Source organism: Zootermopsis nevadensis, unplaced genomic scaffold (genome assembly GCF_977971745.1).
Source record: "Zootermopsis nevadensis isolate Lab colony 2312 unplaced genomic scaffold, Znev_1.0 Znev_ptg000029l, whole genome shotgun sequence".
NCBI classification, from domain to species: domain Eukaryota; kingdom Metazoa; phylum Arthropoda; class Insecta; order Blattodea; family Termopsidae; genus Zootermopsis; species Zootermopsis nevadensis.
In genome coordinates, this window is record NW_028259161.1 from 14880821 (window position 1) to 15098313 (window position 217493).

At 37.4% G+C, this 217493-nt stretch overlaps 7 protein-coding genes and 3 long non-coding RNA genes across 23 annotated transcripts; 5 read left to right on the forward strand and 5 right to left on the reverse strand.

The window, feature by feature from the left end:
* Positions 1–12875: 12875 nt before the first annotated feature.
* Positions 12876–32345, reverse strand: PolA2 (DNA polymerase alpha subunit B). Of its 5 annotated transcripts, XM_087358068.1 has the most exons (12): positions 31988–32344; positions 29635–29714; positions 27286–27511; positions 26129–26189; positions 22732–22832; positions 22343–22622; positions 19113–19172; positions 18269–18527; positions 17822–18053; positions 15787–15990; positions 13869–14055; positions 12876–13147 (listed from the first exon to the last, which is right to left on the reverse strand). In XM_087358068.1, exons 3-12 carry the CDS (start codon positions 27453–27455, stop codon positions 13016–13018), a joined length of 1686 nt encoding a protein of 561 aa, XP_087214194.1. In that variant the 5' UTR covers positions 27456–27511; positions 29635–29714; positions 31988–32344; the 3' UTR covers positions 12876–13015. The 5 variants fall into 5 exon arrangements, with proteins under 5 accessions (XP_087214194.1, XP_087214195.1, XP_087214192.1 ...); XM_087358069.1 differs by lacking the exon at positions 29635–29714 and having other exon boundaries at positions 32210–32345; XM_087358066.1 differs by lacking the exon at positions 29635–29714 and having other exon boundaries at positions 31988–32345.
* A 275-nt stretch (positions 32346–32620) lies between these two features.
* On the forward strand, positions 32621–36806 carry LOC147872272 (uncharacterized). Its single transcript, XR_015537633.1, has 2 exons — positions 32621–33330; positions 36311–36806. It is a non-coding gene; the product is annotated as an uncharacterized LOC147872272 (long non-coding RNA).
* Positions 36802–43756, reverse strand: LOC110828746 (uncharacterized). 2 transcript variants are annotated; one of them, XR_015537632.1, is made up of 4 exons: positions 43483–43756; positions 41792–42318; positions 41387–41671; positions 36802–39918 (listed from the first exon to the last, which is right to left on the reverse strand). It is a non-coding gene; the product is annotated as an uncharacterized LOC110828746 (long non-coding RNA). The 2 variants fall into 2 exon arrangements; XR_002542766.2 differs by having other exon boundaries at positions 41792–42502.
* A 1590-nt stretch (positions 43757–45346) lies between these two features.
* On the forward strand, positions 45347–47707 carry LOC110828745 (tubulin alpha-1 chain). Of its 2 annotated transcripts, none has more exons than XM_022061729.2 (3): positions 45347–45481; positions 46115–46337; positions 46457–47707. In XM_022061729.2, the coding sequence occupies exons 1-3, from the start codon at positions 45479–45481 to the stop codon at positions 47581–47583; spliced, it is 1353 nt and encodes a 450-aa protein (XP_021917421.1). In that variant the 5' UTR covers positions 45347–45478; the 3' UTR covers positions 47584–47707. The 2 variants fall into 2 exon arrangements, with proteins under 2 accessions (XP_021917421.1, XP_021917422.1); XM_022061730.2 differs by having other exon boundaries at positions 45364–45481; positions 46102–46337.
* Positions 47708–54923: 7216 nt separating this feature from the next.
* Positions 54924–68929, reverse strand: LOC110828750 (uncharacterized). Of its 2 annotated transcripts, none has more exons than XM_087358014.1 (3): positions 68817–68929; positions 59277–61092; positions 54924–56741 (listed from the first exon to the last, which is right to left on the reverse strand). In XM_087358014.1, exons 1-3 carry the CDS (start codon positions 68894–68896, stop codon positions 55575–55577), a joined length of 3063 nt encoding a protein of 1020 aa, XP_087214140.1. In that variant the 5' UTR covers positions 68897–68929; the 3' UTR covers positions 54924–55574. The 2 variants fall into 2 exon arrangements, with proteins under 2 accessions (XP_087214140.1, XP_021917431.2); XM_022061739.2 differs by having other exon boundaries at positions 68735–68904.
* A 21209-nt stretch (positions 68930–90138) lies between these two features.
* Positions 90139–114719, forward strand: LOC110841193 (phospholipid-transporting ATPase ABCA3-like). Its single transcript, XM_087358065.1, has 21 exons — positions 90139–90263; positions 94145–94329; positions 95599–95866; positions 96149–96303; positions 96571–96726; positions 96817–96888; positions 97524–97662; positions 98909–99158; positions 99375–99463; positions 100426–100538; positions 101026–101475; positions 102131–102419; positions 104054–104179; positions 104792–105004; positions 107001–107273; positions 108659–108897; positions 109315–109462; positions 110409–110619; positions 111074–111296; positions 112219–112930; positions 113222–114719. Exons 1-20 carry the CDS (start codon positions 90191–90193, stop codon positions 112402–112404), a joined length of 3858 nt encoding a protein of 1285 aa, XP_087214191.1. The 5' UTR covers positions 90139–90190; the 3' UTR covers positions 112405–112930; positions 113222–114719.
* On the reverse strand, positions 107279–115656 carry LOC110840979 (uncharacterized). 3 transcript variants are annotated; one of them, XR_015537631.1, is made up of 3 exons: positions 115146–115645; positions 112395–112688; positions 107279–111155 (listed from the first exon to the last, which is right to left on the reverse strand). It is a non-coding gene; the product is annotated as an uncharacterized LOC110840979 (long non-coding RNA). The 3 variants fall into 3 exon arrangements; XR_015537630.1 differs by having other exon boundaries at positions 112518–112688; positions 115146–115643; XR_015537629.1 differs by having other exon boundaries at positions 107279–112688; positions 115146–115656.
* A 319-nt stretch (positions 115657–115975) lies between these two features.
* On the forward strand, positions 115976–140034 carry LOC110838730 (aldo-keto reductase family 1 member A1). The gene is made up of 7 exons (XM_022082234.2): positions 115976–116135; positions 128022–128189; positions 130481–130681; positions 132167–132414; positions 134173–134332; positions 138166–138263; positions 139380–140034. The coding sequence occupies exons 1-7, from the start codon at positions 116070–116072 to the stop codon at positions 139408–139410; spliced, it is 972 nt and encodes a 323-aa protein (XP_021937926.1). The 5' UTR covers positions 115976–116069; the 3' UTR covers positions 139411–140034.
* Positions 140035–145270: 5236 nt separating this feature from the next.
* Positions 145271–180371, forward strand: LOC110838752 (uncharacterized). Of its 4 annotated transcripts, none has more exons than XM_087358144.1 (5): positions 145271–145667; positions 171629–171748; positions 172554–172865; positions 174173–176813; positions 178210–180371. In XM_087358144.1, the coding sequence occupies exons 2-5, from the start codon at positions 171640–171642 to the stop codon at positions 179003–179005; spliced, it is 3858 nt and encodes a 1285-aa protein (XP_087214270.1). In that variant the 5' UTR covers positions 145271–145667; positions 171629–171639; the 3' UTR covers positions 179006–180371. The 4 variants fall into 4 exon arrangements, with proteins under 4 accessions (XP_087214270.1, XP_087214272.1, XP_087214271.1 ...); XM_087358146.1 differs by having other exon boundaries at positions 145271–145517; XM_087358145.1 differs by lacking the exon at positions 145271–145667 and adding an exon at positions 169461–169602.
* A 338-nt stretch (positions 180372–180709) lies between these two features.
* Positions 180710–212514, reverse strand: LOC110838753 (protein sel-1 homolog 1). 2 transcript variants are annotated; one of them, XM_087358148.1, is made up of 12 exons: positions 211893–212514; positions 210894–211343; positions 207692–207915; positions 206351–206546; positions 202799–202953; positions 201305–201430; positions 198807–199035; positions 197893–198041; positions 191766–191931; positions 186719–186966; positions 184881–185003; positions 180710–181415 (listed from the first exon to the last, which is right to left on the reverse strand). In XM_087358148.1, the coding sequence occupies exons 2-12, from the start codon at positions 211336–211338 to the stop codon at positions 181281–181283; spliced, it is 2196 nt and encodes a 731-aa protein (XP_087214274.1). In that variant the 5' UTR covers positions 211339–211343; positions 211893–212514; the 3' UTR covers positions 180710–181280. The 2 variants fall into 2 exon arrangements, with proteins under 2 accessions (XP_087214274.1, XP_087214273.1); XM_087358147.1 differs by having other exon boundaries at positions 211825–212514.
* Positions 212515–217493: the final 4979 nt, after the last annotated feature.

Consider the following 217493-nt stretch of genomic DNA (forward strand, 5'->3'; position numbering starts at 1 on the left):
TGTTAACAGACATTGGGAGTATCTTTTCTTTGAAAAAGGCTACCTTCTATGTTGTTGCGTCCTGTAGCCTGGTAGATGTTCATCGGCGTTTCAGAACGATGATGGAGGCAGCAAGTATACTTCTGAAACGTAGATAAACTTCTACTAGACTGAACGGTCCAACAACCCTGAAGACGGCCATTTTCAAATGGTTTCCGAGTTATGTGGTACTCTATACTACCAGCATAATAAATCTAGCCGAACAAAATAGTAAGAGTTGCTGAATGAAACAGATTGTGATTGGAATTCTGCGTATAATAACAGTCCAAAAGGGTTTCTTAGTCCTTATACATGAGCTCAAATATCGATAGAAATTACAGTATGTAGATGACAATATAGGTATTGTAATAAGCTGCCTGAACAGTTTAACCTGTGAATGGTCAATATACTATTTATAAAATATTACTGTTTAGTATGATAGCCTGGTCAGCTACTCTGCCGCTATATATAATAAATACTTTGGTAGATTATGATGGATGAAAACAGCTTGATTATATCTCAGATTGCTAGCATACACCTATATGTCTTACACTACAGCTGAGGTCCCACCTTAAATGTCTCCACATTATTTGATAGCACCAAGAATTTGAATCTTGTTTGTGAAATGACTTTTTTCACTATTTGTATGATTTATGATTCTTACAAATGTTTTATGTAGTTCCACAAACAATAATAATATTTATTTTATGTAGTGGTCAAAAATGTAGTGAAAGTGACATATTCAAACTCTATTGCCTGTTTTCTTCTTCACTAGATCTATTTTTATCCTAATAAATCATTTGTTAGTGATAATGGAAAGGAACCGGTCATTCTAGTGACCAAGGGCTAGACATTTGGAATTTGATTTCCATGATTTTTCTCCTTCACCTCTGTGTTCAAACAAGCTCTGTCACCCACCCAGCTTCCTATCTAATGGGTACTGGTAGCCCCTTCCCCATGGATCTCCTAGGGCTGAGTTAGTGGAGCTATACCTCCACTACTGCATACATCATGATGCGACGCTTAGTACATACCTGGGAAAATTCTACCTTTGCCTTAATGCATTATTAGCAATATCCTGTCAAATTAAAACTTTTCTATGTACCATTTTTAGTGTCTGCAAAGTCATAAAGACAGCTATTCTGAACATTCACGCAACTGTACCAATGTGTTTATATGCAGCTATTCATGTTAGTTTTCTGGGGTTTAATGCTGTATGGACTTGAAGATAGGAACCAATGTTTCAAGTATACATACTGTCTCAGCTCCGACAGGGGAGACAGTATGTGTCTGAAACGACGATATCTACAGTCCACAGACCAGGAGAAAAGCCCTGCTAGGAATTCGATATACGCACATGTGCAAGATTTCGCAGTGACGACCCATCCTAAAAGCATTCCACAACCACTGAGCAAACAACAGGCTTTCATGTGTTTTAATGGGTATAGCTTTAAGATTACCTCACAGTGGCACAGTGATTTAATCTAGAATATTTTTACAACATCCACAGAACACATTAGAAGTGCACTCACTACACACTACTCTTACCTGCTTGATGTTTTCCACTTCCCACCTATAGCAGCCCTCTAGTCCACCTGATAAGAAATATTCCCCCTGCAGGGCTTTTCTCCTGGTCCGTGGACAGTACCTACAACTCAACATGTCATTACAACCGAGAAGACCTAAATCAACATCTTCTTCACTGTCAGAACATCATTTAGTCCTATTCAAACATTACACGATAGCTACTGGCTTGTGAGCTGTCTTGAGCAACCAAGCCTGTTCTACCGGACTACAACACAAGTTACAAACACGTCTATAATGTCTGATAGATGAGGTAGTAATGATCAATGATGGTAACCCATAATAATGGACATAATGCAGCCTACATTACAGGAGGGTGGGAGATGTGTCCACTGTTTTCAGATGTTGCAAGGTTCATCATGGATTCCAATGAAGAGTCATCCAGCTATTAGATTATCCTTTGCAGGCATGTTACCTACCCTCAAACCATCTGATCCATTGATCAGTGTTGTTTGTGAAACAAGAAGATATATTTCTGTGTTCACAAGAATCTACATATCAGAGCCAGTCCGTATCCTTGCAACCTAGAATAGAAGAGAATTTATTTACATTCCACAGGTCCTTTATAGCACCAAGCCAAGAATATGGAACATGTCATAATACTAACAAACTAGATGGCTTACTGAACCCAAAGGTTCATCACCGAATTAATCAAAGCCCTCCACCAGACCCTGTCCTGGGCCAACAAAATCCAGTCTCCTTCAACTCCTATCTCCCATAGATCCTGCTTGATATCCTCCCATCTACGTTTATGTCTCATGTCATAATACAAATTACATAATTAACACCAACATCAATTCAAACACAGTCGTAACAGACACCTTTTAATAATGTTGTGTTATACATAGCAAAATAATTATGTCAAAGAAAAGATGTTCTTCATAAGTATTTAGAATACCTAAGAACTCGCAACTAAAGTAAATTCTTCACAGTGTAAGGACCATTTTAATATTATCATTCCATTTATGCCTAGGCCTGTGGCTTAGGTTGTATCAATCTGTTATCATTCTTTTTACTGTGATATTAATGATCAGCTACTGTAGAGTTCATCTTCACTCATGACTATGACAGATTCTAACAGAACTGTCCATGTTCAAGATAGATGTCTTATAGGACAGTAATATCTGACCCACCTCTGAAGAAGATACTAGTGTTGTCACTTTTAGATAAGACAAAACAAATTTGTTATAATTAAATCAATTATTATAGTACAGTGAATACTTATATTTCTAATTTGGGTTTATTTGTATAACTTGGATACCATGCCCTTCGTATAAATCAAATATGCACCACCAGTCACATACACACAATGCACGTGAGATCTTTCAATGGATGATGCAATAAGCCACTACAAACTCCCTCCATAATGACAGGCTAGCAGTGTCACTTGATGAAACAATCATTTTTCACTAAGCAATAACTTTAAAAGCCAAAAGATAGAAGTAAAATTAGTTTTGTGCTTATGCCTCAAGCCACCAAGGCTTATAGGAGGTAGGAGATAATGCTCAGTGACTTTCAGACCTTGGTACTCCAACAGTTTTAATCTCAACAGGGTAGGAATACCAGGGACAAACAACAATTAAAGTAATTCAATGTAAAAAGCCACATGATTTGGCACCACTGTACATAATGAATGCAACATGACTAGAAAACAGTTATATCAGAGATACAACAAAGTATCAGAATGTCAAACTCAAGTTAATCTGTTTTATCATTATCTTCTTATATAAGAATATTCTTACATTCTTTAACATTTGTATGAAAGGAACAACAAATCTAAAACCTGTGACAGATGGCCAAGCACTTTGTTTTCACAACTTGGGGTATCTCCCCTCTCTGACCCTCATCCTTCTCCTGTAAGGAAATGCTATTAGTACTATGGTAAGCTGAGCTGCAAGACTGTACTCACACTGGATCATATGATAGGTTTACTCTGCACTGCAAAATTACTGTGCTCACTACTGGTTTCTGTACAAATCACTCACTTGTGGTCATTTTGACAACAGTGTAAGTGAAAAGTAATGGCCAGCAGAACAGATGTATGGCTTAACAGAAACGGAGGCGATTTTTCTCAAGAGCAGTGGAAGTAGAATATGTACTATAGTTCACAAATTTTTTGAGGTTTCAGATCTGTTGGTCATGCTGTACATACATACTTTCCAAAATTGCCATGAAACATAAAGCTGATACATTAAAACAAACATAACCAGTGCTCATATTATGACAATAAATGTTCCATTGGCACTTCAATATGTATTATGTACTGTACAATCCTTATTGAAACATACATTTTTAAGGCACTCCATTACAAGTTTCATCACATTAAACAGAACATAAATGCAAATATAACAATTTCATTATTCAGAAACTCCAGTCTTATTTTGAATTAACTTTATATATTAAAAACAACCTAGGAAGAAAATAACACATACTACAAAGTATAAAATTAATACCTGTTCCAGCAGGCTCACCTCAGTAAAAAGAGCTACTTCACTTACCAAATAAACATACTCAACTTTTTCAGCACTACCATTTCCTTATACACAAATTTATTTTACAGCATTCTTATACTGTGGGAGCAATATAAACCTACATACAAAGATGGGACTGCTGAAAATAACTGTGCACACAAGTCTTACAAACTTATATATATAACCCTCAATTAGTGGAGTATAAAAATGACTGAAGTACCATAAATATCACTTAGTCCTTTAATATTTATCATGACTTTGGTTTCAGTCCAATTACTTATGTTATCCTTTTAAAGTGTCATTTAATACACATCACTCATACATCTCCCTGTGAATAAGATAATCATGCTAATACTTTTGAATTGTTATCAGTAATACATGAATGTATTCCCCATAATATATTAGACAAATTAAATATTTTATTAGAGAAATATGAATCTGAGTTACACAATCTCTGCTTCTCTTTGTCATAACTAATTTAACTCCTAAATCTCCAAGAATAAAATGTAAACTTACCTAATGCCCAAAAATCATTCACACATAATACCTTCTCACACAGGAGAAATGTTCATGGTAAAAATAATTTAATTTACAGCCTTCTAATATATGGCAATGATAGATTTTAAAGTAATATGCCTGGTACCCTGACACTTGTGCTACCTTTCACTTCTGGTGGTAAATATCAGTGTCTGCAATATTTAAATTTGTTCACTTCTCATATGTAAAGCCTTTTTTCTCTTTGAGTGAACATTATTAGAAAGTATCTGGATGCTAGAGAGCAAGACGTCGTGTCACTCAATGTATTACATACTAGAAGTGACATATTCATTTATAATTGGGCATCTTCAAAAACACATCAGTCCACATAAAAACATGAAGTATTAAATAGAAATCAGATAAAGCTTGAAGGTTAAGGATCATTATAATTCAAAGTAACAACATACATGGATACTGCCCTCATCTGAGTTACATGTCACCTCACTTCTAAAAATATTCACTACCTGTGGACTCCACCGAACTTTCCCTCAATAATATGCATTGTTTTCAGTTGAAGTTCACATTGGTAAAGTACTGGCAAGGTTTCATTATATATGTATACACACACACACACACATAATCCAAAGTGTACAATGAAGAGTGAAAGAGAAAGCCAAGAAGTCTGTTAAAATAAAAACCAATCCTCTTTAAATTCTGTATTTCACAGAAGAATAGTGAAGTCCATTTTAAAGAATTCACATGCCTCTTTCTTCTGATACTTTCCATATGTATCCTCCATAACATTTCACTAGTATAAGTTCTGTTTAAAAATACCAGTAACATTCCACTAAAAGGTGAGGAAAGCCTTAGTCATGGAAGTGTTTGTGAGGAGTGAAAACTCACATTTTAACAGGGAAAAATTTTACAACGGTGAAACTCAAACAATCACTTAAATAATACTTTTCAATGTCAAATATGCAACATCCAACTGTGTGTTACCACAACATTTATTTATTATTAAAACACTAAAATGCACAATGCTACATGCTTTGGTCATAATGGCTATACTCAGGAAAGTAAAGACTTAAAATAAATATATTAAGTATAAAATATTGCATATATGTGTTGAAGGAAAATAAATTATGAAGAGGACATATATAAAATGTCATTCAGTTTATATGTGCTGCTTGATTCGCTTGCGAATCATCATCATCCAAGGACTGGACCCTTAGACCGTTCCAGACAGTTGTTCAAGGCAACTTGCCATATTAGTCTTTCTAGAGCCTTAGAGTAGTAGGTGACAAAGCCTGCTGCCTCTGTACAATTTCTACATATTCCTTATTTGTCTGCTAGAGCCCTCCAGTATCAAATCAGAAGAGACATTCATAAGAAATGGCCACTGAATTTTGTGTATGAAGCATTTCTTTCACACTTTTAAGGTTCTTTTACATGCCATAAATCTATGACATGCAACTGCCAGCTATACTTCCCCTCTGCTACTGATTTTTATCACCCTTAAAAATCCATCGACCACTAGACCACCGAGGGCGACTTGCTTGTGAATCAAGCAACACATAATTACCCCTGCCATTATCACTGTAAGGAGCCTTCACCAAAAGTTAATTTATATATTATAATAGCTTTATATACATACACACACACACATACACATACAAGATTTATATTCAACATCTATGTCACTGCCCATATGTGCTTATGTAAAACATTTTTATCATATGAACTATGTTTACTGCATATCCATATTTAAGTATTTCATAAATCCAAGAAACTTTTCCAGGTATATATCATCTTCATGTTTTTTTTAATATGCATGTATGTAACCTTTTATACTCAATACATTCATTTTTAAATCCTTACTTACCAAGGATGGTCATTATGACCAAAACTTGTAGCACATTATGCATTTGAATAATAAAATGATGATGTGGTATAACACTTGGATATTGCATGATTGATGGTGAAAAGTACTATCACAGATGCTGACATATGCTTTCATTTATGTGTGCTACTTAACAATAGGTTTTCTATTACAGAGATAGGTACTGAAAAAATGACGAATTCGTATTGCTTTTTAATGTATTGGAGTCAATAAAGGGCATTCAATAAAGTCAAACCGTAACTGGAGACACAATCTTCAATTGCTAACCCAAAGATTCTGACATGATAATGAACTGTAGACCAGCAATGCATCATAACTCTCCATAATGCATATATCTGCCATGTAAGTAATCCATTTGTAGGTATCATTAGGAGAGTTGAATTAAATTCACTAGTTGCTACAATACAATGTTTTCATTTAATAATAGTAGAAACTGAGGGATACACCAGCTTCTGGTATATGCTGAAGATGTTAATTTACTGTGTAAAAGAATAATTATAAAGTAAAATAAAGAAGCTCAATTAGATGACAGAAAGGCAGTCTGAACCTAAATGCAGAGAAAACTATGTTTATGTTCATGTCGCATACCATACATTAGGACAAAAGTGTTGTAAAAAAGCAGATAATAAATCATTTAAAAATGTGGCAAAGTTCTGACATTTTGGAATGACTGTAACAAATCAACCTTCTATTCACAAGGAAATTGAGGGCAGATTAAATTTGAGGAATTCTTATTACCCTGAATTCAGTAGCTTTTCTTCCCATAAGAATTAAGATATACAAAACTATAATATTACCTACTGTTTTGCATGGGTATGAAATTTGGTCTTTCACATTAAGGGAAGAATACGGATTCAAAGTGTTTGAAAACAGGATGTTTATGAGAATATCCGGGCCTGAGAAGGATGAAGAATCATAATACTTGAGAAACTGTATGAGAAACTCCATAATTTGTACTCTTCACCAAATATTAATAGGATGATTAAATCAAGAATAAAATGGGCATGGCAGACATGAAAAATGCGTACAAAATTTTGGGTGGAAAGTCTGACAAGAAAACCTAGGCATAGACATTAATAGATCTTAGGGAAGCAGGGTGGGAAGATATACACTGGATCCATCTGGCACAAGATACGCACTGGTGGCAAGGTGAAGATGGCTGTCTTTTGGGTTGTCGCACCATGTAGTCTAGTAGAAGTTTACTAACATTTCAGAGGTCAAGGTGATGAGTCATCACCCTGATGATGGAGGCAGCAATGATCTCTGAAACATTAGTAAGCTTCTACCAGACTACATGGTGCTACAACCCAGAAGACATGTGTCACATGTTCAAGCACTATCCCGTCTTTCATTAAGTTGTAGAATGTAATATACTAAACCTTAAATTATATAACACTGCTCTTTTGTGGCCAATAGTATATTTCACAATTTCAGAGACAATGGCAACATGCAGTTTGTATCCGGGCACCTTAACACAACTGTAACCCCACATGCAAATATGCAGAATGTATACTGTGCACTTCCAACAAATCCCTAGATTTAATGAGCTCGGTAACCATTAACTACTTTCTTGAGAAGTTTAAGTCGCTCTACTAGCCAACAAATTCCTTGCTTTCTATTGAACTGTGAGGTTCATTACCACATTCACAACAGCCCACTACACTGGAAGGATAGGTTAACCATAAAAGGTGGATGTCACTGACACAGTCCCAATCTTTCACACTAGTTTCAGACTGTTAATGAAGCAAATTAACTTCCACTAACATAAGATACTTACGATGCAATGAGATCATTGTTATAATAAAGGACCACAAGACAACGATTTACGATTCAAGATGTGACTTCTTCACAAATATAAAGTATGGTCTTATACTGAGTAATCAAATTTCTGGGGTACTATGTGTTGCAGATTATGACTTTAGCATTTTCTATCCCCTCACAATACTACACTTAACAGAAAATACATCAATCCATTAATCTTCTTTTCTTCTCTTACATTCATGATGCTTCATATCTTAATATGAACTGCTGGTAAGCTATTCTTCTCTGCCAACATTACAAATATAAAACCAACCTATAAAAGGAATGATACTTGCACGAAAATGAGCCCTTGGTTGAGACTTTGTACACAACAAGAGTATCCAAAAGAACTGTAAATATGGAATACACCCCAGTAGCACCCACACACTAAATGGGATATCAGCAAGATGTTGCCATACTATTGCTGCAGCTAAATCTTTCTTCTTTTCTGACACAGAATGAAATATTTTTATATGCTCCAGAGTGTATGAGCCATAATGATCTGACAGGTCAAATATGTAATACATAACAACTAAAGTTCCACCAAGGTAAATGAACAAAAGAAGCCAAGCAAATCTCTGTCTGAAATTCATTCTATTACGTGGAATCATTACAGCACCAAGCATTTACAATGACCCGATATCAAAATTAAAATCTCAATGTGCGGTTTCAATGCTTAAGCGTAAGAAAGTTTATCCTTATTCTGTACTACTTTTATCTCAACATCGCACTAGCACTAATTTATCGTTAAACTGAAATGACATTCTCTTCTTTCGATTCATTCTGCGAATGTAATTTGCCTGCTACGCAAGTACTTCGAACTTTGTGGTCTCGCGCTGCATTTTTCGGCTGTTCAAAAACTGCGTAATATAACATCCTCATGATCACGGATTACAGTTCAAAAAACAATTATACAGATACCTATTTCAAAACCGAATAATATTTTACAATGTTTGCTGCCAATACTAAAGTCACATGTGCATAATCCTCAACCATGTGCCACCAGCTGAGTAGTGTACATGACCGGAAATGATGTCATAACGCGGCATACTACAAACATATGCTGGGAAGTGTCATTAGCATAAATGGAATTGATATGAGCTTGTGTTACAGTCACTGCAGTCAAGTGCTGTACTATGATGTGCACAGCAATACAGAGAGGGAAGGGAGTCACTTTTCTTCCACTTCACCCTGCCACGAGGCCAATAGACTGGATCCATAAAGACGGCTGCCTTCTGGGTTCTTACGCCCTGTAGTCTGATATTAGTTTACCAACGTTTCAGCTGTATTTGCTGGCTCCATCGCGCTGATTGTGAAACGTCAATAAACTTATATGAGACTAACAGCGCAATAACTCAGAAGATATCAATCTTCATAGTCGCTGCTGTGAGAACCTCAAATACGTATCACTAAATAATCCATGATTGCATGCAAAGATTAGCAACAATCATGCGTATAATACAAATTGTGGTTGTAACAACATAAAAGTTTGATACTAATAAAGCAACATAAACGTTAGGAGTAAAATAAGTATTTTAAATGTCTCACAATTTAATCCGCACGAGTAAAACTTGACAGTGGAACCACGGTTCCAGAGAATCTGACGTAAATACGCAAACGCAGCAGTAGCGTGAAGTGCGATGGGCCTTTATTTGTATAAATAAATGTTTGTAGGACCTAAACCATTTGTGATATGTAAAATCTGAAAACAGATATCGAAAGCTCAAGAGGTAATACGTATTTCGTACGCAATATGTCCAGATCCATCTCTTACGGTTTTCGAGAGGCGGACGCTTAACGCGCCAGATGCATTGAAAATTGTACACATTGGTTCATTAAAATTACAATAAATGTACAAACAATTATAATTACAATAAAATACATTACAGATTCTTTAAGGTCTTTATTTACTGATCATTTTACATATAGGTTACATTACCCTTACTCTTACCATTCCTGAGGAATGAACATTTAAAGGTGACTCGGCGCTGATCTTACACATCTTCGTAACGCTGTTTTTGCCGAATGACCCTTCCGTACCGTAGGTGGTAATAGGACCTTTTAACATTGATCCACCTCTCCTTTCTCACATTCTGTCTACATACAACCCAGTGTTAATCAAGAGGGTTCAATCCCTGACTATTTGAAATACTACCTTCTTTACTGTAATATATAATGCCCATAAAAGCAGGTGTGCTTGTTGAAATAGGGAAGATGTTATAGTATATTATAAAACATATACTACTTTCTTTCAAATGTATCCTTCTGCATTAAGTAGCTAGAAACAATCACAAATTATTTCATTTAATGATTTACTTTCTCACTGCTTACAATGTATAATTTTGAAAAGAAAGATATAAATATGTTAAAGGTTCAAAATTTGCAGGTATATCTTTTATCTGTCACTTTGCTAACTTTAAAATAAAAAGTAATGGAATTTTATATTGTACATTTTGCATTTACATTACCTGAAGAATTTGTATGATCTGAAGCTTTCACAGCGACCAAGTATAATAAACTCTTCTCGGGCTACAGCTGTGTAAGGTGGTTTAATGGAGAAAACACCTGAATTAAACGTGACTAATAGCCTGAGAATTCATTATACCTCAACAATTGCATATTTTTAAGATAATATAGAACAGGTTACACAGAAAATGTCAATTGATGGAGCAATTGTTACAGACATTTTTAAAAAATGTTTCTTTTTTTAAAATGGACAGGAGACTAAATGGTCCACTGACAACTAACGTCTGCCGTTTCACAGTGGTGTTGAACAACTGTGATTTTCATGTAACAGCATTTGAAATTCACTAGCCACCTCCAAAAATATTCATACTTTAATTAATTTTTATGAGGCAGCAAAAAGAGAAACCTGTTTCTTTTATGGGAAAAACTGGAATTTTGGGAGGGAATAAATGAAAAAATTATATGGATTTTCACATTAACAATTGGTGAGACTGTCTGTACATTATTCTTATGCTGCTTACACTAAACTTTGCCAGTCTGACAACTAGCCATTAAGACACGAGTTCACTTGTGTTACTATACATATCCGATGCCACAAATGAAGAATATGCCTACAGATTGCAACTAAATGGAGCAGTCCTTCTTGCTAACTAATAGTATATTCAGCTGTCAAAAAATTCCCACTTTTTGGAAACTGAAGGCTCATTAACATGACCCTACCCCTGGTCCAAATCCTGAGTGAGATGAATCCAATCTGCACTCTCCAAATCTGGTTTACTAAGATCCATTTTCATATTATCTTCCCATTTATGCCAAAGTATTCTTAATGGTATCTTCCCTTCAGGTCTACAAACCAAAATTTATTATACATTCATCTTCCCCATGCAAGCTATATGCCCAAACCATCTCATACATGAGTTTATCATCTTAATATTTGGCAAATACAAATTATCCTCAAGAAACAATTTTCTCCAGCCTGATCAGTCAGTTCTCCGAAGCACTGTTCTCAAGGACCCTTAATCTATGTTCTGTCCTTCATATGAGACCAAATTTCACAATCATAAAATAACAGACTACAAGATAATATTTTTAACAACACTGTAGCAATCATTTCCTGAATTTATTTTGCTCTCATTTCCTCACGAATGGAATTTTAATTTGTTCCTGTTGTACCCAAATGTCTGAACGTTTCTGCATTTTCAAAGGATTTATTACCTACCTTTTTAAAATGAATTTATCCTGTGGTTTGGTGATAAAACATGAATGTAGTTTTTGCTGTTTACTTTTACACCAATTTCCACATTAGCAATGTCAGTTGTCTGGAATGGTTAATTCAATATATTCACAGCTACCCTCCAACCACCCCATCAGCTGTACTGTTCAGACCAGATTACTTGCTAGCAGAGTTCCAGTGCTGTAGAAACGTGAACTCAGCACCACTAGTCAGTACACAGAATGACCAAGTAGCACTCTTTTGTCAGTCTATTAATCATAATCAGAGCAATGTGTGCCCTAAAGATGGAGGCAGCAAGCACCCCTTAAATGTCAGTATATATTTCTTTCAGACCACACGGCACAACCCAAAAGTCTGCCACGAACAAGGCAATATTTTCAAAAGGACACAAAGTGCAGAGGTGCACACACACACTGTGTATCTCCTTGCTCTTTACCCATCCACTAAGAACATGCAAGTAACCTGGTCCGATCAGTACACACACAACTGCTTATTCAACAAATCAACAGGTACCCTCACATTTGAATTCCAAATGAAAGCATAATGGAAGTTACAGGTGAAATATACATTCTTCTTCTTCTTTATTACGCCGTCTCCTTTACAGGAGGTTGGCGACATATTATGAATAGGATCCTTCCATCCTTTTCTCGGACTGGGACCTGTTCATATGCTTTTTAGGCAGGTGATACAGAAGTGCCTTCTTCTGTGTGTATGGAGTAATTATTGGGAATCCGGGGAAGCCCTGGAGGAAAACTCCGTGTTGCCTAGATCACGGCCTTGCCCAACACAAGTTACTGCCGGGACCCCAGAATCACAAGGCAAGTGTTCTAACCGCTAGACCACAATGGTGATTAAACAAACATTACTAGCAAGTTATTTGTTCTTTGTGAAGGACAAGGGGAAGAGGCAAGTTTAACACCACAAATCAAGCCTAATAAGATGTTTATTACAACAGCATGCTTTAAATTAAATATAGTGAAACTAGAGGTAATTGATACTCGCAGTGGCAAAGATGTCAGTCACGAGAAATCACAAAATTAAGCCAGCAATACGCCCAGTGCAGTTTTATATTTTTACTACCTGTGCACTGACATTAACATCTCCTTTAACACAAGACACTTCCAGACGCGCAAAGTTACCACCAACCAAACCTTTGGCCAAATGCTCAGGGTTAACAGTTATGCAGCCATTCAAGTTCTGTAACACAAAAAAATCTAATTAATAAATATGGCACAAAAACCTAAGAAGAGACAAAGTACATAAGAAGTTTACATCTAATAAAAGAATAAGAAGTTTCACCATACAAACTTAAATTCAAATAAACACACACAATTTGTAAGACTTGAGGTTCTCACAGCGGTGAGTATGAAGATATCCGTCTTCTGGGTTATTGCGCTGTGTAGTCTGGTCGATGTTAACCAACGTTTCAGAGGTCATACTGCCTCCGTCATCAGGGCGGAGGCAGTATGACCTCTGAAACGTTGGTTAACATTGACCAGACTACACAGCGCAATAACCCAGAAGACGGATATCTTCACACACAATTTATTTAACAGAAGCAAATTCAACACGTAATGACATCCATTTCAAACTATATTTTCACAAGACTAGATGAACTGAAACTGCAAAGAGTACTGACAATCTACACTTGGACACAAGCATCATAGGACTTCCTTCAGGAATACTTTCCCAAAATTTAGGAACCAGTTGAGACAAAGACTGACACCTATTCATGTTGGGACTGGTGAATAGCACCACCCGCAAGACACAACATAGAAGAAAACAGCATCACGTTTCATGTGACTGCATGGGCCCAGTTAAACAAATATTTGTCACGTGGTAATAAATGCAAGTGATGACAGAAGACTGAACTAAGCAAAGTACTGCACTTCATAGGTGCTTGTACTGGAGAATTCACCTTAATAAAGCAACGAAGGTCTGAAGGCAGGATTAATATGTGTGGCATAACTTCCAGTGATGCATATTTTGCCCATAACTCTAAATCAAGATTAATTTCTTCTGCTGGTGGATACAAGGGATAGAAACATTGTTGGGATAAGATGTGGCCAGCAATGCGTCCTAATCTGTCTGACCCCAACCGCAACCTGCAACATACACAAAAACACAGAACTTCAGAAAAATGCTGCAAAAACATCAATTTATAAACTGTCATATGATTTGCATTTGTTGAAGCTTTTATAAAACATTGCAATTCAACAGAAAAAACTTAAATAAGCATTTTCATTCTCATAAAATGCAGCTGATCTATGATCAGTGCACACCATGGCATAACTGTCAACTTAAGCAATAGGCGATTTCACTTTTACCAATCTCCACTGACTGCAGTACCCCTCTATCATCATGCTGCAAATGTTCAAATTCATATCTGTACCACAGCAGACAGGAAGTTCCTGTAAGTTCATTATGAAGTTGTAAATGTTGGTATCATCTGAGATGAATTGACTTGTGCTTGCTAAGTAAACACTCTTCCGAAAGCACTTATAATTTGGGAAGTATCTTGCATCCCTGTACATGGAATTAGTAGCTAATACTTGAAATGGTACCATTCCTTCTGCAGTACACCAGATCCTGAGATATACCAGAATGCAGCAGAAACAAATGAAGACCATGGTAAAATTTAAAAACATTTCAGGGCACTGTGTATTATGTTCACTTACATTTAATATGAATTTTTTTTATTTATTTAGTGTTCTGTCTGACGACAGGTCCATATGAACAGGATCCTTCCATCCTTTTCTCGGACTGGGACCTGTTCATATATGTTCTTGGCAGATGATCCAGAAGTGGTTTGCCATTGCCTTCTTCTGTGTGTGAATGGAGTAATTGTTGGGATGCCACGGAGAAACCGGGGAAGCCCCCGGAGGAAAACTCCGTGTTGCCTAGACCGCGGCCTTGCCCAACACAAGTTATAAATTCGGGCACCGCCGGGAATCGAACCCGAGACTCCCAGGATTACAAGGTTGAAGAATGTGTTCTATTGATTAGTTTCTTTTATAACCACAATAGTTACTCTCCTTCTCCAAGCTGTATACAGCACCTCTCAAATACTGTGGGATATAGTCAACTTGGTCAATACCATTAAATAATTTTACAATCTAGTAATTGGGAGATATATCCTTCACAGACATGTTTTTTCAGATTAAGTCAAGAAGAATGAGATTGGCGGGTCATGTGGCGCACATGGATGGGGCAAGATGTACTACCCAGATGACCAAAATCAAAGGACATTACTGCAAAAACCTCAAAACCCGTCCTTAATTTGTCATCATCTTTAGGAAATACCAAGCATTTTCCAATGCAATAAACACTTGTTCCTAATGCCTTTCAACAAAAATCATTTTGTTTTATAGATTATTTAACTGCTTCTCAAATAATTTTTTCCAGAAATGTGATACAAATTTATGATCATTATCCAAAGTTATAGTAGAACCACTCTCCACTGTTTGCAAAAATCAGCTTCCTCATAACCGCAGCAAATAAATGTCAATGCTACAAACACCATTACTTATGACACACTATAGAAGCATAAATTCTCCTATTTGCAATCTAGCATAAAAATACATACACACGCGGCTTATGAGAGAACAGCAGTCAATCATTTACCGACTACAGCCTGATATATGAATCTTCTTCAAAACTCGGAATTAACTCATTTTTGAATTAATAGGAAAGAAAAAGTTAATATTTTTGAGCAACCACCAACCCAAGATATCTCAGGATAATCAGGGGAGTGGTTAATGGTCACACTAATGTCTATTCTATGTTACTTTTCTTTCTGTGGAAGTCTAGTCTTTGCAAACAAAAAGTCAACTCACTGAGATATTTCCTCTTTTCCCAAATGAAGCAATACATCTGTAGATGTTACACCAATTGTAAGACCATGGATATCCACTACACAAGGATCAGGAGCCAAAGTTAATTTTGCATACTGCTTCCGAAGCACATATGGTGGAACTGGATACACTGCATGGTGATGGGCATCGCGACAAGAAGGAACCATCAGCACTTTCGTATTCAGCCTAAAACCATAAGAACATGGGGCTTACATATTTCCAAACCAAAGTAGCAACACTGGAGAAACTCATATTTCAACAACTTGGGGAGGATAAAAGGAGTATATTATACTGCCAAAGATGAAACAAAGACAATTTTATTAAGCAGTGATGTTCATAAAATGCTACACAATATCAAACAAGCAATGTACCAAATATCCATACACAGAAATCTGTTTATGAATAATAATGTGCCAGAAATAGTCCTTAATAATTATGGTTGATCCTAACACTGAAAACTCGTTTCAAAATGAAGGAACATCAAAGATGTGAATGCTATATATAGCAAAGACAATTGTTGTGTACTGCACCTGAGGTAGGTGATTGTTGGAAATGGGTAGAGATGAACTGCTTCCTAAGTGAATAATTACAGTTCACAATTAAGTAATATAACAGATAGAGGTATATTTACAACAAGTAACACTAAAGCATCGATCAAGCATGTTAAGCAGTCCTGTCTGCGTTTAAGAAAGAACTATTTTCCCTCTAGCAAAACACATCTTACTAACACAATGATTACTACTTGTGTAGAACCAGGCTTAGCCCAATGGCAAGTGAAAAAGTGATCAAACACTCACATAATAAGATGAATCTCTCTTCATGCTAGATTCAACATGGTTGCCAACACTCATCTTGACTTCAACTGAGGTGCTTCTTGGACCTTTTTATATTAAAACTATTGTCTCAATGCCTCAGGCTTGAGGACCACCTGAGTGCTGAGGTTCTGAATGGCAGAAAAGAGTGTTCTTTCTCATCAAACTTATGCCTTATATGGGCACATGACAACTGATTTTATTCCTATTTGGTAATATGTGGATACTGAAATTGACCCTTGATATTAGCATATATGGTGGACTTCACACTCGTGGCCATTCCAAGAGAATGTCATCGTCAGTCACGACAATACATTTTGCTTGTTAAGATTGTAGCATGCAAGTTGGAAAGTTGTAACATTACCGAAAAGAGGTAGGTTATCATGTACATGGCCAAAAGCCATGTAATTAAGGTAGTACCTGTAAAAAATAGGAAGAGGACAAGGCCGGTCATATATACAACACCATCTTGCAGTGAAGATAACTAAGAATACACCACACTCCTTGCACCTTGCAGTCAGGAAAGGGAAAGCCAAATATCAAGCTTCTTGCTAATGTCTAACAGCCAATACAATTAGCACAAATAATGCTGCCAAATCTAATACTGTGTATTCACTCACACAGCACTTCGTACTACCCAAATCAAATCCTCTAATATGACATTCATCCACTTTATGAAAAAACATGCATGTAGTTTCTGGATAAATATGATATTTCCAGGATAAAAAATTAAGCGGCACTATTACGGCTGCCTCCGAAGTTCTTATGTACGACTGAAAACTGTAGGAAATTACAAATTGTGGTGGCCTACAGTGGCAAAATAATCACACCACATTTCACACAAACCAGTCAAATGGTTCAGAATCTAAAAGGAGAAATATACAAACAGCATGACAATTTTTCAAATCTATTTATACTTTAAACAAACAAGGCTAAAAACATTATATACAATGGTGTCTATATAAAAATAAATACAGCATAATCTCCATTGTCCCTACAACCCAGTTGTGGATCTTTGCCACCTCCTTTTCGGAGGTTTTCCTAGTCTTTAAAGTGTGCGTTTGTGGGTAGTGAGTGACCAGCCCATTGCCTCTGCACAATTTCCACTCAATCCTATTTAAATGCTTGAGGAATACAGCATAACAAAATCTAATAAAATGGAAATGATGGCTATTCAAAATTCACAATTTTCTTATAAGGCTTACTTTTTCAAGGGTTCCATGATGCCATCAACAATCTTCTCAAAGAAGGCTAGAAAGGTTTCTGCAAGCATTCCTTCAACCACATGAGGATGTGTGGCATCAATAAATGGGCCAATTAAAATGACCAAATGTGGCTTATGTTCCAGAATATATTCCACAAAGTCCTGCAATGGTTGGTAAGTTAAAGTATCAGACTGAGTAAATGGACCAGCTGCCACAACAATCTGCATTGGACCTGAAACAAAAGAAAACCTCAATGGACTGCACTACACTGCAGGTTGAGAACATGAAACTGACTGTACAAATGTTATTGTATCCCACATACTAACAGAGCAAAAACATTCATTCAAGAGACCCAAATTTGTGAAGTGTTTTATGGAGACTTTAAAACCCATACAAAACCATAGGTACAGTTTGGCCATGCCAGTTGATAATCACAAGCCTGTTTACCATTTTCTTCCGTTGACAGAGATGGTTTTGGAGGAAATGGCAAGGAAGCATCACTGTAGATCTGTTTAGCACATAATTTACTCCCCAGTGGGTTCTCCCCTTCAACTACAATTATTTGTCCAGGAAACAACGAAAAATTTTCCACTTGTGATAAATCCATGGGAACGGACTTGCCAGCAAAGCTTTCAAGTACTATAGACTTAGCATTAAGCCGTCCATTACTGTCACAGCACACCCTGCCCACACCAACAAACTGGCTCTGTAACAATACAATCCCAGAACTCTTAAGATTAACATTTTAATCACAAAAGTGAGTTCATCTTCAATACTGCAAGTCTGTACATTAAATGTACTCATGGAAAAGCAACACATAAATGAACAAATGCCTACTTTTTTTTTCATAGGACACCTCTCTGTGTAGATACATCAAATCACCCAACAATGTAACTTCAGTCCTTAATAAGGAAATCAAATGTAAAGAACCATACTGTACTTAACAACCTTCTTACACTAAATACCTCAACCAAACCTGAGAGTTCAGCATTAAATTTATAAACTAAAATGTAAGGTGAAAGTAAAATATGCATAATTTTGCCAGAAACTTGTATAATTCTCGTCCTTACTTTTCATAGCCAAGTTCAATGTACAGATTCAGCTTAAGGTAATAAATAACATCAAACATTAAGGACTATCTACTGTTTTGACAAACAATGCAGTTGCCACCTTCTGGGCAAATATGAAATGGTAGAACTGTCCAAACACCTACCATTACACACCTTTAATATGGCAAATGCAATGTTTACCAAAACACTGGATAATTTTCAGCACTCAACATGACACTTACCTGAAAGACAAAGTGGTACAGGTTGCACAAGGTTTTCGATAACAAACACTTCAACAGGTACTGTAATGCAAACATTTATCCTAAACTAAGAGCTTTGTACAAGTACAGATAGAAAGAACAATCACAAGAGTTTTGACAACTCATTTTGTGACACTAACAGTAGATACTGTCATTACTGACGATTTCCTCTAAATCAGTGAGTTTTCTGCAAGTAATGCATGAGATATGATACTTGTATTTTATGGATACCAGCAACCTCTATTCCACATACATCAATTTTAGTCAAAACTCGTTAAAAATAAAGAAAGAAAATTAGTATTTTTATGCTTTTTCTGGGCATTTCTTTCCATCCATGCATCATGGATATCTTACAATACAGCTATGCATCACCACAGTATATCATCTCAAAACCACCAACTCTCTTGACATCGTAGGATCCAACTCTTGGTTGGGAGTTCATGTAAGCACTGACCATGCCATAAGCCCCAACACTACCTGCAAGAGGAGCACGTGCACTCCAATCTATATCCGTGTTTCTGTGTGCACAGGCAGCAACTGTGTTTACAATCCAAGATGGCAGGGCTGCCAGCACCCAGTTGGCAACAAAAGACTCGGTGCCTAACTCGGAAAGGCCATAAACATCATCTTTTGGCAAGATTAACCCCATATGCGAATGAAATTTTTGGGGATTATCAGTGTCGGTTCAGACGAAACAGGTCAACGATTAATCAGATCTTTTGCATTCCTCAGATACTAGAGGAAAAATGGGAGTTCAGTGGGACCGTACATCAATTATTTATAGATTTCAAAAAAGCCTATGACTCTGTGAAGCGAGAAGTGTTATATAAAATTCTTACTGAATTTGGTATACCAAAGAAGCTAGTGAGTCTAATAAAAAAAATGTGCTTAAATGAAACCTGTAGCAAAATTCGAGTAGGTAAATATATATCTGAGACATTCTTCATCAAGAACGGTCTATAACACGGAGATGCTTTGTCTCCCTTGCTCTTTAACTATGTGCTAGAATATGCCATCAGGAAAGTCCAAGATAGGCAGGACATCAGCTATGGGCATGTGCTGATGATGTTAATTTATTGGGGGACGATATGAATACAATAAAGAGGAACGCAGATGTTTTACTAGAGGCTACAAGTAAATTCAGAAAAAAACTAAGTACATGTCGGTATCTCGTCATCAGCAGACAGGCGGGCAAAATTATCTTAGGGTAGCTAATAAGTCCTTTGAAAGGGTTACAAAGTTCAAATATCTGGGAACAATAATAACAAATCAAAATGACACTCATGATGAAGTTAGGAGGAGATTAAATTCTGGAAATGCTTGCTACTTCTCAATTCAAAATATTTTGGCTTCCCGTCTGATTTCTAAGAACCTGAAAATTAAAGTATACAAAATAATACTTTTGCCTGTTGTTTTGTATAGGTGCGAAACATGGTCTCTCACTCAGAGGGAGGAACACAGATTGCAGGTGTTTGAGAATAGGGTGTTGAGGAGGATATTTGGGCCTAAGAGAGAAGACGATGGGGCATGGAGAAAACTGCATAATGATGTATGTAGCGCGCATGGATGGGACAAGAGGGGTGCACCGGGTATTGGTTGGGAAGCCTAAGGGGAAGAGACCGCTGGGGAGACCTAGACGTAGATGGGAGGATAATCTCAGGCATGCTCTATGGGAGATAGGAGTTGAAGGAGACTGGATTTCGTTGGCCCAGGACAGGGTCCGGTGGAGGGCTTTGGTTAATTCGATGATGAACCTTCGGGTTCAGTAAGTCATCTAGTTAGTTAGTGCATCAGGGCTGTAGTGTCCCCAACCCTTTTCCCCTTTAGATGTCACCTGAGAATAGAAGACAAAAAGTAGTCCAGGATTATCGTTAAAGGTCACGGCTGCCCTGAATACAATGCTGTTTGCAGACAACCAAATTGCAATTCAAGAAAGTGAACATGAACTGCAAAGATCTGTATTTCACCTACATTTTTATGCAAAAGCTATAATTTGAAGATCTCAACGAATAAAACCAAAACAATGGCTTTTAAAGGGAAATACCTAGTTCAAACAAAAACTGTGATAGAAAACAAAACTCAAACAGGTCAACCACTTTAAATATTTAGGTTATGATGTAACATTCGTGGTGGAAACTGACATAGATGCTAAGATACAAAAATTCCAAAATGTGTAGCACTATTAGGGTAACACTTAAAGGCAAAACTCAAAAAAATACACAAATAAAATTTTACCAAGTGACGGCTGTTCGTACCCTACTGTATGAAATTGAATGTTGGATAATGAAAAAAGGACACATGCAAAAAATACAAACAGCAGAAATGTAATTCCTCAGATCTGTAAAGGGATGCACAAGGCTGGTTAATATTAGGAATGAAGATAAAAGGAAATAATGAATGATAAAATAAGAATATACAGACAAAATTGGCTCAAACTTGTGGAAAGACTGAAAGGACAAGTGCCAAAATAAGATCTTTGGTATAAGCCCAAAGGGAAAAGAGATCCCGGCAGACGGAATTCACAGAAGCCAGAACAAGTCATCAGCCTAATCCTTGAATTCGATAAGTTATCACACCAAACATTTTTGATATTATTATTATTATTTCAATCTTACTATTATTTTCTGATGGTAAATTATCACTTCTAACTGTAGAACCAGGCTGAAAGAATAACATTTAGGACAGAATAGTTAACAATACTCACTAATTAGTGTGATAACTTCTAGTGCAATATGGTCAGCTAGGACATCTCTACAGGCCTCTATCTTAGTGTTATTGGTTCTTAAGACTTATATACAGTTATTGATTTGTCAAACAATGCTTTCATGCCCATCCTCTGGCCCATCATGACTGGGTGTTGTACATGAACTGTGATAACAAACCTTATTAGGGAATTGAATGTTGATATTATGCCTGATTAGGGTGTTCACTCTTACAGATGGGTATATCCACTTGATACATCATGTGCATGCCCATCCACACATACATAAAAATCAACTTATAATGAGTTCAGATTTTAATCTTAAACACATTCTTTTAGGAAAGCAGTAAACATTATGAGTTAAATTATCAGATGTTTATGGAAAAGCAATTATACATTTTAAAATCATAATGGTTTTGTATGGAAGAACTGAGATGGTGATATCCAAATACCAGACTATTTTAATCAATCTGAATTCTTGCACAGCTTTTCCTTCATCATAATCCTTTACCTGATGAGGCAGATTTACTGCCTGGGGCTCCTCCAAAGAAAACTTGCTAACTATCTCCTGCCCCAAGTGATAAACAATTTCATCTAGCACTCGAGCCATGTCTCGCAGTTGGTTGAACATGTAATAAGTGCTGGAAGGCATGTGTGAATATGGTAACTGGATTACTAGTTGAAACTCCGTGTTTTCTGGATACCAGTCCGTCGTTCTACATTTCTCGCCGTATGTGCACACTGCATCACCCTTGTTTGTGCGAGCCCTGTATTTGCTGGACGGTGTTGCACTGCCAACAAAAAGCAGCTGCATTTAAAGCACAAGAAGACAGGAAATGGTCTGAAAATTCACAATTGGTCTTTTCACAATGCCATATAAAAACGCACGTCATTACGTACACAGTAGGTGAGAAGCTGGCAGGAGAGAAGGTGGCCCTGGGGCTGCGTCCACGTGCTGGCCTAGTATCTGGCGTGTGATCATCATATCTTCCACATTTGTTCTGTAATAACAACACACACTTTTACTTAATGGCTCGTCACTCTCAAAGCATGAACACATTATGTCTTCCAACTGAAACATAACATCCTCTTTAGGAGGATGCAAGTCCCTTTTGGTCTTCAGACATTACACCAAAGATACTAGTGAAATCTGGTCAGCTGAAGAAACAACTTTGTGCTCTTAGTTAGTTATCAAAAGACAACAAATACATTTATTATGAGGCAAATGTTCTATTTTTCTAAATTATAAACATTAACTCAGGTCAAATTAATTATGCTTTATGAAATACTCTTTGCACAATGCGCATGACATGAACCCTTATAGGGCTGGCTATGTCTTTCTGTCCACACGATTCAACTCAAGAATGTATGGACAAATGCACACTTTAAAACTTCCTATAAGAGTTATACTTTGTAACTTTCAAGGCATACTTTTTAATTTCTTAAAACAGGTACAATTTTTAACTTTTTACGATGAGCAATAAGATAAACATGGCAGTTAGAACAAAAAGTATCTCTACTTACTATAAGCCCTGAAATTATAGTAAAAGATCTTATAAAAATGTGCAATGTTTACATTTTAGAATGTAAAACAACATATTTCTGTTTATCATTGACAACTTCATGAACTATGCTTCCATGCATTGAAAATATCTGTGGTGAAATGAGTGACAAATTGTAAACAAATGTAATGTATTCATCACATACACTATGAACAGCTAGGAGAACTCTAAAATTGCACAGTATTTTCTGGGACTGTTAGTAAAACAATTCTAACCTAGGCCTTCTAAATATGAAGTGTCAACCACCTGATCAATATGTCCTGTATTTGGACAAACTGTCTGCTAAAAAAACTTTACACGAATGATATAATCAACCAGAGGGAAGAGGATATGAATTTTTTCACTCTAACAGAATGTTGGGAAATGATTCCAAGATAGTATCATTTGCATTAAAAATTTCTCTCCCAAGCACTCAATTTGGCATTAATACGATGTCTCACACACAATGTGCACACACAATTCTGCACATTAAAGCATTAACTATGGCCAGTTTTTCTATAAATGTAAACTACCAAGACCTAGTAAATCAGTTAATGCCCATGAACATTAAGAAACTTCTGTATAAAGCATAAAACCAAAGAATAAACTTGTAAACAAAGCATACTCCTAAATTGATAATGGACAGGTCCACTCCACATTCCAAACTAATCCAATATTTATAGCCTACCTCAAGTTTGTGGGTGAGAAACACAACCGCCTCAGAAATATGACACTATCACAACTCAAGAGACAATGAAAACTCCAGGATATAAAACTCTTGACAGGCAACAATGCACACCCTTCACGCTGATGTTGCAAGCACTGACTGCAGTAGACGAGTATGGATCTAGTCACGCTTCAAGCCGCGTCATCCAGACCCAGACCCGCCATCAGTAACCAGTTCTCTTTTAATTGGTGCTATGTAAGAAGTTTAGATATGAAGTACAAAGCATAATTAATACAAAATTCCAATACACTTAAATATAAACCAAATAATGATTACCATCATTAAGGGCCATAAAGTTTGTTACTTATCGCAGTGCATACAATACCATGATGACACAACACATCTTCAAATATCTACACAAACTAAAGAATAAATTAGAAGTGAAAAAATCAGTTATAACACATTCCTATACTGCCCATTAATAAACACGTTCACTTCTTAGTACCAGAACTTAAAAACCAACCCCGTCGATAACTCTGCTGGAGATAATTCCATAATGATGGCTTTCATAATTTGTAATCTAATCTATACATCTATCATTATGGTGATTAGTCAAGAGAGATATGGTTAGCAGTTTTGAGTGTTCTTGAGAGACACAAGAAATGCCTAAAAAAATTTGGTCAATAGATTTTAAGAGGTCGCTGAGACCTATATGGGAGAAAAATACTAAACAGAAAACTCACCAGTTACACTCACTTGCCTCATCAAACACAAGAAATGTGTTAATTTGTTGGCAACGCAAATTTTCGAAGTACACTACATTTAATATCAATACTGGCTTAACTACAATTAAATAAACATTAATTTCAAAGAAGCATTCATCATACCAACAAAATGTAGAATTCATGTTCACAGTGATTTTCCTCGGTTCCCTTGATGAGTGTAGATCTAGTCACAATTTCTAAAACACGTGTACCAGACCTACGCCCACCAAAGGCCTCAAAGACTTTTCACACAAAAATGACAAAACAGATTAATCTAACAACATTCTTGTTGGCATCATCCACATTAATACCAAATAAACCACCCTTTCCCATGTTGTTACTCAACAGATACTGCACACTTTAGAAAATATGGGTAACAATTTAACTTAAAAAATCTCACAAAAAATTGAAATGGAAACTTATGCATGTAAGCAAACAAAAGAAAATAAAAATTAATAACCTGACCTGATACAAATTTACAACTAAAATCAGCAATTACACAAAAAATCTTTAGCACCAACAAACATAAATGGAGTATGTATATTTAGGACCTTTATTTCTGACACAGATATTCGACTTTCATGTATATTTTAGGAACTTCCCCCTATAAACACGTATAAATACAAAAATGTCTCCCTCGCTTTTGAAATCTGTTATTCGGATGGAAGAGTGGAGGGGAGGGCGGAATTTTCAAATAAGGTTTTTATTCTTGCTGTCCCATACATGTAACTTCTTTCAAGCATTTACATCTAATGTCGCTAAAACGAAATGCTTAACTTTGACACGTAAAGAATGAGTCCATTCTCGTTGAGAAAATGGATCTTTTTCAACATACCTCTGACGTTCCATACGAGAAGAACAATAATTTGTCAAGCCTTCCTGTTTTTTAACAGCGGGTCACTCACTCTAAGCACGCGGCAACACAGCAGAAATGACCTGCCAGTGACACCGCCTGACCCCTCCAATACCAAACAACCCTACAATGTAAGAGGTAAAGCAAAGCGTCCTTCTGTTGTGTATGCCGCTTATTGACCTTGGCTTCTTTGGGTCTGAACCTCTCACTGCAAGAGAACCCACGCCACAACTTTCTCAACAGTTCGCAATACCTAAGAATCAATATAAAACTTGGCAACATTGCCAACAGAACTGGTTATCCCCCTCGTCTTTCTCCTCCTGGAGGCTGGTTTGTCTCGAGCATCTATCTACCTTCTCATTTTCTTCCACCCCCCCCCCCCCCGCGCGCGCCTTCAGGGCACATACAATATGGCGGCGACATCATTAAAACATTCCACTTAAATTTTGTAGTAGCAATACAAAAATCTCACCTTTGCTTTAGGAGTAGAGCTGTATGAATCCAGAATGTTATCTTCGAGTTCAGCATCGCTTATACCTTAGTTAAGGATTAGACCAACAATCACCAAAACTGAGCAGGCATTTTAAAGTTTTAGAACACTGATAAATATTCCATGGTCACTAGGCTGTAGGGCTTAAAACAAGGATGATACCAACATGCAATAACAGGATTTGGTGGGAAGCAGACATGGTAAGTAAAAACAAACTGCAGCCCCATCCGACCGAAGGCCAAGATAGTAGAAAGCGGGATCCGAACCAGAGTTGACGGCGCGCCATGTGCTAACTCGCTCGAAACGAACGTCATATAGCTATGCAACAAGGCGGTAATCCACCAGACGCAAAGCACTTGCTTTCTTCTGCCCATACGCTGCTGACCCGCAAAGACAAATTCCTGATAACGTGATTGAAACTCTAGCACAAAGACTACAAAATTTCGCGCAATTACTTGAAAATGTATATCCCTCTTCTGAGCACATGTAGTTTTCCCAACGACACATGCAATGAAAATACGTATGTCAGTCTTCAAACGTATCACGAAGAAACGCATGTAATAATTACCATGATCGCCTGATGATAGGTAAACTTCTACCAGACTACAAGGAGTAACAACCCAGAAGACAGCCATCTAGACTCACCGCCGTAAAAACATCAAATCCTACTAATTACCTTCCTGACATTACACGTATATCGCCGTAATTCTCCACAATCCCTCTTGGCAAACGCTATGAAAATACCTTAAAAACGGGCAAGGTCGCTTATTTACACAGCATTTCCAGTTCATCTTCACCATACTACTATACTATGCAGTAGGAAAATAGACAAATGAGCCAAGATCTTCCTCCATATTTAAATTTAAATTCGGCATACCGAAGAGGCTGGCCACAACTATTTCAAAATATATTGGCAGTTATTCTCCATAACTGAATGGCATCTTGAAATGGCTATTGTACATGTAACAAAACTCGGAATGCAACATGCATGCCTGTCTCGTCCGTATAGATCCCAGAGGTATTACTAGTAAAAAAGGGTCGTAAAATGTCGAAGTCTGCACTACAAATACAGATATTTGCGAGAACGCTACACGCTCCGAATTCCGCAACATTTTTTTTCGACTGAATACAAAGGATACCCGGACTCCTTGCCCACGTAAATAACAAGCGTGTTCTCTTGTGACCTTGACGACTGCTGCTGGGGTTGGGGCTGATGATCCTGCTTCTTGCCGAACTCTTTGCGTTCCATCTGAACGAGCGTATCCAGCGTAGGGTCGGCACCCCTCAGCTGTGACACGCTGAAGGCCATCCATACCTCCACCAACTCTTCTTCGTCTATACCATTCAAGTTGCATATCTCCTCACCTGCGATAAAATAATAATACCGGCTCTTCTAACTGCATTGCACAGGCATTTCTGGGGTCAAAACGAAACTCCACAATCTCTTCCTCCTCAATACGTACCCCCTCACCTTCTAAAAAAACCCTAAAAAGGCAACGCATTTCTTAGGCCACCCACCACTAAAGATGTGTACCTCTTCACCTGCAATAACAACTATCCATCGACACTGGGATCACATTTATAAAATTTGAGGTTTTTATTGTGCCAAAACTTCAGAATATTGTACTGCCTCCATCCTCTCGGCCAAAACTGATAAAGTCAAGGTGCATATCTCCTCACCAACAAAATTACCTACCCTTCTAAACTATTGTGGCAAAGTATTTACAAATAGCACATTTCCAAACATTTCTAAAATTGAACTACAACTGAATTCCTGCCATTGTAACCTTGACATATTTTTTACCACTGCAGATGCTGAAGACAAATAGCCACGAAGAAATTCCACTTGTTAGATGGGCAATCACTTGAAAGTACTAAGGGAGTATCTAATTCCTTCTAAATGTTAATTCTTTACACACCACACACACAGAGCACCCTAAAAAAACACATAATGCTGACATCTAATCATTACGTACTATCTCTCTAGTTACTTTGGTTAAATTATACTTTGTTAAAGTTCTGAGGTTCTCCTAGCATTAAAAATGTTTATACTGGTCTTCTGAGTTGTAATGCCATGTGGGGACTTTTGGGTAGATATCAACACTTCACATAAACACACTGTCTCCATCATCAGGGCAGTTCTGAAGATGTGTAAGAAAAAAACTTGGCATTGTTAAATGCACAATCATATGCCAGACAAAGGCTGTGCTCCTAGGCTCAAATCTAAACAACGGCACAGATGTTTTTCACCAATACCAATCAACCTACACATTGCTAAAATCCAACATATTAGGAGTCAGCTATCACTGACCTCCCCACAGTTAAAAAAAACATGCAATTCAGGAAATTCTTAGGCACAACTGTAATTGTGTTACAATGCCTGTTATTACAAATCAACCAGCATGTTTATTAATAGAACCAGTGCCCTGTAATTCTTAACAAAATTAGAAACCTATCATCCAATGCATGAACACCTATCATGCAAGATTCAATTTATCTACAGGATCCATTATTTGGTAGTCCAGGCAGCAATGAGTGCCTGCCTGCTGTCTCCACTAACCAATCACTTCATCATATTATTCTGTTTCACATGCCTCTAGGCAATTTCCCCCCAAACTCAAACTTCCACTAGCATACAAATTTCATGTTATGAGACACAGTATACGTATACATGATACATGATACATTTGTAATTCCCTAACAGTCCCTCCATTATCAATTTACACTTTATTTTAGACTGGCAGGATCAGTTACAATTCAATCTACCTTTTGTGTTTGAATTCCTTGCCACCAAAAACAATATGGCAGGTCCATGGACTTCTGAGTCTTGTGTGCAAGATTAATAATGAGAGACAGCATACCCTTAATTTAATTAGTTGCTTTACAGTGCTAGTAATGCACTTTCAGACCATCATTTCTACTAGGAACACCATTAAATATATTAGTAATATGAACACCTAAAATTACACAAGGTTTGTTAAAACAATACCATGTGACAAGTTAGTTAAATGCTAAAAATTCAAAGGCCACTACCGGACATTTTCAGTTTTAATAGATAAAGTCTATTAAAACCAAAAATGTCCGCTAATGCCTCGCATCCATAAAAAATCTGGCAATACCAGACAGTGTCTGTAAAATGTTATCTGTTAAATTCTTACTATAAAAAGGCAATAACAGTATACTTTTGCAAATATTTCATGTTTAAATTTGAAAATAGAGTACTCACATTTCATGAGACACATAATCAAGACTTTTGAGCAAATAAGCAGGAAAGAGCTACACAAGTGTTTCCTTCATAAGTAGAACACAAGAATATGTGTGCTTGACTACTACAAACCTACACAAAATTTTAAATAGTTATTTTTCAGAATATATTTAAAATACTGGGAGCAGCAGAGTGTTAATACAAGTATCCCATTGATGCACCAGCTATTAACTGTCCCTCACCTTGAGTATTACAACGGTATAAATATGGTTATTTTGCTTACTAGGGTCAGTGGTGGAACATGCATTATCTCAGGGTTGACATGGATGCCAAATGGGTGTGGTATTAAAGGTGAAGGTACTCCTGAAATGAACCAGCAATAAATAAATAAGAAATAATAATGCTGGAAACTCAAATCATCCCCTGCACTTAACATTATTTATATGACTAGGTTTGAAGTCACATCTTACAAATTCTTCTCTAGTAACTAACCTATTTTGCAAAGAAATATAGGACCTCTGTAATCACTGGAAGCAGGAATCTGGAAAGCTTGGTGGACCACAACTTAAAGATCCTTTCTCATTTTATACTCGTTTCAAATCCACACACAATTTGTGGATTTCAATCAGACTCTTATTATTATTATGTCTCACCCACCAGAAGACATCAGTGACCAGTTAACATTTTCTGTGCACACAATTCAAATGAACTGATTCTGAGATAAGAGGAAGAGAATAACACAACCCTTCCCTGTTCCATGAACATGCCACAGACTGGACAACTGGGGTTCAACCCCCGAGGGTAGGGGATTTTTCCTCTTAGCCTCTGCATTCAGACCAGTTCTGGGGCCCACCCAGCCTGTCAAATGAGTACCAGGGACCTTTCCCGGGGGTAAAGTGTGGCCAGGGCATGATGATAACCACTCATCCCCATCTAAAGCCAAGGTTAAGAATGAGTCGGAGCTATACCACCTCTCCCCCCAAGTGTCTACTCGGCATATAATTGGACAGCTCTAATTTACTTTTATAATGACCAAAAGCGGCTGGGTTTCTGACACTTTCGCATATCTATTCAACTACTGCAACATTCCCTTGCGAACCAAACAGCTTCAACCACTTGTTGTACACTTATTTGTGTACGTGGCATTTAAAGAATACAGTTACATCAAGCATGAAGCAGATGTCAGCATGCCAGTCCAAGACAATGCCAAAGAGCAAGAACAAAGTGTTTAAGCATTGAGATATAAGCATTCAAAGTATGCTACATATTACTAGTTAAGGCAATTTCATAATTTGCATTTTGCTCTCTCTTTGCGCACCACCCACTATTGTTCCTGCCAGTCACTTCAGCAAAGGAACTGTTTGAAAAATTTAAAAATCTGGAATTATTTTTGATCTACCTTCTGTCATTAAGCCTCCTGAGCCTAGAGTCTATTATATTTTTATGCTGAAGAAAGTCTTTAGGAATAACCTGAATAACCATCAACACAAATGGTTTTTATGTCAGTACACCATTCATAAATAATAATTCTGCCTCCATCATCAAAGCCCTGATGCCACAGGCAGCAAGCACCTCTACAAAATTAGTAAATTTCTACCAGACTACACAGTGCAACATCCCAGGAGACATCCATCTTTCTGTCAACACATCTCTTAGCACAGCTATTCTAGTCCTACATGTTCAAAATACAAGTATCAAGTTGTCAACTTTGTTAACGTTGGGGCACATAAAGTGTCTACTCAAAACTGAAAAATAATTTCCATCACTGCTGTAGAACAGTAATCCTTACATTACCAAAAGTGGATAAAAAACAACCAAACAAAATCAAATTATAATACTTGGGTTAGGATCAGTTCAAACACACATCTGAAATCAGTTATAAGACAGAGATTCAGGCAAATCTGAATGACTTGGATGATATACTTTCATTCCAACAATGCATTTGCAATTTCACTAAGATGGGCAAAGTTTGAAATTCCTATCCACTGCTTCTCACAATCCCACTTCTACAATGAAACTTTAAATTCAGACAGTGTTTCATTCATTACAAAAATATTACATAAAACCATACAGAGTATAATTTACATAGAATTTCAACATAAATAAATAGTTCCAAAACCATGGTTGAACTGCTAAATAGAACTGAACGTCCAAAATGAAATTATCACACAAATGCATGTGCTACAAACACAATCATTCGTTTGTAACGCTGATAAAAAACCTTTAATTTGTTAATAATATTAACTTGAAACAGGTAAAATTTCTCGGCGCTACCACGCTAAACAATCAGCGAACAAGTACTAAACGGCGGAACAAACACGTCTTCAACCTCTTTAAAACAACTCATGCTTACTTTTCCACACAAAACAAACCGGCATAAAGTTTTGAAATAGGTCAGAAAATAAATTTTCTTCTCAAACACAATTAATGCTTCAAATACGCGACTACGTACGACACATGTGTATATATCCTACAGTCGCTGATTAAATTACATAGCAACATATAAATATTTTTTTTATACTTGGCAATTACCAACAAAGCGCCACCGCTTTTTCCAAGGTAATCGCCTTCTAAAGTGGGAAAATTGTATCAGATGCTCCTTTGGAAACATAAATTTCTAAATATAACCAACTTACATTTGCCCAGAACTTCTTCGGGTACGTTACTAACTCCAAGGTACGAAAACTGCTCCTTCAAAGTTTCCTTTCTCACCATCTTGGCGCTTCATGAAAACGCGCGCAAATGCATGCACAAAGCCGCGCATGACTTTGACCTTGACTTTCCATTGGTTAATAAATTTTATCGTGCCACACGTACTATTTGAAACAATGTTAAAATTATATAACAAGCTGATTTACCTATATGTTGAATGTAACCGAAGATATACACCTATATAGACTTAAAAAATTCTACTTGTTGTACAGACTAGCTTAAAGAATACGCTGCCTCATTCTACACGCCAACTTCACACAGTGGTCAAAATCACAGATGTATAAGCACAGCCGCGATTATAACAAGAAAGACGATCTATTGAGCATTTCGTAGATACCAAAAAAAATGAAAGAACAATAAGTTAGCAAACTGTTAGCTGCAAAGTTAAAAATATTATGAAACAAGCATTACAGTATGAAGCAGGCCAGTACACACAATATTCGTTACGTAAATTAATATAAAATTGTAATATAATATGAGTTTTCGTTCGTCTTCACAAAATACAGAAAAACTACAATTGTAGTAACCCACAAACCAAAGAGAAAAATTGTTATTATTTCTATGACTCCACCTCGTACACTTCTATACTGACAATGGAATGTGAGGGAGTAACGGGTGATGTTTGTGATGGAGGCTTTTCAAGGAATGATCCTATCCTCGGAACTGGGAAGTATCAAGTCATTGACAGAGAACGAATCGTTCCTTCGTGTAGCACAGCTACGTCTCACGCAATTCCGAAACAAAGTAGAACATGACACTCTGAGAACGGGAGTCACAATGTGAATGACTCCTGCACATTTAATACCCGTAGCTAGTGTAAAATGAGATTGCATTCCTGCCATGCGGTTCCTTTCATGTTACATACAGCATCGTTCAAGTGTTTTGTATGGAAATGTGTTTCACGATCAACTTATTTTCTTCACTACTTGTACAATGTATTTCATAAATTAAGATCACATCCATTTTTAGGTTAAGGCCGAAATGTGTCACTAAATTCCCGAAAGATACCCAAGTCACTGTAGATAAGCCAGTTCTAAATTTAGATCACAATCAATATAAAAATTTCATGGTATATCATCAGAACATTAGAGACCTTTCAACCCAAAACTTAGAGAACACCCAGAAAGAAAATCTCCTGGTTTTCCATCAGAACATCAGAGGACTTTTCCCAACTACTGAAGAATTGATAATTACTCTTAAAAATGCCCAATTACCTCATATTCTTTGTCTAACTGAACATCATTTGAAAGCACCAGATATCTTACAGGTAAATTTAGACAATTAACCACTAGTGAGTAGTTTTTGCAGGAAAAATTTAGCTAGAGGAGTGAGAGCAATTTTGCAAGGAGCAGGACATAGAATGCTGTGCTGTACAATTTGATATAAATTTTCTAAATTATGTTTTTTAGCAATATACAGAGCACCAACAGGTGACTTTAAAACATTTATTAACAAGTTAAACAGCATTATGGACTACCTTTACAAACCGAAAACGGAATTTGTCATCTGTGGGGGATATAAATATTGACTATCTCTCAGAAAGCTGCCATAAGCAATGTCTAAATTCTCTTTAAGCAATGTTTAATCTTACACCTACAGTTGGCTTTCCCACAAGGATTCAAAATAGCTCCAACTCTGCCATTGATAATATTTTTGTAGATAGTTACAGGTTAGAACACATTTCCATTAAACCGGTAATAAATGGGCTATCTGATCATGATGCTCAGCTATTAGTTATAAAAAACATAAACCTTATTTCTAACTTTCGCAATGATAAGAAGGTAACTAGAGTGATAAATGAAGTCACTTTAAATGAATTTATACAACATCTCAGTAGTGAAGATTGGGAATTATTACTCAGTGGTGGTGATATGGATTCGAAGTTCAATTCTTTTCTAAACATCTTTTTAAGCATATTTGAAAAAAGTTTTCCTACTAAAACAGAGAAAAAATTGTCTGAAACCAATGTATGGATAACTAAAGAAATGAAAACATCATGCAAATGTAAGCGAGCTCTTTACCTAAGTAGCAGGTCCAGTAATAACCCACTATTGAAGCAACACTATAGAAAATATTGCAAAATTTTATCTCAAGTCATTAAAGAAGCTAAACGCATGCATTACAATAAATTGATAGTAGAGTCTGAAAATAAAGTAAAAACTGTTTGGAAAATTGTAAAAAAGGAAACTGGCAAACAATCTACAGACATTGAAAGCCCACCATTAATGATAAATAGTAACAGAGTAAATGATCCTAAACTTATAGCTAACTATTTTAATACCTACTTTTTAACTATTGTAGAAAGAATGAACAGCAGTGATACCATAACTCCAAAAACCAAAGATGCAATGAAGTTCTTGGCTAAGGCAATTCCTAATTCATTTCCAAATATTAATCTTATTCCTACCACACCAAATGAAATTAAAAGTATAATAACTTCTCTCAAGTCAAAAAATTCATGTGGTTATGATGGAATTTCATCTAAAGTACTTAAATCTTGTGTAGATTATATAAGTATTCCATTAAGTTATCTCTGTAATCATTCAATGGCTGTAGGAACGTTTCCTGAAAGACTTAAATATTCAAAAGTAAAACCACTATATAAAAAGGGTGAAAAATCCTGCATCTCTAACTTCAGACCTATTTCACTGCTGACATTTTCTAAAATTTTTGAGAAAGTTATATGCAAGAGAGTAAATAAATTCTTAAACTCAAACAACATCCTTGTCGAGGAGCAATTTGGATTTAGAAAAAATCTCTCAACAGAAAAGGCTCTATTTAGTTTCACTAATGAAATTGTGTGCGCCCTTAACAATAAAATGCATGTGGGTGGAATATCTTGTGACCTAGCCAAGGCATTTGATTGTGTAAACCATGATATATTACTAATGAAACTGAAATTTTATGGAATTCGAGGTATAGCAGGACAATGGTTTAAATCCTACCTAAATAATAGAAGGCAGAAAGTAGAAATTAAAAGCCCCCATACCAATCATAATACCTATTCAGGATGGGGTATCGTAAATCATGGAGTGCCACAAGGTTCAGTTCTTGGACCCTTACTCTTCCTCATATATATATATATATATATGACCTGCCGGCAACTATAAACTCTATATCCAAACCTATTCTTTTTGCTGATGATGCAAGTATCATTATTGCACACCAAGAATTGATCTATCTTGAAAAGATCATGAATGATGTCTTTGCCAACATAAACAAATGGTTTAGAGCTAACAAATTGGCACTAAATTTTGAAAAAACAAACTTCATAAAATTTGTTATTAAGCACAAGACATATCCTAGATTAAATATAGGTTTTGAAGAAAAATTAATTGTGGAAGTTGAAACAAACAAATTCCTTGGCTTACAAGTTGACAGTACCTTAAATTGGAAGAAACACATTGAGTATATTATTCCCAAATTAAGCTCTGCATGCTTTGCCATGAGAACAGTCGTACCGCTCATGACAATAGATACTTTAAAGCTAGTTTACTTTGCTTACTTTCACTCTGTATTGTCATATGGATTAATCTTTTGGGGAAATTCAACAGACAGTAATAAAGTTTTTTACATGCAAAAGAAAATAATTAGAATAATGGCCGGTGTCAAAAGCAGGGTATCTTGTAGAAAATTATTTCGTAAATTTAATATACTTCCACTTGCAAGTGAATTTATACTCTGCTTGCTATCATTTGTGGTGGAAAACATGGATAAATTTAAAAGAAATACAGATGTACATAATTTAAATACAAGATGTAAACATGATCTATATGTGCCAAATGCTAACTTTACTAAATATCAGAAAGGAGTGTACTATGCAGGTATCAAGTTGTTTAATAATCTTCCACCAACAATTAAAAGTCTAAATTATGATATAAAGGTATTCAAGCCTGCATTGAAAGATTACCTCTTTACTCACTCCTTCTATTCTGTAGATGATTTCATCTCTGCTGAAAATGTTTAAGCTTTATATCCATAATCTATGTATATGTGAAGCAAGTTTTGTATTTATATTTAAAATTCTGAGGTTTATGTATATTAATTTGTAAAATTATTTTTCATACTTGCATTGCAGAATCTGAAATTTATGTACATTGATATGTGAAATACGTTCTTGTACTTGTGTTGAAAGTTCTGAAGTGTATGTATATTGTATGAAATGACATGTTCTACATCCTTTGGTTGAGTCCTAAGAAGGATCTATGGAATGTAAATAAACTCTACTCTACTCTACTCATATACAGGTAGGCCCTGATTTACGCCGGGGTTACGTTCTGCCTCCTCAGGGTCGTTGGCTGAAGTGGCGTAAATCAAGGAAGAATTATAATGTATTGTACTGGCGGACAAGGAGAAAGCAACTGATCCCGACACTAAAGCCACCTAGATACCCACTTCCTGTGCTGTGTTTACGCTTTCAATTTTTTTTTTCTTATGTTTTCTTTTATTTTGTCATTATTTTAAAAGGGCGTTAATGTGAAACAGCATAAAATGAAGCATCATAAAGCTGTATAGAAAGATTGGATAGATGGTTGTCATGCAATAAAAACAAGCCAGACTGAGAAAGAAGCAAAGATGCGGTATTCTACTGTTTGGTTTGTATACAGTAAGGTGGTACCTTGTTAATGTATAAGTGAATTGTGGTTTAATTTTCCAGAAGTCCAGTCAGCAAGAGATGTGTCTCCTTTATAACTTAAATTTACTCAAAGCAGTAATAAATAATGTAGACACTTGTAAATTCAATTCTGTACTATACACACAATTACTTGGATATTTATTTTATTATGCAGAAGTACAAAATAAATAAACAAATATCACACACACAAATTCCCATGGACTGTGTAGGACCAGAATTTCTCCAAGGCTATAAACATTTCGCAGTTGTAACTCTTTATTTTTGGAACAAGTCACACCAACTGTTGAAGGTTTCCAACATTCTGGTAAACACTGCACTTGCCATCTTCAAGATAAATGTCTGCAGGAAAGGGGGCTGTTAAGAAACCCTTATAATGAAATGGTTGTAAGAGGTGTGTTGGGGATGACTGATGTAACTGGGTAAGAAGTGATGGAAACATTTGCATGAACATCACCTCTTTTCCTGAATCATGTGGTCAATTCACACTGGTTAGAATCCAACTTTTGTTCTTACCTAAAAATGTTCATCACCTCTCACTACCATATCTTTATAGGTGCATCCCAATCCTCCCTCTATCTCCTGCCTACTAAAAACATTCACCATGAATATGGCAACTGCAGTGTTTGCCAAATTACTAGCAAATGTTTAACATTCAATGCTGCTTGTACCTGAAAACTGTAGTTTATCAAACTCTAGCTGCAAAAGCCAAATGACAAGAATTTTACATGTACTTAAAGTGTTACAGAACTGTTGCTAGTTATATATTCAGAAAAAAGTACGCCATGAGCATTATAATGAAACTTTCCAAGTGATGTGTGAAACTGGCATTTAGATGAAGCGAAACAGTGTTAAAGACTGTCTGTATTCGGTAAGTACAAAACAAGAGAATTCCATTTCAGTTCATGGAATATGTTAGAATAATGTAGTTAATTAAATGTGTCTTATAGATTTCTAGTAACTGAATTTTATAAATGAGGATGGAAAGTCAAGGCTTCACAACCAAGTATTTTATCTGCTTCAACTTAAAAAAATCCAATAAGCAAGTTGCCAAGTACTTGTATCAACATGCTTTAATGCTCACAGAATATTGTTGTTAGAAATAAGACATTTTTTAGCATTATAATGAGACCGATTGAAACACACATTCAATATTGTTATGTAAACGTATCTGTTCAAAATATGAAAATGCAATTTGTTTTCAATTGATAAATGTGACTTTACAGCCAAAGTTAGTTCAGTGTACATTGCTGGTGAAAACACGATTCATGTATACAGTAGACACCATTTCATGAATCATTCATATTATAATGTCGGCCTTAATGATTTCAGTTATGAATTTCAAGTACAAAAGAACTTTTTGATAAGTGTATTCATAGATTTATATGTGCATGTATTTTGAAATTGTACCATCTGCTACATCTCTTGTGGAAAATTATCATTTCAGCTGGCCTGATGTTTCATAATCAAGGGTTAAAACTCCAAAGGGTGCTTTTCCACAGATGGGAAGAGTAGTGTGATTTTATACTCTCTGCCAAAACCTCTCAGTCAAATATGTTGCATGCCTTCTAATACAGATTAAATGGCTCACTTAATTACCTGGACACCTATTTAATGTCCACAAGCCTAAGAATGCCTGCAAAGGCCAACCAATCTGAATCACCACACAGTGGCTCTCAGTCCCCTTTTGTCCCCACAAGTTAGACCCAATATCAACAAAAAGGGAGCAACATCCCATACTTTTATTCTAAAACTTGTGAATCGAAGAAAGGTGTCTTGCAACAATATGTCCACATATATCACAAATGCAATACCAAGAGAACAGTGTTGGAAAATAATTCATCAGCACTGTTAATATATACTACTTGTATCAAAAAACAGGTACAAGTGTAGGAACTCAAAATACACTATGGACAAAGTCAAGTACGAAAAACAATACTTGTTTTTCTTCTAAGGTAACTCTCATGATGTGTCAAAAAGTGTTAATAACAGAAATGTCCATATCATAACCATTTTAATATCATCAGACTGTATTCATATTTTCTCCATCCAAACTCTGTTTTAATATGAGGTCAATGACATTTTAAGGAAGGCTACTGCAAGAAGTTGCCAACAGAATGGAGAAATAAGTAAAAATGTACTTTTGACATTCAAGGTTATTAACCTCATTTTTCAATTGCAATTCAATAAGCTCCATAAAGCCCAAAAATTTTTATGAAAGGAAATGAAAATCAAGCCAGGTTTTACACATTATTGCACATAACTGAGAACCTGATGGTTTATTATCTACATGTTACTATACTGGAAACCTTTCAGTTCCATAATCTCACAACACACATAACTCACAAATGATTATTCATCAGATTTCTTGCTTCATAAAACATAAATTATGTGTCACAACAATATCAGTTATAAAACGGATTGTAATTAATCCAATGTGCTTTAGCCTGTTGCTGGGCTTTCTGATGGGATGTGAACAAGGCCTTAAATACATCAGTGGCTTCTGGATCACTGGCCACACTATATGAACTTCTCGTCTTTTGAATACTGGATCTTCAATGTTACTCCCCATTTGTCTCTTAAGGTACAATTTGGCTGCACGCGACAGAGACAAGCGACCGAGGCAGGCGACAGAGTTACGAGACCGAGACTGGTCGCTTCCTGTCTGCTCTCTATACAATCGTATGAAGTACAATTACGAGCGCGAGACAAAGACAGGCGACAGAGACAAAGCACAGGAGACCGCTCTCGGACCAGTAGTGTCTCGCGACGGGCTCAGGCAGCACATGTGTTGTTGAGTAAAATAATGGAAGAAATTAAATTTACTGGTGACCAAGATGAGCAATTGGTAGAATTAGTAGCAGAAAACCGACCACTGACCACCGACAGAAAGATCCTTCTTCACGTCTGGTTTTGAATATTGAACTCATAGGTTTTCTTTGTTTCTTTCACAACAAATGACACAACAACACATCATCTTCTTCTTCTTCGAGTAACCTTTTTAGAAGCATTTTTGTACTCATTTTTCACAGAATGTGTGCACGTATGTCTCAACAAAACAAAGAAAACAAACACTTTGCCGCATGTCTCGGTCGTCACCCCAAAAGTGTGTGGTGACAAGCTGCGATGTGTCAGTCTCCCGTCTCTGTCGCCTGCCTCGGTCGCTTGTCTCTGTCGCGTGCAGCCAAATTGTACCTTTAGTGGGTAAAGAAAATTTCATACCTGTAATGAAAGAAAAATAACATTTAGTTTCTCAAAAAAATTCAATGTAAAACTGTATGTGTTTAACTGAAGCTCTAAAAAGCAGTAAGCAAACTCTTCAACCAATTTGAAGCAAGTATCTTTCCTTCTAAATCACCCTTCACAACCTGATTTATAACATACATGTGGATACACAGTTATAGATCTCCAGGTATAGAGCAGATTCCAGCAGAATTAATTAAAGCAGGTGACAAAGGGTTGCATATGAGGATCCATAAAGCTTATTCAGTTAATTTGGGATAAGGAAGAGATGCCACAAACAATGGAAGGAATCCATAATTATTCCTATTCATAAGAAGGGGGGCAAGACTGAGTGTGGTAATTACCGAGGCAATGAAGGAAGACAAATATTCTACCTAGATGAAAGCTGGGTAGACAGCAATTTCACTTTCAAAAGTGCTGGCAAAGTACAGAAGTTAAAGGGGTATGCTCTGATGGAAATGCTGGAAAAAGACTGATTGTGGTTCACGCTGGATCACGTGCTGGTTTCCTTCAAGGTGCAGGACTGATATATAAAGCTGGATCGGCAAGTGGCGACTACCATGGTCAGATGAACAGTACAAATTTTGAAAAGTGGGTTAGAGAGAAAATGTTACAGAATTTGCCCCCCAGTTCAGTGGTAGTACTTGATAATGCTCCATATAACAGTGTACAAGCAGATAAAGCCCCATCAAAATATTCGGTTAAATCTGAAATCATCTCATGGTTACAGCGGCATGGAGTTTTCTGTGATCCAGCTATGAGAAAAGGCCAACTGTATGACCTAATACTGACAAGGATACCAAAAAAAATTTTTTTCAAAATTGATCAGTTACTAAATGCCAATGGTCACATTGTAATTAGGTTGCCTCCATATATGTGTGACCTTAGCTCAATAGAAGTAGCATGGTCTAAGGTAAAAACCTACGTTTGCGAGAACAACGTGACAGGGGATCTGTCTTTGAAGCGGCTGCTGGATTTAACAACAGAAGGGATTGCAACTGTGACTGCAAAAGATTGGGAAAGATACTGCCAACATGTGGAACTGGAGCAACAATACTGGGAATGGGAAGGGGTTGTTGCTGACATGATAGACTCAATAATTATTTCCAATCCAAATGACAGTAGCGAAAATGAAGAGACTTTTTGTGAAGATGTTGAGTCTGAAGAAGCAACTGACTTTTCTGACTACGAGCTCGCTCGGCCACTGTGAGGTAATTTTAAAGATATACTCATTAAAACTTATGAAAGCCTTTTGTTGTTGTTCCTTCAGTGGTTGTGGAACTAATGCTTTTTGGTTGGCTAGTAGCAGCTCGTCACTCACCGCAAAATCTTGCGCATGCATGTATATCGCATTCCTACCAGGGCTTTTCGCCTGATCTGTGGACTGTAGAACAGCTTTATCTGTGCTACTAAACACAAAAACATGAGTGCAGATTGAATTACTTACAGCGGCTGATGAACATTTCACTTAATTTCCCATCATCTTCTTTTGCGACGTCTTCCTTCCTCTCCTCTTCCTCACTACTGCTACAATTGCTGGTATCACTGAGGTTTTGTAAAATTAACTATAATTTATTCCGAAATGTCGTCAATAACAGGTTCCAACCGGAAGTAATTCTATTAGCATTGACGGGATTTGTTGCACCTCGAGCTCCATTCTTCCTTTGTGATGATACTAAACTTTTCCTCAGATAGTTTCATAGCATCATGTAGACGGAAACTGACATTCTTTCTGGCGACATATACAAAGAAATCGTTATCATTAAACCACCATTCACGGCTGGAGACCCATGAAAAATTCATTATACTTAGTTGCCATTAAAGCTTCATATCTTAAATCAAATATACTCACTTCTTAAAAGCTCAGCTCGCTGAGAGATTGAACTTCCATCATAGCCCATCTTAAATTTTTAAATTAGAACTACACCAGAAAAAACACACCAAACGACCTCAAGGATCAACGATGGCTGGCCTCACATGACAGAAAAAAATTAAATTACAAGAGAACATTTGCGCCATCTATTTCCGTTACAACTTTGCATATCGTGTAGTGTATTAGAATATATAATAAGCAAACAAACAAACTATTAACACTATAAAAATAGTTAATAGTTTGTTTATCTTAATTCATATTCATATATTTCCGATTTGAATAAACACAAACAGTTGCTTACTTTTTTAACTGTGAATTAAATATACTTTTATATCCCGTTCCGGTCACAGAAAACTAGGAGTTTCTGAACATACTGTCTGTGCTTTGAAACAAATAACCAGGAACGCGGTAAGAGATATTCAGGAGGGCGATTTGGACGGTTCTGTCTCTTGAATAAGTGCGTTGTCCTATAGTCACCGAATACTTGGTTGGAATGATGAAATTGTCTGTTAAAGTATATTTCAGTGGTTATTAAAATGACATCTGCTTAATACGGAATGAAGGGTTTATGTTAATAATTGATGTCTTCTGGGTTGATGTGCCCTGTAGTCTGGTATAAGTTTACCGACGTTTCAGAGGTCCTTGCTGCATCCAACATCAGGGCAATCAGGGACCCTTAAACGTCAGTTTCTGTCAACGAAAGAAACAAGAACCCGAAAAACTTACATTGTGAAAGGTTGCTTCTTAATGACAACAATGACTGGAAAAGGCTGAAATAGACCTGCATAACAGAGTAATTTAAATATTAAAGTTTTTTCATGATTTTTTGGATAAAAGTCATAGATATCTTCAAACGACTTTCACATTATGCCTAAGTGGGATAGCTTTTCTTGTAACATTGTTCTCCACAGCTTAGTCTTTGTATGTTTTAAATATTTATTATCAGTCAAGAATGTAGCATAAGTGGCAGTTAAACTGAAACTTTAATAATAAAGTCTCCATATAATAATTTGTATTGTTGTCAATGTTAAAAATTCAATAATAGAACTTTTGCAAGGAACTGTTACAATTACTGTCAATCATAGCTCTCAGCTTTTAAATGTTTCCTGTGTTAGTTCAGTCTGAAAAGTACATAGTAATGACTGAGAGCATAACATTAGAAACTAAGTGGATTGCAGAACAGAGACATAGCTAAAGACAAATTAGTAAAACATATTATACATTCAGAAGATTTAAGGGCATCGGTGCTAGAAAGGTCAAAGATGAGTACATTATTTAAAACATAAACCCCTCATTGTTTGGCTGATCCAGAAGAAGGAAAAATGAATTTGCCCATTTAAAATCGCTCTCTTTAAATCCATAATATTATTTCATGAATTTCTATTCTTTTAATTGCCAGAAGTGAAATCATTCAGACAGCTGCTATGAACATTAAAAGAATGTATTGCTTTGCTCAGTTCTTGGAGAGATAAGTAGATAGGTATCCTGTGTATTTTTATCCTGCTTGTAGAAATCTGTAAACTATCTGATCTTGTAGTCGTCTTCTAATTCTTTGCATTGATAGTGACATCGGCATTTCTCTTAAAAAAATAGAAACGATATAAGTACATTCATGCTACTTATGTTATATTACCTGCTAGTTTTATTGATAATGTTTTAGCCAAACTTACGTTATAAGTTTCATAATCTTAAACTAATCTGTGAAAACATGGGATCTCTCCCAGACATCTGTTTCTTCTTTCCCGTTAAAAATGGCTTTCCACTGATCCTAGCTTCATGTTCTTGTTTCCTAAATGAGCCTTTTGGGCTTGGATTCCATTTCAAACATTGTATGCTGCACTAACAATAACACCGAATAAACACAGTTTGCTGAAGTCGAAGACAAATGCAGATGGAACATAGCTGTGTAACTTCCAAGCTTAGCGGACATACCTCTAGTGCTATCTATGGATGACTGTAGAAACTATTAGAAGCAACACAGGTACTTGGCTTCTTTTGCTGTGCATGGGCCTTGGAACATACCTCACATTAGTAGGAAAATCTTTTCTTCAAAACGGGCTACAATTGTTTTCTGTCATCTCAATACTTTCACTGTTCTTTTGCATACTACTGTTGAGATTTGTTCCAAAATTATAGCAAATGAATACAAAATATTTTAGGAAAGGAGAGTATCACTAATTTCAGAAAGGTGTCTGGCAGGAATGATACTTGTGTCTGTTTTGCTCACCAGATGTTTTGACTTAGTTATACTTTTGTCTGATGTCTACAGATGTAATATTTGGAGGTCTAGGAACTATAACAAATTAAGTACACTCATCCTTTTTTATGAACAGAAATTTATTAATATACATTATAATTACCTGAAACTAAGTTCGAATTGGTGGGTGATTATGAATGGTTCAATTGAGAGGTTTTCGCCGTTAGAAACATCGAAAATGATGCAGAGATGAAATCGACCATGTCAGAACAGAGTTCATGAACATGAATAGAGTCACAGCAAATTTTAACTGAAGAACGACTGTCCTACTCAGCATTTTTACGATACCAAAATAATTATAAAACGTCTCCAAAAGAAGATAATTTAAAAGCTAACACGACAGCAGTAAGAGAACCACGAAATTATTCTATATTTTTTTATGGAAATGGCTTATGCTTTTTAGTTACATTTCATTTTTCCTGTAATTTCAAATTATTGCATGCATAATTTCAATTACAGTGGCATTTATGCAGGCTGTTCGCAACAGATGGCTCAAATTCTGACATGCTGGGGAAGCCTATTAAACGTCGTTTGGGAAAATTTTTGGTTCAAAATGGCACCATTAAATTATGCAAACAGCAACATTTTTGATCAGAGGCAGCCTATTGTGTGATGATTCAACCAAACAACACAAAAATCTGCCCACGCACCTGAAGATGGTACTCACTAGACCGAAACATGCAGTGGACAAAATGAAAGCATGCATTGTATCATTGGTTCAAACAACAAAATATGTCATTTGTGACTAACGGCGTACCGTGGTCACAACTTTGAAAGGCATAATCAATAAATGGTTTATTGTTTAACATACAGAGTATAAAAAGTAATATGTATAGTGTAAATGCATGTTACTCCTGTTTAATCTGCGTTAAATGAAGTGCACATTTACATTTCTACTATAGCATGTAGAGATTACGGCATGAACTCCACAATATGATGACAAGTTTCATTTCCCCCTCCGTTCCTTAAACCGCGGCGGGCCATTCCAGCATCTTACCCCACCCCAAATACAGTATTTTATGTACAGCCGTTTAAAATAAACAAATATTTTGCTTGATATTTCTTTTTAAAATGAATTGTTTCATAATAGATTATGGCTCTATAAATACTATACTTTAATCGTTTATAGATTAAATTGGTGTACATATTATTCCTGTTTAAATTCGCCAATAAGGTGGCGTGTCGTGGAGCACCGCGCCCGTATGACATCACATACCCATCGGAGAACCAATGAGATGTGTGCATTCTATGATGCCACAGTTCTATATATATATATATATATATATATGCAAAGGACAGCTTCGACCGGTCTCATTGTATGTTTGGAGAAGCGTCATTGCTTGGTTCTCGTAAACAACATCGAATAATTAAGACTGTTTTTTTGTTAAGTCATCAAATTATCTACTAGAATGGTGAGCACTATATTTCGCTCATTTCAGATATGTTAAGGAAGTAATTTTCCCTGTGTTGTTTGATTACAATATTTTTCACGAATGGAATATGCTACCTCTGCAAAATACGTTATTACTTGTGATTAATTAAATGGAAGTTCTGGAATCGAATTAATGCGAAAGTAATATGAATTTTTAATTTTGTGTGATACGTTTATCATATAACCTAAATTTAATTAATTTTGCTTTCACGTGGCAGTTGCTGCATGTCGGCAATGCAGGAACTATTGCTACTGAGTATTCAAATTTTTTTTGTTAAGGCTTGAATAAATGATGGAATTTCCTTGTAAGAGAAAGTTGAGTCTGGAATTAATTTCTTATAAACTTGGAACGATCAGCGAGGTTTTGTATTACATGAGTTTCCAATGTTGCTGAGAAGGGATTTGTGTGACCAGTGATGCATCGGTGGTATATATTTGTACATGCATTGATGTGGCATGTCTGAAGAATCACTGCTTCCATATGTGTGGGTTTTTATTGTGGCTCTAAAAAATTTAGGAAATTCATAAGCTACTGTAATTTCATGTTTCATATAATAGCGTATGAAAGGTTAGGATTTTTCATTATCTTGTCTGAAGTAGTGTTGTGTTTCAGCGTGAGTGTATTTCAATTCATGTTGGGCAAGCTGGTGTGCAGATCGGAAATGCATGCTGGGAATTGTACTGCCTGGAACATGGTATTCAGCCTGATGGTCAAATGCCATCTGACAAGACTTTAGGAGGTGGTGATGACAGCTTCAACACATTCTTCAGTGAAACTGGCGCAGGAAAGCATGTACCAAGGGCAGTTTTTGTGGACCTGGAGCCCACAGTAGTAGGTATGTACATTTGAAATCTTATAAGTGAAGCAAAGGAGCACCCTGTTTAATTGTATTGGGGAAATGTTTGTTGAGAATGTAGCAAAGTATAATGTTGATGTTGACTGGTGTGTCCACAGACGAAGTTCGCACTGGTACATACCGACAGCTATTCCACCCTGAGCAGCTGATTACTGGAAAGGAAGATGCTGCCAACAACTATGCCCGAGGTCACTACACCATAGGCAAGGAGATTGTGGACGTCGTTCTGGACCGCATCAGAAAGCTGGCTGACCAATGCACTGGTCTTCAGGGTTTCCTAATATTCCATTCATTTGGTGGGGGCACTGGTTCCGGCTTTACGTCTCTGCTTATGGAAAGGCTGTCTGTTGACTATGGAAAGAAGAGTAAGCTCGAATTTGCAATCTACCCCGCCCCTCAGATTTCAACTGCTGTTGTCGAGCCCTACAACTCCATCCTCACCACCCATACCACGCTTGAACATTCTGACTGTGCTTTCATGGTTGACAATGAAGCCATTTATGACATCTGCCGACGTAACCTGGACATTGAACGCCCCACCTACACCAACCTTAACCGGCTGATTGGCCAGATTGTATCCTCAATTACTGCTTCTCTCCGGTTCGATGGCGCTCTGAATGTTGACCTGACTGAATTCCAGACTAACTTGGTGCCCTACCCCCGTATCCACTTCCCTCTGGTTACCTATGCCCCTGTCATCTCAGCTGAGAAGGCATACCATGAGCAACTTTCTGTAGCTGAAATTACAAACGCTTGCTTTGAGCCTGCCAACCAGATGGTAAAATGTGACCCAAGACATGGAAAGTACATGGCTTGCTGCATGCTGTACAGAGGGGACGTTGTTCCCAAGGACGTCAACGCTGCCATAGCGACCATCAAGACCAAGCGCACAATCCAGTTCGTGGACTGGTGTCCAACTGGCTTCAAGGTTGGCATCAACTACCAACCACCAACTGTGGTTCCAGGAGGGGACCTGGCAAAGGTACAGCGTGCCGTGTGCATGTTGTCCAACACGACCGCCATTGCTGAGGCCTGGGCTCGTCTGGACCACAAGTTTGACCTCATGTATGCTAAGCGTGCCTTTGTTCACTGGTACGTGGGTGAGGGTATGGAAGAAGGCGAGTTCTCAGAAGCTCGCGAGGATCTTGCGGCCCTGGAGAAGGATTATGAGGAAGTAGGCATGGATTCTGTTGAAGGAGAAGCAGAGGGGGCAGAGGAGTACTAAATGTATACTCCAGTTTCAATTTGGATTGTTGTTATTGTAAGAATTTTGTGTTCATCAAATAATGTTGCAACCTGTCCATCAGTGCTTGCTGATGTATTAAAATGAGTTAATTTTGAAAGCAAAATTTTTGTGCAGTTTCTTTTACCTTCCATCCTTTTCTCTGTTGTTTAAATTTTTTGAATTCTGTACCAGATTTTTTTTTAGCCGAAGTTGTGTTAATGTCTTGCAAGTTGGTGGAACTGATGGGTGAGAAATATAAGGTATTGGTTGGGATCCCTGAAGGAAGGAGGCTGCTGGAAGAACTTTGGAAGATGGGAATCAATGGAGCAAACTGAATGTAGCTGGCTCAGGATGGAGTTTGGCAGGCTTTTGTGAACATGAATCTTTTTGTTGCATAAGTGCCATTTGAGAAGCTGAGTTTTTTTGTTTCCCCTGTTCATTTTGTATTGGTCATACTGTGAAAAGAATGTGGTAGGTGGAAAACCAGGGGTAAGAAGTGCAAGGTGGATGCAAGAAATGTTCATGTGATTTTCTAAATGCCTGTTACTATGGAGGGACAGGAAGATACTTGATTTTTGTTGTCTGCCCCTTCCTATTTCAGGTGCAGTTGATTATGGCTGTAGCCCTTCAACCATCAAAGTGAAATTTTTCAAGTACTTGTATTAGATTAATTATTAAAATAACTTGGTTTTCTTAATGCATTTAGTAGGAAAATGACTTTTGGGATGTTTTGTATAGTCTAGTAGAAATTTGAAATTTCAGAAGTGCTTGCTGCTTCCTTTGTCATGGCCAAACTAAGGCAAATGGTGAATTACAATTCAGAATTTTATCTGATTCGAATTTGAATATTTTGACTTTGTGCTCATCTATGTGTCTAGTCCATATGAAAGTGTTGGTATTGCTAAAGAGTTATTTTATAAGAGAAACAGTAAAGATTAGTTTTTTAGTTTGTATTTCCTTCTGATTACATTTTAAATGCATGAATATGGGTGAAGAGAAGCAATAGATGGTTGTTTTTAGAATTTAGATTGGAACATCTTGAATTTTAAAGAATCTTCATCCTGATAGAAATTACGAGAGAAACGTGCATCTCCACAAGTTGTTTTTTTTCCCCCTGTATTTTGCAGACAATGTGCTCCTACTATTTCAAGTGTTACGACATTTTTAACAAGGAAGCAAGTGAGGAAAATATGGCTGATGAAGACAACCATCTAGTCCATGAGATGGTTATGAAGCTTAACATAAACGAAGATGACTTAATACCGATTACAGAGGAAATCAGAAACCTGTAAACTCAGTTGGACGATCCAGAAGATAAAGCTGCACGCAGAGAAATGAGAAAATTAGAAGCTGGAGCTGCAAGTTTCCATAATGACTTCAAGAAACAACAAGATTGTGTTCGGAAAAGGGACACCTACCGGAACGCACTACAGGATAAACTCACAAAGCTATTGTGTAACCATGATGTGCTGAAGGTGCACATTGAGAAAGTACAGACAGACGTTTCAAGAATGAAGCATGTTGAAAATCAGAGCATCACTCTTGAGGATAAGGAACACATTGAAAGCAAATGCAGACAGCTGGAGGAGACTATCCGAGTGAACCAGGCTTGCTGCGATGCGTTGTCAAAGACTGTGTATGCGGATGACATTAAAATAGCCAAATTGAAAAATGAGTTGAACGACAAGTGCGTAGCATACAACACGTCCATTATGGAGTACAGAAATGGACTTCCAGATTTAGATGTTTTTAAGATGCCTATGAAATTCCTGCACAAAAATACTGATCTCATCATGCGGGTAAGGTCTACAATGACAGTTCGGTGCTTGGCTCTCTCTCTTATGTGTGTTCAATTCTCTACTTAGTCTGATTAACGTAGAGAAAAAGTTTGGTTCATGACAGATCACATATCAAATGTGAATGAACAGGCACATTCGTTCTTTCAAGAATATGATGCCATTTATGAAGAATTGATACAGAAGTTGAAAGGTCAGATGTTGGAATATATGAAACAAAAGGAATCCAAGAAATGAAGTTACAGTGTTTATAAATTACTGTTAATTTTTAGGAGAGTATTCTATTTTTGGCACAATATTTAATTCTCCTGTGGTATTATAATCCTCTTTGGGTCAAACAAAATACTTGGCTTTTTCTCTGATCACATTATGTCCTTTTGCTAAGACATTTGCTCGTCGTTTTCTATAATTTCCGGGTATTAAGTATCTACCAAGGTTGTATTTCAGATTAATACTTCAGAGACATTGCATGGGCTGGCAAATATCTTACTTTACTGATGTTTTGGATGTGCTTATTGCCTCTGTCATCAGGGAGATGATGGAGGCAGTAAGTACCTTTCGAATTGATTACTTGAGAGTTTCGAAATGTGGTGTTGGAGAAGAATAGAGAAGATCAGGTGGACGGATCGAGTGACCAACGAAGAAGTATTGAGGAGAGTCAACGAGCAAAGAAGCATTCTGCAGGCGATTACACGAAGGAAAGCTAACTGGCTGGGACATATTATGAGAAGGAATGGATTAATGAGTGATATCATCGAAGGCCAGGTTGAAGGAAAGAGAGGACTAGGAAGAAGATTGATACAGCTAACCGACGACCTTAAACAAGGAAAGAAGATGACGTTCCAGGAATTAAAGCGAGAAGCCGAGAATAGGGACAACTGGAGAGCTCTTTTTGGGCAGAGCAATGGACCTGTCGTAAGACAGAACACTTAATAATAATAATAATAATAATAATAATAATAATAATAATGTGACTACACGGTGAAATATCCCAGATTGCTGTCATTTTCATATTTGCCACTGTGAGCACTTGAAATTTCCCTTGCCTTTGTGTTCAATATATTACTTATTGTTACTGCCTGATCATTTAACATATGTACTACTGCAAATTGTGGACAAAAACAAATAAATTTTATATTTCATTTTATAGCTCCTGCTCGTCTCACCATATGGATTGAAACATTTAGAGGAAAATATGTCATTGGGATTTTATCAAAACTTACTTATTGTCCCATCATCCTAATGTTCATTGGCCTTAAATCACATTTATAGGAACTTCAAAAAAGTGTAAAACTAAAAGTGATAACTCTGCAAATTAATATTTAGCTAAGAACACTCACCTAGTCACATGATCTACCTTGAATACTATCCTATGGATTAACAATTAAATTTGAATTTGGAGATCAACTGTCTGTATAAAATGATCGTGTTCCCCAACTAGAGCACAGAATCAATTGTGTTAAAAATGTTGAATTTGTTAAAATGATGTAATTTGTTACCTGTTACTGACAAAAATACTCTTTAATTAAAAGGCGATAAAGAATATATCTTCAACTTATGAAAAGAAGTTAGTTAATAAAAAAGTTTTATTTAAGTGTAAAGTCAACTAATGACAACTGCAAAAGAAGTGGTATTATTTCACGTTATCATCCTTTCCCTAGCTTGTTCTGTCTTGGATACCACAAAAAAAGATGGCAGTGCCGGCTTATAATGTTTCTTCGTATGTAAATGACTGGCAGCTTTCTCCTCAGGTCTACAAGGTTCATGTCAAGATAGTACCATAAACATTCCTGCTTCCATTCTTCTGAATTCGTCATTTATAATAATCATCACATCTCGCTAGATTCTAAATAACCTTTGCAGTAAATAATTAAATGCTAAATTAAAATTAAATTATTTGGTTATTCCGTCAAATCACAATGTATTTAAAATAAGATAATTAAAATAATTAAAATATCATTTTGTGTTCCATATCGAATAATCGATTTACAATTGGAACAGTTACAACATGTTTCGGTTTTATTAAACCATCATCAGGTATAAAATTATATTAAATTTAAAACTCAATTACAATTTTTTACAATTTTTCGTAGTGTAGTTTTTTGGAGGTCGTGTCCAGATATTTTCATATAATGGATCAACTTTATTGTTTGAAGTGATGCTTTTGATGTTTACATCGGTCTGTGAAGTAAATGATTCAAAGAAACATTAATGAATATGGATGAATATAGAAAACAATTAAATAAATAAATAATATTATAAGGAAAGTAAAATAAACATACCAGAGATGAAATAGTAGACAACACAGTTGTGTCTGGAGGTGATCCAGAAGTATTACCGTATCCGATCAAGGTTTATTACTGAATGCGGTTGCTAGTGGGGAGTAGGTGAAAGGTGGTTGTCAGGGTTGGGGTCAAGGAACTGGAGGGCATTAAAAATGGGGTTATTAAGGTAAATGTTATTTACCAGGTATATACAAATTAAAATGTAAAGATTGCCCATTAACATATATAGGTCAAACTGGCCGCACTTTCACACACAGATATAAAGAACATATCGCAGCTATAAAACACAACAAAGATAATTCTGCATACGCAAAACATATTCTGAATACAGGACACGTGGCTGAAAGTTTTATATCACATTTATGGTAAAATGCATACAGAAGTTTGGTGGGAAATCCTTCTGGAAAATGGCAACTGGGCAGACCAAGAATGAGACTGGAGGATAATATCAAGATGGAAATTAGGAAGATGGGCTGTGAGGATGGAAAATGGATAGAGTTGGCCCAGGATCATGTCTGGTAGCAGTCTTTGATGCTGTTGGTTTTGGACCTGCGGGTTCTGCTACCAGGGAGTTAGTTTTAGTCAGTTAATATATGGTAAAATATGAGTATTTACACAGAAAAATGTTGAAAATATTGCATTGTTAATGAAAGTCTGGCTTCTAGATTTAATATTAATGAGCGGACTGAAGTGGATGAATTTCGATTATTGCTCGTTTGTAATTGTCTCTTCTAGGCTATATGAAAAAAAAACCCAGCGTACGTTGGTTTCATGTACCAGAAATATCTCTGAAATCCTATTTAAAAAAACAAACATTAATTTCACATGTGCAACGAGCATCAATTATACAGTAAAATAACAAAAACAAATGTAATTTTAATTTTAAATATTAATGAGAAAGCCGCAGTCTCTCGAGATTCATCATGTTATAGACTGATCGTCATCACTATCAACGTAATCCTCATCAGAACGAAGCATTCGGTTACCTGCTCCAAAAATGTACCCGGCAGCAGATGCATTCATGTATGCAGCAGTCTCTCTAAGGTCGGACTCCTTTATTCAAGTATCTACTGTCGTAGTTTCGTTGTTCTTTCAGTAGTTAGTCTATCAGTCTTGCATTGTGTTGTCGAAAAAATAAAGATGGGAAGAAAGAACCAGGGAAGTAAAGAAAGCAAGAATTAAAGGCAAAGGAGTTAAACAAGAGAAGGAACGGAAGTAACGAAAGGAGGGAATGAATGCACAAGTAAACAATGAAAGAGAAATGAGGAAACAAAAGTGCAGATGTAGGATTTGAGGTTCTCAAGGCGATAATAACGAAGATGGTTGTCTCTGGGCTGTAGCGCCGTGTAGTCTTGAAGAAGTCATTGCTGCCTCCATTGTCAGGGCGAGGTCGACACTCATCGCCCTGGTGATGGAGGCAGCAAGAACCTCTGAAATATTGGTAAACTTCTTCCAGACTACACGGCGCTACAACCCAGAAGACAGATGTCCTAAAAGTATTAGTGAAAGAAGACTAATCTTGAGGTCCGTGTAGACGACCTTCCTCTGTTGAATGGCTGGATACTATCAGTAAAGAGAAGACTCTCTACGCTATGAGTAGAGATGTCACAGTCGTTGCGATGGGTCCAGACGCCATGTAACAGTTTTTGAACTTCTTAAAGAAGAAATGTGTAATTTACTGCAGGAAAATGTTGCCCTGGTTTTCGTGTATTACACTTACAAATATGTGGCAATACATTCGTTCATCTGTGCTTTGAGAGCATCTCCAGCCGTGATTCTGGTGTAAAAGCCGTGTCGATCACTGTTGTCACTGTTTCTATTTACACTCCAGACTCCTATCATTGCGCTTCGTAATTGAAATGATCAGATGCTGTTCGGTTTCCCTCTGAAGCTCTCAACGTCGGCGGAAGTAATCGTGCTGACTAAAATCTCGCATGCATGCAGTCGGGCACTTTGATTTCCTTGTACGGGTTGCGTCTCATTTATCAGGTTTAATACAGGTATAGTGCTTATGGAAATAACATTCAAAACGAAGTGGGGAAGGTTGTTTGACTGAGACTACACGTCCCATTCGAGTTAGGTTTTACAACTTACAGAACGACATTAGAATAAAAAAGGTCAAATGCCTTCACAATGAAGGTTATATTTCATAGTCTTTTGTAAAACTATGCATAAATATAGACAACTGACTTCATATTTAACTTCTTAAAGTTCAGTGACATCAACAGCTGTATTTTCCCCGCAGAGTGTATTTATGGTTCCGCATGATTCTGTGAATAAATAGAGAGGAGTTGTCTGGTAGAAGATTACTAACGTTTCAGAGGTCCCTGCTGCCTCCGTCATCAGGGCAATGGGTGAGTCGCTTCTTCTTCATACGACACAGAACTCACACTCATTGTATCTGCACATATTCTTAACGTACAAATGAGGTGGAGGTTAGCTTCACCCTTCAACTGCTTTAGCTCCGTGGAAAGAGTTCCGGCAACCACTGGACTGGAGAAGGGGGGGTGAGCGATTTGCTCAAAATTCTGCCAGCGCCATCCCTGGGAACACAACTCCAGTAGTCACTGTTTACAGTGGTCAGTAAAGACGTCCTGGGTTTGTTCTTACAGGGAATAAGACCCCGGTCGTTCAGCTCATAGGCACTTGTTACACTGACTGAGCTATCATGACACGCATCACATATTGTGCGTTGTATGTCATATAACGGCATTGTATTAGTCTAATTACGTACTAACATTGTAATAGACGATTCAAACAATTAAAAATTTCTTATTTGAATTTTAGACAAAGAAATGCATAAACTTAATGGCTTGTGTTTTAATAAAATTGCTAAAGATGGGAAACATAAACGTGTTTAGTAGAAATGACTCTTATTATACGCGGGGGTTGCGTTCTGACAATCACCGCGTATATCGAAACGCGTGAAACGGGAAACAAATAAATGCACGCTGTCAGCAAGTCAGACCAAATATAACGTCGAATGACAGGATGAATGAAAATTAATTGGCAGGTATGTAAAAGGAAGCGGTCGTGGCCTAATTTAAGGTACTATCCCGACATGTGACTGGAGTGACAGGAAAACCACGAAAATCGTCAATCAGGACATCCGCACTCCGGGGCGAGGTTTGAAACCTGGACCTGCAAAATATAAAGCAGGAGCACTGACCACTTGGGCTGGGTTTACTACTTTGCTTGTAAAGGAATGTAATTATGTATGAAGTGTTAGCTTAATTTATTTTAATGTATCCACTGAATAGAAATTTTTTTCTTTACTTATTATTCAAACACTAAACATTGTTAACAGAGATAGCAATACGTGTAAAATGTAATATAATTTGCAATATAAAATTATAAGAGCATAAAATAATGGTGTCAAAACATATCACAGCGTCAGTCAAAATTTAAAGATAACCAGAATAAGGACTATGCATAATAATGAGTCACACATTATACCTTTAAATAAAACAGGTTATTAAAATATAAATCTGATACGCACATTCATTAGCAAATCACAATGTATTATATTAAGGACGGTAATAACGTCATAATAAGTAAAAATTTGTGAGATGGATCTGATTATTTGGAGTTGCGTTCATTCTCGTGATGAGTTCAGAAAAGCAATAAAGCGCGTAAATGTCCTTAGAGGTACAGATGTTTTAAAATATCTCGAAACTTGTGGACCATTAGTGTAGAGTAAAAGAAAACGCTACCCAGAAGATAAAAGGTCTTCAATCGTTCATTTGTTCCAAACACTGCATTAAGAATTGGTGACTGTTAGCGTACATGAAAATATGAATATCCTAATACATGCTAGTGGGAGCAACGGAGAAAAATATTCATACGAAAAACATATGAATAAAACCAGTTTCTCGAAGCTGTTTCTTTATCACGTCACTTTCAAGGCAGTCTATGACTGGCTACCAGGCGTTCCTCTTCTCCCTTCCCGTGACTTCTTTTTTCTCTCCTTAGAATAAAGAGAAAACGCCTGTTCTTCCAGCCATATTGCAATGTCAAGTTTCTCAAGCTCGTAACCCAACTGGCAGGGCGTCTTCTGATCACAATCGACGGCCTTCAGATCAGCACCGCGTTTAACCAGCAGCTGGACTGCAGAAACGTCATCAGACAACACAGCCAGGTGCAGAGGCGTCCTCTTCTTCGCATCTACCGCATTAATATCGGATTCCGCTATTAAAAGCATTAAGCACACCTTACTATATCCTCCAGAAGCAGCGGAATGCAAAGGCGTCCACTCAAAAAAATTTCTAGCCAACACATCTGCTCCGGCAGTTAAGAGGGCTTGCGCCATTTCGCCATTACCTAGTTTTGCAGCGTAGTGAAGAGGCGAGTCTGTCTTGTCTTCTACGGCATTAACAGTCGCACCTGATTTAATAAGCAGTTCTACAAGTGAAGTATAACCTTCCATCGCAGCAAGATGTAATGGCGTTACATTGTGCAAATTAATTGGACCAACAGGAAAAAGTTTGTCAACTAGAAACTTGCAGAACATCATATTACCTTGCCAAGCAGCCAAATGCATAGCAGTTGAACCCACGTGATTTCGAGCTGTAATATCTGCCCCGGCTCCTAGAAGCTTCGATCCTAATTCATAGTTACCGGTAATAGCACAGTTCAGAAAGGGTGTATCACCGTCCACATCAACAGCATTGACTTCAACATTTTTATCAAGTAACATCTTCATACACACAAAATTGCTTGTAAGGGTTGCTAAGTGCAGAGGAGTATTCATAAAAACGTCTCTCAGATTCAAGTTAGCTCCATTGTGTGCAAGAAGTAAGCTGAAATTAATGTGTCCGTAGAACAACGACAAATGAAGAGGCGTTATTTTTGCAACATTCACGTGGTTCACTATAGATCCTGCCTTGATCAATGTTCTACCGACAATCACGTTGCCACGTTTGGCGGCGTAGTGGAGGGGAGTGTTCTGGTACTTATCTACTATGCTGCATCTCTCGCCATATTCCAGAAACAGATCGGTCATTAAGGGACAGCCATTACCCGTGGCATCGAACATCGACAACGTCAGATCCATGAACACTCCCTTCCAGAAGTAATCCTGCAAATACAGTGGTGATTATGTAACTATCATCTTGCCCAGCAGCAAATACTGTCAGAACATTTCAAGGCCACGTGACTTACCACGAAGGCATGTAACTGTTTGAGACACAGCGGTACATATACAGGTGTCCCAGACGGAAAGGTCAGTATTCTGGAAGGTCATAGTATCGGTCATTCTAAGCAAAAAAGTGTATGTGTACATGTGCCCTATTCCGAACTGATTCCGAGATAGAGCTGTTTGACTGTACAGTTACAAAATTGTTGATAAGAAAGAGATATTACGCACTGTTTCTAACACCGGTATTTATTGTTCAGGTGACGCAGTTAGTACAGTTTACCTAGTATAATATATTTTCGAAAATTCCACCGTCAACATCAATGTACTTTGCAACTCGTGTGAGGACAGCGCGTTGCTCGTCTGATGAGTCCATCTTGACGCTCGTTTATGCGGACGATAACATCCAATAGGAAAGGGCAATATTTGGCGCCAAATCCAAACTACTGTTCCGTGAATCTCGGAAACCGTTCATAATAGGAAACATATACACTTTGTTGCTTAGAATGACCGATACTACGACCTCCCAGAATATTTACCTTTCCTCCTGGGACACTCTATATATACCGCCTGCTTTACCCACATGCTATTAAAATGTTTGGTAATTGGGAAGGGGAAAGGAGCATTTTTAACAGAAAATGGTTTATGTTAATGAAGACATAGTTTAAAATAAAATCATAATTTGTTCTACTGCTGTAAAATTAAGAAGTAAGAAAATATCTGTACAAAATTCGATATAAATGTGACAATAAAACTGAATCCGTGACTGAAAATGAGTTTGGGGGGAGTAGAATTACAGTTACAAGAATAAATATTATACAGCAAGGGAACTGCACCGCACCACTAGAGACAGTTATATCAGAACTGTGGACCGCGAAAGAATAAAACAAAAAACAGTTAGGCGTACAAAGACGTCTGCATAGAAAACTCGGCCCAATACATGACTGATTAAAGACCTTCTGGAACGTTCAGTAAAGTAACATTTCATCCACGCAGTGTATTTACGTGCAGCATTTACTCCCCACAGTAAACATCTCTTGATTCCCAAAACATCATTAACAGACTGATATTTGTAACACTAAGTAGGTAAATATGTATCTGAGACATTCTTCATCAAGAACGGTCTAAAACAAGGAGATGCTTTGTCTCCCTTGCTCTTTAACTTTGCGCTAGAATATGCCATCAGGAAAGTCCAAGATAGGCAGGAGGGTTTGCAGTTGAATGGGACACATCAGCTATTGGCATTTGCTGATGATGTTAATTTATTGGGGGAAGACATGAATACAATAAAGAGGAACGCAGAAGTTTTACTAGAGGCTAGTAGACAGGTGGGGCTAGAAGTGAATTCAGAAAAAAACTAAGTACATGTTAGTATCTCGTCGTCAGCAGACAGGAGGGCAAAATTATCTTAGGGTAGCTAATAAGTCCTTTGAAAGGGTTACAAAGTTCAAATATCTGGGACCAACAATAACAAATCAAAATGATACTCATGAGGAAGTTAGGAGGAGATTAAATTCCGGAAATGCTTGCTACTTCTCAGTTCAAAATATTTTGTCTTCCCGTCTGATTTCTAAGAACCTGAAGATTAAAATATACAAAACAATAATTTTGCCTGTTGTTTTGTATGGGTGCGAAACATGGTCTCCCACTCAGAGGGAGGAACACAGATTGCAGTTGTTTGAGAACAGGGTGTTGAGGAGGATATTTGGGCCTAGGAGAGAAGACGTTGTGATCTGGAGACAACTGTATAATGATGAGCTTACAAATTTGTACTCCTCCCCCAGTATTGTCAGGGTGATTAAGTCGAGAAGAATGAGATGGGCGGGACATGTAGCGCGCATGGATGAGACAAGAGGTGTGAACCGGATATTGGTTGGGAAGCCTGAGGGGAAGAGACCGCTGGGGAGACCTAGACGTAGATGGGAGGATAATCTCAGGCGGGATCTATGGGAGACTGGAATTTGTTGGCCCAGGACAGGGTCCGGTGGAGGGCTTTCGTTAATTTGGTGATGAACCTTCGGGTTCGGTATGCCATCTAGTTAGTTAGTTAATGTGGTGTTTTCTGGAAGGCAGCGGGACGAAAGAGGACTTGACTTATGACTGATAAAGTTCTCTCAGTACTGACGGCACATCACACAGTGTTTTATTAAAAGGGCTTCTGCTACCATCAGGCAACTTTCTGACGTTCTCAGAGATAATAAATGTACGAAAGTGATCAAAGAAACAAAGACGGGAGAAACTGATGAAGATACAAATGAAATCGTGTGCTAATAACAGCGTACAGTACACGTGTACTGCGATCTTGGTAGTGTAGTCTAGTAGGGGAGAAATCTGTATAATACTTTTCTTTTCGGGACATTTCTCCGAAACGCTTTGAACGCCTACAATACTGTGCGGCGTCAGAGCCCAAGACAAAAATCCACATTTCTATAGCCATGAAAACCTCAAACATCGTATAATGTGGACAACAACACTTACGTATCTCTTCTTGTACGCTGTCAACACTTTTTCCAGTTTCTCGCATCGTAAGTGCGGATTCGTGCTCACATACGCTACAAGGTCTCTGCGTCCATGGTCCAGCGCCTTGTTTCGCTCTATTGTTTCTACCATCAGCTTTCGACCCCTCGGCTGTGTAAGGGAAGGATTCGAAGCGACCTCTTTCAACTCTTTTAGAGAGTCCAACAGCATAATCATTTGCAGATTCGACAGAGTGATAGGTAATTCATCCTCTGTCTCCCCTTCGTTATACTGAGCTCCTGTGACGACCTGATCTCTATCTTCATCACACTCACCTTCAGATTTGGCTATTTTGTTGTATTTAATTACAAGTTTTCCATAATCGATTTTCAGTTTCTCATAACTCTGACTGAGCTGCGTATGCTTCTTCATGTGGTTTTCTATGTTTAATGTTACATCGTCGGATGCTCTACCGAACTCCAAACTCATATCCTCGTATTTTCTTCGTAACAGAAACTCTTCATTCAACTCCTCTTGTGCTTTATAAAGCTGCTCTTTGAACGCATATTCTTCCCAAAATTTTCTTGACAAGGCATTGTACATCCGCAGTATTTCAATTTTGTGGTCACGCAGTGAACGGGTCTGTAAACGTAGTTCAGTCTCCAATTCGTGGACTCTCAGCTCTTGCAACGTGTGTGTTGATTCTGCCAATTTCCTCAGACATATATGTAAACATTCCCTCAGACTAACTGGCAAATTCGCATTAATTTCCTGTTCTATATGCATTATTATCAATTCCAGCGTTTCTATTACATGATTTTCCATCGACTCTTCCTGCTTCCTTGCATCTTCACTAAATGCTATCTCCAATTCGTCTGAAGTATTCAAATTTATGTAATTAAAAAACTTCTCCATCACTGCTATATCGAATTCGTCATCATGGTCTTCATTCTCCGTGGTGCCCGTTGACTCCCCGGAAAGATCAAACTGTAGTAGATCATCTCCTTCAAAATGTATTGGCTCTGTCGTACTTTCGTCTCTTCCATCTATCCCTTCAGATGATCGATTAAAATCCTTCTGCCCGTTCTCGTCAGGTTTGAATTTGATGTCTTCTGCAACCAGTCCTTCGCCTTCTGGTACGCGATCTTCGTGTTCGATTGCACTTTCACTCAAGCCTTCTACATATTCGTCTTGAGTCTCTTTCGGTTCATCTGTATTATTTATCTTGTCCAAGTTTCCGCCTGCTTCCTGGATAGAATCACGACTGAGCTGGTGACTTCCCTGTCCAAACGCTACCTCGCTTTTTGAACCTTTACTTGAGGGTTGCGCCGATTCATCCAATTCCACCACCACTTCGATCTCTGTACACTCTTTCTCTTCTGTATTTGACTCTTCGATTTTTTCTTTTTCTTCCATCGGTAGATGTTCAGATTTCCCATCATCTTGTACAGAAACTTTCGGACACCTCGATTCTCCTTCTAACTGTTGCAATGAGGTGCCTTGTAAATCTGCTTTAGATTCTTCCGCGAGAAATTCTGTGTCCGTCAAGACGTGCGGAACTACTTCTCCAGCTTCAAATTTGTGTGAATTAAGTTCTGTTTTTCCATTTGCAGACACGTCCAGCTTCCTCGCACAGTCCTCAGACGTTTCTCCAGCGTTGTCTGCAAGCTCATGTACTCCCTGCGTCTGTCTCTGCCAAGCTTCTAAATTCTCCGTCCTCCTTCTAACTTCAGCGATTTCTAGACGACATTCTTCGACGAGACATGTCAGCTTCTCTGTTATTTCTTCCAATACATTTACCCGTGATTTAAAATCGACAAGGGCATCCTCTGCCATTCTGAAACCAACGGTAGATTAAAATAATGAAACGCAAAGCTTACGCGGCAAATAATCAAGAACTACGTTTTTCATCGATAAAATGTATTTGTTAAGTTTGTATGATTTATGTGTTTTAATCACGATGTTTTCTGACGAAAGAATACCTTAAAAACATGTTTTATTAATTTCATGAGCATATTTTTTAAATCTGAGAGAAATGCGTTTTTTGTGATAAATCATCTTAATATCTTTTCGGTAGAATACATTTTATTAGTTCAAACACAAACAAAATTAAAATAACTCCTATATGTGGTAAACTTCTACGATGTGCTACTGAGACGATATTACGTTCTATCCAGAAGTAAGAACAAGAGTAAAATTGTTGTCATAAACCTATTTTTTTTACAATTAATGTTTTCTGGGTTTTGACGCCATGCACTCTTGCACGTTGTTATGTCGAATCAGGCTAACATAAATTATTACAAAATGTGAATCAGGGTAATCTCAGAACAAAGCAATTGTCTCCAGTTCCTGCACTGAAATTCGAATAGAATAACTGACAGAGATCACAAAAACTATATCAGGACAGCAAGACGTCGGCCTGAACACGAACCAAGTACACACAATATCTAAAACTAAATGTTGTCTGCAAGCCATTCACATATGCTCAGATTAATTTGTGGCTAATGAGAGGATATGCCAAATACAATCTGAATCCACAAAGCAGTTCCTGTGATGAAACAAGAGGACAAACTAAGGAACCCATAAACAAAATCTTTGCGCCCATGTTAAAATGTAAAGCCTGTAATCCATTTAAAATATACAGCACATGTATCTTGAACGATTCCGAACCGATGCCCCTCGGAAGCGACATCCCTTACGCGCCATATATAATCTAAGATACAAGCCGCCACTGCACCACGAGATAGCCAATTTAATCTCTGAGCAAGTCAACATATCGTACCTCAGGAAGCAATCTCCCTTTTGCATGTGTGGACCAATAAGCATGTCGCCAACAATTCCTGCCCAAACGTTAATTGAAAATCTTCGCTGGAAGCTGGATTCAGTTTGACATAAATTCATTTATTGGAACTGATTTTTGGCTATTATTTCGAAAGTGAAACATTTCATAGGAACATTTTTTCTTATTTTTGATCCTGGAACACGCACACGAAGTTTGTAAACATACTTCTGACTCATCCTGTATATATATATATATATAAAGCTCAAATTTGTGATGAAAGTTATGCTACGTATTGAAACTTCTCTTTCAAATACGCTAATAGACCATTTGTATGTGTATTTTGCCTGAATACGACCTAGAATTTTTTCAATTTCTTATCAATGTTGTGACCGCGCGTTCTGGGTTCGAGTCCCGGTGAAGCGCAAATAAAAATAAATTGGGAACAAGTAATAAAGATTTACGCGTTTCACTTGTTAGGCAAGTGCGTCCTTTTCAGGCCAGGGGTCAGTTTATTGGTAGGTGCTCTGCATTCAGTGCAGAAGGTTCACTGACACTTAAAAAAGAAAAGAAAAGAAAGTTGCACAAGCAACGACGGTAAAGGAAAGAATTATGGCACCGTGTGACCCCGAAACTTCTTGCATGGGGCACCCGCCGGCTAAAGGTTTTTTTTTAATGGTCCACGTGGGCTAGGGCATCATTACTGCCCAAATACATAAAATTTTTGTGAAAGTTAAGGGGGGAAGTCCTATAACTAAAGGACAGGAAAGTTTTCTTGGAGGACTCTTTTCTGGAATTCAGAGGAAGCAACATCCTAAATTGTTTTGTAGCTCGATTCGGCCAGTGAACGTTAATTGTAAAAGAAATAAATTGTGCTTGTGAAACTACGAATTTGAATCTCAAGAACATTATCGAAACCTTCCTCGCTGGCATTCAGCTTATACCCCTCCATGTAATATTCCCTGAGAAAAGTTCCATGCCTACATGAGCAGAAATCCCGAATTACCTCACATACAACAAAGATCGACAAGACTGCAACCGAGCCGGGCAACTCCAACAGCAGTACAGGAGTGGGACGGTTACAATGTTTTGATTCACGTGGAAATTGGCTTCTTTTTGTGGTTATTAACTTTAGTTAAGTATACTCCTACCAGCGCTGATTTCTTTTAACCGTTTCGGTAATAATGAATTCTGCCTACAGTTCCACACTGCGGTGTGGCGTATGCATTGAATGGGTGCAAATTACAGCCACATTATATTTCTGTCTTGCCTTGGCCAACGGGAGGTCACTTGCTGTGTGCCGACAAATTTGACATTGCATGTCTTCTTCCTGACCTCTTTACTCATTTTAAATAGCGACGAGCGATGGCCTCTCGTCGCTATTTATTTATTTCCTTGCTGCATTCGACTGACTCGTTCTGTTATCTGCATTTCCTAACGTAATGGGTATCTGGGAAAATTCTTCACACTTGTTCTCGCAAATAGAAACGTCAAATTTCACAGTTCAGAAATTGTTGTTGGTTTCCTCAGGAAATTAGATCAGTTTGTAAGCGGCATTACTTTGTGGGCGATTTTCAACATCTGTATAGTAAATTGTGTTCAAAAGTCTCTTTTATAGGACGGTTTGAGGGCCTGAATAGAACCATGCATCTTCCATTCAGTTTACGTGCGGAACTTGATATCATATGATAACGAAACTGGGTTACTGTGAAATTTACATGCAAATGCTTTTCCCCACTTGCTCTAGTCTCGTACACAAGGAAGAGATTCCTTTACAAAAAGTAATAGAAATTTACCAACAGGAGCTGCTACGAACATTCAAGGTGCACTTGAGTCTTGAAGCTACATTAATCCAAGCCACCTAGTACAGTCTGAGATAACAGTCTCCTGTGATGTTGTGTCGTCCAATTTCGTAGAAACGTACTGACGTTTCTGAAATGTTTGTTACCTCCGTCATTACGGCAATGGTGGAAGCAGTGATCACCTCTGAAACGCCTGTCAATTCTGCGAGACTACGAGAATAGCTTACACCTCAGCCTAAACTTAAGTTGAGGTGTTGCACTGAAGTCAATAATTTACCGCATTGGAAAACAAAGAAAAATTATGGGTTCCTGGAAAACGCATGGCATCCTAACATACGTAAGCCCATTTCGTCCAGAAATATCCGGTGCTGATTCATCAAACTACGGTACAACGTTCTGTAGTACTGTTTTTAAAATCTTTTGAATAATAGTAGTAATTATATGTACCACATAATTTTATGTATAGTTATAAGGTGCTTCGCTTGAAGCGTCTCAATAGTGGATTTCGAATGACAGAACAGAGTAGTGGTAACTATATGAACCACATGACTTGACGTACAATTATACCGTACTTGGCTTTAACTGCTTTGAAAATGAATTTCATCAAACAGAACAGAGTAGTGAACAATTTCTCTCTGACATTAACGGACAGATATTTGTAACGGAGATACTGTGCAGTTTATTGGATGTAGAAATCAGCTATTTGAATATTGCCTGGATGAACTTTGCGAAACTGAAGAAATGCTCCTTTTCTTAACAAGACATAATTAAAACTCAAATACTCGACAACTTTTATAAAAAAGAAACAATATCGTTCCTGCCATTTTAATCTCCATATCTCGTGCACAGTCATGATGTTAATATTGCATTTCTTCCCCCTGAATTAAAAGATGGATTTATTTTACGTATCTGAACACTCACAAAGTGTATCACACTCGCGTCGGCAGGTTAGGTTTTCGTGTGTATAATGTGAGCCGTTGAAACATCTGAGATATTTTATACGTATGATGAAAATTAATTTGTTCTAATCAAGGCGGCTGGCCAACTACCATCTTTTCAGGAAGGTCTCTGCCCCTGTAATTTTGGTCTTGTACCCGGCCGACTTTACAATCCAGTTCGTTTCCTCAGGAAATAAGACATGGGCGTAGTTTCGCCGTCTTTCTCGTATCTCGGAAATTTCGAGGAGCGTAGAAGTCAACTAAAATAATGAAACAATTTTCTTACGCCAAACGAGAATCCTCGTCAGTAAGGAATTCCAATTCCCTTACCAATCCTAACAGTAATTAGCTTTTATCTTGTGTCAGATCTCGTGTAGTCTCTGCCAAAAAAAATTCTGTATTTTGATGGTGCTGATAGCAAGAAGAGGAAATAGAGAAACAGTTCTCCTGGAATGGAATTTTAAACGCGCTTTCACTACGCGGAAAGTATAAGGATAATTAAGAAAAGCTACTACCGTTTATATATTTAAGTATGCCCATCGGTATCATTTTACTTAGATGGGAGCTTCTGTTCAACCAGCACAAACTCCGCGGTGTCTGCAAGACAAACGTGAGCATTTCATGAACCATTACTCTGATGTGGAAAAAGTTTCCTATCTTGTGTATAACATCTTCCTATTCTTATTCTTCTTTTTGTAGCGTTATAACCCTATGTGGGTCTTAGATTGTTCGACGAGTTTCTTTCCATTCTGTCCTATCATTCACAATTCTTCTCCATCCCCTTACTCCCATCGTCCTCACATCCTCCTCCACGTCGTCTATCCATCGTTTCCGTGGTCTCCCTCTCATCCTTCTTCCCATCACTCTTCTAGTTACCATTTTTCCTTCCATTCTTGCAACATGGCCAAGCCAGGCTAACCTTTTGGTTTTGATTAGCCTCACGATATCTGCTCCCTGTATGATACAATCTAGTTCATGATTCATCCTAATTCTCCAGGAGCCATCACTATTCTGTATTGGACCATAGATTTTCCGTAATATTTTGCGTTCAAATATTCTAAGTTGTTGGTCATCAAAGCTAGTTAATGTCCAGGCTTCACATCCATATGTGACTACTGGTCTTATCAGAACTTTATAGATTCTCAGTTTAAGTTCCCTCCCCAGTATTTTAGACTTCATTAAATTCTGATAGGCATAATAACATCTATTACCATTTACAACTTGTGTATAACATAGTAATCTTAAAGACGTGTAGTGTATTCCGTAGGAACATAATACGACTGGTCCCTCATTAACTTGTACATTGCAGAAACAATTATTTACTTCCGCATCTAAATAGAACGATTCCGACAAATTGTCTTGTACTGAGTCTACACCAAACTTCTCAACAGAAAAATAAAGTTATCCCTGGCACTAAATGCAATTCCATGAATATAAACGGGGCTACAGAGATCAAACTCCACGCATTCCTCGGATATGTGCGTCTCCCGCTTCGGGGCTGAACATGGAGGCAGTACGCTTCTCTATATGTTGTCTGCCTACAAGTTTACACAACACAACCCTAAAGAACAACATCGGCATCTTCACCGCTGTGAGAACCTCAAATCTCATATTGCTAGCTTCCAGCTGCGGCCGTTTTAGTCCCGACAAAACAGCCTCTTGTGGCTGTAATATGCAAGACTGGGTAGAAGCCCGGTTCAGTCTGGACACGGAAGCATTAGAGACTCAAATTACCCTGCCAGACGTTAGTCACTGAAATATCACTATTGTTGACCGATTCCTATATTAACGATGCTGCTTCAATTGCATAGCTACATACGTCAAAACAAGATGGGATTACAGTGTCATAACTTTTGGTCACACAGAGATCTGAAATATGGCTGTCGTGCTCGTTTGAAAGTGCCAGGAATGGCGGGGAAAAACAACGTAAAATGCAGACTTGAGCCCCACAACACAAAATGGGATTATACCTCGTCATTCAGATGTATAAAAGGAATACCCAGATTATACCAGATAGGCAACACATTTCCATCCCGCTAATGTTATTGGATCAGAAACCAACCCCTAAAATACAATTCGCAAATGAATGGCATAACAGGGGCTTTCACCAGACTCTGGTTTTATACGTGCCTTGTTACGGTAGTCTACCTATTCACGGCACTATGAAATCTCACACAAAAGGGCGTTATGAAAATATTGGGATGCACGTTACATGTTATGGAGTGGCAGCCTGAGGCAGGTCTATGATCCTAAACTAATTTAAAAAGATCAAAACACTGTCAGGGCTGCAAACCAAACGGTAACAATAACATTTATGTTTAAACACGTACGAAATATACGTGATAATTTTCAAACTTCTGAATTAATTTTAAATAAATCTAGATATACAGCAACGAATTAATACAGAAGTAGTTACCTCATCTTATTCAGGGTTTAAAATGTTTCTAAGCACACACATTAATGAAGAAAATATCAGCTATCTCAGAATTTTTATCCCGTTGAAAAAGAATGCATGCAGCCGAAACCAAGGCAACGGGAAAAAAAATTCGTTGAAAATGTGATTATTTGTATAATTAATTTGTTTACATGAAGCTTTTTCAAAAATTCAATCGCGAATCGATGCCAAGTTCTTTCCACCCCAAAGTCATGGCGTGAGCAACTTCGTTCCTGTATCAATAGTACTTCCGTTTCAATTTATTACATGAAAGTAATTCAATTTATGCAGATAGTCCTGTCTTTCTTGCCCGGTGAATCTATATTGTCAAACTGTTTTAGAAAAACCCATGGGTCCCGCTATATGAATTCATAGCAAAGTACCTTTAATTCTTAACGATACCAATTCAAGCTCCAAATCGTATATACCGACGAATAAGTTGCGAAGATTATCATAAGTGATTAGGAGGAGGCAGTATATATATATATATATATATATGCCACTCACACACAATTCTTTTAAAACTGAGGAAAACAATAACAAAAAAATTGGCGATGATAGACAGTGACCTGAATATTCGTCGAGTCGGATGAAAGTCTATGCAGCTTCCGGTACACAACCTGCTCAGCAGTACACACGTAGCAAAAGTTTGGTTTTGAATTTCGTTAAGAATTCAAAACATTCAAAAAAGGTTCTATAAAAAATCTGTGCATCTTAATTACATCATATCATATCATGTACAAATCTTATTATGACAGACGAGACCTAACAGCTAGGAATGGATTTTAAGTAAATAAAACATAAAGATTATTATTTGTCAGAAGTTTAACCCAATTTGTCTCCAACATAAAACTTCCAGCTTTACATGAATGTATTCATTCATTCAAACCAGTTTTTGTTTTGCGTGCATAAGTAAACACCAAAGAAAAAATTACAGACACGGACATAAATAATTATACAACTTTATTTCATGACAGATTAATAATTCATATTTCATATTTCTCGAACAAACTTATAACTTAAACTTTCTGAATGTTTAATTTTTAAAGAAATCCGAAATATGACTTAACAGTGAATACCATAATTTTATAGTCATAAGCGAAAGACCAAAAATGTCATAAAACCTTTTATAATTCAACAGTAGGTTTTGGACAGATATGTTTCGTTTGTGTATATACTATATATATTATTGAAATAAACTTTAAATATCTGACTGTAATGATAAGATTTACAGCCAGAAAATACGGCAAGACTAATAATTTCGGGCATAATCTTTGCAATACCATTACAATTTGCTTTGTGTTAACCAGAGCTTGTTTACTTTGTTGGGGCTTCTGAACTTAAACAAATCTCGAAATCTGAGACAAAATAAAAACAAATATTTTCACTTAATTTAGTCAGCTGTTCATTTAACTGTAAACCTTGTTTTTATGTATTTTCGCTCAATGATTTGAACACAAATAACTTACTACCTAATTTCTTTATCTCGTATTTTCATATCATGATGCATCTATCACTTTACGTACATTTATTTCTGCACCAGTTTCTCATCAGTTCCTGAAGGAGCATGTGAATTCATGAAAGCTTATCAAAGCTTCAATATTGTACCTGCACTGTAGCACACGGGCTGTTGAGCACCCAGAAAACCAGTACGCTCGCTTTATGAATACTGATCGCAAAGCAGCCATCTCCTCTGACCAACCCTAACCTAACAAGAGATAACCCAGAGCGTGTTCAGAAATCCAGACGTCTTTACACGGTCTCAAGTTCACGTGTATAACACAGAACTAGACCACTTTCATTTTAGAAATTTAGTTGCATTAAAAAGGTGAAGTATTCATGTTTAATCCTGTTGGTAACACAGGGTTACACTTGTGCAATCCATGGGCCGCCCAGGATGGTCCAAGGGCAAAGTTCATGAACAAGCCTAAATGAGACTTCAGGTATAAAAATGACTGTCTTATGGGATGATGGGCCGTGTAATCACGTAGAAATTTACCGATGTTTCAGAAGTTCTTACTGCCTCCATTGTCGCCCTAACGACAGAGGCACAAAGAATCTCCGAAACGCTGACAGTTTCTAACAGACTACACTGCACAACATAGCAGGAGACAGTCATCTAAAAAAGAACAACAACTATATATTAAACAAAAATCTTAAACAACTATTGTTAGATGTTGATTTAACACACGAAAATTATATCTGGTTGTTAAATTATCATCCTTGAACTAATATGAATTCATTATTGAGAAGAACATGAATTTCATGCAAAGTTTATCCTAGAGTCATAACATTTAAACACTCCTGTTAATTCTAAACCAAACGTCGGATATCTTTAGAAAAATTTGCTGGTTTGAAACTGTCCCAACTAAGTGCTTGGAGAGGAATCTTATTTAGGAAGCTAATAGTCGCTCAGCTAGTCAATAAAATCCAAGTTTTATAAAAGCCGATAGTACATTATCGTGTTCAAGAAACCAGTCACTGGATCCTTTCCTGAGGAAGATTAATACAGTCCACACCCTCCCATTCTATTCCGCTAAAATCAATTTTAATATTATCCTCCCATCTACACCTAGGTTTCCAAGTGCTAAAACTGCTTTACTTCAGAAATACAGCCGATTCTTGTGGTCGCCGTACAGTAAACATTGGGTCTTAGGCCTCGTAAATGGCGAAATAAAGGAAGAAAAAAGAAATCGTTCTTGTCGATTTTATGTTGGTATCATAAGTAGCAACGCCGTGTGGACATGCAAGTAGGTACCAATGCTTCGGAGTAACATTCTGTCTCCATCTTTAGGGCTGAAGCTGCGTTCCCTTTATCGTGGATTCAAATGTTTTCCTGGGCAATTTATTCTTCCACACCTTCAATTGAACTTGGATGTAAACCAAAAGAAATTCCATTGTTCTCGAAACTTTTGTTCCTATACCCTGAGTTCTACTGTAAACAGAAACCTCGCAAGCTAATTGCTTGATTTTGCTAGCCGGAATGAGATCGAATGTTATTGCTGTTTAACCTGAAATTTTCCTTCTGTGATATTAAACTACGTGACTCCAGTTGATTAAGTTCTCGAGTGTGTTGTTAGGGGTTGTACAGCATACGTTCTCCCCCTCCAACGACCACTCGGGACCACTTGGTAAGCACTTTCACTAGGACTGAAGTAGCCGTTATACAGAGTGAGTCAACGGTATGTTTACAAATTTTGTGCGCGTGTTCCTGGATCAAACTTAAGAGAAAATGTTCCTATGAACACGTGGTCGCGATTGCTTCTTCTTCAAATTAATAGCCAAAAATAATTTTCAATGTATGCCTTTATTGCCAAGTATAAGGACAGGGATGTTTCTTTATAACAGATGCTCAAGGGTTGTTCCTCCATTCTCCACACATGCACGAGCACGACGTACACAAGACTGACGAATTCGTTCGTACACACCAGGGCCTCCTCGAATCACATGGCATGCATTCTGCACACGTTTCCATAGGTCCATAGGTCATCTTCATTGTTTATGGATGTTGCATAAACGATGGACTTCAAGTGACCCCACAGATAAAAGTCCAATGGATTCAGGTCCGGTGACCTCGGTGGCCATGCTACTGGGCCACCACGCCCAATCCATCGCTGAGGGTACTGTTCATTGAGATGATATCTGACGCGACGGGAGAAATGTGCTGGGGCTCTGTCGTGCATAAACCACATTTGTCTTCTTGTTTTCAGCGGTACATCTTCAAGGAGACGTGGAAAGTGTCTTCTTAAGAATCACCGATATGAAGGCCCTCTTGGACGAGATGGAAGCATGTGTGGACCAATAAGCATGTCGCCAACAATTCCTGCCCAAACGTTAATTGAAAATCTTTGCTGGAAGCTGGATTCAGTTTGATATAAAGTCATTCATTGAAACTGATTTGTGGCTATTATTTCGAAAATGAAGCATTTCCGAACCCATGTTCATAGGAATATTTTTTCTTATATTTAATCCTGGAACACGCAAACAAAGTTTATAAACATACTTTTGACCCAACCTGTATAAAGACCGGTGGAATCAAAAAGCAGCCACTGGCTCGTACATGAATACTGTAATTTTACACCAGTTAAATAATCAGCAATGTAGCTATTTAAATAACTGGCCCATACGTCGCAGACCTCAAGAAACTAATGGAACAAGAAGGTTCAACACCACACGCAGTGTTACTATAGAAGCTAATAGGAATTTAATGCAGAATGCACAAAAAGGTAAGCTTTCCTATTTGTCAGCTGCTACTTTTTAACGACGTTTTTGAATCTCATGAGTTACTGATGACAGAATAAACAGATAGAGAAATAGGACAATGGACGATGGATAGCCGGTTTAATGAGTGGGTGTACTCATAAATTAAAACAATTATGAACGAATATAAAACTGGATTGCCGGATGATGATTGAATAAACGAATACATGAATTATTGAATTAGCGGGTTATGAACAATAAAAAACTAATGGATTATTTAAATCATTTTCGTATTCAGTTTAATTTGTACAAGTTGTCAATGTTATTTTATACTTTCTATAAATTAAAACATACAAATAAACCAGGAAAGTTTATTTTATAAACATAATGAAATAAACAAGATGTTTGTGGTAGTATCTGTCGGGTTCCTCGGCTAATTATTCCGTTCATAGCATATAAATGTTTAAGTGATAGATGAGTGAGTATTCATACATGCATGTTTCCATCAAATGGCCTTCTAACTTCACTCAAACTTTAAGTTATAGGTGGGAGGTTAATATTAAAATGTACAATAAAGAAAGAGTGTGAAGTGGAGGCTAGATTGAACTGGTTCAGTAAGATCGAAAAATAGATTTTATAAATAAGTACTGCAATGAACGTCGTGGTTCTATAGAGCAGGAAAGTACCTTGACTGTCTGGACAACTATCAGCTTTGAAGGAACTTATAATAGCATGCAGTTAATTAGCCACTTAATTAGTTGGTCTGTTATTCCTTTCGTTGGTTGTCTGTTTTGTCGGTAAGCTAGTCAGTTGGTTGGTCTGTTAGCTAGTTAGCAATTAATTTGATACCTTGGCAGTTGAATACGCTCGTTTCAGGGTTCTGACTAGAACAACATTTGTATTTTTACCATAGAAAATAAACGATACAAAAACTGCAAATAGTTTCCTGCATCAGTCTGAAAAATAAAATAAACTTCGGGTCAGCTTGCAGTTGGCTTAGGCTACTAAGCAGTAACATGCTTTTTAAAAGGGTCTGTATCGCACTAAAGAAGGAAAAATTTCAATTTTTTTTATCTATTTTTGGATGGACACACCGGTGTTTGTTATGTCTGTAATTGGTTTGTATGTGGAGACGAGAGTGTTGTCTGCTGTATATGTAGTGAGCGTTCCAAATGACTAACAATATGATGATGATGCAAAATACTTTTATAATCCGTTAGGATTTAGATATAAATCTTTGTTCGAGGTAATTTCCTTCTCACCAAATAGCACGTAAGTTTCCATAACAAATTAGTAATGGTTCACGTATTATTTTCTTCCTCGCCATGTAAACATAACGTGGGATCATGTGATTAATCACGACGCCTGGTGGTCGCGACGTAACAAAGCGAAAATTTCACTGCACCAGCTCATTTAATTTAGCAGATCACATTTCTTCTACAAACATTATAAACTGAATTTATACTTTAATAGAAACAAGAATGTAAAAGTTGGTCCCAATGGAGTGCGCGTACTTTCCAAATTCTTTATTTTCTATCGATTCTTAAGAGTTCTGACGACGGTGCAATACAATCTGGATTATTGGGTTATTGGACTTGATGTTACAAAATTACACAATGTTTCAAGGACTGGATCTGTCCTCGTCTTCAGGTGTGGTGAATGGGGCACCTACTGTGTGGGAGGCGGCCGTTAGAATGAGCTAAACTCAATCACTGGACAACCAACCTCGGAACACCTAAAAGAGTATAAGCCCCTGAGGTCAGGTTATGTCAACCGGAGATGCTGATAAGGTTAGCACTAAAAACAAGAAGGCATACGAGTTTCAAGACTGAGACAAACTTGAAAATGGAATGTATGATTTGAGGTTTTCACATCGGTGAGTATGAAGATTTCTGTCTTCTGGGTTGTCGCCCTGATGACGGAGGCAGTATGACCTCCGAAACGTTGGTAAACATATACCAGACTACACAGCGCAACAACCCAGAAGACAGAAATCTTCATACTCATCGCCCTGATGATGGAAGCAGTATGACCTCTGAAACGTTGGTTAACATCGACCAGACTACACAGCGCAACAACCCAGAAGACAGAAATCTTCATACTCATCGCCCTGATGATGGAGGCAGTATGACCTCTGAAACGTTGGTTAACATCGACCAGATTACACAGCGCAACAACCCAGAAGACAGAAATCTTCATACTCATCGCCCTGATGATGGAGGCAGTATGACCTCTGAAACGTTGATTAACATCGACCAGACTACACAGCGCAACAACCCAGAAGACAGAAATCTTCATACTCATCGCCCTGATGATGGAGGCAGTATGACCTCTGAAACGTTGGTTAACATCGACCAGACTACACAGCGCAACAACCCAGAAGACAGAAATCTTCATACTCATCGCCCTGATGATGGAGGCAGTATGACCTCTGAAACGTTGGTTAACATCGACCAGACTACACAGCGCAACAACCCAGAAGACAGAAATCTTCATACTCATCGCCCTGATGACGGAGGCAGTATGACCTCTGAAACGTTGTTTAACATCGACCAGACTACACAGCGCAACAACCCAGAAGACAGAAAACTTCATACTCACCGCCCTGATGACGGAGGCAGTATGACCTATGAAACGTTGGTTAACATCTACCAGACTACACAGCGCAACAACCCAGAAGACAGAAATCTTCATACTCATTGCCCTGATGATGGAGGCAGTATGACCTCTGAAACGTTGGTTAACATCGACCAGACTACACAGCGCAACAACCCAGAAGACAGAAATCTTCATACTCATCGCCCTGATGATGGAGGCAGTATGATCTCTGAAACGTTGGTTAACATCGACCAGACTACACAGCGCAACAACCCAGAAGACAGAAATCTTCATACTCATCGCCCTGATGATGGAGGCAGTATGACCTCTGAAACGTTGGTAAACATCGACCAGACTACACAGCGCAACAACCCAGAAGACAGAAATCTTCATACTCATCGCCCTGATGATGGAGGCAGTATGACCTCTGAAACGTTGGTAAATATCTACCAGACTACACAGCGCAACAACCCAGAAGACAGACATCTTCATACTCATCGCCCTGATGATGGAGGCAGTATGACCTCTGAAACGTTGGTAAATATCTACCAGACTACACAGCGCAACAACCCAGAAGACAGACATCTTCATACTCATCGTCCTGATGACGGAGGCAGTATGACCTCTGAAACGTTGGTTAACATCGACCAGACTACACAGCGCAACAACCCAGAAGACAGAAATCTTCATACTCATCGCCCTGATGACGGAGGCAGTATGACCTCTGAAACGTTGTTTAACATCGACCAGACTACACAGCGCAACAACCCAGAAGACAGAAAACTTCATACTCACCGCCCTGATGATGGAGGCAGTATGACCCCTGAAACGTTGGTTAACATCTACCAGACTACACAGCGCAACAACCCAGAAGACAGAAATCTTCATACTCATCGCCCTGATGATGGAGGTAGTATGATCTCTGAAACGTTGGTTAACATCGACCAGACTACACAGCGCAACAACCCAGAAGACAGAAATCTTCATACTCATCGCCCTGATGATGGAGGCAGTATGACCTCTGAAACGTTGGTTAACATCGACCAGACTACACAGCGCAACAACCCAGAAGACAGAAATCTTCATACTCATCGCCCTGATGATGGAGGCAGTATGACCTCTGAAACGTTGGTTAACATCGACCAGACTACACAGCGCAACAACCCAGAAGACAGAAATCTTCATACTCATCGCCCTGATGATGGAGGCAGTATGACCTCTGAAACGTTGGTTAACATCGACCAGACTACACAGCGCAACAACCCAGAAGACAGAAATCTTCATACTCATCGCCCTGATGATGGAGGCAGTATGACCTCTGAAACGTTGGTTAACATCGACCAGACTACACAGCGCAACAACCCAGAAGACAGAAATCTTCAAATATACACATATTGGTGTTACATTCTGCTTCCTCGAATCATCATTTCAATGAGTAAACATTTAATTTCGGAAGCATGTGTATATACGTATTTATAAACTGCACGCTTGATCGTGGTCTTTTCCTGCGAGTTTCTCTTTTATGGTCTCATTACTGAATCTGAGGGATACTTGGTGAACATCTGTAAATCGTGGTAAGGGTACCACTGTTCCTGGCCATGAAGGCGGTCGGGGGAGGGTGGAGGGAGCCTGTTTACACTCATTTCTAAACTTTGAACTCGGTGGAAGTGACATTTTACACTCTGGTACTCACTGGAGGCCAGTTGCTGGTTCGTGCCTGCTTCTTGTTCTGGAGTTTACGGGTTTATTATGTTTCGGCCGGGGGGACAGGTATTTTTTTTACTTCAGTCCCTCAAATAAAATATGGGATAGGACTTAAATTAGGCCACGACCACTTCCTCCCAATTAATTATTCACTGATAATTATATTATTGGGCGATAAATATAATCTGCAGAATAGAAAGCGTCATTAAATAAACCATTAACACAGATGACTTCCGAGGTATCCACTCACATCAGAACCCTGGTGATGGGGACAGAGTTGGTTCCCGAAACGTCGGTTTACTACGATAACCAGTTGACGTGGCTGATTGCCCGAGAAGATTTTATTGGACATTGTCATTCTTTTTCTGAGTTGATGTTCTTTGTGTAAAATTCTATTCACAGAAGGAATTCTACTTCACTATTTAATTTTAAAAGTATCTTAAAGTTTTCCGACGTTAGCAAATCTTTTGTCCAATAGGACCTTCAGTCTGATTTTTATTTGAACTAGAACTTTCAGTTTGTGGCAAAAATGCGTCGTCTGCCTCACATTTTAATGCGACAATTTTGAGGGATCTTTAAAGAATGAAGTTGTCTGGAGTTAGTCGTTTTGATGTTTAAAGTGTCGGATAACCGATTCCAGAAGCTTGTTTGGAATGGTGGGCTGGTATAAGATCTTGTACTTTGCATTTTGCTGTTGCATTCATTAGAACAGGAACGAAATCGGAAATCTAGAAGAAACGAGGTGGAAGTTTCCTGTATGGCATTCTGATAGGAGCAGTAAAATTTATGTGTAACGTGATTCGTGATCGCATTAAAAAAATATAAGGCATGCAAGTAATATTATAGCATGTGTATTATGTACAGTGTCACAGATGTCTCCACATATCTACGAGAAAGAAAACCAAGTGGTGCCCGAATTTATAACTTGTGTTGGGCAAGGCCGTGGTCTAGGCAACACGAAGTTTTCCTCCGGGGGCTTCCCCGGTTTCTCCGTGGCATCCCAACAATTACTCCATTCACACACAGAAGAAGGCAAGAACATATATGAACAGGTCCCAGTCCGAGAAAAGGATGGAAGGATCCTGTTCATATGGACCTGTCAGACAGAACACTAAATAAATAATATTAATTGTCGTGTTTCGTTGAGAAATAACGTTTCTGCTGGATTGTATTAAAACTCAGTTTATGGTAGTAAAATATAGTGACGTGCGAATCACTAGTTAGTACTTATTGTGTTGAATTTGGAATATTAGTGATGACGTTTGGGTTTCATAAACTATTACATTACTTAGGATAGTGGTTCCCTCTTTTCAACTGTTATATGTCGTGCGGGTTCTTGAAAGTCCTTTTGCACCGACCTGAAGATGGCCACTTCTTCTGCGGTGGATACGGTCACGCCACTTCATTATTTCCGACTCTCTCATTCGTGTGACAGGTTAGTCCAGGGGTCGGCAAACATTTTTTCTGAAGGGCCAAGTAGTAAATATTTTAGGCTCTGCCGGCCAAGAGGCAAACTCGAGGATATTTATATAGGTAAGTCTACTTATGTAACAAGAAAAAAACAAGTTTTAACAAATTTATTGAACAAAATGTAACGTAATATTAATAAGTAGACTACAATTGTTTGAAATACAGCTCTACTAATGAGAAGAATGGAATTGCCTGTTATGAGATAACATTTCACCAAACTGAGGTTTAAATTCAGTACTCCCTATTACGAGGCGCGTCCACAAAGTAAGTTTCCCACTCGTCCCACAGCTAGCAAACCTTATATTGCGCGAAGCGACTGTGCGTACGTGATAGAGCAATGACGTAGCATGGCGCATGCACTAACGGCACTCCCCGCGTTCTCACAGTAGCATCGTTGCAGCTGTTGAAGATGGAGGTTCTTATTCCAGCTCCCGCCGACTGTGAAGTGCGGTCAGTGATAACGCTAGGCCGCACACGGCTCGACGGACAGCAAGTCTCCTGCAGGAGTTCAGCTGGGAGGTGTTTAATCATCCACCCTACAGCCCGGACCTCGCTCCCAGTGATTTCCATCTTTTCCTACACCTCAAGAAATTTCTGTCCGGTCAGCGTCAGCGTTTTGAGAATGACAGAGAGGCGGAGATGGTTGTCACACAGTGGTTCCAATCCCAGGCGGCAGACTTCTACGACAAAGGTATTCAAAAGTTGGTCCCACGGTATGACAAATGTCTCAATTCCGGTGGCGAATATGTTGAAAAATAGCTGGACACTTGCTGTATCTGTTGCAATAAATATTTCCATGAAATTGTGTTTTGTTTCTGTAAACGGCCCCAGGGAAACTTACTTTGTGGACGAGCCTCGTATCAAAATTGATCGTAAATGTTCATCCGTTAATGCTGATCTGTATTGAGATTTTACATATTTCATCTTTGAGAATGTCTTTTCACACAGGTAGGCGCTGCCAAATACAGATATAAATCCCCGAGCATATGATCTTAATTGACCGTATTCATCGCTTGGAAGACATTTATAGAATTCTTTCTCTCAACTACTCAACTCGGCCGTTTCGTTATAGCGCGTACTTTGAAATTTCAAAGAATTTAAATATGTAAAATCCGTTCTTATCTCGAGGCCGTACAAAAAGAGGCGGCGGGCCGTAGTTTGCCGACCCCTGGGTTAGTCAATTTCGGTCCTGTCTGTTGTGGTCACCGCTTAGACGATTAAAATGCTAGTTCTTATGACAGAAGAACCGAGTGCGAAGTCACCAAATATTTAACCGAATTCATTCATAGTGAATCCGAGTAGCACTGTTTCAGCCACCACATTGTCCCATATTTTTCAGACGCACAGTTGTGTGTCAGAATATCAGTGATTTATCATCTCACAATGAAACCCTTGCATAGACATGCAATTATAAGCTAAGTTAGATACTGATTAGTGATCATTTTTGTTACAATGTTTTGTTATAGGGCAAAGAAGAACGAATAATTTTATGCGATATTTAATAACGCGGTTTTCTTACTTTTATTCCCCAAAATTGTATTGTTTATAATTATTTTTGTTTAAAGTACTCAAATATAACATATTTAATATTCCTTTACGATACAATTTTAAGAAATGAAGGAATAAACAAATAAATAAGTAAATAATATCATGTTAGGGATTAATAAAGAAAGCGGAAGAAAGAAAATGTAAATTAATAAAATAAGCAAGAAAAAGGCAGATGAAGTATTCAGCTAGAATGCCTTGAATTTAAATGTTGCAGCAAATAATTAATACAGGAAATCGGACAAAGCAAAAATATGAGAATTGAACATGTTTCTTTCGAGAACAAGAAAGGGGAGATATTTAACATAGAATATGATAAAATATGGACATAAATTTAAAATTTAGTGTGTCTAGATCATGATTATTTATATTTCGTGACTGTTATTTTATATGGGCGTCTCTGTGATCGAGCTCCGTCCTCAGTATTATTGTTTGATCTCTCTTCCTGTTTTTACTCAATGAATAAGGCTGAATATCGCTACGCTGTGAATTGGAACGTGACTTAAAATCGTAAACAATTTAACATTATCTTCGCCTTATTACACTTGTCACGTCATAGTGAAATATGTAGTTAATATGATGGAACCGCCTTTAGTATCTTGTTCCACGCATAGCGTACATGCCCCTTAACTGAACGACGTCATTCACATATTTTAACTCTGTGCGACCATGTGCTCGTGCCCGTAACAGTCGAGTTCATTTCCAGGGAAAATTACTTGCACTTCAGTTTTATTTCAACCTGTTGTAACCTAACCTAAGCGTGTGTAGGTGGAAAATAGGAACTTGGATATTAGAGAAAAATTTTGAAGATGAAATTGGCACAGCTGCCGTAGTTATGGATCCAGTGGCATGTTCTTAAACTTTTTATTTAGGAAAGACGAAATTACTTAACCACTTAACAACTGTTACATTTTCATTAAAAAACATGTGCTTTGCGAGAGCTTAAGTTTTCACGGCGCCGAGTATGAAGTGAGAACAGATTTTATGATTATGATTTAATCATTTTACGTAAATCATTTATAACCTAACTGAAACGGTGTAATACAAACGAAAATATAGTATGAATTAATATAAAGAGTAATTAATTAGTTATATAATTAGAATATTAATGACAGAACAGACAAAAATAATACAGTATTACTTACTTACTTACTTACTTACTTACTTGCTTAGTATACTTAGACGACCCGTTCTTCAGTGTCTTGAGCATCTGCGGGTCCAAACTTTCGTTGGCTTTGATCTATTAGACATTCGGTAGGACTCCTTGGACGAGGGATCGGCCCGTCGCAAGGCCTCTACCTGTATACAGGACAGCACAACACAGAAAAACGCGGACTGACATCCATGGCTTGAATGGGATTCGAACCCACGGTCCCAGCGACCAAGCGACACAAGGCCCACGCCTCAGACCACGCGGCCACTGTAAATGCGTGATACAATAAAATACGCTTAAATAAATAAGAATTTTAAATGCGATGTGGTACTAAAATACACGAATAATTTGTTATCTTGGCTTGAAAGAATCTATACGTAATACTCAGCAGTATAAATACGCATGTAAATTTGCTTCTTTATCTAAGAAATACCCCATAAAGGCGTTGAAAGGGGTGCGAAGAAGAAAGTCAGCTTATACTTACACTCGGCATTGTAATGAAAACAGTCGTCATTGTTTGTCACTTTACCCCCCCTGGACACACTGAGTAGGAGAAAATTACAGAAGTAACAATTTTCGTCTCAGTTCCTGAAACCGCCTGCATGAATTTGTTTATACTACACGCCTAATAGGTAAGTCGGAGAAGTTGCCGCTGCATCACGGCGCTCCACAGTCTGGAACAATGCCACGAGCTCAATTGCTCTGAACTTTCTTTCCAACAAAAGAATGTCAATGCTCTCGAAACGTTCGCTGAAGAAATGGTTCATTCACCATTCAGCCACCTGACACGTCTTGTTTCCCGAGAGTCTTTCATTAATTTACTGGAGTTATTCAAATAGGTGTAAATTAGGTGGTTTCTTGAAGAAGGGAAGCAAATGACTACAGCAAGATCAAAGGAAGTAAAGACCTCTCCATTTAAAACGACAATACTTAAATTGAAATATTTTATTAAGTTTGGGAATTTTGTAAAACTTGCAGTCCATTTTTCGGTCAGTACGTATATAATAAAACAATGGCACAGATGGTTATTTCTTCGGTTATTAAGTTAACATATGATCATGCATTTCGTGCGGAAGAAAGTTGATTTTCGTAAATCACTTTAAACAAGTAGACATACTTCTAGGGCGCCGAAAACCGACTTCTGCCGATGAGAGGAAGTAGAGAAGTACTGGAGGAAGCTGCATGATGAGGTGTTACATGGTTTCCGGGTTCTACTGGCCGTCTTATGTGTTTGGACAGACGTCGACATAGAGGGAAGATTTAAAATGGAACATGTAGACGCAGGGTGTGAATTCATGGATCGGATTTGACTGAGTCAGGGTAAAGTCGAGTTGCGATCGTTTGTAGACACGGCAATGCACCTTCATATTCTGTAAAAACTGAGAATATTTTGGGCAGCTGAACAAATGTTAACTTTCCGTGGAAGATTATACTATGTAATTGTTAATCTGTCAATTTGCACATTATATGCTGTATCTGTCTTGGGCGATGCATGTTTATAGATTACGTGTTTGTCCCTCTAATAACTTTTGGTTCGTCACTATTTTATTTTACATAGACTTTTACTGTTTTTCCTTCTAACGTTCGTGGCCCACTGTTCACAACAATTCCATCGTATACCGAAGTTTGCAGTTGATACAGAGTAGTAACACTATTTCTTGAAATGCGCGGATTGTAAGAATGTTTTTGTGGATGAAAATGTGTTGATCATTATGAGAAAATAAGTCTTTCAGAAAATCGATGATCGGATATGCGACTGCGCGCATCTGCCGCTGACAGGTGGCTCTCTCGCTGAAGCTGAAGAGCGTTGTCTTGTGCAGCAAATCTCAGTGCAGCGCCGGCGCCGCTGGACGTCGCAGGCAGCCGAGCGTCGGTCGTTTTCCATTACAAACATCTGAAATTCATAGACAGGCCTGTTCTTTCCATCACCGTCATAAGCATTTGTGCTACAGTGCTTGCAGGGTGTAAGAATGAACCAATAATACAAGTTTTAATTCGATAATTACAATTTTCACCTGTTTAAAATAAATAGACATGTATATAATTTAAACTTCTATTATATTGTCACGCAGTGCGAATTACAATGGCTCGAGTTATGGACTTTGTAGAAAAATTGTTAAAAACTTATGATACATTTACTTTACGAAAATCTTCAGAACGCAAATGTATTTTCAGTACGTTTCACAAATTCTATTCAATGTGCGTGTGAAATTCGATAGCATCAGACACTTAACTTTCTTTTTCACCTGACATCTGAATAGAAAATTTATTAATGTGGCCGTGTCGTGATACTAATATTGTCTGAAACAAAACACTGATATGTAATCACAAATATATTTCATAGTTACGTACCACTTTTATGAACATGAACTGAAACTTTTATAAAGTTTTGTAACGAGACGTAGTAAAATCATTATGATGAAATTAACTACAGTTATTTCAGGCCTATTGACCATTATAATATTTACTGTGTTCAGCGTTGCGTTTGCAGCCACTCTTGGACAACCTGATGAAAACTATTACCATGTACGAGGTGCGATCGGCAAGTTTCAAGACTGCGCCTATAAAAACCCGTACACTTATCTCAGGTATTAAATTCACCCATCACCCTCGAAGTAGTTCCCCTGGGAGTGAACACAACGATCCCAGCGCCGCTGCCAAGCCTGGAAGCATTCCTGGAAATCTTTCTTTGTCAGCCTGTCAAGCACCATCTGCGATTCTGCCTGAATCTCTTCTATCGTCTCAAATCTCATTCCCTTTAGCTGAATTTTCATCTTTGGGAAGAGGAAGAAGTCACACGGCGAATAAGGAGGGTGCGGGATGACGGCATTGGTGTTTGAGGCCAAAAACTGCCGAACTTTGAGGGCGGTGTGCGCTGGCGCGTTGTCATGATGCGTCGTTTAGAATCAGCTGACAGGTCCCATAGCCTATCCCAACAATGTCGCACAAGTCGTTGATGGTACGACGTCGATCTTGAATGGCCTGCCGAATCTTCGTAACATTTTCGGGCGTTGTGCTCGAAGATGGTCGTCAAGAACGCTCGTCATCATCGACAGAGGTTCGGCAATTTTTAAAACGTGAATGCCACACAAAAGTTTGTGCACGACCCATTGCGGACTCCCCAAATGCTTGCTTTAGCATTTCATAGGTTTCCGTAGCCGTTTTGGCGAGTCTTTGGCAAAATTTGATTTGTTCATGTAAATCCGCCATTCCGAAATCGCAGGAGGGTCGGTGTAATGCACTACAAAAACGCCCGTAACTAAGAAACAAATGCTAATTGGATGATGCCGGCTGGCACACTGATTCACTATGAACGTAGGCCGCACCCCCTAGCGGCAGAAGCTCGTACTACATCCGGTTCGCCCTCTATTGACACAGTCTTGAAACTTTCCGATCGCACCTCGTACTTAGGGATACCGAAGAAAGATTAGGAAGTGTTATACGACATGGTCGCTCAAGAAGTCACTTTTTGTGCTATATTAGAAGAAGTGGTTAAAATCCAGTTTTTGAAAGCTGTGATATATTAAATAATGACGAAAATAAAATTTCTATCATGAAGTATCCTGCAATTGATGATGATCCAACAATTAAAAGTCACTATGAAATTACTACGGTTGCAGATGAATTTGAAGGGCTAGATTTAACGTCATCGTCATCATCATTGGGTACTACAGTGCCTGTAAAGCAGGAAACAAAATACGCTTTATTACCGACTTTCCCACAATCTACAACATCTGTTCTGCATGTAACTACACAAACAACACAAGGCGACGTTTTTAAGACCACATCAACCTCTGGGCCGATGAAGGAAGAGATGTCTGATTCATCAGTAAATATATTCACTTTAGCCGCTAATTCCAGTGACTTATCTCAGAACGTAGAGAACAGACTGAGATCTACAGCTGATTTTACTAGTCCCAGACGTGAACATTATTTTGAAGGCGACGAAAATAATAATCATGAACATGACAATAATGGGTCTCCTCTTACAAATCCCAAAGACGAGTCGGAGGCTTACGACGAAGAAGATTTGGGCTTGGGAACAGAAGGTATAGACAGTGATATCGGTGTTGTTGACAATTTGGGGAGGGTGAGTGACACCGTGGATCCAAAACGCGGGATGGTGGACGTCGTCACTCGGTTCCTCACGATCGTCGAGTCTCAGCATCATCTTGGAGAGAACTGTATCGCAGGAACTGATCTCAATCTTGGTGAAGGTGTTGATCAGTACGCCCAGGAAATTATTGCAATCCATTATAATGTCTTTCTTGCATTATTTTCTTGTTTGTTACATGGCTGAAGTAATTCCTTCAAATTATAACTCCAGTGCAGAATGATTTTCCCATAACACAAGACAAGTTAAGAGTCATATCCCCTTCAGTGTTGCTTGACCATTTTCTCACATAGACCACGCACAAACACACCTTTGTGTGAATAATATGTACATGTAAAACACTACTTCAACCAGGTCTACAGTGCATGTTTGAATTTATGACTTACCAGATGGATTTTTTTAAAAATTCATGTAGCATTTGAAGTTAATGACCCAGTTATCTAATTATAGCAATAATTTTAGAAGGAATTCTGGATATCAGTTACACCTGTAATTAGAAATTTTTGATGGACAGTTAAATACGAGGCTCGTCCACAAAGTAAGTTTCCCTGGGGCCGTTTACAGAAACAAAACACAATTTCATGGAAATATTTATTGCAACAGACACAGCAAGTGTCCAGCTATTTTTCAACATATTCGCCACCGGAATTGAGACATTTGTCATACCGTGGGACCAACTTTTGAATACCTTTGTCGTAGAAGTCTGCCGCCTGGGATTGGAACCACTGTGTGACAACCATCTCCGCCTCTCTGTCATTCTCAAAACGCTGACGCTGACCGGACAGGAATTTCTTGAGGTGTAGGAAAAGATGGAAATCACTGGGAGCGAGGTCCGGGCTGTAGGGTGAATGATTAAACACCTCCCAGCTGAACTCCTGCAGGAGACTTGCTGTCCGTCGAGCCGTGTGCGGTCTAGCGTTATCACTGACCGCACTTCACAGTCGGCGGGAGCTGGAATAAGAACCTCCATCTTCAACAGCTGCAACGATGCTACTGTGAGAACGCGGGAAGTACCGTTAGTGTATGCGCCATGCTACGTCATTGCTCTATCACGTACGCACAGTCGCTTCGCGCAATATAAGGTTTGCTAGCTGTGGGACGAGTGGGAAACTTACTTTGTGGACGCGCCTCGTATGTGACTGTGACAAATAGGTTTGAAAAATATCCACGTGATGACCAACTTCATTAATGTCTGTAGAATCTAGACATATGATCATTGAAGTTTGTCATATAGACTCTAGAGAATTTATCATCAGACAAATTAGGTCTGTCTTCACAGATTCCTTAGAAGAGAATAAAATTTGTTTACCTTTGATCCTTCATAGGCGAAAGCCAAGGCTGTATGTGTTAATGTAACCCACATACAGATGAACTATTGCCAGTGCATTTATTTATTAAAGTAAGTATTTATTTTTGCAGATTGTTGGTGTGGTATGTACGAATTTTCCTTCGTTAACTATAAGTAGTTCAGATTGATTATTTTATCAAGAATTGGCACTAATGCTGCGTAACTCATCACATCTCATCTCTGGCTCTACAAACCAGTGTGGGTCTTGGCCGCTTCTTTTAGGAGGTTACTTGATCTATTTAGACATTTGGTAGGACTCCGTGGACGAGTGATCAGCCCATCGTGAGAATGCTGAGTAACTAGGGATCACAATTTTAAGTTGGGGCATGGGGTACTTGTTTGGCATGAGACCTATTAATTCTTTAAGTGCATCTACATAAGGCTAAGGCATCATCTGAATTGAAAGGTTGGTGCGGAATCGTATTCGTTCTTATAGTAGAATGCAAGTACAGACCCCGTCCATCGTGCCTGACACATAATGTGCAATTTGTGCCCTCGTTTCATATTTGATAAAATTTGTTCCATAGGTGCCGATGGTCATGAATTTGGGAAGGCAAACTTCAGATTAGGCCGTTCTGTAATATGAACGCAGAAAAGCTGGTGGCCCTTGAAAGTGTTTCCGATCCCTGCGTTATGAAAATTCAAGGTTCTGCAGAATCGTCATTGTATTTGGCAGCAGCACCAGTGGAAATCGTACACTGTGCAAACGCAGCGGATTCTACGTCGCTCCCTCGTGGCTTACGAAGTTTACTTCAACTATATCAAAATGGGTGTCAGAAGAGTAGGAATTTCGTTGTTTTTGATGCATAATAATCGTGCAGTTTGTTGGAAAGAATTGAGCATCATTAGCAGGCATTTAATTACGTTGATGTTACTTTAGAATGAAAGCATTGCTACATTGGAGAAATTACAAAATCAGATCGTTATAAAAACTGATCTTACGGCACGGACAGTAATTTCATGTCACGTTTTCAAGTTCGAAGGGCAAGTCAGGGTTTCCGACGATGGTGCGTTATAATTTGTAAAAATTGTTTTTTTTTAAAACTTTATCCAGCGTCTAAATTACAAATAAAGTAACCATTTCGGAAGTTGGTTTCTGCTTCCGACTTTAGGTAAAAAAGGAAGAGGACATAATCCCCAATCATTTGGGGCCCCCTGGTTAAGTATATGCAGACTCACGTGTTGATGATATCATTAAAGGGTTGCTCTCTCAGAAAACACCTCAAAACTCTCTTTACATTCAGTTTGCCAAGTGTTGTATTCTTTTATCCCAGGCTACTGTCACTGATCTTATTTTTTCTCCTTTTGACAGTTTATAGCAAAAATTTGACCATGCACTGTATGTCTTCTATAGTTGCCCCTTGGTAGTGATAACCGTTCAATTTTTCCTTGTTTTGTCTGTTTCTTGAAAATGAGTAACTGCATTTTGCTCACCACCTTCATGTAGTGGATAGAAAAGTAGCCCATCTGTAACGTTTTCAATAAAACGGCCACCTGTCGCTTGTTAACAGAAATTTCGTAGGCGGACGTCTGTGGTTAATTGTAGAACCACTGTACAAGAAAGGGGACAAGTAAAATTAAATCAACTTGTGGACAAAGTTGTGCAACAGACCACGTGGCAAATTGCTGTTTTTGATATATTAAACAGTGAAGTAGATCTTGGTTATTATTAATTCTTTGCACAAAGTGCTTAGCGAGAATGCGTTACAGGCTGGTTGTATCTGTCCATCTGTTTGTGTAGTCAATTCAGCTCCAACACCTTTGGAGGATTTTAACGAAATTTGATGATGTGCTGTGCATGTCCTCAAAATTGTACTTCTGAATATCCTACGAGTGGTGAAAACAAAATGACAATGAGGATATCAAGAGGTAGGAATTGAGGTGTTGTATTCTGATTGCCAGAGTGGGAACTATCGAATAAAGCAGATTTAATACCCCTAAATTCATGTTGCAAAGAACACATTCAAAGTGCACTGAACACCGTGCAAGTATACACTCAGGATATCGGCATGGAATTTGGATTGGACAAGTGTGCAGTTCTGCATTTGAAAAGGGGAAGAAATAGGGATTTCGGCGAAGACGTGCAACTCGTGGACGGAAGCATCATACACCATCTTGATGCCGAAGAGTCCTATACATATCTTGGTGTGAGTGAGAGTCATGTCCAAGATGTCTCCAAGGTCAAAGAGGCTCTGTGCAGCAAGTATAGACACACCCTACGACAGATTTGGAGTTCCGAGCTCTCTGGTAGAAACAAAGTCACTGCCACCAACATGCTTGCTGTTCCGATCCTGCTCTATACTTTTGGAGCAATGAAGTGGACAGTTAACGAGTTGAAAAACCTGGACAGGGCCACCAGAAAAATGATGACCATGCACCGAAGTCTTCACCCTAAATCTTCTGTCCAACGCATATACCTCCCGCGTCATCTTGGCGGTAGAGGTCTCTTGGGTCTGGAGAATCTTCACAACAGGATAGTTCTGGGCACAGCTCATTCCATCATTAATAGCTCTGATCCCCTCTTGACATTCGTATGTTCGCATGAGTCTGCGGGTGTAGGGGCGTTTATATTTCAGGCGGCAAAGAGAGCAGCAAATGACCTCGGACTTGACTTCGACACCAGCTCAGTTGGACAGCGAAGACAGTTGCCACTCTTGACGCTGACGTCAGATCAATTCAAGGGCACTGTTAAGAAGGCTGAGCAAACTTTGTTGCTCAAACAACATGCAGATAAACCCATGCATGGGGCCTTCTTCAAAAATGTAGAAAAAATGGGCTTGTCAAAAGACCTGACGTTCGCCTTTCTACGGTCGGCTGGACTAAAGTCTGAAACCGAGGGTTTCATCTTAGCGTGCCAAGATGGTGTTGTAAACACACTTGTGTACCGCCGAATGGTGATGGGTGTGGGGGTAGTGGATACTGTCTGCAGGGCATGCCGAATGCAACCAGAGACGTTGATGCATCTTTTGTCGGCATGTAAACATTATGCCAGCTGCGCCTACATTCATCGACATAATGCTGCTTTACGTATACTCTACTACCACCTGAGACACTTTTACGGCATAGATAAGACACCCGTTTTGCCGTACGCTCCTGGGGACATTGAGTCCGTCGTTGAGAACGACAAATGTAAAACTTATTGGAACTATTCGTTCCCCACTACCAGGCAGTTAACAGCCACTAAACCTGACATCGTTCTCATCGATACCTCTGGATGCACCATGTATGTCATCGAGTTTTCGGCCCCGGCTGAAACCAATATAGTTGTGAAGGAGGCTGAAAAACGGACCAAGTATCAAGACCTTGTGTTTGAGCTAAGACAGCTGTACCCAGGATTCACTGTCAAATTAATCGTCCTTATAATCGGAGTTCTTGGAGGAGTCAAGTCGTCACTGCTGGCTAACATCAAGCTCATTCCGGCATGCCAGCGTAACGCTGAAGCATTACTCAGCCGGATGCAAAAGGCCGTGCTTCTTGGGTCGCTCCGACTACAACGTGCGCACGACCCCAACTCACTGTAGCCGCCTATCTCGTGGTTCGAGCCGTGACTACAGTTTCATCTGGCCTGCAAGCATCCGAGTTATGACGGCAACAAGCCTGAAGTTTTTGGCTGCTTGTGGACCAATTAAACAATTCATAATAATAATAATAATAATAACATAAGGTTGCAGATATGTGCACTGTTACTGTTTTGTTATAACACAACAGATCTATAAACACATAAAACCTTAAAATCAAATGTGTAGCGTGAATAAAAATCCACTCAGAATGTAAAAATTTCATCCAGTGGCTTACAGGCTTTTAACACACATCAATAGTGGGTAATGTACGAGTGAATTACTAGGTGAACTGAATATTAATTTTATGAATGTGAATACAACTTGTTACTGTACATTTGTTACTTGGCAAAAACGTCTAGGGCATAATTACATGAACTGACAATCTAACAAACGTCACTGCTGTCACCGTATGAAAACGATAACGCATTCACCTCCCTCAGGCTAAGACAACTATCACAGATACACCAAACTACCAACAGTTGGAGATCACGTTTTATGTTCGTGTTTCTACAACCACGAATCGACCATTATGCTATACTCTTCAGTTTCATTGCGTCTGTTGTATCGGATTGACGTTGATAACATGGTGTATATTATTAAGCAACGTGTGTTCTTAGTCGAAACATGCCAAATATTCATCCTACGGAAGATGCCGCCGTAAATTTCGCATACATTTTCCCGGTGTAAGTGTTCCTAGCAGGCCCATGATAGAGAGCTTAGTAAAAAAAAAAGTGACAGTGGAACCACGGTTCCGGAGAATTTGACGTAAATACGTCTATACGGAAAGGAAGTTTATATATTGGCTTTATTCTAAATATTTCCTTTATACATGATTTACAATTGAATAAAGTTTGATTAAGACATTGCTTATTTAAGTTGAATTAGTGGTAGATGAATGTAATGTAAAGTAATAAAATGTACTGTAATGTAAAAAAGTAAAGTAAAGTTTGTCCCACTATACGCCATGTAGGCGTTTGGGGTGAGTGGAGGTATAGCTCCTCTCTCGATCCCCGACGGGGGCAGAGGATTTTTCCTCTAGCCTCTGCGTCCAGACCGGGTCTGGGGCCCACCCAGCCTCCTATCCAATGGGTACCGGGGTCCTTTCTCGGGGGTAAAGCCGGCCGGGGCGTGATGCTGACCACTCACCCCAACTTTACTTTTACCCACATGTCCAATTTAATGATTTCAGCAACCTTAGCAATGAGTGCTGGCATCAGTCTGTGGATCTTGTCATATGCAGTTACTTACCCTTTTGTTGGGAGTAGTAGTCTCAGTGCTCCAAGTCTGAAGATGTTATCTGCTATACTGCCCAACACAGCAATTTGTTGGGGTTATCGCTTCATTCTTGCCTTTGAATCAAAGAGTAAGTAGATATTTTATGTGTGTGCTTATGATATGCACTGATTTGCTATATCCAAACTTACACGTGCACCTCTCTGTATCTGTGAGTCCAAATACGAGGGTCGCTCATTAAGTAATGCCCCACATTTTTTTCCTCAGAACATATTTATTCAAGATGGCTCAAATTTAGTGACAATATAAATCAATGTTTCCTTTACACATACTATTTTTCCACATAGTCCCCATCAACTTGTACGGTTTTACGCCAGTGTGGAACAAGTGCATGCATGCCTTGCCGGTACCAGCTCTTGTCCTGTGCACGTAGCCATGTCCTCACTGCTTGAATAACGCTCTCGTCATCTTCAAACCTTGTTCCGCGGATAGCATCTTTAAGTGGCCCAAAGAGATGGAGTCGGAGGGTGGATGGGGCAGCACCGTTCAACCAAATTTGGTGATTTCTTCCCGGGTTCTCGGACTTGTGTGAGGGCGTGCATTGTCATGCAGGAGCAAAATTTCTGCTGGATGCTTTTGAGGCCGAACTCGTCGGAAACGCTTCTTGAGGGTTTCCAGGGTCATAATGTACGCGTCTGAATTGATGGTCGCACCTCTTGGCATCACATCCACAAGAATGACCCCATCACTGTCCCAAAAGACAGTCATCATGACTTTTCCGGCGGAGGGAGTTGACTTGAATTTCTTCTTTCTCGGTGATAGAGGATGATGCCACTCCATTGACTGCCTTTTTGTCTCCGGCTCAAAGTGGTGTATCCAGGTTTCGTCACCTGTAATGATCCGGGACAGAAAGATCTCTCCCTCAGCATCAAAACGCTCCAACAATTCAGAAGAAATCGTTTTCCTTTGAATCCTGTGGTCTGCTGTGAGACTTCGTGGAACCCATCTTGCGCACACCTTCGAATATGCAAGAGCCCGGATAATTGCAATTACACTTCCATTGCTGACTGAAAGCTGTTGGGCCAATTGTCGAGTTGTGATGCGCCGATCCTCACGAATAATGGCATCCGCGCAGTTCAACATGTCTGGAGTGGTGGCTGTGGCAGGACGCCCAGAGCGCGGCAGATCACGGAGCTCGGTTTCTTCACTTCCTGAAGCTTTAACTCTCTTAGCCCAGCGACCAACGTTGCTCCTATCGACTGCACAGCTTCCATACACAGCACACAAACGTTTATGAATGTTCACCACCGTTTCTTTTTCAGCAACAAAGAATTCAATTACAGCTCGTTGTTTGTAACGAGAGTCGTTCACAGACGCCATTTTAACAGTTCACTACAGCTCCGCTATCGGTTGGAATCATTTGAAACTCCGTACACGAACGCGGGAAACATCAAATCTCAAGCATGTAAAAGTGCACTTTTCTATCTTCATTATTGGCTGAGAAAAAAAATGTGGGGCATTACTTAATGAGCGACCCTCGTATATCACATAACAACTGAAGTTCTGTGAGAGGTCACCAGGGATTCTATGGATTTTGTTATGTCAGAATGAAAGCATTTCTTGCTTAAATTATGATTCAAAGAACAATATTTGAAATGTTTGGTTATACCCACAAACTGTAACATTCAAAAACCAGTCTCATCTGCTAATTGACTAAGAAGTAAAAAAGACTGTGATTTGTGTTCAGTTTTTTGCATGTGTACCATTGGAAATAGGAAGCGTAATTGAATAGTTCATTTTTCCAGAGTGAAGGAATGTCTGAAAACAGTTCTTACCAAACCTGTCAGTATTTTATTTTGGTTTGGGTTTCTATCATTGTGCTTTCTAGCCCAAAAGGTTTACATGGTCAAACAATTTGGAAGCATTGATTTGTGATAGACTTCTGTATTATAGTATTTATGTAGATTCTAACCTCTACATAAATAATTCCTGTTTAATAAATAATAATAATAAATGGACTATCAGACCATTATGCCCAGTACCTTATGATTAATAATATTGCTGCAGATACTAACTTAATGCATTTGAAGCAGAAGAAAAGGAAAGTAAATAATGGAACAATCATGCAGTTTCAGCTTCTTCTGAAGAATGAAACATGGAAATCTGTTTATGAAGTCAATGATACCAACAAAAAGTTTAACTCATTTTTGTGTACTTTTATAAATATTTTTGAAGCTAGTTTTCCTATTACATATGAAAGTATAGGCAAAATAAAGAATGACCGGATTACGCAAGGAATAAAAGTATCTTGCAATAAAAGGAGTCTGTTTATCTACAGTAGGAACAGTAAAGACCCAAATGCAAGAGCATTTTATGTTAACTATTGTAAAATTCTGAATAATGTTATAAAAGTGGCTAAAAAGTAGCATTACAGTAGACTTATAGCAAAATCAGACAATAAAATAAAAACAACATGGAACATAATAAAAAGGGAGGCAGGAAAAATATATTTATCAGAACAGATGCCATCTCTTCTAATAAACAAAAAAAAAGTAAAGGATACTGGAACAGTTGCTAATGCCTTCAATAAGTTTTTTCTAACAATTACTGAAAGCTTAAATTTAAATCAAACAGGGACAGAAGATGCTGTTTCAATTTTAAAAGCTGCATTTCCTGTAAAATTTTCTGGCCTTAATATCATTCCAACCACTGAAACTGAGGTGAAAAGTGTAATACAGTCCCTCAAGTCAAAACACTCATCAGGTTATGATGAAATAACAAGTAAAATTTTGAAAGCTTGTTCAGCTTTAATTAGTCGTCCATTAACCCACATTTGTAATCACTCATTATACACAGGCATTTTCCCGGACCGCCTTAAAATATCAGTAGTACGACCGCTGTACAAGAAAGGGGACAAAACCAGTATGACAAATTACAGACCAATTTCACTTTTAACTACTTTTTCTAAAGTACTTGAAAAGATTATGTATAATAGATTAAGTCATCATATGCATGCTAACAACATATTAGTCCCGGAATAATTTGGCTTCAGGGAAGGTGTATCCACTGAAGATGCAGCTTTCAAACTAACAGACAATGTGCTAAAATCTGTTAACCAAAAAATGCATGTTGGAGGAATTTTCTGTGATTTAGCAAAAGCTTTTGACTGTGTAAATCATGAAATTTTGTTGGATAAATTGCATTTTTATGGCATTCAAGGAATAGCAGTGCAATGATTCAGATCCTATTTAACAGATAGAAAACAAAAGGTCAAAGTAAAAGCACCTAAAAACAAACAAACATTTTTCTCAAACTGGGGAACAATAAAACTTGGAGTTCCCCAAGGGTCAATTTTAGGGCCCTTGCTTTTTATAATATACATAAATGATATTCTGCCAACAATAAAAACAATAAATACTTTAACAGAACCCATAATATTTGCCGATGACACAAGTGTCATAATTTCTAATAAAAATTTTGATGATTTCTGTTCAACATCAAATATAGTTCTGTCTCATATGAGTAAATAGTTTACTGCTAACAAGCTGGCTCTAAATCTAGATAAAACGAATACAATAAAATTTATAACAAATAACTCTCCACAATGTGCTTTAAGTATTGGTTATAATGGGAAGTATATACAAGAGTCAATAAACACAAAATTCTTGGGTTTGCAAATTGATAATCAAGGTAGAACTATAAATTCCAGTTATAACTCACAGAGCCCACTTATATACTGCACAAACTTTCAGTTCTGCAAATATTATATTAATATGTTTGGGTAATGTGACTATATAATCCAACTGTAATTTATAATTTTAAATTTTGTTTTCATGGAAGTATTCCTTATAGAAATTTTTAGATTATATAATGTTGTGTATAATATGGATTATTTTCAGTGTTTTTTCCTTGTACTTGCATCAATTAAGTGAAGTATTGTTACACTGTAAATGCCGAAACAATATGTTTGTACAATCTGTAATGTACTGGCATTGTTTCTCTTTGGTACAGAGGTTGGCCTGACATGGATGAACATTTTTGAACCACCCAGTGGAATTAAAGGTGACCTCAGTGTGGGCTTGGTGTTGTTGATGTTCATTGTGGATATTGTTATATATAGCATCATAACATGGTACATAAATAGCATTATGCCTGGAAAGTATGGACTTGCAAAACCCTGGTACTTCATTTTCATGGTATGATAAATATACATATTTTATATTTAAGTAGTATAGAAAGCATATTGAAATTTAGCTTCAAATGGTTTTTTTGTATCTTAATCCCTTAACTATATTTTTATTGTTTTTCTTTCTTGCTTGATAGTAAAGATATTATGGCTTAAAATGTTGGCTTTCAAACTAACTATAGTCACTGAGGTTTTTAATGGTATTCCTCAGTGTAGTGCCTTAAATTAGTCAATGACACTGTTCTTTCGAGCTCTTTATCAATTAATTAATATATAGTCTTAGGTAGTGACAGAATCATTAAGTAAACTGTAAATAAATAAGCCCCTTTTATTTTAGAAACTTGTTGTCTTTGTCTGTAATATGCATGTAAGAATGTTTGGGTTTCTATAATAGCCCTAATATCTGATGTAGCAGTTATATTGGTATATGGTGCTTTAGTTTCTGCTGTAGTGGTATCGATACATGTTGCACACTGTCTATATATTTCCTTAAAGTTGTGCTGCCTTACAATTTCTACTCAATCCTGACTTGTCTGCTATAGCTATCTAGTAGCAAATCAGAAGAGACATGGGTGAGAAATATGGCTGCTGAATTTTGCTTATAAAACATATTTTTCATGCTCATAAGGATCTTTTACATCCTGTAAGTCTTTTGACATGGCTGGCTTTACTTACCCTCTGAAGGAAGTTGTGCTACAGATTTTTATCACCCTTAAAAATCCATAAAACTCATCTGGGTATGAACCCATGAACCTTGGGTCCAGTGGCAAGCACACTATTGCTAGACAACCGAGGGCGGTGTGATTACTTAGTTCCTGGAATTAATATTCCTGTTTAACATGTTTTATATTTCTAAACACATTTGTGGTTGTTGATGTTGTTCTGAATTATGATGGCGAAACACAGTCTTCAGCCCTGATGGAGACAGTATGTTTCTCTGAAATGTTGGTATCTACCTATAAATCCACACAATATCAGAACCCAGAAGAACATCATTGGCATCTTTGCCACGAGAACCTCAAATCTTACGCGTTTTTACTTGATAATATAGCAGCTTTCAAACAAAATGTCATAGATTATGTGAAATTTGAAGTTTTTACACCATTGAAGACAATTATACTGCTCTGGATTTTGATGCCATGTGGTCTCATCAGTAGATGTCAGTGCCAAAGCCAGAAGAACAGTGTGATCATGCTTTAGAGTAATTTCAAACATTTAATTGGCATGAGAATATTTGAGAAAGTGTAGAATTAGGTAACATGTAATTTTTCTGTTTTAGCCATCTTATTGGCGCAACGGAAGAGTAAATGATTTAATAGTTTCTCCAAATGGTGTCAAGGTATCAAACAATAAGTTTGAGAAACCTTCTAGTAATCTGTCTGTTGGAATCAAGATTAAAAATCTTCGTAAAGTATTCCAGTCCTTTGGTGGACTGAACAAGAAGGTGGCAGTGGATGGAGTCACTCTGAATATCTACAGAGGAGAGATTACAGCACTGCTTGGACATAATGGTGCTGGTAAAACAACAATCATGTCAATTCTCACAGGTAGGAAATATAACAGTTCTACCAACTTAATTTATTAGTGATACTGAATTGCCATGTAGTATGTGAATGTAATAAGTAATTCCTTACTTCAAAATTTTAAGTTGGTGAAAATTTTAGTTTAACAAATAGAAACTTGTCTTCCCTTGTGATCACCTTAACAGAACCAAATTGTTCTTTCTTGGACAGATTTTTTGGAACAACCATGAAGATATGTTTTTACCATATTGTTTACATCTATGTGAAATTCTACAGTATTGTAATATGTGTATGAATTGTTGACAGGCATGTATTCTCCTACAAGTGGCTCTGTCCGCATTAATGGATATGACATCTGTGACAGCCTGGATAAAGTGCGGGAAAGCTTAGGCCTATGTCCACAACACAACCTTCTCTTCACAGATCTCACTGTCTTGGAACATCTGCTCTTTTTTGCAGTGGTAATAAGTTTTATGTTTCAGATTATTTTGCCTCAGAATTGTAGGTTTTTCAACAACAGCATTTCATATATTTATACAGCTGTTGTGTAATAGAACATGTGTCCATATTATCTTTCTCTTTCATTTTGTAAGCCTTACGTTAGATTAGATTAGGTAAGGTAAGCATTTCTAAAATCTTTTTATTCAAGCTTTTATTGTTTTTGTTTTAATCTTTCTTTATAGTAAAGAGTTATAAATTTCATTATTTGTTCTGCTTGTGTGTTACAGTTGAAAGGTTGTTCAAATCGTGAAGCTAATGATGCGGCTAGGGACCTTCTGAAGAAGTTAAATCTAAAAAGCAAAAAGGATAAGATGTGTTCAACTTTATCTGGAGGAATGAAGAGAAAACTATCCCTTGGTATAGCACTAATTGGAAATACAAAGGTAAGGAGTCTCAGGTTGTAAATCTCGGAATGAGGTTACTTCATCTGTGCTCTGATAACTGAAATTTAAAATTTAATTTGTATCTTCCAGGTCTTGATGTTAGATGAACCTACTTCAGGAATGGATCCAGAAGCCAGGAGGGAAATTTGGGACCTATTATTGGTAGGAAATGAGTTTATAATTACTTAACCAACACCACTTGTTCTAGTTCCAGAATATCTGAGTTACTATTAAATACTGTTAAAAAGGGCTCTGTATGCTTCTATATTGGAAGAGCTGTAATAGATTCATTAAGTAATTTCTCTGATCTTTGTTTGGATTATATAATTTTGATTGTCATCAGTATTTAGTCTTTATATTTTATCATGAATAACTCATAACGAAGTCACTGTCTTTAAAATGTTCACAGCTTGGGGTTTCCTTTAAATTTCAGTTTATTTAAATTTTAGTGTATAATGAGTAAGCTATATAATTTGAGATTTTGGTAATTTATTTACAGATTTATGGTATACAGTAGATTTTGTCTGATAATAACTTCACGACTGAAATGTGTTTCAAATTTTTTTATGTGTGTGTGTGTGTGTGTGTGTGTATATATATATATATATATATATATATATATATATATATTAAAATTATATTGTTGTGCGCACTCACTCATGTCACAACCTCGTATATTAGCTGTATATTGAAGACCTTGATGCTGTTGTAATTATATTTCTTGTAGTTAGGTAATGTTTCATTACACTATATCTTTTTTGCTGCCTGTTAATCATTTATATCAATTCCTTCATTAGAATATGCGAGGCGAGCGAACCATTCTTATTACAACACACTATATGGAAGAAGCAGATGTTCTTGGAGATAGAATTGCTATCATGGATCATGGTCAAGTAAAGTGTTATGGTACTACTATGTTCCTAAAGAAACTGTATGGTAAGCGTGAGATAAGTTGGAATTATAGTTACTAGTTTAATATTTTTAAGTACATTTTTCCAACAGCATGTGATCACTTCATGTCTCTATGTCACATTTTGGTAATTCTCGCAATGTTCTTGCATTGTTTTTTTGTGGACATAATGCTATTGCACACTAATAGACTACAGTATAGTGTAAACATAACTTTTATATGCACTGGGAAACCAAAAAATTTGTGTGACTCGCTTTATTGCGGTGATTTGGAACCGAACCCGCAATATCTCCGAGGTATGCCTGTAATTTTATGAGTTGTTTTTTGTGGTCATATAATGTTTTCTTATTCTATGGAGAGCATAAATTGCAGGTATCTAAAAATGAAGTCACAGGGTGATATATGAGAGTGAAGTAAATTGATAAGAGAATACATTATAAATATATAAAGTAACTTGTTACTTACCAGCATACATAATATTATTAGGTTAATCAAAGTTTCAGTGGTTTGCAATTGTATCTTAGTGGGAAACAAAATCTGAAACCAAGTGAGCTAGCAAAGTTTAGTGAAGTCATCTTGGGTAATGAACCACATCAGGTGGTCACAAACAACCAATGTTTCAAGGACTGGGACAGTTCTTGAAACATTTTTTGTATCAATTACCTGAGACAGCTGATTGCCTGAGAAGACTTCATTGAATTTAATTATTGCAAAATCTATAGATCAATGCTAGTGAAGATTGATGTAATTCATCACCAAAGCCCAAAAGATTTTATGTAGTATCATCAGCTGGAAAGGTAATGTTGACTGTTTTCTGGAACATGGAGAGCATCATAGTGACAGATATCATGCAGAATGTTCCATTAAACAGCAGAACATTCTACAGATCTGCCAGTAGGCAAAAATTGCACAAATTGTCTAAGAGCAGTCGAAGCATGTCTGCATGAATGTCTGAGTTCTGCTTTGGCACCAGCTGAGAAACTGAAATATCTGTCTGTAGATGTTTTCATACGCTTGTCCTCTCTTACTCCAACCTCTGTTCATGCCATTGGTGGGTCATTGCAAGACATGTATGTTGAATTAAATAGTTTCCATTATTTATAGTTAAAGTAATACAGCTGTTTTCATTTAAATTTATGAGCATGCAGAAATTTTTGTTCTTATGGAATCAGCATTGTGAGTAATGTATCTATAAGACTGAATCCTGTCAAAAGAAACCCTGTAAATTCTGTGACCAGTTTAGAGTCTGATCTGGAACATGGAATGTTTCAGGAACGGGATATCAGTTAAACCTGCTGAAAAATGATGGTTGTAATGTGACCAGGGTAACAAATACAATCCAGCCTATTATTCCGGATGCAAAAGTGAAGAATGTGATGGGCTCAGTGTTGTGTTATATGCTTCCCTTAGAGCAGCGTAACAAATTCCCTGATCTGTTTGATGTTTTGGAACGAAAAAAGCAACAGTTATGCATATCCAGCATTGGTGTCTCTATCACAACTCTTGAGGAAGTATTTCTGAGGTTAGTTACCTGTGCATTTATAATATTTTACTGAAAGTAAATTTTATTGTGTGAGAAGTAAAGTATATTAAAAGGACTTTATTGCTTGGCATCTAATAACTGTCTTTCTACATTGTAATGTATTAAAATTGTTGATTATTTCCTCATGATCTTTCACAATTTGCAGATGAGTGCAGAATGTTTGTAATGGGGATTATAATCAGATTACTTTTACAGGGTAGGAAAAGAAGCAGAAGATGAATCTGATAGGAAGACTAATTCAGAATCACATGTGGAATGTACAGAATTACTTGGCAGTTCTGAAGGTATGGGAGATTGAAATCATCCCTAGTGTAGTTCTGTAATTTTATATGTGCAAACATAAAATTAGTGACCATTAGAGTGCCATACTGATGAAATATGGCATCTGCCACAAAACATTCTTACAGCTCTCACAGGGCCTCTGATTCATGTTTAGAAACTGCTATGCCCAAAGGAACTGATTGGCTGCTTTTTGCCTGTTTAGCATGAACAGTCTTAAAACCTTTCATATTGTGTAGTAGCATGCAAAAGTTACATAAATAGGTGGTGTTATTGGTAAAAGTATATTATCTTTACCCAAAGGAATATTTAAAATTATATCCCTATAGGATTTATAAATTGAAGATATTTCAGTTTTTCTGAGTAGTAACACATCTCTCTTATATTCAGAATGTACCCAATTCAAATCTTGGCCACTGAGTTATAACATTTTGTGTGGTTTCCCTCCCTCCCTCCCTATCATTTAATTTGGTGCTGTATATCCATGGTGGTTCACTTAGCATGAGTATGTACCTTTAATGAACTGATCATGATTTCTATTGTACTTTGTATATTTGGAAGAGGTGGAACATACATGTGCATCATGGCTGCAATTAATACATCTTCAAAACATGCCATACAAAAGTCACCAGGAATCCATTTTTCTGAATTAATTTAATGTTAGTATTAAACAATTTTGGGACAAACTGTTCACATAGCAAAAATGTGCTCAGTTTTGCAAGCCTTGCTGGAAAGGTTTCATTTCTGACTCAGAATGTAAACTGGAAATGGACAGTCAACAGTAATAATCAGAATTGCTATCAGGTCACTTAACCATTTCATATCTCAGCACATTGTGTGTGTAATACATTTTATAAAGTAAAAATATCTTTAGACAGGGTTTAGAATTTAATCCTATTGTGGTAAGAAGAAAAAGAGTTACAAAGCAGCTCTGCAAGCAGTTGTTACTCAACATTATTTGTTTCAGCTCTGACATTAAAGAAAGCAGTTGGAGCAAGTCTACTGGTACAAAAGCTGACAGCCTTGTTTAAAAAACGTGTTCTCTTCACACGCAGAAAGTTTTTAGCGGTCTGCCCACAGGTAAGAAAGTAATGCAGGGAACTTCCACGACTTCACACTGCACACATTTTCTGGCAGGCTAACACATTAGCGTACTAAAAATTATCTTTTTCTTTTTCTAGTATATCATTTCTATTTCATAACAGTCAATGAGAAAAAATCTCATCTTTTTTCTCAACAGTCTTTCCTTTGTGAATTTTTATTCTTACTCTAGCTACTATAAATTGAGTTTGTAAAATTTTTTATTTTATTATGCACTGTGACCAAACTTGGTGCATTTTTATATGCTGCTGTATAAAACATTGTCAACGGAAAGTGTCAGAACAGAAAGAAACAAATGGATGACATGAAGTATTTCCTTTAAACTGATTAATGTACATGCTCTTACAAAGTCTTATGTATTGAAGTATAATTAGTAAACATTAACTAAATAGTGTTCCATAATATTTCTTTTACTTATATGATTTCTGATGAGTTCAGTATCATAAGCATTGTAATTTTATTTTAGGCCCTGACTGCGATTGTGCTGGCTCTTCTCACAGTGATTCTTAGTGCTCGTACTAGAACAACAATGGAACCTCCTCGAATAATGAACTTGAGTGATTATGGGGTAACAGATGTACTCTACTCTGTAAACCATGATAGTTTACGAACCTGGAGTAATAAATATGAAGAGTTTATAAATTTAACTGGTTCCAATGTGACAGAAGTTAAAAATGTATGTGCAGCCTTACTCCTTGCTGGGGATTCCAACATCCAGAAATACCATACCAAGTTTATCATTGCAGCAGAATTCAATTCATCAGCATCAGGAGTAGAAGTGTTAAATGCAATGTTTTCATCTACTGCCATTCATGGAGCTCCCATCTCTCTTAATGCTCTGACTAATTCTATTCTGAAGACTGTTTCCCAAGAAAAATCCATTACAGTAGTTAATCACCCTCTTCAGAGTAGGGAGGTGAGTATATTGGAGGATAACTTGGTATAAAGCTCTCAAGTAGATACTGGTTTTACCTTCATGTCTAAGATTTAGCCATATTTAGAAATATAGATTCAAAAACAGATTGTATTCAACTGCCAGATGGAATTCTGTAATTTCTCATGGAGTTGAGTCATTCCTGATAAGCCAACAGTTGCTCAGCCACTCAAAAAATTCCCAACATTTTATGGTACCTGAAGGTTCATTACTATGTTCACAAGGACCAGCCACTGGTCCCTATCCTCAGTCAGATGAATCTAGTGACAGGATGGGGTAGTATGTACTAGATTCTAGTCCATACTACCCCATCCTGATTCATTTTAATATTATCCTCCCACTTACATCTAGGTCTTCCTAGAGCTCTCTTTTGGAATTCTGTAAGACTGGTTAAATTTGTTTCACTATTTGTTACTGGGATATAAAGATTCATCTTTAACATGTTGTCACGCCATTTATATAATTATCCTTTAAAAAGTGATTTAAGAAAGTAGCTGTAATCGATAATTTTCTTTTTTTAGAAAATGAGACATTTTATTAAGTGAATCAAAACTGCAGTTTGAGTGGCAGTGAACCTGAATGTTCTCTATCTGAGTAAATACTTTAGAAATAATGAAGTGTTTATGATATGTTCCAGCATGTATCTGGTGTTGAGGCTGTAAACCATATAGTTGTTATTATATTGTGGATGACTCTGATGCCATTTGGCTTGCTCTTTGTGACTGGGAGCTGTATGACATTCCCTCTGACAGAAAGGGTGTCAAAAGCTAAGCAACTACAGCTGATGACTGGAACCTCTCCACTTGCATACTGGTTTACCTGCTTCATGTGGGATCTTCTGTTGTACATGACCATAGCATTCATCTTGACGTTGATAGTGTTAATTGCCGACCCACTGAAAGTGTTCAATAGGTCTACGGAACTGGGTATGTAAAGAGGTGTAATTATTATATGCATGAAGACCATAGTACTGTCCACAGACCAGGAGAAAATCCTTGCGATTGGAAAACGGTTTTAGTGGGGTGCACGGGTGATGTTTACTACCAAGTGGACTAGAGGGCTGCTATTGGTGGGAAGTGTGATACATCAGAGTTTTACACTACTACACACAGACTGAAAACATCAGTGCCACTGTGAGGTAATCTTAAAGCTATACCCATTAGAACACATGAAAGCTTGTTGTCTGTTGCTCCTTCAGTGGTTGTGGAACAAATGCTTTTAGGATGGGTCGTCACTCACCGCAAAATCTTGCGCATGCGCGTATATCAAATTCCTACCAGTGCTTTTCTCCTGGTCTGCAGACTGTATTTAGTGGGCACTGCTCTAGTATGTTGATATTGACGTGAGTGCTGAAGATAGCTGCCGTTTGGGTTATTGCATCTTGTAGAAGTTACTGACATTTTCAGGGGTGCATACTACTTATCCTCCCTGCCATAAGAATCTGAAATTTCAGTTAGCATGAGTGCTGTTCAGATGACTTATTCTGTTATAAAGTGCTGTCCAAATTCCGTTGCTGCTAATACTTGTGAGATGTACCAACAACGCACATTTATTTTATGATGCTCATCAGAATTCAATGTGAAATTAGTATTTCTTGTGTATACTCAGAAATGTATATGTGAAAATAATGCAGTAATAACCAATACTGGGAAAATGAAGGTATAATAATGTATTTAACACCATCTTTACAAATTCTTCCTGTTAGTTTCTTATTAATTTAGTAAAGGCAAATTGGTTCCTGTTATGTGCTTCTATTTTTTATATTGAAAAGTCAGTATTTTTTGTCTAGATTTATGTTTGTGGTTAAATATCATTAATTAAGAGCAAAATAATGATAAATATTATAATGTACAGAATTTACAGGTATGTGTTATCCTAAGGGATAACACATACCTGTAAATTCTGATTAAAGGTTATGATGTTTCACATGACTGGGTTGCAAAGTAGGAAAGGGAGATATGTTACCAGTTTCTTCTCCCTTCACATGCAGCTGAAAGATTTTTTTATGAGTCTTTCTCCACTAAAACTATTCGGAGGCTACAAGTCCTTTTAAGTAATGTATTTCTATATCTTCAAGATTTTATGTGTACATAGCAGACTGTTGTCATTTTTCTTCATAACTACAGTGTGCTCTACTGATCACAAAAGTGTTTCAGTACATAGACTTTTCATTTCCATGAAAGTTTGAAGTTTGAATGCCTGTGGGCAACATGGCAGATATGATGAAGGACTACATTAATTTAATGTTCCAAACATTTTATTGCCCACATTAAATTATCAGCATCTCTGAGCCACTTTTAAAGTAATCTGTCATAATTATGAAATATTTAATTTTACTGAATTATCAGGATCAAGTGCCCCTATTATATATACTTTATACAAAGAAAAATAAATAAATCTGTAAAGAAACAGCCTTTTCTCTGTTATATTTGGTTGTATATTTGTTATTGCATGCATTTTGTTCATTATTTATTGTTTATTTTAAAAGTTGTAACTCATTCACCTTACTTTCCTATTTGTTGTAACTTGTCATTTAGTAATTGATTGTTATTTATTTCAGGTACATATTTCTTATTGTTGGTGATGTATGGTTTGAGTGCTATTCCATTTGCATACCTATTCAGTTACTTCAGGAACACAACTGCAGGCGCTTTTGCCTTACTTGTAGTACTCAGTATATTGATTGGTAAGTAACATGTAACTGATAGAACAATAAATTCTAACATTATAATGTAATAAAATTAGGGGCCTGTAAAAAAAGTTATCACCAATTTAAGGTACAGTGAATGTCTGTTATTATGTATTGTATACAATGTAATGAATTACTTAATGAAATGTAATCTGTGGAATACACATTATAACCAAGTTTTAAATGATGTGAATGTTGTCGTAATATATCACTTCATGCTTCTATTCTTGTGAAGGTTTTTGATGAAGGTCTGTCATTAAACTGATGCATGTTAGTGGAAATTTTTTTCATCTATGAGTTTAGAAGCCTGTCAATGCTTTGGAAGCTGGCTCTGCTTCCAAAACGTGCTTCAATTGACTTTTCCATACTTAAGTTTAAAAAAGTTTGGAGAAGTCAGCTAAATGCACTAAATGGGTTCATGTCATATTCACACACTGAGTGACTATTCCTCTTGAATCTTCAGTATAACAGAAATTCTTGCTGAGATTTGAACTTGTGAAGCACATGCAATCAAGATACTTTTGTACACATAATGTTTATATATTTGTATGTACCCATGTAATGTGGGTTGTATAGTAAAATACCTTCTCATAGCAGTTTCTTCTGCAGGTTCAGTAATGTCTCCGGTGGTGTACTCTATGATATTGTTTGAGAGCTACAAGTCTACTGGGAAAGTGCTGAAGTACTTTTTCGAATTTGTACCTCACTTCACAATTACATATGCATTTGGACGCTTCTCATATCTTGTTCTCACAAACAATAAGTGCAGACTGAAGAAATCTGATTGTAATAGCATTTCTGGAAGTTTTGACTTATGCTGCTGTAAGTTTCTGCATTACTTTATAGATATGAAATCTGCAATATTGATTGTAAACCTAGCCTAGTTTCCAGTTGATAATTTGTGGATAACGGCAACATGGAGTTTATATATATCTTTATTTATTTATTTTTAGTAGAGTTAAAACTTAGTAGTGTGTTTTGAGGTTGGTGTTCAGATTTCTCCAGTTCCATTCTTACATATTAAATAACTTTTACTGCATTGTTTTCCTTGGTAGTGCAACAATTTCTCATATTTCTTTAACATATTTTATTATTTTATTGTATTGTGGTATTTTTAGAGCTTATAAGTAAAGCTGTCCCACTATATGCCATGTAGGCACTTAAGGGGAGAGGTGGTATAGCTCCTGCTCATTCTTAACTTTGGCAGTCGATGGGGTGAGTGGTCAGCATCATGCTTCGGCCACGCTTTACCCCCAGGAAAGGACCCCAGTACCCATTGGATAGGAGGCTGTGTGGACCGCAGAACTGGTCTGGACGCAGAGGCTAGAGGAAATATCCTCTGCCTCCGTCAGGGATCAAATCCTGGTCGTCCAGTCCGTAGCCAGCCATTATACTGACTGAGCTACACCAGCTCTCTTAGAGCTTGTAAGTAGGTGTTAGAAAATCCAGAATTGGAATTAAATGGGATACATAAGCTTTAGGTTTACACTGTTTTTTAGTTTGCCAGCAAAAACTTTTTTCATTGCCCTCACTTGTTTTATGTTGTGTTCTTAATGCCCAAAAACCTAACAGTTCGCTGTTCATAAGTGTGTCATTTTTCTTCTCCCTAAACATTATATCATACCAAATTTTTAATCATAAGACTGCAGAAATGGAAATGTAACACTTATATGGTTAACCCATTGACAAGCCTAATTTAGTAGAATGGTGTATAAGGAAGAGCATTTAATTTATCTATTCTGATAGTATCAGGATCTGTTAAATTTAATGGTGTGGGAAGGGGTTGACTTCATAATAACTTCAGATGGGGGTGTATCTGTTTTACTGAATGATGTGGTTGATTTGTTACCTTCTTTTATATTCAGAATATTTAAATCTTGACCCAAAGACTGGCTGTCCTGTTTTTTATGTGGTTTCTTCCATCCTTTCATACAAACTGTTGGCTAGCACTATAAATAGACCACACCTCCTTGCTGTTCATTCTTTATTCTATGTTTATAACTTCAGCAGATATAAGTTGTGTTTATTTTATATAAATTGCATTACTATTACAGTAAAACCCCTCAAGTTGGACACTTTTAATTGGAACTGGTAAATTTCCTATAATTTTACATGTCCACAATACCTATATCTTGGACACCCCTTTATCCTGGAACTTGAACACCCCTTTTGTTGTAAATTGGACAGGTTTATGCACTTAGCTTCGATGCTTTTCAGGGAAACTTTTTCAGTTACATATTTTGTTATTTTGAATATCTGACAGATGAATGCCTCCTCTCTGGAGGATTATCTTATGGACATTGAACCCATCATTGGAATGCATTGCATGAGTTTAACTATTTTTGCTGAACCCTTAACTGTACAGTATTGCAGAAGACACAGTTTTAAATCCATCAGTACTGTGCTTGCATTTGAGTTCAGACTGTGTTAATGGAAATGGAATTTTTCTTTTTGTGATGGGGAAGTGCAAATTGGTGGAATAAACTTTAGAAAATGTACTGAGGCTGGGGTGTAATGTGCAATGCATGGGAGTGGGCTTCAAAAGATTATTATTAATATTATTGTCATAATTCTTAATTCAAGTAAGCCTACAGTAGTTAGTGTATGTAAGTAAATATATTATATTGTCATTAGACCACAATCTGATTTTACTCTTTCTTTGGACCCATTTTCGTGGATCCCCAAGTGTCCAACTTAGAGAGGTTTTACTGTACTTTTGCTGTGGAGGTTTTTAATATAAATGAAAAGTTGTTTATTTACAGTTTCTTCCGTGGTTTACCATTTTGTTTATGCTTGTTTGCTTGTTGTTTCTTTCTAGTACCTGGCTGTGCAGATGGCTACTGTTCTGCTATATATAAACCGTACCTAAGTTTTGCAGATGATGAAAACAAATTAGCGGTTGGTGAAGAAATCCTGTATATGGCAATAGATTCTCTACTTTATTTCTTTATCATCATCTTGGTAGAATTTGGTGTTTTTGGTGTATTGTATGAAGCAGTTAAGAAGGCAGTTGTTGGAAATGCAGTGAAAAGCCGGAAGCTTGATGATGATGTGGTGCATGAACGAGACAGAGTTGATGGTCAAGTTAAAGGTATATTCAGTACATACTTTTTTATTTCCTTTCCATTTTAAGACACCACTGATTGTAAGATGCACCCTTGATTTAGTAACAGGTTTTCAGAAAAAAAGACTATATCAGTTCTTGCCATGAAATGTAACACACATTGGTTTCAGAAATGTTTCAATGTGAAATAAGTGCATCTTGAAATCAAGGAATTGTGGTATATCTTGTACTTGTAAGGATTTTGATTTTATGCACGGTGTTTACCTAAACATAAGAATATATTTGGTTCCCTCCTCTCAATTTTGAACAAGTATTGAGCTTGTGTTTATATTCAAAGCTTTCTGTGTTTTCGAAGAAAAAAATATAACATTTGGCTGTATGCGATCCAGTAATAACTTGATTGTAAAAATGTTGACATTGATGCAATATTTCAGTAATATATGTTATTTTCTATCTTTCAGATAGTAATTGTACATTCCTTTGTCTTTTCTATGGAATTTCAAAAGAAAATATTATTGTTGCAGCACTCTGCATCCATAACAGTGAAGATTATACAAAACATTAAAAATATTATACTTTAAATGCACATTGACCAACTTTTGTTTAACTTCATTGAAACATAATAGTTTTTGGCACATTCTCATATATCACACACACTTTTTGTCATACTCTGCCACTTGCTTGCTTTTGGTCTTCATGCCCTGCAGTGTGCATTTAACATGTGACCATAAAATTTTAAAATTTTAACTCTTACATATTACTTTTTTTGTACAATTTTTACTTTTTCGGGATTGTTGTTTTACTTATAACTGTGTTGTGTTGTGCCCTGTCCAATTTTGTCATTACAATTTTCTGTTTAAAAACCAAGTTAGATTAACCAGAAGGGAAAATGTTAATATATATAATGCAGCTAAAGTCACTAAGTATGTTTGATCACTTGGAAAACCAAGATGTGTGCAACTGCTGTGCTAATTTGAAAATGTTAATTCATTAAATAGCTGCATAAGAATGTTTTATGACTGAAACAAATATTCAAGATTGTTGGGAATTTAATAAGTAAATAAACAGTTTAATCAGTTTTTCTCCCTTTGTTTTTAGGGGCAGATAGATACGCTGTGCAACATTTTTTTTTTCACATTGACAAATTAGTGATACTGAAGTAATAATACAATTGTACAAATGGAAGTCTATTAAAAACTATTTACAGGATGCTCTGTCATGACTTTAATTGATAGATTTTGATTAAATTGTACATGAAAGAGACTGTTGAGAGATTATGAATTTTTAATATATTGGACATTTTGTGAGTTATATTTTTCACAAAGTAACTGAGTATTTCATTGCATTAAACATCCCGGATCTATTTTGCTTGTAGACTTGAAACAGTAATGAATAATTATCTTACATTCTAGTGGGAGCTGTTCACCTAGATGATATTATGCTGGTTCGTAATTTAGTAAAAAAGTATACACGAGACTTGACTGCAGTAAAGGGTATTAGTTTTGGAGTGTCTGCTGGTGAATGTTTTGGGCTTCTTGGTGTGAATGGTGCAGGCAAGACCACCATATTCAAGATGCTTACTGGAGATGAAATTCCTACTGAAGGAGAGGCTTGGATTGGACAGTATGGTCTTAATGAGGATAAGTCAAAGGTAGAAACTATTAATAATATTACATGAACTAGCTTAAAGCAGCATTGACTTCATAAGACAGTGGTCTTTATGTTCAAAGAAACTAAAATGTACCTAAATATATTACTTGGCTTTGTTTTGGAAATGTAGCATCTGCTTTGATTTTGCTAATACTACCATCTACATAAAGAGGCCTGTCAGATTTATAATTGAGTACTGACAGTCCTATTCTGTATTGCATTAGCTACTGTAGGCTAAAAGAATTTACTATTGAAAACTTCAAAGGCTGTATACACTTACCAGCAACAAAATCCTCAAATCCATCTGCTGTTAATACATGAGTCTGTGCAAGACAGAAAATTAGTGTTTAGAGTTTTTCATGCTTGTTACATACTTTATTTAATTTCTTCCCATGTTGAAATGTCATTGTGTTTACAGTTCCTGGCACAGATTGGCTACTGTCCACAGTTTGATGCCATCAATGGAGCTCTAACAGGTCATGAAATGCTAAAACTTTTTGCCAGCCTTCGTGGAGTTTCTAAATTTGGCATTGATTCTGAAGTCAAGAAATGGATCACATTGATGGGTGAGTTGCATGTTTTCCTGTTTTTAACATTATGAAACTATAATTACAAAATTAGCCTGTAAAAGTATTTTCTTTTTCTTCTTTCATGGATTTAGGCCATAGCGCCTGTTTCCACATCAAGAGAGCGAGTCTTGCCACCTTGTTAATGGGCGGCCAACAGTTCTTCATCCTTGTGCGTTGTATTGAAGTACCGCCTTCGGGATTCTTTCCTCATGCATCCTTTGGATATGGTTATGCCAATTTTGCTTCATTTGAGATATCCTATATGTTAAGTTAAAAATCTTTAGTTCTGTCCTAATTTTTTCGCTACGCTGTTTATCCTGAAGAGTTACACCCGCTACCGAACGTAAGAATTTCATCTCCACTGTCTCGATTTTCCTCTTATCAGCCGTTGGTTGCCCAGTTCTCACAGCCATATGTTGGTACCGGTACTGCTATCAGTTTGTAAAATTTCATTTGTGTTTCTTTCAGGGTCTTGCCCCTTAATGTATTGTACCAAAAAGAATTCTCTGTCCACGTCTCTTTAAAAAGAAGTACCATTTCTATATTTAGCTATTATATTCTGCAGATGGATTACTTTCATAGAGATATTTTGACTGTTGTGAATATCATCCCAAACAGAATGGTGGCTTTATCTTTACTGTGTTATTCGCTCACATACAGCAGTACCTATTTAACTGCGTTATTACTCATTATCTGATAGATTTCGTTGAGCTTCATGCTTCGTATGGAAAAACCCAATTTCTATAAGATCCATTTTAATGTTGTCTGCCCATACATACCCAGAACTGAAGTGGTCTCTTCACTCCAAAAAGTTTTCCAACCAAGCCTTGTTCAGAAAGGCATATGATAAAGAATTTGTTTTAATTATAGTGCAAAATTATTAGTATTTTAAAGTGCACTGCTGCTATTGGAAAAAGGTGAGAGTGAACATTATTTTTAACAGGTCTTAAGGAGTATGAGAACCGGCTTTGTGGAACATACAGTGGTGGCAACAAACGTAAGCTGAGTACAGCCATAGCTCTGATAGGGAACCCTCCTATTGTTTTCCTGGATGAACCAACAAGTGGGGTTGATCCTCTGGCCAGGCGGAACCTGTGGACTGTGTTGACGTCAATTCAGAAGTCTGGCCAGTCTATAGTGCTTACTTCACACAGGTGTGTTTAACATAACAAACTTCCTTCTCTTCTGGAACACAGTGGTTCATATATGTAACAATATGATTCCATCACTAGATTCTCTTATGAGTAATCACATACTAATGCATACAAGTAAAATCTTTTTTAAGATTCATTTTCAGGATTATTATTTTACCTATACACATCCCTCCACCCACCCCATGTTGCTCAACATTTTGAATTTAAGAAGTTGTTGATTGTGAAGTAAAACCCTTCATACTTTCTACTTCACAATTTTCTAACTTAATGATACCAAAATGGGAGACATATAAACTTTTAAAGTGCGAGTGCCACTGCTTGCATGTAATGATAGAGCATCAGAAATATGCAATTTTTGTTCAGCTAATTTTTTTATTGCTCTCTAAAAGTTTTGGCTTTTCTGCTAATATTCATTATTTTTTCCTGCATATTATATCAATATTTTGTGTTGTAGCATGGAGGAGTGTGAAGCACTATGTAACAGGTTGGCCATCTTGGTTGATGGACAGTTTGTGTGCATGGGAGGTATCCAGTATCTGAAACAGAAATTTGGTCAGGGCTTTACTGTGATGGTGAAAGTGAGAGCAACTGAAACTGATGAACACATTGTACACAAATTAAAAAGCAAGATTGAAGACAGTTTCAATTCTGGTTGTGTTCTTAAGGATGAACATGAGGTAAATCATTTGATGTACATAATTAAAACTTTCTCTTATGTTTGTATAATTTTGTCTGACTCTGCTTCTCAACAGCAGTTTAATGAATATCGCTGCTGTTCCATAATTCTCATTATCTACTCAGTCTAGTACTCTTCCTTGTATATCATTGAACACTGATGAGGTAAAGAAAGGAAGAAAAAAGTTGTAAGTCGCAGTACTGCAACAAATTTCAGCTGTTGTTTTTCTAAATTTATGTGTGTGCTAGAGATTCTCATGTAGATGTGTCGCAATATTCTTTGGTGTATTGTGTTGAGTATTATATCAAACTTCTTCTTGGCTCTGCAACCCAGTTGTGGGTCTTCGCCACCTCCTTTTCGGAGGTTTTCCTAGTCTTTTAAGCGTGCATTTGTGAGTAATGAGTGACCAGCCCACTGCCTCTGCACAGTTTCTACTCAATCCTGATTTGACTGCTAGAGCCATCTAGTAGTGAATCAGGAGAGACTTGGGTGAGAAATGGCTACTGAATTTTGCTTATGAAACATCTTGTTTAATGCTCATAAGGTTCTTTTACATTCTGTAAATCTACATGGGACCGCCAGCTTTACTTCACCTCCAAAGGAAGTTGTGCTATGGATTTTTATCACCCTTAAAAATCTATTGACCTCAGCTGGGTTTGAACCCACGCACCTTGGGTCCAGTGGTGAGCACGCTAACCACTTGTCCACTGAGGGTGACATCAGACTTCTCTGTACTGATAAAAATAAGAAAGATAGGTTTTGATAATTAATTTTCCTCTTTGGTATTATAACAGGTGATTAAAAAAACTGAAGCAGAACTCCTTTTGTAGAGAAGTCCCTTGTAAGCATGTTACATAGTCTTCTATTGTTAGAGTTAACATGGTAACTTGAAATTAGTGCACTAAATATATTTATTATAATAGGCTTTGCTACACTACCACGTAACGGATCCAAACATTCCATGGAAATATCTCTTCACAACAATGGAAGAAATGAAGCAAGATTATGATGTGGTGGAAGATTATACTATAAGTGAGACAACACTGGAACAAGTATTCCTATCATTTGCAAGGTTGCAGAATCAGGTTCCTGTCATTACCATTGATTAAACATCTGCACAGTATTTTGTAAGCACATCTCATCAGCAGGGCTGTGGTAGCTAATGCTGTTCACTGTTGCGTGTGTCTAATATTATATTACTTTTAACTTTCGTAATATACACCTTGGTTCTCCTCCACAGTAGGGCTTGTGCACAAATATTTTACATGCTGTCTTGTTCCTGTCTGTTAATGCTGAAACCTTGATAGACAATGAGCATTTGCCTGTCAGCTTTGTGATAATTGTCTGTTGAGAATTACAGACCTAAAATATTGACTTCAGATCCCTTTTGCTGCTGTGGAAGAAAAATACAATGGTGTAAGTTGAAATACACTTTAAAACATTATGTCTTACTCTGTGGAATATTTCTCAGATACAGCTTATAAGACATACTACAGGAAATTTCTATTAAAATTTCCATTTCATCATCTTTTATTCTAAAGGTGATAATAATTATTAGGGGTAGTCTCACAGTAAGTGCAAAAATCTACCATTATTGTATATAGAATCACTAGATACATAGTAAATGCTGTTAAAGTTTAAGTTTGTCCCACTATACGCCATATAGGCGCTTGGGGGGAGTGGAGGTATAGCTCCTCTCTTCCTTGACCTCGGCACTAGATGGGGGTGAGTGGTCAGCATCACGCCCCGGCCGGCTTTACCCCCGGGAAAGGACCCCGGTACCCATTGTAGAGGAGGCTGGGTGGGCCCCAGAGCCGGTCTGGACGCAGAGGCTAGAGGAAAAATCCTGCCCCCATCGGGGATCGAACCCCGGTCGTCCAGCCCGTAGCTAGTCACTATACTGACTGAGCTATCCCGGCTGTTAAGAAGGAATTTGTCTATATTTAAATTCAGAAGTTGAATAAAGTTTCATCTTATCAGACTGAAAGCACTGGCAACTGTCATTTGTATTTCATGTGTTGACGACAAATTTTTGACATCTTCTGTAACTAATTATTTTATTAGAATTTTTATGGGATATAGAAGCCAGTTGTTATCTTAAAGCTCCATGGTGTACTAGAGGAGTGGGGTATAGTGCAGACAAGTCAAGAGAGCAAACAGGCAGGGACCATTGTTGTACTGTTATTTATTTTTTGTACCTGTAATAAATACATATATATGAACAATTCATGGATATTTTTTATGGATTACATGCTCAATATGACCACCTTTATGCCATGCAGCTTCCAAAACATGAGTGACTATGTTCATGGTCACTTGACTGCACATGTCCTTGTAATTTCACCACACATTTGAACAATCAAAACCCAGAGTTGCGTTATTGGGGCTGTTTTCTTTTTGAAAATAGTTTTTCTTTAAGGTATCCCCAAAGTAAAAAGCTGCAGGATTTTTGGCCAGGCTATTTGGCAGCCACCAATATCCTGCTTGGCATGGATGTGGACAGAAGTGACTGCCCAATAGCCTGAAAATAAACCTCTGTGACTTCTTCCTTTGGGGTTAACTTAAGGAAAAACTTTTCAAAAAAAGAAAACCCTCAGTATTGCAACTAAGGACTTCAGTTGTTCAAATGTGTGGTGAAGTCATGGAGGATATGTGCCATTGTGTGATCACAAATGTAGCTGTTTGTGTTTCTGAAGTTGCATGACAGAACCGTGATGATATTGAGCATATAATCCATAAAGGACAAATCTCCGTGAATTATTCTTTGTGTTTATAAATATATATATATCTTCATATGAATATTTAAACTTTCAATTGGGTATCATTTCATGCTCCACACAGTAGGTCATGCAGAGGGATGTTATAATATGCATTCTGATTTTCTGAACTTGCAAGCAGCTATTTTGACTTCTGAAAACCACATTTCTACATTATGGGTTGAGAAGTCCACTGAAGACTTTTTCCTGAAACCACCTACAATAACAGATTCTTACTAAATTATTTGTGTACATAAGTTTTCTATAGTCGTAGCTAAAATATGTCTGTTGTCCAATTTCCTTTCAGTCAAAACATTAATATTTTGTTTTATTTTTATCTGGTACTGAACCTGCTGCACAAAACTTGCCCACTCTTCAGTATATTGATACACTGAAAACAGGAATCATTTTAGCAGAATTTCTGATCGAATTTTCTCCAGCATTAATGAGTCATGAGATTGTTAATTTAAAAATTCTTTTATAAAATCATATGTACAAACAAAACTGTTTACACATTAAATATGTAATGAGTAAACAATTTTGTTGGTATGCATGATTTTATATATCAATACACTGCACAGTATGCAAGGTTTTAAGATTAGAATATTTGTTGTTCATCATTATACTTACTTTGACAACTGCCTTAAATAAAATTAAATTGTATCAGTTTTTTGATATATCTTTGTTACACAGTGATCTGCTGGTTTTAGGATAAGCAAATTAATAGGCTAATGCTGTCAGAATATTTCAAGGTGTTAAAACAGAGATCCTGTATCAGTCAAGAAATTGTAAGTATTCTTGTTAAGTGTGGTTGTCTAATTGTGACACCATGCATTCTTGTAAGTTATTATTGATGTTTGGAGGAATGAATCACCTCAACTTTCAGGGTTAAAACCTGAATATTGAGGTGATTCATTCTGGGTTGGACCCTGAAGATGGAGGCTATTTGTTTCTCCAAAAGCATTGTTAACCATTTACAAGAGTACATTTTCTCAAGCCAAAATACTACAGTTGACATCTTCATCACAGTGAGGACCTGAAATCTCAGCAATTTGATACCAGTAATGAAAGAACAATAACATTTAATTTCTCACCAAATTAAAATGTTAAACTCCATGTGTTGAACTCAAGTTCTAAAAAAACAGTAAGCAAACTCTTCAACCAATTTGTAACAAGTATATTTCCTTCTAAAAACCTGTCACAAACTGATTTATAACATACATGTCATACACAGTGTGTGTTGTCTTATAGACCACAATGTTATGGGCTGAAATATATGAGGCTACATGTAGTTGGCATTTGCCGTACATCCGAGTAAGATTTGAGGTTCTCAGGGCGGCGAGTACAAAGATGACAGTCTTCTGGTTTTCACAAGTTCCTGCTGAGTGTGTAGAAGGGTTTCGATTGCATCAAATGGTATCCTCCTTTAGAAGTTTGCCCTGATTAACTTTACATTATTAAACACCTCTAACTCCAGTACACAGATAACAATATCTGCTCCCTACATTTTCGGTCTCACATCTGGTGAGTGAAATATGAACTTATGTTATATTGGTCGGCCGTGTTGTGACGCCATCTACAGCAAGCGATCATAACAATCTCAGCAAGGTTACCTGTTTTTTGTTTTTTTGAAAGGTGGTTGCGTAGGCATCGTAGAAAAACCAATTCCAATAGAATAATTACATTTTTAAACCAGTAAGAGGAGTTGTGATGTACCGCCTTTCAAGTACAGTAAGTCCACTGTTTACGTTGTTGCCTCGTGGCTCCCACAAGAGCTGCATTTGGTGACACGCAACTAGTACCATCTTTTATGATTTCGGTGTTCTTCGTTCAAGTAACTCCACTTCTCAATGAAAGATGTCGCGAATGCATGTCAGCTATCTCTCTCTCTCTCTCTCTCTCTATGACAGTGGGATGTCTTTGGCAGCGGTATATAACGGTGTGGCGAGAACAATTGTGGAAGGAGTCTTCGTATTATCCGCGAGAGAAGAGCGTGTTGTATCTGAGCAAGCTGCGCAATGACGTCACTTCTGAAGCTGAGCGCTGGAGCCAGCATGCCTGTCATTGGGTTTGGAACTTGGCAGGTGAGTACTGTCCTTGTTAATAAGACATGTGGATGAGAATGAAGAACGGTGTTGGATGGAGGAGGCAGACTTTGAAACAGTGACATTGGTAATCGCTTGGATGGTAAACAAAAGCACCCTCATTTCTCACTCTTCATTAAGATTGTTTGATAGAAATATTACATAAGCATTGAGATAAACAATATCTGTAAGTTGAAAAGTATTCAAAGTGGCCATCTCTTCCACTTCCTTGAAACACTATTTTCTACCGTTTCATCCACTTTGTCAATTCCACCTTCAAAATTATCATATACTATTATTATTATTTCAATCTTTCTTTTGTCAGCCTGAATTAGACTTTTCTCCAAATTGCATCGTAGATATCAATACAACCCCTGTTTTCCAGGATGTAGGACATAAGTGTCAAGACCTCTTCAAATATAAAGAGATTGCTACTTCTCTGTTTCTAGTATTTACAGATCGTGTAATTATCTCTAACTTGTTACCTCGTAGTGTGCAATTCATTTTTATTTTTGTTGTCAAGTCTGTTGCTAGTCATGTGCTAAAACACCAATTATAAGTCACATTTCTACATGCATCAACCATTGTGGACACACGACGCATCACAGACGCTGTTTGAAACACTGCTGCCCCTAGCGGCACTTTACAGGCATGAATATGAAGCGAAGATGTTTCTTGCATCCGTAAGGGCTTGGATTTTAAACCCGTGCTTTGCTTGGGTGTTTGACATACCCATGCGGAATCTCAAACATACATCGACAAGAGCTAAATTATCAACGTCACTTAATTGCTGTCTGTCCATGATACTGTCAAAACGTAAAGCATGAAGCATAAGTGAAACCTTTCCTGGGACAGAGCAATCCAAATAAAATCTATATCCGATCCAACTTTCTCCCAAATTTCGTTGAGACTGAGATATCATGATTTGGTCACGCCCAGAAGCAATAACAAGCCCATCAGTGTTTGAAATATCCTCGTCCCCGTAGCGTCCTTCTGGAGAAAGTTTGTTGAGTGGAACTGATAAAAATAATATGTACAGCGAGTCATCAAGTCCAAAACGTCATTATCAGAACTTGCAATTCTAGCATTTTGTTTAGGTCCAGGAATATGAGAAATTATATTTAAAATTGTCGATAATTTCAAGTTATAAATTTGGGAATGTGAAATAATTCGTCAGGGGTACGCTGTCAATTTAACAAGGGGCTCGCATCAGGAAGCTGCATTTTTTTTCGTTCTCTTCTTAGGATTTGGAAGTAGGGACGGGTAAGATATATCGGTATTTTGATACTGGTGTATCTCCTGTCTAATCTTGTATTTTCTGTGTCAGTATTGGCTCGAGCCTATCCGATCCTCCTGTTTTGTATCAGGCCTCGAGATTTTTCTTTGTCTTTCCGATCGAATGTCGTGTAGTCCCTTGAAATATGCCACTCCACGCACCAAATGTGGGGATTCGAACTGACAACGAAATCGGAGATCGTGTTTAGTGACAGGTTTTGATATTAGCCATGCTGACTGAACTTCAGAATTTTGTTAGCAGAGAGTAAAATGTTGCTTCCCGGAGTTCTCCGTTCGCCCCCCCCCCCCCCCCCCCCCCGCCGTAACAACCGACCATTGGGACGAGATTCCAACTGTCTCCACCCGAATACTAGTCAAGAAATTGCCGCTGCACTTGATAAGGGCAAAGAACAAAAATGTTCCGAATAGTTACTTCTTTTAGGTAATTTATTCGTTATTCCCAGATGTCGCAAAGAACGCCTGTGCTTTGCTTGCTGAATGCTTCAAGAGACCTGTAGTAATGTCTACCGTGATAACGGTAGTAGATAGCCTAATGGTAAGCTGCCCTTCGCAGCTCAAGGACAACAGAAACTAATTACGGAGAACGTAAACAGAGTGCTGGTTGGGTGCACGCCTGCTCAGTAAGGAATGTTGCTATGACCTTAATGACGTGTCGTACGTACGCCTTTAAACCTACAACCTGATTAAAATATTTGTTGTCTAATCAAGATAGGCCTACTGCTAACGCTCCACCGTGGTATCACGTCTGGGGTGTAATCGAGAGGTACCAGGTTCGAAACTAGATCGTTGAATGCTTGTCTTGAGTTTTTCGTGATTTTCCTCATGTTTGAACGAAAGTAAGGTCTTCCTCTTTAATAAAATCCTTTCGGGTTGTCAGCCGTGTCAAATGGTTAAAACTCACTGACTTTTCAGGGTCATTTCTGTCCCCATCTTCAGGCATTCCTCTGCGCATTTGATGACGTCACGAATACGACATCTTGCGCTCAAAATCGGAAGGAAGCAGTCATCAGGTACAGGTGTTGGTTTGCTGTTGTTAGCGAGCAAGTGTAAATGCTAATACATTGAAATGTAGAGATTCTATAAAAACATTTGTAATGCAAATTTGTGCAGTTTGCGTCCGAAACAAAGGCATACATATAAATATTGTTGAATATTTTGGCATTACGCTCTAAAATTAGTAGCAGTGTTTACGATCTACCTCCATACTGAATTTAAAATGATTGTCTCCAGTGGTTCATTAATTTTTCATACTGAGCTATACAACCTCTATGTTGTTGTTTTGCATTCTACAAAAGAATTAGGCTACCTCAATAAGAGTTGCAGAATCGTTCATTAAGAGGCGTTAGTGTTGTGATGAATGATGTTACTACTGCTCAAAGGAAACTGAAAATGTGAGGTTGGTGGCACCTGTAATGGAATGACGATTGTAAAGAATGAGCTGCGGACAACAATGTCGCAAGTAAAGCTCTCTGTGCTAAGCATCATGTGCATCTAAGGTGACAAACTTCGTAGCTTATCTTTTGAAAATATCGTAATTGACTTTGCTATACAAAAATCAAGGAAAATTATATTTATATTTTAATTAATCTGTTATGCTGTTGTCATTATTATCATTACGAAGTAATGTTTTCGCCACATCAGTTTCATATTAATTTTTTAACTTTCAACCATTCAGTCCGAATAACATTTTTTTGGGCATAGTTCGGCCATGATTATGCTGTAGCTCAGACTGTTTTAACTCCTTTTCAAAAATTAAACCATCTATTCTTCTCCTATCCAATTTCTCAGATACTTGACTGGTATGTTCATTATGAAATTTATGAGTAAATCATTTTTACAAACCTAAATAATGTTAAGAATTCAGTCCATGCTGACAACACTTCACCATTACAACCATAGACTAATTAATGTTTAGGGAATAATCCTTGTTATCACTGAGAACCTTACGGAACACATAAATACAAAATGCAGCCTTACTGATTGTTAAAGCGAACGGTACCTATAGTTACCACTCGACTTTAGAGGATTATGTGTGTGTTTGCGGTGTATGTATATTTTATATTTTTGAAGGTTTGGGAAATATGTAGTATGGTATTTAATTTATCATAGAGGCAACATTTTATTTATTATGAAACGCTTCTTGACAAAAGTTTCGTCAGGTAGATTGAAAGCAGCTTTGATTCTAATATTTGTAGCTGATTTGTGTTTGGTCATAAAGCGAAACAATGGAGAATTAGGTGGATGAAATGGAGACGAGACAGACTTGCAACTTATGGACACCAAATAAAGACTGGAGGTTCGGAGTTTAAAATAAATTGATGACTTGCTCTCTGTGAACAATCCAATATATTTTATTTAACTTTGAAATATTGTACAATTCTGGAAACGTTTTGAAAATTTTCATGTTTCTTTTTTTCAATTTTACAACAGTTTACGTAGTTTGCGGAATGTTGTTAGGTAATGTCACTCTCGTTTCCATGTGCAAAGCTATTCTGATTACGTAAAATTTATACAGAACACAGAAGAAAGAAATTGTAAAAACTCTTTATTAGTCAACAAATTGTAGAAGTTAATGAAGTTATCAGAATATGGAATTTAGGAGGATTAAAAACACGACAGGAAAGAAAGCCCTACTATATTTCTGGAAAAGATGAGCGTGTGTTAGTAGCATGTGAAATCGAGATTTGGACCTGCCTCTCCGTGCCTTTGTTTGTGGTGAAAATGTTGGTTAGCACACGAGGCTAAAACTGAAGATGTTCTGGGCGATTCATCCCATGTGTTTGGAGACGCCGTAATCAGACAGGGAATTCTTGTCGTAGAGACGACAAAATTAGCAGCATAAGGTCAGCAGGCCCCCCCCCCCCTTCCAGTTACAGCTTAGCCAGAAAAAATAGTCTAGGTAACGCATCATTCTTCAAGACTACATGTTGAAGACGTTAATGGCCAATGTTGCACGAACAGTATTAATTCCGATCAGTTCAAATTCAAAGTCTGACAATGCATTTACTACGGTTGCTGGTAAAAGAGAAGCCCGGATTACCACATGTGGTGACAGATTCTACAGCAAAGGAGAAAATAAAGGATGTAATAGCTAAGCGTTGCAATGTTAGCTAAAAAGCCCTTTATATGTCTTGGTTCTACACAGATCCATATCTCATTGACAATTGTGCTGTAACGATGTGCACACCCAGTATCACGTTTGCAGTGTTGGATATCACTGTGGAGACTCTTCCTGATCTGGAAGCACTTGATTGTCTGACAATAAACTACTCGCTTGGCAACTTCAGTGTGGTTTCTATCAAACCGCAAAGACCACATCGAAAAAAGAAACAGTATACCAGACACGCATCAGTTGGATTGTTAGAGGGCCTTCGTATAGAAGACCTAGTGCTGGATAGAAATCCTATAAAGACGCTAATATGTAAATGATGTGAGGTAGAGGTTGTCAAAGTCGTTGAAGCTGGACGGATTTGACCTGCCTCAACAGATCCTGAATGATGTTAAGATTTACAGATGCTGGCAATTAACGATAGCTGCTTGTGTTCAGAAGAAGGCTTAAGATTCCAAGCTTCCAAATACACTGCATGTTCGTCATTTATTTGTCATTAACCTCTACGCCACAGTTTATCACGATTCTCCTGACTGACTTATTCTGGGAACCAGAATCCACAGAAAACCAACTTCATAGGTCATTCAGCAGGGCGCTGGGCATTGTACCTCATGGTAAAAGTTATTGTCGTATGATTCTCTCTCTGTGACAAATGCAACAGATGACCAAAGTAAGGTAGCAATGACAATACCAGTTGTAATTTCACCGCCCACCCCACCTCCTACAACAGTACCAGTTGCAGAAAATCCTCAGGCTGTATTTATTGACAATAGTATGAATCAGAAGATGGTAGAAAGTTTTTCTTCCCAGTCCGGAGTAATTAAATATGCCAAGTTAACAGCAAGTCTTTCATGAAGAAGAGAAACTCAGTACCAAAAAGCATATTAATGAAAATCAAGAAACGGTGACTTGTGTTTGCATCTCCCCATTCTTCTTACAAGCGCACGACTGATTGATTTAGACACGCGGGAACGACTCGTAACTGAACGTTATCTGCAAAGAAACATTAGCATGTTTTACTGTGGTATGTACTCGTTCCTTCACATTCTATAACAACACTGTAAACTTTCTGCGAGGGACCGCTTAAACAGAGGAGGCTGCTCCGTGGACCATCAGATGGCGGGGGGAAATTACAACCGCCTACTTTCACTAATTCTCAGCTTTGAGCTCCACACATATTTTTCTTTCCTGTTTTCTCGCAAATAAACATGAATGTGAATTTGACTGACACATAGTTTGTTGAACAGCAGTATACAACTTGAATTTAGCTAATAAACTAGCAATTTTAAAATCACAAATAGCAGACCTGGATGAAGAAAATATAGTTCGAAATTTAATTTTGCCAGATATTTAAAATGATAAAGTGTACAATTTCAAGAATATTCCTACAAATTTGTAGACACCTTATTTTAATCTGCAGTTTTGCTGGAAGCATTGCGAGTATTTAACCGAGTACAACTTGAAACAATTTGTGACAACCTAATATCCATTGTGTGATAAATTTTGAAGCAATAATTTTTGTCTGAAATTAGATAAAACCACGATTAATTAATATACAAATTAGAAAACAACATATGGAGAAGTGTGATTCTGAGGGAGCATCACCATTTAATGTTTTATATAAGAATATTGCATGTCCTGGTAGAATTAAAATACAAATTTTAGGGTGCCTCAAAACCATAATAAATATTGTTATGTCTACAAAATAGTATTTTACCCGCTGGCTGGATGTTCATTCGTTTGCTAATTATTCATATTGAGGGAATTGGCCTTCTAATACCTGAGGTATATCATTGCGTATGAATGTGATATTTTAGCTTTTTATTCTTATGTAAATTTCAGTTTCTAGCTGACACGACTGCTCTACGAAGCAACGTTATCAATTGCAGAATGGAGTAGACCTTGACTACTTCAGTTCCTTTAACAATAAAATTACAATTTAACAAAAAATAAAACGAGGCGTGGAGGTCATTCGAAGGCCAAACTGCACGAAAACCTTTCACAGTCTTTAAGGCCCGTTTCACACTGTCGACCGGTCGCCGGCGACCAGTCGGTGAACGACCACTAGGTAGAAAAGCCAAGTACGAGCTTACACATGAGGGCGACCACGACCAATGGCCGCCGTCGACCAACAAGCAGTGAGCGACGCACAGGAGACCAACGACCACGAGATACATAGATGGCAATCACGTGTTCACATTGCGGGCGACTCAGTCAGCGACCAGAGCTCAGAGAGGTGACATATCCATTGTTTCTTGTTTTCTCCCGTCTTGTTCATGTCACTCAAGTGATCGGTATATCATGAGTTTTGATACTGAAAGATTTATTTCGGCTGTAGAGTCACGAAGAGCCATTTCGGACCTTGCAAGTCCCGATTATGCAAACAGGGAGTTGAAAAAAGTCAGTGGGAAGAGGTTGTGGAATTGTTTGACGAATTTTTATCATTATAGTGATCTCCTCGATGTCCTTACTGCTTGACTGCTTCTAAAGTACCGCGGCTGAGGCCTCTGTCTGCGCTGGTCGCCCTGCTGGTCTCCTCGTTTGGTCGCGACCGGTCGACAGTGTGAAACGGCCCTAAACGTGTACAAGTCTTAAACATCACACCCGTATCCAAAGCAGAATACAGGCAACTCTCGGTTTACGAACAAGTTCCGTTAAACGTTTATGTTCGTTATGTGTATCTTGCATTCTTGAGCTTTTACGATACGTATCGTATACGTCAGCAGCCATTTTAAATCATTAACTGGGATACTAGGAACGACCCGTTCTTCAAGTGCCTGAGCACTGCGGGTCCCAACTTTTCGTTGGCATGATCTATTAGACATTTGGTAGGTCTCCTTGGACGAGGGATCGGCCCGTCGCAAGGCCTCTACCTGTACACAGGACAGCACAAGACAGAAAAACGCGGACAAACATCCATGGCTTGAGTGGGATTCGAACCCACGGTCCCAGCGACCAAGCTGCACAAGGCCCACTCCTCAGACCGCGCGGCCACTGCGGACCCCGAATCACTAACACCATGTAAATACTAAACATCAAATGGTCTATACCAGCGTTTCTCAACCTTTTTGCCCTTGCGGAACCTTTGAAATAATATTCATGTCTCAGGGAACCCCTACATAAAAATTATTATATATCATTATTGATATCTTTATTTCTTTCTTTATAAACTTAAAGTTCATAAGGAAAACTTAATATATTTTTTCTGATAGCTGGTTTACGCAAAAAATTACTTACGTTTTTCTCAAGTTTATTGACAATACAAAAAAACTGAAATCAAACTGCCTGTTCAAGAGACCTCATACGGAGGTTTTCATTCACACAAAAAATAAACATAAATAACCAATATCGTATATAACACATATAAACAGAACGAAAACAGATAATAACTACTACAATAACTAAATCGTTTATTGATAATGTTAAAAAGGCATAAGATAAATCAAAGTAAAATGTTATATGAACAAATATATGCATCAAGGAACTGTTATTTTTGAAGCCAATTTAAATAATAACATTTACTTTTCTAATGTGAAAACTGTGCTTGTCTTTTGGTACACAAATAGTTAATTCGGGGTCGAACTTTAGATAAACACACACGGATTTCATCTTCAACTGAAAGGAGACGATTTCTGTCTTTGGTCTTGATACTTGTTAAATAAGAAAAAGCTTGCTCACACATGTAAGAGGTTGAAAACTGCAGCAATATATTTATTGCTTTCCTATGAATGGCAGGATACTCTTTCACAGAAATCCAGAACTTGTCCAGGGATAGGTCAGTAAATCTCATCTTGAGTACAGCTCCTGTACACTGACCACTAAAGGCGGTTTCACGCTGGCGCCGTATAGACGTCGCTAAATATATTTCTTATGATTATTATATTTCTAAATGACATAACAGGTTGAAGACTTTATTATAATACCCAAGAATTTTCCGAGACTGTGTCGTACGTGTATAGTAAAATTACGAATATGAATTTAAACATGAAAATGACTCAAAAAAAAATTACATATGATTAGCCTATTCATCACTATTTCTCGCGGAACCCCCGGCGATTGCTCGCGGAACGCTAAGGTTCCGGGGAACCCCGGTTAAGAAACGCTGGTCTATACAATACATTTTATTATAATGTATGTATGCGTTATGGTTTATTGTATACGATACGTAACGTAAAATAAGAAAAGAATAATACTGGCTAGATTAGTTTTATTAACCAAGAACAGTTCAGTATAATTATCATATAATAATTTTCTGATAATTATTGCTATAAATACATTTTTTTAAAGTTTACTTATTTAAATCTTACAATTATGTTCACTATACGTTTGGCATTTCGTTTTATAAGGAACTCTATCTATTGGCGACTTTAAGAAATTTTGAATGAATTGTGACGTTCGTAAACCGAGAGTTGCCTGTACTTGTATCCCAAATTACTGGGTGCTTAAAAAAATTTATATGGTTTTACGTGGTCACGTTTGTTAAGAGTATAGAAATATAATCTAATTCGGAAAACATGCGTTTCCTCACGCGACGGAGTCAGAATAAAACAAACAAAGAAAAAGTGGCTAACATTCGTGCTTCACGTTCGGAAGGTCTCGGGTTCAAATCTCGACCCCGAGAGAGGTTTTTTGTTTTTCCTAACCGCCACCCCTTCCGTTGGGCAAATTCATGGGTAGTACCTTAAATTAGGCCACAATCGCTTCCTACTACATCCCTTCCAATTGATTGTTCAATATTAATGACGTCATTCAACGAGACAAAACTATTCAGGAAATAAATGTGCATGCTTTTTTGGACACAGAAACCCATAAGCTGGCCTGGGTTTGAGTCTCGGTGAAAATGTATTTAGATATCTTTTTTCTGTGATATTAAACGATGCTTATCGAATGATGAGGCTTTTGACAAGCTTTCGGAAGATAAATATTGATAAGAAATGTAAGTATTTGTCCATTTTCCCCGCAGTAACGCTGCGGGTACTCTGGTAGTTTTCTTATAACTTATTTATTTAAATATGCTCCATACTCAGAACATTTCAAGTAAAAGTTGCAGATCTTAATTACAGCAGTACCTTGTATTAAGGATCGGCAATCTTTTCATTACTGCGAGTCGCATTACCTAGGGCCAATAAAATAATATTGTTGTGCACACTAAGCGAACTGTATTTCTTCAACTTCAAGAGTAAAACTGGCTTTACCTCGAAAATAATAGCTTTATTTCTTCGTACCATTGAGTTTATTGTAAAGCCGTTGATTTGATGTCCTCGTTTATCTTGTAAGACTACATTTATTAATACCGCAGTATTTTTAATTTTGTTTGGCTAAGTTTCGTATGGTTTAAACAACAATTCACCGTTGAGCAATAACGTGATATTAACGTTATATGCCGACATTTATGTGATTTGTAGTTTTTTGAGCAATTGTTTTGGGACTTCTCTTCCGCTTAGTTAATATATGCAGATTTATGGCTTTTTCCCAAGTCATATTACAGGCAACATGAAAATGTTGCTGACGCGTCATCTACCAGTCTTCTATACCGGTGAATCGGTTTTGAGAAATATGAATTGTGCCTGTGTATTTGTATTGTATTTTTGTACAAACTATTGCCATATACCTAACTTATGGAATGCAACAATCCATGTTCCACTTGATATTCACCGAAATTAGAGATTATGACTTAGTGTATATGGACAAACTGAAATCCGTCTGACAACGTAGATCCCCCAATACCAATTTAATCGAATCCCACTGATAGTTCCGGAGACAAATCATACGGATGGACAGACAAATCTCCCCACAACGAGTTTCTTCGTCTTGCAAAGAACGCGTACTGCATAAACAATGTTATAAAATTAATTTGATTTGTCTTAATATCACTGTCATAAAAATGAAATGAGGGTGTTTTATTTAAGCTTTTATTCATTCTTGACCTTGGCACTTGATATAAGATCGAAGGCGCGTGCGCAGAGAGAGAGAGATAATACTTTATACTCCAACTCTCACGAGGACACGTGACGTTAGATACTTAAAAGCGTCGAAACCTCGATCGTCGTCGTTGGGATTAGGTGTCACGCCCCCGCCGCCCTATTACTCTTTATTTCCGAAGTGTAATTACCTCCCTTGGACGCGGACAAAGTATCCACTTGCGTTTGTGAGGCACCTACATACAGGTACTCCATAAAGATGTGCACACAGTATAATACGAAATATTAAAATTGTGTGTACATTTTATGGGACGCCTGTATAATGTTAAGCCTGCTTAAAATGATTGACAAACCAAAGTTTGTTGTTGGCGTATTTGATGACAGTGAACTAACTGCTGGTATTATGCGACTGAGTGAGAGATACCAAGTTGTCTGTGTTTGGTGAGTCATGGGTGAGGGGTGAGAACAAAGTAGAAGCTCATATTTTTAAATCATTGTTCACAATTTAAAACAGAGAGGCTGAAAAAACATGATTAACAGTCTTTCGTTTCAATATTCCCAGAAAAGGAAGTGAGCCTACTGTATGACAATGTTAGGTAAAACTTACATCAGGTAAATTATTTTTCCATCTCCAAGTAAAATAGGCTTATAAATTTTATCAAGAAATAAGATTGTTTCAAGTAGAAGATTTATGCAGACAGATGCATGTCTAAGAAATTTCAGGAAATTATCTGTATTTAAATTTGTTGTCAGAACTAAGTTTTTAAGTCCATTCTAAGAGGCTTTGCTCTTGTTTGGAAAAAATTTAAAGTGATTTTGAGCAATATTGTGAGTTTCTCGCATATCAAGGGGGACAATAAAACTCTGAAACACCAGATAATAGATAACTTTAATGTCAATGTCCAAAGAAATACTTACTTAACAATAAAAAATCTACAAGTCTTTGACTAACCCTACCCCTGCCACTCTCCGACTGTTGCTTTTCTGAACTATAGTATCAACTTATAGACAGGCCTTTTAATGTTACTGTAAAATTGTATGAAAATAATTTTATTAAAAACTGCAAGCTAATAAAGTATTAAAATATTTTGATTAATTTTAAAGGTAAAGTCCCTATGCTTAACAAAGCACCATGCAGTGAAGATTTATGGAGAAGTGAAGGTGCTTTCTTAACCTCATCACTAGACGGATGCCTCACGTCTTCAGTACCTTACTCCTGAGGAAAGTCCCCCAATACTAGGAGGCAGGTTGGCCCCACAGCCAGTCAGGACTCAAAGAGAAAAATCCCATCTTAACTGGTTGTTCAGGTCCATCTCATACTTGCATAAAGCAAGTTTAGGAAGATAAAATAAAGTTGTTTTTAAAGTGACATTCTTTATCTTGTTATACTAACATTAACTTTGATTTTGAACATTTTGTTTAATCTACCTAAAATTCCATAGACCAATAGGGAATTATGGCCATAAACATGCAGAGTTAATGTTTCTCTTGCAAGAATAAACTAAGGTAAGCCAATGGAATAAAGGAATAACTGTGGTGATAATCTATTGGACATTGCAGGCTTCAGATGCAGAGCTGGAAGCTGCACTGGAGGCAGCTCTGGAAGCAGGTTACAGACATATTGATACTGCCTATGTATATGAAAATGAGGCAGCTATTGGCAGAGTACTGGCAAAGTGGCTAAATTCAGGCAAGGTTAAACGAGAAGAGCTTTTCATAGTCACCAAGGTAAGGATCAAATAATTTCAGGAGTGGGATAGGGAATGAAGATGACCAGAAGGTGTGGAGACAAAGCTTCACTTATTCTAGACCTTGCCATTCAGGAAAATAAAACTTTTGAAATTGGGGAGAGGAGCGTAAGCTATCGAGGAGACAGTGTTAAAAGAATCGAACAGTGTTGGAGACTGATTGCCATATTTTTAAAACAAGGTGTTCACGTACCCAGTTGAAGACCAAGTAGGATTTCAGGTTTATACAGCAATCAGCCTGAGATGGCTGTCTTCTATGTTGTTGTGCCATGGAGTCTGGTAGAAGTTTACCAACGCTTCAGAGGTCCTTGCTGACTCCATCATTAGGGGACTCACTCATCACCCTGATGATGGAGACAACAGGGATCTGTGAAATGTTGATAAACTTCTACCATGCTACATGGCACAACAATCCAGAGGACAGCCACCTCCAGTTGAAGACCATTATCCCATTTGATCAAAATACACATATTCTTTATATTCATGGATAGTGGAACCAAGTAGAAAGAGGTTATTACCCCTCATTTGTTTAAATAATTTTCAAAAATGTTTCATTCTGAATATTTATCTGCATACCAAATTTAATCTGTTTTGTTGAAGTGGTTTATTATTATTATTATTAATTACCATCAAAGAGAGAACTAAAAACATATTCTGTGCTACCACTACATTATGTCATTTTGTACAAAGAAACTTTACAGAAGTTGCATATTCTTTGCAGATCTGTAGCCACATAATATTTTAGGACTACATTTATATTGCTAGTGTCATTCTCATTCCAAAAGTTTGAATTGCTGACATTGTGGCGATATTGATGTTTAAAAATTATAAGGGACAAATATTTAGTATGTTCAAATGGCATGAGGTTCATATTGAAGCAAGTCTCCTTCCATTATTAAGATATATTCACAAACAAACAACAAAACTATCAAACTCTCTCACAATAATATTAATACATTTATTGATAACTTTGATGTTGGAAGTCGCTATATGTTTCAATCATGCTGAACCATCTTGTGGATCTAAGTATATCCGAATGAAGACTGTTTGCATAGCATATGAATAATCAATTATAAATATGTTGGTATCCTGTTGGAGAATGTGTGCTACAAGTTGTAATAAAATAATAATATTATAGGGTATGAAATTATTATGATTCAATAATACAGTTATTTTAATACCAGAAGCACAAACACTGTGGTCTCATATTTCATACATTTAGAACATGAAGATGGTCCAGTGTGACTGAAACATGAATCTCCTTTTAACACCAAAGTTGTGAAGAAGTTTGTTAATACTGGTGTATAAGACTGTGATAGAAGTTTGTCATTTGTACTCTTACAAATAACCACAACAAGATGCATGAATTAGGCATGAATAACAATGTCTAAAATACGGCAGCAGAGACAACTAGTGTCATGCACATTGCATACAGCTCAGGGCAATTCCTACATAATATACATAATATTATTACCTGGTAATAAATCAACAACTGTCATAAATGTATAGAGATTAACTGGGCACCCTAGCAAATGTTCACCAAGACTGTGGTTTAAAAGAAACATGGTTGCATACATTTCCACCACTATAACCAATTGTATGTCATATTATTTTGGGCTTTTAAGTATCATATGTTTAAAATTTCCTTCTACATACTGTTGAATTTAAATATTTTGTTTTTAGTGTTTCTATTTTTCATTGGCGTTAAAGATCGTAATGGAAGAAGACCCTTAATCATTGTCAGTATTAGTCACATGCGCCAGATTACAAACATTACAGTGCTTTCTTTAAAAATGCTTATACACACACACACACACACACCTAACCCTCCATCTTCAAGTGATTGTTTTTCATTATACTGTCATATTTTCATAACTTTTAAATTTCCAGTACAATGTATGATCTGAAGCTTTCACAGTGACTAAGTATAATGAACAGTAGTCCGAGAAGAATTCATGATGTCCAGTACAGTGTTGGTGTAAGGTCTCCAGTCACATAATAATCAAATAGGTCTTATTTGATTTTCAAATTCAAAAATTTGTTCTCTTCACAAATCTTTGTATCACTTTTCTTGTTTACTTACATTTTTCTTCCTTCTCAGGCACTAAATGTAAGTACTGCATTTTCATTTAGCATATAAGTTTAGGTACATTACACTAACCAAGTTGCATGCTTAAATTGAAATGTAAATGCCTAAGTAAATCAGAAGACAATAAGGTGACAAAATACATATTTAACTTATCACCAAATACTTAATGAAATATGTTTCAGCTACCCCCAGCTGGCAACCATCCTGACAGAGTTGAAAAATATTTGAAGCGTTCATTGGATAACCTTGGTTTGGATTATGTAGATCTATACCTGGTGCATGTGCCCTTTGGTTTTCTGGAAAAAGGGGAAGATATTCATCCTGTGGAATCTGATGGAAACATTCTCTTGGACAAATCCACAAACCATATAAATATTTGGAAGGTACAGTGTTTTACAATTTGACCTCACGATTTCCACATTCCGTAATCATTTTAATTCCTTGCATCAGTATTCCATTTGACCTCTTCCCATGACATCTGTTTACAAGAATTTTGTATTCCTCTAGTTTGCTCCTCGAATTCTATATTTCATACTCATTATTAACCCTTTACCATTACAAAGATTGATTGGTTACTGTTGTTTAAACTGAGAATCATGTGAAACACATAAACACAAAATGAAGCAGTTGGAACATGTAGTTTTCATTGGACTTTAAAGGATTAAAATAATAATGACAATGATTTGGCACAAAAAATTAATTATAGGCTGAGTTCAGAAGAGGTAATAACTAAGCCAACAGTAATATCAGCAATAGAAATAATTCCATGTACCTTCACACAGTATGTTCAAGAATTATAATTGAATAAAGTGCTTCATGAAAACAGCTGTTCTGCTAGATACAAGCAATATCACAAAATAGTTATTATCCTAGAAATAAAATAAGTCATACTGTATTCTTGACCAAAGTTCTGAACATATGTACTTGTACATGAAAAATCTGTGTGAAACTGAAAAAATAAATTATTGTATCTGTAACAGCAGTAATCCCAAGAAACTCAATAATAATATTTAAATGTAGTAAACTAATGAACCATTGCCATGCAGATTGTCATTTGATTTACATACCACTTCCACTCTAAGTTAGAGTAGACTTACGTTTCTTAAGTCTTATGAAGTGTTTGATGTTCTTAGTATAGTAAAATTGAGGATTGCTGTTGTTAAATGGTTCATATGCTACATAGTCTTGTAGGTGGTTACCAGAATTTCAGAGGAATATATTGCTCCATTATTCACAGTATGATGAAACATTTCAGAGGAATTTACTTACTCTACCTTGTTTTTAATAATAAAGGTGGCATGTTAATCCAAAATATTTGTAAACGTAACTTGTGGACAACTTACGAGACAAGACAGTATCCAGCTAGATTTTAACACTAAATTTTATATACCATTTTACTGTTTATATTAAGATTTTCAGAAAGTTAAAGGTTTTTAACTTCATTATTTGTGAATTTTAAGTTTTAGATTTGACTCTATACTATAGTAGTTTAGTTAAGATTCAAGTTATTCACCTGAAATTGGCTGAATAAGGTCAAAACATATATTTCATCAGCATACGTGTAATATGAGCAGTGTACTATCAACTAATTAAGGGGGTAACCATGCCAAGAACAGGTTGATTTTTTGAGTTGTGTGATGACTGATGAAAAATACATTGTAGTTATATAAGACAAGATTGTATCATGACCCAGATGACCACAATCCTCCATTTCAATCATTTTTAAATGTAGATCAACTTTCAGCAGTGATATCAGTGATGTTTTTGCTTGAATTTTGGTCAAGTAATACATAGCATTACTTAAGAGCAGTGTCTCCCTGTCTAGATTGTGAGATGTCCACTACTGTTTTATTTCTGGGATGTTCCAGGCAATGGAAGCTCAGGTAGATGCTGGGCTTGCCAAGTCTATTGGGCTGTCTAATTTCAACATCAGTCAGATAAAACGAGTGCTGCAGTCTGCCCGCATTCCCCCTTCAAATCTCCAAGTAGAGCTGCATGCCTTTTTCCAGCAGAAAGAATTGGTTGACTTCTGCAAAGAGCACAATATTATAGTCTGTGCATATGCACCACTTGGTTCTCGTGGTACTGCAAAACTGTATGAGCGAGCTGGAATAAGGTGTGAAGTTATTTTGATATGTTATGTACAATTTGATCTCAAAATAGCATCCCTCTCAATACCACCACTCTCACACTGCACCAACAGAAGCCTCAAAACAGAAATCTCCTATGTAATTTCGAAGGGAATCCGCAATATAACACTACTCCTGTTAACCACAAAGTCTGATACAGTGCCATGTCATTTTGCTTACATGAGCAAAACAGACTATTCCCTGAAATCCTGAAATATTCAATTATATAAACACTTTACACCAACAGTTATGTCTTGCTTCATATTTGGGAGTTCACAGGTTCAAATCTCGGCCTGGAGACCAGCTAACCTCACTGGGATTTTCATGGTTTTCCTCAGTCCTTCCAGGCAAATGCTGGGATAATACCTTAAATTAGTCCATGACTGCTTCCTTCCACATCCTTTCCAATTGACAATCATCCTCTCATTTCACGCTTTATAGCCAGAGCTTCTGAAAAGCACCATTTAACAAACTGCAAACAAACCAACAGTTATGTATTAACGAATAAAATATACTATAATAATAATAATATAATAATATAAAATATACCACTTATAGCAGCAGTTATGTCCAAATCTGCCACTTGGAAAAGGTTGCTGCTGGGAGGGGAATTGATTTAAAACACTTAAAATTCCAAGAATTATAATTTTACTTGTTGTTTTGTATGGGTATGAAACCTGGTCTCATATTAAGGTAGGAACACAAACTGAGGGTGTTTCAGTACAGGATGCTTAGGACAGTATTGGACCTGAGCCAGATGACGTGAGAGGGGGCTTGAAAAAGCTTCATAATGAGGATCTCCATAATTTGTACGTGACCAATATTGCTAGGGTAGTCAGATCAAGGAGGATGAGATGGGTGGTGTATGTAGTGTGTTGAGGGGGATGAGAAATGTACACAAAAATTTGATTATAAGGCCTGAAACAAAAGACCACTCATAAGAATGAAGCATAGATGATATTATTAAAATGTATGTTATGGAAATAGAGTTTGGGGGAGTGGATTGGATTCATCTGATTCAGAATCGGGACTGGCACTGGTGAACATGGTAATGGGTGAGTTAATAATATTGTGATAGCTTCAGTTAATTCAGGGAATTAATTGAGCAGCTGAGCATACTATTAGCTTCTCAAGAAGGACTTTGATCTATAGATTCATTTGTTAGTTCACTGACCTAGGTCTTTATTGCCATTACAATTCTCTTGTTGTGAGTCAGTCAGAATTTTTTTTTTTTGCACTCACAATATCAGTTGAATAAATATTTTTAGATCTTAATGAAATATAATGTTAAAATCTTAAACTATCCTGTTTGATGATCTTATTTTGAATAATTAAATAAAGTTTTATTTCATCTTCATGTAATAGAATGGGGTTTAATGTTGGACCAAAACCAATGAACAAAAATTAAATTCACTTGTTAACATTTAATGTGTATCTTATGTGTCAAATTTAATCAAGATATCTTTAGTTATTTTGCAGGAAAAATTTACAAACAGTTATTACCTCCCAGATGTGTGATCACATTTTTAATTCTGTGCAAAGAGTACATACCTCATGCTGTGTCTAACATGCAATCTAAAGTACGTATTTTTAAAATTGTTTATTTTTATTATCGTCTGTGTCTGGATTTAGGTTCCTTCTATGGTGTCTGGTGCTGATGTTTGTTATCTTAAAGGTGTCAGGATTTATAGTGATTTCAGGCAAGTTATTATAAGCGTAGATGAACATGGTGTCTATGATTTCAGCAAAGATTTTCCAGACCTTTTGAATAATCCAAAAGTACTGGAGGTGGCAGAGAAATATGGAAAGACACCTGCACAAATCCTACTTCGTCACATAGTACAGCGAGGCATAGCTGCCATCCCTAAAAGCACCAACCCAGATCGAATTCAACAGAATTTGCAAGTGAGATGCAACAGTTCAAAATATCTATAAGTTCATCAATATTAAACACTTTCTTACACATAGTTCTTATTTATTTACCTCTGTGGTTTATTACTTGAGTCAGCTGGCTTCTATCATATAATAAAATAAATCAGTAAACTAAATAGACAAAACATTTTTAAATAAAGCTTTAATTCCAATGCTACTCTATCACTGTCCACCAAAGGTTAGAAAATGCCAAGGAAAAGATAGAAGAAACACTTTTGAAACATGTAACCAAAACATGCCAAATGCTTAATCCATGATGTTCAAGATAATGCTGAAAGAACCTAGGTAGAGTTTAGTGGCTGAAAATGGGGAGTAATAATTTTGGAGCAAAGGCTATTTTCAGATCTATATAGAATGGTCTATATCTTGTATGGTTGATTTTCTTGATATGAGAACAGGGGATCAAAGTCCCCCTGTTTCCAGCTACATACTGTCCTTCCAAAAGAATATATATTTTTTTATAATTTAATATTATATTTTTGGAGTTTACTGTGTACATTTATCCTAATTTTACATTCTCATGACTGCGTATGTGTGTCTTTGTGTATGCTTAAATGTACAGTTACTATCTTACTGGGTAGAATCTGACAGTAATGTGAACAACAAAATGTGCATTAATGCTCCCATGATCTGAATTCTGTTCCAGGTACTTTCCATACTTGAATTATTACACAGAGTTAAACTATGTTATTTTATTTGTAAGTCTTTAGTTGAGTGGAATTGTTTTTTACAGGGTGAATTTATGCATTTGTACCCTGACTACAATAAGCAGTGTTGTGACAATACAACTGACATTCTCTACAGGCAATCAAGGCCACAACACTGCTTATTCATGCACTAAAGAAACCTTTTCCAAATTGCATGCTTCAAGGTTACAGCAAAAGCATACAGTGATGCAACACAAACACTGTAGCTCAGGCGAGATGAACATTTTGAGGTGTTTTTCATTTCAACCTGCTGTAACATTTTTATTTGTAATAGGATCAAAGAGTGATAAAGACTAAAGTATGCAGACGACTTAGTAGTATTGGCGAAGGAAGAGGAGGAATTACAGAACATGATGGACAAGTTAGTGGAAACAGGTAGAGAGTATGGAATGGAAATCAACATTGAAAAATCAAAGGTAATGAGGATAGCACCGAGAGCAGAACCATTGAACGTTGTAATTGGAAACCAACAAATGGAGAATGTGGAGCATTTCAAGTACTTGGGAAGCATAGTCACGACGGACGCCCTATGCACCAAGGAAGTAAAAGCAAGGATAGCCATGGCCAAGGCAGCTTTCGCCAAGAAGAGGATACTTCTCACTAGCAAGTTGGGCTTGGAGATGAAGAAGAAACTAGTGAAGTGTTACGTATGGAGTGTCGCGCTGTATGGAGCAGAGACTTGGACACTCAGGAAGAAGGAACAGAAATACCTGGAGAGTTTCGAAATGTGGTGTTGGAGAAGAATAGAGAAGATCAGGTGGACGGATCGAGTGACCAACGAAGAAGTATTGAGGAGAGTCAACGAGCAAAGAAGCATTCTGCAGGTGATTACACGAAGGAAAGCTAACTGGCTGGGACATATTATGAGAAGGAATGGATTAATGAGTGATATCATCGAAGGCCAGGTTGAAGGAAAGAGAGGACTAGGAAGAAGATTGATACAGCTAACTGACGACCTTAAACAAGGAAAGAAGATGACGTTCCAGGAATTAAAGCGAGAAGCCGAGAATAGGGACAACTGGAGAGCTCTTTTTGGGCAGAGCAATGGACCTGTCGTAAGACAGAACACTTAATAATAATAATAATAATAGGATCAATGACATATTTTGATTATTGCATTTCTCATATCTCTGTTAATATAACAATGCCTTCGTGATACATTTGCCATGACATTTTATTATTTTAATAAATTAGAAATCTTTGTTCCAAATTATTCTTCACTCCCTAGTAGAAAATATACTTTGCTACAAATTTATGTTCTACACATCCTTCCACCTACATTCTGGCTAATAAATGTAGTTGAAGGTTCAAACTTTATATTTTCAAGAACCACATCTCAATCGATCTTTATCTCTATGAGAAAGTTCAATGTATGTTTTTGTGTTGTGTACACATGGTAATTTTGCATGATGACTGGAACCATGTCTGTCAGATAGTTTAATACCTTATTTTATAGGTATTTAATGTGAAAATTAAATTAAATGTTCATGTTGCTAGGAAATGTGTTTGTAATAATTCTACATGTAAATAGTCTTCTTATTGTGATTTATAATAGCAGATATTCCCAATCTGCACAGCTACACTGGTGTTGTAACAGCCAAGGCCATTTGAAGTTGATCTTCATATCAACTCACAGCAATTTAACACATTTAATAACAGACATTATGAACTTGTGAAAAATGTAGAAATTAAGTTTTTTTTTATATCTAGTATCTAATGAAAAAATGTTATAATTTTAAGTAATTTTTACAACATTTTTAAGTTTGTGTAAAGACGGTAAATAAATTATTGTAGAAATTAAGATTTACAGTAAACATGCCACTGGAGATAATGTGACTGCTTACTGAAGAGAGTGATGACAATTCAGAACTTGCAGCATATCAAAATTGTACTGTTGACTTGCAGCCATGCAGTATGAAGGGTGAATCCTTCTGTGGCCTTGAAGCATGCAATTTGGTGATGACATTTTATAACAGCTACTCAAACCGGACAAAAACCATGTGCTGTGAAAACTCATAACTCAACTTGAAACTATAGTCCTAAATGTGTACCACCCTGTTTGATGCAGTTGTAACACACTGATTTGTATTTGTGAGATACTGGTCCACTTCTCAACCATGCTACTAGCCATCATGACTGGTATTTTCAGACTGTCTCTTTGGGAAGATTTGTATTATGGTTTTCCTCAGTCTTTCCAAGCAAATGCTAGGACCAAATATTAAAATAGCCCACGGTCAGCGGTGAGTATGAAGATTTCTGTCTTCTGGGTTGTTGCGCTGTGTAGTCTGGTCGATGTTAACCAACGTTTCAGAGGTCATGCTGCCTCGTTCATCACCCTGATGATGGAGGCAGTATGACCTTTGAAACGTTGGTTAACATTGACCAGACTACACAGCGCAACAACCCAGAAGACAGAAATCTTCAGCCCATGGCTACTTTCTTCAAAATCCACATCTGCTTACAAATTGTGATCATCCAATTTTACTTGTTTCTTTATAACCTCTTCAGTTGAAAGGGCATCATGAAGTAACAAATTGATTGACCTGGGAACTTTAAGTCTTGCACAGAATAGTGGAATATAAAAGTATGAATTCCTTTTATCTGTCTAATCAGTCAACCAGTCAATAGTTATGGACTTCTGGATTATGACATCGTATAGTCTTGTAGGTTATCAGTAATGTTTCAGAGGAAAGTGTTCCATCTGTCTTCAGTGTATAAGGAAGATAGATATGATGTGTTTGTCTAGAATGACTACACAAGTGTCACTACCCAGAGACCACAATCTTACACAACTGATTACTTCACTGATTTGAGTACCTCAAATCCCAATCAACCAAGCAATCAGCATTATTTTATTTATCTTTTTGACCCATACTAAATGAAAACTGTTGTATGTTTATGAATCCCTTTAAAGTATTCATGGTAATGGTGCTGCCCAAAAATGTTTAAATTTTCCTCAAGTACAGTATTGAATTATAATGTAAAACTTAACAATTTTTAAATGTCTAGCCCAGTCCTTAACACACAGCAGAAAGTAACCTCATATTTTAAATTTCTTGGATGTACTGGTGCAGTAATAACACAGTAAGTTTGTTGCAGATACATGATTTTGAGCTGAGCAGTGAGGACGTGGTATCATTGAACAAACTGGATCAGGGATCAGATGGGAGGATACTTGATTTTCGATTTTTCAAAGGGTAACTACAATGCAGATAATTAATATGAACGTGATTTACTGTCTTGTATGAAATTAAAAATGAGGACTGTGCTTAATATAAACAATGTGAAAAATATTTTTGCCAGTGTTTGCAAAGAACGTGAAAAAATAATTTTTGCCTTTTATTTTATGATCAGGCAAGACAAAAAAGGAGACATAAGAATAATTATTTGCAAAATTAAACTGTAAGATCAACTTTTACTACATAAGATTTTTACTACATTCTGTTGTATAACTAATTTATCACAATTGTTTACCCTGGTGTGTAACATTACAGAGCCCATGGTGAAATGAGTGCTGCAGTTCACTATAGGTAACCCCAGTACTTGTAAAGGAGGTCATGCAAACTTCCTTCAATATTATGTTAGTACTTGTAGAAACAAAACCAAAAAAGAAACTCTAAAATCAAAGTATGTTACAGAACTGTAACTGTATCAAAAACCCAGATAATTGCTGATTGTTCTTGGGTAAAAATAAAACAGGTATTAAACTAATACTGTGTTTACTGGATTTTTTTTTATTTCCTTGAAAGGGAGTTTTGTGAACTCATGTTGTTTTGAAATTGCTGATTCAGTTACTTGAACATATTATATTTAATGTATGATTCCTTTCAAACAGTGATAACATGTAAACCAAACTTGACCATAATAACACAAAAAATCCATTTGGTAAAAAGCAAAGCATTATTCCACTTTGATAGACCATTTAGTTTTATTTTCATACTTCTTAAAAAAGTAAATTTTTCTGATTAACAGAACTGAAATCATTATTTCTAATCTTTTACTTAGACTCTTAAAGGAAACATTACTTTAACATAAGTTCTATAAGGAACTGTATATTCAGAAAACAGACTGTTTGACTCACTGATATTATACATTGTCTTTGTCTGCATAAAATATATCAGAACAATTTTATTTTTAAGAAAAATGCGTAATTTTATATATAATTAATATATTTAGTGCTAAGTGTGAATGTCTTAATTTAATTTCTTTTAACATAAGCTCTTATTATATTGAGCACAGCCTAATTTCTCTTACTCAGTTATATTTATAAGCTTGCATCAACTTTTCAGCATATGTAAAATTATTTGTTTCAGGATCAAGAACCACCCTGAATATCCATTTTAGAAGTCAACAATATATGCTTCACACTATACTTTACTGCTTCTGGCCACAGTGTTAAAGCACTTGTAAAATGCAGTGACTAAATGCTTTACATCATTTGCTGGATTCACCCAAAAGTGTGTCAGTGTGGCTTAGTAATTTTTGGAAGATCAAAAAGCTGAACTGTACCATTTGTGCAACATATTTTCCTATCATGGCATTCACGAGGCATGGTGCAGTATTTATCAACTTGTGCTATTATACATGGGCAATGAGTGACTCTGATTCACAGTAGATGTCAGTCAGTTACAAGATTATTAAGGCCTAGGTGGTTCAGGTATATATGTGTTATTTTATACATTATAAAGATTTATAAAATCAAAGTATGAATATATTATTAATGAGCAATATTCTTTTATTTCCTAAATCAAATGGTTTATGCAGTTAAGATTTTTTGGTTGGTTGTTTTTGTTTTGTTTTATAATGCTGCCTAAACTGCTGAATAAGGCAGAATATGACAATAAATGGTTATGGTCTGTTTTTGGATGCTGTCCAATATATGAACTGGATTCCTCCTATATGTGAGTTACATATGTTACCAGTGTGGAAAATTGCTTAGTTTTGTGAAATAAAGAAAACTAGATTGTATGGCTTGTTGAATGATATTAGGTTGAATGTGAATTTTGAACTTGCAACTGCTAAGGTATTTGAGGACACAGACCCTTAATCATTTGCAGTTCAAGATTTAAAAAAATAGATATAGCAGTCTGTGATGTGCAATATCAGTGCATCATAAAAGAGTTACACTGAAAGAATTTGTTACAGCATGTTGATTAAGTCCTTGCAAACACATATATGATACATTGCCTCAGACAATTAGCAAGCCCACATGTTCTCTGTCTTGCACTTTTACTGGAAATCTCACTTGGTCTTATTTGCTTTTGAAGACATTTTATTTCAAGATAATTTATTTATAGTCCTTTATTATATCTAGGATCTACAAGCAAAATTATTGAATTTTAAGTAAAGATGCTGCCCATATATGTTGGAAACAGTCTTCATATTTCATAAAGTACGGTTGCTTACAGAGTTGGTTTGATATATATGAACTTAATATATTGAACATCTCAGCATCATATGTCTATATTACTGTTGGAGGAAAGTAGATTAGTTTCATATCCCTATCATTATTCATGATATTATATTATTATTTGCAGAGTAATTTTCCATTAATTTATTTATAGATGTCCACCATTTCTATTGTTTGAGCATAAACTTGTTCTTGGTGTCAGTGGGTGGTTTCAGACACAAACAAAATACATTCAAATTCTTATGAAACTGAGAAGTAGACACAGATAAAACAGCTAAACACAATGAGACACAAATTGCATCAGTATGCTCCAAGACTAGTGACTGTGGTACAGATTCTGTGTGCATGGCACCATTGGCTACTACTTTGCCAGAAAGTGCTGGAAGGCCAAGATATGCAACGGCTATAGTTATCCTTGATTTGATTAATAATTTGTGATCTGAAACTAAATACAGATATGATGTCTGCTGTGCCATTCATGATGCCCTCATTGAACATTTATAAAATGCAGGTCACAATCACAAACGTGCTCAAATGTGTTTTAGTTTTCTTTACTCTGCCTTTTAGTTCATGTTGCAGTAAAATGGTAAACATTTCATACAACCTGCATTTTTTTACATGTTTTATGCTGCCCTAGGTGACTGCCTTGTTAAAATGGCTGTACATCTTCCATACAACTAGATACATGTTCACACTTCATCAAGTATAACCTTTTACATCATCTCTATACATTATTACACTGGAAGTAGCCTATTATTCACACACGTTCTTAATCAACCCAACCTTACCTCATTCAGCCCACCTACCACCCACCCAAGCCCAAAATCTCTCTCTCTCTCTCTCTCTCTCTCTACTCCTATGTAGACAATAGGGGCCACCATTTAGAGGTTTCTTGATCTATTTAGACATTTGGTAGGACTCCTTGGATGAGTGATCAGCCCATCGCAAGGCCTCTACCTGTACACAGGACATCACAGCACAGAAACACATGGAAATACATTCATGCCTTGAGTAGATTTTGAACCTACGGTCCCAATGTCCAAGCACACAAGGCCCACGCCTCAGACCGCATGACCACTGTGACTGGCAAGCTCAGAATACTATGCACCAAAATGTTTTATATATTTTTTATCAGGAATCAATCACAATAAGGCAAGTGTATTACAAAATGTTTCCTTTCTAAAGTATCTTGTGGGAACAAACGTTATGTCACTAAACATAACACAACAAATACTGAGTTAAGTACATCGGCCCACAGGTGTCTTCTTCTCAAACGTGATGTTTAGTGACTGCACTTTCATTCCAGCAAATACACAAAAATGAGGTTGGGAGTTTGCATTGGGGGGTGGGGGGTCAGATCTTCCTATCATCTTACCATCTACATTTCTCACACATCATCCACATCATTTCTGAAATCATCTCATGTGTTTTTCATTTCGTTTGCTAACTCCTACCACATCATTGCCATATTGCTGTAGTCACCAGGAGTTTACCAAGTTGATAGAATTTCAGGTTTTCAGTGTTTTGTGAGAAAATATTATGGTTATCTGCATTGTTATATCATGTAGCTTTTGGCTGCATACTGATATTTTGGAAGAACATTTTGCTTCCATCTTCAGGGTTGAAGTGAACAAAGTTTGGAATTAGGTGATTAGGAGGAGGTTCAGGAATATTTGTCATGTCTGGGATAATAGGAAAGAACTCTTTTCAGCACATGAGAGGAGGTGAGGAGGAGGAGGAAGGAGAGCACTGAAGAAGGCTGTTTCTAATTGGCTGAGACACAGACAAGGTCCAATAGATTTATTACACTCCTGTCTCATCTTCACATTTTCTGCAGAGATTCAAAAAATACACCTGTCTATGCCCACATAACATAGTCAGAGGCTATAGATAAACATGAGCATTCCCATGGTGTAGGACTTCTCATCAGCACAGACTGAAGATTCCTGCATCTTTTCTTCCTTATGCCCCAAATGGGAGCCTGAACCAATTCAGTGAGGAGCAAATTTCAAAATGGCCATCTTTCACCAAAAACAATGCACACTTGGGAACAAATGTTGTGACTGCTCCTGTAAAAATGGTGCCTCCACATATCATTACTTTTAGAAAATAGGTACCAATAAAACGTGGTATTTGCTTCATCCAGAACTGGTAATGAAATATTAATGCTGTAATAGCAACGGCTCACACAAACAATGGAGTCCTATCTGGTTTTACATTTATAAGATTTATACTAATTGTTGTTGAAATAAAATAAGCTTGGAAAATGTATTCCTTATCAGAATACCCATAATATCCTCATTCTTTACAATGTGCATTTAAGGGTATTAAAGATACCTTGTTTGATAGTTCCCACTTTGACCAACAGATTACAGCATCTCAGTGTCTCTCATGACTTTCCTCATCTGTCATTTTATTACTGCTCATAGGATATTCAAAATTCATTTTTAAAGTTGTGCAGAATAGCACAACCTCCACAACCAAATTTCATCCAAATCCATCCAGTAGCTTTCAAATCCAATCTGCTGGACAGACAAGCCCAGACCATAATTTGTTCAAGCAAAGAATGCATAGATGATAGATGATGTTCTGTGAAAAGATGGCTAAATCTACAGTAGCCTTCACATGAGCAATACATTTTGGTAAGGTGAGATTAACTGCTCATGTTTTCCAGCACATTCATTATATTATAATTCTAACAATTAACAGAATTAAATATGGTGGCAAGAATCAGATTCCTATATTATTTATCCAAGGTAAGGCTGTGTCAGGTGCTCTTAGTATTAAAGGAAATAGTTCCCAAATCCTCCAATTGAAATAGTTATAAATTTCATCATCTTCAGTAATTGATCCTGGCTGGACTACCTTTGCTCGGATCAGTATTTTAAGTAAGGTGCCAACACACCAGCAATAAAATATACATTATTTGTAATATTAGTAAAATGGCTGAGCATTAAGTTTGGTAAGAGATTGTAAATTTACTAAGCAGTTATTACCCAGTAAGACAGGTGGGATTATTCTATACAGGTCAGATCTTGTTATTCACATAAGATTTTGTATTTCTAGCGTCCAATACGTACAATGATAATCAAAAAGTTTCAGACTGTTGGTAGTTCACCTAGAGGTAATACTGTTTAAATATGAACTGTACAATATTGCTTGGGTTTGATATTTGAACAAAATTATGACAAATGGAAGCAGCCAGAAAATTAGACACCAGTGAGACTTCAGATGCTTGCAGTAATGGGCATGAAGATGACTGTTCTCTGGGATGTGACACCATGTAGTTTCAGAAGTACTTGCTACCTCCACCTTCACCAACCTGAAGATGGACCTCTGAGTGCTGTGAGAACCTAAACTCTATGCTGAATTTCAGGTTCTCATGGTGGCAATTGTGGGTTGTAGTGCCACATAATCTGGCAGAGGTTTACCAATGCTTCAGAGATGCTTCCTGCCTCCATCCTCAGGGCAATGGGAAAACCAGCTTTATAGATAGACTGCAAGTCTTGTGGTGAAGATGACTGTCTACTGTTGCTGCATTCAGTCTGGTAGAAATTTACTGATATTTCAGATGTTTGCTGCAACATTCATCTGGGTGATGAGGAAACCAGCATTTTTGATTGACTGCAAATAGTCTGGAAGGATTATAACTTCTGAAATCTTGTGCTGTGTAGTCTGTTAGAAGTTACTGACGTTTCAGAGGTTGTAGCTGCCTCTATCATCAGGAGTTTGAGGCAACCAGCATTATAGATTGACCACATAAGTCTTAGTGTGAAGATAACTGTATTCTGGGATGTTGCGCCATGTGCTCAGGCAGAGGATTACTGTCGTTTCAGAAGTACTTGCTGCCTTATTCATCAGGGAAAATTAAACCAGTGGATTGACCACGAAAATCTCGGCATGAAGATGAATGAATTCTGAGTTGCTGCATCGTGTAATCTGGTATAAATTTACCGACGTTTCAGAGGTGCTAGCTCCTGCTGCCTCCATCATCAGAGGTATGAGGAAACCAGCATTATAGACTGACCACGAAATTCTTAGCCTGAAGATAACTGTCTTCTGGACCACTGCGCCGTTTAGTCTGGTAGAGGATTACCGACGTTTCAGGGATGCTTGCTGCTACAGTGTAAGACTGTAATCTTGAGACTTGTGGGGTGAGGAAGTGTGGTGAAGGAGGAAAGAGGGAAGATGGCGTCAGCCTTTAACGCTTCGTGCTTCCTGCATTCCTTGCAAGTCTCAAGATTACAGTCGCGTACTATACATTACCCAGGCGATGAAGTAACCAGCCACGAAAGTCTTGGCGTGAAGATGACTTATTGTGGGACAAATTTATGCCCCGGTCGTTCCAGCCAGTAGCTAAGTCACTATAGGCCTACTGACAGCTACACCGTTTCCGGACATTGTAATAATAAGACTATCAAGGTAACTATTGCATTTAGATTACTTTTAATTTTGTTTTATGATTTATTTGGTGATGCGCTGTCATTAAATCAAGTTCCATTTTTAAATTTTTATTTTGTGCTTTTGAGAAACATAACCTGTTTATCGAATGGATTACAAATCACTCTATCAGTAACCCTCAAAACAAAAACATCAAAAAGCAGCCACACCATGATAGGATTGGAATTCTCTGTGATATAAATAAAGCTCACTTATGAGTATGATTATTAAGTTCATAAATCATCCACGTCGTATCAACCGCAAAAAATTTTCAGTGACGATTTGAGAGAATCAACTAAAAGAGACATCTGAGGAAGATTGAAAATAAAGTGGTCGTGGCCTACTTTACTGCATAATTCCTCATTTACGGGGAGGGGGGATACTAATGCAGCTACCTCGGAAACTTCCCCAGTACAAGTTGGCACTCCGCCAAACTGCTCGGGCTTTCCTTTCCGGGTCTTCGTCGTAAGATGTAAACAACACTCAAAAGCCGAAGTGCCAGGCTCGGCGCCGCCATGCATCGTAATTGCCCGTCATTCAAGTAGCACGCGGTACCACCAGGACACATATTGGCGTTTCTAGCCGTGGCCATTACAGTGAGGTGAGTCAGGCCGCGGTCTGAGCGTGCACACCACAGACAGCTTCAGCTACTGATCACCCCTTACACCACTTTTTGCACTGATAACCGACTCGCAAGAGGTTAGTTAGTTAACTGGAATTGAATAGAAGTGTTCGTGCACCGAGAATTAGGGTGAGTAATGTAATGGTTTATACGCAACTGTTATGACATCTTTTATGTAACCATTTAAAGCCCAATGCTGTGTGTGCCAACTGTATCAACAATCAACAATTCTTCATTTTGTACTCTCATTGTAAACAGAGATAATTTCCCCAAACAGAGTTAACCAGCTGATTTTTGTAATGATGAATTGTGATGTTTTCTTTGCGGTACGCACTTAATTTTCAAGTATTATTTAGACGAGTTTCAGTTTCAAGTACAGTTTTACAAATGTAATCTAGATTGTGGTATGTACTGTTAATTTGTTTGAAGCTCGATTAAAATCTGTCGAAAATAATGTTCACTTTTGTTTCACAACAGGAAGAGCTGTTCTCTGAGGAGTGTGGAGTATATTTAGGCTGAAGTGTGAATTGCAGAATCGACCAAATATAAAACTGTTAGTAACTCGTAGTTTACGATGTCTTAAAATGATAAATTAAAGTTTGATTGTGAATGATAAACTGATAAATGCAGCCTAGTGCAAATGAATACTGCGCTCAGCTTGAGATGAGAAATGGACTTCCCGAAAAAGAAGCCCGTTCTAACGCAACGTTTGTTATTAATGTCCACTCGATCGTCGTGTTTTTTGAAAATATAAATCCCTTATAAACATCATTTTATTCTCCAGTGAGACACAAATTATCTATCTAAAAAATCCGCCCTACCTCTGAACTGTCACATTTAATTAAACTGACCACCACAGTTTTCTTTCTTGAATTTTATTTTGAGAGGTGTGCACCGGGTATTGGTTGGGAAGCCTGGGGGGAAGAGCCGCTGGGGAGACCTAGACGTAGATGGGAGGATAATCTCAGGCGGGATCTATGGGAGATAGGAGTTGAAGGAGACTGGATTTTGTTGGCCCAGGACAGGGTCCGGTGGAGGGTTCCGTAAGCCATCTAGTTAGTTAGTTATGTCAAGACTCAGATAGACGCGTTTTTCAGTGAAAATCACTCCTTTCTCTCGCTTAAAATCGTGTCTCTGTAAGTCTCGCAGCTAAAATGTAGACCACTAACCTGGAAAATAAAGTACAACTTTAACGAAACGAGTTGCAGATTATTTGAGCTATTAATTTATATTTGTTAATGATAACTCATTATTAGGCCTATCTGTTTACTTATTCATGGTTTATTTAAGGCACTGTCAGGCGCTCAGACTACACGACTCGTACAGTATGAATTAGAAAGGATAAGGAAATAAATTTTGTTGTCGATATTGGTCTTCTGGATTGTAACCTTGTTTATAAATAGAAGCCTTGAAGAAAGTGGCAGTATGTTCCTCCGAAACATTGATATCTCCAAATACAGAAAATATCCCATAACCCACTTTCAGTTCTAATCACTGCTAAAAATTTGATGACCTGGTAACTGACCACAAAGAGAACTATTAGTGTGTGCCAGTTTTCTTTAGTTCTGTCACTGAAACATAGTCTGAAATAAGCAGCACAGCGTATAAAAATTAAACTCATCATAGCAACCATTCAGATCAGTTTAACCCTCCGAAGTCGAAGCTGTTCTAAATAACGTTTAAAAATTCAGTTCTACAGCAAAGAAAAAAGTCTTCATTGAAGAGGTCAGTTGGTTTATAATGTCTAACGAAATAATCGCTGTTTATTCTTAGAATCATACGGAACCCACAAATACATTCTGTGGGAAAAATACAGAGTTGCAGGTTGTTAATCCAAGATGTTTATGTAGTTAATTTATATGTTAAGTGACAACTCGTTGAAGCCTTTGCATGCTGATGATGCCGACGGTGATACAAATAATAATTGCATTGCTTTAAATTGTATTAAGCTTACTGGGGCTCACAAAGCAAAATATGAATAACGCGATGTTATATGTGTGTTTCTTAATTTTATGTTCTTCACTGCTGTGTGTGTTCCTAACATCTGGCAGTGGCGTACTTTAACAATTATGTGTTAACATGACTTTTTTGCGAAATATCGAAGTGGGTTTGTCACCCTCTTTAGTCCAGGGTCATGAGAAGACCATCCCTAAAGTCGGAGCTGTGTCCTTGCAATGGCTTTATTCTTCACTTAATCTCAAGTCTTAACGCTTGTTTTCGTAGCCCTTAGAAAAGAATCTACTTTTTAAAAAACCTATGATTGATTTGAAATTTTGTCTTCGACCATTTTGTCTTCATTCATAAAATCTGAAATATAAATTTATTAAATGGCAAACAAATGCACAGCAGAATCCGATGCTGCTCTAAGCCGGCGACTGGATGTAGCAATGAACTTGTACAATTTCATTTCTGACACCGATGAAGAGAAAATGTTCAGAACGGTTTAGAATAAATTGTTATTAATTTTAAGATGAACAGTGTGTGGATGTAGGCTACAAAACTTCTCTCAGTGGGCAAAGCGTCCATTTCACCCATGTGCTGGTTTGTAGTCTAATTTGATTCTACAGTAGTTTTGCCATTTCATTTTTTTTAAATGTTATAAAGATAAATGACCAAAGGAAGAATTGCTCATTTACAGCAACAGGGTGGACAATAAATATGAAGCTAAAAGCTTAGAATGTGCATTTGAAACCGATACATTCATTACGTTGCCTTGTTCGTGAAGAAGATAGTATTCATAAGGGTTTATTTATTATTGTAATTCTTCTCAGCAACTGGAAAATGGAGGCTTTAAAAATGTTACCTCCAGAATATTTGACATTTGTGTGTAGTGTTAATAAGTGATTGAATTTAATATTCTAATTTACTGACAATGTTTGTAACAACTGTCGTTGAAAATATATTTTCAATTACCAGTTACTAAATTTCCGATTGTAAACTACTGACTTCAACCACAACCATCCGGAAATTTACTGTAAAATGCGGACTAGTGCATATGGCCACAAAATTCGAGAAAAAGACATTTTAGAAAATATTGAATTACATCAGTTTAGTCTTATGTAAGTAAAATATTTAATATTACGTTTTCAGTAAGTCTCTTGGAGAGATCAATGGGCAATTTACTTCAACCCTGAAGACGAAGGCTACTAACTACCTGACATAAATAATGGATATATTTGTCTGAATATCAGAGGTTTAGTTGTGATTCAACTCATTGTCAGTGTAACGTAGAAGTAGTGTTTGAAAGTCTTCTAATTAGTCTCATAGTCATTCTGGCAATGTTATTCTATTTTTATCGTGTAGGCCTTAACTTAAGTCGAATTTCGTTTTGATTTATACATATTAATGTTACGGGTCTCAGTGGCCGCGCGGTCTGAGGCGAGGGCCTTGTGCCGCTTGGTCACTGGGACCGTGAGTTCGAATCCCACTCAAGCCACGGATGTTTGTCCGCGTTTTTATGTGTATTGTGCTGTCCTGTGTACAGGTAGAGGCTTTACGACGGGCCGATCCCTCGTCCAAGGAGTCCTACCAAATGTCTATAGATCAAAGTCAACGAAACGTTGGGGCCCGCAGTGCTCAGGCACTTGAAGAACGGGTCGTTCCAGTATCCAGTATATTAATGTTAGCTAATTCCACGTATCGCCGGCAGTTGTGTCTGACTTGTAATCTTTGGATAGTTGAAGTACGTTTTCGAGACGTGATAATATGACTATTATAACATGAAACTTTATTAATAGTGAATAAATAGAGGCGTTCTTTACATTAATTGAAGACATTCAATTCGCCCATTTGCAATTCCTAACCTTCATACAAGCATGCTTGGAACATTTAAAATTTTACGTCCTGTTTAAAATATGTGCTGCTTCAAATGTAGGTGTTTTCTACAGCGATTTTCATCTATTAAATTCACGTTCCTGTGATTTTGTTGAATGACTGTTTACTTAACGGCGCTTTATGAACTGTCTACATTTGTAACACGGAATGGAAGAATAACTGGTGGATGAAGGTTTAGAAAAGCTGTGGAATGAAGTAAAAGAAACTTATTTTAAAGTACTACACCGGCAGTTGTCTGGAGGGACATGAATTCCATGAAATACGTACCTCAGTCAGTACAGCTGTCTTTCGGGGCGAGATTTGAACAAGGGTCTCCGTGAAAACGAGTCCCTTGAACCACGATGATTGTTTAGCTTTGCTCCTGTTGCGCCAAGAACGGAAGGACGGATTGGGTATAATATTTCACGTGCACCGAGTTAGTTTGTTGCTGTGATGAAATTCTTTTACTTTACTTCACCTCATTTGCGCAGGTCTACCAATTCAATCCGGGTGGAATGGCACACTTTTTTGTTCTGTGTCATAATATGTCTAGTTTGTTTGCCAGGCTCATTCTAAACGTCTCTACAGATTGTTCCTTATTCTTGTTATTATTATGAGTACTATTGATGTTGTTTTTAGTGTAATATCTAAACGGCGACTAGCATTAACAAAATCTTCCTGGTCTATCTGCCTGAGTTGGTCCCTAAAATCTTGAGTTTTAACAAACTGACATGGTTAAGAGCCCGGGAAGATTTTACTAATTATATTAAAGTGGATGTTAAATGTAGGATATGAGGATTTGGGTTGGTTTAATCTTGTTCAGGATGGGGTCTGATGGCGGGCTCTTGAAAACGCCTTCGTGTTCATTAATGGTGGTAAATTTCTTGACCATTTAAATGACTTATCAGTTTCTGGAGAATAACTCTGTTCCATGGAGTTGTTTTAGCTATCTTTATAGAACAGTTCATATGTGGTTCCTTACCCTCAAAGGTGGGATTCATTTTACGACGTTAAACGCGTAACCTATTATGTCAGGTTTTCATAAAAATTATGTGAAATTATCTAAGCCAATCAAAACACAGAAGATAACACGCGAGAGGTCAGTGCAAAGAGTGCATTGCATCTGTATCCACACAGTAGATATAATGGCATAACCAGGTGTGTTTTATTTACTTGATTCCCAAGATAAACCGACGGCAGAACTAATACGCTGCAGTTTGGCGTAGACTGTGCATGCTTCATTGGTTTTGAATCTACGTTTCATTCTGTCTTCAGCTCTTAATGTTTCACAAACTTTATGTTGAATCCAATCATGTCATGTCTCACTTCATACTCATAGACTGATGTTACTAATTTCTTTTTGATATCGTGGAAGCTGTTGTTGTTGCTGTTATTATTATTTAATTTATTCACCATTTTTCAGGGTATTTACTTCTATGTACCTAAGACAACCCTTGCCCGTGAGGTAGAAAATCCAGCAGCTATTTCTGAAATAAAATTTGTTCTTTGATATGTGATACATGAATTATACAGATTTCATGTGAGGCATTATTTTATTTTACTTCAACGTCTTTTATAAGATGTTTGATGTTTCCAGAATGGCGGTTTTTCGAATTTCCCTAATGTCGTGTTCGGTTGGGATGTTGGCCAAATATTTTTTGAGTGACTGTGAATCGATTGTTTGTCTGGTCCACAAACAGCCAAAAGCTTCGGCCTTTTGGCCGTCATATCTCGACTGCTTGTAGACCAGGTGAAATTGTAGCCATGGCTCGGAGCTCGAGATGGGCGGCTACAGTGAGTTGGGATCGTGTGCACGCAGTAGTCGGAGCGTCTCTTGAATGAGGCTGACAGTACTGCTTCAGCGTTGCGCTGGCATGCCGGAATGAGCTTGATGTTAGCCAGCAGTGACGACTTGACTCCTCCAAGAACTCCGATTATGAGGACGACTAATTTGACAGTGAATCCTGGATACAGCTGTCTTTGCTCAGACACAAGGTCTTGATACTTGGTCTGTTTTTCAGCCTCCTTCACAACTATGTTAGTTTCAGCCGGGGCCGAAAACTCGATGACATACATAGTGCATCCAGAGGCATCGATGAGAACGATGTCAGGCTTGGTAGCTGTTAACTGCCTGGTAGTGGGGAACGAATAGTTCCAATAAATTTTACATTTGTCCTTCTCAACGACGAACTCAATGTCCCCAGGAGCGTACGGCAAAACGGGGGTCTTATCTATGCCGTAAAAGTGCCTCAGGTGGTAACAGAGTATACGTAAAGCAGCGTTATGTCGATGAATGTAGGCGTGTCGACAGAAGCTGCATCAGCGCCTCTGGTTGCATTCGGCATGCCCTGCAGAGAATATCCGCTACCCCCACACCCATCACCATTCGGCGGTACACAAGTGTGTTTGCAACACCATCTTGGCACACTAAGATGAAACCCTCGGTTTCAGACTTCAGTCTAGCCGACCTTAGAAAGGCGAACGTCAGATCTTTCGACAAGCCTATTTTTTGGCTTTCACAAAGAAGGTCTCATGTATGGGTTTGTCTGTATGTCGTTTTAGCAACAAAGTTTGCTCAGTCTTCTTAAGAGTGCCCTTGAAAGATGGTGTTCTCCTTGACCGCCCTATAACGTTTCACTAACTTCTTCCTGTCCGCGGTTAGTGCCCGTATTTTGTCCAGAGAGTGCTGCTTGATGGTCTGCAGCGTATTCTTGTTCAATGTGTGATACTTGGCCTTGAGAGAGCGGGCAATAAGCCTCAGCTTGGTGGTAAATCTCCGACCAGAGTTTTCATACTTAATTACGCACTGAATTCTGGATACCTTTTGCCTTGCCAACTTTAACTTCGCGTCCAGATGTTTTGTTTGCTGTTCAGCTTTATCTACCACCTTAATAATCACTTTATAATTATATAGGATGTGTCCAGTCATACAAAGTTCTCGCATTATACAGAAATGTCAGTAGTTGACATGACTTGAACTGCTAGTAAGAAACACAGTAGATAAAAGACTTGATTTTCTCGCGATGGTCAAAGTAATCTTTTTATGCGTCAGACCGTGTGGTCTGTTAGGTGACTAAAAACAATCCGAATTACCATGTAGACTCCGTTTTCAGAATGAAGTGAAGCCTTCACACTGAAGTCGATCGAGATACGTTCCTCTGAATCGTAAATAACCACCTAACAGACTACGCGGCATCACAACCCAGAAGACCATTAACTAACTAACTAACAAGATGACTTACAGAACACGAAGTTTCATCACCGAACTCACCAATGCCCTCCACCCTGTTATTTCTAAAAGTCCGTCCAGGTCCGAGGCTTTGGTAATTTTTGCGTAACAATACTGTTTTTTATGGTGAAAGGTTGTTAGCCTCACGCCCAACTGCCGAACTGAAGGACCACCCTTCATCAGCAGTCCGCGACTGCTTATTCAATATATTCGCAGCTAACCTCCATAACCGGAGGCTGTTCCTTTATCCGCAACCTGAAGACCCACCAAACATGGCAGAAGACCATTATCGACTCAATATATCCAAGTTCTTGCATGCAGAAGGAAACGAGACCTGCCAATTATTTCCGTTCTTAAACTACAAAATGTGACAAATTTTATAACCTTAATTATATCTGTGAAGGTACTGTGTTAATTATTTAATGCCCTCGGGGCATGGATATTAGATATTTGAGGAGAAGTTATTTGGACGGAGGCAATCGTGGTCTATTTCAAAGAACCACATACGAAGGAAAACTGTCAGCACGGCCAATAAGCTGGACGGAATTCGTATCGTCCCTTCCTAGAGCTTTATCGCTCGATCCCAACTATAACCCAGCGAAGTAATTTATTTTAAAGGATTAAGCGTTCAGAGGGAAACAATCATGAGGCAAACACGTGTTAAACTGAAGGTGCAGATATCGATTTCTTTCAAATAACTGTTTTACGAAGACGTAAGGTTTCTGTGACAGGAATCCGGAAGTAGTTCCACAACTGGAGATATTGGTGAAACGTACACATCGCTTTGTAACATTCCACAACCAATGTAACAGTTTGTTAGCTAATAAAAATGGCCTTTTAATTACGAGAAAAGTAATTCGTTTTTCTCTCGGATGTCAATTCGCGTGCCTTCGCTTCATGTGAAGTGGTCACGCAAGCAGCAACAGAGAGACCTTGGGCGGTTCCCCACGAGATTGCAGCGCCTGGAGAGAGCTTTCCACTGCAATATTAAGACAGTGGCTGCCAGAAGTAAGGTCTTGTTTGTTCTGTGTATGGAAAAGCACGTAATATACAACTCCCGAATATTCTAGGTTACATTTTGGTGAGCACAGTTCTTTCTGTACACCATTACTCTGAAGTTAAAGATCTTTATAAGTATTCTGAAAATTCACTTAGTGTGTCAATTATTTGCGTTATTTTGCGTCGAATCAGAACTTAATAGGATAATTATGAGCGTTGGTTCCCTACTACCCGGGAATTTCTCTGGTGGACCGTTATTCTAACGGGTACCTCTAGGATGTGAAACAGATTTGCTAACCACTACACCTCGATGCTAGGTCTCGTCGCCATGAATTATGAATGATGTCAGTTTGGACGTTTATCCCAGAACTTGTCCCAAAGGGCTGATAAAAACTGTGATCCCCTTCCAGAATGTTAGTTTCGTGACCGGCCGTGAATAGCTGCGATTATGTGAAGGTGAAGAGGATTCATTATAACAAAAATTATATATAAATGATCTCCAGAGAATCTTCTGTTTCAATAAGAAACTAAAGTACTTCGAAATTAAACACCGCAGAGAACCCAATACTGAATTTGTTTACTGAATAGCTGACATCGATCTGCATTTCTTTTGATTAAATAGGCCTCTTATTTAAGATTTTAATTTCTCACATTTAAGTTTCAAGAATCGTTTCTCTTTCTCTTGAAGATGACTTACATTTAACATTCTCTTAAGCCTAAACTACTGTTACAAGCGTTGCATTGTTGTTCCAAAGTTTATAAACATTAATTTCTCTTTACACACTTTTAAAATCATAACTGCCAGGATTTGTTTTTTGTATTATAGCTGGCGCAGTAGTTTTTGGCCGGCGGAGGTGGCTGACGGACCTACTCTGTGAACTTGAGGTGGCAAGGTCAGTCAGTGTATGAAGCGTATATTTTATTACAGTTTTTTTAAATTAAATGCATCGAATAATATGTACTAAATTATAAAAAAAATGTATAATCATAGCTAAATTTTATGTCAAATCTGTTTGCTTGCACTTGTTCTGGAAGGGGGCGTGACATTTATGTTTTAAGGGAGGCGCAAGGTATAAAAGTTTGGGAACCTCTGCATTATGCTATCGTTCAAATGACTCACTCCTTGAGTATTCCACCGGCCAAAAACTACTGCGACCGCTATACTTGAAGTCCACCAACCAGGGCCGGCGCAAGGCTATTTGGCGCCATAAGCAAACTTTGTACATTAATTAATAGTGTGCCTTTGTATGAAGAAAAATGCGTCGACTTACACATAAACCATTGCATACAAAACTAAGTAGGTTGTTGGCGACATATTACGAACACATTTATTTTTTCTTCTGATTCCTCTTTCTATTTTAGGCGTTTATTATATTCAGTTTTATGTTATTTATATTTATTTTCTGTTCATTCCGTTGTTTAACCTCCCTCCCCCACACACAATTTTGCAGCCCTAGGCAACCGCCTAGTTTGCCTAGTGGTTAAACCGACTGTGCCACCAGGAAGCTGGTGTAGTGTCTAATGAATAAACCTCTGGGTTCCGTAAAAGGCGGATTTTCTTGACTGTCTGAGCGAACTATCGGCTTCTCAGGAAGGACTCTTTTCCGTGGAGTCAGTTGGTGTACCTAGATAAATGGAACAAAACACAGTAGAATAGTAGATGTCTCGAATCGAATCAAGGAAAAATTTCCAGATGAGTGCAAGGGTAGTTATTGAGTTTCTAATTCACCTAACAATAGAGAAAGTTGTTAAAAATTTGAAACCCATTTCTGGAAGATATAGACTGTCTAGCTTATTCGTATCAAATACAACATCATGTTTTACCGTGCGTAATACATTGAGTGACACGACGTCTTGCTCTCTAGCATCCAGATACTTTCTAATAATGTTCACTCAAAGAGAAAAAAGCCTTTACATATGAGAAGTGAACAAATTTAAATATTGCAGACACTGATATTTACCACCAGAAGTGAAAGGTAGCACAAGTGTCAGGGTACCAGGCATATTACTTTAAAATCTATCATTGCCATATATTAGAAGGCTGTAAATTAAATTATTTTTACCATGAACATTTCTCCTGTGTGAGAAGGTATTATGTGTGAATGATTTTTGGGCATTACGTAAGTTTACATTTTATGCTTGGAGATTTAGGAGTTAAATTAGTTATGACAAAGAGAAGCAGAGATTGTGTAACTCAGATTCATATTTCTCTAATAAAATATTTAATTTGTCTAATATATTACGGGGAATACATTCATGTATTACTGATAACAATTCAAAAGTATTAGCATGATTATCTTATTCACAGGGAGATGTATGAGTGATGTGTATTAAATGACACTTTAAAAGGATAACATAAGTAATTGGACTGAAACCAAAGTCATGATAAATATTAAAGGACTAAGTGATATTTATGGTACTTCAGTCATTTTTATACTCCACTAATTGAGGGTTATATATATAAGTTTGTAAGACTTGTGTGCACAGTTATTTTCAGCAGTCCCATCTTTGTATGTAGGTTTATATTGCTCCCACAGTATAAGAATGCTGTAAAATAAATTTGTGTATAAGGAAATGGTAGTGCTGAAAAAGTTGAGTATGTTTATTTGGTAAGTGAAGTAGCTCTTTTTACTGAGGTGAGCCTGCTGGAACAGGTATTAATTTTATACTTTGTAGTATGTGTTATTTTGTTCCTAGGTTGTTTTTAATATATAAAGTTAATTCAAAATAAGACTGGAGTTTCTGAATAATGAAATTGTTATATTTGCATTTATGTTCTGTTTAATGTGATGAAACTTGTAATGGAGTGCCTTAAAAATGTATGTTTCAATAAGGATTGTACAGTACATAATACATATTGAAGTGCCAATGGAACATTTATTGTCATAATATGAGCACTGGTTATGTTTGTTTTAATGTATCAGCTTTATGTTTCATGGCAATTTTGGAAAGTATGTATGTACAGCATGACCAACAGATCTGAAACCTCAAAAAATTTGTGAACTATAGTACATATTCCACTTCCACCCCTGCTCTTGAGAAAAATCGCCTCCGTTTCTGTTAATCCATACAGCTGTTCTGCTGGCCATTACTTTTCACTTACACTGTTGTCAAAATGACCACAAGTGAGTGATTTGTACAGAAACCAGTAGTGAGCACAGTAATTTTGCAGTGCAGAGTAAACCTATCATATGATCCAGTGTGAGTACAGTCTTGCAGCTCAGCTTACCATAGAACTAATGGCATTTCCTTACAGGAGAAGGATGAGGGTCAGAGAGGGGAGATACCCCAAGTTGTGAAAACAAAGTGCTTGGCCATCTGTCACAGGTTTTAGATTTGTTGTTCCTTTCATACAAATGTTAAAGAATGTAAGAATATTCTTATATAAGAAGATAATGATAAAACAGATTAACTTGAGTTTGACAATCTGATACTTTGTTGTATCTCTGATATAACTGTTTTCTAGTCATGTTGCATTCATTATGTACAGTGGTGCCAAATCATGTGGCTTTTTACATTGAATTACTTTAAGTTGACGGCAGGAAGACATTATGTATTAATGATGTTTTAGAACAACAGACGTTGATTAATATGATTTACTGGAATAATGGTAAGTTAATTATAAAACATACTATTGACTATAATTCTGGTACTTTGTTGCGATATGCGAGGTGCAGTGGTAAAGCAAGTGCCTCCAAATCTATGCATTGTTTGTAACAATGCTGTTGCATTGGTCACACTGCCATCACTATTGTTTATTAACAAAGTTTGTTTTCAAACCCATCATTCGTAGTTGGTAATGTTCAATATTTGAAGCATGTTGGTACGGAAATGGCCAAAAAACATACTCAGGAATCAAACATTTTTACTTTGTTAACCAGTTATTTAAAAACAAGCTCTGCGTTGTTCGATATTCTCACTTTGGTAGTCAGATCGCAGCACCCCAATGTCTACCTCACTACTTTCTTCGTCCGTCGTTTTGTTATCACCGCTCGCAGGTTATTCAAAAGTATATTTTTGAAGTCGTGCAGAGCAGCACAACCTCCACGTCAAATTTCATCCAAATCCGTCCAGTGGTTCTAGAATCGACTGGACGGACGGATGTTGGTCCCTGGACACTACAGTTTTTGAACAATAAAAAAGCTGTTCCACTATTCACCATATAGACGCTTGGGGGGAGAGGCGGTATAGCTCCTACTCATTCGTAACCTCGGCACTAGATGCGGGTGAATAGTTAGCGTCACGCCCAGGCAAGGCTTTACCCCCGGGAAAGGACTCCGGTACCCATTGTAGAGGAGGCCAGGTGTGCCCCAGAGCCGGTCTGGACGCAGAGGCTAGAGGAAAATTCCTCTGCCCCCGTCGCTGTTGGAATTTTCCCTGCTTGGATATGATATTGTAATGGTCAGAGATATTCGAGTGGTTTGTATGATGTGCTAATATTCAGACTGCTTTACTTTCAACCATTTTATAATTTCAGGATAAAGAAGAACGCTGTCAGGTTGCGTTGTAATGCGTCAGAGACAAGCTGTGTGTCGCTGGACGATGCGCCAGTACTATTAATCCTTAGAAGCACAAAGCACATCTAAATAATATTAAAAATATATAAATTACCCGTCAAGAATGACGGGGAAATCTGAAGTAGTGAACACACAATCATAAATATTATCCAAAAGGCTCAGAATCCCGGAACAGCGGATGATTTCCATCCAAGCTGCCAATCAAAACTTGCTTAATTATTATTATTATTTAAAAATCAAGTTCCTATCTCAAATAAAATACAGTGCGTCTTCATTACAAATAGGCCTATCAATTGACAATTGATGTTTCTAAAATATGAATAGCTGTTGATTATGATAATCATTTGAAACCCATATTTACGTGTATGCTCTGGGCAAAACGCAGTACATTGTGAACAGTGCTCGTGGGAAGTTCCTCATCTGACGATCGATAGGAAGCCAGAAATGTGCCGTTATTTATTAGGCACGTGTTTACATTCACTTCCTGATCATTGTGAATGAAGTATTATAGTGGTATCCACGATGCCCGGATTCATGCCAACAAAATTCATATAATCCCCAAATGGTTTCCCTGTTTCAGCAGGTGATCAGGTGAGATACTACACAACATTTCCTGCATGCGAGTAAAGAAAGACCATCTAAAAAACTGCTTTGAATTTCCTTGCAAAATAATTACTGAGCTTCATGCCGTTTCATACCAGCCATGTCCATGATTCCGAGCACAAGTGAATTTGAAATCCAACAGGAAACGGCACAATTATCCTCATTATAACGCGTTGATAATTATTGTTACAATCGGCAAAAGTAGGCAATTTGTGTCCGAACCGGCTCTAGTGCCAGGCCAGTCTCCGTATGCTATCGCAAGTGCGTCGTGTTAACTTTTTTGACTTCTGTGTTTGCCTCAGTGAAATTGACTATAATGGTATGACGATCGTCCACATATTATTTTAAAAAAATCTGTTCCTACTGCATAGAAAACATAATGCGTCTTGAACACGAATGGTGTTCAGGAAAATAATTGTTTGTTCCGACAATCCTGTGAAATCCATAAATACATCAAATGGGCGTAATTCAGAATTATTGAATGTTGAAGTAGGCGACAGGTGTTGCATGCAGCAAAAATTTCGCTTCAAAAACAGAAGAGGCAAGACCCTAAGAATTCGGACTAGCATTTTGTTACACATTTTTTAATCGTTATAATGCAAATAATATAATGTATTTATCTAAGAATTGGTGACTTGCTAATTTTGAAGTGGAAGAAAAGGATACAACTTTATACGAACACGTACAAATGTTCTTGAGTCTTTCATATTGGATTCTAGCTTCAATTCAATTCAGTTCAATCATTTAAGTGTTTTCCAATAACAACAAGGCAATAACAGGCAAGCACTGATAATACATACAATAATAATGAAATAATAATAATGAAAAATATTACACAAACAGATTAACTAAACTTATACATGTACAGTATTGAATATAACAGCCAGATACAGGCAAACTCAAAATAGAAACAATATTATACACAAAGAAAAATAAATGAAGGAATATAAACAAAAACAAATAATCCACCTAGGGATGTAAATGTAAAACGTTAAAGAAATACAAAAAACAGATAACCAAGCTAGATCATCTATGAAGACAACCTATCTAGATCATTTCTCTTATTGAGAAAGTGCCCTCAAGGGCGACAAAGTTTATGGTAAATACATCCAAAGATTTACATACGTCATTTGCAGCGATGACGCATCTGGCTGAAGGTCTGTGTCTTAGCGCAATGCTCACACTAAAAGTAGAAAATTCTATTATTTTTTTTAACTTATTCCCTAGTTAATTTAGTCAACCTCTGCACTTAATGGAGTACTTTTTATTTTAAGTAATTACAACAAGACTTCTCTAATTGTTCCTTCCCTTGTGATATTGACTAATCAGTACTTTCATTTGTATATTATCTGACACAATGATTTATTTAGAGCGATTTCCTCTGATACCATTTGCAAAAAGAAATTAACCTTCAATATGAGGAGATTATCTGTCAATAATACCTTTGTTTAATTAATTGCATCAGTAGTTTCGATGGATTATTTCTTATTTGTAAGTATGTCTACATATCAGAGACTTGATGGAATGAGCCGCTCATCTGCAATAATAACATGATATTTCTTCATACTTGATCGAGACACGAAACTTTTGGCACCTGTGAATTTTGTGAGGAAGTACTACAAAAAGTCACTGTCAAACTCAGATGATTTATACTTCAGAGGTTTAAGTTAATGCTGAGACCAAAGTATAAATTGGGTTCCCGTGTTCTGTGGCAGTTAGCTGCAGCAAGACACGAGGCCGACCATTACATTAACTGAATTAGCAGAAGCCGCTGCACAATGGACACGTAAGTCTTCACTAAAACATTCATAGCAGAAGTCTGTTCACTGTAAGTGCACTGCCTGTCGCTTATTTTCAAAAGTAGCTTTTTGAACCCAGCACGGCGTTCAGAAACGGAATATTTTTTTTAGAAAATTACAATTATTCATAAGTGATAAATAGTCTTCAGGCGTGCCTGAATAAATGATAAAATCTACCCATAAATTAATCGTTTCTTGATAATTTTTTAATCACCATTAGACTGCAAACAATGTAAGAAAACATAAATATAGTATCTCTTCAACATAAGATTTATTAATTGTCCTTCCTAACTTCTTATTAACAGTCTAATACATGTGTATAGTCCTACTTTCCACAAGTTTACTTCAAGTACATAAACATACATTTTAAACATTGTTTTCTTTTTCTATACTAATGTAATTGTTTATCGAAAACTGATTCTTGACAGAACAACAGATATTCAGAGCGCCTCGATTATGTATTTCAGACTGACAATATAATGCAATCTAGAGCCTAATATGTATGTTAAAATATGCAGGGTGAGTCGTAATTGTATACTTTATATATGAGCACCGCGTTCTACACTTATAGGCAAACAGAAATGTTCATATAAACGAAACGAGCGGTTTGTAAAAGATGTTGAAACGGCCCATCATTAGAGTCAATGCTTAGCTGAACCCTGTTGTGCCAAAAACTCCTCGTCCGTTGAAATACGTCGAGCATGTTGCGTATTTTGGTCCTAGCCGCTTCAATGGCATTCCTCAGCTTGTCCCGCGTGTTGCATCGTTGGCGTAAATGATGCTCTTCAGGTGACCCCACAAGCAGAAGTCAGCAGGTCCATCTCGCCCCATCCATCGATCTCTGTAGTGGCTGTCTAAACACCGCATGCCATCGCCAGTCGAGGCTGTAGCTCATAAGGACCTAGGAGGATATCGCCAATTGTTCCCGCCCAAACATTTATTGCAGATAGGCGAAGGAAGAAGTCTATGGAAGAATCTTACCAGAAGAAGAGATAGGATGGTGGGACACATTTTGAGGCACCCAGGATTGGTTAATTTGGTAATGGAAGGAACAGTTGAAGGGAAGAATTGTAGGGGGAGACAAAGATTGGAATATGTGACGCAGATTTTTGAGGATGTGGGCTGCAAAAAATTTGTGGAAATGAAGAGATTGGCGCAAGATAGGCGAAAATGGAGGACCGCATCAAACCAGTCGAAAGACTGATGACAAACAAACAAACAAACAAACAAACAAACAGCTGTTGAAATCGTGTTTTTTGAAAGGAGAGTGGATTTTCATCAGTCCACGTGTGTTGGTTACGATTATTCAAAATTCCATTCCGTGGGATGCATGCTTCATCCATCAGTGACACTCGGCTGAGATTTCGCAGAACGCTTTTCTGCGCTTATAATCCAGCGGCGGCTGTAGTTTGAACATGCTGTACGTGGAACGGAACAGCTGATCATGCAACACCCTCACTGCCATTCGCTGGGAATATCTGGTAGTGAACACCACAACACCAAAACATCAACAGTAGTGGACCCGTACGAGTCTGTAGACTGAATGATTGCTTGATCCGCTTGGCGGTGCTGCCTCGTAAATGGCATATGCAATGTTGTAATATCTCGCTAACGAAACGATTTCGACCGAGTACTTTATATGAACACTTCTACTTGCCTACGAGTGTAGAACGCGGTGCTTGTATTCAAGATATGCAATTAAGACTCCTCCTGTATGTGTTGGTTAGTGATCATTTTTAAAATCACTACGTTAAACCGTATTATATTCTTTAATTAATCAAAGAGACGCAATTATTGTAAATTTCATATGCTGCTTTTTTAAAAAAAATTAAATAAAAATGTACTACTTTAGATTTTCCTGTAATTATTGACGGTTAATTTTCCAATAAGATTATATTTGATGACAGTCCTACATTAAACAGTCCTGGTTGAACTGTGAAAATTCTACGTTTACAATAAATTCTGCAGGCTATTTGATGGGAGTGAAGCAATGGCAGGTGTTGCATACCTGAACAGAGGAGATCAACTGGGGTACCTAGGTGTAGATAGGAGGATAATATTAAGATGAATTTTAAAAAATAGGAAATGCAATGATGGATTCATGAGCTTCAAAACAGGGAGCCAAGAACACGGAATGTCTAATGAAACATCCGATTCCATAAAAGAAGGAAATTTATTGACCTTCTGAAAGACTATTAGCTTCTCGAGAAAGACTATGCTTCGTGGAGTTACTTACATAGGTGACGATATAATACGAGGAAAGATGGTGGAATAAACAGCATTTTCCTGTTTTAAGGTACCGTTACGTAACAGATGTAAGAACAATGTGAAACAACAACCGAGATTTTATCCGTAGTCCCCCCAAATGCGAAAACTCAAAAGTACACCGGTATTTCCCATCATTGTGTATATGAGTGTAAATTTTAATTGGTGACTGCGTGATAAAGCTTTCATAGTAAACATAGTTTCCTTGAGACATTTCTGGAACCCAAAATTTTTACTTTTACATTTTTCAACAAAAATTATGTTACTGTTACCAGAACATAACGTTAGTCCGAAGCAGATTGATTTGTTTACGCGAAATGGAAAAGAATACATTCGGGTCTTTTTAAATATACGGGATTATTTCTAAAATAAGTGGCAGTAAGAAAATGAATCCATTCGAATTCCACGTGGAATTTGGATAAAAGTCTGAGATGCAGATTTTCTCGGATTATCATATTTATTCTGCCGTTCATTCCACGGCTTTTTTCGTCAGTCACACAATATAATCGATGCTATACAAATTTTCAGACCAAGCAGCATATTTAGTTAATATAGGCCTGTAACGTATTTCAACGAATGATGATTTAATCTGAGATGACTGTTCTGGGCTGTTGAACAGTGTAGTCTCTTCTATGATAATGGAGGCAGGAAACTCCTCTCGTATGCCAAAATTTTGTTGAACTTCTGCTAGACAGCGATGCTCAACAAGCCAGAAGACAGCCATCTTCATACTCGTCTCCGATAGAACCCGAAGTCTCAATATTATTTAATTTTAAAAACAGCATGAAATAAATTTTACAACTGGCATGTTGTTGCAGAAATGTAAATTTGTAAACCTGAAACAATCGAAATTATTACAATGTAAACGAGGCGGTATTGTGTTAATGAAGATTATAGGTTTAACATTTCTCTGCTAAGTAATAATACGGAAATTTGAAGAAAGGGGTTAGCGCACATAATAATTCCACCTCAACCTTCTCCAATGTTCAGGTACAGCGAATGTTAATTTCGCCAGAAACAAAAATAAATGTATTGTAGATAGAATCTTAAAATAATGACCTGGCGGCGCATTAGTAGCCAGACCAGATCATTCGCCACTGATTAAAATATACTTTCGACAGAGAAATTAGAAATGTGTGTGAAGTTTTGGAAAAGAAAGGGCTATCCATCAATGTACGAGCCCTTTCAGAGCTTCTGAACATACTACTGCTGCTGTTTGTTGTAGTACATGCAAAATGTGGTCACGGATGCAAATAGCGAAGTTGCATGGCCTACTTAGGTATACATCTGGGTTCCTTGCAACATCAGATTTTTATTTTACGGCAAAATAGAAAAATAATTCCAAGAAAACTTATGAACCTTATCTCTTACGTCAACAGGATCGACTGCTGGTAACATTCTGAATGCAACAACAACAACAAATAATAATTCAATTAAATTATTTATTATTAGTGTGCTGTATCAACAGCCAGAAGACCAATTACAGATACAGCACAGAGACGAGCACATGAACACAGTAATAAATATAGAAAGGTAATAACAAAGGGAATATAAAATACATGAGTGCAGAGGACGCCCATTCACAAAGAAATTTTTTTGCTAAATACATTAGTATATTTGTAGTAATAATATAGATACATCAAGTAAGTTAGATTAACAATAATTCAACTTAATCAGTTCCTTTATTAGAGCGTTTGATAACAGAAAAACCCTACGACAGGCGAACACTGACAAAAATATGCAACACTAATAAAACACAGATACCAAAAAGGAATAAATTTAAACAAATAGGTCTATTAAAGCTAGATATTTTCCGGTACAGGGAAAATGTCTTGAAAAAAACACGTGTCAATGTTTTTGCTACACGTCAACAAATCTGCATGCCGTTTGCAGCAATGGCGCACCCAGTTGACTGAGCTAAAGGAGACTGGCCTAATACGTAAAGTAAAGTAAAGGTTGTCCCACTATACGCCATACAGGCACTTGGGGTGAGTGGAGGTATAGCTCCTCTCTTCCTTGACCTCGGCACTAGATGGTGGTGAGTGGTCAGCATCACGCCCCGGCCGGCTTTACCCCCGGGAAAGGGCCCCGGTACCCATTGGACAGGAGGCTGGGTGGGCCCCAGAGCCGGTGTGGACGCAGAGGCTAGAGGAAAAATCCTCTGCCCCTGTCGGGGATTGAACCCCGATCGCCCAGTAGCTAGTCACTATACTGACTGAGCTATCCCGGCTCATTGGCCTAATATGACACACTATAAATATAAATCGGTGTAACACATTATCATTGACCTATGAATGCATGGCTGCTTGTTTTCTTTAATGTTCAGAGTGTGAAGAAATGTTTGTTTAATATGCAAACAGTTTTCCTGTGGTCATTTAAAAATTATTAACAACATATTATGTTATATGATATGAAGCTTTCACGGCGGCTTTCATTAATAAAGTCTTCTCGGGCTATCAGCCGTGTTAGATCGGATACAGTAACCGCATAGCGATGATACCGTTCCAACAAGCGATTTCCCACAGAATTAGCAGAATCTTGGCAAAACATAACATCAGGACCATCCACGTCCCAATGAAGAAAAACAGTCAAATGCCGAGACCTATCAAGGACAAATTAGGCCTAAAAGTTGCGGGTGTATACCACATACCATGTGAGTGCGGGAAGGTCTGCATCGGAGAGACGGGCAGATATACGTATCGAAGCCAGATGTACGGAGCATAAAAGGCATATACGGTTCGTCCAGCCAGAGAAATCTGAGGTGACGGAACATAGGTTCGAGACAGGGCACAACATCGATTTCGTCAACACGACGGTCCTCGAGAAGATAACAGGATATATGGACCGCAAAATAAAAGAGGCTGTCGAGAACCCAAGTACCTTCAACACAGAAGGAGGCTTCACGCTTGGGCGATAATGGAATCCGGTAATCAACTTACTTCGGCAGCATAGAGTTCCAGCAGTACAAAGACACACATTCCTCACTCCCCCATCAAACGCCGCGTCTTGGACATTTAAACTAGCTCGCGCTACGAGCCACACAGTCGACAGCCTTGAAAGTGAGGGCAGAGATGGTCCTCGAAACGTCGGCGATTAATCAACATCTAACACGGCTGTTTGCCCGAGAAGACTTTATTAACATATTATGTTGTTAATCTTCATAAACTCACGTTTTGTAATATTTATTGGTAAATATAATAGTAGTTCACGAGAAAAATATGTATCTTTTCACCCTGGCCTTAGTAATGACAAAATATAGACATTTTCATAATTTTTTAAATGTCCATAGGAACACTAGTTGCATATGTAACAAACATTTATTTATTTCTGCTTGAGAGGGTTTCATATAAAATTTTGTATAAGATGAAACAACCTAAGAAACCCCTCCTTGTGTAATTAAACGGTTCAAGGTCCTCTAGTAATTAACTCTAATACAATAGAAGCTCACATGGCCTCTAGCATCAACGACGGTAAAGAATTTAAAAGGAACGTGAGTTGGCTACCAGTGCCATGACATACCAAGTTTATCGAAAATCGGTCAAGTTGTTGAAAAATTGCTTTTGGAAACTGCGTGTTACGGCCACGATTAACGAGGAGAATAGGCCGATCCCGACCCGGTTTTGATCCAAGTCGTCACTGAATCGCTGACTTGTTTAAATGTGGAAGCTGCTTTAATATTGGATAGATGCTTGGAACTGCAAGCAATTGTTTATGTTGATCGGAAGCTTGGATATCGCGTGAACAATAAATTCAAGAAACGTATATCTGTGTAAAAAAAATGGCTACCGATATATAACAGGAAATATCTGCAACGGACCGGTCTGTAGTGACTAAACGAAATTCCACGGTGCTTTCTGCATTTTCAAATATTAATATAGGTTTTTATGCGCGCGTGGACACATATGCACATATGGGATTTTCTTTCTTTGAAAAGTCCCCTATTTACCCTCTGCGTTCCCATTTGAACTCCACTAGAGATTAGCAGCTGGCTGGAGTATAGTGACTGGCTACGGACTGGACGACGGGGGCAGAGGATTTTTCCTCTAGACTCTGCGTCCAGACCGGCTCTGGAGCCCACCCAGCCTCCTGTCCAATGGGTACCGGCGTCCTTTCCCGGGGGTAAAGCGCGGCCCGGGCGTGATGCTGACCACTCACCCCATCTGGTGTCGAGGTCAAGAATGAGCAGGAGCTATAAAACCTCACCCCCAAGCGCCTACATGGCGCATAATGGGACAGCTTTACTTTACTTTTTTTTTACTGGAGTCTCTGTCAGTAAGTTACGACTTGGCGTGTCACAATTACCCAATTCTTTAGTTTCTTGAAGAAGAATGAGGTAGCTGCTGACTTAAAACTCTTTCAACCTCGGATAAAACGGCTGAAGAGAAATAAATAAAGGAAGTTTTGCTAATGATCCTGCTGCCTTCACTTCCCCAGATTGACCGCCATAAACCTCCAAACCTGCTGATTTAAGCCCATTAAGTACTGCTCATAATATAGTTTCATCATCTCCAAATCCGTCTTCTGTACAACGAAACCTCTTCAGTGTAAGAAAAACAGCCTATCGATGAAGAAGTCCCTTGGATAAGAGCCATGTCATAAAGAAGTGTGAGGGATTGGAGGTTAAGCTCCACGAACGTTCTTAATCTCTACCCGTGAGGATATGAGTTTCGCTTAACGCTTCGGCTGTTCTACCCATGAGAAAACAGCCCCTGGTACACAAAAGCAAAAGAGACATTTTGGGCCCCAGAGCTGGCCTGGACGTGATGGTGACTACAGTGATCTCTGCCCATGCCGGGATTTGAACCCAAATCTTCAGGTCCGTAGGCAGCCACTTTAGTGACTGTGTCTGCATAAAAGGAAAACATACTGCCATTTCAATATTTATTGCACCGATGCCTTTACAATATTGTTACAGCATTACTTCACTTTTGGAAAATCATAAATATTATAACCACTGCATATCACGCAGAAATAAGCTTTTCATAACAATTCTCAAATGCCAGCTCAAAAGGCTTCGAGTTGGAGACCCAGTTTGGCAAAATAACTTATGTACCTAAATTGTTTGTTCCCGCCTCTCCTTTCAGTACGGCGACCAAGTGCGTACACTAGCGTTTTTACGAAAAAAAAGAAAGCCTAAAGAAACCATTGTAAGGTGTTACTAGACAGCCCTCCATTCTTGAGACACAGTTAACCCTCCTCAAAGCCGAGTTTGTTCAACGCGGGTTCGATAATAAATGTGAAAAATTATTTGCCAAGAGCGGAAAATTCACAGGCAGCAAAGTTGTTGCTTACGTATTTGTGTAACCAACCTGGTTTGTTTTATTCAGCATGTGTAAGAGTGTTGGTATTCAGTCCCTCAGTTTCTCCCGCGCACGCGCCTTTGATCTGTTCTTCCTCTCACAAACTGCATAAAATCTGTGGTGTGAGTCCTGCATATACAGTTTGCACCAAGTGCATAGCGAGAACGCTTATGGGCTGGCCGAGTCTCTCCGCCCGTCCATCCGACCGTCTGTCCAGTCCATTCAACTCGAGAACCACTGGACTGATTTGGATAAAATTTGATGGGGATGTTGTGTCATTCTGCACGATCTCAAAATCGTTTGTTGACTTATCACAGATTTTTATTTCGGTTTTGTAGCACAAATCAGTAAAACAAAGAGTGAAATAGCTCTATCTCGGAAACCACATGTACATGTACATGTACATATAGACTTTTTGGCTTAGAATGACCGATACTATGACTTCCCAGAATATTGACCTTTCCTCCTAGGACACTCTGTATAAGAGATGGGAGGGCAAAAGATTTTGGACTCAATAATAGCAAGCATTCCCTTAATTTAATCTGCTCTTGATCTCGTCATGGATGTCATTACAACTTCTTAGTATTGTCCCAAAATACCTGATTTTTTGTCACAGTTTCAAATGATTCATTAGCTATCCGTATATTCTGGTTCTGTCCTGAATTCCGATGCCGAGAAAAGATCTTATACTTTATCTTTTCTGCATTTATTTCTAGACCAATATCCCTACTAGCACTTAAGAGTGTTTCTATGTTTGCTTTCAGATTATTTGTATTATCACCCAACACATATCAGCATAGACCAAAAGCTGATGTGACCCATTCAATTCCAAACTGCCCTGATTTTCTTGGAATTTCCTGATGGCACATTCTAAGGCAAAATTGAAGAGCCGCTGCGATAGAGCATCTCCCTGTTTCAGGCTATTCTGAATACGAAATGTATCAGACCACGTTTTAAATAGCCTGACTAACTTCTTAAATACACCGAATTCAAGAAAAAACTTATAAAGAGCTTCTCTTTTAAATGAGTCATAGGTTTTCTTGAAGTTTATAAATAGTTGATGGTCTGAAACAGGTACGGTAATACGAATTATTGACAAGTGTGTCCAAAATTCTAGATCTAATTTAAACCATCTGCGTATTTCAAACTTGACACGAACCGCTCCTATCTGACCGCTGGCTAAATAATTGCCCACCTCTGATATACGAGATGCAGATTATTATGCGACTACCGCACTTCTACACTGAAGAAGGGAATGCAAATGTCCGTATTATCTGACATCGCCATGAATCGGATTTAATTTTTTCGCAGGTCGCTTCCGACCCATGGATCTATATTGCCTGCCCATGTCTTAGATATGAATAAAGTGGGCAATACTCAGAAATGAAGGAAGTACTTAAATAAAATTTCGCTCACCTGAAGTAATGAGAGAAGATTAATAGAGCAAAGTGGTATCAAATGGATATCTGACTACTAAAATTGCCTTGTTTGATTCTGGACCATGATAACCGAGATATGCTGAACGTCAGATACGACAATGTGAGTTTTGTGTAGCCTTTATAGTGTTTTCATTTATCCTCACTCGGCGATGCTACAGTACATCCCTTAAAACAACATTTAAATGTTGTTCAGAACATAAATAAATACACCAAAAATTACATACAAAGTAAAGTCTCATACAATGAGAGGCCAAAATGTGATTGCACCTACCTTCTGGTGCCTGTAGCACTTGTTCCTCGGTCACCCATTTATCCTCGCAGTTCTAATCTAACCCACCTCCATAGGTTAAATTTTTTCAATGGTCCCATCACCCGGCGTCCTTTTAGAAATAAAGGAGCTATAGGAATAACTACGCTAATCAACTGAGAAACCGGCACAGAACCAAAGAAATCTGAAAGATTCTTACACCAGCACCACGTGCATCATAACTTTAGCAAATCTGTCATAACGAAAGACACATAGGCCCTATGATGTATAATGTACTACAAGTCGCCATCAAACATGCGGTCCAACGAAAACCCTGAAACTTTTAAATAACACTCAAGGTCATGGCCACCTACACCCCCCTTTAAAACCCAATGGTAACTGTAAGCTTGCTTGACCATTCAGCATCTCTACATTTCGCTCACACGGTGAGACATAGGATGGAGCGGTATGAATTGGATTCATCTGTCTTATGATAGGGACCAGTGAACACGGTAATGAACATTCGCGTTCTATAAAATGTTGGAAATTTCTTATTAGCAAACCTCAAATATATAATTTTCTTATTTGGAGGCATGGGGAGGGGGCACCAGTATTCTATCTGATGTTGACACCCTCTTATTACATCTTTAAAAATGGCTTGGAATATATTTGTTTCCATGGTAAAGGGGTGACTGAATTTCACCTTGTGAACAGCATACAAATCGTAATGGATATCGTGAGGTTAGCCAATTCTGGGGCCTGATAGCGCTGCCTGGCGTGTGATCACACAAACGTTAAAAAGCATCCGCCATGTATAGATCATCAACAGAACACAGCACGAACTTGTCATTCACAACACATGCCAATAATAATGGTTCCAGCACTGAGACTTGCACCACAATAAAGCGACGTGTGACAGACTGTACATTAGAGGGAACCAAAGCCAGTCTTGGTTGTTGGAAAAAATATTTGACCTTGACCATGCAGAACTCAATAACACTTGAACCGACATACTTTCATAAAATCTGGTACGAATGTCAGACCACCCCCCTCATTTTTTACACTTTAATGCCCTATTAATAATACCGACATGACAGCCATACAATTTTTTGAAGAGAATGTACTACTAGTACCACTAATGTCCTAAAATTGTGAAACAAAATAAGCAATTGATTGTATAAAATTAAGAATCTGTAATTTATATATTCCTTCAATCCTAAAAATAAAAAAAATCTGCTAACATATAGACTGAACGTGTGAAATTCTGGAAAAGTGATGTATATTTCAAAATTTTGTCATATGCAACATACCACAAAAGGAATTTATTTGGATTCTAGTGAACGTATACCATAATTTATCATTTATTATCTTGCCATTATTGTTTACCTGGCCTCAGATGAGATGTACCTAGCTGTCACCTTATGAAATATCAGTCATTTTGTCATGACAATATGAAATTAATTAGATGGCATTTCAAGTATTTCATTCATATTCACGTTCCTGTAAACAGAACTCCATTAATGTTTTACAATGATGTGAAAAACATGGGCTATTCAGTTCTTTCATGACTAGCCTCAAACTGATGGTTTCCCTTCTTAATCTCTGCAAAGACATTATTTTGAAATAATGGTAAAAATGAACAGCTCATATTTTTTAATGAAACTTACATAAGTTGTGTAGAACATAACTAAGTTGATTTGCTACATGGAAAAACAGTTTCCTTTTAGAATTAGTTGGTAATTTATTCACGAATCAATCAATTCTTCCATCTCGTTTCAAAGATTTTAATGCAGTAAATATGGCCTATGACTTATGCAACCAAAAGCTACTTACATGAAGTTATTAAAGTCTTCAAAAACACTACTCATATCTGTTTCAGACTACATAGCTATGGGACAGGGTACATCACGTCTCAATTGGGTGTGCTCGTGTGAGGATGGAAAATTTAACCTCTCAGCTACATACGAGGAGCAGAAGCTTAAGCCAACTGAAACTACTGGTAAAAAAACGTGAAATCTTGAAAAAAAGGCTGTCATTCTATATAAAATAAAAACATTCTAACTGCTGTTTTTAAACTCTTTATACTCGTATTTTATTCATTTCCTTCCAGGAAAGTAACTGTATACTACTGGAGGTTCTTACAGCAGTTAAAATGTCAGATGTGGTCTTCTCGGTTGTGATTCTGTGTGATATCATTTTGCCTCTGTCATTTACCCTCCAAAACATTGATAAACGATAAACATATATGTGATATACAATATCACAACCCAGAAAATCATAGATAACAAATAATTATATAACAGTTGCAGCTGTTACAGAAAAACAATCACATATTATACAATTTAAATGTGGACACAACCAAACCACACTACAGTAAGTTATACACAATCATAAACAATTTTTTCTTTATATTTAAATTACCTCATACTGAAAAATGTTTACAAAAAAAATTATACATTCTAAAGGGTTTTGACGACGGAAATTTACACTTAAAACTGTTCGTTATCAGGACTTAAACACTTTATGAGATCTACATATCACACCATGTACAACTATCTTTGAGAAATTTGGGCATAATATGAAATATGGTCTATGGTGGACTATTACAGACCAAAATAAAATTCATCTGATACCTCTTCATGTAAACTATGAGTACTAAGTGTCACTGACATACGTACATACCACACAGCTGTGTTCAGTTTTGTGCAGTTTGTGAAAAGAATATATGAAAGAAGGAACAAGATTTTAAGCACAGAGTACTATATAACAGAAGTCACTAAACACTATCCCTATCATATTTACAGCTGAAAAACAACAGAAGACCCAGAAACCATCAGCAGGTAAGATACAGCCCACCAACATGTGCCACATTTTAACATCAAAGGACACTCTACTTCCCATTATGGATGTGGAAAGCAGCATGGATGAACCTAACAAAAGTACAAAACTAAGAAGAACATTCAGCTCATGTGACCTGGTATACACTAAACCTGCAGCAGATTCCAGAAGACTTCTAAGTGGCCACAGTGGGGGAGCCAACAAGAATAGCCAACAATACGGATCACATGAGATCCTATCATCTGGTGGAAGCAGTTCTAATAACACTGAGTCATCAGGTCTGTGATACAGCTGCACCAGTGGTATATATAAACCCCTATGATATACTTTAATTCAGGACTATCAACAAATATTAATGCATGTTAACCTTTAAAGTACCAGCCTTTTAAGTCCCTGTATCCCCTGCTGGCCTCATTTAAATTACACAGTTATGAAATAAATTACACACTGTTCAGAAGAGTTTACTTTACCACTTGAAACCATTCCTTAAGCTGTTTCTCCACAAGATTACTTCTAATTGGAAGGAACATCACACATATTTACATATTTAGCTACCATTAGATTCATATTTTGAACAATATTATGATATTCTTAATGTATTTACCTAATATGTTAATGCATCGTGTAAACATTTCCTTTCCCTCATAAAAGAACTGTAGAATTCTTTGTTACTGCTTTACATGCATACAAAGATAGGTTCAATCAACTTTTCTCCTCCATAACGCAGTCAACCATTTGAGGGTTAGTTGTGCTTAATAAAATTTCCAACCCGCAGAAATGGAGTCCAATGCCAGCGGCCTCACAAAAGTATACACTCATTGCTTAATGTTTCATGTGCCTTTTCTCCAAGTGGCACAACTGGGATGATTTTGGGCTTATTCTTTTCTTTTTATCCTTCCTTGTCTTCCTTTTCAATTTACAGCCCAGTCTTCCTCTGCAAGGAAAAGGTAACAAAGAAATTGTTTTCTAAATTAGAAGAGGGTCATTTTAAATATGGTTATTTCTGAGATCTGGCATAAGAAGGATTGTGATCAGATGGAAAGATTTGATTTGAGAATAATATTTTTGGGACTGAGGAAAACCACACTTATAGTGAAGGCAACAGATTTATTGACCACAAAATTGTAATTAAACTTGACACAATCTCAAATATGACTTTTTATCACTGTTGTCTTCTTCAAAAAATTGCTGGTAGCCCACACCTTACAAACTATGATTTAGCCACAAGGGTTAAGGTTCAGCTATCTTTCACAATATGACTACCAAAAACTAATCAGGACAGGAAAGAATTATATCTTGTATTTATATACAAGCACACATATGCACGTGCACACACACATGGATTCAGTTGAAAGCGGTCTTGCTATAGCCAAGTCAAAGAGTTCCATTTAGAAGCAGAAGCAGACTCAAATGCATACAAGAGGAAGCACTTATTTGTTTTAAAACAAAGAAACAAGTTATATAAGTTTCAAATGTATCTAAAACTATGTATTCCACCAAACATAAACTCATCAAAGTAATATTCTGCCATATTTTAAAAACAAAGGACAACAAATTTAAATTTAAATTTCCTTCTTCCTTGCAGGACTCAGCCAGAGCAACTCAGAAAATTCCCTCATTTCCACAAAAGGTGTTGACTCAAAGTTGCACCGTGTGTTTGGAATATCTAACATGTACAAGATAAAACGAGAGCAGACCGACCGATTGAATGGGCAGAAATCCAACAACAGTATGACTTCTAGCCAACATCCTTCCTTTGAAAGGAAATCAAGTGTCAACTCATCAGCATCCACGGCTTCAACAGAAAGGAAGTCAAGCATTGGAGACATAAGCTCTCTGAGTGAAACGATAATGAAAAAAAAGAAAGATGCAAGAAGAGCTGAAATTGTGGCAGCTGTAACCAAGAGACTTTATAGTGCCAGGAAGAAGGTGGAGATGAAGCCTGAACCTGCAGGGGTGGTGCCAGAGCAGGAGAATAATCAAAAAGACAATGATGCAGAGCCTGATGAACTGAAGTTGTGCCAACGAGCACGAACAAGACTTCAAGAACTTAGCAAAAAAGCCCTTCATGCACAGCGGGGCAGGATGCGACATTTACGTGATGTGGAGGCCCAGACTGACTTTGATGTCCATGTGTTGCGTGTGAAAGAAGTGGCTGTGAGCACAGAGGAGCCATACTATGGCCCTCATATGTTCTTTACAAACAGGAGATTCTTGTTCACCAGTTACACTGATCTTAGTATCAGACAGGGACCATCATGGAGCAGTCCGTCGATCAGAAACGATACCAAATTCCCAAATGAAGACAGCTTTTCTGATGATAGTCTGGATTCTACTCATGAGATGGACACTACAGAAGAAGAGAAACCTTCTCTCTGGAATGTCATCAGCATCTCATCTGGAAAGCAATTCAAGACCAACGTAGTTGACAATGAGCAAGATCAAACTTTCAGAAGCATCTCAACACAAACATGTTCCCATCAGAAACACATCAAAAGCTTGGTACAGAATGATATAGATTTGGAACCAGACTGTTTCACTGTTTGTTCAAATGACATGGTGAGTCCCAGACAGGTGGACATATGTGAACATAAATGTACTGATCAGCCAACAAAAGTGGCCAAGTTCAATCAACCATCATCTTGTCTTCATAAAGATACACAGCAACAGGCAGACTCAAATATGTGTGGATGTGAACCATCAGACATGGACAAAGGAATCATCAGAGAAAATAAACCTTTACAGCTAACTGATCATAATTTGTACACTATTACAGAGAACAGTGAATACAGTGACAGTAATGAAGTAACATCTGGTGATTATGACAGTTCATATTCTTCCAGTGAACCTATGGCATTAACTGAGAAAACAGAAAATAATCCAGGTGTAACAATTTCTTTTCCAGACACCTGTTCATGCAGAAATGTCAAATCACCTTGTAGAACCTGGCAGTTACCTGTATGTGAATCCTACAAATCTTTTACTTTACCAGATCTAATGACATATCCTCACATTCCATGTTGTGAGGCATCTGTGGCACACACAAAACACAATTATGACTGGCAATACTGCAAAGACAAAATGTTGCAGACAACTCCAGAATTGTACAAGCACAGTACAGAGGACAGCACTTGTATGTTACACAAAAATTCAATTCAACCTACAGCAGGGAGTGGTTCCAACACAGATATAAGAAAATGCAGTCAGAATACATCAACACTATTCGAGACCAAAAGGATAACTTGCAGGCAATGTAACATACCACTTACACATTCATACAATAGTAATGATAATAGCAAGTTTCTACCAGCACACAGTACTAAAACAGAAGGCACTCAATATGATTCAATGAACCTGCAAGTACATGTTGGCACTCAAACTGGAATAACAGAGCCACCGAGCACAACTATATGGCATTTTTCACCACTTGGAGCTTACCCTAAATTGCTGCAGCTGTCCAATTCAACCTTACACTTGGAGGATTATACTGCTGTCTTTATCTCAGGTCATATACCACAACCAATAATTATGAAGCCAGTTCAGTGGTGCAGTAGCAAACCATCAGAAACTGTGGCAGTACAGACGGATAAAAATATGGAACAGAGATCTACTGATGATGATGTTCAGTGTACCATGGAATCACAGTTTGGTGACGAGATGCAAGGAACTGGGGCACGAAGCAAGGTGCCAGCTTCACAAGGAAGGGCAGAAGTGAAGTCCAATTCCATACACAAATCTGCTTGTTATCAATCAACATCCCAGCAAATGACCAACAGACAGATCACAGAGTCTTCCAGTGAGGGGTCACAAACAGGCAAGGCTGCTAGCAGTACAGCTGCATCTGTGCTGTTGGACTTGGAGAATTTCTCTGATGATGAGGATGCCCCATGTCTCCCTACTGCAACTGTGATTCCAGTTCAAGAAACAGTGGCTTCAGGCAGCCAACACTGGACAGAGATAAAGAACCTCATTCTTGGTAAAGGCAAAGATGTATTTCCATACAACATAATAGAGGAGGAAAACTGTTTAGTCCAAGAAACTAAAGACACTAAGAAGAAGTGTGTGTCATGGTCTGATTTAAGTGGTCGTGGGGCACTGCACACAGAGATGGTGTTTGCATCTGACCATAACTTGTATGACTCATCACAAGTCCAACTCAGTAAGATCACAAAGAACTCATTATTCAATGTTATTTCCACTGAGCCATGGAGATACACTATTGAGAGGTAAGAGCACTGCTTTTGTGGTGTTGGACTTGTGTACATTTGAAACTACCTATCCTGTTCCTTTACTCAAAAGTAAGGAATCATATGTTTTACAGCACTAAAACTCTGGTCTTTCTTGGTCTTTGGAGCGAGTGTTATAAAATAGGGTTATTTTAATTTTGTATTCTTATTTTCTCATATATGCCGAAAAATACACTGAAAAAAGCATTAGATTCTCCATTTTCCATAAAAAGAAACTGAACAAAGTTTTCTTCAAATGCAGGAAAAATTAATACTTATTACAGACTTAACACATCACTTGGAAAACAGTACTCGTATCTGCATTTGTAAATTATGATGTAATTTTAAAAGGAATTGTTCTGCATGAGGTTAAAAATAAATTATGTTTTACTTTCAATTTGGAGAGATATCATGGCTAGGTGCCATCACAGTTGCTGCGTGGTCTAAGGCGTGGGCTTTGTGCCGCTTGGTCACTGGGATCGTGGGTTCGAATCCCAATCAAGGCATGGATGTTTATCTGTGTCTTTCTGTGTTGTGCTGTCCTGTGTACAGGCAGAGGCCTTGCGACAGGCCGATCCCTTGTCCAAGGAGTCCTACCAAATGTCCATAGATCAAGCCAATGAAAAAGTTGGGACCTGCACTGCTCAGGCACTGAAGAATGGGTCGTATAAAATAAATAAAAGAACAAATCGTGGCTAGGTAATTAATAGTTTGTTTCAATGAAGTGAAATTATTTCAATTCCTTAAATTAAATTTCATTCATTTACTGAAACCATAATCTTTCTTTCTTGGAATTTGACATAGATCTCTGCATTTTTATTTTTTTAATAGATATGGGTTCATATGTTCAATAATATACAAACTAAATTTACAGCATGTTAGTAAAATTAATTTTTTGCTAAATTATTTGAAAATTATAAAATCTGAAACACAAAACAAAAACTTGATAAAGGAATAAGTACATTAGCTGACTGTAAGTGAAATGAAGCAGAAACAATATAAACTTTAGAATACAAATTACAATCACACCTTATTTAACACCCCATACTGAAAACATTTGTGGAACATGTTCAGCACTATTTTACACTTTGGCTTACCATTAGGGAACATTGGGGAGGGAAAATGAGATGTGGGATTCTCAAGAGAATGAAAATGTTAATTATGGTCTTTGGGTAAAGACAAAGTTGATACATTTCTCTAAAATGCAGGTAACCACCTATATGAATACACAGGGGTCACACCTCAGATCAAAATCAACAACATAGAAAGTCTCAGAGCCACTTGATATTACACACACACACACAATACAGCCATTGAAGATTTGTTTGTTTCCTGAGCATAAAAAATATTGTTACCTTGTACAATTCTCAAGCATTATCTATTGATCTATTTGCAGCAGACAGTCATCTCAGCCAAAAAGTCAGAGGTGGCATAACAGGAAATTCCATCAGAGCTGGAGTATAATAGATGTAAAGGAACTCAGAGACAGGAAGATAGAGGGAAAGCTGGACCTAGCAGCATTCCTCAGAGAGGCCAGTGCACTGGTACACAACCTGAGTCAGGCAACCCTCTTGCTAGAGAAGGGACGTCAACTGAATATCACAACTTCTGCTCCACATGCAGAACAAAATGACACCCTCAACACTGTGCACAATGAGTTGTGGGTGGCTGCAGACAGTGCTTCTTACCACAGACAATCCCCACTCCTTAAGACAGAAACAAACTACATTAGTTCCATGTCTTTGCCATCAGTGACACCAAGTGATGGGAATGACAGTGGTAGAGCTAGGATTAGAAAGAATTTTACAAGGTGTCAAAGAAATATGAGTACATCTAAAGACTGTAACATAGGTACACAGATGGAATTAGATCACATTAATCACAAGACCAAGTCAAATTTGTCTAGTGAAGAAAGGAGTTTTGAATATGAAATGAATCATGTATCTAACCTACCAGACTGTTCCAGCACAAATCACTGGCACTGTTGTTCTACTCCTGCATGCCCCATACATCGGTCAACCTTTCAATTAAATGCTTTCAGTAATAGGCTACTGTATAGGAGCTCATTTCCACTCTGTTCAACTTCCTGTAGCCCACGGGCATACAGGCAGCACCTTGTAGCTATTCGGAGGCAGATAATTAGAGCATCCCTGCCAGTAATGTTCACCCACTTCACTTCAAGTAGTCAGTAACGGTAAAATTATTTCACATATTTCCTTTTAACAGAACGTACACTTATGTAGGCCTTCCTGATAAAAGTACTACAGTGAAACCTCTATCCATCGTTCCCGGAACTATCGTTTTCCCGGATGCATCGTCCGTTTTGTTCGGTCCCGAATACATCCCATATAAAATAATGTTACATTTTCCCGCTTCTATCGTTCCTCGAACTATCGTTTTATCGCATCGATCGTTCAAAAATCTTAGTCCCGGCCCACAATTTTCCCGCAATGATCGTTTCTGAGAATTTAAAATGCTGGGTTTAGAGATAAATTAATACCGAAAGACGCATAATGTTTTTGGAATACACAGTAGCGGTAACCTGTTATGTCGCCCAACCAGCACATTATTTTGGAATGAGGGTCAGCGGTGCAGGGGTGATAGTTGGAGTGAATGGCGGTGCTCAGTCAGAAATTTTACGATTTTAATTAGGGTGCACACATATTTCGTTCCAGCGATGCCAGATGGCATGTGCAGTGTGAATTTCTTCACAAATGCTTTTATTATAAGTACAAAGGAAAGGCTGGCGGCACTTTTCATTCTTCTGGTTCATCTCGTTTCCAGCGGTTCAGGGTCTTCTACAGCTATGTTTCGTTGAGTTCGGCAGTAATAGTATTTCCATTCTTCCTGTTATTGTCCGCAAAGGGGGTTGGAGCGGTGAGGAAGAGGAAGACGACGAATGCGAGCCCGAAGCTTTGCCGAGTTTTGCATTGGCGAAAGTGAAGTCGTTCTTTTATGCGCTTAATATTAGTGAACGTGACGAAGAAAACATTTTGAACGTGGAAAGTGCTCTGTTTGGTCTAAAACGTAAAGTTTCAACAAACCAGTTGTCCATTAAAGACTTTTTTGGTAAAAAGAAGTAACTTTGAAAGAGAAACATTGTTTTTTTTTAAATGTTTAATGCTTTCCCGCATTCATCGTTTTTATTTCCCACCCCCGCCGAAAACGATGCATCGAGGTTTCACTGTATATGGAATGTTTTTCCTTCTATAGAAAAAGATTTCACATGATCAGTTTCAAATCTCGATACTATAATGAACTTCTCTCTTTAATGTGACTTTTACTGAGGAAGAGCAAGACAGTCTGGACCCTACTGGGAAAGGATACTAGAACTGATTTATAGCTTGTTCTTCCACCTCATTATCAACCATATATTTATATAGAAAACTAGATAGAGAATATTTTGTACAAATAAACTTTTGTTATATCAATGTTTACTGCAATAATAATGAGCATTACTATCAGTGAGGCACCTTATGACTGACACTGATACAGCAATAAAGGTAACTAATATCAACTAAAAAGTGTATTTACAATAAAAACAGTCTGAAGTATTGATATTTTCCCTTTCAATGTTGTGTAATTTTGCACTGGAATAATTATGATTCTTAAGATTTGAAGTTCTCACTGTGGTGAGTACAAAGATGGCTGTTTTCTGGGCTGTAGCACCATGTAGTCTGATATAAGATTACCAGCATTTCAGACGTCCATGCGATTGCCCTGATGATGGAGGCAGCAAGGACCCCCCTGAAATGGTGGTAAACTTATACCAGACTACATGGTGCTACAGCCCAGAAGACAGCCATCTTATAATTACTGTACTTATCTTCAGTAAGGAAACTACTGTGAAGGGTTGGAAAAGAGACAGAACACCATAAGAATGAAAAAAAAAAAAATCACAGATTATTTTGTTATTGGCTCAACATTCACACTCATACTGCTACTGCACAGGGAGCAAGTGAGCAGTTACTAAGTCTCTCCATTCAATTCACTGTTGTCTATTGTGGTATGACAAGTCAGAGTGCAGGTACAGCACTTGTATTTGATGTACAGAGCAAGAGACAACAATAACAACACACTTAATACTACATGATACAATAAAACTATGTACAACAATTTAGAAACAGCACTTAAATAAACTTCAAATTAAATCACTTTACACTGTTTATCAACACATCACACAATCATGTCCTTTTCATATGAACATGTTCAAGTCCTGCCAAAAATGTCCTCCTACTCATTACTGTACACTACACAGACTGAATGAACAATGAATTTTTAAACATTCAAAGACCTTGCATCACAGCCTATAACAGAAACTGAAATGTGAGGGCAATAGTTTTGTGTCTCGGGAACCTGACGTTACAGCAGTATTATGCCAGAAAAAAATTGTGGTACTTTACAGTGATAACAATCATGTAGCACTCTTCCAACCACTGGATGCTTCTTCAAAAATACAACTGTCACCTACTGTGGCTGTGGACGACGGAAATACACCACAATGCCCAATATTCCTACCAGTGTTGTAATCAGGTACAGGTCCCAGTTTGGGCCCAATGAATGGTCCAGATTGAACAGCAAAAGCCACTCCTGCCAACGGCTCTGCAACACAACATATATTTTAAAGAGCAAAAGGTAAAGTATTGCACCATGAAGGCCATGTATATGAGATAAGAGGTTTGAAAGGCAATGAAGATGTCCAACGTGGTCTTCTGGGTTGTAACTGTGTGGACCAATATTTCAGATGATCATACTGTCTCTATTTTTGACACAACTTAGAAGACCACAACAAACAAGGTGTATGAAGACTGAAGCAAGTGGTCAGCTCCATACTCTGGGGAATAAGCCTCTGGTACCCACTGGATAGCATATCTAGTCTGCAAGTGACGGAGAAGAGAAAAACCTGTCTCTGCCAAGAATCAAACCTCAGTAGACCAGCTCATACCTTATTCACTGAGCTATCCTCATATATACACTGAAAAGTGGAAATGTGTGACCAGCACAATATTTAGTCTTAGAGATGCAATAAATGAGGAGACATGTATGCACAAGTAAAGTTAGTTTTGCAAATAGATAATTCAATATTGTGACAACTACTACTTGGGCTCCAAGTCAACTATGATTTATTTAAAAATCAATTTACAGTAGTCTACACACAGGCAACTTAGAAAACACAGTCACTGTAACTCTAACTCTTCAAGTCTGTGACACAAACTTCGCACTGTCCACAAATGTTGTCCGTCGAGCTGTTCCGGTCCCCAAACTCAGCGCTCTTCACACACAGCCCTAGCTCTCAGCACCATGCTGGACCACTCAATGGCTCCTTGCTGTCACTATCTCACTATCTTGCTAGTTCACCCACTGTCCACCACTGTTCACTATTCCACCACCACTTCGAGAGGCAGCCCGTTCTTCAAACTTTACAGACCAAGACTCTCACATGTTCCCTTTCCTGAACCTTCCCTTCAGCGAGGGAACACTGAGTCCTAGAAAATTTCATGATGGCCACACCCCTGGCCTGCATCCACTAGGCACAAAGGGGAGTAGGGCAGCCCCTCCCCTCCAGTGCAAGCAGTCTGCCCATCGGTGCCACGTTACAATATTAAATACACCTAATACCTGTAATGATACCACTTTAGGTCGCCTGCATAAGCAGAAATACAGTGAAACCTCTATCCATCGTTCCCGGAACTATCGTTTTCCCGGATGCATCGTCCGTTTTGTCCGGTCCCGGATACATCCCATATAAAATAATGTTACATTTTCCCGCTTCTATCGTTCCTCGAACTATCGTTTTATCGCATCGATCGTTCAAAAATCTTAGTCCCGGCCCACAATTTTCCCGCAATGATCGTTTCTGAGAATTTAAAATGCTGGGTTTAGAGATAAATTAATACCGAAAGACGCACAATGTTTTTGGAATAAACAGTAGCGGTAACCTGTTATGTCGCCCAACCAGCACAGATTATTTTGGAATGAGGGGTCAGCGGTGCAGGGGTGATAGTTGGAGTGAATGGCGGTGCCCATTGTCAGAAATTTTACGATTTTAATTTGGGTGCACTCATATTTCGTTCCAGCGATGCCAGATGGCATGTGCAGTTTGAATTTCTTCACAAATGCTTTTATTATAAGTACAAAGGAAAGGCGAGCGAAACTTTTTCATTCTTCTGGTTCATATCGTGTCTTCTACAGCTACGTTTCGTTGAGTTCGGCAGTAATAGTACTTCCATTTTTCCTGTTATAGTCCGCGAAGGTTGAGGGAGCGGTGAGGAAGAGGGAGAAACGACGAATGCGAGCCCGAACTTTGCCGAAGCACACGCTGCATTGGCAAAAGTGAAGTCGTTCTTTTATGCGCATAATATTAGTGAACGTGACGAAGAAAACATTTTGAACGTGGAAAGTGCTCTGTTTGGTCTAAAACGTAAAGTTTCAACAAACCAGTTGTCCATTAAAGACTTTTTTGGTAAAAAGAAGTAACTTTGAAAGAGAGACATTGTTTTTTTTAAATTTTTAATGCTTTCCCGCATTCATCGTTTTTATTTCCCACCCCCGCCGAAAACGATGCATCGAGGTTTCACTGTATTAGAATTCCACCTGGTCTGGCCTGAGCCCAAAAGTTTATCTTCAAATAAATACATTACCTGTACCCGAATTATGCCTGACTTCCTTTTATTCCAGCCGAAATGAAGCCCAATATATTTACAATCTGCTCTGCCATATCATTAATATGCTGTTCTACTAATGCATCAATACCAGTAATCTTTGAATTATTTAACAACACCAAGAACATCAGAGGTTATTTTTGCATTTCAGAAAAGGTGCAAAGATATAGAATGCCAAGTTTTTAAGGTGCTATCTCGAACAATGTCCAGGAGGGGGCAACTACGAAAATCTCAAGAAAATTAGGAAGGTATGTAGGATTTATTTCTGTAGTGTCAGAAGCATAAGATGAGCACAACTATAAAAAAAAATTATATAAAAGTAATGGCTCAAGAAAGCCCAAAATGTTCTATACAAAGTTTGACTGTTATCATTTGAACTAAATCTAGCCCAGATACAAACATCTGTGTTACCAGGCCTGGGCCCATGTAAACCTCTATCATACTATACATGTAAATATGGTAACAGACATTGCTTTGTAATTGATTAAAATTATGTGAAGTCAGCAACAAGTTTTCTTTCTCAAACACTTTTAGGAAAGATGACAATGATCACCAACAAACTAATGGGTAGAAGGTAGATATCTATCACTGATTTTCAACTATAGTATATCATATCTCACCTGAAGACGGAGAGAGAACCAGCCTCCGAAACATCGTGGTTTTAAAGAACAGACGATGGAAAAAGTCCTGACAATGAATAATTCTAAGTGTAAACTACCATCGTCAAAACCCTTTAGAATTGAATTACAGTATATCATGACCGATATGAAATCATGAATAAGTTTAACCAGGCCTTGCATTACAGAAAGGGGGAAGGGCATGTCGTGAGTTGACAAAACATTATATGGAGCATGATGTACAGGACTGCTGGCTTCTGCCTACTACTGTTCCAAGCACTGTCACTTCATAACTTCATTACAGTCATCAGAGTAAAATCACACATCTTAAAACTATTCATAACCAATTACAGTATTTGCTTTACTAAAATACTAGAAAGATAATTTAATTGTGGAACTTTTCAATTCTGATTTGATGTTAGTGCCATCTGCAATTACTTGAAGAATCTTGGAATACAATGCATGTAATCAAAATCAAAGCAAGGACTTTTTTCTGGTGGTATGTAATGGTATATAAAGCACAAAAAATTAAGATACTGTCAAACTGACAACCTGCATAGACGATATTCAATACAGCAGTTTTCAGTATTTTAAAAGAGTTATTTTTTATTAAAAAATAAAGAATTACCCTCTCCATCTATCACATCAAATTATGGGCACATATCTTTCTGGGTGGGGTAAAGGAAGTGACTAGAACTAAAGTGACCAATATTTCTGTATGAATCACAACAGTGTATTAATGGTATTAATGTACCAGTTTATTAGAAGGCAGAATTTACAGCACTCACCTCCTGCAAATATTTCATGCTGAACAGAAGGGACAGCTTCATGAGTGCCAGGGCCACTGGAACTTTGGCATCAGTACTTGTCTCTGCAGCCAAGTCATAGCAACGTTTTGCTAGATGCATATCCTGAAAAAATAAAAATAAAATAAATAAATAAATAAAACCACAATTTTCATGAGTTTGTAATCACTAATGCAATATGCAAACACTTCAAAAACTTTCAGATGCTCTATTACATAAGAATTTCCACCCCACTAACCCCTTTATACCGGTACTTAATTGTACATTGTTGTGCCTAGTCACCATTTAAATTTAAACTTCTTTTTACCAAACCCACTGAACTACTTCTGGCTTAGAATGTTTTGAGGTATTGGGCCTAACATCACTCATCTCAATATCATCACTCATACGTAAATACAGAGTGTCCGGATGAAAGGTATCCAAAATAAAAAATTTATATCTCGGAAACTAATTGTCAAACACGTATCCGGTTTATGTCATCGGAAAGGAAAACTCTGGAAGTTTTTTTCTGAGTACATAACTTTCTCAGTAAATTTCAATGTGGGCTCCCCTGGTGGCACGACAAAAATCCAGACAATAGCCGACCTCGTTCCACGTTGCTTGAAGCATGTTTGGTGTTACCGTAGCCACAGTGTCTCTTATGCGGCCTTTCAGGTGTTGAAGGTCGTTGATCATTGATCTGGTAGACAATGTTCTTCACATAACCCCACAAGAAAAAATCCAATGGGGTTAAATCTAGCGACCTAGGAGGCCAAGCGATTGGTCCACCTCTGCCGATCCATCTCCCAGCCATCTCTCTGTCCAAGTGATTCCTAACATGTTGGCAGAAATGTGGCGGCGCCCCATCTTGTTGGAGGATAGTTTGAGGTGGTAACTGGGGCATCGCATGCAGCTCCAGCATGTCCAAGTACGAACGTCCATTCACAGTCTTTTCCGAAAAGAAAAACGGTCCAATCAACTTATTGTGCATTAAGCCGGACCACACGTTCACTTTGGGGCTGCCTCTCTCCAACTCAAATGTGACATGTGGATTTTCACTGTCCCAAATGCTGCAGTTGTACCTGTTTACAACTCCATTGACATGGAACATCGCCTCGTCCGAGAGCACACTTGGTAGAGGAAATCGGGTGATGCGTCAATTCTTTCTAGCATGTCCACAGCAAAGTTTGTGCGTGCTACTTGGTCAGTCGATTTTAGTGCATGAATCATTTGAATCTTGTACACTCTTAGGCGAACCCTTTTGTGTAGCACAGCGTGCACTGTTGAACGTGGAATTTGTAACTGCAAGATAGCAGCACGAATTGATTTGCGCGGACTTCGCTGGAATGCCTCTCTAATGTGATTGAAATTTTCTTCAGAGGTATGTCCGTGTCTTTCCAGGAGATTTTACACTCAACAGACTACTTGTAGTCCTCAGTTTGTTGTTCCAGAACCGAATGCTTTTCCGTGTAGGAGGTTGACGTCCATACTGCGTTCTAAAACGACGCTGGACAGCCATAAGAGATTGCAACTCTGCTAGCCACAACACGCATTGAACCTGTTCCTGTGGTGTCAACATCATTATTGAGCTCGCCGAAGGTCACCAGCTGGCGCATGCATGTAAGCCGGGCATGAAAAAAACTTTCAGAGTTTTCCTTTCCGATGACATAAACCAGATACGTGTTTGACAATTAGTTTCCGAGATATAAACTTTTTATTTTGGATACCTTTCATCCGGAACTCTGTACATGATACCATACACTGACCACTTATCTTCAGTTATAAAATAATGAGTAGTTTAAAAATCAACTCAGTCCATCCAAAACAACAAATAAACAGACCTGCTGCATTCCTAGTCCCTGCTCATGCATGTATCCAAGGTTGAACATAGCCTGCGCATTGTGTTGCTGCTCTGAAGCAAGTCGATAATGCGTGGCAGCCATTTCATAGTCCACAGGCGTACCAAGTCCATAGTAATGGTAGTCCCCGAGCTTCACCTGTGCGGCCGAGAAGCCTTGCGCCGCTGCCCGACGCCAGTACATGAGCGCCCTCACAAATACATCTTGCTCCAGAAACAGTGAAACATCACCTAAAGATAGATGGGTACTCTGAATACCAGAATTATCAAAGAGGAATGACTTCTGTTCTCTTTAGATAACAGAACAAACACCAAATGGTATACAATAATATACTACCAACCACTAAAAGAATGATTAATTCAATCATCATATTCAAATATAATTCATCCTATCTGTCAGTCATTTTATTTAGTGTTTCATCTACTGCCAGTGAACTTGAACTGGTTTGCCTACAGTGCTATTTATGTACCACATATACGAGGTGCGATCAGAAAGTTTCTAGACTGCGCCTATAAAAACCCGTACACTTATCTCAGGTATTAAATTCATCCATCACCCTCGAAGTAGTTCCCCTGGGAGTGAACACAACGATCCCAGCGCCGCTGCCAAGCCTGGAAGCATCCCCGGAAATCTTTCTTTGTCAACCTGTCAAGCACCATCTGCGATTCTGCCTGAATCTCTTCTATCGTCTCAAATCTCCTTCCCTTTAGCTGAATTTTCATCTTTGGGAAGAGGAAAAAGTCACACGGAGCTAAGGAGGGTGCGGGATGACGGCCATGGTGTTTGAGGCCAAAAACTGCCGAACTTTGAGGGCGGTGTGCGCTGGCGCGTTGTCATGATGCGTCGCATGTGGAGTTCTTCCTTTAGAATCAGCTGACAGGTCCCATAGCCTATCCCAACAATGTCGCACAAGTCGTTGATGGTACGACGTCGATCTTCGTGAATGGCCTGCCGAATCTTCGTAACATTTTCGGGTGTTGTGCTCGAAGATGGTCGTCCAGAATGCTCGTCATCATCGACAGAGGTTCGGCCATTTTTAAAACGTGAATGCCACACAAAAGTTTGTGCACGACCCATTGCGGACTCCCCAAATGCTTACTTTAGCATTTCATAGGTTTCCGTAGCCGTTTTGGCGAGTCTTTGGCAAAATTTGATGCACACACCATTCCAAAATCGCAGGAGGGTCGGTGTAAGGCACTACCAAAACGCCCGTAACTAAGAAACAAATGCTAATTCGATGATGCCGGCTGGCACACTGATTCACTATGAATGTAGGCCGTACCCCCTAAAGGCAGAAGCTCGTACTACATCCGGTTCGCCTGCTATTGACACAGTCTGGAAACTTTCCGATCGCACCTCGTATATTCAACTCAGTGTTTTCAGGCCCACTGTACTAATCAATGAAAGGATAAGACAATAAAATTCTAATTTACAATGCAAGTAATAATATTAAATTACATATCTAGAAAAGACAGTTATATTAGAAATCTGGAGGTAAAAAAACACAGCAGTGAAAATAAATAGAAAGGAGACAAAAGACCAAAAACACTGTTTACATGGTAGAGGAAAACAGCAAGATCCAAAATGAGATAAATGTAAGAACAGAAAATGCTTCAACATTCCATCATGTAACTAAGAGTTTGTTATGGAATATACAGATAGAAAATGTAATAACACATATTTTAAAAAGATACTATTACATGGGGCAGAGACATAGACATATACTAAGCAAGAGAATAGTAAACTACAAGCAGCTGAGAGGGAATAGTGGAAAAAAATCTAGATAGATAAATAGGAAATAAGTACATCAGGGGAGAGCTAAAGATGGAGGTACACAGACCCAAATGGACAGAAGATGATTGGGATGGTATGGGCATATTAAAAGAATGGATGAGCATAGAATACTGACAAAAGTATTGTAAATGAAAAGGAGTGGAAGAAGATCCAGGGACATAACACATACATGATGGGACAGGCCAAGACTGGAATGCTGGAATAGGCAGATATAGGTAGCTGGAGACTCCTTTAAAACCAGATACAGAAACAGTTGGAAGTAAAATCATATCAAATTTACCCTTTCTGTTCTTAGCACCTTTACTGTAAATAAAAATGTTTTTATCAAAAAACTGTGTGCCAGTTACAGCATTGTTACATTTAAAATTAAAATGCAGGAGACCATGACTGCCATCTGTTATGACCAATCTGAACTACATAAATATTTTAAATGACAAATAAGAACGATGAATGATAAATATTACAGAACTCTGTGCCTATGTGGAACTTTTTACTCACAATGCACAGTGTGCTCTTCCACACAGCAGAACTGTTCTGTAGGTAGTGATAAGATTAAAGCCATATGCCCATCTGGACTGTAAACTGGCTAATGAGATGATCTTGTAGACTCATAATCAGCCTTCAAGACCACAAATTAACAACTGTCAATTTTGTCCTCTGAGAAAATGTTGCTGCTTTTGATTTAATTAATTATAATGCATGATGTAAACTGTTAATCAAGAAACTCCAATAAAATGTCATATTCAATAATGTAGGCCACACAAATAAAAGAGCTCACACCAAACTGACACATGCTAGTGTCATATACTTACAAAACACAAAAATGATTTGATCTCCTGTTTGTGTTAAGGGTTGTAACTACATGAAGATGTAACTACATCTATGACAGCATTACACAATTATAGAAGTTACAAAATTTTAAGACTGAATACATGCTTAGGTTTCAACACTGAGCTATGAAGTCATTAATTCTGTTCTTGATAACTTCACCCAGAAGTCACTACTTACTTGACAAAAGTGTCAAAGTGTTTCCTTACATGAGCAAACAAACCTGAAAGACCCACTAACTGATTATACTTCAAAACCTCAACAGAACTTTGGACACAAACACAATAAATAAATACAGAATGTGATAAAATAACAATTATGAATAAGGATATTGATGACTGATTCGTAGGTTAGTGAATAACAATGTTACAACTACAGATGTTATACAGCATTAAATGAGATGTGTAGACAACTGTGAATGACAGGATGGAAGTACAGGCAACCCTCGATTTGCACCGATTCAGAATAACGCTGCTTTTGAAACCAGCAAGTCAAAAAGTGAAAAAGATATATTTTACTCTTATTTATAACGTTCTACATTTCTCGTACTGATTCTTATATTAAATCATAATTCTTACATCGCTGATTTTGAATAAAAATTATAAATACAGTCACCTCTGCAATTACGTACGTTTCGTTAACGCAAATTTGCTCCGATGAGATCGATGAATCGGTAAAAGCTGTTTGTGAAATGCAAACTTTTGCATATGCGAGTTTGCTCTTATGCAATTTCATTCCTGGCGCATTAAACTTTCAAAGGGCTAATTTAATCTCTGTGGAGGTACCGGGGTTATTTTTACTATGCAATTTTCTATAGGTCGGCGTCTTACATGAATACAACTATCGCATAACAGCAGAGATGACTGCACACATCAATCACATGAAAGAATCGCAGGGACCAACGAATTGCCGATTGTAAGTGTATAAAATATATTTTTTAAATATCCATTATTTTATTTACGTTATTTCAGAACTTTAAATGTAATGCCATTATATTACTCGTCAATGTTTGGGTGCCGGGAACTCATGTCATTGACTTCCCACTGATTTACATTATAAAAACAGTTTCAATTTACGCTGATTCCATTTACACCAGTTCTTCCAGGAACGCATCCCCGGCTTAAATCGAGGGCTACCTGTATATGGAAGTACACAAATACTCTCCAGAACAACCACAGGATTTCCTATCTAATGGGTATCACAGACCCTTTTCCAGAGGGCAAAGTGCAGTTGAGTCATGATGCTGATCACTTGCCGCCAAGGTCAAGAATGGAGTAGGAGCTATATCTCCCTCCTCCACAAAGTACTTCCAAAAGTGTGTGGATTGGATGAAAGTGGCTCAGGATAGGGACCACAGGCAGACTCTTGTGAACCCAATAACAAACTTTCGGCTTCTATAAAAGACTGGAATTCCTTGACTAGCTGAGCATATTATCAGCTCAAGATCTTTGCTGCATGCAGTGCAACACCTTTGTTTAGACATTTCTCCCTTCTACATTCCCCTCTCCTCTTGCTTTCTCTCTTTTCCTTCCCCTCTCTTTAGTTTGTTCAATGGTGCACTTATGCCTTATGGCATCTGCCTACAGCTCTTGGTGTGGTCGGTCCCATCTCTTTTGGCAAAAATTCTTGGTTTGCGTTTTTAGCAGTTTTGAAATTATTGTTGTCCAACCGATGGTACTTTGATTTACAGTTGTTATTCTGACTGTTTAATGGTCCCTTTGACCTAGGTTTGGAAGCAAACTTTCTTTCCAGTACTTGCCACATTCAGCAGTTTCAATTTAGCTAGAGTGTGTATGCTCAATGAATAAAATCTTCTCGGGCAATCAGCTGCGTCAACTGGTTACCGTAGTAAACCGACGTTTCGGGAACCAACTCTGTCCCCATCATCAGAGTTCTGATGTGACTGGATACCTCGAACATTGCCTGTGTTTGTATACTGTATTATTTCTCTGTCTTATTGTTTACATTACTCTCATCAGACAGACACATTGGTACTTGTTCAGATTTAATACTATGTTTCATGTTGAGCTTTTACTGATTTATGACTGTCTTCCACTCAGGGCATGTCAATTTCATTATTGTTTGTTATGGGTTGAACCAGTCATTGTAAACACAATTGAGTGTACTCCTATAGTCTGTCTTTACAAATGTTGTTGTTATCCTTAATGATTTACTTTCCACCTGGTCCCCACCTCTAAGGTAGCCCAGTTCACTTCCCATTTGATCACACCATCCCCTGCCCTTCACAAAACTAGTATTTATTAAGGGGATTCAGTACTTAAACCCCAGTCAGAATGGCTGGTTTTTGAGTGAATGTTACAAACAAGGATCTCTTGAATATGAAGCAATATACTGTAACATTCATTGAAAACACTGTGATAAAGAAAATAAAAAAGCACTCCCATACCTTTATCCAACAGGAAGGCAGCATTACTTTGGGCCACCTCATAACCCAGCTCTGCTAGAAGTGTGTATGTCACAAATGCTTCATCTAAGCGACCTTCCCGATAGTGAATGTGAGCTTCCATCATCTTTTCACCCCACTTGCCACGTTCTGCTACATTCTTGAATAACTGTTTTACAAAATTAATATTTTAAAATAAAATCATACCTCATTAAATAATGGGAACACGTGCTGTGAAATAAAATCATGTACTGAATCAGCATTAAGTGGGGTAATTTTAGTATGGTACATATGAAAATGCATTCCTATAATTGTAATTTATCAACCACTTTCAAATCTTCCAGGGTTTCATCTGGTTACTTGAACAATATTTCAGATAACCAACAAGATTTTAGACAACAAATAAAATTTCCAAATATAGCTACAATTATTTTTTTAAAAATTGCATACAAAATACATCTACTATTAAGATTTACACATTAACATGAGCCTGTGAACAATGCTTGATGGCTGTGAAAATAAATATGACAGCATATAATGCAATAAAACAGAAAAACTAGTCTGAGGAAAATCAGTGTTATAAGGGTATTAATGCACCCTCAGATAGCACAAAGACTCAATGAAAAACACATTTTGAATGCTAGAAGTAATAGCTAAATGTGTTAACTGTATTAAAAACTTCATCAACACATCACAGAACAAACCACCATAAATTCTGAAAGTTTGTGACGATGGTGCATTGTTGAAGCAAACTGTTTTCTGGACATTATCCTTCGTCCAAGACTAAATAAAACCAATAAAACATGACGTTTTGGAGATTGGGACTAGCTCTATCAATTGGGCCCTACAGAGTAGGTTTTACCTGAAGATGGAGATAGATTTCAATCTCCAAAATGTGTTTTAATGGTTTTATTCAGTCTTGGACTATGGATAATGTACAGAAAACAGTTTGATTGAAACCACCATCAGCTGAAAAAATTAAGAGCATAAAGCACTATGAATACTGAAGTATTTCTGTCATGATACAATAAAGTCTCTTCCTGATAAAGTCTTTCATATTATGTTGATAACTGGAAAGTAAAACTGTACATGATCTCTGCTGTTGCTATAAATATTATGCACAAATAAAACAGAACATACTGCATTCTGAAGAAGACAGGGTAGGTGTAATCTACACTGGATTACAGTTTTGACATGCATTCTGAGCTTTCTGAATGTTACCTCATACCATGCAAGCAGTACCATAAGTACTGGCCATGAAATGTAGAAACAGACTGCAGGAGATGTAAAAACATAAGCATTATGTTTTCAAACACAAAAATCAAGCAAATTTCAATCCAATTTCTGTACTTTCCACTATATCATTATCATCATTAGAAACAAAAATATATAATTATATGTTTTAAAATTTGTTTTCATTCCTCTCTGCTGATTCATTTGTATATCAGAAGCTGATTGTTGACAGAACAGCACAGTTTCAAATAAAGGGCCTTGACCTTGTTTATATATTACAAACTAATCAATATATGCAGGTATAGCTTACATAATATGCTGATATTGCTCGTAACCTCTTAATTTTAAAAAATCATAAAATAAAAATGTTTGTTATCATATTTAACACTTCAAAGCCCAGTGATACAAATGTACTATCTGCTTTAACCTTTTAAGTGCAGCATTTAAATTCCTGTGGTCTATGTACATGTATGGATTTAATTGGAGTTTAAACCATCTCAGAGTGCTGTATGTTACAAAATATAGCATATTTATTGCATTTTTAAGGAAAAAACTCAAAATAAAAATTATTATTGAGAATGTACATAAGTTTCATAATAATCAGCCTTTATACACACCTACTTTGTTTACTTTCAGTGTTTTAAATTTTTTCCATGTCTTAATTAATTATTCTTCAAATTTAACCTCATACTACATATTTAGTGATAGAAAGTCTTGGAGTCAATTGTACTTGGCTTAGAACTGCTACAGGCATGCTTGTTTGGTATGCCAAGAGTCTTAATGAAATACAATCTTCCTGAGAGTTATTTGTGATGGTGTGATTACAGAAAAGTTCATCAACAATCAGCAGTTTCAAATGGAAAGTAAATATGGCCTAAGGCATATAGGTTCATATTTGAAATAAACCCCTTTAGCAGACATACGAGGTGCGATCGGAAAGTTTCAAGACTGTGTCAATAGAGGGCGAACCGGCTGTAGTACGAGCTTCTGCCGCTAGGGGGTGCGGCCTACAGTCATAGTGAATCAGTGTGCCAGCCGGCATCATCGAATTAGCATTTGTTTCTTAGTTACGGGCGTTTTGGTAGTGCATTACACTGACCCTCCTGCGATTTCGGAATGGCGTGTGCATCAAATTTTGCCAAAGACTCGCCAAAACGGCTACGGAAACCTATGAAATGCTAAAGCAAACATTTGGGGAGTCCGCAATGGGTCGTGCACAAACTTTTGTGTGGCATTCACGTTTTAAAAATGGCCGAACCTCTGTCGATGATGACGAGCGTTCTGGACGACCATCTTCGAGCACAACGCCCGAAAATGTTACGAAGATTCGGCAGGCCATTCACGAAGATCGATGTCGTACCATCAACGACTTGTGCGACATTGTTGGGATAGGCTATGGGACCTGTCAGCTGATTCTAAAGGAAGAACTCCACATGCGACACATCGCAGCCAAGTTTGTGCCAAGGCTCCTGTCTGAGGACCAGAAGCAGAATCGACTTCTCGTTTGTCAGGAGCACAAAGATCTTGCAAGAACCGACCCCAACTTCCTTTCTAAGCTCCGTGTGACTTCTTCCTCTTCCCAAAGATGAAAATTCAGCTAAAGGGAAGGAGATTTGAGACGATAGAAGAGATTCAGGCAGAATCGCAGATGGTGCTTGACAGGCTGACAAAGAAAGATTTCCAGGGATGCTTACAGGCTTGGCAGCGGCGCTGGGATCGTTGTGTTCACTCCCAGGGGAACTACTTCGAGGGTGATGGATGAATTTAATACCTGAGATAAGTGTACGGGTGTTTTTTTTTTAATAGGCGCAGTCTTGAAACTTTCCGATCGCACCTCGTATCACATGAATGAGTAAGCAGTGTCAAAAGATTATTTCAGCTGTAACTCAGTCTGCTCCAGCTGGTGTCAGAGAACAGAGTAATATATTTCATATGAATCAAAGTCTTTGTTTCTATCAAAGAAAATAAATTTCATTCCACTCCCTCAAATAGGACAGAGTTTATTTTGGTACTTTAAATCAGTTTGGAATGTGTGCTATGTGCAGTGTGAGTCTGCAGGAAAAGATTATAACTAATTCATACAGATAAGCAGTCAGTCTAAAATTAACTTTATACTAGGTGTGTTGAGGCAAGAACAGTTTGGCTGTACAACAGCTGAGGGGTCCATACTAATAAAACAGACCTCAAGGAAGTTGACCTGATAAACAAATCTGCCAACCACCCCAAGCAGTGTTTACAAAGGGCAGTGTGAGAGGCCAAGCAGGGTAAACATGGTAGGATTTGAGGTTTTCACAGCTGAAGGTAGCTGCCTTCTGGGTTGTGATGCTGTCTGAACATATCCCACATGAAAAATGTGATCAGGATGATAAAATGATACCACCTCCACCTGCATTTGAAGGGGTATCCAAGTTGGGACAACTGACAGACAGTCCAAACAAGGGTATCCATCAGTTCACTGGTAACATACTGACAGAATTTGGCACCCCATACCAACAAGCACTCAACACCATAAAATGTTTTCATGTGTTCCTAAACTTTTCAAACAATCACAGTGCTACTGACTAAAGAGACCCAAACTATGACGAACTATATAAACTCAGTAATGTTTTTGGCTTCTTGAATGACACCTGCACAAAATGTTACACTCCTACTGAATGTCTGGCTGTGAATGAAGGTTAGAACTTTTCAAAACAGGGGTTAACATTACCATACCCCACAAATCTGTGACTAGGATGATGGTGAAATGATATTACCCCCACTTGCATTTGAAGGGGAGTCCAAGCTGGGATAACTGACAGTCCAAACAAAGGTATCCATCAATTCACTGGTGTCAAGTCTGGCAAAAGACACAATATGGCACCCCACATCTACAATGACTCAAATTGATATAGAATTTTCATGTATTCTTATACTTTTAAAACAATGGCAATGCTAATGACTGAGATCTGAACTATGATGGACTTTGGCATCATGTGATACCAAAATGGAACACATATATTTCTGAATATCTCTTGAGCAAAACGTGATTGAAATTGCTGGCAGACTGGCTGTCACAGAGAGAAAACTTAGTTGATTTGAGGTAATTTCAGCATACAATGGCTCCACACAGAAGAGAGTGCAAGTAAAATGTAAGGAGAGTTATGTAGGGCTGTATATTGGTGTTTCAAAGAGTATCACAATGTGATGTAATGAGGAGTGTCAGTAGCTTTCAAAGCTACAGAAAAATCTAACCAAACATGTATGTAAAAGAAAATTTAATGCATTTTGCAATGTGTTCTGCTAAGCCAAATGCATCAGTAACAAAATGCATGAAGCCCAGTGTATGGTTCTCTCATATGATGGGACATTAGGACTTAATAGCCCTACATATGGGATGCTCATAAAATAAAGGTTAACAATCAATAACGCTGTATCGTGTATTTATGGGTTTCATACAATTCTCACAGTAAATAGAGATTATTTACTTAAATGGCATTAACAAGTTGATATTTGTAATGATGAAGTGTTGTTTTCTTCATGGCATGGACTGAATTATTAAATAATATTCACATGAGCTTTGGCTTCATAGGGTTAAATAACTTCTATTTCTGACTTATTTTAATGTCTTCTTTAAATAATGTAAACCCATAACAATATAATAAGCAGCATATTAGCTATGTGGTAGTATACTGGATTCACACACACATGGCCATGTTCACGCAATCAAATCTTGATTGAGTCAAAAGGATTTCATCATTTCATACAGCCAACATGTTACCATTTTACTGCCAGTGGCAGATGTTATTTATCATATGACTTCTATTTTCACCAAAATAAAATGTTGTATGATTTGGTGAAAATGAAGAAAATGGAAAGAACATATAAAAACATCTAACTGAATCTCCCCCCTTACAAAAAATAAAGAGGAAGAAGATTCTTAGGGTGGCCATACACGCTACGACTTACCGGAAGGACTGTCTTCCAAGATTAAAGTCGGAAGGTAAGCCTCAAACCTCTGAGCGCCCACACACATACAGACTTTGTCGCAGTTTTGTCCTCAGTCTTTTATTCTTCAGTCGATGCTACATGTTCAGTGAAGACGATGCTATTTTAATTGGTCTTGCTGTTACTTTAATGTCCAAAAACTAAATCATTCTAAGTGGGTCAGAAGTTTGTTAGATAGACAAAAACATTCTCACATAAATTTGTTGAATGAAATTTAGTTAGAGCCAACAGACTGGCATAAATACCTGGTCATACAGAAAATCAAACATGTGGAAATACCATAAAAATGGATCGCATACTTCTCCGCTCGCGCCGCTTCTCTTACATTGTGATACTTTCTTCAACTCTTTTCTGTAAGAACTGCTCATATTGTTGATCCTCTTTACTACGGTATCCTTTGTTGCAGTACGATTCACTTCTTGCATTTTTTCAACAAGCTTCAAATACGCAGAGTTTCTCAAGTGTTTGTTGGAATACTGCAGAGACCTGTACAACTCAATGAATTTGGAGATACATTCATGAGGCCAGGATCTCGTGTCAGCCAACACTCCAATAATGGTAATATAAAAACTGACGAAACAGAGAGGACTGTATAGTGCTGTGTTAACTGATTGAGATGACTAAAGCCTTGCCTTTACCCTCCTCTCTCCCCACACACACACATGACTAGTAAACATCCAGTAAACCTTGAGGTAAATAATCAAGCGACTGCAGATTTATGAGAGGCTCGATTTCCAGCCAAACCTTCTGGCCATATTCAATGCACACGCTCCGGTTTGCAGGAAGGTTGGCCTTCACAGACATAAGCCTTCTGGTACGTCGTAGCTTGTATGGCCACCCTTACACAGAACTCTTAATAGACATTTGTAATCTTGTGAAATACCAAAAAAGCCTAACTGGAAAGAAATCTTACCTCAACAGCAGTGGGGCAGGAACGCATCATTCCTGTACCTGTTGCATGCATCTGGGCCAAATTGTAGAATGCAAGAATATGGCCTGACTGAGAAGCAAGGCTAAAATATTTGTTAGCCAACTTGTAGTCCCGTCGCACTCCTAACCCACCTGCAGGTGTAAATGGAAAATAGTACAAAACTTAATGAAACACCACCTACAAATATACACAATCTGATAAGGAAATGAGAATAATCTAACATTTACCAAGATGACTGTCTGCTGGGTTGTTGGACCACGTAGTCCGGCAAAAGTTTATGTTTGGATGGAGGCAGAAAGAACCTCTGATATGTGGTGCAACAAAAAGGAAGACAGTCATCATACTTGCTATCATAAAAACCTCAAATCTATTTTAATATATCCTTCCAAAAATAATCACTCTGAAGCAGTGTTCCCATTTCTGTATGATGCAGTTTCAAAAGGATCCAAATTTCAAACTTCCACTGCAATATGTTTGCACTAGTATCATGTGGTTATTTGTAGATACGTTCTACAGAAAATGCTTCAGTATTTGTTTAGATACAGTACTCCTTAAGGACAGAGGCCCTACTGCCCACTGGACATGATGTTTAGTGGGCCTTAGAGAAGTTCTGGACTTGGTAATGAAAAGACAAATCCAACAGGATTCAACCTCGTCCAAGGAGTCCTACCGAATGTCTATAGATCGAGCCAGCGAAAAGTTGGGACCTGCAGTACTCAGGCACTTGAAGAATGGGTCGTCCAAGTATCCAAGTAACAGGATTCAAATCCCAGGCATTCCAACAGCTACTGCCATTAACTATACTGGCTATCCTGACTCCAGGAGTACAGCATATCAAGTCTTCTTAGTTCTTAGAGATTTCATTTCAGTGGCTATATGGATAAGTTTATACTCACTAAAGTACATGTTGCCCAACTGCAGCTGTCCATCCACCCAGCCCTGATCAGCTGCCTGTGAGAAATATTTGTGGGCTTTGCCATAGTCTTTTTCTACACCTTTGCCATACAGGTACATGAGACCCAGTCCACTTTGCCCCACTGGATTTCCCAAGTCAGCAGCTTTCTTGAAGTATTTGTATGCAGTATCGTTGTCTTGCTTCACAATGTCACTGCCTTCCAGATAAATCTGTGTATCAACAATATAATTCTGTACCAAAAATGTCAAAAGAAAAGCATCCTAATTGAGGGACAGGAGATGGAATAGATAAATGGAGAGGGGCTGGCCAATCAGTTACAGGATCTGGGGAGATTGAATCATATCCAGCCAATAGGAAAGAATGCTTTTCAGGATACCACAGATGAGGCTGGTACAAGACAGAGAGAAAGGGGACAAAGTGGCCATCTGAGGGGACCAAAGGGATGGTGTCAGATGTGGCAGAAATACCTCAAGCGGTCAAGGAATAGTGAGGAAAGGGGTGAATCAAGCTACAGGATTGATGCTGCTGTTATTGGCCCCAAAAGGGTCTGTGGCTTCATAATATAAATTAATGTGTGAGAATATAAAACTGAATAAAAATTGAACTTTCTTCAAAGTGGAAAAAAATTGTTTCAAAAAACTGAAAACTCAAGTAACTCTGTTCACAAGACAATTAGGAAAATTGATATATTTATCACACACTTTGTAAATGTAACTTGTGTAAGTGAAGGGAAATCCACATTTGTTTAAGAACATTTCATATTCTTTATCACAATTACTATAAATAAGTTTCCAACTTTCATTTGGCTCAATATTTTATTCATCCTGGTCCTCTTCCATGTTAGAATATATGAGTAAAAATCACAGGACCATTATCAATATATTTAATGACCTGTTTGATGCCATCCATCTTTTTTTGGTATTTGTTGAAATGTGTCATTATAGAAGGTTTTCTGTCTGGGATAGGAAAAAGTTAGACAATGTTCGAGATAAAGACAACAATAAAATCTCTTGTGATGACTTCTGGTCTTTGTGACCTGTACTGGCACATGCAGTACTGTGAAATGGAAAAATTAACTTTCTGGACCTTAGTGTGACTTTTTGTAAAAATCTGGCCACCACTGTACAAACTCTATGCAGAAGTTGTTGCTTCACTGTACCCATTTCAGTAACCCTAAAATTAATTCAAAAAGTTACACCATGTGACAAATTAAGAAGAAAATTTTATTCAAAATTATTAAACAATCAAATATAAAATGCTAGATTAGAACAAGATAGAATGGTAAAAGACTGCAAATATGTTATGACATTCAGGGAAAAACATCTAAGCATGAGAAGGACATGACACAAGAGAAGAGTTACAGACATAATTATTAACTGGGAATATGCATAATAAACTCATACAAAAAATGTAAGCTCAAACCACAATAAGAAAATATACAGTATTATTATAGTATGAAGGTCACTCAAAACATTCTGCCCCACATTCCCTATCTCAGCTAAAAATGATCAACAAGAGGCAAAATTTGGAGTAGCAATAGCTGCTTACAAGCACTATTTTTCTATGTAATATTTTGTACAACTTTCTCAACTTAATTCCATGGGCTTGTATTCCTTGTTGGTCCTCTGGGATCTGTTGGAGTCACATCTTCACCTCCTCAATAACTTCACCATCCCTGAACTTCCATCCACGAATGACATTCTTCTTTGGACCAAACAGATGGAAGTCTGATGGAGCCAAATCCAAGCCATATGGACGATGGGGTAATGCAGTTTTTTGATGGCTCCGTCATATGCAAACTTGTGTCCAGTCTTTTGTTACCATGCATGAGAAGGACATCATTTGCATTTCCTGCTCTTGTTAAAGTCACTTTATGTGCATCTGGAGTCTTTTCAGGGTAGTGACATATGCCTAGGAATTTACTGTTTTCTTTTCTCCAGAGTGTCGACCAAAATCATCCCCTTTCATTTTCCAGAAACAGTTTCCACCACTTTGCCTACCGAGAAAACTGTCTTAACTACTTCTTGAGTGGCAAAGTTGTGTGATGCCATGCCATGCATTGCTCTTTCTTTTGTGGTTGAAAGTGGTGAATTGACATCTCATCTCCAGTCACAATTCATGGAAGTCAATCCTGTCACATATTGAGCTCACTGTCTGTAACACACTTCACTATCAGATGCCATTTTGAAAATTTATAACATCCATACCATCTGGCAAAATTGGTTAATTCATTACCAGAGACAAGAAAGTTGCAAATTCATGCACACAAACTATCAGCAATTTCCATTCTTTTTGTTCAAGATAAAAAGTGTGGGGCAAAACTTTCTGAGTAACCCTCATAGTAACTAACAGAGCAGTGGAAAATTCTATGGTCCTGGCCTAATGGACGCTGTATTTGTGCAGCTTTCTACCAAGTCGCATTTTGAAGCAACTTTATTTAACATTGTATAACAAAGACACTTCCTCAGATACACTAACCTTCCCCAAGAAAGCCATGGCTATTGGATTTCCAGCATCTGCCGCCTGAAGAAAGTAATGCAGAGCTCTCTGGTGATCTTGCTGTACACCACGGCCACCCTGATAGTGAAGCTGGCCCAGACCAACCTGCAAACACCACCACTACAAGTACAAAAATTTGGTCTGCAAATAACCAGCCTGTAAACTCTAATTCTGTCTGCAAATGCAGGGTACATTCCAATCTTGGAAATAAAGATGACAAACAATGGACACTGGAGGACAAACAGAAACCAATTAATTGTAATAGAGCAACCTGTTGCAGTTTTTTCAAAATAATTTTAGGTGGCAATGAGCATGAAGATGGTTGTCCTGTGGGATGCAGCACCATGTAGTCTGCCGTACACTAACTGAGGTTTCAGAGGACCTTACTGCCTCCATTATCAGGGTGATGAAACATTGATCAATATCTACCATGTTACAGGATGCTACATCCCTAAAGACAGAACCTTCAGTTTATATAACCATCACAAAAGGTCTTCTCCAAATAAGACAGAGTTCCATTTAAACAATGTATGAAAAACTCAAGAATAGATGTTACACATGAAGATGGTTGTCATGGCGTTGCTGATGAAAGTAGCAAGAACCTCTGAAACACAGGTAAACTCCTACCACACTACAAGAAACTATAATGAAAAAGACAGCCATCGTAATACTCGCCACTGTGAGAACCTCAAATCCTAAAGATGTTTCACATTTCCATATCATAATTACAAGACATGATATTCTGTTACCCAGAGAGCTGCAATGGACTGTGACATTGAAGTTTTACCAAAGTACTGCATCTATAACGTCAAAATCAAATGCTCAGTCAAGTTCCTTTTAAATGTCCTTCACTGTCACAGGGTAAAGTGAATGTCTTCATTCAATAACAAAGTAGTAAGATGAAAATGCTTAATTGAAAAAAATAGTATTGTTAAGCACATGAAGACACCATCACAGCGAATCTCATTCGTTAACTAAAACCTAATTGAATTACACTGAACTCAATTCTACTTTCTTAGTAACTGAAACTCAGTTAGTCTGTGTGTAGCATTTTTGTACTTAGTGTAATGTCAACAAAACTAGAAAGACCATTTGCATTGCATTGACAAAAAAGGTTTCCAAATTTGGCATTGTTACCAAGAGGACATAAAAACTTAGGTTGACTGAAGCATCAATGGAAGGATCAGAAACATCTTGGGATTCATAGGAACAGGATATACAACCTAAACCCTAAATAGTTAATGATGATGACGATAATATGAGAAATTACTTAAATAAATAACATGGTCTAATGTGTAATTTTTTTAGTACTTATCACATGTAAACAAACTCCTGTTACATATAATAATTATAAATACATTCTGTTCTACTGAAAGAGATTCTTATTGCAATAATGGATGGGCAAGGATGAACCAGAACATATAAATACTAAAGAGATTAGCACGGCATACACAAAAATATCTGTTAACACACTTGAGCCTGCACATCTCCTTTCTCAGCCAGCAGCTGGTAGTATTCTATAAGGTCATTGTCCAAGATTCCAGAGTTGTAGCCAGGATTCTCTAGTTCTTCCAACAGACGAACTCTCTGAACAGCCTGGCCTCCAGACAAGGAAACTTCCTCTGCAACTGTGAACACCAACAAATATAGGGTTGAAAGATCTAAGATTCGTAAGGCAGCAAGTATGAAGATGGCAGTCTTCAGGGATGCGTGGTCTGGCAGAAGTTTACTGATGCTGTCATTGCTCCCATGATGGGGGCTGCAAGCAACTGTGAAATGCTGGTAAACTTCTTCCAGACCACACAAAATATACTCAGTGTAATGTAATAAAACACACCACCATATATCACAAAAATTGTCAACCAATAATGGGACATAATTGCATCAGAATATATGAGTGACTGAATTCTAACTGGTCATAACACTGCATACATAATCTTAACATATGTTCTACATTACAAGATACTTTTAACATTTATTTTAATGCAATCCTAATTTATACATTTATCCAAACATAGCATGTGGTAACATACAGCGAAAATATTACATAATTTTACAAGGTTTTTGACATGTTTTATGCTCATGTATTATTATAAACGCATAGTAGCGTAAACAACTTATGCCTGATGACGGACTATCTGTCTGAAACATGTAGCTAATAAAATATTAAATACGGATATATAATGTAATGCTAAAGCTTGTAATACTGATCTGTTGGGTGAAGACATATGAAGATGATGATGACAACAACAATAACAATAATAATAAAGTGGGGGTAAAGTTAGAGATGACACATCGGTATGAACACATACAGAAGGCAGTTGAGACAAGTCAAGATAACCAAATAACCTTTTTGTGGAATCAACAAGACAAAACAGATAGAAACATTCCAAATAACAAACCTGATATTATAATTGGAAACAAAAATGGAACTTGTCTCTTAATTGATATAGCAATACCAACTGAGAGAAATGTAATTAAGAAGGAAGTTATGAAGATCTTGAAATACAAGGAATGTGGAAAGTGAAAGCAAAGGTAATCCCAATAATTATAGGAGCAACTGGAACTGTCTCCAAGCCACTGAAAAAATATTCTGCCAACATCCCAGGTGAGCACGACATTAGGAACTTCAGAAAACCACCATTCTAGGAACATCATACATAATTCGAAAGATACTCATGTAAAATATATAATGCCTCACGCGAAATCTGTTTAATGCATGTAACACTTACTAAAAAACGAAATGTATTTCAGAAATAGCTGCTGCACTATGTACCTCAGCGGCAAGGTTTGCCTCATGTACATAGAAGTAAATACCTTGTAAAATGGTGAATAAACAAACTAACTAGATGGCTTACAGAACTTGAAGGTTCATCACCAAATTCACCAATGCCCTCAACCGGACCCTGTCCTGGGCCAACAAATTCCAGTCTCCTTCAACTCCTACCTCCCACAGATCCCGCCCGAGATTATCCTCCCATATACATCTAGGACTCCCCAGTGGTCTCTTTCCCTCAGGTTTCCCAACCAATACCCAGTGCACACCTCTTGCCCCATCCATGCGCACCACATGCCTGCCCATCTCATTCTTCTCGACTTAATCACCTTGACAATATTGGGGAAGGAGTACAAATTTTTAAGTTCATCATTATGCAGTTTTCTCCATACCACACCGTCTTCTTTCCCAGGCCCAAATAGCCTCCTCAACACCTTATTCTCAAACACCTGCAATATGTGTTCCTCCCTCAGAGTGAGAGACCATTTTTTCACACCCATACAAAACAACAGGCAAAATTATTGTTTTGTACACTTTAATCTTTAGGTTCTTAGAAATCAGATGGGAAGACAAATTATTTTGAACTGAGAAGTAGCAAGCATTTCCAGAATTTAGTCTCCTAACTTCCTCATAAATATCATTTTGATTTCTTATTGTTCTTCCCAAGTATCTGGACTTTCAAACGATTTATTAGCCACTCTAAGACATTTCTGTCTACCTGTCTGCTGTCGGGATACCAACATGTACTTAGTTTTTTCTGAATTTACTTCAAGCCCCACCTGTCTACTAGCCTCTAGTAAAACTTGTGTTCATCTTTATTGTATTTATATCATCACCCAGTATATTAACATCATCAGCATATGCCAGTAGCTGATGTGTTCCATTCAACAGCAAACCTCTTGCCTACCTTGGACTTTCCTGATGGTGTATTTGAGCGTACAGTTAAAGAGCAATGGAGACAAAGCATCTCCTTGTTTCAGACAGTTCTTGATGGATAATGACTCAGATAGACAAATTTTGCTACAGGTTTCATTTAAGAGCATTTTTATTAGTTTCACTAGCTTCTTTGGTATACCAAATTTAATAAGAATATTGTATAGCACTTATCTCTTCACATAGTGGTGAATAAATGGAATAATAATAATGTTATTTAATTCAACAACATGATACTTCATCATAAAGAAAATGTACATACCTGTATTGTACTTTTAGTATTCTTTTAGACTTCAAAGTTTCTTCTTCTTTTCCAATTCACGGATTAGGCCAACAGCCTGTTCCGATTTCTATGAAACCCACCTTTGGCATGGTCTTCCAGGATCTTTCCTTCCTTTGGGTCTATACCAAAGGGCCCTCCCATGGGGCACCATCTTCTCATGGTGGGGGGGATTGCATGTTCCAAGGATGCTGGGGGCTATGCCAGCAGGTGTATAGACTCCTGGCAGGGTCACTGTAGTTGGAGGGGCCCTGGCAGAGGAGCGAGACGAAGTGTGCCCCACAACAATAGGGCAGGGAGAGCTCTTTAGGCATGGTAAAGCCAACCCACCTAAGGGAGTAAACCCTGACAGAAAATCCTGGCCCTCCAGGTTTGGAGGTTGTGCCCTCCCACAGAAAACTTTACTTACTTGTAAGCTTCAAAGAAATCAGCTGGACAGTCTTGGTAACAAACTTTAAAGTTTAATACAATATAAAAAGGCTGTATTAAACTTTATATATAAACTACATATAATTATATAGTATAATATTGTATTTCAAAAGTTGTTTGTACAGTATTTTATAATCATTTTAATATTACATGTACTGTCTTTTAGAATGATTTTGGCCTTAAATCTACACTCATGGCTACAAGTCATTAGTGGACATTTTCAGTTTTAACTGACAAATATCCCATGTCCAGAAAAGTTCTGGAAATATCAGATGGTGTCTATTAAATCTGAAATCCATCAAAATGATGTCTGTTAAATATAGATTATATTGTATTTGAATCATTAATACAGTCAAGAAAGACTGGATTCAAAGTACGTAGTTATTTTTACCACTGTATCAACCTTTCCAAATTAAATGTAATAAACCATCTAATACAACATTAATTATTACATTTAACAGAGAATGATGGACAAAATTGTAAAAATAACGCAGTTAAAATTACGTAAAACTAACCAATCTAAAACTGTACATCATTTTAAATCAAATTAAATGTTATCTTAAGATGTCTATTGCATTTTTAATTGGGTAAAGAAGATTGAACTTACCTTTGTTTGCAACTTTTCTATAGAAGTCCAAGGCTCTCTCACAGCTTGTAGCAACAGTCACTCCCGACCAGTAGCGATAACCCAAAGCCATCTGTGCCCACAAACTACCTCCAATAGCTCCAAATGTGTAATGAACAATGGCTCTTGCTTGGCTTGCATTTACAGCAATGCCAGTGGCATAAAGAAATCCCAAACCCTGCATCAATATACATAATTACAGTAAAAGGTCTACATCACAAACCTATTAGCAAGTATTGGGTTGAACGGAAAGGTTTTGCATTTTCTAACCCAACAAAACCATCAATTCAGACGTTTACTATCAACAATTGGACCGAGTAAACGAATGCATTAAAGAAAAACATCCACATCTTATCAACAGAAAAGTTGTTGTTTTTCACCAGGACAACGCCCATCCCCATGTTAGCTCAATGACACAGCAAAAAATAAAGGAACTGAATTGGCAAGTTTTGGACCACCCACCATACTCATCAGACTTGGAACCATCCAATTATCATTTATTCAGATCACTGTAAAACCATTTAAAAAGCAAGAAATTTGAAAGATTCAATGAGGTCAACGATGGTATCCTATGGCATATTGTGAATCAAAACCAGTAAGTTTTTACAAGGCCGGAACCGAAAGGCTTGTGACATGTTCGGAGGTGGTAATCAATGGAAATTATATAACTGACTGAATATTTTAAATATATTTTGCAAAAAAACGATCATGACTTTTCATCTGAAAAACACAAAAAAACTTTCCATTCAACCCAATAAAACTGTGGATCTAAGTGATAACACAAGGTCATATATTCATACAAAATCTACAACATGCATACAATTCAAATAATTGCAGCAAACCTTTTATTTGTTTGGATTATTAAAGGATTAAAGGAATAATTCCATTTCTGTGTAAGATTTGAGGTTTTCACAGCAGTGAGTATGAAGCTTTCTGTCTTCTGGGTTGTTGCGCTGTGTAGTCTGGTCGATGGTCATCAAGGCGATGAATATTCATCGCCCTGATGATGGAGGCAATATGACCTCTGAAACGGTAACCATCGACCAGACTACACAGCGCAACAACCCAGAAGACAGAAAGCGTCAATTCCATTTCTACTTGCATGCTCAGCTGTTAAAAATGTTTAAACATATTCCTCAAAAATTATCTGCCATGTTATTTACCGGTATCTGATTTAGGACCAAGAATTCATACAAACACTTGTCACAAATTATTGGGCTTAAAGAGCAAGAAACTAGTGTGAAACCAATGATTTCAGTATCATAACAAGCCAGAAGCCTTGGGCTTCTAACTTCAAACGCTGATTATAAGTGCTGAACTTACCATGTGCGCATCTGGAACACCCAATTCAACCAATTCTTGAAATGCCTGTTTAGCTGTTTCAATATCCTGTGGCATGGGGGAACCCAAGAGCTGTGCCCAAGCAACTAAGACTCTTGCCTGGCTGTGACCCAGCTCACCTGCTCGCTGCAGCATCTGATATGCCTCAAGCTTATTTGGACGTGTCACATTCAACATTGCAAGTCCACTTTCATACAGTTTCAGAGCTGTAACATAATAAAAATGAATACCTGAACTAGTTCCATTGAACTAAGAGAACATTTCATAATAATCCACATATGATGATTCTTGGTTTTCTCTTGTTCAACAATTTTCACACTCTCATACCACATATGTATTACATTTATAAATACTCTTAACAGAACTTAATTCTATATTATGTTTATATGTTTTCATCTATGTATATGAATAACTGACTGAATCGAGCAGAGTCCTTCAGAAATTTCTGAGACTAGTTACAAAAATCCCCACCTTTTGTGGAATGCAAAGATTCATTATTGTGTTCAAAAGAGCCAGTCACCAATCCCTATCTTGACCCTAATGTACCCTCCCACCCATTTATCTACAAGTCTGCCAAACCTTTTTGTTGTGTGGGCAACTTCGGCAAAATGTGGTCTGCATGCGGGCAACATGAAGTTCAATACATAAAATGTGGGCTGTATACATATAATAATATTCATATTTTTATCTGTGTATTTTTCTATTCATTACATACCATAAAAATATACTGATGATAATGGGAAAAATTTGTAAAAAATGCAATTCACAACCTAGACTAGGGTGTGTGTATTTGAAGCACATTTCTACAAAATGAATTAGTAACATATGTCTCCAAAAATAAAATGCTCATAACCTTTCTACAATATTATTGCATGGATTTTAACTTAAGAAAATATCAGAAAGAAGCCGCTGCTGGTGCCTGCACATCAGCAAGTCGTTAACTAGAAAACATCCCCATAACAATACATGTCAGCAATCATTGCCAAAGTTATTTTAATCCTCGCAAAGAACAACCGCTAACAATAAGGATTTATGATAGGGTCACTTGGGAACATGGAATTGGTGGTAACTTTTCTTTCATAATTTGACAGCAAATGGGTGGAACTGCTTCACCATCCTACAGCACTGTTGTCAGGGATAAGGTTAAAAGATGTTTTCTTATTTCAAATGTCTCCACGGGCAATATAACACCATGTCGCTGGCAACATGTTGCCCACGAGCTACAGGTTAGGCGGGCCTTATCTACAATCTATTTTAATACAGTCCTCCCATTTATGCCTCTCTTTCCTTCAGGCTTTGACAATTGTCAATTCTTAAGCTGTAGGTATATCTATATGTGAAATAAGTTCTGTACTTTTATTATGACATTTCCTACATATATCCTTTCGTTTAGCCCAAAGATCAAAGGGATGTAAATAAACTCTAACTTTAACAATAAGAATGGTATTCTCCATTTTTAATATACAGGATTCAAGAAGAGTGGTCGATCTGACTGCTACAGTATTTTGTTTGAGCAACTGATGACAGTCAGTGATCAGCATAGTGAGTCATGCAATAAATACAGTCTTCCGCAAAGCATTTTTGCTTTTGTAACATGTCAACTATGAGCATTTTTATGTGACTACCAAACTGAGATACAGTAATGACAAAAACACATTTCCTGTTAAGATATAGAATTATGCATATTTTCAGCAGGCCTGTGTACCATCACACTTCAGAAAACCCAATTTGAACTCAATGAATAAGTATGATTTTTATCTCTGGAAAACTTGAAATACAAATACTGTAGAAATAATCCATACTCTTTTGCAGCATTACAGTTTGAAATTTGGAAGGTAAACTTCAATATCTGTCATAGAATTTGTAATGTCAGTGTAATAAGTGACAGAGCATTAGAGGACATCACATTCAGCAGCTATTGTAATATCACGTAAGCAAAGGAATTTTGTTATATGAATGAAACCTCTAACACCCACCCACCCACCACCAATCAGCACTTTGTTGCATAAACTGGAAGCAGGAAATAAGGCTGGAAGTGATGGAATAAACCATTATGTACATTTTTCACATTTCTGATAATGAACACCTGACAATCATATTCAGCTGTTCAGAACTTCTAGGTTGAGGAATTTCTAATGTTTACAAATAACTCATAAATCTGTTAGGTTTTGTCTTTATATAACTCTATATAACTCACACAACTTATCTACTGTATACATATTAATTTAATACAACACTAGTAAACTATATGCAAAACCTCTATTTCAGGTGAAATATTAATATTATTTAGAAAATGAATTTGTTTTGAATATCTTTGACTCATTCCACATCATAATGTAATTCTGATTAACTTGTGGATCAATGGACTGCATGTTTATGTTTGTGCGTGTGCACACATATGTATGCATTTAAGCATGCATGCATGTTAACAAAAACACAACACTGCACATGTACTCAATAGTCCACTCAATTAATCTTAAAGCACAACTTTATAACTAGACTGGTAAGTAACTTACGGCACATTTAATATTTATGCTCTACCGGGTAGCACAAAATGGCATAATTTCCTAGTCAAACAACATGCATTAAAGTTTATAATTATGCTACTTAAAGAAGGTTATAACTATCTCTTTCACATTCATGAGAAGATATTATTAATTAGGGGAATTTCCTAAAAATTAATAACATTAACACTCAAACACAGAAATCCTTCCTATACTTTAACTCTGAGGACAATCATCTTAAGATTGGAAGGTAGCTGAAGTTTTCAACTTGAGCTACAGTTACAAGTTACAAAGGCAATTTCATTCAGTGTTCAGGTAGGTTAGTAAAGGTTACTTCACACTGGTGTTTGATGACATCTGTAGATTTACTAGTTTTATATATATATTGGCCCATAAACAACTGTATTATTCAATAATGTAAAATAGATTCTTCTGCTACATACACTATAAACATTTCTGAATTATTACTGGATTTCAGCCTATCTGTATTCAGTTGCAATATGCTTAGAATTGAGATATTAAAAGTGACAAGGCATAAGGACGGTGAAAGATGTAAAATGTTGCAAATGTTAAATGAATTATATCATAACCTAAGACATCACATCATCAGACCAATTTTCTTGGCCCAATAAACTGTTATCTGAGAACAGCTGATGAAAGATGTTAAATAATTTTCTGACCTTGCTTTTCCAGAGGTGTAAGCTCTCTTGGTGGGTGTACTGTTGTCAAATCCTCTATTTCATCTTCTCTAACATCAACTGTTTCCTCATCTCCTTCATCCAATAACTCGGTTCCTACCCCTTCTACTTCGGCAATCATCCTTTGGATCCATTTGGCTTGTTCAGATAGTAACTCCACTTCCACATCTCCAGCTTCACTATCATCATCACCTTTCCATTTTTCTTCTGACTTTGATAAGTCAGGAGCAGGAACAATCCTCACAGCATTAGAACGAATACTGTCAATACGATTCAAATATACATTTTGATCATTTTTGGTGTCAGACTCTTCTTTGCTTTCTTGTTTCTCATCACGTCTTGATTTTATACCATCTTGATTACTTCCATCAACCTCCACCCACACCAACAGCATCAAAAGCAATAATAGTTGTGCCTTGTGTCGCATTTCGCCTGTAAAGGTACATACGCCAAACCAACGAAAACAGTATGCATTTAGGCCCTATGTCTCACACCAATTCAATGGCCAAGATACATTCATGTGAATTGTTGCAGACAGCAATAAACAATCCCCTAAGACCTAGGAAACAAGTCCGTAAAAGTCTAATAATGTGCCTAACCTTATGTAATGATCCACATATACGTGTTCTACAAAACATTAATGAGTACTGTTAACAACACTTTGTTACTATATTCTGTTTATAAGGTTTCATCCATGTACACGAATACAATTTTAACCATCACACATAACCCCAGACATGGCCTACGTAATCACTGTTCAACTGCCATTTCAACTACATGCTCGGATTATTCATGACCACCTATATTCTGCTTGAAGACCACACGACATTGAACGGAATAGACCGCTGTTGTAATTCATTTAACTGTAACATAAGGTGTCTCTACGATATGAGTCACATTAGGCGCTACTTACATGAAAAACCAAACACAGAACACAAAATATGCTTTTAATTGTAAAATACATTCGTTTTACCAACATACCCTGGCGTAGTAATGCGCTTCGGGCAGTGGATTCACTCCCACGATATGCACCGCGGCGTGTTAGGATTGGTCCACGTTTTGTATTCGCCTGGTATTGGCCGTAGATGTATCGAAATAAATGTTATCATGCACATGTAGATAATTCGTGTCATACAGGTAATCCATCCAGCTGACGCAAGAGAATAATAATATGTTAGCAGAAAACTGTTGCGCCAAGGAGAAGAAGAAAACATATCGCTTTTCATATAGACAATTCATAGACAGTACACGTTTTGAGTGACAACTCGTTATGGAGCAGCACCGTATCATTGTTTAGGTTGAGGCAGTGCTAAAAGATACTTTGGAAAACGAATAGGTATATGGCAAAGTCCATGGTTGTAATGCATATGCGAACACGTTTGCATAGTTTTATTTAAACACCTATCTACCATCAAATCTCACAAGTCTAGTAAATAAAAAGGCACAATTTAAACTAGCATTAAAAAGATACTTAATTACACACTCCTTTTACTTTGTCGATGAATTTCTAATGTTTACAAGTAATTCATAATTTATCTATTGTATATAATGGGTGGATTTATTTGTAACTTATCTCTACTTTATGTGAACCCTTTGTTTGTATTTTGTGACATTTATATAATAGTATGACTTGTATTTGTATAACATGTATCATTATGACTTGTTCTACATCCTATTGTGATCTGACTAACTTATGGATCCATGGAATGTAATAAAGATGTATGTATCTAAGTGAACTCACTCTATACTTTCATAAGGAAAACCCTTTTGTAATTAAGTTAGAAACCATTATAAATTATCTTTATAAACCTACAGCAGAATTAGTCATTTGTGGTGACATTAATATTATCTTACTGAAAGTTACTACAAACAATATCTGAACTACCGTCTTTTAATCCCATGTCAATAGCCAATTCCCCCACAAAAATTCAGAATTACCCCAGTATTGCTATTGACAAAGTTTCTGTCAACAGTAAACAAATTTAAAAATATAATGAATTCTCTCAATTCAAACAGTTAATGTGGTTACTCAAAAGCTGTGAGATGTTAATGATTCTTTAAATTATCTTTGCAATTAATAAATGGCAGTAGTAATTTTTCCAGAATGACTTGAATTTTCAAAAGTTAAACCTCTGAAAAAAAAGAAGGGTGAAAAATCATGCATTTCTAACAACAGATAAATTTTATTACTAACAGCATTCTGTAAAATATTTGAGAAAGTCATGTATGTATAAGAGAATAACTTTTTAAACAGTGTCCTTGCAAGTGAACAGTTTGGATTTAGGAAAAGTCTCTCAGCCAATAAAGCCCTTTTCAGTTTTACAAATGAAATATTAAGTGCTCTTAATAATAAAATGAATGTTAGTGGAATATCTTGTGATCTTTCTAAAGCATTTTGTTGTTTAAATCATGAATTATTATTGTCAAAATTACATTTTTATGGAATTTGAAATATAGCTGGTCAGTGGTTTAAATCATACCTTCATTACAGAAGACAAAAAGAAGAAATAAAATCATCAGATTCAGATAACACCTATTCAAATTTGGGCATTATATAACATGGAGTTCCCCAGTGGTCCTTGGTTCTCTGCTTTTCCTTATAAATAGCAATGATTTACCACCAACCATTAAATCTCAGTCAAAACCCATACTTTTTGCAGATACTTATTTCACATCCAGAAATTGACTGTTTCCATATTTGCATGAATGATGTCTTTGCTAGCTTGAGCAAATGGATTAAAGCTAATAAACTCACATTAAGTTTTTGGAGGGCTGTTTCAAGCAGCAGCCAGTAGAGCTCAAATCGCTATGCTGATCGCCAACATCTGGAACGGATAGGCACTTTAAGAAGAAGAAGTTTTGAAAAAACAAATTTCATTAAATTTCGTACTACCAACAAAATTTTTGTTAATCTAGGCATGGGTATGAGGATAAACCAATTGAATAAGTAGAAACAATAAAATGTCTTGCTCTACAAATTGAAAATAACGTAAATTAGAAAATATATTCAATACATTATGGTTAAACTAAGCTCAGCATACTTCGCTATGAGGAATGTCACATCACTTATGAAAACAGAAACTTTAAAATTAGTCTGCTTTGTTTCCTTCCATTTGATCATGTCACAAAGAATTATTTACTAGGGAAACTCAACAGGCAACAACAAAGTATTTTATATTCAAAAGAAAATCATTATAATTATGGCAGGCACTAAAAGGAAAGCCTCACATATGGAATTGTATAAGAAATTTAATATTCTTCCACTAGCCAGTGAATTCTTGCTGTCATTATTATCATTTGTAATGGACAACACAAATATTTCAAACAAACTCAGATATCCACAATATAAACCTTCATATGTCAACACAAACCTCGGTAAATGTCAAAAACGAGTTTGCTACACTGGAATTACAGTAATCTAACCCCACTATAAAAAGTCTGAATCACGATATAAAGAAATCCTAAAAGAGTTATTGCCTATATCACACCTCCATAGAAGAATTTACCTCAACCAAAATTTCACAGCTATTACAAGTATGTACATGGAAGCAATAGTAGTGATTCTTTCTTGTATATTTTTGTGATAATACTGTAGTTGACTGTAAATCACTGTCACAACTATATAATTTATATTTGCATTAGAAACAAATATCGTTATTTGTGCTATGACTTTTTCTTCATCCTTGGCCCATGAAGGTTCTATGGAGCTTAAACAAATTCTACTCTTTTGTTTCCAGTGATCCTAAGAAGTTGTGACAATTCATTACAACACTATGATGGACATTGCCCAGCCTGAGGTATATTTCTTGTATGATTCAAAAGTTGGTTCTACACCTGCCTTCAGGTGATTATTTTACTACAGATTTGTTTAGGTTAGTGGTGATGGTCAGGATTGAACCCAGGATTTATTAATACTAGGCTAGTATACTGAATTATGACCATTCAGGTGGCCCAGAATGGTTATTGCTGAAATTATGTTGTACATATGGTACTCATGGCTTGTTTTGATGAATACTGACTCCTTTAGTTTAAATATGATTCTTTTTTCTTCTTTGTGGATTTCTGCTTTATAGCATTGTATTTGGTAGGTTCTGCCATTTTGGTTTTTGATATTTTTACACTTTTGTATGACATTTATATCTGGTGATTTTGGTTGAAGTGGTTGTCTTGCTTTCCTAGGCTGTATGTTTTGTTTGTTTTTATCTTTACAATGTCTGAGCTTGCTTAAATGAAATATCCACCTTTTACAAATTTGTAGTGTTCTGTAGCAATACATACATGCAGTGTGTGTGTAATCCCAGTGTCTGAATGATCTAAAACTGTTGCAATGAGATCATGCATCCACTGTACGAAAATTATGATAAATGAGGAAATACATGATCTGAAGCTTTTGCAGTAACTAAACTTAGTAAAATATTATCAGGCAATCAGCCATGTCAATTGGTTACATCAAGCAACCAATGATTTGGGAATTGTCTCCATCCCCATCATCAGGGTTTGGATGACAAAGTGATGTGGCTGATTGCCCAAAATGATTTTATAGGGATAAAAAGAGGGAAGTTTGCTATGTTTTTTTGTACATACTGTACCTCAACCTAAGAGCTGTAACCAAAAAGCATTCACAACTGCAGAACTGATTCCTGTTGTATCATGAAATTTAATTTAGAACCAAGATTTACTTGTGATTCAGTCATGTGGAATGAATGGAAGGAAACATTACCCAAAGTGGCAATGAAATGTGGACTATAAGGAAAAAGACCACTGGAAAAGATCAAGAATGTGATGGAAAGAAACATACCTCAAACTTTACCCTGTAAAAGCAACAAAGAGTAATAGGCATTGATGGGGGATCAGTATTCTGGGGTAGCTCAATTAGTACAGTCTGACTACAGATTGGATGATGGGTTTGATCCCTGGCAAGGGCAAAGGATTTTTCTTCTAGTTTCTGCATCCATACTGGCTCTGGGAGTCTACCCAAATTCTTATCCAATGGGTACCAATGGTTCTTTCCCCTGGGATACCATTCACCCTCAACTAATTGTGAGGCCCCAAATGTATCCATGGCTTGTAGTGGAACTACTTTACTTCACCATTGGAAATGATTATGATGAGAATTAAATGGCTCATACATTACATATATTCAAAACCAGGCCATTATGAATTCACTTTTGAGGTGGAAAATATACTGGATATATTAAATTTGTCCCACTTTGTTAATATTCAAGATGTTAAAAATTCTATATAGATCTAATTTGCTCAGACTGTCACTGAGCATGTTCAAATAGTAAATACTTCAAGTATACAGTATTAAATGTCCTCTAAAATATTAAGCACTTTTAAGAAATTAAACCAGTTGACATAATTTATTTCATGCATTACTTGGATATGAAACAGTAATTCAGTTTTCTTTATGTAAAATTGGAATGCAGCATTTTCAGTTGAGAAATTACTAACAAAAATGAACTTAATAAATTAAATATGAAAGAGGATAAAAGTTCACACACACACTGATTTTATTTTCCACTGTACTTGCGAGCCTTTAAAATTTGGTTTCACTTTGTGTCTGAAACTGATACTTTATTAAGACACAATGTACAAAAGACTACCGTGAACATGTATCCATTAGAAAGCAGGAAGAATCCACTTCATATTTGCACTGAAGCAAATCCTTTTGCTTTTCTGTGCAATGCATATGGAACTTGGTTTGAATTCAACATTCCTACTGCTGTTCTCTAGACATGCTGTTAGTAGTAACGGATTATAATCAGTAATTATTCTTTAAGAACAGAATCATATGGTACAAGAGAAACTACCCCTTTACACAACACTACAAACATTTATGGGAAGAATATAGTAAGATTCTATATTAGTATTTTGTACTCCTTTCCTGTAACAAATAAATAGTATTTATCTTTTGCTCTTGTACAACAGTATGTCACATAGAATAAAGAACAGTTACTTTTCTTCATCTGGCAATCCATTGTATCACCACCTTCTTTCATAAAATATGAAATAACCTCATTAAACTTGTCCTACAAAAATTTAGTTACATTCACTACCCTGCACAACACCTATCAAACCTGCTCATTTGTCAGTATGCATGAAATAACTCACAAATGACAATCCTGATGAAATTTGATACCTGAGAATCTTATAAGCTATTTATCTTTACTATCCATATGCTTATGTGCCTGGCTGTATCACAGAATCACACTGTTAACCCTGAGTTAAATTCTGGCCAGCAGCCCCACAACATGGACATTTAAATCCCCTATTTCCATATACTCAAGGTTAAGTTCTATGTTAAACCTGATGATAACATTAAAAAAACCCTGATTTTTCTGTTTCATACATGTTTCCATTTAACCTTGGTACCAACTGCTAGATAAAACAAACAATATGTATCCCATGTTCATGCAGCACCTAATCAGAAAAGAAAAGAAAAAAATAACTATGATACATTTATTATAAGCTATACTTTTACTGCAGTTCCTACCAAAATTTCTCTCTTTATCTATATGCATGAACAACTTGAGAATGGATGAACTGATTTTGATTCAATATGAAACTGCACTATTCTAT

Coding starts and splice junctions, on each gene's coding strand:
- PolA2 (XM_087358066.1), bottom strand. CDS start 32,066: ATGGTGAGAAAGGAAACTTTGAAGGAGCAGTTTTCGTACCTTGGAGTT. Junction 22,833..26,128: donor GCTCTACTCCTAAAGCAAAG/GTGAGATTTTTG, acceptor TTGTTATTACAG/AACAAATGTGGAAGATATGA. Junction 14,056..15,786: donor GGAAAAGAGGAAATATCTCA/GTGAGTTGACTT, acceptor TGTATGTTGCAG/GTTGCGGTTGGGGTCAGACA.
- LOC110841193 (XM_087358065.1), top strand. CDS start 90,191: ATGTTATCTGCTATACTGCCCAACACAGCAATTTGTTGGGGTTATCGC. Junction 96,304..96,570: donor ATCTGCTCTTTTTTGCAGTG/GTAATAAGTTTT, acceptor TGTGTGTTACAG/TTGAAAGGTTGTTCAAATCG. Junction 96,727..96,816: donor CACTAATTGGAAATACAAAG/GTAAGGAGTCTC, acceptor TGTATCTTCCAG/GTCTTGATGTTAGATGAACC.
- LOC110828750 (XM_087358014.1), bottom strand. CDS start 68,896: ATGGCTGCTTTGCGATCAGTATTCATAAAGCGAGCGTACTGGTTTTCT. Junction 61,093..68,816: donor GCCCGTGTGCTACAGTGCAG/GTACAATATTGA, acceptor CGTTGGTTTCAG/AATGGCAGAGGATGCCCTTG. Junction 56,742..59,276: donor CAGCGTACAAGAAGAGATAC/GTAAGTGTTGTT, acceptor CTGTATTTGCAG/GATTACTTCTGGAAGGGAGT.
- LOC110838752 (XM_087358143.1), top strand. CDS start 171,562: ATGCAACCAAAAGCTACTTACATGAAGTTATTAAAGTCTTCAAAAACA. Junction 171,749..172,553: donor TAAGCCAACTGAAACTACTG/GTAAAAAAACGT, acceptor TCATATTTACAG/CTGAAAAACAACAGAAGACC. Junction 172,866..174,172: donor TAATAACACTGAGTCATCAG/GTCTGTGATACA, acceptor TCTTCCTTGCAG/GACTCAGCCAGAGCAACTCA.
- LOC110838730 (XM_022082234.2), top strand. CDS start 116,070: ATGACGTCACTTCTGAAGCTGAGCGCTGGAGCCAGCATGCCTGTCATT. Junction 130,682..132,166: donor ACCATATAAATATTTGGAAG/GTACAGTGTTTT, acceptor GGGATGTTCCAG/GCAATGGAAGCTCAGGTAGA. Junction 132,415..134,172: donor TATGAGCGAGCTGGAATAAG/GTGTGAAGTTAT, acceptor CTATGATTTCAG/CAAAGATTTTCCAGACCTTT.
- LOC110838753 (XM_087358148.1), bottom strand. CDS start 211,338: ATGCGACACAAGGCACAACTATTATTGCTTTTGATGCTGTTGGTGTGG. Junction 199,036..201,304: donor CCATGGCTTTCTTGGGGAAG/GTTAGTGTATCT, acceptor GTTGATACACAG/ATTTATCTGGAAGGCAGTGA. Junction 198,042..198,806: donor GTTGGGCAACATGTACTTTA/GTGAGTATAAAC, acceptor TTACACCTGCAG/GTGGGTTAGGAGTGCGACGG.
- LOC110828745 (XM_022061729.2), top strand. Junction 46,338..46,456: donor CCTGGAGCCCACAGTAGTAG/GTATGTACATTT, acceptor GTGTGTCCACAG/ACGAAGTTCGCACTGGTACA.